Raw genomic sequence first — 288,358 nt, forward strand, 5'->3', positions numbered from 1 at the left:
GCCCTCTTGAGGTGTCGTGGGCTAGTCGACGAAACACTGAGGACGGAAGGTGCCCACTTGAAGACGCTAGAGATGTTCCCTACTCCGCCTAATCCAGAGGGTTGTTATGGGGGGACCGCACTGTGGTTGCAGCCGTTGTGTGTGCTGACGAGCAATACACTGCAGCTATTAACACCAGACAGAAGGAGATTCACGTCACCAGATAGAAAGAAGCGTAAATGGATGGAGAAGCATAGGTAACTGTAAAGCTACGTCTTAGTTGGTGATTATCTTGGCGAAAGCCGAGTACAAATCAGCATGAAGTTTTAACACCTACTCCTGTGTAATGGATATAATGTATGAATCATGTCACCTTTGCCATGCTCTTATTCAATAAAAACTCTTGTACTTTATTATGTGGCGGGATTCCCTCAGAAATTGGTCTGAGGTCCTCCTACTGTGATAGTCATGGCCTAATGGTAACAGAGTTGGACTGGTGACCCAAAGGTTGCTGGTTCGATTCCAGTGCCGGCAGGAATATGACTGAGGTGTCCTTGAGCAAGCCACCTAACCCCCAATCGCTCCTCGGGCCCGCTGCTCCGGCAGTTTGTATCCACGTTTGCAGTGTGTGTGTGTTTACTACTCACTACTCTGCTCCTAATGTGTGTGCACTTACTTGGATGGGTTAAATGCACAGGTCAAATTCCAAGTATGGGTTACCATACTTGGCCATCACGTGTCACTTTCACTTTCAAATGCTAGTGGTAATATAGGCCCTATATTACCACTAGGGGACATGACGTCGATTAGGAGACACGCTAGAGTATAAATTTTAAGTGACGACTGAAGACAGGCTAACTTATGGAAGCTTGTTTCCGCCACAGAATGAAAAACAAAAAAGGTAATTACGACTTTTTTTCTCACAATTCTGACTTTATTTCTCAGAATTGCGAGATATAAAGTCACAATTGCGTGTTATAAAGTCAGAATTGCGTGATGTAAAGTCAGAATTGCATGATATAAAGTCGCAATTGCGTGTTATAAAGTCAGAATTGTGAGATATAAACTATTCTGAGAGGAAAAAAGTCAGTCTTTTTTCCCCCCATAGAATTGGACTTTATAACTTTATAAGTTATGACTTTATAAGTTTATATCACACAATTCTGAGGAAAGATGTCAGAATTGCGAGATATAAACTCGCAATTATGTGTTATAAAGTCAGAATTGCGTGATATAAAGTCGGAATTGCTAGAAAAAAAGTCAGAATTCTTAGTTTTCTCTCTCGCAATTCTGACTTTATAACACGCAATTGCGACTTTTGCGACTTTATATCTCACAATTCTGACTTTATAACACGCAATTGCGACTTTATATCACGCAATTCTGACTTTATATCTCGCAATTGTGAGAAATAAAGGTCAGAATTGCGAGATGTAAACTCGCAATTGTGAGAAAAAAAGTCAGAATTGTAAGATAAAAAGTTGCAATTATTATTATTATTTATTTATTTAGTGGCAGAAACAAGCTTCCATACTAACTTAAGTCAGGTGCGTAATTTTTGCGAAATTGACGTGTTTCTATTGGGCGTATTTTCAATTTGCGCCTACCAAAGAGATACCAAAGCAAAGATACTGTTAAAAGAAATATTTTATTTCAGTCTGCTCTGACGTAGATCGAATGCTTGGTCTTGCAAACTTTATTTAAAGGGGCCGCAAAGCAAACAAGCATGTTGATCGGTATTTGTGCAGACTGACCACTAGTAGGGTATAAGTTAAAGGGTAACTAAACCCCTGGTCAGAGCCTGGCTCCACCCACTGGCAATATTTGAAAAATGCTGGAAAAGTGGGCAGAGCCCAGCGGAGATAGAGGGGATGAACCGAGGGCTGGGCTGAGCGGAAACATTGGGGCACGGATGTACCGTAACCTAATACAATTAAATAAAACATCTCCAGTTAACTACCAGAGCAGTCATTTAGTTCGCTATGAAATAAGAGATCTAGCGCTAAAATGTGTTGTTTTTGAAATCAAGCTGAGCGCTCGTTGCCGCTGCTATCAGTGTCCATGGATACAGTGTAGGGCTGGGCGATATATCGCATGACATTGTTATGCGCATCTCTTCAGTAAAGCCGGTTCCTCGATTAGTAGTAAATCACCTTCACCTGCTTTCAGATGGAAGATATGATGCAGATATGAATGTTAAATTAACACTCAAGAGTGTTAAAGTTAATGAGATAATTAAGTGATTAATTTAGTGATGATTGAGCATTATTGAAGACATCTGATGTTAACAAGCAGAATCAATGAAGGAGAAAATCACAAATTGTAAGCCACCGTTATGGCGATCAGTGTTTGCTTTAGTTGGACTCTTGACCCTTATACTTTCAACTTAAATTTTGTTTTTCTGCTGTTATTGATTTATAACAGTCAAATGAACAAAGAAAAGTGTGATCTGATGGTGTTGGTTATGTTTTGTCATAATCATGCTGTGATCTGAAAAATGAAACTTATTGAGATAGTTTGGTTTAACTTGTTTGATTCTACAGCACATGATTATCAGTATTTTTCTTATAATCCAAAATATTTAATAAACATTTTTCTGATCAAAACACCTTCAATTGAATGTATTTAGAAACACAGACATCAATAATCAGCCTGTGAATTTCATCAATGGTGACAATAATAATGCATGTTGCAGTGGCTGACACCAATCACAACTCATTAATGGCTCCCATCATGCATTGCGGTATGAATAAATTATAATCTGAATTGTCAATGTAATTTACTTTTCCTAATCGAATATTCTGCTCGTCACCATCGTTGAGATGCATTGACTGAATCTTGACGTCTGTGTGTGCCTAAAAGAACGATTTTTTTTCAACAACTTTCAAGAAATCCTTTACATTATATCTAAAATTCTGGATATTTATGCAGAATCACAGTTATGCTATAACCAACAGCATAAATCACAAACATAAAGTTCAAATGATGATTGTCATAAAATAACCAACACAATTAGATCACTTTTTTTCTTTGTTCATCTGGCAGTTATAACTCAGATACAACAGCCAAACAAAATCTAAAGTTAATAATATAAGGGTCAAGAGTCCAACTAAAGCAAACACTGATCGCCATAACGGTGGCATACAATTTTAGATTTTGTCTTTCAGTGATTCTGCTTTAGGTGTCTTCAATAATGCTCAATCATCACTCAATTAATCACTTAATTATCTCATTAACTTTAACACTCTTGAGTGTGACTCATATACACTCCCAGGAGTGTTTATTTAACACTGGAGTTTTGCTGTGTACAAAGAGCCGTAGTTAACTGACAAGCTGATCCATATCGCATTAATTATCGCTGGCCATACGTCCGCGATATTAATGCGATATGGTTCAAGCTTGTCAGTGAACTACGGCTCTTTGAAGTAAATGCCGCTCCATCTGAAAGCAGATGAAGGCGATTTACTACTAATCAAGGAACCGGCTTTACTGACGAGATGCGCATAACAATGTGATGCGATATATCGCCCAGCCCTAATACAGTGTTCTCTTGTGGCTCGTGCAGTCTTCATTCGGATGCGCGCTTCAATCTATCGCCGTTGCGGAGACTGAAATCACAAAATAAATTGCACACAAACATGTCCCTGCTTGATATAGACTGTAATCACTGATGAACATATTCAGTTATGATGAGAGAAAAAAAAAACTATACGAGTGCGGATTAGAACCCGTAACCTCTGACACGCTTGGCAAAAGATCTACACCTAGACCATTTAAGAACGCAAAAGAAATTTGCGGATAGATGCATTTATTATCAAGTTTGTACCCACCACTTCTGAAAATGCACTTCCGAATGTGTCTCTGTCCCCAGCCCATTTCAAACCAAACTGACAAACAGTGGTTTTGATGAAACAAGATGGTTTTTATACTGCCAAGGGCGTGGTAGCTCGTACCAAGGGCGTGGTGAGCTGGAACCTGCTTACGTCACCACCCACCCCTCACATCCAATAGTAAAATTCAACTGCAGTAGCCACCATTCAACCTGAAGAGGTTCTAAAGAAACACGACAATGTATAAAAGGCTCCATTACTTTGTATCTTACATTATGGCCCTGTAGAAGCCGTTTTTGTAAAAATAGGCTAACGATTGCGTCATAACCCCGCGACTCTGTGTCGCACAATAGAGCAATTACCGTATAGACAGGAGGAGAAGCTCGCAGGCAATCTTTTACTGTCTATGAGGCAATTGTAGCGACATAGAGGCATAACGTCAAGGGAGAAGCCCATAGATAGAGTGTCCATAAAAGTAACAGGACAAAATATTTCAACGTGTTTGAGGAATTAGGTGATTCAGATTTGTTTTGCCACAGCTACTAGAAGATTTACAACTGTCAGACTGTTGTCAATATCAGTTTGAGCCTGCGCAGTCGCGCAGCCATCAGGAAGTAAGTGCAATAATCGGGCTTCAGTCTTCTCCGTTGAAATCAATGGGATCGCTGTGTCCATTTCTTTTACTGTCTATGGTTTTTACACCCTATATTATAGAATTAAAACACAACCTCATGTAATCTTTTACATGTGAAAGTAAGAAATTGTCATGATCCGGCCTTCTTGTCCTTGATTTTCCCTAGTCTTGAGGCTGGATCATGACAGACCCTGTTTGTGTACAAGCACATGGCCTTTTGTTTGGGCCTTGTGCTTGTGTTGTCTCGTTACGATACCCCGCTTACGTTAAAAGCCATGTGTGTGGTGTGGCTTTTGTGTTCATGGTTAAGTGCTATTCTAATTTCAGACAGGACTTCAGAAAAGGTGGGTTGAACAGAAAAATGAAGGGTACAGATAAAAATCACAAGATAAAAAGACAGAATTAAAGGTGTTATTTCCTTTTTTGTCAAAAAATGGTAACTAATTAAAGTTACCTATGGCTCTTGTAGCTATACTTTTAGAATCAGTTCATTGTAAGGTTAACGGCTCTTATATAGCATACTTGGAGAAAAAAATGTCTTTAAATGTTTTCCTCAAAGGAAATAGCTTTATTTTTGGGGTAGATTTCTCAAAATATTTATACAGAATTTACTTACATGCCCATTGACTTTTGCTAGGGGTTTGTTTTTTTCTTTTGCAGAGTTTATAACAACTTTCTAACTAAGTGTTTAGAGAGAATCTTGAGTATTTCTTCCAGTTTCCTTTCGAGGGAACTCGTGATGCGTCGATGACGCTTTGGGAACGCCTCCGCGTGATTACGTCTGAGGCACGTATGTAAATTTTTTTTTTTTTTTTTGAATTTTCAAAATTACAGAGTTTGATATCAAGTTCTTGACATTTCTTTTACACATTTTCACATTTGATAAGTATAACTTGAAACAACAATTAGCAAAAAAAGAACAGAAAAGAAAAGAAAGAGAAAAAAAAAGAAAAAGATAAAGGGCATCACAAACATATATTAAATTCCTTTAGCAGAGATACAGATCTTTGGGCTTTTCGATTTTTTTAAAAACTTAACAGATTCAAATACATTTTAAAGGCTGCTTTAAGATGAGCAAAGTTGGGCTTTGCGTTACTCCATTTAGTTTGATGAATATAAAACTTTCCCAATAATAGAAACAAATCGATAACATACATTTTTCTTATAGAAAAGTCAAAATCATTTGTATGAAGTAAGACAGCTGACAAATTTAAGACGAGGTTGCAGTTCATTTTAACACCTCCTAGAAATTGAGACATCTCATACCAAAAGATTGAAGAACAGGGACATTCAAAAAATAAGTGCAAAATAGACTCTCTTTCACAATTACAAAAACAGCAATTGTAATCAATATCCAGATGAAAACGCTGTAATGTGTCTTTCACAGGATATATTCTGTGAGCAATTTTAAAAGACATTTTGGTTTTATTTGATACACAATACCGACTAAGAACTCCCCAAAAGTTTTCCCACTCGAATGACGGAAACATATTAACCCAAACAAATTTAGATGGAGGAGAAGAGATACTGACAAAAAGAGATCTAATCAATTGGTTACTGCATTTATTATTAATTAAATCAACTTTATCTAAAAACAAGTGTTTGGAGACTTTACTTGCAGTGTTACCGCTAGAGCCCTGATTTCTGAATAGAGATAACATTTTGGCAGAAATAGACTTCATGACAATACCATATTCTTTAACAGAAATATGGCACTCAAATTTCAGACATAGTTCAGTAATACTCAAAAACTGACCATCAGAATTCAACAACTGACTAACCAATAGTATATCAGACTGAAACCAATGTCTTAAAAATAATGTTTTTCTTCGGTGTGTAATATACTTATTATTCCAAATAAAAAAGGAGTGAGGAGAGAAGTTATGTTTAAAAGTCTTTAAAAAATAAAAATACAGCCTTTCTTTTATTTATTTCGCGGATGCCCCTAACATTAAGAGAAACTAAAGAAAAAGACAGGATAAGAAAAAGACTTGAACAACAACCGTAGGTCCTGGTTTACTAAGTAGAACAATACCCGGACCAACCCTTCTGTGTTAAAATGAACAAAAACTTCTATATATATATATATATATATAAAATAAAATAAGAAGAACCTTCTATATATTTTATGTATTGATGAGGAGTAAGAAGGGAAACAGAAAAATAGCCTATAAAAATGAGTCGTTAAAACTGTCCATTGAGCTGATTCAACTGTTCAGCACCTCCCTGCGTATATAACATATATAACAGTCTGAACAAATTAGTTATTTCTTCCTTCCTTTTTTTTTTTTTTACCTGAACACAGAAATTTCATGAAGACTGTCAGCTGTCGAAATTCAAGGGAGACGTCTGTTTTCACTCTTTCTCTCTTCTGCTGCTTGCTTTGGGTCTCTAAAACAACAAACAACCAAATCATCAGATCTTCATATTTCCATCTTTTGTCTCATGACAGTGGGTTTCTATACCACGAATGTTATTTCTCGTGCCATTTATACGCCAAAAATGTTTTTTGCGTGTATATGCTACGCACTGAAATCCCCTTGGGTAGGATTAGGGGAAGGGGGGAGGGGGTGCGTATTACACGCCATAAAGTGCGTATCATAGGCACGTGCAAACTGCTGTAGGATTACAAATTTATTTAAATGTTTTAATTTAGGTTCAACAGTATTTTAACTGAGAAAGTGCACAAACTGTTTTCCATTTTTGAGGCAATCAAGGTTTTGGACATTAACCTCTTGTCACATCTCAAAGGTCAGCTGGGCCTTTTGTTGATCTAATCAGGCTGATTGGATTAGCATCTCAAAGCTCTGAGTTACACTGTTACCTGATAAAATCAGGTAACCAGCTGCATCATGTACTTTCCTTTACATGTTTTGTTCAAGAGTCCCCTCCTCTATGAAATTAATCCCACCCCCTTGAAATGTATATAAACTGCAATGTAAAGTTCACTTAGATTAGACTTGGGTAAGATTTTGGATGCAGCAGACTACAGCAAATAAACAATCCTGCTTAAAAGATACAATCCCAACGTCTCCTGGTCTTCGCTTCTGAGTCTCTCTCTTAAGAAGAAAAAGTTTACAACACTGCGTATCATATACACGCAAAAACTATTTTACGCGTATAAATGGCACGAGAAATAACATTCGTTGTATTGATACGCACTTTCATGAGATCGGGATCCCATCCACATACGCCTTCGCTCCCACAAAGCAGGCTGTCTTTCCAGCTTTCCTGGCGCGCTCCACCTCTGGCCACAGCCGCTGTCTCGCTGCTCTATCAGCGGGCGTCAAATCTTCCTTGGATTGCAACTTGTTAGACTTCAAGTAAGAACCAGGGTTGAGTTTCCCGAAACCTTCTTAACACTACGTCGTTCTTAAGTTACACCTTAAGCTGTACCTTATCGTTAATACGTGTTTCCCGAAACTGTAAGTCATACGTTCGGAAGGTTGGTCTGGAGCACTCTTATGCCGGGCGTACACCAAAGGATTTTCACAGTCCCAGACTAAAGACCGGCAGTCTTTAGGAATCTTACTGGAGCTCAGCGCGCTCCCGTCGTCTCGATCGTTAAATGTGAGGTGATAATCTGCAGTCGGCGACCCGATTTATGCCAGTCTTTCTCTAGTCTTTCATATCAAACATGTTTGATATTATCGCAAGTCTTTAGTCTGAGACTAAAAACTGTGAGCCCAAGTCTTTAGATGTGAGCTGATAATCTTATAAAGTCTTTTCTAAATCTTTTCAAAGTCTTTAGGTGTACAGAAAATACAATTTGTCCATTTCAGTTGGATTAAAGCTGGGGGCTCTCCTCTTTCTTTCTTTTTATTCTCCGCCATAGCTATTGATTACATGTTTCGCGTGTTGCGCTTTTATTGAGTAGGTCATCCAATCACAGAAAATTTTTATTTACACCAATAATGTGATGCAGCTGCTGGGCAATCAACCCTGGTTGTGGAGTAAATAAAGAAATTATAGCAAATATATTATGATAATATAAGTGGCCCTTTCTAATCCAATGAAAGCATACGTACAGTTACTGTAGTGGGTTAGACGCATGACACGTTTTAGCACGAGGTTGTGCGTTCGCGCACTCTTTCCGAAATTATACAGGTATAAAATATCCAGGGTTTAATTTAGTTTGCAATTTGTAATTTTTTATTTTTTATAATATCCCATGAGTCCAAATAAATGCAATTTCCACTATTTCTGAAGTGCTTCTTTTAAAAAGAACACCGCTTTCTCACATAATGCAGTGCAGCAGCCCCTGCACGAGGGAATAATTGATTCTCGAGCCATCGATATCAACAAATTCAGCACCATCGCCACGTACAGCACCGGGTAACGTCGCACGTAAGGAGGTATATCTTAAGCGCCTTCCTAAGGCATGGTTCGAGGAACACACCTAGAAATGGTATACCTTCAGTTAAGTTATACCTTAAGAGTCTTCGTAGCGCGCTAAGAGACAACGTTATCGGAAAACTCAGCCCAGCCCTAGATCATTGTGTTATATTTAGGGCTAGATCAAATTTTGCAACCTTAGATGTCATGTTGGCTGGAAGCAAGTATTCAACTAATCCAGATTTAAAAAGAAAATGTAAATAGGACAAAGCAATGAAAACGTGGTAGTGACATAATTTAACAAAGCAAAAATCCTTTAAACGTATGATTTTTGAGTGCAATCAAAGCCAAAAGTAATTGATAATACCAAATTATTTGGATTATTTGCTTTTTGTCATTTAGTATGGCAACTTTAAATTTTGAAAATATTATATATGATTAAATATTAAATCTAATTTATTTTTAAATATTCAATATTATCTATATTAAATAAATAAATACGAACTAGGTAGACTTTTATGCATGTAAACAGTCAGAATATTCTGGACGAACAATAGTTATAGAAATAATAGCAATTTTAAATCAATACATTTGTTTTTATTTCTTTAAAAAAATGTATTCTATATATATATATACTAAAATATAGTTTTGGAAACATATAGCCATAACAATAACAATTTGTGTATTATACTCAAAACCACTGCACTTCAACTCATTACAAGAAACCAGAAAACCCTTATTTGATTTTATTATTATTTACTAGCCTATATAAAATGTATTGAATTAGTTATTACACGTCTGATCTGGTTCTCTGAGGTGTCACATAACCTGTACACGACATTCGATCCCAGCTGAGACAAAAAGGACTCTTTAGACGTGTTCTCGACTGTCTAAAGATAAACAAAGTCATTATTGTAATATACTCAGAACTTGCTGTCACCCAGTTCCACGAAAACCAAACCGCAACGTTTTGTACTCAACACACAGTGTCATAAAACCCCTTTTCGTTATTTTCAGACATGATTCAACCGGACTTTGGCCCAGGCGTTGGGGACATTTAGGTTTCAAAAGCATATACATGTTAGTCCTGAAATGTTGGTTATGATTAATTATGTGATATGATATGTTTAAAGTCACACTGGTCCCACCACCATCATAGTGACCTAATTAACATTCAATCAAAGCAGTTGCCATGGGAACATCAGACTGTTGCCTTTTTAGATTGACAGAAATCATGCAGCGATATTGTAGGCAATGGTAGTCAGTATATACATATTTTGATTCTGTAAATCACTGGTACAAATCTACAGTTTTACAGCAGGTCAGAAAAGTAAAATCACTCTGTTGTTTGACTCAGTGAAATCAATCAGCAATTGGTGTCGTTGCAGTCAGACACTCAGCGAAATAACGAGAAGGAACCACAAAGCGACACTCCTTCACCAAAATAGTGTTTAACCTGTAACACAAAAACACAGTCACACTTTGAATGTTCAGGGCGGATTTTACTTCTTAAGCCTTTATATTTGAGGTAAATAATTAGATGAATAATATATATATACACAAATAAACATTCACAAATTTACACATATATATTTACTAATTTAAATGTGATTAATCGATTAAACAGCACTGGGTTTACATGTTTGCAAAATTATCAATAATATATATGCAAAAATAATCTCGCACACTATTGTTAAAAAAGAGACTTCTGCAGACTTCTTTTTGCATATTTAAAGGACCATACATTTGATTATATTCAACTTACACTGCAAGTGGAAGAGTGATATCAGAGGCGTTTTTGGGTTTAGGTTTACTGTGAAGAAAGAAAATGTTATGAATGTAATACAACTTATATGGAAAGTTTATATATTGTACACATTTTCATAGAGGCCTTTTAGACTTTCCCTTTGGATGCGCCTTTGCCCAATTTCCATCCAGTAACTACACTGTCAAAAATCCTTTTTATTTATAGTTGTACATAACTTCCTGGTTGCGTATGCAACCCACCGTTCCCTGAAGGAGGGAACGGAGGATGTAGTCGACGTCGACTGAAATGGGATCACGCTAGGGAGCCTATCATCTTGGATAACTATTGAACGAGCCAATGGAATTTGGCGTGCGTGATTTGCATCACACACTCCGCCCCCCCCGGCGCGGGTATAAATACGGAAGTGGATGCACGCACTAGTTGCTTTTCGCTGAGGAGCCGAGAGTAACCCGGGGTCAGCGGTGGTCCAGCGGTAGTGGCAAGGGGACTACGTCCTCCGTTCCCTCCTTCAGGGAACGGTGGGTTGCATACGCAAACAGGACGTTCCCTTTCAGTCGATAACGTCAGACGTAGTCGACGTCGACTGAAATGGGATCACCCTTTGAACACTAACGCTGCTACCTTCCAAAGCCTAAACCAAAGCCTTCTGATACCCCCGCAAATTTAAGGCGGGGAAGGACAGGGCTTAGGCCAGGGAAGTCACTGCTGTTCCTACAGCACTTTAAACTCATCATAGAGGAGCTCAACACCTAAGTGGACATGTTGCATCTCGGATTTTTACCGAAATGAAGGCAAGCACTAAGTGCAACTTTGCATGGAAACAGCCTTCCCTCTCTGCTGAATTCCAACAGATATTTGTAGAGCTGGTCTGAGGTCTATGGCTTGCGTTCTGTACACGTCCAAGCGAACGGACAGAGAAGCCAGGGCTGGATCTGCCTCCTCCAGGGCAGCGCTTGCAGGCTCACCACCTGCTCCTATTACAGGAGAGGTAGGAACCTTGGGCACAACCCGAGCCGGGGTCTCAGCTTGTGAGAGTTAGCCGGACCAGACTCCAGGCACAATACGTTGACCGAAAGCGAGTAAGTCCCTACCCTCTAGTAGAGACCATGCGAGCAGGAGAACTGATATAACAGAATTTTTAACTCACTGCCTGCAGTGGCTCAGGGGCGGTCTCTGCAGTGCAGTCGCACCAGGGACAAGGCCCAAGAGGATAAAGAGGGACACAAGGATTTACAAGACCTTGCTCCTCAGGAACCTGACGATCAGAACGTGCTTCTGCACACTTCTGCAACACGATGAGCGTCGTTTAAACACCGAGGCAACATCATTTTGAGGGTGAAGGAAAACAGCCTACTGCAACCCATTTTGCAGGAAAGAGAGCACTGAAGTGATCGAAAGCTTTCAGGATCTCCTCTGGAGAGAAGACGCACTCAATGACTAGGTTCCACTTCTAAAGGCGTAAGCACGCTACCGATTTCTAGGGGGTGCTCGCAGAAGTGATGGTAACTATCACATGCCCAGTGATAGCCACCTGAACCTCCGCGTTCAGATGTAAGACCGCCCGGAATCTCCGGGGGAAGAACGCGGGTGCCCTCGTGCCCCGTCCCTGAAAGAGTTTTCAGGGGAAGTCAGGAAGGCTGTCGATGGGAACCAGGTCTAGTTGGGCCAATAAGGGGCAACTATGAAGACCTGTTCCTCTCCTGACTTAGCACGTAGGTGCAAGCGACGGGCGCAAAAAGACAGGAGCGTTGCTCAACACAACATGTGAAGATCACTGGGCTTCAGGAGCATCTTCTGCTCAGCACTTGAGTGTGACAAGTTCACTGAGCTTCAGGAGCATTCCTGCTCAACACCTGAGTGTGATAAACTCACTGAGCTTCAGGAGCATTTCTGCTCAACACTTGAGTGCGAAGAACTTCACTGAGCACCAGGAGCATTTCTGCTCAGCACATGAGTGTGACAAGTTCACTGAGCTTCAGGAGCATTTCTGCTCAACACTTGAGTACGAAGAACTTCACTGAGCACCAGGAGCATTTCTGCTCAGCACTGCGTGTGAAGAATTCATTGAGCTACAGGAGCATTTCTGCTCAACACCTGAGTGTGATGAACTCACTGAGCTACAGGAGCATTGCTGCTCAACACCTGAGTGCGATGAACTTCACTGAGTTTCAGGAGCAATTCTGCTCAACATGAAGTGTGATGATTTCACTGACTTGAGCAGGCGCAAGGCGACCATGAGTCGCAGTCACTTTTAGAAGGCTCACTGGGGTTAAACGCATTTCTGCGGGCCCCTGGGGCAGCTGAGACCCAGTGTTTGTCCAAGGGTAGTCCGCTCGGTTTACACAAACACTGGCGAAAAGATGAAACCGGGGGGGCAACTGAGCGGCCCCGGAATGGTCATGATCCAGCTGGACCCAGGGGATGGAGTCTCCACTTGCCCTGGCTATAACTGTCGTGAGGCTCGATGGCGGCACGATTGAGTAAAGCGGGAGGAGTGGAACAAAGCGTCCTCAGAAGCTTCTGACTCCAAGGGGGAGGTGACGGGTGAGTTGTGACATGCAGGGGTGAAGCTTGCGCAACGGTCGCAATGTCTAACAACTAACTACACGAATGCCCGTGTAGTCGGGGGTCGCCCAGGCCCCCGTTAAAACACGCCCTTTGTACATGGCCCCTCTGTTGAAGAGGGTTTGGCAGCAGACCGGGATGAACTATAGTCACACAGGGTGAGCTGCTCTGCCACGGTCACCTCGGGACTCGATCATGAAGCTAGGGCTGAAGTTGTCACATATGGAGGAAGCCAAAGGCTGCGACTACCATATACCCCAGGAGCCTCTGAAAGTTCTTTCAGTGGGACCCTTTCTCACTTCAACACCAGCTGAACACATTCTCATTGTAGAAACGGGTTAGACCGAGTCCCTCTCCAAAACTGAAAAAGAGATACTCAGCCCGTGGGCGAGATTACTCTCTTCCAGTTGACCTGAAGACCCAACGGGCTCTGGAGCACTCGAGGGGAAGGACACTGTACTGATACTCCACCCTTTTTTTCTTACACGCCACACACAGGATGGCCTGCGGTGCGGAAGGTAGAGATCTAAAGCACATGTCTTTCAGGTCGGAGCTGCAGACCAATCTTGGGCCAAGATGGTCACGACCCACACCTAGTAGCACGAAGAACAAGTTCACAACTGGCCTTCGTACCGGCTGGAGGAGCGGCTATATCAAATCCTTCGCCAGCAGGATAAGATAAGCAAGCACAAGTCAGGAGCAATTCTCCACACTCGGTGCGATGAATATCACTGAATTTTCAGGAGCACGTCTGCTCAACACCTAATGTGATGATTATCACTGACTTGAGTGGGGTAGCCGAGCCTGGGGTGGGGCAGCAAAGTAGAGATAGTGGTGTTAGTGTGCAGTGCAACACTTACCTGTCTCCACTAGCGGCAGGGGGACGTGAGAAGGCGGATGACCAGGTCCTCGAACGCCCCAAGCTGCCTGTTGGCGACCAAGGGAAGCTGGGGGATGTAAGGCTATTACAGGGTCACACCGCCAGACTGGTCCACTTGGGACTCAGAAACAGAAAATTTGCTCTTTTTCTGAATATGTGGGTTCCGCTGACCCCATTTTTATAGGGGCCAGCGGCGGAACAGACACACACATAACAAAAAACTGGCCCTCCAACCAGCCAGAGGGAGTGGATCGGCGACCACTCCACGAGCAACTCCTCCATCCCTGAGAGCCCGTCCAGGTTCAGCTTTTTCTTTTGCGATGATGCTTACCACCTGGCTTGGCAGCGCCTGGAGCAGGCTGGGCGCCCCTTTCGCGGCCGGCTCCACGCCGGAACCTGGGTGAAGGCTGCTGCGATGGTCCGACGGGAGCTGAGGCGGCTGCGGGCGGACGCCCTCGGCGACGAACAGGCGGAGGATCTGACCTCGGCGGGCGGGTGAAGGCAGCAGCGTCCCTCCGAGGCAGGATGTGCCGGATGGCCTCCGTCTGTTTCTGACCTGTAGAGAACTGTTGGGCAAAATTCTCCACAGCGTCGCCGAATAACCCAACCTGGGAAATGGGAGAGTCCAGGAACCGAACCTTGTCCGCTTCTCTCATATCGGCCAGGTTGAGCCAGAGATGGCGCTCCTGGACCACAAGTGTGGACATCGCCGAACCGACCGCGCGAGCTACAACCTTCGCCGCCCGGAGGGCGAGGTCAGTCGCAGTGCGGAGCTCACCCATGAGCTCACGGTCCGAACTACCCTCGTGCATGTTCATGAGTGCCTGGGCCTGGTGGACCTGGAGCAACGCCATGGCATGCAAGGAGGAAGCGGCTTGCCCACAAGCTTTGTAAGCCTTGCCCGTAAGAGCGGACGAGAACTTACAGGCTTTAGAGGGGTGACGAGGATCACCTCTCCAGGAAGCGGCCGCCGTTGGGCATAACTGCATCGCAACGGTCCGCTCTTCACCGCTCCCCCATCAAGGGTAGTGAGGGGGGAGGAGCTACTCAGGCGGTTTCTGGCAGAGAAAGGTGCCATCCATGCCCTCGTAAGCTCCTCATGCACTTCAGGAAAGAAAGGAACCGGGGCGGCGGACTGAGAACCAGTACGGCCCGCCCCGATATACCAATCATCCAACCGAGACGGCTCGGGACACGGTGGAGGGTTCCACACGAGCCCTACCGCCTCGGCGGCCTTTTTCAGCATAGCTGAAATTTCTGGATCTGGCTCGGGCAACACTGATCTCCCGGAGGGAGGCAGTGCAGCCGAGTTGTCATCTCCAGAGTTCAGCTCCCCCTCCGATGCTGCGATTGACATTGTATCCCCTGGAGGGGCCCCAAATGACACGGCTGGTCTGTCCATTACAGAGGGACCAGCGGGATCAATGGGGAGCTCCACCGGTTGCGGTGTGAAAGAGGAGTGAGGGACCCACGGGGCCTGGTCGGGCGGATTACCCCTCACTGTGATCCTCAGATCACCCAGCTTGGACGGCACCCCAGTCTTTCTCTGGGAAGGTAACCCAGAGGAAGAACAAGGGCGGGGCCCAGAGGTGGGGACTGCACCACGCTTTTGACGAAGGCGAGTCTAGATCTCAACACCGAGATGGTCATGTTCCCGCAGTGAGAACATGACTCATCCACGAAAGCTGCCTCGGCATGCTGTAAGCCCAAACATGCGACACAACTTTCGTGACCGTCAGAGGGAGATAGTGCCAGACCGCACCCAGAAACGCACGGATGGAATGGCATCTTGAAAAAGACGCACTCACACCCGTGTTGCTCTTTTAGGAAATGGGACCGTCACCAGTGCCGGAGCACACAGGGAATGACCGCGGCAAAGACTGAATAGTCTTTCAACCAACAGTGAAGCACTCACTTCTCGCCCTCTAACCAACCGTCAACACACAAACAAACAATAGAAATTTGATGCTGTTAAAACAGCAGTTGAGAGCTGAGAAGCTCGCGATCACCGCTGCACCACGCTGTAGAACACCAACACTGGAGAGGTCTTCCCGTAAGAACACCGACACACTCGCTCGTTGAATACAACAGCACTCTTCAGAGACATCAAAGACGAACGGCTCCGAAGCGAAAGGCAACTAGTGCGTGCATCCACTTCCGTATTTATACCCGCGCCGCGGGGGCGGAGTGTGTGATGCAAATCACGCACGCCAAATTCCATTTGCTCGTTCGATAGTAATCGAAGATGATAGGCTCCCTAGCGTGATCCCATTTCAGTCGACGTCGACTACGTCTGTTATTATCGACTGAAAGGGAACACAAAGATTATTGGAGTAGTTTTACCAGAAAATACCATTTCAGTCTTTCTACAACAACGTGTTAGTTGCCATTTCTTTGTAATTATGTGTGAAATTTAGCATTTTCTCAGTGCATGAAATGAGATCATAGTAGTGTGTGTGGCACTTACATGCTGTCAATCATGGTCTTCAGGCAGGCGATGTCATCTGTGACGTCATCGTCAATCAAAGCTATTGGAGGAAACAACACAATCAAAACCTTATTCAAACTGGCTCACTGTGAATGCTTAGAGAGCCATAGGAATCTGGCAGTTTTTGAGTCCAGAAATTCACAAATCATTGTTTAGGATAGTGTTATGATTGGTGTGGTATTTTCTCACCAGAGCAGCTCATTTTGCAGACATTGAGCGACGGCATCATGCCAGAATCACAGGCCACCTGATCACTGAGCTGAAACACACCGTACAGCTGCCGAGAATGGATATTAATAAAGGGCCTGTTCGGTTTAGGCTTGGCGGCGATGGCTTTGACAAAGCTGGTGTTGAAGCCCGAGGCATTGGCCTTGCAGACAACTGCCACAGCACAAAGTAATAAAGGGTGTGAGGCTGATCAAACTTTTATCTGCACATCCTGTGACATAAATATATGGATAGAGGGAATCTGTTGCTCACGTCTAGCGATGAGATCATCCATGGTCATTTTGTCTCCCATGGCTCTAATCACCTGAATCTGACCAGCCTCGAGTTCAGTCTTCAGCTCACATTTACTGAGAATCCGGCCCTCAGTCGCACTGAACACCAGCAGAACCAGAGCCAACGCCGACAACATCTTCACTCGGAGAACGCTCTTCATCTCTGTTATCTGGAGGTTAAACACAGAGACAAGTGAAAGTAGAGATAAATAGTGTAGGGTATGGACCAATCAGACACATACTAATTATTCATTATATACAAAGGTTTATGAAACTCCTCACACAGCCCAAATGAACAAACACAAGGGCAGAAACAGTGTCATGTTACAGGGCATGATAAGGAGATTTTACGACCTCCGAGGAATGTGGCCACATAGTCAAGAGAGAGACTATGAAACAGAAACCTCTTTAAAACAGACTTTGCTGCATTAATCATAGACTAACTGATCTATAAATGAACATGCATAAAACTGTGAAAGAAACAGTGTAAATGGTTTACTGTCTCGTGTACTATTAGGTATATATTATGGTATGTATCCTGGTATACAACCAACTAACGATCAATGTAACCTCACCTGTATCATGCCTCCTACCTAAGTAATGCTCATTTAATGACTCACACTTTGATGTACATCACCTTCTTCTAGAATGCAGTGTGGATGTGTTATAGCTATCTGAACATTAATGAAGGTATAATCATGCTAGGGACAAAGATCCGTAAATCAACTAAGAGCCACTTTCCCTCTCAGACATGTCACCTTTCTGATTGGTCGAGTTCAACCCTTAGGGGAGGATCTTTTCCAGGCCTTATTAGAGACAGTCCACATGTGACCTCCCTCTCTTAGTTCTTTCATCCAGCCGCAACACTGTTCTGGTGATTCTGGGGAACCCCCTCCCCCTCCACGGGGGCCCCAGGGCCCAGCAGGCCTCCATTCCAACCAGATATGGGCACAGGCAGGAGAGAGTTGACTCTCTCACAAAGAACCAAGGACAATCTCAAGAGTTTTGGAACAAAGACTCCAACCAACAAAGACTCCAACCAACAACGACTCCAATCACCCATCCTTCCGACTTCCTCACTTCTCCTGGGTGCTCGGCGTGGCCTCAACAGAGTCCCAGGCCTTGACCAAACCAGCCATGCGTTCCTGGAGAAAGAGAACGCTCAACCAACTTCCACTTGACACTGCCGGAACCATCAACGACTTCAATTTTCAACAACTTCAAGAATTGTTCCCATTACAAATGCAAGTATTCAATTCAATGAAATGTGAAAATGAAATTCTGATGGTTCTTCTCATAGACCCTCTTCCGGTTTCCAATGTTTTTTCTATCACTAACCTATTTATGTATTCATGTGTGTATGTTGTTTAGTTTATTTATATTCATATAAATATCTATATTTAGTTAATAAAACTTGTACATAATATGTATTTGGTTCTGTTTTGTTTGCAATACAAGTCACTTTACGATCACGGTTTTTGCTACTGGCTCAAAATACTGTACAGGCGAAGAAATAATTATTCTTCGGTGGCCATGGAAGATACCCTTTTCTTAGAATAAATTAATAATCAAAAGAGTTCGTTGGAAGAACTGATTAATTGATTGTAATATTAATTCAGCCACATCAAGTTAATCCAATTAACTGACCCAAATATTTATAATTAATAATAACAAGATATTATTGATTATTAATATTTCCAAAAGCTGAGTTCCTTACAATAGCAAGCTTCTTTTCAGTCAGTTGAGTTAATTCGGTTGCACTGAAGCGCATTAAAACAACTCATTATTTTATGCTGATCATGCAAAAAAATAGATAAATATTGCTTTAATCAATGCATCGCAGCTGATTATATTGATTAGAGCAACAGTGAAGACAATTACAATGTAAAAAAAAGCTATTTTAAATAAATACTGTATTTTTGGGCTTTATATTCATCAAAGAATTCCGAGAATTCAGTTTCCATAAAAAAGTATAACAGTTTCCATAAAAATATGCAACACTGATAATAATCAGAAATGTTTCTTGAGCATCAAATCATTGAATGATTTCTGAAGGATCACGTGACACTGAAGACTGGAGTAATGATACTGAAAATTCAGCTTTGATCACAGGAATAAACTACATTTTACAATATATTCACATAGAAAACACATTTCAAATTGTAATAATATCTCATAATATTACTGTTTTTACTGTATTTGTATTTGTATTGATCAAATAAATGCAGCCTCGGTGAGCAGAAGAGACTTCTTTCAAAAACATTCAAAAATCGTACTGACCCTAAATGAACTAGTGTATACTTGTTGCAGTCACAATGACCAGCATGGCATTCCTTACCAGTTTATTCACAGAACCTGCAATCAAAACAGCAGGAAGAACCGTATTAAAATGACTCTTACCAGATGTATGTTATTGGATGTTTTGTTGTCTTCAGATGTTCCTCAGTCTTCACTGTCCTTCTGTACTGTGACCCATCAGACTTATATATGTTAGAGTCGCCTCCACCTCCAACTTGGTCTGAATGTGTTATGGTCTCGCCCTGTTGAGTTTTGGTTCCTCCCAAGGTTTCTTCATCCACCCAAACAATCTTGTGCCATCATTGTTCCTATATAAGTGAAGAAAATTGCTGTGATGTAACATGCAGGTCATTTTAGTTTGTATCTTTCATATAATTTCCAGCTGTGATCGTTTCTGGAGCTGATGTTGCATGACTGCAACAGACATATAATCGAGGACAGAAGTCACTTTTTAAAGCTTTAAATCCTCACTGTCTTTTTCTTTGGTGTATCTGTTGGTGGGGTGAACCTGACAATTCCTTGTGAACACTTAAAGCTTTTGCGCAAAAGTGCTTTATGGGCAAGGCGCTGTCATTTAAATAGCCGCTTCTAGAAACTCACAAGAAATTGTTTCAACCAACCTAATTTAAGGATCATTTAGGACTTAAAGAAATTATCCGTTTAAAATCAGACTTGTTCTTCAGCATTGTCACAGTAAATGATTTGCAGCTTACGTTAGTGTGTCAAAAGCTCATGCAACTTGCAAATTTATGTAGGAACAGTGATGCTTTACTTGGAAAGAATGCCTAGTATATAGTAATTCAGTTTTTTTTTTAAAGTAATTCACTTTTTTAAGTTTTATTGGCATAATGCTTTTCACAATACATTTTGATCCAAAACTGCTTTGCAGAATATAGTGCCTAAAAGATGGTTGGTTGGTTGGTTTAAGTGGATGAAGAAGAAACCTTGGGAGGAACCAAAACTCTCCAGGGAGAGACAGTCTTTCTCTGAGACAAGCATCAAATATTAATCTCAGTATTAATGTTGGGATGAACCAAAAGCACAGCTGCAGGTGGAGGCGACTCTAACATATATAAATCTGATGGTTCGCAGACACTGAAGACTGAGGAACATTTAAAGACTCTCATTCATCTGTATCTCCAACAGAACGTCTGGTAAGAGATTAAATGTTTCACAAAATGCATTGTGCATTGACAAAATTAAAATATTTATATTTTATACATAAAATGAATATTGAAATTAATATTATTGAATAAATGTATAATAAAATCTATGCAATTTGCAATGTTCAAATTTTTAATTCTGTCTAAAATAAAAATGCATTTATCTCATTATTAGTTTAGTTGTTTGCATGATCTAAAAAAAAAATGCTTATTGTATTTCCTCATTCCACTCCATATCAATGTATCAGCAACTAGATTTACAACAACAAAAAAATCCCCCATAATTATGCTCATAAGTATTGTAAAGTATTCTGAAATCCTTAAAGAGACATGGTAATTGAAAAAATATATATGAGATGGTAGGAAAAATTATGTAAATGATTTTGCATTCTTTCATAAAAAAAATTTGTGTTCCCCCGAGAAACTTTGCATTTGCTCACAAAACCTTTGCATTTCCCTGGCAAAATGTTTGTCTTACCCCAAGAAACTTTGCATTCACTTGCAAAACTTTTGCCTTCCCTTGAGAAACTTTGCATTCACTTGCATAGCTTTTGAGTTCTTTGCGAGTTTCTTGGAGAAGTGCAAAGGTTTTATGAGTAAATGCGAAGGTAGATAAAATAAAATAGATTTTTTTCCCCCACATCTCATATTTTTAAATGCATAGAACAATAATATTTATAATCTAACATAAATGCATAGAATGCAGATTGCAATAGATTTCAGACACAGAAAAAGCTGGTGATGATGAAGCCAACACTTGACAAATCCAGTTATTTTAAGCTTTTTGATTTAATGTAATAAGAAAAAAAAGAACTCCAGTTTTAGATTTTATTGTTTATGATAAAGTGACAGTATTTAAAAGCTCTCAGCAGCAACACAATGATATTAGGCACAGTAATAAATATTTAGACAGAATGTAAACATTCACAGTATTACAGCAATAAACTAAAGTGTGTTAATGCACAACCTCCCTCTTTTAAAGTCATTAGACATTTATTAAACTCACACAGATACCGCCACCATCATATTGACCTCATTACCAGAGGTATGGAAACCATCAGACTGCTGTGTGTGTAAGTGATGCAGTAGGAGGAAGCTAGAGCGAGTTTTTTTAAGCACAGTCTGCAAAGTACTTTGAGGGAACGACGGAGTGACACTCCTTCACCATCAGCGTCTCCAAACTGTAACACACCAAAGACAATCACACATTGAACATTCAGGCCTGATTATATTGTTCAAGCCTCAAATGCTTTTTTATTTTGTACTATTCTGTATTGTTGAATTTTATAGTTTTGTAGTAATTATTTTGTATTTTTTATATTATATTGTTGAATGCTGAATATGTATCTGCTATTTAATAGCCTGTGAAGCTGATATGGCAATGCATTTAACTACAATAACTAAATTTATGATTTCACATGATTTGTACAACTAAACTTGAGCTAATAAAACTATAAAATTACATCTTATTTACATCAGTGGGCTTCTCTTTGGGTTTAGGTTTCCTGTTAAAGGAACACACCGACTTTTTTGGACTTTAGCTTATTCACCGTATCCCCCAGAGTTAGATAAGTCCATACATACCCTTTTAATCTCCGTGCGTCCCGTAACTCTGTCTGACACACCCATCGCTAGCCTAGCTTAGCATAAAGATGGAAGTAAATGGCTTCAGCTGTCATACTGCTCCCAATAAGTGACAAAACAACGTCAACATTTTCCTATGTTGTGATTTGTATAGTCACAGTGTGTACAAATCACAAGGTCATATGAGACAGACATCTTTTAACCGTATACGTATTTTAACCGGAACTATATTCTCAGAAGGCGAAGCACTGCTACTTTGGGCGGAGTGATTTGCTCGCAGTGCCTGAGAATGCCCATGGTGAGGAGCAGAGAGTCCGTGTTGCGCTATTGTTGCGTCAAACAGAGTTAAGGCTGATTTATACTTCTGCGTCGGACATACGCCGGAGCCTCTACGCCGTAGACTACGCATTGGTTTTAATTTATACTTCTGCGTCGTTGTCCGCGTTGACGCACGCAGAGGGAGCATGTGAAACCCGAGGGAGGGGTTCTGGCAGACCAATCACAGCGCTTGCGTCCGCGTAGAATTGACGCGTTGTTACATTTTTGGAGAGGTGCACGTCAGGGTACGCCGAAGGGTACGCGAGCTACGCACAGCCTACGGCGTAGCTACGGCGTAAGTTCGACGCAGAAGTATAAATTAGGCTTTACGGGACGCACGGAGATGAAAATGGTATGTATGGACTTATCTAACTCTGGGGTATATGGTGAATAAGCTAAAGTCCCAAAAAGTCGGCATGTTCCTTTAAGAAATAACACGCGTAATATTTACAGTTTCAGTTCTTTGAAAATTTGTGTTAATTTTTTTTTTATTATGCGATTCTTATCATACCAAACTAACGAAGAAATGCCTGCTTTGAATTCATATTTTAAACACCATTGGTAACTAAAGCAGGCCTGTGTTTGAGCTTGTGTGAACTTACATGCTGTTCATCAGGGTCTTCAGGCAGACGATGTCATTGCTGATGTCATCATCAGTCAAAGCTTTTGTGCAATAAAAGAAAAATAATGATTTTTAAACACTCACAGTATTCATGCAGAAATTAAAAACACAATGTGGTTCATGATAAATGCAGATCTTAAGTGCTACATTTTATATGCAGTTTTTTCCACTTTGGCTCTGTTTACTCCTGGTATTAAGATGCACTTGGATGGTCGATCGGATCACAAGTGGACGACAATAAAGGTGTAAACGGGGTTTAAAAAGTTTTGAGCTGGTCCACTTTCAAGCACTTCCAGAGGAAGTTGAAAACGCATTCGACCGGATTGCTTTCGTAGTGTAAACACTCATGTGATCGAATGTGTTCAAACAGCCACAAAAGACCGTCTCCTCTCCGTCTACTGATCTAATGCGTGAACATTATGGGAAGAGCTCTAGCCAGACGGGATTTAAACTTTGTCGGCTGGAGACTCAAGTTTGGTTTGAAGATGAAAAACATATCAAGCACAATGTTCTCTCATCATTCCTGATTTCTAACACACACTCGCAGCGTTCGGCTGATCTTGCGTCTGTCAGAGCAGAAACTAAAGCTGATGATCTCCGTGTGTTTCAGTCTCTCCGGTCGCGTTCATATGTAAATTGCGAGAGCTTATTTCATCCATTAGTTTGAAAGATCTGAAATCACACACATTTACCCAATACCCGCCCATAGACCTCCCCTCGAAGAAATCAGGACAGAAGGGTTTGAAAGTGGACAAAAGAGACGGATTAAAACACCAGGTGTGAACGAGAATGAGTCTCCCTCGTCTACTTGATCCGATCGACCAAAACACATCTTAAAGGTGTAAACAGGGCCTTAAACTCACCAGAACAGCTCATGTTGCAGACATTGAGCGATGCGTTCATGCCGGAATCACAGGCCAGCTGATCACTGAGCTGAAACAGGCCGTACAGCTGCCCGAAAACTTTGGCAGAAACATTCAGGTGTGGAGGCTTGGTCACATGGCCGGACCCCTGTAGTCCTTTAGTGGGGGCCTGTGCGTGAGGCTTGATCTCATGGCCGGACCCCTGTGGTCCTTTAGTGGGGTCTTGTGCGTGAGGCTTGATCTCATGGCCGGACCCCTGTGGTCCTTTAGTGGGGTCTTGTGCGTGAGGCTTGCGTGGGCTTCCAGATTTAGCTAGAGGTGGAGCTTGAGCTGGTTTATTCTCCTTATCATTGACCCTGATGGCTTTGACAGAGCTGGTGTTGAAGGCTGAGCTGTTGGCCTTGCAGACAACTGCCACAGAAAGGTAGAAAGAAAGACATAATTGACATAAAACATGGCAGTTTGGCATTCTGAAGATAGAGAGACAAGGTGAAAGAAAAATGACTTACGTCTAGCGATGAGATCATCCACGGTCATTTTGTCTCCCATGGCTTCAGTCAGCTGAATCTGAGCCGCCTCGAGTTCAGTCTTCAGCTCACATTTACTGAGAATCCGGCCCTCAGTCGCACTGAACACCAGCAGAACCAGAGCCAACGCCGACAACATCTTCACTGGGAGAACGCTCTTCATCTCTGATATCTGGAGGTTAAACGCATTAGATATATTTTTTTCAATATATATATATATATATATATATATATATATATATATATATATATATATATATATATATATATATTAATATTTTAAATAAATACATATTTTATATTATCACCAAAATCACTCACAGCGATTTTTTTTAACAATAATCAGCTGGGACCATCTAATGATTGATTTGAGCAAAAAATATGCAATTAAGTATCATGAAGAACCGAATTGTCAAGCGTCTTACCAGAGGTTCTGTTGAAATGATGCTTGTTGAAGGATCTTCTCAAATTTCAGTGTTTTTCTGTTCTGTTGTCCATCTTATATATGTTCGAGTGACCTCCACCTGTGCGGTTGGTCCATCCCATCATCACGAGGAGATCGTATTACTGTGATGTCATTCTTAAACAGATTGGAAGAAAATCCCAAATGCTCGCCAGGGTGTTCAGGTTGCCAGCTTTGTCATTTTTATTTATTTGTTTGCACTCTTTTCGCCCTGTGATTTCAGTGGAGTTTTGAAGCTTGAGCTTTTGAGCTGTTTGTCTTTGGATTATGACACACACACACACACACACACACACACACACACACACACACACACACACACACACACACACACACACACACACACACACACACACACACACACACACACACACACACACACACACACACACACACACACACACACACACACAGCATTTCCCATTCAAATAGATGAATGCTGCAGTTTGGTCATTCATCTGATCTTCAGAGTCACATCTCATACAATAGAGGACAGTGTGTCTCTCTAAAGCCCTGAATCTGTACTCTGTTTTGTTTGGGTGGATCTGAACTCTGAAGGTTTTGGTCTAATTAAAGGATCATTAAATTTAAAATCATTTAAAAGTTTTAAATCATACATGATCTTCTGCACCTACACCAGATGGGTTTCGTAATCCAGAGTTTGTTCTCAGGAAACTTAGATATATTTGTCTCTTTTTCCATGCAACTTTGCTTATGGCATGCTGATCATTACATTTCAAACACTTGTGTTTAAGATAAAATAAGCTAACTGTTTTATAAAAGCTTTATTTTTTAACTTCAGATGCTTTACTGGTTCAGTATGACAAACTTTAGGTGGAAATTGTCACCATTTCAGTCAGTATCTCAATCCAAATCTCTGAGCTGCGCTGTGAGGGTTATTTGAGTGTATTCAAACAGTACACAAATACTGTGGGGAAAAGGTTTGCTTAGACCTTTTTCCTGTTGTTCCCCAGCATGTAAATATGAATTCCACGTGGCACAGGACAAACAGTAAACGAGATGAAAGAATAAACAATTTTGTAAGCACAATTTCAACTATTATTTATCATATTTCTTGTATGCAATTCCTCCTTTAAATATGTTGTTTGATTATATAAACTCAGAATTGATGTAATTGCACCTGATGACTGTGTTATTCAGCTCTGATCTGAGCAGGGTTGCCAGGTCTGCATAAAAACAGCCCAAATCATATACAGCCCAATGATTTCCCCTGTCAGGGCCCGAATTCACTGCCGAAATTGTATGTTCGGGGGTGGGTTATTTTGGGGAAATCGAGCCACAAAAATAAAAATAAACCTGCAGCAACAATTTAAAAGTAGTCCGTGGACTTGGCAACACTGTATTTGAGAACGATCCAAGTCAAGTCACCTTTATTTATATAGCGCTTTTTACAATACAGATTGTTTTAAAGCAGCTTTACAGAGATAACAGGAAAATAATAGAACAAAGTTTGTTTCTCACTGTTCAGTGATGGTTAATTTTTTTTAGTAAAAAATATGTTAATTTAGTTCATTTATATATAGCCGCTCTGGAGAAGACAGTGATGTCATCATCCAGCTCAGTTCAGTTCTCATATTATGGTGTCAGGTTAATAAAATTTGTTGAATATTAAATGTCCCGAACTAAGCAAGCCAAAAGCCAAAGAACCAAAACTCACTCAGGTGAGAGAATGGAGAAGAACCCAGGCTCAGTCGGGGCCAGTTCTCCTCTGGACAACGAACGAAAAGTGTATGATTATGATTTAGGCAGCATTACAGGTCAGAGGTCAGATTTCAGGGCTCGACAATTAAGGACTGCCCGATGGCCTGACGGACTGACTGTAATGCTGCCTGAATCCAAAGAGCACACTGTGTACAAAGCAGTTAACATGATCAATGCCACTAATTTGCTTATGTAATATATGTAATGTAATATGTCTCTGCTAATGGGAGGAACGGGCGTTGCACAATGGATTTGGTTAAATAGAGTTTATTTTTTATTGTGAGTCATCATGAAGCTTGAGGCAGGTGCTCAAGTCAGACAAAAGAACATAAAGGCAACACGAAATTATATATTTTGCACCCTCCAAAAAATTAGGGAGTTAAATGCTGTAAAGAAATAATAGAGAAAGATGGTGTAGTTGCGACATCCACAAGTTAACTAGACCATGTAAAACCAGCTAAATCCTGACTCTTTGGATGATATACACTTGCTACGTGATGAACAAAACGTTTGTGTAAAACTCTGTATCTGTGTGAGGTTTACTGAACAAAAATTGCAACATTGTTAGGGCTAGGACACAAATAATCATTCCAGAAAGGCTTTCAACCTTTCACTCATGCAAACTTTGATTTATTGATGTTTTTATTGTGAAGACAGACTTAGACAAGGAACTCGTTTTATGAATATTGTTTTATTTGCATTCTGAGGTATACTATTGTACATGTAGAAGCAACTAAATTGTAGCTATTTTGAGAACATTTTCCATGCGCATTTTGACAAGTGCAACTGAAGAGAATGAAATACAAGACATGTAGAAGTCTGAGAACATAGCAGTTCCTCTGTGAAAGGCTTTTCCCAGCAGATTAACAAACGCGTTAGACACACTCAGCAAAGTACTGCAAAGGATTGACATTGCGGCACTCCTTCACACACAGCATGTGCTTCCTGAAAGACAATAAAAACAAACTTGTAAAACAAGCTTTGCATCTTGTATGCCTTATTGCTGTAGCTTATCTTAATGTTGTAGAATGCTACTGTAAACACAGGAGCACCCAGTTTATGTAATTTACATAAGCGATTGCCTTCTAACCTATGTGACTAACAATTGACTCCAGTTCAGTTTGACTTTATCATGTTGCTTAATGAGATACTCTTATAAATATTTGAAACCAAATGTTATATTATTTTCAGATATAGGTTTTGATACATATTTCAAAATAACCAAAAGGTCCAAATATATTGTTTTAGGTACTTATTTTTCATCATACATTTATTTATTTATTTTGCCCAATATATAATAAAAAAAATGTTTTGCATTTACCAGAAATAGATATTTTGTACACACACACACACACACACACACACACACACACACACACACACACACACACACACACACACACACACACACACACACACACACACACACACACACACACACACACACACACACACACGATATTTAAGCTAAATGTATTTTTATTTACCTTCAAAGCTTTCAAGTATTGAGTAAAATATAAATATATTTATAATCAGTATTTCTCTTGACTCGTGCAATCTTTCAATTGTTTGACTTACTTCTTTTTGGGCCGAGGAGCGAAGACTGGAGCAGCGCTGTAAGAAAACCGGACCAGGAATATTACTCATTTTGAACATGCTTCGATTACTTGTTCAATTATTTAGATATTGGGTAATCGGGAGAAAAATACAATTGTTTAGTTTATTTTAGTTATATTAGAATGAAAACATTTGGCAATTTGCAATTAAAATGCATTGCTATTCAAATTCATTTTGCAGATTTGAAGCAACAGCGACCTTGGCAATGCTCTAAAGTTGAGCTAAGTCATCCAAATGAGTGGTGACTACTAAAGGGAGCCTAGACTGTGATCCTGTGAATAGCAAAACCCTGCATCTGTTATAATTGACTACTGATTTGTAGATGTGAGAAGTTGACAACTTACGCATTGGTCACGCTGTCCAACAGGGTCTTCAGACAGGTGATGTCATCCCTGATGTCATCATCAATCAGAGCTTTAGAAGACAAAATTTATGAGACGTCACTCAAAGTTAATGTACTATGATTCTGAAATTGCGACGGGGCTGTGCCATTGTGTATATTGGGTCAATCAACACAAGCTTACAGCAATTCGTAACTATTTTAGGTTTTGGTGTATTGTTTGTATTGAATGAATTTGCATTTTTACCTTTTTCTACAATCCGGTTTTCAATTACATTTGTGACCAGTCACATGAGACGTCACTCAAATTTGACTCTCTGAAATTGTGATGAAACTACAGGCTAGCCGCTTTTCCACTATCGGGCCGATACGGTAAGGAAAAGTTCCAGTTATATTTCCACCTGAGCTTGGTTACAAACTGTTCTCGACCTGGAATTCTCATTCCGGAATGATAGAATGCATGATGTCGCCACTCATGATTGGTCACTTCTTGTCTGTTGCTTGGCTACCGGTTTCTCTGTAGATGGCCAAGCGTGCTATTTGAGCGAAGTTAATGCAAGTTAATAATTTAAATATATTTTAATTAAAAAATGAAAAGGAATATCTGATCATCCTCAATAACGTAGTTGCTTACATCTCATATTGTCTGTAAACTCTTGCTTCACCAATGCAATGACTGACGCATTTGTATTACTTACAAATAGCTCTGTTATCAGCTTCACAGTGCATGAAACCATATCCGTACCGGCTGGACCGGATCGGCACAGAATAGAACGGTTAAGCAAAGAGAACGGTTTGGAAAAGCAGCTTATGCTAATTTCTGTATAGAATCTATCAACACAATTTCCTATTTCACTATTTAAATTTTTTTGCGAACTGGTGGCTAATTTCTATGAATTTGTACAATCTAATCTGTATGTTTTCATACAATCTGCTTATTCCCTAATCTACGTTAGGTTTAGGGGTGAAGCGTCATGCTTATTTTTAAAGTCCCTATGTAGTCAACAACATTAAAATCTTGATTTTCACCACAGGGAGACTTTTGAAAAAAAGTATGCGTTTTTGTTCAAATCATGCGAAATCATACGTTTTCTCATGAGAAAGAAGGTATCATGTGACTCACCACTGCAGTTCATGCGGCAGATGTTCAGACTCTGTCCGGATCCGGAATCGCACGCCAAGCGATCGCTCAGCTGGAAGATCCCAAACAGTTTTGTGGCAAAGTTTTCGCTGGAATCCTCCTCTGAACTTTCGCCAAACAAGCTAGGTGGATTCCTGTCTCGCCCCCCACCGGGGGATCTCTTTCCTCTTCCACCGGGACGGCCCTGACCAGGTCTTCCCCCTGGTCTTTCATTGGGTCGTTGTGCTGGTCTGGGACGGGAATCTGCTGGAGATCCGATGGCGGTGACCAGGTTGGTGTTGAACTTTGAAACACGCTCAACAGAACAGACGACTGAAAGAGAGACAGAAACACCCTTTGCTTACATTTGTACCATTGCTAGAATTCAACTCAAAGTGTTTACCCTCATAAACTTACTATTGGCGACGAGGCCCAAGTCTACAGTTGCATTTCCAGGCGCAGTCCCATTTCCAGGCAAACTTCCAGTCCCATTTTCAACAACACCTTCGGTCACGTCTTCAACCCCAGAAGTGACATATCCAGGCCCACTTCCTCCCTGATTTCCTCCCAGACCCGCCTCGAGTTCAGTCTTCAGCTCACATTTACTGAGAATCCGGCCCTCAGTCGCACTGAACACCAGCAGAACCAGAGCCAACGCCGACAACATCTTCACTGGGAGAACGCTCTTCATCTCTGATATCTGGAGGGTAAACGCACAACAATGAATTAGTCCAAAGAAACAATCCTACTCTGCAGTTTAACTGTCAATCAAATGCTTGCAATGAAGGAACCGAACAATCAGAAAAAATTTGCAAAAAATGTCCCCTTAGGCGGTATCCTCAAAGGTACATACTTATTACTGCTTTAAGGTATAATGCGGACTGTATTATTTAGGGGTAGATAAGGTAAAAATATGCCCCTTAAGGAACCGTTTGTGCCATTTTTCTGACAATATTTCAAGCTTGGTTGTTCAATCCCATTTGGCTATTTAAATATTGTTTTTTAAATAATTCTGCTCTTCAGCAAGGCAACTGGTTGGTCTAGACTAGAGTGACGCTCATGCAACTAAACACTTTGCATTAAATTTTCTACAACCAAATTGGCTTATTATTACTGTTGCATATTTTAACATACAGTAGTTATAAAACATGAAGCATTTTTATAGCCTAGCAGATAAATGAGAGCAATATTTGCTGGTAAAGCATTTAATCGTAAAGAGAGTTCAGAATTGATTTTTACCAGAGAGTCTATTGTCTGTTGTAGATGTAGATCTAGTCTTCACTCTTGCTTCAGTCTGGTGTGTGTTTCCACCGTCCGCTGTGTACTGAATGCATGAGTGTGGGGTTTTTATACTAAACTGGCGTGATGAGCTCACTGCTTTGAAAACTCACTTAACCTGTTGAAAAACCACTACATTACTTGGATTCCAAAGACAAATGGCATGTATTGCTTCATAATTTTGAAATGCAGTGTGTGATGTAGTGTGAGGTGAGTCAGGTTTTGCCTCGTCACTTTTTCCTCTCACCATTTCAACTATTGTTAAACGGTGACCATGTGATTATGAGATCTTTGTTGTGCTATATACACACATGTTCCTTCAGCCTTTGACCTGCGGCCCTGCAAATAAATAAGCGATTTCAATTTCATTATTTTTATTTTACTTTTTAATTTACAAAAGGTTATAATTGAACCCAAGAAATCACATTTTAATTATTCAGGTCCAAAGTATCAGAGCTGCTACCATTATATAAACCTCCAGTTAAAGTGTATTATTAATGTTTATCATCACGAACCCTAATACCCTATTTCAACCTTCACTCTTAATAAACAATTTCAGTTCAATTGGGTTCTAAATAGAACTCTTGGGTTCTTGACTCAATTTTAAAGAACCCTTCATGCCAAAAAGGTTCTATATAAGGAGAAAATGTCTTAATTGATTGCATAATACATTCATGTTTAATGGGTTATTTCAATTACTAAAATATTATAAAGTATGTTTATGAGCTGTTTAATTCATACAATTGAATTCAAATTAAAAATGAATAAAACAAAATGAATGAATTACAAATAAATCCATAAAATGATCCCATCTAAAATGTTATATATATGAAAAACAAAAACACATTTTAATGGATTTATATTAAAGTTTATTTTGGTAGCATCACTCAGTTTTGGTGTGCTGTACAACAATTTGAATTGAAAAAAAGAATTAACCCACAAAACTTTTTGCATTACATGTTTTTTGCCATGATATTAAAAATGTTTCAGTGTTAAATGTTGTAGGTTCAATATCAATGCAAAAATGTCTATAATGGCTTAAAATAACTTAAATTTAACTTAAACTTAACACATTATTCACAGTCCATATTTTTGTACTTACAAGAATGAAACCTGTAAAAAACTGAATTTATTTAACTATTTTAAATAACAAAAAGTATAAACATAATAAAATACGTATAAAGATGCTATTCAAAAGAAACGTAGTCAAAACTCTTAAATATGATGTCAGAAAGATGACAAGCATAAATGAATTTATCTTTTCTAATTCACTAAAATGTACTGTAGGGGTAATGAACTGGGAAAGTCCAGACATGTATGGTGGGTGGACTGGTATCACACACACCTGTGGTTGGATTACATTAACAGATGCATCTTCTGTTGTTACAGAGCAGTTTTGTCTGGAGTATTCAAATACACAATACTATGATTCTTTGTCTGAAAGACTGTCAATCTTTGTTCAGTTGTGTGAAATGCATGTATATGCAGACCATGTAAATGTCCCAAAAATATATTTTTTAAGTGAAAAGTATTTTAAACTGTACAAAGTAGTCCAAAAAGTATCTGGACCCTTAAACCATCGACAACTAACACTGCATTAGATACGAAATATCACGCCAAGTCTCACTTGCCACTTGCTTTGTTATTTTTAACCAGCTGGTCTGAGCTCATGTTATTGTGAATGTATAAAGGTCACCATATTAGCAGTTTATTTTAATTATATTGTACAAAATTTTTGTTTTATATTTTGAGATCTTACAAACTTTATTTTGAATTGAAAATTGTACTTGTGCTATATTTCTTTTAAAAATACCACTTGTTTTCAATGCATATGTGTATATATATATATATATATATATATATATATATATATACACACACACACACACATATGAGGACTTGTGTGATCAGTGTGCGAGTATCCTAGCAATCACAGTAGGTTATGTTCTGTCTTAAGTGAACGTAAAGAGTTGAGAAAGTAAATGCATGTGTACAGTATCAGTATATTAGATCTGTGCATTCGCTCTTAAAGTGACAGCAGCCTAATATTCCTGATACGGTCTGGGTTTTTAATGTTAACCAAACAACAAAAGACAAGCAAAATCACTCACTGCTCTTGAATGAATAGCTTTTGCAATTTTAATATTAATTAATCTTTATTTAATTTATACAGTTAAGATATCCAATGAAGTTTTACATTTGATTACTTTATTTAATTTCTGTACCTGAACACAACTATTAGATACCTAAATAACCTGAAAAGCACTGTTTATTTCATTTGTATCTTTGCTCTGTTGTATTTATTTGTACTGTTGCTTGTAGTTAGATTATTTGTTCTTATTTTCTTTATTTTTATTTGACAGTCCTTATACCCTGAACATAGCACATACCAAACCGTAGCAAAACCGTGACCCTATGAAACCGTGATACAAACCGAACCGTGAATAATTTGAACCTTTACAACCCCTATATTTATATATATATACAGTGGGATCAAAAAGTATTTAGTCAGCCACTGATTGTGCAAGTTCTCCTACTTAGAATGATGAGAGAGGTCTGTAATTTTCATCATAGGTACACTTCAACTATGAGAGACACAATGAGAAGAAAAAAATCCAGGGAATCACATTGTAGGATTTTTAAAGAATTTATTTGTAAATTATGGCGGAAAATACTGTAAGTATTTGGTCACCCACAAACCAGCAAGATTTCTGGCACTCACAGACCTGTAACTTATTCTTTAAGGAGCTCTTCTGTCCTCCACTCGTTACCTGTAATAATGGCACCTGTTTGAACCCGTTATCTGTATAAAAGACACCTGTCCACAGCCTCAAACAGTCACACTCCAAACTCAACCATGGCCAAGACCAAAGAGCTGTCGAGGGACAGGAAGAAAATTGTAGACCTGCACCAGGCTGTGAAGAGTGAATCTACAATAGGCAAGCAGCTTGGTGTGAAAAAATCAACTGTGGGAGCAATTGTAAGAAAATGGAAGACATACAAGACCATTGATAATCTCCCTCGATCTGAGGCTCCACGCAAGATCTCATCCCGTGGGGTCAAAATGATCATGAGAACGGTGAGGAAAAATCCCAGAACTACACGGAGGGACCTGATGAATGACCTGCAGAGAGCTGGGACCAAAGTAACAAAGGCTACCATCAGTAACACACTACGCCGAGAGGGATTCAAATCCTGCAGTGCCAGGGGTGTCCCCCTGCTTCAGCCAGTACATGTCCAGGCCCGTCTGAAGTTTGCCAGAGAGCATATGGATGATCCAGATGAGGATTGGGAGAATATCATGTGGTCAGATGAAACCAAAATATAACTTTTTGGTAAAAACTCAACTCGTCGTGTTTGGAGCAAGAAGAATGCAGAGTTGCATCCCAAGAACACCATACCTACTGTGAAGCATGGGGGAGGAAACATCATGCTTTGGGGCTGTTTTTCTGCAAAGGGGACAGGAAAACTGATCCGTGTTAAGGGACGAATGAACGGGGCCATGCATCGTGAGATTTTAAGCCAAAACCTCCTTCCATCAGTGAGAGCCTTGAAGACGAAACGTGGCTGGGTCTTCCAGCATGGCAATGATCCCAAACACACCGCCCGGGCAACGAAGGAGTGGCTCCGTAAAAAGCATTTCAAGGTCCTGGAGTGGCCTAGCCAGTCTCCAGACCTCAACCCCATAGAAAATTTGTGGAGGGAGTTGAAAGTCTGTGTTGTCCAGCGACAGCCCCGAAACATCACTGCTCTAGAGGAGATCTGCATGGAGGAATGGGCCAAAATACCAACTACAGTGTGTGCAAACCTGGTGAAGACTTACAGGAAACGTTTGACCTCTGTCATTGCCAACAAAGGTTATGTTACAAAGTATTGAGTTGAACTTTTGTTATTGACCAAATACTTATTTTACGCCATAATTTACAAATAAATTCCTTAAAAATCCTACAATGTGATTTCCTGGATTTTCTTTTTTTTTTCTCATGTGACCCTGGATGACAAAACCAGTCTTATGGGTCATTTTTTTAGACTTATACATCACATGAAAGCTGAATAAATAAGCTTTCCATTGATGTATGGATTGTTAGGTTAGGACAATATTTGGCCGAGATACAACTATTTGAAAATCTGGAATCTGAGGGTGCAGAAAAATCCAAACATTGAGAAAATCGCCTTTAAAGTTGTCAATTTATGTTCGCGATTGTGCAGCATTCACTCACAAAAATAAATGTTTTATACATTTACGGTAGGAAATTTACTAAATATCTTCATGGAACATGGTCTTTACTTAATATCCTAATGATTTTTGGCATAAAAGAAAAACTGATAATTTTGACCCATACAATGTATTGTTGACTAGTCCCACAAATATACCCGTGCAACTTAAGACTGGTTTTGTGATCCAGGGTCACTCATTTTGTCTCTCATAGTTGAAGTGTACCTATGATGAAAATTACAGACCTCTCTCATCATACTAAGTAGGAGAAATTGCACAATCAATGGCTGACTAAATACTTTTTGGCCCCACTGTGAGTGTTTTCCTTGAAAAATGTGCTTGTGCTTCTTTAAAATAAATGACACTTTTATCTGCATTGACATTCCCACATTTTGAGTGACTTAAGTGTCCAAATACTTTTGGCTCCACTTTATATTCAGTTGGATCGGTTATTAAATTGCTTAAATATATTGACCTATGTAGAAATGATCCAGGTTCGGTATCACACACACCTTCATCACACCATGTCAAATCTGGTGAGAGAACAACGAACAATGAACCTACAGTTGAGGAACATGATCACGAGATATGACGCAAGTATCGAATATCAGAGAAGGCTGGAGCCGTCTGACAATAGTCTGAAACGTGAATTGTTCAGTGTCTCTAATAGCGAGGGGTCATTTTACAGGAAGTGAAGAGAGTTCAGAAGAAAAAATTAATGTCAGCATGACTCAGACATTTAGATATCAACACACATGCCAACAAGGACGTCTTTCTCTCACTGTTGTGATTATCTGATATCTAACAGTTAAATATGATTAGATATGTTTCCCACACAATGTCTTTTTTCAAATAAAGGTTCAAATGCAGGTGGAGATTATTGCTCACTTGTTAATCCTCATTTGTTTGATCATCTAATGAATTGCATTGGGATATTTAAAAATGTACATACACTGTAAAAAAAAAAAAAAAGTTGCTGCAATAATTTTAAGTACAATCAATTTGGTTCTTTAAGTAATTTCAACTTAAATCACGTTAAACTGACTTAAAAATTAGTAGAATCTTGTATGACAAAAAAAGTTGAAAATTGCTTGACTTATTTTGATAAGCAATGTAAAAACATATGTTGTCATGACTTACTGATCATATAATTTTTTACAGTGAGTTACTGTATTTAACAAACGTATGATTGAGATTATGCTATTCTAATGTACTTCGAAGTAAATCTAAACAAACAACAGCACAGATTAGTCACCTTTACGTAATCACACAAAACAAAATTCTTTTATATCATTCACATTTTATTCTGATACTGTGTCACTCTAAAAAATGCTGGGTTGTTTTAACCCAATTTTGGGTCAAATATGGACAAACCCAGCCGTTGGGTTACATTTTTGAATTGCATTTTTAATCCAATATCCAATTTTTGTCCATATTTGACCCAAAATTGGGTTAAAACATCCCAGGATTTGCTTTCACTGTTTTAAGGCTGATCATTGAAGACGTGCATGAAGTAATCTTTGTGGCTTTCAGGTTCTGGTTGCGTGCCGGTGACTTAAACGCATGTTTTACATGACGGTTCTGACAGATCTGATGTCATTGTGTGATCACATTCCACCAGGAAGATTTTTTCCTCCATCCAAAGGTTTTGATTATGGTTTTGATAGCAGCTTCATGTGTTTTGGGTCAGATAGAGGTGCTGATCATCTCCAATGTGATGTGTCTCCAGTGGGGCTGGATGTGAACTCAGCGTGAACTTCTGGACATCAGTGCCTGTGTAAAAACATCATCATAAAGTTCACAGACTGCCCTTTATAATGGCATGTTTTTGTCAGAGTCGTTTTGTCATTTCATCCGCTCTAAGCAGCTTAAATTCTTATGTTTCAGAGCATTTCATGTGTTATGCGTGCATTGTTGGCTTGTCATGTTGATGGAGATCGCCACACTTGCAGGTACAGTGATTTTATGGCATGTTTTTTTCATAAGCATAAAAGCCCCACCAGATTTAACAGTAGCTTTCCATCTATCAGTGTCTGTGAAAACAAACTATTTGTTAATGAAATAATTCATCCCAAAAATAAAATACCGTTATTTACCCAGCATCATGTTTTCCAAATATATGCTACTATTTTATTATATGGTACACAAAAGGAGAGTTTTCCTTAAAGCTGTTCATAGTGACTACAGGCTATAGCTAAAAAAAAAACGCATTAAAAAATTAACTTTTTAAAATTTTTGTCTGAAGAAAAATCAACTTAGTATTAACTAAAATTAAACCATTCATGCAAAATATTATGCAGCTTTCAAATCAGTGTGATTTTAGTATCATAGAGATACTATTCTAGTTTCATTAACATTGTGAATTTGTTTTTAAAAAATATTGTAGTTAAAGTTTTAGTTATCCTTTTATATTCGTTTTTTTGTAAATATGTCTTTATTTTTGGTTGTTTTAGAGTTATAACATCAGGTTAAACCAAAAAAAAAAAGAAAAGTAAAGAAATGTAACCTTGGCAATTCTGCAATAAAATAAGTTTAAGTTTTTAGTAGCTATTTTAGTTTATTTCAGTTAACATGCATTTTATTTCAAGTTAAGTAAATGTTTGTTATGTTTAGTTTTAGTTACCTAGATTAACCCTGTTTCAAATTGTTGACATTCTTCAAAATTCTTCCTTCATGTTCCACAAAGAAGAAGAACATACAGTATATGACAAATACCACTCACGTTTTCTTACGCAACTGAAAACATTTAGTTGAGATTACTAAAGGTGAAGAAATATGCGACGATAACAAACAGCTCTAAATAAAATATAATTAAATAGCTCTAACTCGACACCACGGCTATAAGTTAACGACAGCGACGCAGAGGAACGACATATAGCGCTTCTTTCAGCTGATGAACGGTAATAAACAATATACCAACCAATCAGAATCCACCTAACTTTAAATTGCGCGCTGCTGTCACAGAACGTTATTGTCTGTTCACGTGGACGCTATAGTTATCGCACTAATATACATAGTAAGCTACAATGTGAACCGGCCTTTGTAATGCAATGAATAATCTTTACATCTACCGTTACTGATAAAAATCATTCGTACATATGAAACCGGTAACGCTATATGACTGTTTTGATCTGGTGATGAAGTCATTATGTGAGTCATGAATGATTCTTTTCACATTATGGCACAATGCTAATCCATTAGTATTGCGTGAAATATGTGAACATACATGCTAATGACTACGCATTTATAGATTCAGAATATTCACTGCTGTTTTTAATCCAATGTAATTTCATATTCCAGTTCAATGTGATGTTTACATGAATGTGGAACCACGTTTACATTCATTCCCTACAGGTCAAGAACATCCTAATGTGTGAAGGACAACTAGTCTGCAGTTGTTCAGACTGTGTCTACATCTACACAACCTTTGTATTTGCTAATCGTGATTTTGTAAGGTGCCAGAGAAAAAAAAAATGATGAAGAAATAAGCCTTCCAACAACACCACTCCTGATTATCCAGGGTGGGAGACCAAGTTCAAGAGCTTAAGAGACAGATTCTTTTGTAAGACTATAAGGTGAGTGTTGCCAAATATCAAGAAAATGGGATTTAATCATAATCTTCTATTAAGGACTCTGAAGAAAAGAGTTTAAAGTATTTGGTTTCATTCCTCTACAGAGGTTTACATGCAAGTGAAGACACTGAAGATATCAGATGAATCTTCTCTAACACAGACCTATAGACAGCTGAGAGGCGCTCAGGGGTGTGTGTTGTCCGCTGTGACCGGACAGAAGTGAGGCCTGTAGGCTCAGCAGATCGAAGTTTCTTCTCTGATAATGCTGATCTGCTCTAGATTCATTACGTAGCAGGTCTCGAGTCTTCGGTGTCGATCTGAGGAAGAGAAATCTGTTAAGTTTGGTGTAGCCAAGTGGATAAAAATCTTACATTATTGACATAATTTTGTGTGAAAGAGAGCTCAGTTTAGTATTTGTGTGCTGTCTGAGACGCCGCTTTCTGGGCGCGTTCTTCGAATGTGTGCGCACACAAAACGTGATTGACTTCTAATTGACTTCAAGATAGAACCACAAGTGCCAAAATGCATAATTTCCGAGTTTTGACCTACAAAATATATCATCCGCGTAGCACTCTATAGTGATGATTTATTTATAAAACATCGCTAATTTGAAATCCAAATGTATGTTGCATGTGGCGTAACGTGCTGGCATTGGGTGGAAGGTATCTGAGCATTGACAAAAAAAACTACTGTCAGTATATCAGTATGCACATAAACACGTTTTCTCAGCAAGTTTGAGAAAATTTAAACATTTTAATGTATTCAAATATTAAAGGATGCAAAGTTGATTTCTCTTTGTAACTATGTAAATGTGTCTGCACTCTGACCTGTGCAGATGTGAGCTGACGGTGTGAACTCTCGCGATCTGACCGGGATACAGTCCCAGAACATCTCGGCCCTGACGACGAGCGCTGGTGAAACAGTGAACAGAGGAACCGGATCAAACTAACATGATGCACACAGTAAAACACACCAACATGCATCAAATCAATGTGTGTACGCTTATTTCACGCAGCCGTTATTTTGAAATCGAAAGCGGGGCTCCGGTGGGAAGAAAACCGGAAGTGTTGCCTTTAATCATAGGAGAGCGGCGAATGCGATGGCGTATTGTTGTGTTTAATGTAGAAATTAGTTATTCTAAAAATGTACATACATTTCTTTCATACTTTAGACTATATACAGTGAAATTCATTTACATTTTTTCAGAAAGTAAAACAAGAAGCAGGAACGAACTATATACATATCCTATATTGGGTATTAACATCCAATAGAGATTGCTAATTTGACGTCATCGTGACGTTTTACCAGTGGTGAACGCAAAGCATTTTGGGAATCCGCGGCACAAACAGAAGGCGCCAGACTTGATTGCATGGAGGGAAGAACGCAGTGTTCAAGATGCCGTCTACCTGCTGTGTTGTAAACTGCAATAGTCCTTCTTGCACAGTTTTGAAAACGAACGTTAAGGGTTGTTTTAAGGACATGTTTGTTTATGCTCGTAGACTGCCACTCTGAAGCGGTCAGAGGCGATTCTAAAAGATTCAAAAAGTCGAGACAGGACCTATCGTCAAAATCCATCACTCTAACTTAGTTCATCCAAAACTAACTAGAAAATAGACTCAAAGTGCTAAATACCTGAATTATCCTTTAAGAACGAATCAATATATTTGTTTTCCTTAATTTTAATGAACCCTAACTTTATTCTCATCTGAATGGTAAATAATTGATTTTCGTATAAAATAATACTACCATTAAAAACACATTTGATTTTCTTTTTTAATCAATGTAGAATATGTAACTGCTCTGAAGAAAAGAAATGAAAACCAATGCAATATGATTAATGTCCAAAAGATGACAAACTTTTTTGAAATGGGGTTGGATAAATATGTTGCTTTTAAAACTGTATGTGTTTGGTTGGGTGACAGTTGTAGGTTACAGCTTGAGTTGTGTGACAAAAGCGCAATGTTGTGTTTTATTGCGAGTGTAAGTTACACAGATACAAGTAAACACTTTGCAGTTTTAATGATAACCTCTATGAACGAAATAACGGAGTATGTTTTTATGTTTCCACTGTTCGATCGCGCGATTCGCGCCCGCGCCTCTCTCTCTCTCTCACACACACACACACACACACACACACACACACACACACAGTTCGATCGCGTCTCTCTCTCTCTCTCTCTCTCTCTCTCTCTCTCACACACACACACACACACACACACACACAGTTCGATCGCGTCTCTCTCTCTCTCTCTCTCTCTCACACACACACACACACACACACACAGTTCGATCGCGTCTCTCTCTCTCTCTCTCTCTCTCACACACACACACAGTTCGATCGCGTCTCTCTCTCTCTCTCTCTCTCTCTCTCTCTCTCTCTCTCTCTCTCTCTCTCTCACACACACACACACACACACACACAGTTCGATCGCGTCTCTCTCTCTCTCTCTCTCTCTCTCACACACACACACAGTTCGATCGCGTCTCTCTCTCTCTCTCTCTCTCTCTCTCTCTCTCTCTCTCTCACACACACACACACACAGTTCGATCGCGTCTCTCTCTCTCTCTCTCTCTCTCTCTCACACACACACACACACACACACACAGTTCGATCGCGTCTCTCTCTCTCTCACACACACACGCACGCACACAGTTCGATCGCGTCTCTCTCTCTCTCTCTCTCTCTCTCTCTCACACACACACACACACACACAGTTCGATCGCGTCTCTCTCTCTCTCTCTCTCTCACACACACACACACACGCACGCACACAGTTCGATCGCGTCTCTCTCTCTCTAACACACGCACACAGTTCGATCGCGTCTCTCTCTCACACACACACAAACTCGCAAACACACAGTTCGATCGCGTGTCTCTCTCTCTCTCTCTCTCTCTCTCTCTCTCTCTCACACACACACACACACACTCCAGCATGCATTGCAATCTTGACATGAATTCTGACTGCATGCAGATAGATGAGAGAGAGCGAGGAGTGTGGTGCTTAAAACATTAGCATACTTTTGAACGGACGACAGTTTTCTGGTATGGTCCGACAATGTTTTCTTTAGCCCGCTGCATTTTGTAGGATTATATTCTGTTTTCACGCTATTTTTTTTTTCATGCCAGAACCATAGAACGTAAAAAAATAGGCCAGAACACTAGCCTGCTATTCCAGCCCATGTAAACGGGCCAAACATACCCATAATTCTTTGCGTTCTGATGACGTTGCCGCCCAGTTGGTCACATGTCTTAGCGATCTCTATAGTGTAAATCGCGGCAGGTGTTTCGGACAAGGCATTGTTGTTTATCTTTACTTCTGGGGTTCTTCCCACCGGAGCCTCGCTTTCGAGCTGAAAATACGGAATAATTTTAGACGAATATTCTTGCACTTTTACACTGACTAGATATATTTCAAATAATGTTGGACACTTTTTACTGGTCAGGTAACATAAGACATTTGGTATTATCAGGACCCACAAATATTCCCCCATTGCATCATTATACATTATATTCAACATTATATATTGTAGTTTAATGTAGTACCGACACTAAAACTCTGAAAACTTGAATATTTTTCTCACACAGTAATTTTTTTGGGGGGGGGGGGGGGGGGGGGGGGTGAACTATTCACGATACATATTGTTGCATTTTTTTATTGCGATAAATTGTGGCACGATATATTGTTACACCCCTAATACTTACACATGTGCTGGTTGATGTTTGGTGTCCTGACTTTCCTTAAACTCATGTAACCTCAGAGCAATTCCTGACCCGGCCATATCCTGCACATAAAAACTGGTTTTCCGTTGAATCTTACATGCTCATTAATGCCAAACACACATAAATATAATGGAGCCTATATAGGGAACACAATGCCTTGCATTTTAAACCATAAGAGGTAAAACAGCTTATCCAAGCCTAAGCTGGTTTGCTCGTCTCCCAACCTGATTCAGAGAGGTTTTGGGTAGTCAGCTAGTCAGGCAGGGAGACCAATTGAACTGTTGTTTTATTACAGGATAGCATTCAAAACAAAATGTTGATGATGAACACTGTTATAAAGCTCAAAAAATAGAATAATAAAACGGATCTCCAGAAAAAGTTTATAGTCATTCCGTGATTCTTGCCATTTTTGTAGAGAGAGTCAATTCTGAGAGTCTTGTTTACAGGTCACAACCAAATCACACATTCAAATGCGAAATCTGGTTTGAAAGACAAACGCGGGTCGCTTACCTGCTTGTTTTCAGTCAGCGTGTAGATTCATTTGCACTTCGCATGTCTGAAACTCAGCGTCCCGTGAAGGGAAATGGACATCTGTTACCTGAGCACAGAAATCTGACACAGGCCAGAGACACTGATATCCATTCTAGACAGATCAGGATCTGATGTATTCTGGGTCTAGTTTAACGGTGCCTGTCTAAAGTCTCCATTGGGCTGATATTCACTCTAATCTAGAATAGTGTTGGATGCAGAACGTGGATGATGGGTGGTCCGCTGAAAGTGTGAGTGGGCTGGAATAATTCGCATCACCCCCTGTTTTTCAACTGGCTTTTAATTTGGAAGAAAAAAATGGACAGACTGGTCCTTTCGCTGGACTATAAACGCCCATGACTTAAAGGTGATAAAGATTAAACAGGTCATGAACACGTCAAAGTGAACGGCGCATTGCATTGCAACCCCAGACAGCAACATAGTGTCGGCTCAGATCCGGGCCACATCGGGTACATGTGGATTCGACGCGTAACAGATGTGGGCCGGATCTGGGCCGAACACTACGTTGCTGTACAAATACAAAATCATCATGCAGTCGTTCAGAAAGACAAATGTTGCGGTTTATAAAGTTTAATTTGATGTGTCCAGTGTGAACAGCCTCAAATAGTTGTGGCACGTCATGTCAAAAAATGATGCAGATATGTTGAATGGACTTATAATAAGCGAGGCGCTCGCGTTCGCTCTAGACAGTGTTGCCTACCAAATTACAATTGAGTACAATTAATAAGCCTTAACTACAATTAATAAGTAATTGCTTACTTATGACACTTAGCAACACAGCTAAAAGTATTCCTCATATCTGACCTTTTATTGTCTACTGTCTTTTAGAAGCTCTTGGTCTGTAATTTAACAAGCTGTCTGGTCTGGAAGCGAACAAATGCAACTGCTAGCAAACGGATTAAGAGCAGTTAAAGTCCCCCTGTGGTGAAAATCAGGCTTTTAATGTTGTTTATATGTCTACTATGTGGTGTTTTTAAAATGCTTTAAGACAAACCATGTACAAATTCATAAGTCAACACCATTGCTGAGTATTTTATGGTAACAGCTCCTGTGGGGACCGGCGATCTCTGCAGAGGGTGGTGAGGACCGCTGAGCGGACCATGGGCATCACACTCCCTCCTCTGCATGACTTATACATCACAGGCTGTACTAACAGGGCCAGGAGGATTTTCAAGGACCCCCATGACCCTTGCAATAAACTGTTTGTAACCCTCAGGTCAGGCAGACGCCTGCGCTTTCATAAAACACGCACAGAGAGGATGAGGAAAAGTTTTTTCCCTGTGGCAATCAGAGCCTTGAACTCTGCACTCTGAACTATTTTAACTTTTAATACACTTTCAACATTTTTAACCCAGCCACTGAACTTTAACATTTGTTCATCTGCCTGTCTAGTTTTAACTTATAGATAAAATAATATTCTTTATTTTCTAACCATTGCACATTGACTGCAATACTATTGCACATGTAAAATAGCCATAACCATAATTTAATTATAACTTAATAGTAACTTAATTATAACTTTCCCTATAACTTCATTGTATTGTATTATTGTATTTTTTATTTTTTATTATTCAATTGAGCACAGAAGTACAGTATGTCACAAAAACATTTCACTGCACATCTTGTATGAGTATGTGACAAATAAAAACCTTTGAATCTTGAATCTTTTCTACTTAAAACTGCAGTGAACCAAAGACAGTCTCAAAAACACGGTTTGAAATCGCTGGTGTTTCTGACGTCACAAACTACCTTGTAACCAATCAGATCAACGTGTGATCGTCAACGAGTGGATCTGGAGTGAGTGGAGGCGGGGCTCATTTGCATATTCATAGAACCACGTATACGAAATGAGGCAAGAGTGTCGAGTTACATTCAAGCTATTTTAAGGCATGTAGATTTTTTTTTAGTAATTCAAAATCGCTTAAATATGTCATTTAGGCACAAAGATCCGTTATAGCGGTTAAATTAAAATTATTGACTACAGGGGACTTTAAGTTTGACAGAATTATCCTTTGGAAAGGAATACTATAACAATATGTTTGCATGTACTTTTATAATTTATATTGCAATTACTGGTAGAATACCTGGAAATAAACAATGTGTGGTAGTTTTTCAATAACTTCAGAGACTATACCAATATATCTTAAAATCCTTTGTAACATAACTGATACATCTATGATTGTGAATAAACTCTCAAAGTCAGGATATGAATTTCAGTACTAAGCTTATATTATTAATAATAACAATACCAATTTGGAGTGATTTTAATAATTGAATATCATTTAAACGTATTTTTAAAATTTGAATATAAACGTGCAAACTATTATTATTGAAACAAACAATAAAAGTTTCTGGAGTTTCTGTTTTTGGAAAAGCAGACTTGAACTTTCTCTTTAATCATGGGGCTTCAGATTTATGTGTTGAACACTAGAGGGAGACATCCTGTAACTTTAGATGTGAAGTCCTCATAAACTATGCACTACACGTGTAGTTCAAAGCAAAAGATGTATGGAATAGTTGATGGAAATCAATACCCAAGTTTGTGACTTCAATCGATTATTCAAAGAGTAGTTTTAGTCTCAATAATATTATTAATATTCGTCCGTGTCCTTTGTTTACTGTATATTATGCATTAATTAAATAATGACAAAGGGTCCCAAATATTCACTCTGTCCCGGGAAAGAGGCTGGGAAACTCATTGTTTGTGCATTTATTATTGTCTTCATCATTTGGGTGTATAATAAGTGAGTTCTGGTGCAGTCTGTTTATATGAGGTCTCTTTTCGGTAGGCTACATAAGGCGTTTATCAAGCATATGTAGCGAGACCAACAAAAGCCTGAAGAACGACAAAGCCAGGAAGAAGAAGAGGAGGAGGGAGGGAGGGAGGGAGGGAGAGGGGGGGGGGGGGGGGGCAGTGTCCGGTAAAAACGGGTCCCGGTGTGACGTCGAGAGGTTTCCTCCTCCGTCCCACTGGCAGCGGCTGAATGGCTGGTGCTAGAGACCAAAAAAAATACTAACCCTACTATTGCGAAGGCTCAGCTCATTGATGATAAGCTCAGGCTGACGTTGCTTTCCAACCACCCAATGGCAAAGGTTTTGGTTCTGAATATTAATTAGCACCGACAGTAACACTTCAATGACGAAATCCTGGCCTTTTAATATTAATGAGCTGTACCTTTCCTAAGCTTGTGTTCCTTTATATTTCAATGGCCATGGGGTAGAAAAAGTATTATACAGTATTATTATGTATTATACAATAATTCGTATTTTAAACGTGTTTCTTTTGCATAAAACAAAATGTTCTGGCTACAACCCATTTTATTTATGTCTCATGTTTATCATATTCATTTATCATGTATATTTTCCTTTTCCTTTTTTTATTGCACCTTTGCTATTTCTATATTTCTATATGACACTGTTTTCCTGTTATCACTGTAAAGATGCTTTAAAACAATCTGTATTGTAAAAAGCGCTATATAAATAAAGGTGACTTCACTTGGCAATTCTGACTTTTTCTCTCACAGACTTTTTTTTTCTTTGCAATTTTGATTATTTTCTCAGAATTGCCTGATATAACCTCGCAATTGCTGAATTAACATGCACCAATGCTACATCTTTCTAAATGGCATAATCATTTGTTAACAACCAAACAAGTATTCATTACTTCAATGAGCTCATTATTGTTTCTGCCTTAAATTATTACATTGTTTAAAATACATTTTTAGCTAACTGTGTAATTTGTATACATACATTTCTGAAATACATAACTTAGACAGTTACCTCTGATAACAGATCACTCTAAATTGCAATGTGGACTCGTGCATTTTCTGTAAAGCTGCTTTGAAACGATGGGTATTCTGAAAAGCGCTATACAAATAATAAATGTGGATTGAATTTTGAGTTATAAAGTCCAATTCTGAGGGGGAAAAAATACATTTTTTTCTCAGAATTACAATCTTTTTTTAATTGTTTAATTCTGCGGCAGAAACAGCGGCTTCCATAGTATTGTTTATAGTAATATGCATAACATTTTAATAAGATATTGTAAATAATATCCTGAATTTCATGAATTTCATGAATATCCTGAATTCAGCTCTCGCCAAAGTTGTTTAGTATTCTTCCAATGCGGAAGGCTTATAATCTGAATATTCATGAGTTATCGCTGACGTTCCCTGCTAACCATCCAATGGCGACGCTTATCTCATGAATATTAAGAAGCAGGCCTTCGCCGTGCTAGGATTCGGGCAAATTCGAGTGCTGGAGACGGGGTGCGCCGTCACCGCGCTTTCTGCATCGGGTTACGCCATTCATCCAGGGTCATTCAGTTCACCGGTGTAATGAACATGATGGCCACTTCACGAGCGCGTGTGCCTCCGTTTTCCTCATGACCGACCAGCGGCGGCAGCATCATCTGCTTGCGGGTTTGGGTTTGTCTCTTACCGGGCTGGCGCGGAACCGATCCCACCGTCTGGCGGAGCGTCTGCCAGGTATTGCGTGCTTCGTGTTGTTTATTTTTCCTCCATCACCGAGCAGCATCACGGGCCAGGCCGAGCATCTGCGCTGGAGCATCACTGGCCGCCGGGCGGGGATGTTTCCTCGGCCTTAACGTTAACTTACCCGTGATGCTGCTGGACACACGAAGCGCTTCTTCATATATCGCGCACTGTTTTGATATGAATAACTCAGATATTCTATTACAAGCGCATTTAAACTGCACCCTGCGTGTTATTATTGATGCGCGTCCACCATTTTACGCATTTCGGCCAAATGGAAAACAAGAGCGCGCACATTTCTCATCCTCCAGCCTAAATGCTTGTGGGTTTGTATTGTTATCACACAGCATTGTTTGTGTGCACACACACTCATATATGTGCATATGCACGCTTGTTCTTGTTCGAGGCGGGCTGTCAGTCTGCTGTATTTATTATCATGCCGATATGGATTATATAACAGCAGCTCAATATGACACAAAAGTAGATGCTTCATTGTGTTTATTATGGTTCGTCATGTTAATTGCTTACAAGACCGTGTGTGTGTGTGTGTGTGTGAGATGCCCAACCGTGTCCGCCATTGTTTTTGTTGACATTGGTTTGGATGGCTTCTGTTGTTTAGACCTCTCCTTTTTCCTAACAACGTGAATTAGGCATTGATTGCATTTAAATGCATATCAAAACGAGTCTCTTCTATGAAGAATATGGTTTTATTTTCAGATTTTAAAGGCGTTTGATGTTTTTTGTGTGTGTGAGATTAGAATTAAAATAGGTGAAATGCAAAAAAGCCATAGGATTTTTTATTTGTGATATTTTATTATCACTTCTGAATCACTTCTGTTTTCTTTCAAAATGTAATATTTGGAAGAAAACTAAATTTATGTGATGTGATCAAAGGAAGCCATTTTGTTGTCATGTGACAATAAAAACATAAAACATAGGGCCACTCAGTCATTAAAAATATCACATTTGACCTTTTTATGCTTGATATTTTGAATGCAGAATAATTTGTTTGTAAAGAATATTCATTACCTTGAAAATGTAGTACCACTTTTTTGAAAATAATGATCAAGCAGTATAGCCTTAAACTATTTTGGGTGCAAGGAAAGTATTTTAGTGATTAAAACCTCAGAGAACATCAAAACCTTGATAGAAAAATCATTTTAAATGTAGTTTAGGAGATGAATGCAAATTCTATTTTTAAACCTGCATCATGTCTGAACTTCATGCGTTTAGTTTCATGTGTGAATTATTCTGTTCTTGGCATCCTGAATGGATGTGTAAAGTTACTTTGGCTGATGATGCTGCGCCTGTTTCTTTATGGTACAGTGTGATTTAATAAAGGCGAGTTTATGGAGGATTATGGGAAGTGCATGAGTTTACAGCATCAACTACGCAGAGATGTTGAAATCCAAAAAGAGTGTGTGGTGCCTGTGTTCCCATATGCGTCAGATTTACTTTCTTGTAGATTAGCTGAGGTGTAGATGAGAACAAACAGAAGTGTGAGACATTGTAAGGATTGGTTGTAATGTTTGAAGATTTATTGTCTGAGATTCTGAGGTTGATTCGAAGGTCCATATGTTGATTATACGGCTGATTCCGAGTTTGTAAACGCGATTCTGAGATTTTGACGGTTTTATGTTTGATTCTAAAGTGATGCTAAATTTTAAAAAAAAAAGTATAAAGTTCTAAGATTTTAAAGTCCCCCTGTAGTCAATAATTTCATCCCTTAAAACTCATCTTTGATCACCTAAATGATATTTAAACGTTCTTTTCCCCAAAAAGAAATTTCTTCATGCCTTAAAATAGCTTTAATGAAACTCTACAGCTACACCCTTGCCTCATTTAGAATATGTGGTTCTATGAATATGCAAATGAGCCCCGCCTCCACTCACTCACACCAGCTCAGAGATCCACTCGTTGATGATCTATCACCCGTTGATCTGATTGGTTACAAGGTAGTTTGTGATGTCGGAAACACCAGCGATTTAGTGTTTTTGAGAGAAAATACTCCGCAATGGTGTTGACTTATGAATTACACATGGTTTGTCTTAAAGCATATTAAAAACACCACATAGACATTAAAAGCTTGATTTTTCACCACAGGGGGACTTTATGTTTGATTTTTAGGACGCGTTTCAACCAAAACCTGAAAACTTTATATTTGTTTTTTGACCGTTCATTTACACAACAACAGCGTTTGGTTAACCTGAAAATGCAAACTTTTGAAAACGGGTTTCCAAATGCACGTTTTTGAAAACTATACCATTATCATTTCCATGTAAAATACACAAAAAAAGTGATAATGTGGAAATGGTGACATCATGCGCATGCTTGTTATGTGTTCGGTCTATTGACGCGTAGTGTTTCTTTACAAAGTGATAGAGCTGCACGATTTTGAATAAATAGATTTTCTTGTTTCAAATAAAGATCATGATTCTCCCTCGACTCTAAACCGAAAACAAAACAAAATAACATGTAATTTACTAGAGGTTCTGACAAAATATTAATGGATGCAATCTATTTAAAATTGTTTAATTAAAAAAAAAAAAAAAAAATTGGGTTGAATAAATGATTCAATGACTCACTCATAAAGACTTCACTTGTTTAATTACTGGATGAATCAGCATTTTTGAACAAATCTCTTGAATGAATGATTCATATTATACATACATTTTAACAGTCACTTGTCGCCACCTACTGGTGTAACGATGTAATTGAAATAATCAATGTAATGAAAATACTGTTTTTGTAGCCGTTTCATACCCATTTATAAATTCTGTCTTTCTGAATCAGCTGAAGCACCAATGCTGTTTTTAATGTTCACTGTGATTTTATCAAAGGTTTATTAGACACAGGACAATCGTGGTCATTTAGGAATGAGATCCTGCTTATGTTTTTAGTAGGGAACGTTTTTGACAACGTTGTCGTCAGTACATAAAACACACAAAGAAAAAGCTTTACTTGTAAAAGTACCTTCAGTTGCAATGTTGGTTTGGAAGTTCCAAGGTTATAAAGTGAAATGACTGGTTTATAGTTTAGTTTGATTCTAAGATGATTTTACAGTTGATTCTTTCCTGAAAGTGAGTTCTGTTTAATGTAAAATTCTAATTGTATTGTCATATTATAGAATTGTCTAGTTCTAGTTTGATTCAATGGTTTCCATTTCAAATAGTGTCCTTCTAATTTATTTGATCACTCAGGTTCAACAGTCGAGTTCAATCTTAGAATCAACTGTTGAACCTCAGAATGATAAAATAAATTAGAGGATCGGATTTTGATTAAAATGTCCTATTATTCATTATGGCTTTCTGAAACTGATTGTAAAATTCTGCATGTTCTTAGGTTGGTTCTTTGAGGGTTATAAGATTCTATGGTTATGATGTTGATTTTAAGATTAATTGTATAAATCCATGGTTGATTCTGAGGTTGAAATTGTGATTCTGAGATTTTAAGGTTGATTTTAAAGGTTCTATGTTCAGTTCCAAGATGATGCAAAAAAAAATGCAAAAAAAAAAAAGATAATTGACAGGTGAATTTCCAAGATTATAAAATGATATAGTTTATTTGAAGGATGTAAGATTCTATATTAGAATCATAGTTTTTAAGTGGTATCTCAGATTGTTTTAATGTTGACTCTATTTGAATGCGAGTTCTATTTATTGTAAAATTCAAATTGTGATTATATCTATTCCTAATTGGGTTCTAATATTTATTTTATCATTCCAAGGTTCAACAGATAATTCTGAGATGATTCTAACATTCATTCTGAGGTAATGTATTTACTATGGGGTTCTACAGTAAGTTTACTTATAAAATTCAAAATTTCTTACATTGATTCTCAGAGGGTTCTAAGACAGATTCTGAGGTTTCATTGTTGACTCTAATGTCAGTGGGTTCATTATAGGGTTATTTTATTGGTTGTGACATTTCTGAGCTGGCTCCAAGATTAATTCTAAAGTTCTAAAGCATCACGATTCAGAGAAGCACGTATCGCATCAGCATCCAGTGTGAGAGAGGAAGAGAAGGCCACGGGAAGGGGCGGGAAATGTTTCCCTGCTCTTAACAATGACTTTATTTCACATGGAAGTGTGTGTGTGTGGGAGAGGGGGAGAAGCGGAAGAGAATGACCCTTGTGTGTGTGTGTGTGTGTGTGTTTTCTCTATTTTGTTGTTTCCTTCCAGGCTGAGTCACCGTTGGAGTGTCTGAAGGGTCGCGAGAGAGAGAGTGAAAGTGAAGGAGGAGGAGGAGGCTGAGACGTTACATCACAACGTGGCAGAGAAAGTCAGAGGAAGAGTGTGAGAGAACAGGAGGGCAGAGCGAGACGGGAGTGAGGGAACAGGACAGATCCACGAGCAGGAAGTCGAGCACTGGACTCACCCTTGAACTCTGACCTCAGGCCCAAAATGAACGACCAGAACGTAGTGAAAGAGGGATGGGTGCAAAAGAGAGGTGAGAAATACATTGCAGTCGTACATTATGTAAAATATATGTGTATGTGGGCACGCTTGATGATTTTTATTGGCTCGACAGGTGAATACATTAAGAACTGGAGACCGCGGTACTTCCTGTTAAAGACGGATGGCTCGTTTATTGGTTATAAAGAGAAGCCGCAAGATGCTGATTTGGCGTATCCACTCAACAACTTCTCTGTCGCCAGTGAGTCTCTCTCATTATCAAACTTATTTAAATGAAATCAAAATGTTTTATGTCTTTTAGACCATGCATTTGCTAGTGCTGGTGTTTTCAAATGTTTAACACGAGGATCCGCTTGCTAGGGGCGCCCTTTTAAAATATGAAATAAATATAATATATAATGACCCATTTATACGGTGATAAATAAAAATATTATAAAGATGTGTAATATTACCTTGAAAGTATTTACTTTTAGTTGTCATTTTGTGTATTCTGTCAGAATAAAATAATATGTGATTAATCTCTTGATTAATTTCCAACAAAAAATCTATACATTTTTTATTAATTCATTAACTTGTTTATTTAGCTATCTAGCTAGTTCATTTTTTTACGTTTGTTGCTATTTTTAATCTGTGATATCAGTGTGTCATGTTTCTGGCAAACCCTTCAAGATCAATTTACTGTTCTCCAGATCCATGACTCAGTTCATTCGAAGCAAACTGATTCAAGGAAGAGCGTCACGTGCTGATGTCATCAACGTGACATGAGTCTGTGTTTTGAGACGATAACGTCATCATTCCACATGTAAACATCTTTCCTCCTGTCTCTGGTCAGAGTGTCAGCTGATGAAGACGGAGAGGCCGAAGCCCAACACCTTCATCATCAGGTGTCTGCAGTGGACCACTGTGATCGAGCGCACCTTCCATGTGGACTCGCCCGACGAGAGGTACAATACCACATCACATTTAACAGGCACTAACACTCAAAAGTTTGGGGTTTCTTCTTTTTTTTTATTGTTGTTGTTGAAAGAAATGAATACTATTATTCAGCAAGGATGCATTGAATTGATAAAAATTGAAAATAAAGGCATTTATATGTTAAAAGATTTCTATTTCAAATAAACGTTCTGTTTATCAAAGAATCCTGAAAAAAATGTATCACGGTTTACACGAAAATATGAAGCAACACAACTGTTTTCAATATGTGTGCGTTTCTATCCACCTATTTTTGTGCATTTTGGGATATCGCATAAAAAAAATTCTGTATGAAAGTGCCATGATGCTCATACATTTTAAAAATGTGCATAAAAAACGTATGCGCTCAATTAAGGATGATTAAAAAAAAATTATCTGATACATCAACCGAGGATGTGATTGGATAACAGGACTAAACTGCGGACCAATCACATCACAGCATCTCAAATGTTGGTTTGATCGTTCTGAAAAGCCTGAGACAAAGTCTGTCATCAAAATTATTTGTTATAATGACACGTGATTGCTTTCCTTACGAAAGCAAGATAACATGACAGCGTTTATTACTTTTCGTCTGCGCTCTCCGCCTGAGTCGCAAGTCAAATATGATGGAGGATAAAAGAGCCTGACTGCAGCAACTTCCATTTTTATTACAGATATTTAGCGCCGATCTCCCAGGAAGTGTCCATTTTGGACACATGGGATGAAAACGGTGCTCTATTTGCAAATGTGCACAAGTCGAATTAAATTATTAGGAAACATAGCTACTCATAATCATCAGAAATGTTTCTTGAGCATCAAATCCTAATATTAGCATGATTTCTGAAAGATCATGTGACACTGAAGACTGGAGTAATGATGCTGAAAATTCAGCTTTGATCACAGGAATAAATTACATTTTAACATTATATTCAAATAGAAAACGGCTATTTTAAACCGTAATAATATTACACAATATTACTGTTTTTACTGTGTTTTTAATCAAATAAATGCAGCTTTGGTGATAAGACTTCTTACAAAAACAATTAAAAAATCTTAACGACCCCAAACTCAAGCGAATGAAGACGTAAAGGTATAGTTCATCCAAAAAATTAAAACTGTTATTATCTTAAAAAAATAACTATTTACCAATAAAATTGCATTTGAAAAGTCAAATGAATTCAAAGTGATTCTCTGAAAACGATGCTAATCTCATTTTCTCAAGGAAATTGATCTTGTTATAAGGATGTTAAAAATATTTGCAATGTAGGAAACCAACACTTCTTCATATAATCTTCCAACGGTCACAGTTGATCTCAGTATAGTCAGAAATCAGCTGATTAATGGGCCTGGCCAATATATGGCGTTTATCACGACTGACCGCTCATTTGCTTCCTTGCTAACAAGGGATGAGTGGGTCGAGGCCATTCAGATGGTGGCAGACAAGCTGGCCAAACAGGAAGAGGAAGGAATCCTGTGTAGCCCCATCTCTCAGATCGAGAACGTCAACGAGGAGGAGATGGACACGTCAACCAGTCATCACAAACGAAAGGTTAGAGATGGTGCCGCGCTGGTGGATCCACGTTCATGTGCTCAAACTAACCCTCTCTCTCTTCTTGGACAGACAATGAATGACTTTGACTATCTGAAGCTGCTGGGGAAAGGCACGTTCGGGAAGGTGATTCTAGTGCGAGAGAAAGCCAGCGGCACATATTATGCAATGAAGATCCTGAAAAAGGAGGTTATTATTGCCAAGGTACGAAACCTGGTGCTCTGAGAACAAACTGAACTGAGAAGTGATAGGCGTCAGCTGAAATCAACAACATCTCTCTCTCTCTCACTCTCGCTCTCTCTCTCTCAGGATGAAGTGGCGCACACGCTCACGGAGAGCAGAGTTCTGAAGAACACTAGGCATCCGTTTCTAACTGTGAGTGATGCCATAATATGTGTATATATATATAATCACACTCTCCTTAGACATTTAAAAATAAACAATCCTCATGTTATTAATTGTAATTGACACACACAAGATGAGTTATTAATTGTTTTGTCTTGCCTGCAGTCGCTGAAGTACTCATTTCAGACGAAGGATCGTTTATGTTTTGTTATGGAGTATGTGAATGGAGGAGAGGTAAATATTTTCAGTTATTTTAAAAGTGCTTTTACATTTTTTTTTTTCCCACAACTTCAGAGGCTAGAGAGAAAGTTCAAAAGTGAACTGCCTTTGAACTTTTCTTTTGGAACTTTCTCTCTAGCCTTTGAACTTTTGGATTTTCTTTTTATCTTTCCCTCCAAATTTTAAACTCCCTTTGGAACATTTTCAAACTTTTGTTCTTTCTGTCAAACTTATGACCTTCTTATCTTCTTTTGGATCATTCTTGTAAACCTTCTTTTGAACTTTCCCTCTAATCTTTGAACTTTTTCAAACATTCAAACAATTTTCTTACCAGCTTTCAAATATCTTCCCGAACATTTTCCAAATAATTTTTCTTAGTTCTCTTTCAAAATTGTAGTGTTTTTCAACTTTTGTCTTTCCCACTTTTTAAAACTCAATTTCCTTCCAACCCTATAAACCTCATTTTGAACTTTCTCTTCAATGTCTGAACTTGCTTTTGAAGATTTTCAAAAGTTATTTTAAAAATCTTCTACCTTCAGGCTTTTTTCTTTTAAATTGTCATCTTTCTTGCTCTATTTCAAATGTTTATTCTCCATGTATGTCAATGTGATGCACACTTGTGTTTGTGAATTCTGGTTTTGATTTATTTATTGTTGTTGCAGTTGTTTTTTCATTTGTCGAGAGAACGTGTGTTTTCGGAGGACAGAACCCGTTTCTATGGCGCCGAGATAGTTTCTGCGTTGGATTACTTGCACTCTGCCAAGATTGTTTATCGTGACCTAAAGGTGAACAAAACGCAGACTAATTTTCATCCTGTAAACCTCAGCATTATCAGCTGAACTAAGATATAACCAAACCACTTGTGTGTGTTTTTCCAGCTGGAAAACTTGATGTTGGATAAGGACGGGCACATAAAGATCACTGATTTCGGCTTGTGTAAGGAGGGCATCACAGACGCTGCTACCATGAAGACCTTCTGCGGGACTCCAGAGTATCTGGCCCCTGAGGTTCGGGACACAAACGTATTGTTTTATCTCTTTAAAGGTGCATTGTGTAATATATAGGAGGATCTGTTGACAGAAATACAATATCATCATCATCATCAAAGCTTTATTCAGGACACATGTGGTCCAAAAAACACAAACAATAAAACATACAAATACAAAATCCATATTTACACATAGGCTAAAACGGCAATGGTACGACATACTGGAGAAAAACCTGACTGAATTTAGTGTTGGGTTCGTCACAGTTAAAATTATACCATTTACAGAGTCCGATAACCCACACATACGTCTCGGTATACATAGGGGTACAGAATGCTTTAAAAAGTGTAGTCTTCACAGACCCTGAGTACATACTAAATTTGTGAAGCAACATATTAGCTTGTGCATACATCCTACGACACTGTCTGTGACTGTTCCTATCATCAGACAGGTCATCGGTTATATAGTGTCCTAAGTATTTAACCTCATCACAAACTTTAAGAAGACTGCCAGACAGAGAGAATTCAGGAAATGACAGTTTCCTGTCCTCCCTACTCCGAACAATCATAATATTACTCTTCTTTGCATTGCATATAATGTCAAAGTATGAGCAATATTGAGAGCAAACCCTCAGCAACTGTTGAAGGCTCGCACTATATGGACAATAAATCACCAAATCGTCCGCGTACATCAAGTGGTTGATGATCGTGTTACCAACCATACAACCTGTTCCACAGCCCGTTTAGCAGCTTCGATAAATCATCCATATAAACATTAAAAAGAAAGGGAGACAAAATGCTTCCCTGTCTTACTCCATTGCATGCATTGAAATAAGCAGACAGAGTTTTACCCCATTTCACATACATTGATTGATGAGCATACCGCAAAAACTAGAAATTTGGGAACTCCTCTGTTGTGTAACTTGATTTACACGATCAAAGGCTTTAGAGGCATCCATAAAACGCATAAAAATTGTGGAATTATGCCTGTTATACAAATCTAAAATCTCCTTTAGAGCAAAGATATACATATTTGTGCCATGTTTAGGTTTAAAACCAACCTGGTTGTCAGAGGTCAGAACAAACTCCTCTAACTTATTCAGTAATTTTCTCTCAATGACCTTGGATAAAATACTGGCCAGAGCTATAGGTCGGTAATTATCCATTGTATTTATTTGGCCAGCTTTGTCAAAAATCAAACAACCCCTACATCACCACATGTTGTTTGGGAGGGATTCAAGAAAAATCCTCCTCGCTCGTCCAAAAACAAACTCCAGCATATTCCGTTGTCAGAATGACTGGAACTTTAAACGGCACAGGGTTCTGTGGTCGGATGAAACAAAAAAAAAGAGCTTTTTGGCAGCAAACACCCTAGATCGGTTTGCGCACACAAGGATAAAAAGTACCCCATGTGTACAATTTAATGTACCGTTGGATCTTTAATGTTGTGGGCATATTTTTCTGCTGGAGGTCCTGGACTTCTTGTTCAGATACATGGCATCGTGGATTCTATCAAATATCAACAGATAAAAAATCAAAACCTGACGGCTTCTGCTAGAAATCTTATAATGGGCCATGTTTGGATCTTCCATCTGGACAACGATCCAAAACAAATATCAAAATCAACAGAAAAATGTGTAACGGAGCAGAAAATGAAGCTTCTGCCATGACCGTCCCAGTTCCCTGACCTGATGAGTTGAGTGAACTGAAGAGAAGCACAAACATGGATCTGGGAATCTGCAGGATCTGGAGAGATTCTGTACTATGGAGGAATGGTCTCTGATCTCCTGTCAGGTGTTCTCCAAACTCATCAGACTTTATAGGAGAAAACCCAGAGCTGTTATCTTAAAAAAAGGAGATTGCAAAAAGTATTTAAAAAAGGGTTCCAATAATTGTGGCCAAGGTTTTTTGGAGAAAAACCTTTTTCATAATGTGATTTTCCCCTCCACTTTCAATTCTTTTACTTCAATGAAAGGTTAGATTTTTGGCAATTTTTTGAATGAAAGATCAAAAGGATAAACGATGCAGATTTATTTTTTGCAGCCAGTTTTGATCATATTTACCAGGGGTGCCATTAATTCTGACCATGACTGTATCAATATAGCCCAGCTCGTGATGATGTCTTTCCCACAACTGAGTAATTTCCTCTGAACCGCTTACACCATCAATATTAGTTGGTAAAGATGTTTTACAGTTATTAATTTATACTGATTTCTTTCCAGAAATCATTTGGGTTATTATTGAGCAGTTTCCTGGCAATGAGTCAGACTTCACTGTGTTTTCATTCCTCTTGATGAAACCTAGTGCATATTTAAAATGTGCATTTCCCATCTTTTTTATATTCAAAAAATGGCCCATGTTTATGTGTGCCTGACTCAACCCAGGGACTTTAAGAGCTCTTCTAGCCTCAGCATGAAGCTCTTCACCATATTCACTCCAGCCTGGCTTGGCATTATACCTCTTAGCTGTGTTTTTAACGTCCGTGCAGAAAATAGACCTAAACGGCAGGCTGTAGACAAGACTGAGCAGCTCATGGGTAAAAATAGAGTGATCAGACAGGAATCGTAACCGTGACCTGCTGGACGTTTTCAAGCTCCACTTTATTAATGAAAGAAGAGTACAGCATTATGCATATGGATGCTGTAACAGCGATGACTCATTCTGAAGCTGATGTCGTAATCATAACTGTATGATGTAATCATATGTCAGGCTGTTTTTCCATCATTTGAGTCATTTATCTGGGTCGGATGAGCTCAGAAATGATCAATAATGATTTCAAATCACTGCCAATAGTAATTAATCAAGTGCTTTCAGGCAATTTGACATGATTAAGTTTTGAAAGATTATATAATTGTTTCTGGATCAGCCATTGGAGAGTAGTATCGCTTGATTATTGATCAGGAATCTGAGGATAATATGACTGGTCATGGATCAGATATTAGGATAATGCCCATACTTGATTTTTGCGCAGGTATTGGAGCACAATGTGATTATTGACGAAGAATTGGAAGATATTAATGAGTTTTTGATCTGTTATTGAAGGCTAATTAATTGCTAATAAATATATTGAGTTTTTGATCGATTATTGGTGGCTAATATAATTATTATTGAAGAATTGGGAGATATTAATGTGAGTTTTGTTTGATTATTGAGGCTTATATAATTATTGAAGAATTGGGAGATATTAATGTGATTTTTTTTTTGATCGATTATTGAGGCTAATATAATTATTATTGAAGAATTGGAAGATGTTTTTTGGATGCTAATATAATTATTAATGAAGATCTTATATTAATGTTTTTGATCGATTATTGGAGGCTAATATTTATTATTAATAAAGAATTGGAAGATATGAATGAGTTTTTGATTGGTTATTGGAGGCAAATATAATTATCAATGAAGAATTGGAAGATGTTTTTGATCTGATGTTGAGGCTGATATAATTATTTATGAAGATCTGAAATATATTAATGTGTTTTTGATTGGTTGTTTGAGGCTAATTTAATGATTAATGAAGATCTGAAAGATATTAAAGGAATATTGATCCGTTATTGGTGACTAATATACTTCATTAATAATCGATCAAAAACACATTAATACATTTCAGATCTTTATAAATAAGATTGGAAGATATGAATGTGATTTTTGTTGCTGTATTCTATCATATTTTGATATGACTGTTAATCGGGTATGTTATTGAATATGGACTATGTCTGGGAAGATAAATTACAATGATTATTATAGTTAATCCAGTCACTTTAATTGTTTCCCCGCTTGACACAAGTGTTCAGGGGACTGGAGATATTAAAGTATCTTGTAATATTAAAGTGTTTTCCCCCATTATTGATCAGGCATTTGAACAGAAGACTATTTAAGGATGAGGTGTGGTTGTTTGTCCGATCGATCATGTGATGGTATTGATCATGTGATGTTATTGATCAGGTACTGGAGGACAATGACTACGGGCGAGCGGTGGACTGGTGGGGTCTTGGAGTCGTCATGTATGAGATGATGTGTGGACGCCTTCCCTTTTATAATCAGGTACAGTACGACTCACTGTAACCGTAACAACATACAACACGTGATTGCTCGTGTATATGCTGACGTGCGTCTTTCTTCAGGACCACGAGAAGCTGTTTGAACTGATTCTGATGGAGGAGATCAAGTTTCCCAGAACCCTCTCTGCAGACGCCAAGTCTTTACTGTCTGGATTACTCATCAAAGACCCCAATAAGAGGTCAGTGTGTGAACTTACGTTTGTTTTTGGAAGGTTTCTACTAACAATTATTGGCATTCAGAGGTAAAATCATCATCGTTTAAACATGAGCACACCATGCTTAATCTGTATCACGTGAGACCTGCATGAATATTAATCTGCGGTTTATTCTCCGTAGGCTCGGGGGAGGTCCAGATGATGCGAAGGAAATCATGAGACACAGTTTCTTCACGTCGCTGGACTGGCAGGACGTCTATGACAAAAAGGTACAAGTGCATTCGCAACATATTACAGGGTTTAAAAGCAGAAAGTGACTTGTTTCCTACCATTCAAAAGATTTCTTTAAAAGAAATTAATACTTTTATTGGCATCACTTTATTTTACAGTGTACCATAGTAATAATAGTAAATTATGCATCTACCCTGACCCTATAGTTAGTACATGTAGTTAGTTAGTTAATATTACTCGGTACATGCATGTATAATTACTCTGTAACAATGACACCTTCAAATAAAGTGTAACCCTTTTACTCAGCAAGAATCCATTAAATTGATAAAAAGTGAAAGTAAAAGACATTTTACAAAGTTGCAAATTACTTCTATTTCAAATCAATGCTGTTCTTTTGAACTTTCTATTCATTCATACATGATTTATGTATAATAATCTGCTCTCTCGTCCAGCTGGTCCCGCCGTTCATGCCACAGGTATCATCTGAAACGGACACCAGGTATTTCGACGAGGAGTTCACGGCGCAGACCATCACCATCACCCCTCCAGAGAAGTGTGAGTGTTTTCCCAACCCCTCTCTCTCTCTCGCTCTTTTCCTGTAGACCGGCTCCTTGCGGCACAGGAAAGAGGAAGTTACATTCGGTACACAATGAAAGTCGTGTTTTTCCATCAAGCGTATCACTGTGAAAATCTGCATGGCGCTTATCGCTTCCATTCGGAGCGAGGTGGAAAATTCAAGTGTGTAACGTCTCTCTCTGTTGCTCTCCTGCAGTTGACGAGGACGGGATGGACTCGGCCGATAGCGAACGGAGACCACATTTCCCACAATTCTCGTATTCGGCCAGCGGGCGGGAGTGATGTCATCAAAAACGGCCGTTTAAGGAGCCCTGCGTAGCCATGCTAGAAAGAGCCCCCCCTCTCTCTCCCCCTCCGTTTAATTACCGATAGTCATAGCGAGACGTTTTTGTTGCTTTCTGTTCGTTTTTTATTTCATGTGGGACTTAAAAGGGGTTTTGCACAGTTGGGTGAGACTTGAGCTAGTCGACCCACATTTAAAAAGTCTTGTACACTTTCAGCTTGTTGTTTACAGATCATGGACAGTGTTTTTTGGGAAATATGATCAGTATTGTTGAAGACCTCCAGCATTTCTTTCTTTTTTTTTTTGCACTTGTTTAAAAGAGCCGTTGTGGGGAACAAACCAAAAATGTTGCCTTATGTGTGTGGATCTCATCAGACAGACAGACAGACAGACAGACATGTAGTTGGGGTTATAGACGCAGCAGTAGATCTGTTCCTGTGAGGCTCACAAATGTAAGTTTGTTCCTGATTTTTAACACACACACACACACACACACCCTCTGTCTAAGGCGTTGAAGAGTCTTGTTCCTCGTTCATGCTTTCTGTAAAAATGAAATCTAAGAAGAGGGGGGGGGATGTGTCATAGCATACTAGTGTTAATATTTGTATTTCTTTTTAGTTTTTATCCTCACGCTCTGATATGAAGGTTTCAGTTCAAACACTCAACCATACAACAAACTGCCGTTACTGTAAGGTCTCTCAGGCAATTCAGAGCACAAGTGTGAATCTCATGAAACCTGTCAAGAACATGTCTGCGTCATATTTCACTGCAAAATCTTGAAGACAAAAAAATGATATTTTGCATGAAGAAAATTAAGCATATTTTAGCATCACTTAGATGTTTTGCATTGTGACGTTATTTTCATGAGTTTCCTCCACGATTCTTATTACCGTTATGCGAAGAAATCTCATTCTCATTATTTTAATACAGAATTATAGTGTAATAATATTTTAACACTTTAAAATAAGGTTTAATTTTTAAATATTAACTGCATTGGTTACCATGAACTAAAAATGTTTAACAATTCTACAGCATTTATCAGTCTTAATGTCAATACATTTTTCAAATTTAAAGTTGTATTTGTTAACAGTAGTTAATGCACTGTGAACTAACATGAACAAACAATGAACAATTGTGTTTTTATTAACTAACATTTACAAATATTATTAAATGTTGTAAAAAAAAATTTGCTCAGTTAGTTCATGTTAACTAATGCATTAACTACTGTTAACAAAAATTGTAAAATGTTGTTGGCAGTTATTTTACTGACTCTGCTAATTCAAATAAAAATATGAAAATATTTTGATGGTAGTGCAGTAAAAAATGAATGAAAAATCCATAATTACCCTAATAATAAAATCAACTAAAGTAATGGGAATTACAAAAAACTGCAAAGTAAAACATTTGGATGCATTTTTGTTGCATCTGATTTGATTTTGCGAGTGCATAATTACCATACAAATAATGTCCCAATGCAAAAAACAACAACATAAAAGTCAACAAAAAACAAAAAAACTTACCCTTAGACTTAATTTTTTTATTTTTGTATTTTGATTTTCGGGGTGTAACATGAGCTGCGCATGTTTTCATGAGATTCACCCATATATCTACCCACCGACGGGGTGAAATCTGCCCAAATGTGATTTTTTAGATCACTTTGTCCTTCACTGCTCACCTCTGACATGCAGAAACAGGCCGTTTTAAACCTCCTGCGCGCCCCAAAACCGAGAAGCATCGAGGACAAACGTGTGAAGACTCCTTTTGGGCGGCGTTTCCCCTTTACTGTACAGAGCAACAGGTGTGTGTGTCTCTCTCACCAGCACAGAGAGAGACCGATCAACCACTGACCCTCACTTCTCACCACAGAGAGAGAAAAACCTAATGTTGGACTATTCCAGATGATGTAAATACAAACCTCTCGCTCTCTTTTTACCGTCGTCGTTGCGTTATTATTATTTTTTTCATCGAGAGCTGTCTCCATAGCTGTGGAAATCTTATGGACGTGTGATGTCTGCGTTTGGAATCAATACCAAGTCAGAACACAGACTCATTATATGTGCAACTGAGCCATGCAATACCAGTGTGAATGACCCTTGACCCCGGAGCCCTTCTCTGTGTGATGTACATATGCAATGCCTTCTGTTTGTGACGACAGACGCGTGACGGTGATCGTGTGTGACAAAATATGAATTGAAAAAATATTTCCTGAAATGAGACAAAATCATTGGAGGAACGACGAGTTGCTATGGTTTCTATCCCATCCTGTTTGTACCCAATTCAGTGAACGTTTTGGAAACTGCCGGTGTTTGTTGCGGTTCTTCACAGCGAATGATATGAGTGTGAGTGATTTGTTCGTTGAAGTTTCAGTTATTTTCACGCTGTGACGCATTCGGTCAGGCTGACGAGAAATCCTCATTAGGTTTTCTAATGTTGTTCCGATTACGGAGTTTTTTTGTTTTTGGTTGGTTTCAGCGTATTTTTGTACTATAGATGTAATTTAGTTGTATTTATTTTCGTATTTTGGGATGAAGGACGCTGTCGGCCGCGTTTATTAAGTGCTCTCTCTCCCTCATTATTTTTTATACCTTTCCTTTAGTCGTTTGCCTGTTTTGTTTCATACCAAAACATTAGGGCAAGTGCCATGTAGAGGACTTGCATTGCCATTTGGTAGTATTTATTTTAAGTTATATTAAAATGTTCAAATTTCCCAGTAGGTCCATGTGGTATTTCTTTCTGTATTTAAGTTGTGATGTTTTAATGCTGCATTATCTCTATACTTGTGTGTGTGTTAGTGTATTATAACTTATATACATATATAATTTTTATCCGCTGATAATAGTTAATTATTTTTTAAGAGAAGCATAAATGATTAAAATTACTCATTTAAATACAGACTAAAACAGGAACATGACAATACCAAACAAAATTAGGCTGTTTATTTAAGGAAAATACATATAGTACAGTGCATAAGGATTTGCTTTAATTCAACCAAATGATTATCAAACTAAGAAAGAACCGTATGACAGAAATATATAGTCCTGACAAACAAAAACTTTTCTCAAAATCCCGAATGTCAATCCGGAATAGCAGGAGGCCAGTCGATGTCTACGGACTGAAACACACAGACATGGAGGAATATTAGAGATAACGTGCATCTAAACCACATGAGCGGTGACTCGTGATATTGCATATTTAATGAAACGCACCTCCACGTCCAGCTCCAGAATATCAGCGTCAGTTTTCATGAGGTCACAGAGGTTGGGTTTAGTGCGGCCGAAGTCTCCGTGCACAAACTCTTTAATGTAACTGCAGTGATGTCCGTGAAGGGAAACCACGACAGTTTAAAGTACACTGAAGAAGACTATTAATGATATTTCTCAATATTACTGTTTTTACTAGGGATGTACGACACACCGGGCACCATATCGGTATCGGCCAATATATGTTCATTTTTAATGTTATCAGCCTGATAAGAAAATTTGTCTGATATATTAAAGCCGGCAAATAATGTATTTTCTTCTAGATTTGCACTGTGTTCCCCATGATGGTTTTGAATGGCTTGAAATATGATTGGAATCACTTCAAAAAAGGAAAATACAGTTAATGCAACATGTGCAGCACAAGTCTGTCATATAAGCTACATAAAATTATAAAGAGAATATTATAATTGTGTGCTTGGGACATGGTTATTAATGGTGAGACTTACTTTTTGTAATCAAGCTCTCAAAGATTTATCAGCCAATCTATCGGTTATCGGTTTTCATATATAAAGATTTATCGGTATCGGCCAAAATGTTCATATCGGTGCATCTGTATTTTTTTTTTTTATCAGTCTTGGTGAGCAGAAGAGACTTAAAAATCTTTGAAGCATTAGTGTCGATGTTTGTTTAGTTATTGTCATTATCTCACACATGAGAACTACAGATGTCAATGTGTGTTTGTGAAGGATACGTGCCGGCCTGTGTGCACAGCTTCAAGGTGAAGTGGTGTGTGTCCAGGTGAACGGCACTCATGGAGTGGACGTGTCTCTGTCGGACCGCCAGCGGCCGGCGATGCAGGACTCTCAGCGGAGTCTTCTGAGCGATCTTCAGATCCTAAACACACACACACACACACACACACTCATCAGCACATCTCTTCTCAAGCCTCCTGCTCAAACACATCACACAGCACAGAAAGACCTTGATGTTTCTCAGGAAGTCCAGATCCGTGTCGTCGATGGCTTTCTGAGTCCAGATGAGGGCGCTGTAGGTTTTGGTCTTCTCCTCCTCGCCCTCTTTCATGCGGCTTGTCGCTTCCCTGAAGAAATGCACTCGAAATTACTAGGGCTGGATTAAGAAGGTTGATTTCTCGATTCTTATTTTGGTGAACCGATATTGATTCTTAAATCAGAATAATCAATCAGTTGTTCATTTTATCATTCAATATTATAGTATGGGGTTTCCTGTATAGTTTACAGTATTCTCACAGAGATGATTTCCTCGAGAAAAATTGCCCATGTACTGTACATGATATATACAGATGAAACTCGAAAAATTTGAATATCGTGCAACAGTTCATGTAATTCAAATTAAAAGGTGAAACTAATATATTTAGTATATATAACTATATACATATGCATGATACTTTTCAGAGGGCCGACATTTCTGTATTTAAAATCCTTTTTTTTGTTTATTTCATGTAATATTCAAATTTCCTGAGACTTTTTCAGAAAATTTTCATAATCATCAAAATTATAACTTTTGCACGATATTCTAATTTTTCGAGTTTCACCTGTATCCAAATGCATCGATATTGATTGGAAACCGGAATTTAATCGATTTCATATCTTTTATATATCTTCATATATTTTGTGCATATAAACAACACACACACACACACACACAAATATATATACACTCACACATAAGCACACACACACTCACCTGGTAACAATCTGTAGGTGTCGTACTCTAATTTTGTCAGACGACTGGTTGATCGTCTGCAGGACAGGAGAACAGAAATCAAAATTCACATTTTCCATTCTTATTCCCAGAAATGATATTAAACCAGTTATGAAAAAGAGTTTGACATTTTTATCAGCAATATGCATTTGACCGACAATAAAAAATCTTAATTCAGGACCACTGATACTTTCAAAAATATCAGGAATTGACACACTGTGATAGGACAGAACAGTAAAAAACGGTTTCAAAAGACTTTAATGCTGTGCAAGTATAAATGCACGAGTAATCATGACTATTACTGATACTACACATTGACTCAGATTCCTGAAGACAGTAAATCTACACCTCCTGTAGTTGTTTGATCTCAGTTCGGCTGAATTTGGTTCGATGTGGGTTCAGAAGCTCCAGAGCGAATGGTCGACCTGAGAAACAACACCTAAATTAAAACTGATACATGACCGCTTCGACACAAACCTCAATTGTGTCACATATAAGGCAAAATTAGTGTGTGTTTTACCGTTTCCCAGAGTCCTCACATCCACGTCTTCTCGTCCTGAAGATGAGAAGTTGAAACCTAGGCGGACGAGACACGAAAAAAGACTCACCGGTAAACATTGCAGGTCTGAATCAATCTGAACACCTGTGCATCATATACGTCGCCTACAATTTGGGATCTAGCTGAATATCCGGTGAAGTGATTAGACACACACACACTCACTCACACTCACCATCAGCTCTGAAGGAGGACAGGAGCGGAGCGGCGATCAGCTCCTCCACGGATCCGTCCATCCGCCTCTCTCCGTCGATCACCCACGGCGTCTGCGGGAGCTCCCGGGAAAACTTATTGTACCGACCTGCGGAGACGGTAAGATTTTTTAGTTTTTTCTGAAAGAAAATAATACTTTTATTCAGCAAGGATGCATTCAATTCATTAAAAGTGACAATAAAAGCATTTATGATGTTACAAAAAAATACATTTAAAACAAATGTTGTTCTTTTTAACTTTCTATTCATCAAAGAATCGTGAAGGTTTTTTTTTATCAATAATAATATGAAGCAGTTTAACTGTTTTCAACACTGATAATACTCAGAAATGTAATGATTTCTGAAGGATCATGTGACACTGAAGACTGGAGTAATGATGCTGAAAATTCAGCTTTGATCACAGGAATAAATTACATTTTAACCTATATTCACAGAGTTATATCAAATTATAATAATATTTCCCAATATAACTGTATTTTTATTTAAATTGTACCAACCTTATATATATAATTTAGGGCTGCACGATTAATCGCAATGAAACCGCATGCGATTTAGCAAAGCCTACGATTATTTTATGTGCAGCTTGTCAGTGAAGCGGCTGATCGGTAGTAAATGCTGCTCCATCTGAACACCAGAGGGCATCTCACACTCACACTCACACACACACACCAAATATGCCCCGCAGCAGAAGTACCACAACACACATCATTCCAGAAAATCCCTATCGCTGTAGCTGAATAAATAGAAGCTTTGATTTATTTATTATTATTTATGCATTTATTATTGTTAATAATAATTATTATTATTATTCATAAATGCTTCTCATGTTTGGAAAGATGTTTACGCGTGTTGCTTTTTCAAATGCACGTTATAAGTGCCTCAAACTCAGTGCTTTCAGAAGGAGCAGCGTTTACAGAGCCGTACATCAGTGACAAGCTGCGCATAAAAAATAATCCCAGCCTTTGCGATTTCATAATTGCAATAATCCAAATCGGTTTAAGCACGATTAATTGTGCACCCCTAATATAAATATAAATCACACTAAAATGGACAATTCAATTGACACTCCTACTAACAACACATACATCCGATGTTTGGAAAGTATTTGGACGTACCTGCTATAAAGACAGACGTGTGGAGACATGAGGTGTCCAGCGCTGAACATCTAGTGCTTGGTTTCTTCGGTGGACATGGATAATTCCTGCACACCACACATCCAACATTTAAAGGGAAGGACCAAAAACTGTCTCATGCCAGCATGAACACCAAAGACACTGACCTACTGAACTTCTCATCAGAGATCTTCTCCAGGGCCTTAACCACCGCCATCCTGGTGAAGATGGACTGAGGGACAGAGACACAGAGGAATTCAAATACACCGCTTTTAGATTTCAAACAGGCACTTTAAAAAAAAAAATTTTAAACAGGACCTATTATGCTTTTTTACATGTTCATCTTTCTTTAGTGTGTGATGTTGCTGTTTGAGCATGAAAAAGGTCTGAAAAGTCACAACACACAAAGTTATTCTCTATATCAGTGTCACTGTTTCTGAACTCCCTGAAACGCCTCCATTGTAGTCTTGAGTTTGCTTTCGGGAACAAACACGTCACAATATTCCTCATTTAAATAATTCCCGCCAAAGGCATACGCTAAATAACGCCTAGTTGAGTTAGTTAGTAGTGTGTTAAACTCGTGGTTATGGTAAGGGACGTGACATTTCCCAAACACACTCAATGCGCTTGACCAATCACAGCACACTGATCCAGCCGACCAATGAGAGCACAGTGTGCTTTTCAGAAGGAGGGGCTTCATAGAGACAGGAACTAAACCGAGCGTTACTGACAGACTGGGAAGAGAGGAGCTGCAACAATGGAGAATATGTGAAAAATAATGTGTTTTTGAACATTCAAGCATGAAAACCTATTGTAGTAGAGCCCAAAACCAAAACCAAGACTTAGAAAAAGTGCATAATAGGTCCTGTTTAAAGGATAGCGGAGAGAAACGGGAACGCTGATTGAGGACTGCAATCCTCAAAGCTTACCGCTTTGTTTTTGGTGGGTTTGAAACAGTCTGGACAGGTGTTCGCTCTGCCCAAAGAAAGACAAATACTTGTTAATCAGAAATGACAATTATATTTACATTTATGCGTTTATTTACGCATAAAAGCATCTGCTAAATGCGTAAATGTAATATGTAAATACTCTAATTCCATATTCAAAATTGTTAAGCAAGTTGCAGTATCGCCAGCATCAGTCAAGGTCAACCACAAACGTTAATGCAGTGCATGAAAAACCATCAAACACTTTTGGTCATTGCTTACAAGAAATGACAGTCCTCCTCGGTTTCTGGGTGTATAAACCCGACGCTCACTTCACACGGACTCTGCGGATCACAGAACGAAGATCAGAGATTAAATAACAGCCAATCCTCAGGAAGCCAGCAGTTACCCAGCAGTTACCCAGCAGGAGGACGACTCACATTGGCCAGGACAGCAGCTCCCAGTTCCTGGCCAATCTTTCCCTGTACGGCCCACTTGAACGCGTCCTTCACCTGGATGACATCATCTTTCCCTAAACACATGCTCTTCTCCCTGGAAACACAAAAGTGGAGTTAAACACAGCCCAGGACAGAGGAGAACAGGTGCGGTTGCTAGGAATGATGGGAAATGTGTGCTGCTTACATACCTGACTTCCTTTCTGACATGCAACCAGCAGGAATGCTTTAAAAATGCACAGAGAAACACATTTTGTCCAGATTTCTATCATGAAAGCAGATGATAAACGGGTCATCTGATTGTGCGGTGGCAGGACTCACCTCTCTGACGGACAGCTGAGCCGGAAGAGAAACGGTCAGCACTAGACTGTCAAACTCAAACTGCTGCTTTTTCACCGCATCTGACACCTGTGGATGAACAGGTATAAAAACATGCCATAAAGCTTACAATAAGATATCACTAGTTAATGCTTTAACTAACAACAAGCAATACATTTCCACAGCATTTATTAACCTTTGCTAATGTTAGTTAATAAAAATGTTCCCGTTTGTGGTTTTTCACAGTGCCTTCATTTTCACAGATGCAACTTTTCATCTTAAAAATGTTTTAGTAATTGTTGAGATTAACATTAGCTACGAAGATTAGTAAATGCTTACGAAGTGTTGTTTATTGTTAGTTCATGTTAACTAACGTTACCAAAAGAAAGGTGAAGTGTTGCCAGAATATATTTTTGCATGAAGAATACATTTTTTGTTTATTATTAGTATATATATATATATATATATATATATATACAGTAGTGGTCAAAAAGTGATGTCCAGTCTAGGGAAATTGCCGTCTTCACCCTTTATTCACATATAAAAATGTGTTAACGGTTTTGTAAAAATATTGTGTAGTTACCAATTGTTTTATTTGTGATAACGCAATGAAACTTGCTGAATTGTGCAGACATAACATTGGCCAGGCTGTCATACAAATAAATTATGAACATGCAAAAACAAGAGAGAACCAACAAAATATCAATAACTGATTATGTTGTGGTGAGTCAATGTACAGTATGATTTTTTTTTCCTGTAATCATTTTGTTTATCTATGCATTTCGTTGCGTGGTAAAATAAAACCCGTAGCTGTAGTTTGCCTTTTCTTTGCCAAATAATTTTGTCAGATAAATACATTAACTAAGTTTAGAGTTTTGTTCTTCCCTCATATTTATGTTTAAACAACTAAATATCTACCTCATATTTTTGATAGTTTAATTGAACTTGTAGAGCCATTAAAAACAAATATCCCCTCCAGACATCACGACTGTATGTGAGACATTTGAATTTGTATTGGAAACGTTCTGTGTGATGGGATTCTTTGTAGGTATTACCGAAATGATAATAAAAAGACACCTGTTTAGCAAAAGCGGGATGACAGAAGTCCTGCAGGACTCCCAAACAGACGGGACAAATGTCAGAGTCCGGCTCGGCCGGCGCAACGCAATCCTCATCCACTCTCATGCGTTTACTGGGCGGGTCGTCTGTCCTGCCCTCACCAGAGGCATCATGGGACTGCGGGCGGTTTTCCTCACTGACGAAGGCCAGAAGCTCCTTGTGCATGTCCTACAGACAGAAATGCTCCTTAGTGCCTGATACATAAACAGTGTGAATGTGAATTTATTTTATTTTTATTTTTGTGAAAGACCTCGTATGAGCGTCTGTAAGCGGAGCCGCTTCCCACACAGCAGAAGCGCAGGACACATCTCACACAGCAGCCGGCGCTCAACAGCTTCCTCGCCACGGGACGGTCCTTCTCTTTCAGGGACAGCATACTGAGGTGAGGGGAACAACGGAAAAACAGGACATGATCATGACGCATGTTTCATTGCTTTATTTATGTACACTGCAAAAATGCTTTTCTTACTTAGTATTTTTGTCTTGTTTCCAGTCCTGTTGTTTTGTCTACTAAAGTCTTTTTACTAAAGTAGTAAAATGCCACAAGATATTATTATGTCTTGTTTTCTGGGGAAATAACAAAAAAATAAGTGAGTTTTTGCTTAAAACAAGCTAAATTATCTGCCAATGGGGTAAGAAACATAATCTTAATTCAAACAGGAACCAGATTATTGTTCTTATCCCATTGGCAGATCATTTTGCTTGTTTTAAGCAAAAATGTACTTAACTTTTTGTTATTTCCCCAGAAAACGAGACCTAATATCTTATGTCACTTTACTCATTTAGTAAATGTATCTTGATTTAAGAATTGTTTGATATTTTGGACTGGAAACGAAATACTAAGTAAGAGAAGCATTTTTTACAGTGTACAGGGTTTGCACAAGGTGCTTAAAGTGTGCTTTTATTACCAAAATGATATTTAAAAAAAAAATGTACATTCTGTTTTTATAACAAACAAACAACCTCTTTATTGAGGATCATAGTTTCAAAAATTTTAAGCAGCTCCTTGATCATTATACGCATAATTTAACACATTAAATGATGTAGCGTCTGTCCAAAACAATTAATAAACATTATGGAAACATTATAGTTAATCTTAAAAATATTTTTCTTTTTATTATTAAAAACAGATTTTTTTCTTTTTCAGTCATTTATATTGCAACACACCCAAAATGCACTCTGAACATTTAAGAAAAATAAATGCATAAAAAATAAATTGTCCTAGTTGTTATTTATTTTGAGAGACAAAGTCTCTCTAACGCTTCGCTCAACTACATCATGTCATTAATGTTCTTTTTGTGTTTAATAATTTTTAATAAAGACAAAATGCTACCTTGCATTTCCATAAATGTATTTTTACGATGATTTTATTAGATGTGCTGCATGTTTACTAATACATAAAGTGGAAGTTGAAAGGACAAGGATGGGAGCAAAAACATCATCTTGGTATAAGGACAAATATTTTGGAATATTATCGATTTTTTAAAATAAAAATAGACGTATTATAAAAGCTTGCATCAGTTGCACCACACATGAATTATATTGCTAACAACACTTGTGTTATAATGACCCCTCTCTAAACATGCTCATCCTGGTGCTTACCTTCACTGGATCACTTCAATCCTCAGGAAAACAGTGAAGTTGAACCGGTGCTGCTTCCACGCGTGAACGCGCACAATACCACATGCGTTTATGAACGTTGTGTCACTGAACTACGCGCTTTATATTAAACTCATTTCATCCTAAAGCATAGAAACCGCGCGATTCATATATCACAAAATTACTATACACAAAATACTCTGACATTTGTATAAGGGGGCGTTGCAGACCCACTACAGCAGATTTACTTATTGCATCTCCGCGGGGCATGTTTTAAGACACCCCTGAACGTCATCCTCACGCGCCGCACTGTCACGCTCGGGGTCCTTTCTCTGCTACCGTCGCGACCGGTGGATCTGGAAGGTTCTGTTTGAGGAATCCGAGCCGACCGTTATCTGAACCCATCCGAACCGCAGAGACGGTTTAGAGACACCGGGACACGTCCATCTGCGTCTGTGAATTCCGCGGATTAAAACAGCATAAATATTAGCCATCATGCCTGAAGTCGGATCGTTTCCAGGCGGGTTTAAAAACAAAGGAGGTGCGTATGTGGACCGGGACAAACCCGCGCAGATCCGCTACAGCAACATCAGCGCCGGGAAAGGTGAGGATATTCGCATTAGATCTGTCAGAAACACTGACAGGGATTTGTTTTATGATGTTGTTTCTGCACCTCATGATGTGCGGTGGAAGCATGAGTCAGGGAAAGTCGTGTACCGTTATAAACATGCCAATATCTGCACAAACGCTTTCATTTCTGCAAACGTGACCTTGTTTAAAAGCATTAGATGAGGTAAATGTCGCCATGTATGGTCATCATAATCAGAATAACACACACACACACGCACACACACACACACACACTGGGGTCCATATATAAGGTGTGGTCTTCATTTTGACAGAACATGACGACTTTACAGTCATGGACACTAAATGAGTATTCAAGAATATGTACGTATGAATATTATCAAAGGCTAAATATTGGTATTTTCGTTCAAATAAAAGACGTCACACACATTTCATTCATTAAGAAAGTCTTCATTGTTTCTAGAAATTAGTGTGTGTGTGTGTGTGTGTATATATATATATATATATATATGTATATATATATATATATAATTATGTATGTGTATATGATATATATGTACAATATTAAAAAAAGAAACTATATAATTCTCTTTTTTAATCATGCGCATTTTAGTTACCATATTCATTTATATATGTGTGGTGGAATATATATATATATATAAAATTAAGCATACTTTTAAAATATTTATTTTAGAAACGTAAATACATTATATATACATACACACACACACATATATATATATATGTATTTGTTTTTTAAAATTTATATTTTAAATGTATGCTTATATATATATATATATATATATATATATATATATATAATCTTGTATATAAGACTTATAATTCTTCATAGATTTCCCATTTAAATATGCCATCAGGTATAGCCTAATGATTAATTGTTGATCTTGTCTTTTGATTGACAGCTGTCGCAGATGCCATCAGAACAAGTCTGGGCCCTAAGGGCATGGACAAAATGGTACTGTTTTTCATTGATATAAATCTCATCATATAATATGAAAGTTTTATGCTTCACTTAACTTGGCTGTATATCAATAACTGTGTTTTCTGTGCACTGAATGAATGTTTTTGTTCTCTGCAGATTCAGGATGGGAAGGGAGACGTGACCATCACCAATGATGGAGCCACAATCCTCAAACAGATGCAGGTGCTTCATCCTGCCGCCAAAATGGTACATCCTTCATTCATTTCTATAACCTGAAGGTGCTGAATGAAAGTTTTTGTTTTAGATAGATATGGTTCAGATTACTCACTGCAGATTTATTTGCTGAGGGTTTTGGGGGAAATTCAAACATGAATTGCGATTCTATTTTCTACCAATTTTTAATAAAACAAATCTTCTAAATGGCGATGTTATGTTATTATTCCAAAAAAAGGGGGACATCAACAGTGCAGCACATACAGATTTTGAATTGAACCTCTGATTCCCACCCAAATTATTGCATGTCAGAGGTCACGTCTGGAGTATCATGGGATATATTTGCGCGCGTTTCAGATGGTGGAGCTGTCTAAAGCTCAGGATATTGAGGCTGGTGACGGCACTACATCAGTGGTGGTGATCGCTGGAGCTCTTCTTGATGCTTGCTCTAAACTGCTACAGAAAGGTAAGCTTTAGTTACAATAAGTGTGCTTTTTTTATACATGCAACATGTTGGACATAAAATTACATGGATTATAACACTGATGCATGATGTCATACAGTGGACAGAGCTTTAGTCCCTCTGTAGTCAATCATTTTATCCCTTAAATCTCATCTTTGATCACCAAAGTGACAAATTTAAACGTTTTACCTTAACATATCTTAAATGTCACTCTACACCCTTGCCTCATTAAGTATATGTGTTGTTCTATGAATATGCAAACGATCTCCGCCTCCACTCACTCACTCCAGCTCAGAGATCCACTCGTTGACGATCACACATTGATCTGATTGGTTACAAGATAGTGTGTGACATCAGAAACACCAGCGATTACAAACCGAGTTTTTGAGACTGTCTTTGGTTCACTGCAGTTTTAAGCAGAAAACACTCAGCAATGGTGTTGACTTATGAATTTACACATAGTTTGTCTTAAAGCATATTAAAAACACCACATAGACACATAAACAACATTAAAAACTTGATTTTCACCACAGGGGAACTTTAAAAGCCATTTTGGGGTGTCCTTTGACCTTCATTATACTGTAGTAGTGGTGTTTATTTATGATAACAAAAAATGGTCTGTTTATCCTGCCAGGAATCCACCCGACCATCATTTCTGAGTCCTTCCAGAAGGCCGTGGATAAAGGTGTGGAGATCTTGACCTCCATCAGTCAGCCGGTGCTGCTCAGTGACAAAGAGACGCTCCTGAACAGCGCCACCACCTCGCTCTGCTCTAAGGTGGTGTCTCAGTACTCCAGCCTGCTCGCGCCCATGAGCGTCGACGCCGTCATGAAGGTCATCGACCCCGCCACCGCCACGAGCGTCGACCTCCGCAACATCCACATTGTCAAGAAACTCGGGTGAGACGCAGTATAAGTTTAAAACCGGGCAGATACACTTTGAGAATGAAGGCACACGGAAAGGGATGTGTTGTTGAAAGTATTGCAAATATTCCCCAGTCTTTATTCCATTTCATATGTTTGCAGATTACATACAGTTTTCAGGTTGATAAAAAAAAAAAGTTTCTAGTGGAGCAACATATCACAAAACTCACAGTGCGGATTATGGTTTTTGAGCCACAGATAGGATCATTTTTCAGATCAGCAAAAAATAAATAAAAAAAATCTATATAATGGGGGAGGGGGGGGTGTAAATGTAACTTTGCTTTTCATTTATTAATTAAAGCTCACTTGAAGTACTTCATCAAAGACTACTAGCCTAACTGATAAAGTTCAAACATTGTTAGACCAAGAAACGGTCAGTAATAAAATAAGAACAAATACACAAATTACAAGAAGAGATGAATACTAAATAACAAAGTTACAAAGTCTAACAGTAGTATTCAGGTACAGAAATTAATAATTAGGCCTAAATGTAAAATAACACTATTTGTTCACTATAGAAATTAAATATAGCTTCATCTTTGTTAAAGCTGTGTGTTGTTATTTTATTAACATTGACGCGGAAAACTGCAGGAATATTCTGCTTCTATTTAAGACCGAATGAACATCTGGTTTCTTTATCAACTGTTCACTTATGACATAACAGAGAGAATACTTGCCAAGACGTAATTAAATAATTTTGCGTTTATGTGTCCATTCAAGGGCAAGGAAACGCGAAAGAGGAATCAATTCTCTCTCTCTCGCTCGCTCTCTCTCTCTCTCTCTCTCTCTCTCTCTCTCTCTCACACTCTCTCTCTCTCTCTCTCTTACCCCTTTTCCACCAAAGCGTTTTGAGAGCCGGTTCGGAGCCGGTGCCTGCGCGCGAACCAGTTCTTTGTGTTTCGACAGCCAAAGAACCGGTTCTCGGCCAGGAAAACTGGTTCCAAAGCGGCACCAACTCTTTGCTGGACTAGAACCAGAGAACCGTTCTTTTACCACGTCATGCTTATGTCGGGGGCTGGAGGCGGGTTTAGATGTGTCCTAAACATCTTTTCTGACCGCAAAGCCAGGAGAAACATTTGCAGAAACACGATGTAGTCCGCCATTGTAATTATTATGCTTGAAGTTGGCGCAAGCGTTTCTAGCTTTTTTTTATTTTATTTTTTATTGAAAACATTATGTAAGCAAAGAAGAAAACAGTCACAAAATAGAACAAATAAACGGAGAGAAAAAAAAAGACAAGACAGGTGTACATAACTAATCAGAAAAGATTACATATCAAAGGAAAAGATTAAAAGACTTACATATTTCAATTGTTTTTAAAGCCTTCTTGGTTCACGAGTTAGAGATAATCCCAAAGTAATGTTGTACAGTACTTGCAAGCGTTTCTAGCTGAGACGTAAAGCGACGTACACAGTGACGTAACGACGTCGTTCGCTGGGCGCTCTATAAGTGGAAAAACAAACAGGTTCTGAGGAGGTTCGCAAGTTGAACCAACTCCGAACCAACTTTGAACCAGCACCAGTTCCGAACCCGTTCTTTTTTGGTGGAAAAGGGGTATCTGCGTGCACTCGCTTCGACTCTCCTGTGAGTCCCTATTTTCACCTCATCTTCCGCATTTAAAATCGTTTGAATGTGTAAACTGGCAAGACAAAACACGTCCAAAAGATAAACTTTCACTCTATGATGGATAAACTATGATCTGTTGCACGCCTAGAAGTTTCTCTATGCAGAAGCAATTTCATGGGTGTGTTTGTGTTTGCAGAGGAACCATTGATGACTGCGAGCTTGTGGATGGTCTGGTGTTGACTCAGAGGGTGAGCACTGCGGTGTCCCGTGTGGAGAAGGCCAAAATCGGCCTCATCCAGTTCTGCCTGTCTCCTCCCAAAACTGATGTACGTGGTCATATGCAAATGCATTTTAAATTAAAGAACTTGCTAAAAAGTGAAATGTTTCAAGCATGCATTGGTCGAGATCGTAGTTATTGTTTTAATGCTTTTGTGTGATGCTTTTGTTGGGACAGATGGACAATCAGATTGTGGTGTCGGACTACGCTCAGATGGACCGTGTGCTCCGTGAGGAGAGATCTTACATCCTCAACCTGATCAAACAGATTAAGAAAGCTGGCTGCACTGTGTTGCTCATCCAGAAATCCATCCTGAGGTACAAAATCACCACAAACCTCCATCACACAGTCGCTGACAGGAACCCTGAAACACTAACCTTGCTATACACTGTAGTGGCCGAAAATGATGTCCAGAGGGAATAATTCAACAATCAAAATATGGGGAGAATTTTACAGGGTGGCTCCTTAAAAAGTCTTATTGTCTTAAAAAAAGTTTTACTAATAAAAGGCCTTAAAAAGTATCAAAATGTCTTAAATTCAGATTCGATGGGTCTTAAATATTTCTGGTCACATTACCGCTAAAATTCTGACGGACACAATGTCCGTCAACTAACCAGTGAAGCATCGAATCACGAGAATGATTCTGATTTTATTACATAAACAGCAATTGATAATGATGATGTATTTCTGGTAGCACCGTTGAGACTCGCGCTGCCTGTCTCTGTGAGAGATTTTATAGTGAGAAATCAAAACAGATGAGCATAACAGCACACATAAAAAACTCACAGAAGAAACAAACTGAGGTAAAAATTAAAAATGTTGACTTTTATGAATTATAACATATGATATAGTTAAGTAACATAACATGACAGGAGCTATTTTGCTGAATATTCTCAAGATTGCAAATGTTACATTGTTTATTGAACTAAAATCAAGTAGTTAATATTAAATTACTTCAATTACTAAGGTTAAATATTACATACGTATGTAATATAATGTGTATTTCCATCACAGGTTTGGTCTTAAATTTCATTCAAAGTGGCATTAAAAAGGTCTTAAATTTAACTTGTTTATATCTGTAGACGCACTGTATTATACTGGGAAGAATACACTAAACTTAGGCCTGGTTTCACAGACAGGGTTTAGATTAAACCAGGATTAGACCTTAGAACAATTAGGGCATTTAAAGGAATAGTTCACTTCAAAATGAAAATTCTGTCGTTTACTCACCGTCTTTCAGAGATGCCTTGAGTGATCTGGCCCTTCACTTCCTGAATAAGATGAAGATCATGGTGATCAAAGACATTGAGAGAGAGGAAATTGAATTCATCTGCAAGGTATGACCAGCAGACCCAGCACTGTCGTGAAACCATTAAATGCTTGCTAACACTTTATTTTAAGGTGATGTAGTTACACGTCATCACGTGTACTTTCTTTAGTAATAACAGTAACTTGTGCGTAATTACATAAAACTAACCCTAAACAAAACCCTATTTAGTTCATTAATATTGCTCAGTACTTATGAGTAAGTACAGTGTAACTAAATCACCTTAAATTAGCTGTAACCAAATGCTTTTTAGTGTAAATCTGTGTCTGATATCTGAAGTGGACATGCCTCTTCTTTCCCATCAGACTATTGGCACCAAACCTATAGCTCATATTGACCAGTTCACTCCAGAGATGCTGGGAACCGCTGAGCTAGCAGAAGAGGTTAGCCTGGACGGATCCGGCAAACTAGTGAAGGTAACCCACTAGGCATGGCGAAAACTAAAAAATTTCTTGACCAACCACCGAGCCTCATTAGCCGGTTGAAACCGGTTAACCGATTAGTTTAAAATATGCCACGCTATTTGAAATAACAGCCATTTGGAGCCGCGCCTGCAATTAACGCAACTGTCGCATCTCTCTTTGTCTCCCGCGCGCGCGCACACACACACACACACACACACACACACACACACACACACACACACACACACACACATTGCCCTGTAGCCTTTACTTTTCGCAAACCTTGTGAGCGCGCGAACCCAAACGCTGTGACCTTGCGCCAAATGTTTTTATTGGTTTATTAAGTACAAACAGGCGAGTTATGAAAAATTGAGTGTGAGGGATTTGTTCACTTCACACAAAAATATCTTGGGAGTAGATGGCTAACTGTAGTAGCGTTTAGTCCACTGTCCATAATAGCTTAATTCAGAGATCACTTTTTTTTTAATAGACTACCGACAACTTTGATCGGTTAATGTTGAGACGGTCAACCATCGGTCAAACGATCCCTATAACCCACCTAGCATTGATGCATCTACGTTCATCTCCAGCTGAACATGTTTTTTTTTTCATGCATACAGGATGAGAAACAGAATTCATATTTAGTTAAACATTTATCTATACACACGTACTCATTGCAGAGATTCCGATGTTTTCGTTCTCTTCCGTGCTGGATAATGACAGCAGTGTGTTGTTTGTGTTTGTAGATCACAGGTTGTGTAAATCCCGGAAAGACAGTCAGTATTGTCGTCCGTGGTTCCAACAAACTGGTGATTGAGGAGGCGGAACGGTCCATCCACGATGCCCTCTGCGTCATCCGCTGTCTGGTCAAGAAGAGGTAACTGATCGCAAGATGGTTTTATGCATTTCTCAACACTGGCAGTTTTAGTTTCATATTCAAATTATTACTTCATTTTACTCAATTTAAAAACAAAAAACAATCTCAGCATTATTTATGCCGTGTAATCTCTGAGCTGCATTAAACATTTTATATTGCATCTAAATGCTACTTCATATGAAGGTTCTGTTAAGATTTTGTTAATACTGACAGATTTCATTTGATTGGTAACTGTTGTCTTATTGTAATAAAATTTGATTAAAAGTTAGAACGTTTCAATGAGGTCAAATTAAAAAATGCAGTAACTAACTAGCAATATATTTTTACAGTATTTAATAACCTTTGTTAATGTTACTTATTAGAAGTCTTCATGTTCGTTCACAGTGCATAAACTCATGTTAACAGATAGAAAAATGTATTGATAAGTGTCGAGATTAACTAAGATTAATAAGTGCTGTAGAAGTATTGTTGATTGTGTATGTTTGCTAACGTAAACAAATCAAACCTTATTGTAAAGTGTTACTGAACTTTTGCAGATTTAATTATGTAGTGGAGGGGCTATCATGGCAAAATAACCTTTTGAAATTCATGCACTACACGGTCAAATGCATAGTGCATAAGTGCTTAATTTGAGACACAACTTTCGAGTCAGCAGAAGCTGTTTGCTAACTCTTCTCCCTGTGGATCTGCAGATATCTGATTGCTGGCGGTGGAGCTCCAGAGATTGAGCTGGCTCTGAGATTGGCAGAATATTCCCGCAGTCTGGCCGGCATGGAGGCGTACTGTGTGCGCGCGTACGCCGACGCCCTCGAGGTCATTCCCTCCACTCTGGCAGAGAACGCTGGTCTTAATCCCATCTCCACCGTCACGGAGCTGCGCAACAGACACGCTCAGGGAGAGAAGACAGCCGGGATTAACGTCCGCAAGGTGTGGCTCTCAAGCACACGCTCAATAGTGCCATCTATGGACTGAAAGCTGTAATGGCAATCAGAAAATGAATGGCTAACATGTGTTTTGGTCTCTCAGGGTGGGATCTCTAACATCCTGGAGGAGCTGGTGGTTCAGCCTCTGCTGGTCTCTGTCAGCGCACTCACCCTGGCCACCGAAACGGTCCGCAGCATCCTCAAGATTGATGATCTCGTGAGTGATTTATGTCTAATGAGTTCTTAAAGGGACAGTTCACCCAAAAATGAACATTACTTGGTTGTTCTTAACCTGTATGAATTTCTTTCTTGACAAAATGTTTAGCTTGCTAAAGAAGGGTCGAAAATGTATTTTGATCATAGTAATTCCTCTACCTTTTCCCCTATACACAACAGTAGGCTACCATATTTCACTACTGTATTATGACACACCACTATAATAAATACTGTACTTACATTTAAATGACTGCAATGTAAAATGACAGATAGTTGCTTTCCTAGGACCATTAGGCCATATTAGGTGGCACGTACCTAACACTACGTGCAATTATTAGATTTATTGTTGTTTTATTGACATCTTTCCTGAAGTCATTTAAATATTGAAAATATGCACAATATTTATGATGCAAGTATAACAGTGAGACTCCAACAGTGAAGTACACTTAAACAATAGATAGAACTCAGTGTCTAACACTGCACACACACTATTAAATAACTCTATTCAATTCTGTAAAAAATATTCAAATGAAACCATTTGCAAAAGTTAAAACATATGAACATATATGTTGTTAGTAAATAAATTGAGATACAAATATAATCACATATTTAACTAAAATATATAAAAAATAAAAATATGTTTACATATATTTAATCAAAATATATTTATTGGGCCAATTTAAAATATTTGCATATATACCAAAAATATATTCTGAAAATATATTTTAAATATATTTCTTTTTTGTATGGGATGGTAGCAAAAAAATACTATGGAAGTCAATGAGGAACGTTCAACATTGTTCATAATAACTTTTTTTGTGTTCAGTAGACGAACAACATGAGGGTGAGTAAAAGATGACAGGACAAGTGTATAGAGAAAAAAAACTAATATATATCATCATACTTCCCTGGTTGATTGATTTACATTTAAGAATTGCAAAAAAAAAAGTGTATTACAAGTTTTCTGTTTATTACAAGAAAAAAAATTGTTGTTTAAATTTGCAGATGATATACTATTGAATTACATATGTATACTAATGTGCATAAATGTGCACAACATTGGATAAAGCAAGGTTCAAAATTCCTGTTTCATTTTGTTCACATACTAGTCAAAAGTTTGTACAGATGGGATTTTGGATTTCTACTTTTTCAATCCATGAATCAGAAAATACTGTCCACAGCCAGAAGAAAAAGAAACATTTTTTTAGGAATAAATGACATACGACGAACCTTCAGAATATAAATAACAATAAAAGTGTAAAGTTTGGTGTATGTAAGTGCTGCTGAAGTGGAGATGTCTTGCTCGGTGAAGGAGAAAAAACTCAATTTTTAGAAAACGGCCTTTAAAAAAAAAAGTATTGTTATCAAAATTAAAGGCTCAAATAGATAAAGTGCAATAAAATGGGGTTTCTTTCTAGTCTAAAACAAGTTATAAAAAACCAAATACCACAAAAACTGAAAATTGACCAGTGCATGAAAAACAATGCGCTTCTGTAGTGTCTTGCCTTAAAGGACCATAATTAGTGCTGATGTTGACTATAAATGCTCAAACATTAATGACGTGTCATTTGTTCTGCAGGTGAACACACGATAAAGTGAATGTGTCTAGTGAAGGAAGATCCAAGTCCACGCAAGAACCCTGTTAAAACCAACTGATCTGTCGCTGTCTGTAGCTGTTACCTGGAGTAATTTAATAAAGCTTGTTTTTTGACACGGTAACTGGTTTTTCTTGGGGGTTTTTGTCTTTGATATGTGGTGCATATAATAATTTATTTTCATTGTGGTTGGTTGTCGGGGCCAGTGCATTACTGCATGTCAGGAAGTTTGATCACATAAGCAGATTAGCTAATAAGATTAGAGACAGGGCTCTGCTGTGAGGCCTGAGAAAGTCTCCGATCAACAGCTGACCATCCTTATTTCTAATCAACCTTCGGAGTTAAAACCCAGTATTGTAGCACACAAAAAATACACCAGAATGGGACACTGGGTCACCTAAATTAAATTGAGTGATAACTTGTATTTTCTATCAACTAAAAAGAAGACCAACAACTTATGGTATCAGTGTTGTTGAATGCACCTGCGGCAATGATCCAAATTGTGTTCAGATTGATTAAAAATTCAATATTGTTCTGTAAATGGTGTAATTTCCTTGGTGTCAATTTAAAGGAACGTTACATTCTATTAATGGGATGAAATCATGCCATAAAATTGCATGCTAACGTTTTTAGGCATAACTAATTACGCTTTTGGTTGTTGAACAAATTGTATTAATAAAAATGGTATTGTTTTTACAACTAACATTGTCAATATTTGACATACTACGATTTTGCTTAAAATTTAAACTCATACCTCAGGTCTTTAGTTACCCTCCTCTTCATTCATTTTTTTTAAGTTAGACAAAAACCTATAAAGAAAAAAATATTCATGTTTTCCCATTATTATTATTTTTTTGTAAAAATTGTATAGGGTCACTAACAACCTGAGGTGTAACAGCATAAGTATATTTTTTTCTGCACAACAGTTAAATCTTTGATGACTGAATAAGTGCAATTCACCTTTATTCTTCAAGATGGCGATGTCTGATACATAATGATGAAGTGACGTTTCACTCATAATCACTCCAGGCAGAAAACAAATGAATAGGAAGAATCATCAGCAAAACTTGAAATGGCTCAGCGATTTACTGCAGAGCAAGTACTGAACACAATCAAATATTACTGTCACTTGATAGATCTGGTGAAGAAGCTGTCATCGATCAAAATATTTGATTTTGGAGATGATGAAAATGTTTTGGGAATATGTTTGAGATCGTGAATATAAGCCAGATGCTGAATGTACTGGGAAATGAGCTCTGACGAGGACAGTGATGTGGTATAAAACATCTGCTCAAACTGAACCCATACAGACATCAAAAGGTAACAAAATATGCTTTATTTTATTCTTCTGTAATTGTTACTCTAATATCAGGAGAGTTTTATATGACCGCGACAGGTATAGATCCAGGTCCAAAAAAAAACCCCGAATATGTAAAAATGATTGGTGAAACATTCATGCATTTAATTAAGGGTTAAAAAAGTCATGAGAGTCAGAACCGTTGAGCTGGAACAGACCAAAACATTTTTTTTTGTTGCTTATATTGCTTAAAAATAAACTGGAAATTAATTTGTACATTAGTAATGGAAAATACCATCTGCATTTTTAGATACATGTTAGTAAATAGACGTATAATTCAATCTTATACTTAGTTTTTGAAGCCTCAGAAATAAACTGTTTTTATAGATGCGCGCTCCCGCGGCTCAGCGACGTCACTGCGGCTTCCCGACGCTACGCGGTCGTCAAGGAGACGCGCGCCTGTTACAGTCAGAGAAGCAGTCAGTCTTTACTCGTTAAATTAGATTGTTAAATCTAACATTACCAGTCTGGGAAGAGAGACCGATATGGAGAAGTCCCACCGAAATAATGTCCTGGTGTCGTCCTGTCTGAAGACGCCGGTGGACCCGCACACTAAAGTCCCGTTAGCTCAGTATGAGAGGGAGCGAGCGCTGGACAACAGGCACTATGAGAAAGAGGTGACTAAAACATACTGAACTGCATCTATTATTGACTAAAGTATGAAAGAAAGTACTTTTAATTATATTTTGGGTTTTGCTTTAGGGCCAATATTGCATAACATATATTAGAGTTATTTCACAAAGCGAAACACGGTAATTCAGAGATTTTCAGTCAATGTCTTCCTGGCAATATCCATCGTTTGGGTTTAAACATGATTTAACGTACACAATGAATGTTGAAAGTAATAGTTGTGTAACAGACTAGGGGTGGTTAAACATCTCACTAATGATGAAGATGAAAGATTAACCTTTAGTTGTATCGAGGTTCAATAAGCATGCTATGCTAATTTTGTAAGTAACTCATCAGTAGCAAAAATCAACTGACTGATGTGGTTGTTATGATTGTTTACTTGTAGAAGTATTCTAAATAAATAAACATCAAAGGTTACAATTATTTACAAGTAAACGTTTTATTTATTTTATTTTGCAATAAAGCCTGCATACATGTCCTAATGTAGCTACACATTGTAATATGCTATAGGTTTCTTCTCAAATATGGTGAAGAACTGTGAGACAATATAATGTATGAATGAAGAACAATCTGCCATCTGGCCCTAAAGACGACAGACCTGCAGATTAACAGCTTACACACACACACACACACACACACACACACACACACACACACACACACACACACACACACACACACACACACATAATTATACTGACCACACACAACTGTTTTTCAGACAAGAATTTCATGAAAAAGTCTGACGTATGAAAACATTTGAATCTCAACCTACACTCATTGATTTCAAAGCATAAAGGATCAAAATCTTAAAGAATTGTACTAAGAATTGGCGAGATATACTTACATTAACTCTATGTAAGAGCAAGGCATATAGTAGGCCAACCAAAAAGTATTTTTTGCCCAAAATATCAATGCAATAGGTATGTATTTACATGTATTCTTAACCTGCTATATGGACTTCAGTGAGAAAACGTATGTAAGCAAATCAGCCTGTTGTCATTGTTTGTATCTAAATAGACGGAGTATGACTCTGGATCGGAGCTGTTGGCTGATGATCCTCCTCCTAAAGACAGCAATGCTCTGCTGATCAAAGACTACCGTGTAACGGGCGATCACATTGACCTCAGGGAGTTGTACTTCTCAAACCAGGAGTACTACCGTAAACTAGAGCAGCTGAAGACGGCTCATCTCCAAACCATGGCTGAACTCGAACTCATGTATCGCAAGAAACTGGACCTCAAAGGGCTGAGCGATCCGGACAACACTGATCGGGTCAATCTGTGAGTTTATACATCTTTTCATAAATACATTTGTAGTTGTTTGCTTTTACAAACTAAATTAATTCTGGGTACATAAAATACCCTTCAAAAGTTGGGGTCCGAATAATTTTTCGAAGTCTCTTCTGCTCACCAAGACTAAAAAAAAACAGTAATATTGTAAAATATTATTACAATTTAGAATATCAATTTTCTATTGTGATGTACACTGCCTGGCCCCCCAAAAAGTCGCTGTTTGTATTTAAATGGGCAAATACTATTGCAGTGATTATTATGTTTCTACAATGTTTGGCAATAGTTATTCTAACCCTAATTGGTGGAGTGTGTAGCTTTTTATTTCTTAAACAACCATGTAGGAAGAAACAGAAGAAACATCATGACCATATTCCAGGATGATGATGTCTAGATTCATCAGGATCAGAAAGAATGATTGTGAATCATTTTCACACATGATTCGGCATCTCTGAGTCCAGGATCTTAAATTCATTGAAAGTATTTGGGATGTGCTGGAGGAGACTTTACAGAGTGCTGGACTCTTGCATTGTCAATACAAGATCTTGACCAAAAATTGATGAGAAACCTCAAGAGAAACATAATAATCATGATTATCACTGCAATAATGATCTAGTCATAGACTCTTAAGTCCCCCTGTGGTGAAAATCAAGCTTTTAATGTTGTTTATATGTCTATATGTTTAATATGCTTTAAGACAAACCATGTGCAAATTCATAAGTCAACACCATTGCTGAGTATTTTCTGCTTAAAAAACTGCAGTGAACAAAAGACACTCTCAAAAACTCGGTTTGAAATCGCTGGTGTTTCTGACATCACAAACTAACTTGTAACCAATCAGATCAACATGCGAGCTGCTGTGAGTGAGTGGAGGCGGGGCTCATTTGCATATTCATAGAACCACATATACTAAATGAGGCAAGGGTGTAGAGTTACATAGAGTTACACAAGATTTTGGTGATTAAAGATGAGTTTTAAGGGATACAATTATTGACGATTTAAGCATTTGTCTATTTAAATCGAAACAGCGACTTTTTTTTTGTTGACCGGACAGTGTATTGTAAAATGTAATTCATTCCTATAAATTATTAAGTGCTGCTTCACATTTTTGTGGAAACTGTAATACATTTCTTTTTTTTGATGAATAGAAAGTTCAAAAGAACAGCATTAATTTGTAATATAAATCTTTTCTAACATTATAAATGTCTTTTCTGTTATTTTTAATCAATTCAATGCATCCCATTCCTTGCTGAATAAAAGTACTGTATTGCTTTCTTTGAAAAAAAAAACAACCTTACTTACCCCAAACGTTTGAACAGTAGTGTAAAACGCAGAACATTCCTTCAGCTTATTAACAGAATGAAAATGAGAAAATTATTCAGATTTTTTTTATACAGTTCCCCAGATATAACCGGTGGTCTGAAAAAAGCCCAGTCTGCTCTAGAGCTGCGGAGGACTTCAGACTCCTCTGACCTTTCTAATGAAGAGTGCGTTGATGAAAACGGCCAAAGAGACGGCAACACAGAGAAAAGCCTTCTTGTCTCGCCCAAAGAGCACATTAAGAACATGTGGCATGACTTCAGTGTAAAAAATCTTTCTCCGCCTCAATGGCAGCCGTTTTCATCATCCCTGCAGAGCTTGGCCGCTGACTGCCAGACTGACTGCAAACCCAAAAGAAGGATTAGAGGTCAACGGTTACACAAACGCAAGCAAAACGCAGACGATTATTCGCATCCCAGAGTCACGGTTCCCAAGCCTTTCCAGATGACCCTTCGTGAAGTTGAACTGCGCAAGAAGGGCGTAAAATCCCGCTCTGAGATCGAACGAGAGAACGAGGATCTCCGACGCCAGTTAGACGAGCTTACCGAGTGCCAGAGAAAGTTTCGTGCCAGTCCGGTGCCTGCGCATGTGCGTCTCGCGCTCTACGAGGAACAGCAGGAGCGCGACGAGGAGCGCCGGCGGCTCCATCGGGACAATGAGCAGAAACGTCTACACACCTCGCAGAAACCCTTCAGCTTCCTGGAGCGCGAGCGCCTGAAGAAAGAGCGGAAAGAGGCCAAGCTCCGTGAGCAGATGCTCAAGCATGACAAAGAGGAGAGGAAAAAGTGCCCGTTTAAAGCTAAACCTGTCCCGCGGGCGGTGAGGGAAGCAGCGTCGGGTGAGCAGCAGAAAGAGGATGAGCTCTACAGGGCCATAAAGATGCAGATGCGGGCGAGAGAACTACTTCACAACGCATCCATGCCTCCTAGCATGCTAGCACGGCATCTCAGCGAGAAACAGGCGCCGAAAGCAGTCCAGGACGACGAACCGGCCCACCAACCCAAAATCAACACTGAAGTACCAGATTTTGATGCCAGCTACAGGAGGTTTCGTAAGCAGCTGGAGAAGAGCAGAGAAGTGCGGCCCGTGACGGCATGCGAACCCTTCCAGCTGCGCACGGCTGACATCGCCTCGCACAAGGAACGCATCGTGGCAGAAATGGAAGCAGAGATACAGAGTCCGAAACTGTCACGCTGGCCGTTTGTCAGCCCACGCGCCCGCTCGCCTTCCTCATCCCGTTGCTCCTCGCTGTCCGGAAGTCAGGAGTGCTTGACCGCTAAGATCACGGATGCAGCCAAGAAACGGCAAGAAGCCGTGAGGTAACTGTGATGCCCAACCCTGCTTTAAACCCGAATCCTGCTAGAGCTTTCCAAGTGGAATCCTGTGTCTCCGGCTTTTTGGAATTCCAAAGCTGGAATTTGACTTTCCCTCCCAGTGTGTCTCCTGTAACAACCCCATGAACAGTAAAAGACTTGCCCCTGAATCCTTTCGCTGCTTTCAAGTCCTCCTGGGAGGTTCAATACGATTGATTTTGGTCCAAAGTGTAGAAGTCAGGAGGACTTTTTTTAAATCCCTATTGGAGAAATGCTTCTGGAACCAAGGCTGCTGAAAAAGTGGACGGCCACTGTCGGACTCTATTGCTGGCATATGGCAAAAAATTAAATAAATAAATAATAATAAGAGTAATTTAGCCAAAATGAAGCGCAAATGATATGATGGAAATGCAGAGGGTATGAGAGAACGTGTAGTTTTGTCATGCAAGCTCATCAATTCATAATCCAGGTAAATAAGTAGTACTTTCTAGCAAGATTTAGTGCAATTCTTTATCAGTAGTACCGAACTATTTACAATGTCCAATTAATTGACACCTCCAACTTGTTTGCCACTTAATTTGGCACTCAAAGTCGGAGTTTCCCACTATGAAGTATTACATTATAGTGGCACAGATGTGTGTACATGTTGAAAAAAATACAGTCATTGTGTCGTGACTTGAAGGCAGCATTTAGCCCAAACCCTGTCCCTTACCATAGCGCCGTCATCCCATAAGTGGAGTCCCTCCTTCAAAAGTTCAGTTCTGACAGCTCTTTACTCCTACGAGTAGAAAAGTCCTCGAGCAAAGAAAGCAGACCGAAGACGAAGAGGAGAAATGGAAGGAGAAGCAAAAACAAAGAGAGAAGAGACTGCAAAAAGTGATCACAAAGCGAGCCCAGGCAAACGACCCACATGTGGCCCTGGCCCAGACCTGCCCATCCAAACTAAAAGAGTTCAGGTAAACGCAGCTGTAATTACATTCAGGTATTTATTTCAGTGTACAAGTACATTGTATCAAATGATTCATTTAAATGGTAGCACTTTATTTTACAGTCCTGTTCCCCATGTACATACTAGGTACTTATTATAATAATTGCAATAACTGGGTATAATATTCCAATTAACTAGGAACCAACCCTTAACCTAACCTTAACCCATGTAGCTACCTTATATTACCAAGTACTTTCTTAGGTAAGTACATGTAAGTGCATGCACTGTAAAATAAAGTGCAACCGATTTCAAAACAGAGTTTGCTCAGAATTATGTATTTATGTCCCCATACTGATTGACCACTTGAACATACGTCTGCATGAGGAAAACTACCCAAATTGACAGAAACCTTTGGAAAAAAATACTGTCCAGAATCTTTGGGGGAAAAATATTAGAAATGTAATTGGATTTTTTTTAGTTGGTCTCGAATTGAATTACATGGAGAGGGTGGGGTTTAAGACCTATACTGCGGCCAGCCACCATGGGGCTTTGGCTTCGGCTTCACTTTTCAAGACTTGAAATGTGCATTTATTCATATAAATGCTTATATACTGTACATGTGCACATGGGAACAGGAAACAAGATCTCCAGAGACAGAGAGAGTTCCAGCAAGAGATGAGAGGAATCCAGGAAAGAGTGAAGGGAAGACCTCTGCTACTGGAGCAGGTTGCACAGGTGAGAGCGGTATCATTTTTTTTTTACATCTAATTTTTTTTACTAAGAAAAAGTTTCCTTTTTAAAAAATTTTGTGCAGATTCTTTTTTATTTGATTATATATATATATAAAAAAAGATTTACATAAAAAAATTACTAAGAATTTTTTTGGAAATGTTTTGTGCAGCTCTATAAGTCAAGTCACCTTTATTTATATAGCGCTTTATACAATACAGATGGTTTCAAAGCAGCTTTACAGAGATAAACTGGTAAAGGATGCATTTTGGCTGTTGTTCAGCTGAAGTCAGTTCAGTGTTGATTCAGTTCCGTTGTAAAGATCATCAAACATTAAATTAGTTCATTTAATCTATAAAGCAGTTCTGCAAAAAATGATGCCATCGTCCAGCTCAGATCAGTTCAGTACAGTCAGATCACTAATATTGTTAAATATTAAGTGAGAGGACAAGCATCTCAAAGATATCTACAAATTATGTTGATGAAAATGATAATGATGAGATTTCTCTTTCTTTTAGATGAATGCTAAGAGAGCAGCAGAAAAGCTCTATTCGGCCACTTTGCATGGATGTGGTCTGAGTGAGTCCTTCATCAGCAGTAAAGCTCCTAAAGCCTCGACACACAGACAGACTCCAAGCCCCGCCCACTCTGGCAGCCAGACTCCACCCACATACAGGTATGACAGTTGTGATATCACTCACACACAGGTACGAGGTGTGACGCACAGGATTGTGCAATAAACTTCCGTATTCTGTAAAACATTTGCATCACTTCGAGCCTTTGTTGTACGTGCTTTGTTATATATAGAGCTGTTTTACTCAAGATATAAGGATCGTGAGCAAAGATGAGCATAACCGATGTCCATCACATATGCAGGCTGATATCTGAATATCTTAAATGTCCATAGATATCACCATCAGTTCGTACTGCCGTTAACACTTTCTCCCACAAGCGGATGCAATGAGACCTGTTTTCCTGTTTGTTCATTGATGTTCGACATAAAGCCCATTCTGTGATACGTTTTAAGAGCATATTTAAAGGAATTATTATCTTTCTCAGAGTCTCTGAATTGTTTTCATTCATTTTTCCATAGTAAAAGCAGACCCGAAGATCACGAGGACCTTCCAAACTCGCGGGATTCTCTTCTCGATGATTATCCAGATGATTATGAGGAGTATGACCATGACATGGAGGGAGGACACATGGACAGAGATGAGGATGAGAAACTCAATGTGTATCATGACAGTGATGAGGAAAAGGGCAATGATGAAAGACACTCACATGGTAACGAGTTGGATTTTGATGATGATGATGAACAGGATGAACGTTGTAAGGACGATGACATCATCAGTAAGCACAGCCAGAGCAGAAGAGATAGCATAAGTAACAGCAGTCAACATAGCAACAGGAGCAGAACAGGTAGTGTTAATTAGTTAATTCACTAAGAAAAATTAAAAGATCAGAAAAGTGATGAGAAACAGAAATTACCCTAGTGGAGAAGACTGGTATTTTCCTAAGATATGTCATTTGCTTCTGGGTATTTGATGTGTTTTTGAACTGAGCAAACCTCCATAGCGAAATGTTGTTGGATACATGTATAATAGATTGAATCTATGTTAAGAACATGTCCAGTTCACATTTAACCTTAAAATAAAATAAAAAGAATAATATGTAAAATAAAAATTTATTAATTAAACTATAAAAAGTGTATATATATATATATATATATATAATTTTTATTTTTTATTAGGTAATTATACATCATGGGAGTATTTAAATACATTAAATAATGATAAAAAACATTGCAATTTTAACAAAAAACAACAACAATAGTACTGCGAATCACCATTGACAACAAAGAGATTTAGCGCAAAACAAAAGAAAAACCCTCAAAAATATAATATATGCATTATAGTAATGAGAATTTGCTGAATTATCTTGAAAATAATCATGCCACAAATCTAAACGATGAGCTTAATTTGATAAATGTATAATTTCTTATTGTTTATATGGGGCAGAATGTGACCTGGACATGTTTACAAGACATTCACTCAGTAAGCAGTAATGAATGTAGCATACATGTGGAAATATGTGTCCCCTAGTCAAATATATTTAACAAAGGGTCCAAAACACTAAATTATTGAATATGTTACAAATTAAATGACTGTGTTTGCATGTGTGTGATTATTAATGGGCGAAAATGAAACTTAATATGTGAAAATAAACTTTATTATTAAAAATTGTATATTTATCTGTTTGTTTTTTTACTTCTTAACTATAAATACGAGCATATAGAGCATTTCAAACATGAGCCACAGCCTAAAACCGCACAGCATGGTCAGTTACTGTTTGTAGATCACGGGCAACATCTCAGTAATTTTCCATGCTCCACGCGGTCCAGCCCACCTCACGCTCACGCTGTGATGCAAAACCCGCCTCATACATGAGACCAAGGGCAAAATACACGCTGGGAGGGGTCAATCCTGACGGACCGCAAATCTAGCCAATCACATGCGAGCAAGGTGTCCGCCCTGCTCTTTCTCCAGCCAATCAGCTGCAGCGGAGGGCGTGTCCACAGTCCGAATTTTACGCGGCGCTACGGGCTGAAAACTAAACCGAGATGGAATATGCCAGTCTGAACCGGTTTCAACCGGTCTTGCGTGTGATGCATGAGACTGGAGAGGAGCTGGGTCACAGTCTCTCGCAGATATTTGATATAAAACAACGTTTTTTATGCAATAGACAAAATAATAAACTAACGATTGCTTTGATGCTGTTGTTATAAAACGGACTGAGTTGTTAAAGCGAGCTGTAAACCGTCATACAGAGAGACAGATGAACTAACACGAGCTGCTGACTGAAAGAGGACCCGGAATCAATTACTGAAGACAATAATTAAAAATAACACCGAAATTGTGTGTTTCGGGGGGGTTTCATGTACCGTTTTCTCTGCACTGTAGTGTGTATGGCTATATATTGAGGTAACCAGCTAGTTAGCATTTAAAGTGAACTTGCTTTATACTCAGATTGCTTTTTGAATATTTGTACACACGTTATCGTTAAAATGAGATAGATCAATCATACCTTTTTTTTACCTGACGTCTTAATCTTGTTTTGACGCGACGCATTTTTCCACGACACCAAACCCAGTTCCAGATTCCCGAACCACGTTAGCATTCTTTTGTTTTGTTTTTCTCAGCGAAAAGAGGAGTTTTGTTTAAAACAGGTAAGTTAAAGGTGTTCGGCGAAATGGTTATGTGTTATAAATATTAACAACTAAGATAACCGAGTTGAATGAAGTGCTAGTTTGCTGACATTGCTGCTGTGAAACAGAAACAAAAACGCGTTTTGTTCCTTATCGCTGCCCATAGCTGCAGAAGCTCAGCTTGAATTCAAGTGGGCTGCTTTCAAAAAAGTTGAATGAGTCTATATTAAGATATTTCAAATTGTTGAACTTTTTTCATTTTTATAGCTGTACACACAGTTAATATGTTGATCTGCCATGTTAGCACTTCTTTAGCATGGAGAACTAACATCAGTGATCTCAGCAAAACTACACTCGGTGTCATTATTGGTTGTATTTCAGTGTAAATGCATGTTTTGTGGACACACGTGGTGTGAGCCACTGGTTTAGCGTCTAACTTTTAATATCACAAATCACTGGTTAAACAACTAGTAGTGTAGAGGTAATATTGATACTTATTTGGTACCAGTGCATCATTTAACATACTATTTTAATTTTTTTCTAAAAATATTTAGAATTTATGTTTTTTTCATTTAAGTTAAAATTGTAATACTTTTGTTGTTTTAACCTGTGTTTTGAGTTTTGTTCAGTTTTAGTAGTTGAAGTAGTACTTAAATTTAAACAAACGAAAATGAGCAACATGGCATTGACCACTAACTGAAATAAAATAAAAATTTATTTCAATTAACTAATCAAGTTCAGTCAATTGAAGCTAAAACTATATATATATATATCTATATAAAACATTTTCATTCATTGAAATTATCAATTTGATAATGGGATGAGGAGTCAAAGAGGTGTCACTTGACATTTGATATCTAAAAGATGTGGCCCGTCTTGTTCCCTGGTCTCCTGCAGCTCTATGCCGGCAGACATGACCATGTTGGCGGATCACACAGCACGACAGTTGCTGGACTTCAGTCAGAAGCTAGACATCAACCTGCTGGACAATGTCGTCAACTCCATGTACTATGACGTGGGATCTCAGGTATTTGTTAATTTGCAAAATCCGAGACAATTCTGAACACTTCAGATCGTAGTTCGGTGTTTGCCTGACGCGTACAGTGCATCAAACGTGGTTTTCGTTATTTTAGCAAAGGCTTGCACAAGAAGTTCTCACCAACCTGAAGGACCACCCAGATGCCTGGACCAGAGTGGACACCATACTGGAGTTCTCACAGAACATGAAGACAAAAGTATGTCAACATTAATGCCTTTCTACATTTTGCCAGGCAAATGTTTGTTCTATATTGAGTCCTGCTACTGAATGTCACCCATAGAGTGGCACTTTTGGTGCGCGCACAGGTTTGATTGACGGCCGAGTTCAGTTTGTTTGGATGATGTGAGCGCTGTTTTCTGAACTCGGATGCGCATTTGCGAACAGTAACCAAGTCTGCATATGGTGTGAACTCTAGTACTGTTCGCTGCTGATTTTCTGATACTTTACAACAAACAATCTGTGCATTAAGTCTTGGAGTGCACATGCAAAATTATATAACTGCCACTTTTTCTATGTAATGTGTTACTTTGTTCATTATATTACTAACTTTTCAAATCCGTCCCTTTGCAACTTTTTACATACAGGTTTTTTAAATATACATTTTTGGATTTATTGTCAGTACTGGGCTCGCAGTTCACATGGGGATGTGTGTGTGTGTGTGTGTGTGGATGACTGTGTTTGTCCGCCACCACCAAAGACTATTTTTGACCCAAGAATTTCTTTTCATAGGTCAAAAATGGTCAAATTTTTTCTGCCACATTAAACTGATGTTTAATCCTTTTGTTATCTGTATTGCAGTACTACGCCCTTCAGATACTGGAGACAGTGATCAAAACACGCTGGAAGATTCTTCCACGAAACCAATGTGAAGGTGAGGGAATGTATGGCGACACTGATCTTTGTCTCTCTGTCAGGTGATCCCAACTCTGGCCCTCAAGATCCACTTTCCTGCGAGTTTTACTCCAACCTGAGTCAAACAAGCTAATCAAGGTCTTCAGGAAGTTATAGGCAGGTGTGTTTGATCCAGGTTGGGGCTAAACTCTGCTGGACAATAGATTTCGAGGGTCAGTGTTCAGGACCCTTGCGCTATAGAGAATCTTCTACACCACTCCACATTATATAACTATACTATCATATAAAAAACGTAATGACTCCTTGCGCAAGGTCTGCACAAAAAACTGACAGCTCTGTCTGTTCACAGGAATTAAGAAGTATGTCGTTGGGCTGATTATCAAGACTTCCTCTGATGCCAACAGCGTAGAGGTAATACATTATTTCAGATATTTCATCTTCTACCAATTGCACCAGTGTTTAAGTATAATGTCCTATTATGGTTTTATAAATATTTTTTTTTTCAAATTTCCATTTACATGTGTTTTTGCCTTTTTTTTTTATTAGTTCAGTTTTTCAATTGAAGTAGTACTTCAACTTAAACTAAACAAAAATGAGAAATGTTGCTTTGACAAATTGACTGAAATAAAATAGTAGGGATGCACTAATATGAAAATACCGATAATTCTTTATATTTGAAAGCTAATAACCAATACCGTAATTCCTCAAATATAAACCGGTAGGCAATTTAACGCCGGGCTTCTGCCCGACACATGACAGACTTGTGTTAAGGTAAATGTAACACTGTCAGACCAAGTTCCCTCCTCAACTGGCTCCCCTCAAGGATGTGTGCTTTCACCCTATTGTTTATCCTCACACAAACATGTGTCAGAGTAGGTACGAAAATACAAATAGGACCATCTTAAAATATGCAGATGATTCTGTTATTGTTAGTATGCTTCAGGACAATGAGACCTGTCACGGCCCGGTCATCGACGACTTTGTCACGTGGTGTGAGGAGTCCTACCTTCAATTAAACGCATCTGAGACAAAAGATATGATCATTGATTTTAGAAGACATGACCACATGCATGAAGTCACATCCATTAAAGGTCAGACAATGGAATGTACCCAATCCTACAAATATCTTGGTACAATTATCGACTCAAAAGCTGTGAAGCTGTTTGCAAAAAGGGGCACCTGCGCTTGTTTTGTTTGAGGAAACTGTTTTATTTTAATATTGATAAAACCATGATGGTCTTATTCTACCGTGCTTTTATTGACTCGATTTTATCTTTCTCTTTGGTGTCATATTTTGGGAATCTATCTTTAAAGAAAAGAAACTCCCTAAATCAAATTGTTAAATGGTCTAGTAAGCTGATTGGTGTGTCACAGTTTAGCCCAGTGTTCCTGTACACCAGACAGTTACAGCGGATAACTGGCTCAATCATAAATGATGATGCCCACCCTCTGCACAGTGAATTTCAGCTTCTTCCTTCTAGGCGAAGGTATATAGTCCCAAAGTGCAGAACAAAGCAGTATAAAAATAGCATTGTCCCAGCAGCCATCAATCAGAGGAACAAAATGCACAGATGACACAGAAATTATTTATTTTAAAATGTGTGGATAACTCTGACACTACAAAACAAATACCTACGGGTAAAAATAAAGGAACCTGAACCATGTTGCACTGAACTGTATTTTCAAGTGATTTGAATCATATTTCAAGCAATTCAAAACTTAATTGCGCATCTGAACCGTCAGCTGAAGGAAATTATACATTATAAATCGGCTTTAATGTATCCGCCAATTTTCTTATTGGGCCGATAACATTAAACATGTACATACATCTGCTGATACCGATGTTGGCCGATATATCGTGCATCACTATAATATAGGTTTAAGTTTTTTCAATTATTATTTTTTTTTTTCAGTTAAGTTTTTTTATTTCAATTAATTAGTCAATTTTAATTAATTAAATAAAATAAACAACTTGATGAAATATGAAACCACTTTAAAACTCATATTAAACTTGTTAGGTATAATAACCCTGATTTGTACTTGTCCCGTCACTGACTCGTGTTTTTGCTCTTACAGAAAGAGGGGGTTTACATAGCAAAGCTCAACATGATCCTGGTGCAGGTGAGCATCATTTCAGGAATTTTTGTTGTCGTGATTTTGTGACTGTGTCTGGTTCACTGTGATCCTGTTTGTGTGTAGATCCTGAAGCAGGAGTGGCCGAAGCACTGGCCCACGTTCATCAGTGACATCGTGGGAGCGAGTCGCACCAGTGAGAGCCTGTGTCAGAACAACATGATCATCCTGAAGCTCCTCAGTGAGGAGGTGTTTGACTTCTCCAGCGGCCAGATGACTCAGGTCAAAGCCAAACACCTGAAGGACAGGTACACATGTGACCGTTACAGACCTTGTCAGTAGAGCTGTAGGTGTAGTTGGGGAAATAATAACAGTAAATTTACTCAACATCTCTCTTTTACCTCTTGCAGTATGTGCAACGAATTTTCCCAAATATTCCAGCTCTGCCAATTTGTCATGGTACGTACGTAGCAGAATATCACAGTAGTGACAGTCGTTATTTTGATCAGTTCAGTATTCTTCGGCCTGTCATTTTTAACTTGGATATCATTGGGTGTTTTTTTCAGGAAAATTCCCAGAATGCCCCTCTGGTCCACGCCACATTAGAGACACTCCTTCGTTTCCTGAACTGGATTCCTCTGGGCTACATATTTGAGACCAAACTCATCAGCACACTGGTGTACAAGGTAACAAGACACGAGGGGTTTCTTATGTAGCAGCTAAATAAATAAAACAATAAATGTGAGATCCCAAGAATGTATCTCATTTTTTGCTGTTAAAATTGTATTATTTGATTGTGTGAAACGCTCACTCCTCTCACAAAGGCGCATTGTCATTGGTTCAGCTTGCCAGTGCGTAAGAAAGAGAGGAAAATTGATTGGAGCGCTGGCTGTTCTAATGGGCTCTCTGCCTTAAGGCTTTGTGTCCGAGCTGGTGCTCCTACATTTGTGATCTTTCACATGTTTTGTGTACCAGAAAGTTTATCATTTGTGTTCCGACTTCTTCCACAGTTTCTGAATGTTCCGATGTTCCGGAACGTCACTCTGAAGTGTCTGACAGAGATCGCTGGCGTCAGTGTCAGTCAGTACGAGGAGCAGTTTGTCAACCTGTTCACCCTCACCATGATGCAGCTCAAACAGGTACTCGCATGCATATACTAGTGTTCAAATGATCAGGGTCAGGAAGATTTTTTTTTTTTTTTTTTAAAGAAAGGAATACTTTTATTCAGCAAGGATTGATTAAAAGTGACAGTAAAGACATTTATAATGTTACAAAGGATGTCTTTTTCAAATAAATGCTGTTCTTGCGGTTTTCAACATTGATAATAATCAGAAATGTTTCTTGTGCACCAAATTAGAATGATTTAATATGAATGATTTCAAGGATCATATGACACTAATAATGTGAGTAATCATATGAGTAATAATGCTTTGCCAACACAGGAATAAATTACATTACAAAACAGCCGTCTTACATTTTAATAATGTTCCATTATTACTGTTTTGTACTATTTTTGGTTAAATAAATAGTCAAATGTTTGAATGGTAGTGTATAACCGTGTTGCTAGATCTGGTTGGACGACTTCTTGATGATGTCAAAGGGGTCTATGCAAACGTGTGCAGTATTATGTGCCTTGAATTTCACAATTTAAACTTATGATTCTTTTTTGAACAGTGCAGTTTCTGCTTGAGTGTTACAAAGAATGAAAACAAAAACTAACAAACCTACAACTATTTGTTTTTTAAAGTAAACCCTCATTATTCTACTTGACAGATGCTTCCACTGAACACAAATATCCGTCTGGCGTATGCAAATGGGAAAGACGATGAGCAGAACTTCATCCAGAACCTCAGTCTGTTCCTCTGCACCTTCCTCAAAGAGCACGGACAACTGATAGAGAAGAGACTGAACCTCAGAGAGACACTCATGGAGGTACGCACACAGTGAAAGGTATAGAGATGATGTGATAGTGACACACACACACACACTCATGCATTGAATCCCATGTGCTCAGGCTCTTCATTACATGCTGCTGGTGTCTGAGGTGGAGGAGACGGAGATCTTTAAGATCTGCCTGGAGTACTGGAACCACCTGGCCGCCGAGCTCTACAGAGAGAGTCCCTTCTCTACCTCTACCTCTCCAATGCTCTCAACCAGCCAACACTTCGACGTGCCGCCCCGCCGACACCTGTACCTGCCTGTGCTCTCCAAGGTCAGTCAGTCACAGTGTACAGCAAGCCCACCTCAAAATGTTGGTAGCAGGAGAAAAAACCGTCTGTGTTCTTGACCGGTCTCAGGTGCGTCTGCTGATGGTGAGTCGCATGGCCAAACCGGAGGAGGTTCTGGTGGTGGAGAACGATCAGGGCGAGGTGGTGAGAGAATTCATGAAGGACACAGACTCCATTAACCTCTACAAAAACATGAGAGAGACTCTGGGTAATCACGACGGGCTTATAATGCATAAAAAAAAGTCTAGGGCTGCATATGAAATCACATACTCTCGAGTAGGTACTTCTTTTAAATAAGTACGTACTTTGCGAGCGCTAAAAAAGTATGTTCTATATAGTATGAATGCGTGTTGTTGTCATTATCATGTGATCTACCAGCGTCAGTCGTGTCACTTCACTGCCATTCACAAATGCTCTCCCGTTGCCTCATGGGATAGTAAAGTGTCCATGGTATGCACACTTCAGAAGTCATCCGGGTTCTTTTTGCATACTCTTGTCCTAATGAGGGCTGTGAATTCAGACTTGTTTTGTCTCATACTTTTTTTCGCCTAGTAGGGAAGTATGCGATTCCACATGCAGCTTCTGTCAACAGCACGCGGCTTATCTTTCTGGAGAAAGCTTAATAACGATCTCTTTTTCTCATCCAGTCTACTTGACTCATCTGGACTATGCTGATACGGAACGGATCATGACCGAGAAGCTTCATAATCAGGTGAATGGTACCGAGTGGTCCTGGAGGAACCTGAACACGCTATGCTGGGCCATCGGCTCCATCAGCGGGGCCATGCATGAGGAGGACGAGAAGAGATTCCTCGTCACCGTCATTAAGGTGTTTGTTTATTCAGCATGTGTTTGTTTGAGTTTATCAGGAAATGTTTACATGGAAAAAAGATTGCAAATCGTGTAGTGTATGATTCGGACTATGATTCCGTCCAATCAGTGTTTGATATTTTGAGCTGGTTTTAGAACTCTTATCATAGTGTATGATGAAACCAAAGCAGTGTTGCAAATGCAATACAAATACAATAACTATATAAAAGTAAATTAACAGAACATGCGTAACAAATTAGCCTCAATTAGGGCTGGGACGGTTACGGCATTACCGCAATACTGCGGTCACGTGACTCCAACCGCGTGTCTGAGCTCGTCACTGTCATCACCGCAAAAAAAAAAAAAAAAAAAAATCCTTGGCCTAGACATGTGCACGTTGTGTCTAATGACATGGATTCATTGATTCTAATGACATGGATTATGTCTAATGATATTGTGGCTTACATGGATTCAAGGTTTTCTAAACAAAACTTATCATCAAAAGATGGAGCAAATCCGACCTTTCGCGATTTGAGGAGCGCAATGTTCCATGACGCATTATAACATTCCATTCGAATCAGAGATGCGCGGATGGGCTATTATTATTTCATCCGCAACCGCATCACAAAACTCATCATCTGTCCGCCATCCACCCGCACCAACGTTTTTTGATCAATTTTCGAAACCGCATCCGCGGCGCTGACTGTTTTAAGGTCTATGAGCAATGCGAGGTGCTGCTGCCGCGAGGCTAGAAAGCTCTTGGCTGTTCTAGAAAGAACACTGATCCAATGCATCAAAGATATTTAAAGGCTAAAGTCCCTAATATATTGGCTATGTTGTATCCCCAGAATATCAGCAGTGAACTCCGTCTCCGATCGGGGCACAGGGATAAATATGAATAAGTAAATAGCCTATAACGCACATCGGCAAACCTGACCTTACCTGACTAGGCTACTGTAGACTAAAATGTTATCATTTCGTTTTGAATTTTGTTTAAAAGTAGACCTTTAGGCCCAGCCTACGCCAAGTTTCGGTTATTTTATGAGACGAGCTCCAGTTCACGCGCAAGAGACCGCACCCGCGCTTCCACGTCCTCCTGATTATATGTCTGCTATTTGCTTCTTATTTCTTAATTCCAGGCAATTAGTTAATGAAACAGTGATTAAAATTAAGGTACAATTTATACAAAACGAAATTTAATTTAATGAAAGGCTTTCTACAAAACTTAATGAAGTGGTCAAAATCGTGTCTGACCCATCTTATGATCCTATCTTACTCATGCTGTTCACTCTTCATATAATCAACATAGATTAAATAAAAAATAACACTATATTATGTAAACATAAATATGGAGTATAATATTTGTAATTAAGACATGTTGCAATATGTGTTCTTTCATTCCTTTCATTCTATTTAAAGCGGTTTACCGCCATACCGCGGGAAAATCTTGCTTTTCAACCGCGGTTAGAAAAAATCCATACCGCCCCAGCCCTAGCCTCAATATCTGACTCCTCAGCACTGATAAAACTGACTTGTGGCACTCACCTCTAACGCAGCAACAACTTTTGTGGTCATCTCCTGCACATCCATGTTTGTTTAATCTGTAATGCGTCTCCTAGCAATGAGCAATGTGTGTGTTTGTTGTGTTCGGAACGATTTAAGGTAGTGGTAGTGTATGAATATTTCTCTGTTACCAATAGAGCTGCACAATTAATCATAAAAAAAAAAGAAAACACTATCTTGATTCAAACAACACCAACACGATCTTATTCCTAAATGACATCGATTTGCCTGTTTGTTATACCTTTTTCAACCACACCATATAATTTTTCGGTGTAACAAATATTCATATTATCGCATAAGTGCTGGATGAAAGTTTATATTTCAGATATGAACACTGTTGTCAACGAAAGCGATTAAAAGAACAAATCACATTTTGAAAGTAGCATCGTTACACCACCAGGTGGCGACAAGTGACTGTAAATAGTTTATTTGTCGTTTTAAATCTTTCATTCAAGAGATTTGTTAAAAAATGCTGATTCATTCAGTAATGAAACAAGTGAAGTTTTTATGAGGGAGTCATTGAATCATTCATTCAAACTGGTTTTTAAAAAAATGATTCATTGCAGATTTATTAAAGGTTTAAAATAGACTGCAATTGTCTGTTCAGAATCGTGGGAGAAATGTGACCCACACAAAAAAAAGTGTGATTCTCAATTTATCCAGAATCGTTCAGGTGTATGAACCATTTACAAAGTCAGCAATTGTATGATGCCTAGTGTTTGTCTATGTAAATGTTTGTCAGTAAAATTCATATATTTCTGTCTCAGGATCTGCTGGGTCTGTGTGAACAGAAAAGAGGGAAAGACAACAAGGCCATCATTGCCTCCAACATCATGTACATCGTCGGCCAATACCCACGGTTCCTCAGGGCTCACTGGAAGTTCCTCAAGACCGTCGTCAACAAACTCTTTGAGTTCATGCATGGTAAGGGAACGCATTGTGTTTGACCTTTCGTCTGGTCATGCATGTTTTTTTTTTGCTAAAGTGCACATTTTATCTGAAGGTTTATGTTAATTGGAAAGTCTCTCTCTGTCTTTCAGAGACCCATGATGGCGTGCAGGACATGGCCTGCGACACGTTTATCAAGATCGCTCAGAAGTGCAGGAGGCATTTTGTGCAGGTGCAGGTGGGCGAGGTGATGCCCTTCATCGACGAGATCCTCAACAACATCAACACCATCATCTGTGACCTGCAGCCGCAGCAGGTGCACACGTTCTACGAGGCCGTGGGCTACATGATCGGAGCACAGACGGACCAGACCGTCCAGGAGCGTCTCATTGAGAAATACATGCTCCTTCCCAACCAGGTGTGGGACAGCATCATCCAGCAGGCCACCAAGGTGAGAAGCAGTATTATTCTAGCCTCATTATAGTGCACAGTTTGAGTGTTGATTTTATCTTTCCAAACCAAAAGGGAACAGATTTTTCTTGCACTTTTAAAGGCACAATATATAAGATTTTTGGATAAAAATATCCTAAAACCATGTTATACATTTTGTTAACTTGTATACTTGCATTATCCAAAATGTTTCCAACAATATTTAAATCCAGAGAAATCAGCTATTTTAACCAGTGTAACGGACCGCATCATTCCGTCGCCTGTCTATGATGTCATATCCGCACTACCCTCGATTTCCGTAGAAACCATGGAATCACCAAAGATGCTTTAATATGAAATGCTTTTTATTAGACTTGTTATTTGAACTGTTTGGACACTATTATGGACAGAAAACGAGTCATCGTTATTTAGCTCAGCACAGTTAGTCTTATTGTTTGAATCTCTTGTTTCCTTGATTTTACTGCATTGACCATGCCTCAGACAACACTATTTTGTCAAGTGGCTAACGTAGCGAAATCAGAAAGACCTTTATTTGTAGCGACAGTAATACAGCATTTTCTCTACCATACAACATATTTAAAAATTAATTGCATGTCATTTAGCAGCACAAGTCATTCTATTTTAGTATGATTGTTGTGACCAAGTAAAACAGCGCTGCGTTCCCCACAATTTTAATTCGTCAGATAATCTGACCTGTATGAGTAGTAATTCAGCACCTGTGGCTATTTCATTAGAATGAAATAAAATGTGTACATTAACTGATCAAATGTAACTGTACCAAAGTTTAAGTTCATAGAAAGGAGGAGCTTTGACGTTAAACGTAACTTATCGCAAATAAACAAAAAAATGAAAGGAGTTGCACTAGCGGCCGACTGAGGCTTTTAGGCAATAATACAAGAGCAATGTAAAATGTCCCAGGCTTTCGACCCCACCCTGATCATACCACAATAACGTTAGAAAAACTTCCCCGTCAGATTGCTTTCCATTGACTGTGGAGGTAAAGAAAACGACTCCCATGATTCCACACTCATTTACTGCGTCATAAAGCTGCGCATTAATTGTTTTGAAAAAAACGACCTCTAGCAACGAAACTTGCATACTGTGCCTTTAAGGGTTTATGCTTCAGTGTTAAGATTGAAGCAGAACGGCACCTCAACTCAAAGTACATGATGTCTCTCTTCAATCAGAACGTGGACATCCTGAAGGACCCGGAGACGGTGCGTCAGCTAGGCAGCATCTTGAAGACCAACGTGAGGGCGTGTAAAGCCGTGGGTCACCCCTTCGTCTTGCAGCTGGGCCGCATTTACCTGGACATGCTCAACGTCTACAAGTGCCTGAGCGAGAACATCTCTTCTGCCATCCAGAGCAACGGTGAGCCAAGCACACCTGGCATGGAGCACATGACCCAAACACAACGTTTATATAGTTGACACACTTTATTTAGTGCACAGCAATGTTTCGGATAGCCACCATTTCGACACACACCAACAGAACAGCGTCCTGCGCATGCGCTTGTTACTCAAAATAAACACAACGTTTATATAGTTGACACGCTTTTAGTGCACAGCAAGGTTTCGCATAACCACCATTACGACACGCACAACAAAAGAACGGCACCCTGCACATGCACTAACCCTCAAGCCCAACATGTCGAATTGAATAGTGTAGAAATACCTTGTGCCGAAGTAGAGGGGAATTAACACGTTAACAGTAATAACAGCTCACGTTTAACTCTGCTGTTTCTCTGCAGGTGAGATGGTGACGAAGCAGCCTCTAATACGCAGCATGCGGACCGTGAAGAGAGAGACTCTGAAGCTAATCTCAGGATGGGTCAGCCGCTCCAACGACCCACAGATGGTTAGTTCTGCTGATCCTGGATCAGTCTGCGCTCATGCCACAATAATACGCCGGGTTTGACAGCAGTACAAAGCATTGTTGTTGTCTCTTTAGGTTGGAGAGAACTTCGTTCCTCCTTTGCTGGAGGCGGTTCTCATCGACTACCAAAGGAACGTCCCGGCCGCTCGAGAACCAGAGGTGCTCAGCACTATGGCAACCATTGTTAACAAGCTTGGCGGCCACATAACAGGAGAGATCCCGAAGATATTTGATGCTGTGTTTGAGTGCACCCTAGAAATGATCAACAAGGTTAGTCCACGTCTTTTGTTTTACATCTCGATTTTTCAGCCTCAAACCAATGCAAGTCTGATATTGTGAATACTAGGGCTGGGACAATAAATCGATGCATTGTGAATCGAGAAATGATTCTGGATCGATTCTGAGATTTTCCGAATACATCGCGATTTTCTCGATTCTGAGCTTAGTTTTAACAGCAGCTTGCACTGCGTGCTTTATACTCTGTTTGCTTCCACACACCACTTGAACCTTCTATACAATAATCCTTCATAATGTTCAAAAAGGCTGAAGCGAATTACCAGGGTGTTTGCAGGGGGCTGTTTACATTAATCTCATGCCATAAAAGCATTCTGAGGTGCAAGTGCATTTTCAGACTCAGCCGAACGCACGAGCGCTCTTCTTCGTGAGCATTTGAGCATGCGGTTGTTAACCTTTTAGAACCTGAAGCTAAAATAGATGTTTTTCACACATTTAGACACAGTCACATTGACTGTAAAATTCTAAAACAATGTGCTATCTTCATGTGCAAGGTGTCATCTTTTTCAGAAAAAAAATTAGCTTTCAACAAATTACAGTTATTGTAAATAGAATTTAAATGGACAAAAATAAGTGAATACATTTTCTTTTTTATTTAGAAAAAAATAGAAATATAACGAACGAAAGAAACTAACACTTTAAAGTTGGAAAATGAACTATAAAAGTTATATACAAGTCTTTTTTTGTGACATTGGGTTGCACAGTTTTCATTCAGGACACATTTTTTTCATACACTCACACACATATACAAATGCATGCATACATAGGCACGCACACATACACATGCACAGACCACATGCTAAAATACGTGAAAGAGTAACGGCCATCTACCTCCCAAGTTTCATTAAAAATCATCCCAATCCCCTCTTCTGCTGTCTACCACTTCTTTCGGCATGTATTTGTTCATTTCTTTTATTTTTTTATGCAATCCAAAACACTCTAACCTGCCGCGCTTCGTATCTCTGTTCAAATCCTTCCTTCCCGCTCTGCCAGAAAGCTGCTTTCATTTGCTGACGGAATGCATGAAATTACCGTAATGAGCCGTATATTGCCGAAAAGCGCATGTTGTGTGCAATTTGAATGGTTTTGATAGTGCAAAGCAAACGGTTGAAGAGTTAGGGTAAAATGAATACAGCTTGATCGTATGTGTCAGCGACGACACAGCCGATTTAAAAGGGTTAAAAACTTGCCTAAAATGCCATATGCTGTTAAAAACTAAGCTTAGAATCTATTCGAGAGGTTGAATGGCGATGCATTCGGAAAATATTGGAATCAATCAATGAATTGCGATGCATCGATTTATAATAATAATAATTCCAGCCCTAGTGAATACACTCACCAATTAATGTAGGGCTGATTAATCGAAATAGAACCAAAATTGCGATAATGGCCAATATTAATGCACTTGTCAAATCACAAAGGCTGTGATTTCATTACATAAATATATGTGCTGCACTGTGTTCTTTTACATTCGAGCAGCTCATGATCCGCCAGTGTTTTCAGTGTCTCAGAGTGGCACGATTCACTGAACTCCATGTGCTCTGAGTTCAGGTTGCTAACGTGCACAAACCCTCTTCTCAAACTTGTCATGAGAAGCACTCTCCAACAAAAAACTTAAATTCTATCATTTACTCACCCTATTGTCGTTCCAAACCTGTATGAGTTTCTTTCTTCTGCTGAATATTTTTTTAAGAATACGGGTAACCAAACAGTTGATGGGTCCCTTGACTGAAAAACTACTATGGAAGTCAATGGGGCCCATAGAATCCCGAAATCACGCAGCCCTACTTTAATGATCGTTATTTCTCCATCTCAGAACTTTGAGGAGTATCCCGAGCACAGGACGCATTTCTTCTACCTGCTGCAAGCCGTCAACTCCCAGTGTTTCCCAGCATTCCTGTCCATCCCTCCGGCACAGTTCAAACTGGTTCTGGACTCCATCATCTGGGCCTTCAAACACACCATGAGGAATGTGGCCGACACAGGTGGGTGGAGGACTATAGTTAGGGCTACAGTTGAATGTAGCTTCAAGCTAATTTATATATATATATATATATATATGTGTGTGTGTAATATACCAACAATTATACCAACTCTGTGAATGCAAAAGGCTTTTAGCTTCACTTGATTTTACAAATTATGGTATTCATAAATGTTTTTGAATGCAATTTGTGCCCTGGATTTGTGTGGTTGCTCAGTATTTTTGTGACATTAGGTTTACTCGTGTCACATACAACATAAATGAAAATGGCGGCTGTGTGTGTTTGTGTGTCTCCAGGGCTTCAGGTCCTGTTCACGATGCTGCAGAACATCGCGCAGGAGGAGGGAGCAGCTCAAAGCTTCTATCAAACCTACTTCTGTGACATCCTGCAGCACATTTTCTCCGTTGTCACGGACACTTCTCATACGGCCGGTCAGTTGCTAGGCAGAGAGAAAGTGACATGTTTACAGTCTAACTAATGGAACTGTTGTTGTGCACAAAAAGGCTTCACATCTTGCAAACACTGTCGAAAACACAACCAGCTCATTTTCACCGAAAATTATAAGTGGGAAAAAAAAAAAATATATATATAAAGGGAAAAAATTTATTTTCTTTTTTTATTTTGGCAATAATTTTTACAATTATCATTATAATTGCACATAAAATAATAATAATAATGCCGTAATGCAAAAAAGGAGGACAGTTTATAACATTTAAAGCAAGTTTTACTGCCTTTTATTTATGTGAATTTAAATGAAACACTAAAAACATTGTACTGCTGTAATGATAATTGATTAATTTAGTGTGTGTGTGTGTGTATTTGATGACTGATCTGTGCGGTTTGTGACGGGCAGGTCTGACGATGCACGCCTCCATCCTCGCCTACATGTTCAACCTGGTGGAAGAGGGTAAAATCAGCGTAGCTCTGAACGCAGGCAACGCGGGCAACAATCAAGGCTACGTGCAGGAGTACGTGGCCAACCTGCTGAAGACGGCCTTCCCACACCTGCAAGAGTAAGAAGAGCCCACAACACGGTGTCTGTGTCTTCAGGATGTGTTTGTGTCATGTGTTAATCTCCATGGTGTTTTTCAGCGCCCAGGTGAAGGTGTTTGTCACGGGTCTGTTCAGCTTGAATCAGGACATTCCTGCCTTTAAAGAGCACCTCAGGGACTTCCTGGTCCAGATCAAGGTATGTCACTTCCTTCTAGGTTTTTACTTCCCTTTTCTCAAGTCTTGGGTCAAGGCTGCGTTCCACTCCCAATTTGTTTGCCCTTCACTCACAAACTTCCCTCGTTCACTTGGATGTGCGTTATTGCTTACGTTGCATGAGTGGCCACGACTGGCGGAACTATTGAATGAGGTTTAAATGAGACGCACTAAGCCCTTGATTCAATTCACGTTTATTTGTATAGTGCTTTTCACTAGGGGTGTTGAAATTAATCGTTTCTACGGTGCATCGCGATGCAGACGAGGACGATTCGGTTATCGGTTCAGCAATAGACCATAACCGGTTATAATGTGCTGACGCTTTTTTGACGTCGTTAATCGCGTATGTGTTTTGTCGCGGTAGCATACACTGGCAGAGGGTGGCGAGACGCGAGTGCGAGTAATTAAAAATGCTTTATGAACAACCTGGTAAGCACGACCTAGAGAAGACACACGCTGTGTGCGCTCATGTCACGCACACATAGAATATGCAGGAGGAAATACACTAACTTGATAAACCACGTTAGCCGTGTTCTCCGCGAGCTGAAGAGTCTGACTGCTGTAGAGTAAGCGGATGAGCTCCAACGTCACCCGAATCCACAGCCAAATATCATCCACCCGCCCCAATAATATTCTCTGATTTAAGTATCCGTTGTTAAGCGTGATTATGAACGGATGATCGTCACCTTCAACAGCGGACTCGACGACGGTTCATGCGCGCTCTCTAGGGTAACATTATACACAGATGAATGAGCACTGCTTTTAAATGAACATTTCTTTAAAACAAAATTGATTTGACAGAATTTCATTTTCTTAATGGCATAAATATGCTTTACTCCCTTGAAACTTAAACTGGAATGTCACTGTTTCTGTCACTGCGACTTCCCGAACAGGCAAACACGCACACATACACGCGCGCACACACACACATCACTATTGAAGTAAAATTGAAGATGCAGTGCACCGCAATGCATCGCGATATCGAATTGAACAGAATCGATGACATGGTAATCGTAATCGAACCGAACCGTGAGACCAGTGTAAGTTCACACCCCTAATTTTCACAATACACATCGTTTCAAATCAGCTTTACCGAAAATGCATGAGTCCAGATTACATCCTATTGGTATATGAGCTGTTGGAGAAAAATAAAATGCACAAACGAAAAAAATATCAATAGTATAAACTTTGACTGTGAACATAAGTTAGCTACAAGTATTATGCGATTAAATCTCAATGCAATTAATATATCATACATTTCTGTTAACCGTGATCTGCTGTGGTATCACAATCAAGTTGAATTGTGGGATATAAAGCTGCTTGAAGTGTACATCGAGTAGACTCACTCCTTCGGTCAAAATCGAGGGGTCGAGGGTCTGTCCATATAAACTTCCCATTGTCCACTTCCGAGTGGCGGCAGGGATTGCGCTTAGGGAAGTTTGCGAGTGCGTGTCTGATAGTGGAGAGGAACGCAGCCCAGGACACAAGTAGAAGTTCACAATAGAAGTGGATACACATAAGAGCAGCGTGGGAAATAAACTTTCCCCAACAGCTACAGTGTTTGTTGAACACACACTTTTACCAGCCATTACTTGACTTGACCACAGCGTTGGAGTCTCTGGTGGGGGTGTTCGTTCATTCACACTGCGCACACACACACACATAAACGCACACTCTTACTCTCTCACACACTTACTCGCACTCACTTTCACACAATCACTTTCAAACACTCTCATATACACAATCATTCAAACACACAAACGCTCTCTCACTCACTCACACTGCCACATAATCACTCTCAAACTAAACATTCACTCACTCACCCACACACACTTGCACACAGACACTAACTCCCTCACACACACTCGCTCTCTTACTCACACATACATAGATACGCTCGCTCGCTCACTCAATCACTCGCTAACACAAACGCTCACTCGCACACACTCACGCACACACTTGCTTACTCGCTCATTCTCACACTCTCACTTTCACTCACACACATTTACATTTACATTTATTCATTTAGCTGACGCTTTTATCCAAAGCGTCTTACAATTGCTATATATGTCAGAGGTCGCACGCCTCTGGAGCAACAAGGGGTTAAGTGTCTTGCTCAGGGAAACATTGGTGTCTCACAGTGGATTCGAACCCGGATCTCTCACACCAAAGGCATGTGTCTTATCCACTGCGCCATCACACACTCTTACCCATTCTCTCACACGATCACTCTCAAACACACTCGCACAATCACTTTCAAACACAAACGCTCTCACTCACTCACGCACACACACATATATATACACAAGTACTCGCTCACTTGCACACAGATACACACACTGACTCCCTCACACACACTCGCTCACTCACTCACACATGCATAAATACGCACGCACGCGCACACACTCGCTCACACATACATAGATGCACGCGCTCACACACGCTCGCTCACACACACACTCGCTCGCTGACACACGCTCGCTTTCTCAATTACACTCTCTCTCACTCACCCATACACTCTCACACACACTCACTCACTCCCTCTCTCTTGTGTTTGCAGGAGTTTGCAGGCGAGGACTCCACAGATCTGTTTCTGGAGGAGAGGGAAGCGGCTCTGCGTCAGGCTCAGGAGGAGAAACACAAGCTCCAGATGTCTGTCCCAGGAATCCTCAATCCTCACGAGCTCCCGGAGGAAATGTGTGAATGAGATCCTCTGCAGTTTCACACTCATGAAGATTTCACACTCGTTCCGGGGCACCTCGAGCTCCTCTGTCAAATGTGTGCGTGTGTATAGAGAGGTGGCAGTCAAATGAGGACAAATAGGAAAATTGATCCAGATGTTGGTTGTTTGTCAACCCAATCCATGCCAATATGTAAATTAAAGACATGTTTGTTATTCGTTTTCTGGCTCTTCCCACTTCTCCCAAAATCCTTGGTTTTACATAACAGAACATTTTATATAAAGGAAACTGTTGCTGTCTATCTCCTGTATCAATTCACTGTATATGCATCGATTTATTCTGTTCGGCATGTTTGCTTTCTTATTTTGAAGCACATGACTAATCATTTTAATGTTTTCTCAGCCTCATCTATTTGTGAATATGTAATATACAGTATGACAGGCCGATGAAGACGGACAGTGACTGTGCAGGAAGTGAGGTTTGCTCACAGGGACGTGTCGTTGTGGCTTGTGTACCACAGCAAGTGAATGTGACGGTTTAGGATCAGCCCTGGTGCTGTTTCTAAGTTCTTTATTGGGGGGTTGAGCGTGTTTATATATACATATATATATTTTCCATTTGATTGCATTGTATGGGAAAGACTGAAATCTTTTTCATGCTACAGACTTGAGGAGTGTTGTTTTTTTTGCATAGGGATGTCATAATGGAAGGGGTTGTTCATATCATCCTATTTGTAAAGCTGTGCATTAGTATTATGGAAACATAAAGTTGGTTATTTTTACAAAGCACAGTGTGTGTGTGTGTGTTTCATTTAGCTCGTAGGACTGTAATACTGCTTTACTGGAGTATCATCAATACTGATATTAAGATCAAGCTGTTTTGGGAAGAAACTGCCAGTGAAAAACAAAATGCTTAGGATTTATAAAAAATCGATGTACTTGGTGTAATGTACACTACTATTTACAAGTTTGTCCCCAAAAAAAGCTTTAAAAAAATATGCAAAAGCTTTTTTCATTGTTTTTTATGGCATATATCACTCACCGAGGCTGCTGTTATGTGATCAAAATAACAGTATAAATCTTACAATCTAAAACAACTTCTATTGTAACATTTTTAAGTGTATTCCTGTGATCAAAGCTGAATTTTCCGCATCATTACTCCAGTCTTCAGTGTCACATGATCTTTCAGAAATCATTCTAATATGCTGATTTAATGCTCAAGAAACATTTACTGTTATCAATGTTGAAAACAGCTGCTTAATATTTTTGGAGAATCTCATACTTTTTACAGAATTCTTTGATGAAGATAAAGTTAAAAAAGAACAGCATTTATTTAAGATAGAAATGTTTTGTTACATTATAAATATCTTTAATCGCACTTTTGATCAATTTAATGTGTTCATGCTGAATGAATATTTTTTTTTTTTACTGACCCCAAACTTTTGAACGGTAGTACCCAATTTGCATGGCAAGGGAATGAAGATGAATTTATTCTGTCTAATCCACTATGACCCATAATTGTTATACAATCAATTAATTACACAAAAATTAGACTGTGTACTTCAGTAGATATATAAAAATTGGAACGTCACACGTACACGTGCTCGACTGCGTTTCTCGCGAGATTTCTAAGACCGGAACCAGGCGGAGCTTACGAAAACACCCGATGTGCAACAACGGTCGCCCCTCCCTTTCTCTTTGCTAGTTTTCCGAAAAAGGCCGAACGAGCTGCGAGATGACTCGGCGGAAACAGACGACGTCTCGCCTAACGTCATCCGCTTGCCTCCGAGCGACCGCGAACATTGCCGGAAATACGCGAACATCCCCGAAGGTCGCCGGCGGAAACAACCGAAGTGTAACTCCCGTCCCTGTTCATCATGGCTGCCGTATGTGCTAGTCTGCACAGTAACGCTCTACTCGGAGACTGACTCTCCGCTCCTTTAGTGCCTCACATTTACTGTCTTCACCCTCGACATTTCGGCAAATAATCCCGCTTGCATGAGCCCAAACCTCCCTGGTTGTGTTGTCTCAAAATAACGAGCATTCATCAAGCATTTCGTCGGGCCTTAAACACCCCCTTAAAAAGACAGAGAGAAAAACAGGCAACATTTTATTTCTCCAATGGTCTGAATACACTTTCCGCCTTTATGAACCATGTGTGAGAACTGCGCCGAGCTGCTGGAGGTGCTCAATGAGAGTAAGTCAACTGCATTTTTATTTTTGTGTGAGTGTGTGTGTTTGTTGTGTTTTTGTAGTTGTTTGCAGCAAGTTGTTAGCATGACTGTTCGAGCATGCGTCTCACTGCCTCACATCAGTGCAGATTTTCATGTTTAATATTGAATCTTCCACGCGTTTGTCAACATGTGCATTTACAAGAGCTCTCAAGCACCCTTTGGCTGTCATTATTTGTGTTTTGTTTGATTTTGAGATCTGTTTTTATAAACGCAATGCTATCAGAACGTGTTAGCCTCCCATCATTTCAGCATTAAAACCGCCAATCGAGATTAGCAACAAAATCTGTTGTTTACTTTAAACGGAAGCGCCAGAAAACATTGACGTGTGCCTTGAACATCGGTTTGTTTTTATATGTTTGGAGGCTGATGGGAAGTTGAACTGACATTAGCATTAGCATTAGCAGAAGTGTTTTTGACATTGTCATCCTTTAAAATGCACACAGATCAACATCCGATCACCGCAAACTATCCCAATCGCACTGTAATTCTGCTCCATTCGAGTGGTTTATGATGGATGAAGTGATCTGACAGTCGTGATGAGTGTGTTTTTGCAGTCTTTGGCCCGCTGATGGCTGCCGAACAGGAACCGGACAGTATTTGTGTTTGTGGGCTTTGTTGGATGGAGAGAGTGTGTGATGTGGATCAATGCGCTTTCTTTGCTTCAGGACTGATGTCTTGGTGTGTAAAAACAGTGACTGATGATATAGCTGATGTGCAGGGCTGATAATACCATAGTTCTTTGATGTAACTACTGTATTGAAGGTTTACCATGGTATTGGTATGCCATCTTAAATTATTAAGTTACTATGAAAAATTAAGAAAAACATATGGTCTGTTGGTGTAGTTATGATATACTTTGGTATAAACCATTACACTACAGCAAGATTGCCACAGTATTTGCATGATAATCCAGTGCAATTAATACAATACATGCCAAAAACATGGTATTCTGGTGTACAGTTATGATATCAGATGGCACTCTTGATATATACCACGGTACTGAATGATTTCTACATTGATTTAGGCTACCAATAGTACTCCAAAGAATACAGTAAAAATGTACATGATAATGTAAAAATATGTGACATTACTGTTGCCATGTTATAAACAGTAGACTATGTCCAAAAACATGGTATTACAAAGATACCGTAACCAAAATACAAAATCCATGGCATCACTGTAGAAACATCTCCAAAAACAGCATGTGTTGGAGATGTCATTAGCATGTGTTTTTGGTGCTGTTTTGTTAGACTTATAAGTGAGTTTGCTCTATTAATTCTATCAAATTGAATCTCACATGAGTTGTTTGGCTGTCATCACTTACTGAAGTGTTAAATTATCATATTTGCAGCAAAGCCTGAAAGTGTTGATTTTCTGTTAGGATGGATGTCATGTTTAGTCTCAAACAACGAGGATGAATTTTTCCAGTGTGTTTTTTTGTGCAGATCTGTTGTGAAGCTGCAGTTTTTAACTTCTGAAGCGTTATGCACACTTCCCTCCTATAGGGAGAGACGCTTGCCTAAACGTTCTGGTGCGGTCATGTGATGTGTTTAATGTTCGTTCGATTCCGTCCGTTTGGTATGAATTGTTTTTGATGGTGGCTAATAAAAGTCTAAACATGTTAAACGTCGATGCTGCTGCTGTCTGTGAATGATTTGATGGTGTATTTTGTGAGTTCTCATGAGTGTGTTTGGCCTTCAGGCATGTCTCGTGTCCATATGTGCATGTACAGCTTAACATTTGACCTCTCAAACGCGGTGCTGTGTGTAGATAGACAACTGAAACACACCCTTTATTTGTGTGGGTTGGTGACGGTGTTAATCTGACAGTCTGTGTGTTCAGGAGAGATGTGTGTTCCAGCTTAATGCAGCCTTAAGTGTGTGTGTGTGTGTGTGTGTGTTAGAGAGAGAGAGAGAGAGAGAGAGTAACTGACTGTGTGTGTGTGTGTGTGTGTGTGTGTGTGTGTGTGTGTGTGTCTCTCTCTGTCACTGTGTGTGTGTGTGTGTGTCTCTTTCTCTCTGTGTGTGTGTGTCTGTCTGTGTGTGTGTACTGTGCACGCGACTTTGTGTTTGTCCGTCTGTGTGTCTGTCTGTGTGTGAGTGTGTGTGCCTCTCTTTCTCTGTGTGTGTGTGTGTGCGTGTGTGACTGTTTTTGTGTTTGTCTGTCTGTGTGTGTGTGTCTGTGTGTGTGTACTGTGCACATGACTTTGTGTTTGTCTGTCTGTGTGTCTGTCTGTGTGTGAGTGTGTGTGCCTCTCTTTCTCTGTGTGTGCGTTTGTGCGTGTGTGACTGTTTTTGTGTTTGTCTGTCTGTGTGTGTGTGTCTGTGTGTGTGTACTGTGCACGCGACTTTGTGTTTGTCTGTCTGTGTGTCTGTCTGTGTGTGAGTGTGTGTGCCTCTCTTTCTCTGTGTGTTTGTGTGTGCGTGTGACTGTTTGTGTGTTTGTGTTTGTCTGTCTGTGTGTGTGCCTCTCTTTCTCTGTGTGTGTCTCTCTTTCTCTGTGTGTGTGTGTGTGTGTGTGTGTGTGCGCGCACGCCCTGTATTTGTCACCAGACATCTGTTTATGCATACTCTGTAATTTCACATTTTCTGAAAGCTCAGATGTCAGACGGTCACTAAACTAGTTTTGCCAGACATCATAAAAAGTCATGAATCATATCTCATTTTTACTATATATTTGAAAGGAATAGCTCTTGTCCTTCAATATAAAACAGTTCTCCGTCATTATTTACTCGCACTCATGACGCTCCAAACCCGTAAGACCTTAATTTAAGATGATTTAAACTGTTCGCACTGGGTTTTACTGTGCAACAGACGGTGACCTTTCAATGTTCAAAAAGGTCAGAAAATGACCATAAATTTAGTCAATACAACTTGTATATTTTAAGTCTTCTGAAGTCATGTGATAGATTTGTGTCAGGAACAGACCAAAAAAGAGATGTAATTTCCTGAAAATCGTCTTCTATCCAAGCTTTTGTAGCCTGTTATTGTTTTGCATATTCAAACTTCCTAAATTTCAATTGGTTACAAGACAGGCAGGAATTGACTTGAAAAAAGTGAGTTAAATCCAGTCTTTTTCTCACATAACTTGTTTTTGCAATCTAGCACATGCTTTTATGGTGCAGTTTCTGGAGCTGTATAGAACATTCTTCAAAATATTTGTCATATATATCATATGACAGAACATTCATTTTTGAGTGAATGATTCTTATAAGTCAATAAGGTCAGACTGTTTTTTTTAGTTTTTTCTCCTGAAAAGCACCTAATAATGTAATTCATTCAGTCAGTGTGTGTGCGGTTTTTCTTTCTTTTTTTTCTGTTTTGAGCTTTCAGAATAACGGCTTTGATAACGGATCCTCATATCAAACTGTTTCTCAGCCGGCATCAACACAATGCCCTGAATTGTTACTCTAGAGCTGTGTGGAAGCGGAAGAGAAAAAAAGACAGGAAAGCCGTTTTATAGAAAGAAAGGAATAAAATCTCATGTAGGTCAAGGCTAACCAGCTGCTCGAGTGAACTTTACTACCCCAAGGTAGCGTTCCCAAGTCCAGCAACTCCCACGTTGCCATGGAAACCAATAATTGTGTGGGGGGGGGGGCACTTAAATGGATATTAAGGTAATGCAAATCAGAATGTCATGTGATCGTCTGTAATGATCAAGCTTGGTACTTTGTTATAGTGTAAATTTACTGAAAAATATTGTGTTACAAAATATTCTAGGTACATTTTTAATTTTTAAACCGTAAAAAATGTATATTACATGTACTGAAATAATGTTAATATGCTAAATGACTCAATTCTGTTTTTTTACATTTATAATTACTGACAGACACCTTAAAAACACAGGTGGTAGAGAAAGAAACCAACTTCATCACAAGTAGCTGAAGTAAATACTAATATATCAAAGGTGCAAACAGTGTCATACACACTAATACTGAACACCATCATGGTAAGTACAGTAATATTCAATAATCATTCATTTAACAACATTAGATGCAGCTTGAAACAGTTATTTCAATGAAAAACCATCAAATGTCACACGTAACAAAGTTCATTTTTTCTTTTTTTCACTTTATATTATTTGTAATTACCTTTTCACTTCCAAAAACTGTACATTTAACAGTATTGTACTGTCAAATCACATGAAATGTCTCATTAGATCAATGATAGTTTTTCACTGTAAGGGAACTTACCGTTAACCAGTTACAGTCTTTTACCATTAAAATTACGATCATTTTTTTAATTAATTTTTTTATAGATTCTTTTTGTATTGTATTAAAAAAAAATTGGGCCCCCCCCCCTCTAACATAAAGTGTGTATTCTGTGTGTAAGTTGTGTTTTAGTTTTTGTGCTTGTGTTTGTTGTGCGTCTCTAACACTGATTTGATCTCAGTCAGTCCAAGGACCCTGTAGCCACTTCATTAACTGTTTTCTTTTATCTCTCTCTCTCTCTCTCTCTCTCTGTGTGTGTGTGTGTGTGTGTGTGTGTGTGTGTGTGTGTGTGTGTGTGTGTGTGTGTGTGTGTGTGTGTGTGTGTGTGTGTGTGTGTGTGTGTGTGTGTGTGTGTGTGTGTGTGTGTGTGTTTGTGTGTGTGTGTTTGTGTGTGTGTGTGTGTGTGTGTGTGTGTGTGTGTGTGTGTGTCAGTCTCGGATGCAGACAGCTCAGACGGCCTGCAGCTGAAGAAGGAACATGCCTTAAGAGTCTTCGCTTACATCAGCACATGGACACAGAGGTCAGCACTCGCTTCAAACATCCACTTCCTGCACTCGCTTGTTCATTTCTTTTCCACTTCATTTAGTCAACATGGTATTTTACCCAAAGTTACTTATTGCATTCAAGTAAATAAATCCAATTTTTATGGTGAAATATTTATTACCTTGGTTTTGTTTAGTGATTTTAATATTTTTTATTTTGTAATAATACTAAAATTGTGCAGCAATACTAAAAAGCATAGCAAAAAAAAAAAATCTGTTTTATTTCTCCGTAAAAATCCATTGACCCCCCCCCCAATTGTGCAGCGCTACACTATCACACATTCACTTAATCAATCATTCTCACTTTTGCTAGTTCGCTTATTCATTCATTCTCATTCACTTACTGATTCACTCGTATTCACTTAACAATTCACTCACTGATTCATTCGTATTCACTTACCGATTCACTCACTGATTCATTCATATTCACTTACCGATTCACTCACTGATTCATTCATATTCACTTACCGATTCACTCACTGATTCATTCGTATTCACTTACCGATTCACTCATTCATTTATTCATTCTCATTTAATTACTGATTTGCTCACTGACTAATTTATTCATTCATTCATTCATTCATTATCTTGTTCACTCATATACTGTCTTAATTTATTCATTCATTCACTTTATTTCTCATTCCCTCACTGATTTGCTTACTGATTCACACACTGATTCACATGTTTTCAACTTCATCCTGAATCATGTTGTTGTTGTTGTTGTTGTTTACTTTGTCATAATGGCTGTTTATTCATAAAAGAATGTATGATCTGTGTTATTTGACCTTTAACCTGCTGTAGTTCAGTGTGTTGAGCACACTCAGATGCAAACTTTTGGCCCTGTCACAAATGGCACCCTTAGCCCTGGCGGTTGTCCTCCGAGTCCACACTTAACATAACGCCGCTTTGACTGTCAGGTAGAACAGTCTTCAGCACAGGCTCTGCAAAAGTTTACGTGGAGGGAGAATATTGACTCAGAGCACCCTTCAGAAACCTAAAATTACAAATGGGACACCCTACGGGTTTGTGGACTCACGCAAGCGGATGTCCATTATAAGTCCATAAGACAGCAAGTGTACATGAAGTGTGCCTTTTGGGACAAGACCTTTTTGTGCTGGTTTTGGGAGGAATCTGTGGAACACGTGTGTTAAACCATCCTTACAGTACTTCTTGGTCGCTGAAAACGGCGTTATATTAGCCAAAATATTATTATTATTTTAAAAAAAATATATTTTATTTAAACCTTATCACATTTTTACAGAACAACCCCCCACCCAATGCCAGCATATAAGTAACAAGTAAATAAATAATAAAAATAAATAAACAATAATGATAAATGCCTATATATACATAAGATACATAAGTACATATAAACATACAATGTCCATACATATATATATATATATATATATATATATATACACAAATACACATTGAAAACCTCTACATACACATATATTAAAAGTAAAATATTTAGAATAAAATGCCAATACCAATGATTACCCAATTATGGAAATAAAGTGAGTTATTGGACCCTGCAAGACGCTATATAATCTACAGTTCCACACCTCTTAGAACACATGTCCAATATGTTAAATTCCATGATCCTCTTCCAGAAATTCTATAAGGGACTTCCAAATCTGTAAAAATGTCTTCGGTTATCAGCCATCTGATCTTTTCCATATTTAACACACTGCTAAAAGCCACACTTCAAATTTAGGTACAAACTCTTTGTTCCACATCAACAAAATTGTATTGTCTGGATTTGATTAAGGTTATAGGTCACTAAAGAAGGGGCCCAGCCTAATATTGCAACACTGGGATCATGAGGAAAATCAGTCTTAAGTTCCTTTGAGTAAAAACAAAAAACCTCAGACCAGAATTTACATATTTCTGGGCAGAACCAGAATAGATGAGCCAATGTACCCTTAAGCCAAAATATTACTGAAGGTAGAACTTGAATGATGATGGTTGATTCTCTCTGTGTTCGTTTGCAGGCAGTGTCTGTGCTGTTTTAAAGAATACAAGCACCTCGAGGTGTTCAGCCAACTGGTTTATGCCCTCATTAACTTGGTCATCGCCCAAGTAACCAACCTTAGGGACCGCTTACGCAGTGGCCATGGCAACAGTAGGACTGAGGGGGTGGAGCCTGAATGGGGCTCCGCCCAGCCACAGCCGTCGCCCAATGAGGACGAGCCCTTGAATGTGGAACGGGACTCTGCTGATGAGGACGGTGCAGCAGAGGATGGTGATCAGCACAAAAACCAAAAGCAGGGGGTCAAACCGGACCCCCAGCCCAGGCTCAGCGAGCCCGCGGCGGGCGAGAGCGGGAACGAGAGCGGCCTGGACCTGTTCGCATCCTGGAGCACAGAAGACCAGGAGAAACTGCTGCTGTGTGCCGCCAAGATCTTCCAGATCCAGTTCCCCCTGTACACGGCCTACAAACACAACACACACCCCACTATAGAGGTAATGCATGCTCGCATATACCACGCTCTGTGTTCCTGAAGGGTTTTCCTGAGGCTTTTAAAGTCCGCATTAACCGCACGTGGCGACCGACATTTTCAGAGTGAAACGGAATATTAAATGAGGAAAATAAGGGGCGTGGCTTGTTTTTAACACTCTGGGAATTGATTAGATATAGAAAAGTAGGCGTACCATTCCCTGTCAAAGGTCTAGATATTGCGTAGATTATGAATAAATTCGAGATTGCGAAGACAAATGTTTTCAATTAATTGTTAAAAGAACACTATCTTGATTCATACGCCCATGTGATCTCATTCCTAAATGACAACAATTCGTCCGTGTCTATTAAACCTCTGACAAAATCACAGCGAACGCTGTGCCAGAGAGTGCAGTCGCCATGTTTAGGTGTGTAAAAGCTTCAGTCTTTTTTTTTTTTTTTTTTACCACACAGTATCATTATTTCTGTGTTACAAATATTCATATTATCACAGAAGTTCTGGGATAAACGTTTATAGGTTGGATATAAACACTGATGTTTACGTAACAATCAAAATAGAGTTAATCACCTTTTTAAAGTAACTTGGTGCTTCAAATAACGATCGTATCAATTACACCGTTACACCAGTAGGTGGCGATATGTGATGTATAAAATGTATTTCTCTTTGAATCATTGATTCAAGAGATTAGTTCAAAAACGCTGATTCATCCAGTAATGAAACAAGTGAAGTATTTAGGAGTGAGTCATTGAATCATTTATTTAACCTGATTTAAAAATTCATTCAAATTAATTAAACATTTTAAATAGACTGCAGCAATTAACATTTTGTCAGAACCTCTAGGAATTTACATGCTATTTTGTTAAGTTTCTCTTCTCGCGGGTGAATCCTGGAAGAATCATGATCTCTGTTTAAAAAAAAAAAAAAAAATTGCGATTCTCGATTCATCCAGAATTATATTATGGATTAACTTGCATGGATGAATTGTTTACCACTAGACTAGTACGGTGCGCTAACAAAGTAATTAGGGTCCATTTTGACATTATGCCGACTTTAAACTTGCAATGAAACAGAAGTAAGGTCAGATCTTTTCTTTAGTATTGTGAAAAATGCTCTGCGCATCAGTTGTTGATTGGATGTTGAGATGTGGGCGTTGCACTCAAGCGAATGCGAGCTTGCAGTCGATCGTGGAGGGACATGGTTATGACATGTTAATGAAACGATACCGTTTTTTTTTAACCAGCTTTGATATGAATTTCAACTTTTGTTTCATTTGCTTTAGTCATCAAGGTACCGCTGAAAAATATCCCATCACCAATCCCAAAATAACAATTGGTCCTGTTTTTAGTGCTTTTTGTGTAGATGTTAAGTCACGCAGTCATAAAGTACGTTTACATGTGCAGTTATGATCAGGTTTTTGTGTAGCTGTTGGACCGACCGATAAAGCCTTTAGTGTACATGACACAAAGTGTAATTGAATATTTGAAGGATTAGATACACATAATGTGCCACTTTTGTCTTTCTGATCAAGCTCACACGATGTCACGGCCAACTGTAGTGCGATTAACGCAAATACCGAACTAAGCCGTATTTACACCACAATTTAAAAAGACAAATTATGTCTTTATTCTGACTGAAATCAAACAGTCAGTACCAAGTACTTGTGTCCATTTCTACTTTATCAGAAAAAAATGCACTATGGAGGTTTTTAATGGCATTTTTAACCTTCTTTTAGGCTCAATCGAGGTAAAATACACACACAACACAAGCATTATACACCATTTTATACTCTTCCAGTTAGTGCTTTGTTATTCTTGAATGATTAGGATGAACTGAATAACCTCAACACACAAGAAAAACTGTGTTCTGTGGTGTTCGTAGTTGCTCACTACTGGTTTTATTTGGATCGCTCTCTTTTTTTAATATCCATTTGTTGTTTTTGCCCTCAGGATATTTCGGCACAAGAGAGCAATATCCTCGGCTCTTTCTGTGATATGAATGTAAGTCTCTGTCTGTCTTTCTCTCACACACACACACACACACACGCGCGCACGCTCTCATGATGATGGGCTTGATTACACCGTTTAGAGACAGTTTATGAGCTCAGTATATGCTGAGTGGACGCTGCAGGACTAGACTTAACTGACTCTGACTTTAAGACTACTGGGTGTGGCTTGTGTGTGAAAGTACGGGATGTTCTTTGTTTAGATGTTGCTTGGCGTGATTCATCCGCTCCTATGAATCATCAAAGATTTTAGTGATTTCAATTTAAGCTATTCATCATTCAAACTCTATGTAAGAATGCTTTGAAGTCGAATAAATGAGAATTAATATCGGCATGTCTTTGCAGTCTATAAATAGTGCTGCCTGCAACTGCTTTGACAATCAGTTCATCTGTGGATTATTTCTTATAAGTTTGTGTTAATGTTACACGTTCAATAACGAATCAATAACATTTAATAATAAATATATGCACACAAATTACATCATTTACAGTACAGATGTTGCTAATAATTATTATTAAACATTACATAAAATATTTAGTGTATAATAATAATGGTTTATTATTAAACATTAAATATTATTAATTATGATTAATTGCATTGTTATTGATAAGTATAGTAATAATAATAATATATTTATAATATAGAATTACCATTATATATTTAGAATATATATATAAAATGTATTGTATTTTAAAGTGTATTAATAGTAATAATTTTGATTTATCATGTCTGCTTTTCTTACACATATTGTTAATTGTGATTAACTACATTAATAATTATTATTTTATAATGTTAATAGGTAATAGGTCATGTCTGTTTTTCATACCTTTAATAGTTATTATATTAATTATATTATTATTAATTCAATTGCTCTTAATAATTATTATATTTGAATAGGTAATGGGTCATGTCTGCTTTTCATACTTATTATATTTTATTATTATTAATAATTATGATTAATTACATTGTTATTAATAATAATTATATTATAATTTGAACAGGTAATAGGTTTCATCTAGTTTTCATACATATATTATTGTCATAACTGATTACATCATTTAGTAATTATATTTAATGGATATAGGTTGTGTCTGGTTGTCATACCTCATGTTTTCTGTATTTAATGTGTTATAGTTGTTTAATAATATATGTTTAGTCATAAGAATAACTGACAAAAGGTCTTATGAATCATGAGATAAATAAATTTTTGTGCGAATAATTTGTCAAATCTATGCATTTATTTGAATAAAAAAGTTTTTATGCAGATTTGATTTAGACTCACGATCATGCGGTTGATGAAGAGAGTGTTTAGAGTGTCGTCACATGCGTGTGTGTTTCAGGACGTGGAGGTTCCTCTGCACCTGCTGCGATACGTGTGTATGTTCTGCGGGAAGCACGGCCTCTCTCTGATGAAGGACTGCTTTGAGTTCGGCGCTCCTGACACTCTCCCCTTCCCCATCGCACATGCCTTCATCACCATCGTCTCTAACGTGAGTCCAAGCTCTGCGTCGCCCGATCAAACCCGAGTCTGACGTGTGTGTGTGACCTGTGACCAATCAGGTGTTTTTTTCTGTGCATACAGATCAGAATATGGTTGCACATTCCCGCTGTGATGCAGCACATCATCCCTTTTCGCACTTACGTTATCAGGTAAGAGCGCATTTCTAAACTGCTCCTAAAAGTGTACAATTATTAATTGTGTGCAGAAATATCGCATTTATTTCATCTAATCAATCCTGACTCGCTCAAAGACCAGCGAGACCGAGGCAGTGCAGAATCAAAGTACTCTTAGAAAGAGCGCTGCCGCCCGCCAAGAATCTGCGCTCGGTTGAGTTGCTAGGAAGAGCATCCCTCACCATAGCAACAGTCGCCACGGCTCTCCTCACATGACCTTGGGGGAGCCAGACGGCTGAAAGAGCCGGTCATGTGACTCGAGCCAGACCGGATTAGAGCAGAGAGAGAAGGAAGAAGGAAGAAGAAGGATTTTTCTCTAATGGAGATTTTTTCTGCTGGCCAAATGTTAAATGTTATGTAGTCCCACCTCAAAATTACTATTATATTTTAAGATTTATCATACATACACACACACACGCATATATATTTATATATACAGATACATACATGCATGCAAGCATACATTTATAATATTAAATGTTCATGCCATATAAATATTCATCCACCTAGAAAAATACAATCATCCCAAAATTATAATATTATATTATATTTGTTTTATATTTTTAATATATATTCATCCACCTTTAAAAGTAATCCCATCTCAAAATTATTATGTTTTAATATTACATTATATAGATTATATTTAATCTTTATACCATATAAATTTTCATCCACCTAGAAAAATCATCATTATATTATATTATATTCAAATCTACACATTTATATATAATTTAATTTTCCAATAATATAATAAAATGCATAATATTGTTTTTATTGAAAGTACATTGACAAAAGACAAAGAGACTGAAAATCATACAGCTATTATCTATTCCATTACATTATTAAACTATTAAACTGACACATTTAATTGAAAAACAATGGCATACAATATAAAATAGTTTATATGTAAATGAAATGATTAAGCGTCTGAAATGCTCTGTCATTTGTACTATTTTTTTTTATTTTTTACTTTTACTAGCTATTTCATGCGGCCTGATAGATCCTTTATGACTAGAAAGGGATTTTTTGATTCCGATCCTTAAAGAATGTTTCAGGTTTAATACAAGTTAAATCTCTGTGTAAAAAAAAAAAAAAATACAAATTACAGCAATGCACAGTCTAGAAGTGTTCTGTGTTGTTGGAGCTGTAAACCTGCGGTTTTGAAGAGAGTCTACTAGACGAATATTTGTGATTAGTTGTGTTTATGTGCCAAGCATCTGGTTGTATGTGAATCTCTCTCGCTCACTTTCTCTCTCTCTCTCTCTCTCTAGGTATCTGTGCAAGCTGTCGGATCAGGAGTTGCGTCAGAGCGCGGCGCGTAACATGGCCGATCTGATGTGGAGCACGGTGAAGGAGCCGCTGGACAGCGCGCTGTGTTTCGACAGAGAGAGTTTGGATCTGGCCTTTAAGTACTTCATGAGCCCAACGCTCACCATGAGACTGGCCGGACTGAGCCAGATCACGGTACGAGACGCACAAAAAACACACTTTTTTCATTGTGTCCAGTCTGTGCTTTAGTTGGTAATCGGTCAGAGCTCAAGTAAAAATCAGATTGAGCTCGCCCTTAATGGGGGTTTTCCAAATATTAAGCGGGTAGTAAGAAGAAATCTGGGTGTTTTTTTTTTTTATTCCAATTTTTGGGGAATTTCTTGTCAAGAAGTTTGTTCAGCCTTGTTTTTATCAGTTAAGAAAAATTTCTTTTTGAACTTTTTTTAAATTTTATTGATACAGAGAAGCTTATTCATGCTTTTATTAATGTAATGCTTTGTTCTCTTCTTTGAACCATTGCACTTTATCGCGTTTACAACCAGATTACTGACAAGAACAAAGTCATTTCATCGTATTACACCTGTTTTAGCTTCTTTGTTAGCTAACTTGTTTATTTAAGAATTGATTTTAAGATTTGATTGTTGACATATAAAGCTTTTAATGGTTTGGCACCCATATATTCTATGTTCACTTATTCATAAAAGCATGATAATTGGTACTCTCGTGCAGTGTGGCCGCCACGCGGCGTTTTTGCGATGTCTCCGCTTCTGCAAATGTTCAGGGCTGCAAACTCTATATGTGTATCAAGTTTCATGCTTTTATAAAAATGTGCACATCATTTTTACATATCGCCTGGACTAATAGAGCATTTCCCGTGAGGGCTCCTAAACTATGGAATAGTTTTCCTGTTGATATTAGATCATCTGAATGTGTGTTTGTTTTGAAATGTCGTCTGAAAACGTACTTGTATAGACGTGCTTTTAATATTTTGTGAGGTCTTCTGTGTATTTTGGGTTTCAATATTTTTTGTTTTTGTGTTTAGCTCTTCACTCATGTATTTTAATGATTGTGTTTTTATATTGTGTAAAGCACTTTGTGCGTTAAAAGTGGTATATAAATAACATTTGAGTGACTGACTTAACCTGTGCTTGTGTTTCTGTAGAATCAGCTGCACACCTTCAACGACGTGTGTAATAACGAGTCCCTGGTGTCTGACACCGAGACGTGAGTGTTTCGACTCCACTGCTGTTAGTAGTTCAGTCAAGCTGGACGTCTATTGACATCTTTGTTTCATCTCGCAGGTCGATAGCAAAGGAACTCGCCGACTGGCTCATCAACAACAATGTTGTGGAGCACATATTTGGACCAAATTTGCACATTGAGGTGAGGAGACTTTTGCACCAAAAACATTTATCCTTGTAGTTTTTTTGGTTGCATGGTTAGTTCTCTCTGGTTGCTGAGGTTTATTTCCTCTGATTGTGCTTGTATTGTTTCTGCTGTAGATCATTAAACAGTGCCAAGTGATCCTGAACTTCCTGGCAGCCGAGGGCAGACTGAGCACTCAACATGTGGACTGTATATGGGCCGCCGCTCAGGTACACACACACACACACACGCGCACACACACACACACAGACACACACACACACACATACACACACACACTCTTGCACTCTCACACATTCACACACACATACACTCGCTCACTCACATACACACACTCACACACTTTCACTCGCACACACACAAACACACTTACAAATTCTCTTACACACACTCACTCACTCACTCACATACACACTCACATATACACACGCACACACACACACACACACACACACACACACTCTTGTACACACATGCACTCTCACACATTCACACACACATACACTCGCTCACTCACTTTCACTCGCACACACACAAACATGCTTACAAATACTCTCACTCACACATACACACGCGCACTCTCACAAAAACACTCTCTCACACACATTTACACACTCACTCACTAACATACACACTCACATATACACTCACTCACACACTTTCACTCTCTCTCTCTCACACACACACACACACACTCACTCACTCACTCACTCACTCCCTCACACACACGCACACACACACTCACTCACTCACACACACGCACACACGCACACACACACACGCGCACACACACACACACACACACTCTTGTACACACATGCACTCTCACACATTCACACACACATACACTCGCTCACTCACTTTCACTCGCACACACACAAACATGCTTACAAATACTCTCACTCACACATACACACGCGCACTCTCACAAAAACACTCTCTCACACACATTTACACACTCACTCACTAACATACACACTCACATATACACTCACTCACACACTTTCACTCTCTCTCTCTCACACACACACACACACACACACACACTCACTCACTCACTCACTCACTCACTCCCTCACATACACACTCACTCACACACTTTCACTCACTCACACACACACACACACACACACACACACACACACACGCGCACATTGTTGTATAAAATCAATATCGCATTTGCACTAGTACTATTCAGGACAAAATCAGCAGTCGTGGGATATTGCTTAACTATACTATATAAATATGAGACAAACTCATTCTGGGAAATTTTTGCCCTGATATCTTGAATTTTAGGGGCATATAACTGAATTTTAGCATTTTATAGGCTTCATCATGCAGTGAAGCTGTTGCCCTGCTTCATGTTCAATCAACCTTATGAAATGATGTAAGATGCAGTTCTGGGGCGGGGCATGTGCGCTAATGCGTTAATAATTTTAATGCGTTCTTTTTTCCCATAAGTAATTACTTAAATGAATGCATTAAATCAACAGCCCTAATATATATATATATATTATTAATAAATAATTTAATTATAATTATAACAGCAATATAACTAATAAATGCAAAATAACTTTTATTTTATTTTTAATTACAAAATTTTCATACATGTTTCTTTTTGTAAATGTTGCATACTATGTTCTAAACTTTTTTTGAATTTTTATTTTTTATTTCTTTTAGTGAAACACATGCAAAAGAACAGAACAGAACCGAACAGTCAGGTCACCAGTGGTATCACATACAATTATGATTTTCATATGCAGTTAGCTTCATATCAGGGGTTACTTTCCCAATAATTCCAGAAGAAAGAGAAACATAAAAAAAATGTACAGGTAAGAACAAAAAATCGGCAGGCAAATATTTATTAAGTCCATAAAAGGTCGAAGTGCATTCAGTCCCCTCAAAAAACATACAAATCCAGTTTATTTTCATTGATCAAATAATTCACATACAGAAAAATAGGAAATGACTATCAATATATTAATACTGATATATTGCTAAAGTTTGGAGAGGAAGAAGGAAAAACACACTTAAAAAAAACTAATTAAAATGACAAAAACGCAACAAAACCGAAAACAAAAAAACACAGGCTTTCAGTACATAAATACTGAAATAACACTGCATACTATGCATTGAGTAATAGACGCTTTCCTTTAGAGCTGTTACAATTGTTGTAATTTTGAAGAGGTTTGACCATATTTTAGAGAAGATTCTACCCTCTTGATACAAGTACATGAAAACAAGAACACACTCTTTCTCTGTTCGGCCTTTGTGACTCATTTATTTGTGTCGTTAACTCAGGCCTCTGTGTCTCTGTGTTTTCTGTAGCTGAAACACTGCAGTCGCTACATCCATGACCTGTTCCCCTCGCTCATAAAGAACCTGGACCCGGTTCCCCTGCGGCATGTGCTCAGCCTGGTGTCAGGGTTGCACCCCAGCGCACACACCGAACAGGTACGCGGTTTAGTCACATGCTCAGATAGATGATGAACATTAACACACACGTTTGAGCTCTCACTCTCATACATTGGTGAATTTTGAGAGACTGAAGTAAATGTATTTTTACTGAGCCGTCCTGTATGTGGTTGCTGAGTTGTGTCTCTGTGCGCAGACGCTGTATTTGGCGTCCATGTTGATCAAGGCCTTGTGGAATAACGCCCTGGCTGCCAAAACTCAACTGTCCAAACAGAGCTCCTTCGCCTCCCTGCTCAACACTAACATTCCCATGGGCAACAAGAAAGGTGTGTGGTCAACAAGAAAGGGATCTCAATTAATCATATTAATTTATTTGCCCTTATGGCAAAAAAATAAATAAAATAATCTATTTATTTATTTTGCCTCCATGGCTAAGATAAATAAATAAATAGAATAGCATTGGTTTGCCACCATGGCTAAGGTAATGCTATTTTAGTTATTCATTTATTTTGCCACCATGGCTAAGTTTGTTAAATACATTTTTTTTCTTATCTTGTCACTATGACCAAGATGTGGTCAAAATGGTGTTTTATTTATGTATTTATTTTGCCACCATGGCTAAAATAATACTATTTTATTTAATTTATTTATTTATTTTGCCACCATGCGTAAGATAATACTATTTAATTTAATTTATTTATTTATTTATTTTGCCACCATGGCTAAGATAATACTATTTTATTTAATATATTTATTTATTTTGCCACCATGGCTAAGGTAATACTATTTTATTTATTTATTTATTCTGCCACCATGGCTAAGATAATGCTATTTTTTTTTATATATTTTTTTTTTTGTGCCATCATAGCTAAGATGATGTTAAAATTGTATTTATTTATTTATTTATTTATTTATTTATTTATTTATTTATTTGGCCACCATGGCTCAAATCAGAATCTCAGTGTAAAGAGTTTCTGGTTAAAATGTCAGTTTACAAATATTTCCTCCCCCAGGTTCTCCTGCTGGAAGCCCAGAGAGCAGTGACAACAGCGACACGCATCACAGTGGAGGAAGTGACATGGAGATGGACGAGCCGATCATGAGCAGCGGAAAGCGAGGGCAGCAGAGGCTGTCGGACACAGAGGTAACGTTCGCACACATACACATATAAACACACGACTACCTTTTCTGTGTAACAAGTCACATCATCTAACAGGAGGAGTTTGGAGTAAAAGCATGTTATTAAATGTTGTCTTTTGTTGGACAAGAGGTTCATAAAAGCTTCTCATGTTTGGAAAGATGTTTGACGCGTGTTGCTTTTTCAAATGCAAGTTGTAAGTGTGACTCAAACTCAGTGCTTTCAGAAGGAGCAGCGTTTACAGAGCCGTACATCAATGACAAGCTGCGCATTAAAAATAATTTCATAATCATGATAAGCCAAATCGGTTAAAGTGCGATTTCATGTAAATTGCGATTAATTGTGCAGCACTAATAATTTGTTTTTTAGTCAAGTAATAGGTGTTTTTTGCAAGTCAAGTAATTTATGCGGGGTTTTTTTGTCAAGTTATTTAGGTGTTTTTTGCTAGTCAAGTCATTTAGGTGTTTTTTTTTATTTTTTAGTCAAGTCAAAATCGGTTATAGTGCAATTTCATGTAAGTTGCGATTAATTGTGCAGCCCTATTTTTGGTATTTTTTGCTAGTCGAGTAATTTAGGTATTTTTTGCTATTCTAGGAGTCTCTGCAGGGCAGCTCGGACGAGACGGCCAACAGTGGCGAGGAGGGAAGCAGCAGCGGACGCAGCGAAGCCTCGAGCAACGAGGCCGGATCCAGTCGAGCCAGCCAATCAGCAGGCAGCCCTGGCAGCGAGATGCACTCCGACGACATGGCTGACAGTGAGGCCTTGAAGGAGGAAGAAGAGGAGGAAGAAGAGGAGGATGACGACGAGGATGATGACGAGGATGATGAGGACGATGAAGACGACAGACCCACCGTCACATCCGAGAGCAGTCCGCAAAAAGAAACCCGAGAGCCGTCTACATCAGAGTTGCGCAAACGCAAAGCCGGCGAAGCCCTCGGAGAGGTTCAAGGTCCAGAGCGTCCCGGCATTCCCGGACTTTCCAAAACAAAATCCATCCCTTTCACTCCAGAAGCAGCCGCTGCCATGGTTGGCTCGTCTTCCCTTAGGATCCTTGAACCCTGCTCTTCTTCATCGTTGTGCCTGGAGGAAACGTCGGGAGAACAGGCTGATCCCTCCTCACATTCCCAATCCCAGGATCCCCAGCACCCGCAGCAGGGCTGCCCTGAGATGGACTCCTCCGGTTCCCAAGAGCCGTCATGTTTGCCTCGATCGACGGACTTCCTGACGGAGGCCATGGGCAACGAGTTCTTCAACTGCAGGCGTTTCATCAGCCCTCAGCATCACCATCATCATCACCACCATCATCATCATCACCAGCATGATGGGTGAGGATACCTTTCAAATGTGTGGTTGACGTTTCTCTGCCAACACCTAGTGAGCTCCCTTACTGTCTAAAACTGTGCATTATGGGATTGGGAACTTACAGAGGACCGACCTGTTAAGGCGAGACACGGCAGGCAAAAACATAGTTTTTTTTTTCACTGGTCAATTTTGAGATTTTGGGATATTTGTCTTCAATAACATGTCTTCTTTCAGACTTGTGGTGAAAAAAAGTCCGAAATACACATTTAGGTCTTTATTTTACTACACTTTGTCTGTTTGCGTCTGTAGATTTCTCATAAATTCATCAAAAGTTGTCGTTATAAATCATCCCTCTGCTCCGCGATCGCGATCTGCACCCTGTCATCACACACACCGTTAGAAAGCTCTCTCTCTCCTGAACAAGACTGCCGGATCCAAATATGGTCATTTCCTTTTTATCAGCAACCAATCGCGAAAGTAAAAGGGGGGGATTTTACTCTAAATGCGCAATCTCATTGGCTGATGGTAAATATTTAAAGTCCGTTTTCTCAAAATGTCTTTTCTCTCATACTCCAAGTCCGAAATCTCCAGTTCAGTTGCACCTATATACACCAAACTTGCCAGTCTTGTACCTAGTCATATAATTAAGACATTTACAGAGGGATTTGTAAATATATTATTCCTAGCCTGATTTATATAACATTTTATTCCCAAAAACATGGCGAAAATCTTTTTTCTAAGGCTATTGGCAGTATATTCAGATTTACAGGATAACAAAAGTAGATATCCATAAATCCCTCTGTAATTTTTTCCCCATCTAATATGTGAACACAATGAAAAAATTATTTTGAACCTGGCTTTGTGCAATACTCAGATTTCGTTTTTTAAAATATATGCAAAATAGCGCATATTTAATTAGAAAATTCCTATTTAAACATTAAATTACAGAAACTTGTAATACATTTTTTTCTCATCCTAATGTAGGTAATCAACTGGCAAAGTTTCATGGTGATATCTGATAGTTAAAAAAATTACCCTATTCACCTGTAGTGTCTCGCCTTAAGCTTTTTGATTTTGTTTTGAAAACACATTGTTTTCACATGTTTGACATTGTTGCAGCTCCTCTCTTCCCAGTCTGTCAGTAACGCTCTGTTTAGTTCCTGTCTCTATGAAGCCCCTCCTTCTGAAAAGCACACTGTGCTCTGATTGGTGTGTTGTGATTGGTCAACTGCTTCAAACTTTTTTGGGAATTTCTAATGCAACTCGACCAGGCCTCGCTTCTTTTTTTGCATATCTCTAGGGCTAGAATTATTTAAATGAGGAATATTGTGACGTGTTTGTTCCCGAAAGCAAACTGAAGACTACAATGGAGGCGTTTCAGGGAGTTCAGAAACAGTGACACTGATATAGAGAATAACTTCTATCAGAGGGACTTTGTAACTTTGCTGACATTTTTCATGCTCAAACAGCAACATCACACTCTAAAGAAAATTGAAAAAATTGCTTTAAATTGCTGTCTATGTAGACGGCTTACTAGGTTTTGACAATAAGAGTAGAAGTCTGCAATCCTGCGGTTCAGCTCAGGATCTCTGGGACACGTCACAACAGTGCAGCGCGGGACTAGTTTTTGCTAGATTAATGTGTGCGGGAGGGAAGATACTGATATGTTTGTGGGAAACGGGAGAAAGAAATGACTCATGGGCTCCTGTAGTAATTATGATGATAATAATAACAGCACCGCACAAATCTGTCACTGGAGATCTGAAGCGTTGTGTGTGGGGAAATTGGAATTGGAATAGAATTTAACCGGAATGGGACTGAAAATTCAGCGTAGACCTCTTCCTACAGGCTTTTGTGGGTGAGAACGTTACAAAAACGTGAAATTGTTGGGCGGGAGCAGGATAAAAGATAAAGTAGTTTTGGTGGGAGCAGCACAGAATCACAGAGCTATTGTTTTTCTGGTAACATACTCTTACACACACTCTCTCTCTCTGCAGTCACATGGTAGAGGACATGCTGAGCGCCGATGACGTAAGCTGCAGCAGTTCCCAAGTTAGCGCCAAATCCGAGAAGAACATGGCAGATTTTGACGGAGAAGAGTCTGGATGTGAGGAAGAGCTGGTCCAGATCAACTCTCACGCTGAGCTCAGCTCACACCTGCAGCAACACCTGCCCAACCTGGCCTCCATATACCACGAACACCTGGTGCAAGGTACACACACACATCAGTGAGGCGCGGCACTGTGTTCATTTACACACAAGCGGGATTTCAGAGTATCGGAGCAGCACTAAATGACGTTTGAGTTGCTTATAACCCAGCAAGCAATAGCCATTTAGGTTTACTAGACCGATATAGTCCGACTCTGAGTAACCCACTTCTAGCCAAAAAATTTAGTTTTTGCCAAAATAACTTGCAAGATGTATGATATTCCATCATATTATCCAAGTCAACAGTGATTACAAGGGATTAGGTTTAATTTGTTTTGACGTTATCTAATTGATGACTAGTTTGTTCTTGGGCTATGATTAGACGTCTATTAAATTGTCACTGACAGCCCAAATTTTGCCTTGTTTTAGCTTCGACGTCTGGGCTGTGTTTGTCTTTTAAACGCAAAATTGCTTTCTGGGAACATGCATTTTAAACTGTAGCACCGCCCCAACCGTCTTCCCAAATCTGTAATGAGAATCGTTTATAAATCTGTTGTCAAAAGAGAAGCTTTAAAGTCTTTTTCCATCCAAATAAAAGCTGTTTTAATATTTGAAAGCATAGAAATGAACATAAATCTTAGTATTGTAATTTCACTCAAGTTAGAACTTTTACACATTTTTTTTCGGACAGGGAAAATGCAAAATATACATTAACCTTAGAAAGGAGAGATGCATTTTACCAGGTTGTAGCACTTGTGCTAATTTCCACCTGTAGTCCCTGGGCAGGCTGATGTCAACACATACACATATTAAAAATACATTATAGACTCTCACATACACATCAATTACAATACATTATGTAAACATGTTTGTTTTGAAAGTAGCCATTTCTTGGCCCGATGTGAAAAAATGTAAAAATGTACACATGTGGTCAACTCTGTTGGCAACTTATTCCATTGACTGATGGCCACACATGAGAAAACTGAGCTGCTGAGAGCTGTTTTACACTGAGGAATGCTACACTCGCCTACATTTCTGAGCTGAGTGAAATAAACTTTGTTAATGGAGGGGCTGCGATACCATTTATTAGCTTAAACAAAAGACAGATTTAAGATACACATTAGAAATAAAGTGAGACACTGAGTTAATTTTATATGACAAAAGTCACATGATAATTTTAGTCCGATGTTTAATTTCTCTAAACGTCCGCTCCAGGTCCGTCGGTGCACAAACATCAGTACTCAACCCACGCGGTGACTGACATCAACCTGGATAACGTCTGCAAGAACGGAAACACTCTTCTGTGGGACCTAGTCCAGGACGATAACGCGGTATGTTTACTCCACAGCAGACTATCTGAAGCATCTCGTGTGTAGAGTGCCTTTCTCATGTTGTCATTGTGACCAGATCCACCTTTCGGAGGGCTTGATCAATGAGGCGGAGAAGCTGCTGTGCTCTCTGGTCTGCTGGTTCACTGACCGTCAGATCCGCATGCGTTTCATCGAGGGCTGTCTGGAGAACCTCGCCAACCACCGGTGAGGCCGTTGCAGAGCTGTGTGAAACTGCTGAAGAGGTTTGGTCTTCTGGTGGAGATATTTGACCGTTGTGTTTCTGTGTGTGTTCGTCAGGTCGGTGGTGGTGTCCTTGCGTTTGCTGCCCAAGCTCTTTGGGACATTCCAGCAGTTCGGTTCCAGTTATGACACTCATTGGATTACCATGTAAGAGAAATGTTCAATTAGTAATTGACCGTTCACAAAGAACTAAAGTGTGGAGAGGAAAAACTAATTAAAATGACTAAAACACAACAAAATTACTAAAACTTAACATAAACACAGACTTTCAATTCGAAATATCCTTTAGTTACTGTTGCTATGTCCGACAAGCCATGCAGCTCTCACGCCACACAACATGTTCTCACACAGTGGAAAACACATGGCGGACTAAAGAGGGAACTGACAACGTGTCGTAAGACAGGAAGGACTAGGTTACTTTTGATATGAAACAAAGTCTCAATTTAAATTTTCAAATTTGGTCTTTTTTTAAAAAGAAATTTGAACAAAAGATACAGTTTTGTCTCTTTAATGTGTCATGACTGTTCGCTCAGTTAAAGCTGCTCGTGAACCGATCATCTCTTCCTTCTAGTTCATATATAGCATCAAATAAACATGAATGAACATCAGAAGGAATGTTGTTTCAACCGTGGAAAGACGTCAGTACACACAGTTTTTCAAGTTCAAATCCACCGGCGTTAATCTATTAACTCTACTGGAGTCGGTTTCACATAGCTATTTTATACCAGTCTATAGTGTTAGAAAAGTCTAAAATTTGCTCATAGACTAGTCTAATCCAAGTTAGACTGTTAAACAAAAATAAAGACTGACTTAATTTAGACCAAAAAAATTAGACGCCTTATCCCCAGGCTAACTTAGGTCTAAGACTCTGCTTCCTTGGCAACCAGCAGTAACAATCAGTTGCATTACAAACAGCCAAAAGAAAAAGGAAAATGGCTCATAATTTGTGGTTTGCTGACGACGTTATGGAGAGAGCTATGAGAATGGAAAGGGTTTTTAGGATATTTCCTCTTAAATATTTCTTTTTTGGCATCTTGTACCAAGGTTTTGTATCTTTTCTGTACGTCTTTAACACTCCGATCAATCGTCGGATTAACGCAATCTTTTTCCAAATGAAGCATTTCTTCATGTTACTACATTCTCCGCTAAATTTCCCAAGTAAAATGTCCTTGTAACTGTTATACTCCTCCAACAAACACACATTTTCCGCTTGGGTAAACTGCACTGAGCGGTTGAGTGCGATCCGCCATGTTTTTTGTTTTGAAAAGTGTCTTATTTTACCCAGAATTCATTGCAGTGTAGCCCTACTTAAGATTGTCAGAGTGTTTAAGTGCTTTGTGCAACAGTCTGATTTAGATGTCTAGCTGAAGTCTGACTATCTACAATATCTAAGCCATAGTTAAAGTCTTATCTTTGTGAAACCGACCCCTGACTGCTTTGTCAGACAAAATGGCGGATTCGGCGAATGGCAGATTATGATTGGTCAGATCGCCTGTCAATCAAACTCCCTGTGAAGGGTGAATCTGAACTTGGATTATGTTTTTGAATGAGTAAATGTTCATCTTTTCCGTGTTTGTGTGCGTGTGTGTGTGTGTGTGTGTGTGTGTGCTGCAGGTGGGCAGAGAAGGAGCTCCACATGATGAAGCTCTTCTTTGATGATCTGTTACACTATATCCAGGACGTGAGAGAGCAGCGTCACAAATTCGCTCTGTAAGTCTGGGTGTTTGTCTATATTTCTGTGCTACCGTTCAAATGTTTAGAGTCTCTTCTGCTCACCAATACTGCATTTAATATATCAAAAATACTGTGATATTGTGAAATAATATTACAATTTAACACGATTGTTATCTATTTGATTATATTTTAAAATGTAATTAATTTCTATGAACAAAGCTGAATTTACAGCATCATTACTCTAGTCTTCAGTGTCAATTGATCCTTCAGAAATCATTCTAAAATGATTAATTATCAATATTGAAAACAGTTGTGCTGCTTAATATTTCTGTGGAACCCATGATATTTTTTTTCAGGATCGTTAGATGTATAGAAAGTTCAAAAGAACAGCATTTATTTAAAATAGAAATCTTTTATAACATTTACCAATGTGTTTACTGTCACGTTTGATCAACTAAATGTGTCCTTTCTGAATAAAAGTGACATCAATCCCATGTGTCTCAGGTACAGTCACAGCGCGGAGGTGCAGGTGCGTCTGCAGTTCCTCACCTGTGTGTTCTCAACGCTTGGATCACCTGACCACTTCAGTGAGCCTCTCTCTTTATCTCTCACACATCGCTGCCTCTGTGCATATATGAATACCGTGTGTGTGTGTGTGTGTCAGGGTTGAGTCTGGAGCAGGTGGACATCCTGTGGCACTGTTTAGTCGAGGACTCTGAGTGTTACGACGACGCCTTGCACTGGTTCCTAAACCAGGTCCGCAGTAAAGACCAGCACGCGATGGGCATGGAGACATATAAACATCTCTTCCTGGAGAAGGTCGGGCGAGCGTATAGTTAAACCCTAACCTCTATGTACCATGTGAATGAAACTTACATCACCTGATTCTCGCCGTCTCTCTCTTTCTCAGATGCCTCAGCTGAAGCCGGAGACGATCAGCATGACTGGACTTAACTTGTTTCAGCATCTGTGTAATCTGGCTCGTCTGGCCACCAGCGCTTATGACAGCAGCTCTAACTGCGAGGTTTGATGCAGCAAATCTCGAAATCTCGATGGTTTGTCTCGATATGTTCTTCTTTCTGATCTCTCTCTCTCTCTCTCTCTCTCTCTCTCTCTCTCTCTCTCTCTCTCTCTCTCTCTCTCTCTCTCTCTCTCTCTCTCTCTCTCTCTCTCTCTCTCTCTCTCTCTCTCTCTCTCTCTCTCTCTCTCTCTCTCTCTCTCTCTCTCTCTCTCTCTCTCTCTCTGTGTAGTTGTGTGGTATGGATCAGCTGTGGGGAATCGCATTGAGGGCTCAGTCTGCAGACATCAGTCGAGCTGCGATCCAGTACATCAACTCCTATTACATCAGCGGTCAGTTAACAACAAACTCTCACATGTATTGTAGAATTCATAACCATTAAATGTTGACAGTTTTATAACCTCTCAGGTTTAGAATAAATGCAGGAGGAAACATTATTGTTCTCAATTGTTTTACTAAATGGATGTTTTGATTTTTGATTGTGTATTGGATGGATGGATGGATTAATAGATCTATGGATGGATGGATAGATAAATAGATATATAGATGGATAGATAAATAGATGACTGAATGGATGGGTAGATAGAAAGGCAGATGGATGGATTAATAAATAGATTAATGGATTGATGATGGATGGATAATTGGATAGATAAATAGATGGATGGATTGATAGATAAATGGATTGATAGATTGATGAATAAAAAGGCGGATGGATGGATGATAGAAAGATAAAAATGGATGATGTATTGATGGATGAATAGATAGATAGATGGGTGGATGTATTGATGAATGGATAACAGTCAGTCCTATTGGAGTTTATGATGATTGTACTTTTTGTATTGTGAATAAATGTGAGTGTTCTAAATTCCCTATATAAGAGTACGAGAAGGACTTTTATTATGAATGATTACTGTATACGCTGCGCTGTTAGGTAGCGTTAGTTTCCGGCACTCCACTATTGTGTTTACTTTCACTTTCACCAGCCGTTTCTCCGCCATTTCCTCAGGTGTTAATGTGCGTGATTGAATGTAAGTTATTCATTTATTCACAGTTATAAGTTGATATATGTTTGTTACATTGTTGTATTCAAATATTTAGCTAGTGTAACCGAAATTTACATTGTGCATAACATGATAATGCGAGAGTTATATACACTGATTCACGTGTATATGTTTGCAGCTGTAATCCTATGTGACGTTGGTTTATATATATAAATAACGTGTCAGTAGTGAGTTTATGTTTATGTTTATGTAACTTAAAGTTATTAGACATACACTGATGTATCTTTGTATTCTGTTTATTCTAGAAAAACCACATTCAATACCTTGTACATATAATCTAAACTCAGTACAGATGGATGATGTCATTGTGTTTGAATATTCAAACCTATAAAGAGTTTAACGGTTCCCTGTCTCCTGTCACGCTTCTTACCGGAGCCCCGTAGTGGATGAGCATTCACCTACCTATATTCAAACCTTACATTCCTCAATATTTGGTCCTTCGAGCCGGATTCGAACCAGCGACCTAAGGATATTATGTCACTCAGCCTTCTACACAGATTCCAGGACAGACCTGGTATGACTCTCCAGTTACGTACCCGACCACACCTCCAACTCCTGTTCATCGGCCAATGCCTACAGCACTTCCATTCCAGCCGGTTTCAATCCCAAAATTACCGAATCTTGTGAATGATAGTGAGAGAGAGTTTACGGATCTGAAGATGGCATTGGACAATCTCCTCAATCCTCACACTGAGCTTACTGAACATTATAAATACAGGGTGCTAATGGAACAGTTAGTTCTGGAGGAAGCAAGGCTAATAGCCCAATCATGCCGACATTATCCTGCGCCCTATGCAGCAGCTATGACGGCATTGCAACGACAGTATGGCCAACCTCATCAGCTGGCACAAAGTGAAATTGCAACTCTGTTAAATTCGCCTGATATTAGAGCTGGGGATGCAAAGGCTTTCCAGAGTTTTGCACTCAATGTTGACTTGTTAGTAGTTATGTTGATGTCCATTGAGGGGCCACAGGGACGAGAACTCACTTGCGAGGGCCATGTTGACAGACTACTCAGTAAGCTACCCAAGCACTACAGAGATAGTTTCATTGAGCACCTCCAGTTACGAGGCTGACTGAGCACTGACAGCCTCAATCCGTATAACCTCCATGACCTCGCTGACTGGTTGAAAGTGAAGGCAGAGGCTCAGCGTCTGTCATCTAAAATGGTACAGCGCTACCAGACGGAGAGAGTTCAAGCCCCCCATAGAGAACGTCAACCCATTCCGAAGCCCCAAACTCGACTCACTGCAGTTTATCATGGCAGCGACCAAGCCAAAGAGGTCAGTACGGTGCATTATGCCCATCCAGAGCCCACACATGGTCAGCAATTAGTCAAGAAACTGAAACGTCTGTGTCTGTTCTGTAAAAGTCAAGAGCACTACTTGTCACAGTGCAGTCAGATCGCTGAGCGCTCAACTGAACAGATTCTCAAGTGGATAAAGGAAGGCAAGAGATGTTGGAAATGTGGTCGCACCAGTCATAAATGTGAGGAATGCACGCTAAAGAAACCTTGTAGAGAATGTGGAAATGTACACCTCAGTGTCCTGCATTCTATCGCTAAAGAGGGTCCCAACCTTGTGTTACTTACGATGTCTGCCGATCGAGCATATCTGACTTCCCCTAGCTCCACAGGACGTGTGTACCTGAAAGTCGTCCCAGTACTGCTGTGGAGAGGCAAAAGGTCTGTACCAACATATGCTATCCTAGATGATGGGGCCCAACGGAGTATTGTTCTTCCAGCAGCAGTTCAGCAGTTAGGACTTGCGGGTAGGGAAGAGATTATGGCCCTTCGCACCATCCGACATGATGTCACAGATTTGAAGGGACAGTCAATTGATCTGCTGATTTCCACACAGTCAAGTCCAAATGAGAAGTACAGCCTTACAAATGTGTTTACAGCTCCTTTCCTTACGTTAACTGAGCAAACCTATCCCATTAAGAGGCTTCAGCGATGCTATTACCACCTCAGAGGAATTCATCTTCCATCCTTTGATAAGGTGCAGCCCCTTCTCCTAATTGGGTCTGACTATCCAAACCTGATAACAGCTAAGGAGCCCATCAGACTAGGACCAGTTGGTGGACCCGCAGCTGTACGTACACAGCTCGGTTGGGTTCTCCAGGGACCAGATGGACTTCTCCCACATCAGGTACCGTCATCACAATGCTTATTCACTTCCCTTACTCCAATTCGAGATCCTGTTTACCAACATGTTGAGCGATTGTGGCAATTGGACGTCCTCCCATACCGCAGTGAAAAGCTGGTAACACGGTCAAAACAGGATGAAGCGGCTGTGAATATGCTGGAGACTAGAACACAACGGGTAGAAGTTAATGGCATCTGGCGTTACGCTACTCCACTCCTTCGTGCACGGGATGGCCCACCTTTGAGAGGAACAAAGGAATCAGTCTTGTCCCGCCTCAGGAACACTGAGAAGCATCTCAGCAAAGACACAGAGAAAGCTCAGGTGTATGAAGCTGAAATACAGAAACTCCTTGATTCAGGGTATGTTGTTAAGGTACCACCGGAGAATCTGCTGTCCGATGAGGAGTCATGGTTCATACCACACCACCTTGTGCACCATAATGGCAAGGACCGGCTGGTTTTTAACTGCTCCTTCATGCATCTGGGTATCTCCCTTAATCAGCAGCTGCTTCCTGGCCCTAGCCTCGGTGCCTCATTGATTGGAGTTCTCCTTCGGTTTCGGCAGTATCCGGTTGCCATTAGTGGTGACATACGCGGCATGTTTCACCAGGTGAGACTCCTACCCAAAGACAAACCCCTGCTGAGGTTTATTTGGAGAAATATGCGAAAGGAGGATCCACCTGACGTCTACGAGTGGCAAGTCTTGCCTTTTGGGACGACCTGCAGTCCCTGCTGCGCTACTTTTGCTTTACAGACACATGTTCGCAGCCAGCAGCCCGGAAACGAAGAAGTACTGCAGTCTATAGAGCGAAGCTTTTACGTTGACAATTGTCTACAAAGTCTTCCCACTGCTACGGAAGCTAAGCAACTGATCGACAAGATGAGACCTCTTCTTGCCTTAGGGGGCTTTGAAATAAGACAGTGGGCTTCTAATGTACCTTCAGTCGTTCAGCATTTACCATCAATGGCTCGTTCAGAGAGTATTGAACTGTGGTTGCAACAGTATAATTCGGATCCTTTGGAACCAGCTCTGGGTTTGATGTGGCGCTGTCTAGAGGATCAACTGGGCTACCGGCATCGTGCCATGGTAGAGCACCCTCCAACTATGAGACACATTTACAAGGTCTTGGCGTCACAGTATGACCCCCTAGGGTTTATCATTCCCTTTACCACACGGGCCAAGATTCTTGTCCAGAAGCTTTGGGCCAAACCAAGGAATTGGGATGACCCGAACCTTCCCACAGATTTGTTCGAGAAGTGGAAAATATGGGAGAAGGAGTTGCCTGACCTCGTCAAGATCAAGCTTAACAGATGCTACATCCCTTCCAACTTTGATGTGGAGACATCAAAATTTAGCTTGCATGTGTTTGGTGATGCATCAGAGTTGGCCTATGGATCAGTTGCTTACCTCCTTGTTGAGCAGCTTGGAGAGATTCATACCTCCTTTGTCATGGCCCGCTCTAGGGTAGCCCCCAAACGACAGCTGTCAATCCCACGTCTCGAACTCTGCGCAGCTCTGACCAGTGCCCAACTCGCCAATCTCCTCAGCCAGGAACTGACTATCCCCATAGAGGAAGTGACATTATGGACTGACTCTACTACTGTCCTGACTTGGATACAGTCCGAGTCTTGTAGGTATAAAGTTTTTGTTGGGACAAGAGTGGCAGAAATCCAAGAGTTGACAGAGCTTCACTCATGGAGGTATGTGGATTCCCTCAATAACCCGGCGGATGATATTACTAGAGGGAAGACACTTACAGAGCTGGCGAACCCAAGCAGGTGGTGTCAGGGTCCAAAATTTCTTCGTGAACCACCAGATCACTGGCCAGTCACACCCTTGATAGAGGCCCAAGATGACATATCAGAGACGAGGAAAGTTGTCTTTTGTGGGCTTGTTGCAGATCAAGGTTCTGGCATTCCTGTTGCATGCCAGTACACTTCCTGGAAGGACTTGATTGATGCTGCTTACCAGTTTCTTCACGGGGCGCCTACCCAAGACATGAGCATGCAACACCCTGATTACCGGAGTGCGAAAACACTCATATTGAGTCGATGTCAGGAGGAGACCTTCGCAGAGGAACTTAAGGCCTTGAAGGCAGCGAAACCTGTACCTGCATCCAGCCGTTTGAACACACTTGCACCAGAGTTGGATTGCACACTAGGACTGATTCGTGTGGGAGGAAGGCTGAGGAAACTGGATGGCATGAGTCAAACGGAGATCCACCCAGTGGTTTTACACCCACACCATAAGGTGACTAAACTTCTCATAAAGCACTATGATGAACACCTTCTCCATCCAGGACCTGACAGGGTTTTCGCTGAACTCCGTCGCCACTACTGGATCCTGAGAGGTAGACAAGCAGTAAGGCAACATCAGAGAGAGTGTGTGGAGTGCCAGAAGTGGAGAGCCAAGCCGATCGTGCCAATCATGGCTGACTTACCTTTAGCTCGCCTGCGACTGTACCAACCGCCTTTTTTCTCGACTGGAGTTGACTGTTTTGGGCCCTTCATTGTGAAGATTGGCCGTCGCACTGAAAAGCGATGGGGAGTCATCTTCAAGTGCTTGACGACCAGATGCATTCACCTCGACCTCCTTAACAGCATTGATGCGGATGCATTTTTGTTGGCACTCAGACGATTTATAGCCCGCAGAGGGACCCCATCCGAAATCCTCTCGGATCAGGGGACTAATTTCCGAGGAGCTGAGACCGAGCTAAGGGAAGCATTCAAAGTAATGGAACCTAAACTGCAAGAGCTGTTGGCTGGTCATCAGATCAACTTTAAAATGAATCCTCCCGCCGCACCACACTTCGGAGGCGCATGGGAAAGGGAGATTAGATCAGTAAAGTCTGCCCTGCGTATAGTTATCGGGAGCCAGTCGGTTCCAGAGGAAGTACTGCGTACAGTACTGATTGAAATAGAGGGTATTCTCAACAGCAAGCCATTGGGATACGTCTCATCCGATGTTGCAGACATAGATCCGGTTACCCCAAACATGCTGCTTATGGGGCGGCGAGATGCCTCACTTCCCCAGGTGATCTACACTCCCGAACCACTCTCCAAGCGCCGCTGGCCACATTCTCAGACCATTGTGGACCACTTCTGGTCATACTACATTCGACATTACCTCCCAAGCCTCCAGACTCGCCAAAAGTGGCAGCGAGAAACCCAGGATTTAACTGAGGACATGGTGGTAATGATTATGGATCCGCAGCTTCCCAGAGCTCAATGGCCAACTGGTAGGGTTGTCAAGTTGATTACCAGTGATGATGGACACATTCGGTCAGCTCAAATCAAGGTCAATGACCGCTTATACCTACGACCTGTGGCCAAACTTGTCAGACTTCCTGCACTTCCAAATGGAGGTGACACCGACTCCAGGGACTAGGGAGTTTATCTTTACACATATTAGCTATGCTAATCTGGGGGCGGCTGTTCTAAATTCCCTATATAAGAGTACGAGAAGGACTTTTATTATGAATGATTACTGTATACGCTGCGCTGTTAGGTAGCGTTAGTTTCCGGCACTCCACTATTGTGTTTACTTTCACTTTCACCAGCCGTTTCTCCGCCATTTCCTCAGGTGTTAATGTGCGTGATTGAATGTAAGTTATTCATTTATTCACAGTTATAAGTTGATGTATGTTTGTTACATTGTTGTATTCAAATATTTAGCTAGTGTAACCGAACTTTACATTGTGCATAACATGATAATGCGAGAGTTATATACAGTGATTCACGTGTATATGTTTGCAGCTGTAATCCTATGTGACGTTGGTTTATATATATAAATAACGTGTCAGTAGTGAGTTTATGTTTATGTAACTTAAAGTTATTAGACATACACTGATGTATCTTTGTATTCTGTTTATTCTAGAAAAACCACATTCAATACCTTGTACATATAATCTAAACTCAGTACAGATGGATGATGTCATTGTGTTTGAATATTCAAACCTATAAAGAGTTTAACGGTTCCCTGTCTCCTGTCACGCTTCTTACCGGAGCCCCGTAGTGGATGAGCATTCACCTACCTATATTCAAACCTTACATTCCTCAATATGAGTGTGTAATGTGATATATTGACGAGTGTGTGTAACCGCAGGTAAAACGGGTCTGGAGAAGGAGCAGGAGTTTATCAGTAAGTGTATGGAGAGCTTGATGATGGCGTCTGCTAACCTGGAGAAAGACGCCCACTCCAGCCTCACCATCATCGAGAGAGGACTTCTTCTGCTCAAAACACATCTGGAGGCCTTCAGACGCAGGTACACACACACACACACACACACACACACACACACACACACACACACACACACACACACACACACACACACACACACACACACACACACACACACACACACACACACACACATACACACACACTCTCACATTCCCTCACTGGCACTGGAAGAAAACCATGCTTACATTAGAAATTCATGGTGACTTTGCTGGTAACATTTAGGACCTTCACCCTGTAGAATAGCACAGTTATGGCATTTACTTATGTCTAAACTCACTTATTGAGTGTTTGTGTGTTTTCAGGTTTGCGTATCACCTGCGTCAGTGGCAGATCGAGGGGACGGGCATCAGCAGTCATCTGAAAGCTCTCAGTGATAAACAGTCTCTCCCGCTCAGAATCGTGTGTCAACCGGCAGGACTCCCTGACAAGGTTCACCTTCATCATCATCATCATCATCATCATCATCACTATTTGCTCAGACATCAAGCTGAGTTTAATAAAGCTTTCATGAACATGCTAACTCTCATGTTGTGTGTGTGTGTGTGTGTGTGTGTGTGTGTGTGTGTGTAGATGACGATTGAGATGTACCCCAGTGATCAGGTGGCTGATCTGAGGGCAGAGGTCACGCACTGGTACGAGAACCTTCAGAAGGATCAGCTCAGCCAGCAGGCGCAGCTGCAGGAGTTCGGCCAAACCAGCCGGCAGCAGGACTTCCCAGGTGCGCGCACACACACACACACACACAGGAAACAGATGCGCTCTATTAACTGTCATTAGAACCATTAGTAAATTGTACACAAATGCGGTTCATTAAAAATATCTATATATCTATTTATAATATCTGTATATACGTCAGTCTGTCTATCCTTCCATTCGTCCATCTTTTTTAAGAGTCAGTCAAACAGGAAAGAATATTATTCATAAAAAAAAACATTATATATGATTTATTACTATAGATACAAGTTAAAACTTAAATCAGTCAATTTACAAGTACAAATGTTTGTTTATATGGCAACATGCTTCAGTCAGATTGATGTGTGTGTGTGTTTCTGTGCAGGGGGTCTGATGGGTCCGGTGCGCATGATCTCATCAGGACACGAGCTGACCACCGACTACGATGAGAAGACTCTTCATGAGCTCGGCTTCAAGGACATGCAGGTAAACGACAACAAACCCACAAACGGCCGCACACCCACAGCCCTAGAACCTGAAGCACTGAGAGACTCTCCTGTGTTTGTCAGATGGTGTTTGTGTCTCTGGGCGCTCCGCGGAGAGAGAGGAAGGGCGAGGGCGTCCAGCTGCCGGCGTCGTGTCTGCCGCCCCCTCAGAAGGAGCACATTCCCATGCTTCTGCTGCTTCAGGAGCCCCACCTCACCACCCTCTTCGACCTGCTGGAGATGCTGGCCTGCTTCAAACCGCCCGGCCCAGACAGACCCCAGCACAGCACTGAGGTAACGTCCCGCTCCACAACTCTGACACTCTCCAGACTGAGTTAAACCAGCATCCAATCCAGTGTGTTTCCTCCAAGCGGCAACCTTTCTGTCTCTCTCGAATCCAACACTGAAGTGACTTAAACTGCAATTCATCGACTGGCCGCTAGAGACAGGCTCCAAAAGAGAGTCAATCCCATAGACCCCCATGTTAATATGCCCATGTTTACAGCCTGGTATAAAAAGTGGTTTTGGTCTATAAAGCTAATTTTGCCCCTCATGACAACTGTGAGGGGGGTGAATTTCTTTATAACTCATCCATTTAAATTATATTAAGCCTTAAAGTTCTGCATAATTATGGGCGTGGCCACTTGAGTGACAGGTGGATTGCCGCTGCTGTCACTACTAGCCGTTTGTCTGCTGTTAGCGTCACGTCAGCTCAGCTAATCCCGCCTCTTTGCCCATTTTCGGTTATCCGGTAGTGACGCGCTGTCAAGATGGCGACGGTCGGCTTCGCAAAACACACAAAACGCGTCTAAAACGGGAAAGAGCTTTGAGACTGACTGTACAACTAGATTTGACAAGAAATATGAGGAATATTTTTACAGACTACCTAAAGCTACAGAACAGAGAAGCAAATAGATCGCTACAATTCATAGAAACAACTGGACTCCAGGCAGCGAAAGGTGGATTTGCAGTTATCATTTTTGTGTCAATATGCTGAATTTAGTGGTAAAATCATTCTCTATATATTGTATTGTTATATATTGCAGTGACAACTCATCAATCAAATATTTACCACTGTATATTCTGTATAATTTGACATTTTTAAATAAACACTGACAAAAAACTATACAAGTTTTAAGTCTCTAGACGATATGATGATATATATAACATTGATAAGTGATCACCTGGATTTAGACCTGCCTATTTTGTATTTATATAAAGCATTCAAAGGCAAATTTGCTGTATGTATTTCCCTGGTGTCGAAATCAGGCACATATAAATGTCAGGAAACACGATTCCTGGCTGCATGTTAATATCCATGGATCACTGGATCTTTAGTAAGTTGTAAGGAACACTATATTGAGTCCAATCTTTAGTTTAAACTGATAATCGTTTGTTTTACTTGCGTTCTCGCAGTTTCCCCTATTAAATCCAGTCACGCAGCTGCTCTTCTGCCACTCAGTCCGGCTGAGGGGGCGTGTTCCGGCGGGAAAGTGACGTTAATGCATTCCCTCTATTAATGCGTCTTACATGCGCTTCATTAGGCACACTAGCACACACACACTACACGGCACTACACGGTTTGAACGTAACATATATATTCACTTAGCCTTTCGGAAACGAAACCTATTATATATAAATATATATATATATATTAACGATGAAATAAGGGACAAAACATGATTTTTTCAGAATAAGTCGGGACACTAAAATTAGAGTGGAAATACGGGGCTGTCCCGGGAAAAACGGGACGTCTGGTCACCCTACCTACGGGTGACGTCACGGACACTACGTCCATATTTTTTTAACAGCCTATCGTTTCTTCCTGCAGAGCGTTCGCTGCGAGGAGCTGCACCTCCACGCGGAGAATCTCTCCCGCCGAGTGTGGGAGCTGCTCATGCTGCTGCCCACGTGTCCCAGCATGCTCCAGGCCTTCCAGAACATCTCAGATGACACGGTCAGTCACATGATCCATGTTTACCATTGATTTAAGGCCAGACACCCCAGGTAATTAGGGTAAAAAATTACTTCCCGAGTTGAATGATAACATTAAGAATTAAAATGTTAAATGTGCAAATCAAATTAAATATGCACCAATTTGCATGTTTTCAGAAGAGCAATCTGAACAATGAATAAAGCAAGGTTCAACATTTTTGTTTTATTTTGTTGACAAAGTTTGATGTTTTTATCACATAAATACATTATCAAAAAATACATTATCACCATGTATTTTATTAAATATTTTTATAAAATCAGGCAAATGAAGTTTAAGAATATTAATAGGAATAAAACTGTCAAGTTTGGTGTATGTAAGGGCCACTGAAGAGGGGATTTCTTGCTCGGTGAAGGAGAAAAAAAACTATTTATTTAGGAAACAGCCTTTATAAATATGTATTGTTTATTTTACTGCACTTTATCTGTTTGCATCTGTAGATTTAAATTACAGTTAAAGGTATAGCTCACCCAAAAATGAAAATCCTGTCATCCTTTACTCATCCTCAAGTTGTTAAAAACCTGTATGAGTTTCTTTCTTCTGCTGAACACAGAAGAAGATATTTAGATATTTTGAAGAATATGGGTAACCAAACAGTTGATGTAACCCATTGACTTCCACAGCATGGAAAAAAACACTATGGAAGTCGATGGGGTCCATCAACTGTTCGATATTCTTCAAAATATTTTCTTTTTGTGTTGAGCAGAAGAAAGAAACTCATACAGGTTTGGAACAACATGAGGGTGAGTAAATGATGACAGGATTTACATTTTCTGTTGAACTTTCCCTTTAAAATAATGTTATGAAAACCCAAATAGCCCAAAATCTCAAAATTGAACTGTGCATATCAACATTTGAACTTATGCACTGCATGAAAGTTTATTTGTGTTCACTGTGACTTTAGGGATCTGACGGTTTGTGCTGGAAGGATCTGCTGAGGATCAAGAGCCCCCATAAACTGCTTTACGCTTTAGAAATCATAGAAGCCCTGGGCAAACCCAACCGCAGGATTCACCGCGAGTCTACGGTACACATGCAGAATCACACCGAGACACATGCAGCCCTGCAGTACTCTTAATGAAAGCTTGAGACGTGTGTGTTTATATGTATTTCAGGGCAGCTACAGTGATCTGTATCCAGACTCTGACGACTCCAGTGAGGAACAGATTGAGAACAGCAAGAACACCTGGAGCTGCAAGGTACAAACGCTCTTCTCACACTTCCATTGAAAAAAAGGATGTGTTGTTATTGTTCCTTGACTTGTGACGTGTGTGTGTGTGTGTGTGTGTGTGTGTGTGTGTGTGTGTGTGTGTGTGTGTGTGTGTGTGTGTGTGTGAGCTGGACGCATGTCTCTTAATAACACAATCCCACATGTGTCTCTCCTGTAGTTTGTGTCTTCTGGAGGCCTTCAGCTTCTGCTGGACATTTTTAACTCTGCGATTTTAGAGCCGAAAGAACAAGAGTCCTGGACAGTGGTGAGTGTAAAGAACCAAAAGGAAGCAATAAAAATATTAAGCCTGATTTTATTTTTTAGAATCCTTGAGATTTTTGGCATTATGATAATTTTTTACTATGATATGAAAAATGTTATACTGCAATGCAAAACAAATATATATTGTGATATGATTTAATTTTGTAATCGTACAGTGTAAATATAAATAATGCTTGAATTAGTTGTACTGAATGTCTGCTTATTTTAATTAAAACAAATCAAATTATATTCAGGATAGTTCTGAATAAATTATAATAAAGCAAATATTTATATTTTTATTTAATTTATTTTTTGCATTACAAAAGAATTCTTTTTGGAGAAGTGCATGATTGTTATAAAATAAATTTGTTATCATAAATATAAAAAAAAAAAAACGTTTTTTCCTTCTAAAAATGAGAAAATATTTTTAAATGCGTTTATTTTTGCATTACAACAGAGTTTTTGGAGGAAATGGGCATAATTGTATTAAAGATCGTTTATCAAATGTCACTGGCCATATAAATTTGCTCATATCAAAAGGGCTTTTTTTTTCTAACAATGACAAATTATTTTATGAATTTGTTTTTGAATTACAAAAATAAGAGTTTTTCTAGGTAATGTGCATAATTGTCTTAAAGATAATGTGTAAAGTCTTTTCGGTCATATAACATTTGCTCATATCAAAAAGGCTTATTTTTTCATCTTTTCTAACGACTTTGATCTTAATCAAGCCCTGGACATTTTGTTTGTGAGATATACCCAGTTCTGCCACTGAATGAACAGTTATGAATATCATCTTTATTTTCCTGTCTTGTCTCTGTAGTGGTTGTTGGACTGTCTGGCGTGTCTGCTGAAACTCATTTGTCAGTTTGCGGTGGATCCGGCCGATCTGGATCTGGCTTATCATGATGTTTTTGCCTGGTCTGGTCTCACGGACACTCAGAGAAAGAGGGCATGGCCAGGGAAGTCCCGCAAATCCACTGGGGATCATGGGAAGGGCCTGCATATACCCCGTCTTACAGAGGTGTGAACCTGCTTCTAAAATCTCTTTTCTCCATGTATGTGTATGTGTGTATGTTTGCTGTAACTCATTTTGAGATATTGTCCTACTTCGTCAGGTTTTTCTAAGTCTTGTTCAAGGCACCAACCTCATCCAGCGGCTCATCAACGTGGCCTACACATACGACAATCTGGCGCACAGGTGAACCACACACACACACACACACACACACACACACACACACACACACACACACACACACACACACACACACACACACACACACACACACACACACACACACACACACACACGTCTCCATTTATAATTGATTGAGTTTAACATTGGCATTTTGCTAGGCTAACAAAGTAATACTCTTAATAAACTTACAAATACAGTCTACACAAACTGTGTAAAATATCGTATTTTTAACTATTTTTAGTGATACTTATCAGTATAAAGAATTATTATTTAATATATATTTATTATTAATATATTTTGCTATTATTATTATTATTATAGAATTACATTTAACAATATTATATATGTAATTAATAACAATAAATAAAATCTATTATTTAAATAATATTATTATAATAAAAATAATATTTATAAATAATTACAACAAATTTATACTCTAATAAGCTTCAAAATACAGTGCACACAAACTGTGTAAAATATTGTATTTTTAATTTCACTGAACTCTTTTTAGAGATACTTATATTATTATTATTATTATTATTATTATTTAAAAATATATTCAATTTTTCCAGTCTATTTTTTTAACCTTCTGTCTTCTGATTGTCCTGCAGGGTTTTAAAGGCCCAATCAGATCACAGATCCAGGCACGAGGGTAAGCACATGATTGGTTATATATCTTTTAAGGTTTTAAGTTACTCGGTTTACTCAGTACTCATTGCTGGTGATGTGTTCATGCAGTGACTCATTACTCCATGTGGCTGCTGGTGAGCTGGGCTCACTGCTGTTCTCTGGTGAAGTCCAGCCTGGCCGACAGCGAACATCTTCACGACTGGCTGAAGAAGCTCACGCTGCTCATACCTGAGGTAACCCAACCAATCTGGAATGACTTTCCTCTGCTACTGTTGTAATTAATGCCATTTAGGTGGGGAACTATTACATTAACCAATCAAATCATAGCTATTCAGCCCAGTTAATATAATTAAGCTCCACTCTACATTTCACAAAATGATTGGTGGATTGCAACATATTTTGAAAATGTAATGCTTTATTTTACTTTATTTTATATATATAAAAATATTTATATTTTTTAAAATTAATTTTATGTTTACTTACTTTTATGCATTCGGCAGTTTATCCACAGCAACTTACATTTTTTGTTCAAGGTTTTTTTTTTACACATTTTTTTCATTCATTTATTTTATCTCTGGGAAATAAACACATGACCATGATTTTGCTAATGCCGTTCTCTGCTATTTGAGTCTTTCCTCTGATACCGTTGTAATTAAGGTCATGTGTGCGGGGAACAATCACATTTAACCAATCAAATCACAGCTTTTCAGCCCAGTCATTGAAAGCAAGTTCCACCTACATCCTTCAAAATAATTTGCATCATATTCAGAAAGTTAATTACATTGTAAATGCCATTGATATTCATTTTTATTTAAAAAAAAATTATGCATTTGATAGACTATAACGTTTTTGTCTATCAAATGCATAAAAAAATTAAATAAAAATGAATATCAATGGCATTTACAATGCATTCGAGGTAAACATGTTTTCTAAGATCATGCATTCCCTGTGAATGGAACCCTTGACCTTGATGTTTCTATGACCATGCTCCACTTCTTGAGCTGGAGTAATGCTCCTATGCTAACAGAGCTGTGTTTTGTGTGTTTGTGTGTGTGTGCAGACGGCGGTGCGTCAGGAGGCGTGTAGTGGCCTGTATAAGCTCTCTTTGTCAGGTCTGGAGGGAGGAGAATCCATCAACAGATCCTTCCTGCTGCTCGCCGCGTCCACACTGCTCAAGTTCCTGCCCGACGCACAGGCCCTTAAACCCCTCAGAGTCAGTACACACTGATAATGCCTTCAAACTCTTTACGTGCCACTTTTAGTTATGGAATGTTATAGTTTATATATATATATATATATATATATATATATATATATATATATATATATATATATATATATATATATATATATATATAAAGTTGATCAAAAGAGCTTTTATTTTTATATTTTCAGTTTTCATTTTAGTAATTTTTTTGGAAATCTTATGTGCTTTTGTTATGCTTATTAGTTTTTTTGGTATATTTCTAAATAGTTTTATTTCAGTTTTAGTTTAAGTTAGTAATTTCAGTACATCAACTTCCAACACATGTTTTGCTATTTTTTGTTAAGTTTTCTATGGAATCTTATTTCCGCCATGGAATAAAAATTGTGGCAATTTATCTCTCAATAACTTCATTATTTTTGCGATTGGGAGTATACAGGTCCTTCTCAAAAAATTTGCATATTGTGATAAAGTTCATTATTTTCCATAATGTAATGATAAAAATTAAACTTTCATATATTTTAGATTCATTGCACACCAACTGAAATATTTCAGGTCTTTTATTGTTTTAATACTGATGATTTTGGCATACAGCTCATCAAAACCCAAAATTCCTGTCTCAAAAAATTAGCATATTTCATCCGACCAATAAAATAAGTGTTTTTAATACAAAAAAAAGTCAACCTTCAAATAATTATGTTCAGTTATGCACTCAATACTTGGTCAGGAATCCTTTTGCAGAAATGACTGCTTCAATGCGGCGTGGCATGGAGGAAATCAGCCTGTGGCACTGCTGAGGTGTTATGGAGGCCCAGGATGCTTCGATAGCGGCCTTAAGCTCATCCAGAGTGTTGGGTCTTGCGTCTCTCAACTTTCTCTTCACAATATCCCACAGATTCTCTATGGGGTTCAGGTCAGGAGAGTTGGCAGGCCAATTGAGCACAGTAATACCATGGTCAGTAAACCATTTACCAGTGGTTTTGGCACTGTGAGCAGGTGCCAGGTCGTGCTGAAAAATGAAATCATCTCCATAAAGCTTTTCAGCAGATGGAAGCATGAAGTGCTCCAAAATCTCCTGATAGCTAGCTGCATTGACCCTGCCCTTGATAAAACACAGTGGACCAACACCAGCAGCTGACATGGCACCCCAGACCATCACTGACTGTGGGTACTTGACACTGGACTTCAGGCATTTTGGCATTTCCTTCTCCCGAGTCTTCCTCCAGACTCTGGCACCTTGATTTCCGAATGACATGCAAAATTTACTTTCATCCGAAAGAAGTACTTTTGACCACTGAGCAACAGTCCAGTGCTGCTTCTCTGTAGCCCAGGTCAGGCGCTTCTGCCGCTGTTTCTGGTTCAAAAGTGGCTTGACCTGGGGAATGCGGCACCTGTAGCCCATTTCCTGCACACGCCTGTGCACGGTCGCTCTGGATGTTTCTGCTCCAGACTCAGTCCACTGCTTCCGCAGGTCCCCCAAGCTCTGGAATCGGTCCTTCTCCACAATCTCCCTCAGGGTCCGGTCACCTCTTCTCGTTGTGCAGCGTTTTTTGCCACACTTTTTCCTTCCCACAGACTTCCCGCTGAGGTGCCTTGATACAGCACTCTGGGAACAGCCTATTTGTACATATATTTCTTTCTGTGTCTTACCCTCTTGCTTGAGGGTGTCAATGATGGCCTTCTGGACAGCAGTCAGGTCGGCAGTCTTACCCATGATTGCGGTTTTGAGTAATGAAACAGGCTGGGAGTTTTTAAAAGCCTCAGGAATCTAGCCTCAGGATTCAGATGATTAGGTTAATAGCTCGTTTAGAGAACCTTTTCATGATATGCTAATTTTTTGAGATGGGAATTTTGGGTTTTCATAAGCTGTATGCCAAAATCATCAGTATTAAAACAATAAAAGACCTGAAATATTTCAGTTGGTGTGCAATGAATCTAAAATATATGAAAGTTTAATTTTTATCATTACATTATGGAAAATAACGAACTTTATCACAATATGCTAATTTTTTGAGAAGGACCTGTATATCTACAATTCTCAGAAGAATTGAGAAGAAAGCAGAAATGTAGTAAATAAACTCACAGTTGCGAGAAAAAAAGAAGAATTGCTAGATAAAATGGCGCAATAACCTTTTTTTAACATTTTTTTTATTACCTAATTTTATTTTGTTGCAGAAACAAGCTTCCATAGTTTTCCATCTAATATTTATATTTTATTTTTTTCAGCTTTATTTCAAATTTTTGTTTTAAATGGCTTTAGATTTTATAGGGCTTAATGTTTTTGAATATCATCTTTTTTCCTGTCTTGTTAACGTCTCCGTGTAAACTACAAAAACGTGAATTTGTGAGGACAGTGACATTAAGTGACATTGGCAACTTAAGCATTCTTAGACGTTTTCGTGGATCCATGTGAACGGGGATGGTTTTGACTACGTTGTTGTCTGTAAGCAAAAACGCAAAGAAAAAACTTTCCGGTTTTTAGTACGTTGTTGTCGTGTAAACGTACACTAAGATTTAGTTAATGATAACAACACAGGTGTTTACGCAGTGTTATATACCCATTGCCTTTTTGGGTGCTTTATTCCTTTAATTGAGTGTATTTGTGTGTGTTTTGGTGCAGGTGGAGGATTTTGAGGAGGAGGCCATGTTTCTCACCGGCTGTAAGGAATACTTCTGGCTGCTCTGTAAACTCATCGACAACATCCACGTGAAGGACGCCAGTCAGACCACCCTGCTGGACCTGGACGCCCTGGCCCGACACCTCGCCGACTGCATCCGCAGGTCAAACACGCTCCATCTGCTCCCATTACTGGATGATTTCCGGTCTAAACGCATAATTTAAGCCTCCAGTACACAACCGCAAGCAAACAAATGTTATTAGTTACACGAGAGTAATATTTTAATGTTAGCATTATGCTTGGTCACCTTAAAATTAAACTGAAATAATAGTAATTAAAGGGGTGGTTGAATATGATTTCACTTTTTTAACTTTAGTTAGTGTGTAATGCTGCTGTTTGAGCATAAACAACATCTGCCAAGTTACAACGCTCAAAGTTCAAAGCAAAGGGAGATATTTTCTTTTAAAGAAATTGTTTTTTAAGGACTACAACAAACGACTGATAGGGACTACACGAGCTTCCTCTCGGGTTAGTGACATCACAAACCCTAAAATTTACATAAACTTCGCCCCGACTCCCGTTTAAACATAAAAGGCAGAACAGTTTCTGACATTTCAGTGGGTCGCTGTGTGAGGTAATCGGAGCTGCTAACACACACACACACACACACACACACACACACACACACACACACACACACACACACACACACACACACACACACAAGCTGTTGAAGCTCCGCCCTCTGTGCCGGGAGCAGCAGCTCCTTTGCTTTTAAGGGAACACAAAACAACGCGTTTTTGCTCACACTCAAAAGGGGACAATTTTAACATGCTATAAAAAATGATCTGTGGGATATTTTGAGCTAAAACTTCACATACAAACTTTGGGAACATCAGAGACTTATTTTACATCTTGTAAAAAGGGTCATTATACCACCCCTTTCAGGCAAAACAGATCTTTTATGTGTCCAAACACTTTTCGAGCACACTGTATTGGTCAGTGTTAATTAGTTACTCTAGGATTGTGTTCTAAGGTGGTTCTAATGTCTCTAGCCTTCCTCTTGGTGTGTCGATCAAAACACAGGAATGGATCAGGACAGTCTGATTCAATCAAAGGGGTTTATTGTACACTGAGAATGCGTTGGTCTGTGTGAGGTATGTGTGTGGTTCTACAATAAAACATAAATAAAGAAATAATCAGCATAACATGACTTGACTGTTATACCAAAATGAATCACAATATACATCACATTGCATTACACTATATAATGTTATAATATACATAACTAAACTGGACCAATACGATGCAATTTGGCGCCGTCATTGTTTAAATAAACATAATCGGCACGTTGAAACCGAAAGTGTCCATATGAATATCACACAGCGCACTATACAGTACTCCCATACAAACCTAACAAAGAATTAAGTATAATACCATAGTAACATAAATAAACAGGTATGGAAAAGGCTGAAGATATCCTCAAACGATATTATATTGTGAACACAGCTCGTGAATGCACCGAACGCGCGAGCTTAATTCTCACACTCTTCATTCTGACTAACAGCGGACAAATACCATAGTGCATTTGAAAATAAATACTATTATATTAACAAGGATTGTCTACTGATCAAAACGGGTACTCACAATCAGTAAGAGACGCACACTATAGCACACAAAATAAGGGTTAATTCTCCCGGTCCTGTGCAAGTCTCTCTCACTCGCGCTTCATTCGGCTGCGTCAGGGCGATGATTGACAGGTGCACTAAGCCCCGCCTTTCCAACACTGCCGCCCCCAAATTTATTAAGAAATTTGCTCCGTTGGAAATGAGTTCAGGGTTACTGTTGGTTGTCTTCACTCCCAGGATGGTCATCCTCTTCAGGGATTTCAGGAAGAACTATTAGACGAGCTATAGGCCGAGTATACGTTCTGTCTTTTATCTGTATCTCCGCTGTTCTGACACGGCCATCGGCTCCTGGGTAGACTTTCAGAATTCTTCCAATACGCCATAGGGACCGAGGTAGTTGGGGGTCAACCAACATGGCTACAGTGCCAGGCTCGATGTTAGGTGATGGTCTTTGCCACTTTCCTCTCGTCTGCATTGCCGGTAGATAGTGCCTTATAAATGCAGACCAGAATCTGTCAGCTAATACTTGGGAGTGTCTCCATCTCCGCTTTGTGAGGAGTTCAGACTCCGGATACACCACCTGGGGTAAGGAACCGTCTGGCCGCCCCATCAGCAGGCAATTTGGAGTGACTGGGTCCAGATCAGCCAGATCTGCCGAAACATATCCTAAAGGCTTAGAATTTAGGATAGCTTCAATCTCAATCAAAACTGTCTGAAGCACTTCTTCGGACACCGTTTCTGAACCTAGGGTTGCACGAAGGGCAGCCTTTACAGACCGGATCTCCCTCTCCCACACACCTCCAAAGTGCGGAGAGGCCGGAGGATTGAAGTGGAAACTGATCCTTTGTTTGGCTAACAGCTGTTGTAAGTCTGGACTGAGTTGGTTGAAAGATTCCCGGAGTTCTGTCTCTCCACCTCGGAAGTTGGTGCCCTGGTCGGAGTACAGTTCGGCAGGCTGGCCACGTCGACCAATGAACCTTCTCAGTGCCATCAGAAAGGCATCACTGTTCATTGAGGCCAGCACTTCTATGTGCACCGCACGGGTGGTGAGACACTTGAATAGGAGGCCCCATCTCTTCTCTACCCGGCGTCCCAATGTCACCACCAGTGGCCCAAAACAGTCCATTCCTGCGGAGTAAAATGCCGGCTTAAACAATCTGAGCCTTGGAGGAGGGAGATCAGCCATCTGCTGTGTTGCTGGCTTTGACCTCCACTTGCAACAGTCGAGACATGCCCTTTGGTGCTTCCTGATTGCCTCCCTACCTCTCAGAATCCACACTCTCCTGCGGAGCTCAGCAAACACCCGCTCAGGTCCTGGATGGTGAAGTCGAGTGTCATAGTCCTTGATCAGTAGCTGAGTGTTAGGATGATGAGAGTCAAGTACAATAGGGTGCGCGGTAGCTGGGTCAAGGGCTTCCACTCTCCTCAGTCGTCCTCCGACTCTGATGAGTTGGTTTTCAGAGTCAAATACAGGAGAGAGACATAGTAACCGACTGTTGGAGCGAACTGACTTGTTGGATTTTAGCAGCTGGAAATCCTCAGGGAAACTATCTAGCTGTATCTTTCTCAGGGCAACAGTCTCTGCCTCTCTGTAGGTACCTGCTGGAGGAGATTTATCCTGGGCAGCCGCCCCATGCAGCTCCTGTGCAACTGCGTCCACCAAATCTTTCCAGTGGTTGTATCTCCTTTCATTAGTCAACGGCACAGTGTTAGTGATCCCACAGAAGATTCCTCCTTTAAGTTCAGCTGCATCTTCAGAGTTCGGAAAGCATGAGGTGGGCTGAGAGGGCCACTCCTCCTGTGGTTGCAGTAGGAACTTCGGACCTTGAAGCCATCTGTTGGGGCCGATAAAGTCTTGCAGTCTCTTGCCCCGAGTCAGGTCATCAGCAGGGTTTCCTTCAGAATTTATGTATCGCCATTCTGTCCGGTCGGTCAACTCCTGAATCTCTGCTACCCGGGTGCCCACGAAGACTTTGTACCTACAGGACTCAGAAAGGAGCCAGTGGAGGACAATAGTAGAGTCAGTCCAATAGGTGACCTTGTCCCATTTCAGAGTGAGCTCAGTTGTGAGCAACTTCGCCAACTGTGCACCTACCAAGGCGGCGCAGAGCTCGAGCCTCGGTATTGACTGTCGCTTTCGTGGGGCCACTTTAGACCGGGCTAGAAGAAAGGCAAGGTGAAGTTCCCCCTGGCGACCTTCCGAACGCAGATAAGCAACAGCCCCATATGCCTTCTCAGAGGCATCACTGAAAACATGAATCTCCCGGCGTACATCTGATTGATCCATATAGGAGGGGTTATAGCACCTTGGAATTGTCACCTGCGATAGGAATTTAAGCTCCTCTTCCCAGTCTGTCCATGCTTGCCTGAGCTCACCTGGGAGTTGTGGATCATCCCAGTCCCGGTGGTTTAGCCAAAGCTGCTGCACGATCACCTTGGCTCTGGTAGTATAGGGAAGGATGATGCCAAGGGGGTCGTACTGACTTGCCAGCACCCTATAGATACTCCGCATTGTCAAGGCATTGTATGTGACAGGTCGGTGTTTGAACCCAAGATGGTCCAGCTCGCAGTGCCAGCTCAGGCCCAACGTTGACTCTCGTGAGTCGGCTTTGTCTTGAGAAAGCCACAACTCCAGCTTAGGGGACCTGGCCTCGGGAGGTAGATGACTGACAACTTCTGCTGCATTACTGGCCCACTGCCGGATGTCAAAACCACCAGAAGATAAGAGGGTACGTAACTTATCCACTAACAGTCGTGCTTCTTGAACAGAACTCAAACTTTGGAGACAATTGTCCACGTAGAAGCATCTGTCTACAGAGAATCTTACATCCTCATCAGGTGTACTGTGTAGCGCCACGTGTCGCTGAAGAGCGAAGGACGCACAGCAGGGGCTGCACGTAGTCCCAAAGGGAAGTACTTGCCACTCATAAGTATCTGGAGGGTCATCCCGACACAGGTCACGCCATAAAAACCGCAGGAGTGGTCTATCCTCAGGCAGTAGCAGGACCTGATGAAACATCCCACGTATATCCCCACTTATGGCCACACTATGCTCCCTAAACCGCAGGAGGACACCCAGAAGAGAAGGGCTCAAGACTGGACCCGGTAGTAAGGAGTTATTAAGATTTAGCCCCTTATACTCGAAAGAACAGTTAAACACTAAGCGGTTCTTATCATTGTGAGTGACCATATGGTGTGGGATATACCACTTCTCTCCTGTGGCCTCCTCTCCCTCATTCTGCAGTTTGATGGCAGCACCAGTCAACTCCAGCTTATTTATCTCAGACTTATAAATCTCCGCTTTCTCTGGTGACCGAACAAGCCGACGCTCCATGCCTCTGAGACTAGGCATTACTGCTTCCTTAGGAGCACAGAAGAAGGGGAAGTCCTTCCTGCGCAATAAAGGCGTTGCATAGCGGAGGATGCCGTTAACTTCAACCCGAGTTGTCTTAGTCTCCAAGAGACTGATAGCCTCTTGGTCCTCTTTGGATCGGGTGACCTGCTTCTCACAGCGGTAGGGTAAGACATCAATCTGCCACAGCCTTTCCACATCCTTTTTCAGCTCTAGTTCAGCAGGGGTGAGGGATACGAAGAAGCACTGTTGTGGTGACAGCTGATCCTCCAAGAATCTTGCTGGTCCCTGCAAGGTCCATCCGAGCCTGGTCTGAACAGCTGCAGGTCCCCCAGAGGGGCCCAGACGAACAGGTGATATGGGAGTAATGAGGTGCGTATTATCAGCTCCAATCAGTAATAGTGGGCTTACCCCATTGAAAGACTGCAGTGGAAGGTTCTTCAGGTGCTGATACTTCTCCAGGACACTCGGAGGGTAAGAATGGTCCGCTAGACCAAGGCACTCGGCAGTGAAGGCAGCTGAGATTCTAAATATTTTCTGTGGCTGAGTTACTGGAGAAATCTGGAAAGAGACTACGGCACCATTTACAGTCTGAACATCCTGGCGGATAGTACGCAGAGCTAAGCTCTCCATGGGACCATGAATTCCGAGTTTGATGGCTGCAGGGGATAGAAGAATCGTCCTCTCCGAACCATCATCCAGGACGGCATAAGTATCCAGGGTCCTATCTTTGTGACGGAGCAGAACTCTGACAACCTTGAGGAGAACTTTCCTACATCCTGGAGGTTTATCCAGATACAGGGTTTCAGTCGCTGAATTAACCAGACAAGATCCTTCAGTCACTGGTTTGGAGTTCACTTCATGAAGAATTTGCAGGTGTCTGCCTTTACAGATACTACATGGCTTTTTGAGGGTACACTTAGCCGCTGGGTGTGCACGTCCACAGCGCCAACAACGGTGATTCGCCTGGATCCAATCTGTGATCTGCTGTTTGTTGAAGGACTTGAAGGTATCACACTGACTGAGGTAATGGTCATTTTTGTCACAATACGGACAGAAAGCTTTGGGCTGTGCTTTGGTGATCCCTGAACTGGCTAATGGAATCAGAGCTGGTCCGATAGGTAATTTGGCAGGGCTCTCATCCGATCCATGAAGTACAGTAGCTGAACGTCCAGCAGGGTTTGTCGCTCTCCCCCGGTCCGTCTTCTGCTCTACCCTCCGCCGACGGTCCGAAGTTTGACTCTCACTGCTCTAACACCACGCTTCATACTGTAACCATTCAGAGAAGTCTAGGAGGTTGTACACTGCACCCGGACGACGGAACATGTGTCTTCTGAACTCTGACCTCATTTCAGGAGGTAGTTTGCTTAGCAGCCTCTCCACATGCGAACCACATCTTAATTCCGACTGACCTTCATGGCCCAAAGTCTCCAGCATACCGACAAGGGATCTGATTTGCAGGGCGAACTTGTCAAAGGCTGCTGTATCACCTCGTCGCATATCAGGAGCATCCATCACCTTAGCTATCCTTCTGAGGGCTAACTTGTAAGGTTGTCCGAATCTCTCAGTCAGAGCTGCCATAGTATCGCTATACGGGAAATGTGAGTTGAGATAGGAGTCAGCCACCAGGCGGGCTTCATCTAATCTCAAATGATCCATCAATATCTGATAGCGGAAGAGCTCAGTCGCATCATGAGGTAAAAGGTTTTCCAGAGCAAGCTTTAGTCTGGTGAACTCACTAGGATCTCCCGTGATGAAGTCTGGAATGGTCGGTGTAGGCCCACGATAGGTCTTCTCTCTCTCATCTGGATGCAAAGTGGAAGCTCTGGGCGTAGGTGTCACACACCTAGGTCTCCTTGGCTTATACCTTTCATGAGGTTGAGGCAGGTAAGCAGCCCTAACAGGCTCAAACCTCTGTTCTGGATACCAACTTGGACCATGGGCGTAAGTATCGTACTCATTGAGTGGTGGAGGTAATCTGCGAGAAGTAGGTTGGACAGCTTCATCTGGATAGCTGGCAGGAGGGAAGTCATAATAATTAGGGGGCTTAACTGACTGTGTGACTTCTTGTTTGGCAGGCAATCCAGTTTGTATATGATCTCTCATTACTTGAAGCTCACTAAGCATCTTACCCAAGAAATCTACCATCACATGTTCCCTTAATGGCTCCTCAGCATTCCTCTCTGGGTGATTAGACAGAAAAAAACCATCTCTGTAGTCCACAGTCTGCTTCGGGGTTGAGAATGAGCTGTAATCCCCTTTAAGGGCAGACGAATCTGAGTTCACCGGTGCAGCAACTGTACTGGCCAACCGCATTGACTGCCGGTTGGTAGATGAGTGGGGAAGTGGTGTTGAAAGAGACTCAGAGCGCAACATGGGTTGCGAAGGCCTGCGTGCTGAGTCACAGACAGTTTGTGAAGATAATTCAAGGGGGAGGGAGAAATCCTGGCAGCATCTGATGGATTTCCTCTCTGTGGCTCCTCTGCAGCATAAGACATCATTGGCTGTCTGATCGGTCTACGTCGTGCAGCTGTGAGATCGTAGTCCTCGAGATAGGCAGGAGTGCGAACATGGCGTTGAGGTCTGCCACCATCTGCATATAACCCTTCTGGTTCCATATCAGAGCTGATAGATCCCACTTTATCCAAGAGCAATGGCCGATATCCGGCTCGAAGGACCAATTTGTTAATTAGTTACTCTAGGATTGTGTTCTAAGGTGGTTCTAATGTCTCTAGCCTTCCTCTTGGTGTGTCGATCAAAACACAGGAATGGATCAGGACAGTCTGATTCAATCAAAGGGGTTTATTGTACACTGAGAATGCGTTGGTCTGTGTGAGGTATGTGTGTGGTTCTACAATAAAACATAAATAAAGAAATAATCAGCATAACATGACTTGACTGTTATACCAAAATGAATCACAATATACATCACATTGCATTACACTATATAATGTTATAATATACATAACTAAACTGGACCAATACGATGCAATTTGGCGCCGTCATTGTTTAAATAAACATAATCGGCACGTTGAAACCGAAAGTGTCCATATGAATATCACACAGCGCACTATACAGTACTCCCATACAAACCTAACAAAGAATTAAGTATAATACCATAGTAACATAAATAAACAGGTATGGAAAAGGCTGAAGATATCCTCAAACGATATTATATTGTGAACACAGCTCGTGAATGCACCGAACGCGCGAGCTTAATTCTCACACTCTTCATTCTGACTAACAGCGGACAAATACCATAGTGCATTTGAAAATAAATACTATTATATTAACAAGGATTGTCTACTGATCAAAACGGGTACTCACAATCAGTAAGAGACGCACACTATAGCACACAAAATAAGGGTTAATTCTCCCGGTCCTGTGCAAGTCTCTCTCACTCGCGCTTCATTCGGCTGCGTCAGGGCGATGATTGACAGGTGCACTAAGCCCCGCCTTTCCAACAGTCAGTTTTGTACAGCATGTCGTTGTTTTTCCACTTGCAGTCGTGAGATTTTGGACCAGCAGGACGGGGCGATCGAGGACGACGGTTTGACGGGTCTCCTGCGTCTGGCCACCAGCGTCCTGAAGCACAAGCCCCCGTTTAAGTTCTCGCGAGAGGGTCAGGAGTTCCTCAGGGACACGTATGACCTGCTGTTCCTGCTGCCCAGCCTGAAGGACCGTCAGCAGCCCAAATGCAAGAGTCCCGCGGCCCGCGCCGCCGCCTATGACCTGCTGGTGGAGGTGGTCAAGGGTTCGGTGGAGAACTACAGACTCCTGCACAACTGGGTCATGTCGCAGCACATGCAAGGTGAGCAGGACATCTCATTGACTTGTGTTGTTTTAAATTAAGTGATTCGATTTTTTTTATTCTTACCCCTTCATTTACATTAGAGACAACTAATAAAGCTTTTTTATTAGCAAGGATGTCCTCATAAATTGGTTTGGCCATGTTTTTTTAGCTCTCATAAGCATTAAAAGACATGCAGGAAGTTGACATGATATACTTTAGGAAATTCAAATTCTGCCCTCAATTTACTCCATATTGCTTTAAACTACTTTAAAGGGCTGGGAATCGACTCATTTAAAACCTTTTTAATTTCAACAAAGCTTATTCTTAATTTTCCTCTCATTCGTGATTAGAAGTCCAATTCATTTCCATGAAAAGGTTCTTTTGGCTAGATATATCTACGTTGTCCACAATTTTGAGCGCTGCACAGACTTGTAAGAGATAATAGATCATGATGTGATCGAGGGTCTTGATCTTATTTCCATTTTAATAAAATGCTAGTTTTTTTAACCTTTCTTTCTATTAGCCAATTATAATTCTAAACGAAAACGTGTCGAGAGCACAGATCGGTGGCCGAGAGCCTACTTGCTATAGTAAAAAAAACTCAACTCCCACATGCATCTGATTGACAGATAAACCTCACGCATCAATCAGAGCTATAGAAATGTATCTTCATATTACAAATAAAGCTTCAGATTATGAAAAGGCAACTTTCTACAACCTTTTATCCTGTGGTCATGGCGAGATTAGGATCCTGCAATCAAAAAAAAAAAAAATAAGAATCGAAAAATAATCGAAAACAACAGTGAGGAATCAGCTCTACCTGTAGTGTCATTGTTTTGAATAAGCTCATTTATTTGAAAATTAACGAACATGTCGTCATTCTGTGTTGTTTTGCTGTTTTAGCGTCTCACGCTCCTTATAAGTGGGATTACTGGCCCCATGATGATGTCAGAGCCGAGTGTCGTTTCGTGGGATTGACTAACTTGGGCGCCACATGTTACCTGGCCTCCACCATCCAACAGCTCTACATGATCCCAGAGGCCAGACAGGCCGTCTTCACTGCTAAAGTGTGTTTATAAAATTATGAAATATATGCACCTGTGACCTTGCATCAATTGCAACCATAAACAGCCCATAATTATGCTAAATTAACTGTTACTTTGATGTATTATTAGCATTGATTATTGAAAATTGGTGTCATATCATACTGCTGCCGTGATATAAAAGCAGTAGTACATGAGGTCCTGCGCTACCATGGTTTGACCACCATTAAAATTATTTAAATGTACATTCTCTTCTGGCCTAATAACATACGTACAGTAACATATATTTGATCTTAAATGGTTTGAGATGTTTGTGCCTGCAGTGATGCTCGTGTCTGTTTATTTACAGTATTCAGAGGACATTAAGCATAAGACCACATTGCTGGAGTTGCAGAAGATGTTCACTTATCTCATGGTACGTGACCGTCTTATTACATGCGCTGGTAATCTGATCTCGTGACCTGTAGATGTGATGTCATTTCCCTGTTTCTGCATGTGCAGGAAAGCGAGAGGAAAGCGTACAACCCTCGTCCGTTTTGTAAGACCTACACGATGGACAAACAGCCTCTGAACACAGGAGAGCAGAAAGACATGACCGAGTTCTTCACCGACCTCATCACCAAGATCGAGGAGATGTCTCAGGACCTGGTACGACGTGTGTGTGTTTGTTTAAAGTCGGCATCAAACGGAAGTTGAGAGAGATATAAACTTTAGTTCCCTATTGTGAAACGGCTTCTCGAACAAGAACAAATGTAGGGCGGGGCTTGATTTTGTCCGTGGGGAATTGATTTGATGGTTGTGGTTTGCTATTGGTCGATGTCATTTGAGTGACAGATTGCCCCGCCCTCGTCATCAGAGAAGAGAAGAGATGCAAGAGGGAGAGAAAGTTATTTTCATTCAAGATTATGAGGGCACATGAATAAAAAAAAAAAAGTGCATGGATAAATGATTTGTCCATGGGTAAATCATTTATAATTAATACTGCAATATTTCATATAAAACAAGAATTGTCAATTTTGATTTCATGGTGACTTCATGAACCGTTTTGAGTATGTTTAATGAATTAGTCAGAGATCTAATAGTTGTGTGTTGTCGTTTCAGAAAAATACAGTAAAAACACTGTTTGGAGGCGTCATCACCAACAATGTGGTTTCACTGGTAAGATTGAGCTGTTTAAACCTGCAACTCTTATATGGATGTGTCTTTCTGAAACAGTTTGCTTAAGCAAATTTGAATTAATCTCTCGTTCTGTGTGTGTGTAGGACTGTGATCATGTGAGTCAGACGGCTGAGGAGTTTTACACAGTGAGATGTCAGGTGGCCGATATGAAGAACATCTATGTGAGTGTTTACCATTTACACACACACTGTTTTACGGTGTGTGCTTTAACCTTACACCTTTAACCTTATTATTTATTATCCTCAGGTTAGGTAGAGCAAGTCAAATCTGACCTAAATCATAAGCGTTCAAATGGTACTTACAACTTGTTCAGAAGACTCCTCTGTGGTTTAGTTCTTGCTCAAGGTTTATTAACAACAATACTGGTAGACAATTGCTTGCAATTAGTATAATAGTTATTTATTAATATTCCAAAAATAAAAGTTAAACCAAAACTAATAGCAAAGTTACAATATAAAGCATGGTATAAATCAAAGGTACAATCAGCTGGTTTTCTGGCGTCGAGAGATACCGCTAAATCAGTATCTGCTTGTCCAGTCTTCTCATCAGTCTTTTATACTCAAACAGTTCACTGCCGAAGTCAAACTCTCTTCTGTTGTCATCAACTGGAGAGCTGCCAATTCTTCCATGACCCTTTTAAGGTGTTTCCGACGTAGCCTGCCCTCTCTCTTCTTGGCTCTTTTTCTCTTGGTTCTCCGTTTCTTCGTCTGTAAAATATACCTTATTTACAGCATTACATTTTTCTTAAAAGCAATTCTTATCTAATACATACATGCTCTACTCTAAGTTACTTAATATAAACATCTACTACTTTTATAAGGTCAAGTATACATGCATAATTGGTATTAATTTTTGTATATAATTTCCAATACATTTTCATGCAGCATTACTATTTGGGTTACATAAAAATACTACAAAGCAAAACAGACATCAATCAAGACAGAGTAATTGCAAATAATCATCTTCATGAACCACACACACACACACACACACACACACCTCTCTCTCTCTCTCTCTCTCTCTCTCTCTCTCTCTCTCTCCCTCTCATTTCAACCTCACCACAGCAAGTTTGGTGTTTATATATTTAATATTTGATTACTTAGACTCTAGTGGCATCGCTCAGTTTTGTGATGTATTATAGTACACATTGTAGTTGGATTATGCATTTTCAGAAACACCTTTCCTTTTATTCAACATGTTCCTGTATTGGATGTTACAGAGTTGAAGGCCAGTGGAAAAATAGACTAGTAATAACCTAAACTATCAAATGTCGTCGAACCACACTACATTATTTACAGTCATTGTTCTTGTACTTTGGGCCAAGAAAAATATTTTATATAAAAATGAATTCCTATGATATTGTACGCCACAACAGATTTGAACTATTTAGCTTGATGAGGTCAAAATAAGTGTAAAATGTATTAAAAATCCTAAAAAAGACCATAAAATAAACTTATTTCTATTTGAACCTTGTTGTCAACAAGAAAATAATGTTATCACTATATATACAGTGTATATATACTATATATATATATATATATATATGTATATCAACAAAACAACCACCACTGTCAAACGTTTTCAGCCTGTAATCCTCTGATCTGTGTCTCTGTGTCTGTGTTTCAGGAGTCTCTGGATGAGGTGACCATTAAGGACACTCTGGAGGGTGATAACATGTACACTTGCTCTCAGTGCGGGAAGAAAGTGCGCGCTGAGAAACGGTACAGTTCCTTTATTCTTCGTCTGAGAGCTGAAGTCTTTCTGTTAAGGCCCCTGAATATGTCATGACTGTCTCTTTCTGTCCCTCAGGGCGTGTTTTAAGAAGCTCCCGCGGATCTTGAGCTTCAACACCATGCGCTACACGTTCAACATGGTGACCATGATGAAGGAAAAAGTAAACACGCACTTTTCTTTCCCGCTGCGGCTCGACATGACGCCGTACACCGAGGACTTCCTCATGGCCAAGGGAGACCGGAAGGAAGGTTGTACGGTTGTTTTGCTGAAATACAACGATTTTAAGTTCTGTTGGTCTTCTCCGTCGACTAATCATGATATCGTTTGCAGGTTTCCGCGACGAAGGTGATGCAAAAGTGGCGGAGAGTTACGAGTACGACCTCATCGGTGTGACGGTGCACACGGGCACGGCAGACGGTGGCCATTATTACAGCTTCATCAGGGACATCGTCAACCCACACGCTTACCGCAATAACAAATGGTGATTAAGCACATTATTCTGTTTAAAACACATCAATGAATTAAAATATTAAGCATTTAGAGCATAATTGTATAATTATTATATAAATTGAATAATTGTAACCCAAAGTTGGTTATTGGTAATTGAACTTCATACGTGACCCTGGATCACAAAACCAGTCACAAGTTGCACAGGTATATTTGTGTCAATAGCCAACCATATATTTTATGTGTCAAAATTATCGATTTTTCTTTTATGCTGAAAATCATTGGGATATTTAGTAAATTTCCTACCGTAAATATATAAAACAATTATTTTTGTGAGTGAATGCAGCATAATCGCAAACATAAATGGACAACTTTAAAAGGCGATTTTTTTCAATGTTTTGATTTTTTTTGCACCCTCAGATTCCAGATTTACAAATAGTTGTATCTCAGCCAAACATTTTCCTATCCTAACAAACCATACATCAATGGAAAGCTTTCAGATGATGTATAAATCTCTTGTGACCGGTTTTGTGGTCCAGGGTCATGTATGTGTTTGATGTCATGTATTTTGAAGTGATGATGTCATTTCCTGTTGCAGGTACCTGTTTAATGACGCTGAGGTGAAGCCTTTTGATTCGGCCCAGCTGGCCTCGGAGTGTTTCGGTGGAGAGATGACCGTATGTATTTTATATTTTTCCTACCAAATCAAGTCATCTTTTGTGCTTTTGGGATAAAGTAATTTAAATGATAATTTATTTGGTTGTAATTTAGAAATGCTTGTCTCATTTCAGACAAAAACATACGACTCTGTCACAGACAAGTTCATGGATTTCTCCTTTGAGAAGGTTGGTTTTTTTAAGAACAACAACAATAATACGTTTATTATTATTTTATATATTCATTCTAGTTATTAAATTAATAAATACTATGTGTGTGTGTATATATATATATATATATATATATAAATAAAAAACACAATACTTATTAACAATAGTTTTTTTTGTTATTTTATTTATTGTATTATTTTTATTATTTTATATATTAATTGTAGCTATTATCATAATTCATAATTTTATATTATTATACATTATTGTTTATCTATCTAAATGAGTCTCCATCAAGATTTTTTCTTGTAAAATGCTTTGGACTGTGAGTAAGGTGTGTGTGTTGGGTGTGTGTTTCAGACCCACAGTGCCTACATGCTGTTCTATAAGAGAGTGGAGGTAGAGGAGGAGAATGGGAAGGACTTTAACTTCGACATTTCTCCGGATCTTCTGGAGGTACAGACTTCACTGTATATCAGCCTCAGTCTTCACTGCACACATCTGTCAGGCTGAGCATTTATCTGACGCTTCATCTCTCTGTCTCTCTCTCACAGTGGATCTGGCACGACAACATGCAGTTTCTCCAGGACAAGAACATCTTTGAACACACATACTTTGGGTGAGAGAACAGTAGAGCAGTTTCACAAAACCTCTTCTCTTTCTCTTCCTCTTCCTCTTCCCTTCCTCATCCTCTTCCCCTTCTCTTCCGCATCCCCTTCCTCATCCTCTTCTCCTTCTCTTCCTCATCCACTTCCCCTTATCTTCCTCATCCTCTTCCCCTTCCTCTTCCCTTTCCTCATACTCTTCCCCTTCCTCCTCCCTTTCCTCTTCCTTTTCCTCTTCCCTTTCCTCATCCTCTTCCCCTTCTCTTCCTCATCTTCTTCTCCTCCCATCTTTTCCACTTTCGTGTCCTCTTCCATTCCCCTTCCTCTTCCTTGTCCTCTTCCCCTTCCTTGTCCCCTTCCTCTTCCCTTCCTCATCCTCTTCCTTGTCCTCTTCCTTGTCCCCCTCCTCTTCCCTTCCTCATCCTCTTCCCCTTCCTCTTCCTGTTCCTTGTCCCCTTCCTCATCCTCTTCCCCTTCCTCTTCCCTTCCTCATCCTCTTCCCCTTCCTCATCCATTACATTTACATTTATTCATTTAGCTGACGCTTTTCATCCTCTTGCTCGTCCTTTTTCCCCTTCCTCTTCCCTTCCTCATCCTCTTCCCCTTCCTCATCCTCTTCCTATTCCTCATCCCTTCCTCATCCTCTTCCTTGTCCTTTTCCTCTTCCTCATCCCTTCCTCATCCTCTTCCTTGTCCTTTTCCTTTTCCTCTTCCCTTCCTCATACTCTTCCTCTCCCTTGTCCTTTTCCCCTTCCTCTTCCTAATCCTCTTCCCCCTACTCTTCCTGTTCCTTGTCCCCTTCCTCATCCTCTTCCCATTTCTCTTCCTCATCCTCATCCCTTCCCCTTTCTCTTCCTCATCCTCATCCCTTCCCCTTTCTCTTCCTCATCCTCATCCCTTCCTTTTTCTTCTCTTCTCACTTTATTATGATCTTTAATATTTGTATTTCTCCTTTAATGTTATTTTATAGTTTATTTTATGTCTATCTACATTTCTGTTCTATTTCTTTCATTTTCTTTATATATATATATATATATATATATATATATATATATATATATATATTTTTTTTTTTTAAATACATATTTAATCGAATAAAATTTTTAAATTATATATATTTCACATTTTGTTTTTTTAAATTGTTTTTTAATTTTATTTGACCTGGGCACTTATTCTCATTTCCATTTCTTGTTTAATTTTTTTCTTTTCTTTTGCTATTTCTCTGTAGTTTCATGTGGCAGCTGTGCAGCAGTATTCCCAGCACTTTACCAGATCCTAAATCCGTGTTGCTCATGACGGCTAAGGTTAGTCTGTCCACATGGACATCTTTGTCAGAGCAGATGATGAAACTTGATCATCTATACTCTTATTGTCCACGGGGAAATTTTGAGGTTCCTATTTTTGGATATTAATTAAAATAAGTAATTTTCCTCTCCTCTTCTCACAGCTCAGCACGTCGTTTGTTCTGGAGACGTTCATCCACTCTAAAGAAAAGGTGAGATGGCGTTGTTCTGTTTTCCCGTCATCTTTGGTGTAATGTACTTCTGTTATAGCTTACAGGACAGACCTGATGCGGTTTTCTGTTTGAAAGTTGTTTTTTGTTGTAAGTTCATCTTGTGCTTATTTCTCTCAGCCCACAATGCTGCAGTGGATCGAGCTCTTGACCAAACAGTTTAACAACAACCAAGCTGCCTGCGAGGTAACACACACACACACACACACACACACACACACACACACACACACACACACACACACACACACACACACACACACACACACACACACACACACACACACACACACACACACACACACACAGTTTGAGGACATTGCATAGACTTCCACTGATTTTATATCAGGTTAATTATATTTTCTATGGCCTAAACCAACACCTACTCCTAAACCTACCCATCACAGAAACACTAGATTTGAATAAAAACATGTTTTAGCCAATTTATAAGCCTTTTTAACTAGTGAGAACCAGTAATATGTAATAGGACCTCACAAGAATAGCCAAACCTCTACACACAGAACTTCCAGTGTCTTCTCTAGAAAATCACTTTTAAGCCAAATGAATGGAGAGGGTTTGTGAAATAAGCACTGTTGAATTAATACAGTGTGATATTTTATTTATTTTTTTGTGGGTAATATGCCATATCTGTGTGTGTGTGCAGTGGTTTTTGGATCAGATGGCAGATGATAACTGGTGGCCCATGCAGATTCTCATCAAGTGCCCCAATCAGATCGTACGACAGGTGAGTGTTACCAAAGTCCCTTTTAAGGAAAGTCTGTACACACAGCTATTTCAGTCCTCCAAGTCCTATTTGTTTTAACGGGGGAATCCTGAAATCTCAAAAAATGCTTACCATAAATATTGTTTTTCATAATAATTTGAGTGCATCATCTTGGTATATCTAAAGTCTTTGCCTTAACACATCTACCTGGCTATTTAAATGTAATTATTATTTTTTATCATTAATAATATTAACAGAAAACCCCACACCCTACCCCTAAAATAAACATTTAGCATGTTTACAGTAAAAAATCTGTTTTTGATTAAACAGTCTTTTTTTGATTGAAATAAACACTGCTGTGACGTTTCAGATGTTCCAGAGGTTGTGTATCCACGTGATTCAGCGCCTCAGACCGGCTCACGCTCACCTGTACCTGCAGCCGGGCATGGAGGACGGGTGTGTCTCTTTCTCTTTAATTCACTCTCTCTCTCTTCCTCTGGAGCCCGCTAACTAACCATCCTGCCCTCATGTTTCCATACCCAATATGTGCTGTTATATTGTGTGTGTTTTGGTCTGTCTACAGCTCTGATGACATGGACGGGCCGGTGGAGGACATCGGCAGCCGCTCCTGTGTGACGCGCTTCGTCAAAACACTGCTGTCAATCATGGAGCACGGAGTGAAGCCACACAGCAAACACCTGACCGAATACTTCGCCTTCCTGTACGAGTTTGCCAAAATGGGAGAAGAGGAGGTAGCCATCCCTGTATTTGTTTATTTATGTATTTGTTTATTTATTGTAAATATTTACTTATAAATGTTTTTTTTATTTTACTTATTCATTTATTTTTTAAATTATTTTCATATTTTGCTTGTATTCTTATTTACTTATTTTATTTATTTTATTTTTATGTATTTCTTTATTTTATGCATTTAATTACATTTTTTATTAAATTTTTTTATTTTTTTATTTTATAATATTATATTTATTTTAATTAAATAAAACAAAGAAATACATTAAAATAAAATGAATTAAGTTAAAATTAATGAAAAACATTATTTTATTCATTTTATTTATTCATTTTATTTATTTCATTTTATTAATTATTTTACATAATTTATTTTATTATTTTATTTTAATACATTTTTACTCTTTATAGTATTTTATCTATTTATTTTACTTAATTTTATTTTTATTCATTTTTTAATTATTTAAATGTGCATTGTGTAATATTTAGGATGATCTGTTGACAGAAATGCAATATAAAATACATAACTCTGTTTTCAGTGGTGTATAAAGACCATACATAATAAACCGTTATGTTTTTATTACCTTAGAATGAGCCATTTCTATCTACATACAACATGTTTCTACAGGTGCCCTAAACGGACATACTACTCTACAGAGCGCGTTTCGTCACTGTGGTTTCTTAATTTCTTAATTTATCTTTGTAAAGAAACCTCATTGCTTAACTGGCTACTCTCTGCTGTTTCAGACGTCGACATCTTTTCCTGTCGCGCACCGTAACTTCTGTTGCTTGCAATTCGTTACCTCACCACCAGATCCCGCTAAAAATTACACACTGCACCTTTATTTATTTTAATTATGTATTTATTTATTTTACTTATTTTATTTGTATGTATTTATTATTTTTACAAGTTTTGCAGCATATTCTTTATTTCCTTTTTCATAATTCCTTTCTTCTTTTTGTCCTCGCAGAGTCAGTTCCTCTTGTCTTTGCAAGCCATCTCTATTATGGTGCATTTCTACATGGGCACTAAAGGACCTGAAAATGTGAGTACCGTTTCCTCTGGGTAGTCAATCTCTGGTTCCCTGATCTCAAATAATAACTTCATTCTCTCTGTCTCAGCCTCAGGTGGAGGTGTTATCTGAGGAGGAGGAGGGCGAGGAGGATGAAGAGGAGGACATCCTCTCGCTGGCAGAGGAGAAGTACCGGCCGGCCGCTCTGGAGAAGATGATCGCTCTCATAGCTCTGCTGGTGGAGCAGTCAAGATCTGAGAGGTGTGCACTGAAGTGTTTGGATTAATCTCATAAAAATATCTCATATATCACCCATAATGGGTCATATTTCACCCCAAAATAATTTACAGAAAATTAAGCCTATATTGGAGCTGTTAAAGTGTAATTTCTGTTCCATTAGCATCACTAACCAGAGTTGCAAAACATTGCATCAGTTGTTTTTACTGTAATACAGTAGAAATAAATGTCTTTATAATTGAGGCTTTGCCTTGGTAATATCTAATGGTCTGATCATTTGTCTCCGTCTATTTTAGACACTTGACTCTGTCTCAGAGTGACATGGCCGCACTGACCGGAGGAAAAGGTTTTCCCTTTCTGTTCCAACACATCAGAGACAGCATCAACATCAGACAGACCTGCAACCTCATCTTCAGCCTCTGCAGATACAACAACCGTCTGGCAGAACATGTAAGATGTCCCACTGAGGGCATACCATAGACTTCTAGTGTTTCTTTATAAAACTAATGATAACAGCTACAGGTTTGTAACACAAACCCTACTTATAATCAATATAATCAAAAAAAATATAACAGAATTCATTATAATATGATGATATGATGCTCAAGTAACATTGCTTATTATTATCATACTGAAAACAGTTGTGCTGCATCATATTTTTGGTTGAAACTGTGATATATATTTTTCAGGATTTTTTTGATGATTAGAAACTCAAAAGAACAGCATTTATTTGAAACGGACATCTTTTGTAACATCATAAATGTCTTTACTGTCACTTTTGATCAGTTTAATGCATCCTTGCTGAATAAAAGTATTAATGTCTTTCAAAAAGAAGAAATGAATGACCTCAAACTTTTGAACTTTAGTGTAGCTTAGTTCTTGGGACAGATTTTGTCTGAGAGTATAGCTAAGCATCAACACAATATCAAATCAATATCAATATGTAACGTGTTCTCATGGTTTGTGTTCTTCTGTTGGTGTAGATCGTGTCAATGCTGTTCACCTCCATCGCTAAACTGACTCCAGAGGTAAAAAAAAAATCTCACAACCGTTATTGTTTATTTATTTAATAGCTACACACACTAACTAACCATGTGTGTTGTGTCTGACAGGCAGCCAATCCGTTCTTCAAGTTGTTGACGATGCTGATGGAGTTCGCTGCTGGTCCTCCGGGAATGCCCTCGTTTGCGTCCTACATCCTTCAGAGGATCTGGGAGGTAAATCAGCCCACAGACAGTCCCATCATTCCTATACCCTCTAATAGTTCTGGGCGGTATGACCAAAAAATTATATCACGGTATTTTTCAAAATTATACCCGGTTTCACGGTATATGACGTTTATCTTTTTTTTTCAAGGATGATTGGGTGTTAACCACATTTTCTACTGATTGAGAGAGGAAATACTGCAGTAGATCGACTTAAGGGCCATACACACCGGGACGAATATCGGCGCGCGTTATTCGCACGCGTTTTTTTTCAACGCGTTTTTTGTGTTCACACCCAAGCGATTTTCGCTGACGATGAGCCGAGTGAACATGCAAATTCATTCCCTGACATTAGATGGCGCTTAATGTAAAACGGAAATACCCCAGAAATAACAGAAAATGTTGGAAAAAGTTACAAGCCTATGTACATGAAAGTCAATTAAACTCACCAATGAGGTCCATTTGGTCTGCAATACCACTCCATAACAGTTCTCTTTTATCAATATTTTTGTAGTCGCAGTCGCGTTTGTCAGACAGTTCCTTATGTTCCGACACCGAGACCAGCAGCTCTACATTTATCTTGGCTTGCATCTTCCTCGTCTTCTTCCCGGCAGTGTGTAGACGCTACTTGGCGTATATCTTCTTCGCCGTTACGTATGTGTGCTCGGCAAGACCGTTTTGTGTTTGAGCGCCCCCAAGTTGTGTTTTACTGTAACTTCAGAAGCTCCAGACACGTGAGCGAAAGCACCAATCTCATTGGTCGGATAGTTTTTGACGCAACGCGTCAAATAAAAAAAACGAACCTGAGGCGTTTTTTAAAAAAATTATGCTTTTACGCGTGGCGTTTTTCGTGTCGGTGTGCACACTCACATTGGCGCCCTTTGTTTTATAGCGAGGCGTTAAACGTCGGCGAGTATCGCGTGCGAAATTTGTCCCGGTGTGAACAGGCCTTTAGAATGCCCTATTTTCCTGTCAGGCGTGAATGTTGTAGAAAAATCCCACACTAGTATTAATACAGGTTTGTTAAGCTGTTCATGAAGAGTTGCCAGCAGGAGGCGCTGTAGGAGCGGCAGAAATAGTTTCCCCGGTAACGGCTGAACACAAAGCAGTTTCCCCGGCAACGGCTGTACACAAAGCGGTTTCCCCAGGATTTGGCTGAACCAGTGTTGCCACCTTAGCGCCCTTGTCGCTATTTTTAGAGACTTTTCAGACATTTTTTTCGAAAAAGCGACTAGCAACAAATCTAGCGACTTTTTAGACTAACCTCAGTAACCTCCAGATGTTGCCAGTACTGTCCTGCGAGCGGGAGCTCTTGCTTTCTCCCTGCCGTCACTCTCTCTAACTGCGTCTACCTTGTGCAGTGAATGGCTGAGACGAGCAGCAGCACATTCATGTGTTGAGCGCGCGGCAGTTTTTTGTTTTTACACGGACTTGTCACTTATCTGCTTCTCTTTTGTTTTATATTTAAAGAATTTTGTATTTGTATTTGTACTATTTTAATTTCCTTTCTTTTCTTGTGCTTATTACTTGTAATACTCACTATCACAGAGCTTCCACGCAGTTCCTGTACTCTCTGAATTCCGATAATTTTACACATATAAAAAATTTTTGTGATTCACTATATCATAGCTATTTGTTCTATTGTCTGACAAAAATATTATAGGGAATGAGAACAGCTTTATTGGACATTCGGCTATATTATATTATATTAAAATACAGAATGCGAGCATGAATTTAGAGAGAAAACACATTAGGCAGGCAGAACGCAAGTATGACGCGATGATGTCATGAATATGCTAATATGCAATTGGTGTCATTTAGCTACATTTAGGGAAGGCGTTAGCTACTTTGAAAATAAACGCTCATAAACGCTGCTTTATCAGGAAAGATAAAGAAATGATTAGAATGAAAATAACACATATATATATATATATATAATAAAGACAGTCAGTTCCCTTCAAAGATACATTCATATAAAAACACCCGAGCCGCGTTTTGACTTTGAAACGTGCAGTGCTCATGTTTATTCAACGATGTCAAAGCCTTTTGGAAAATCTATTTGTGGCGGGCAGTGTTCATATTGTGAACCAATGTATGGGAAACACTGTAATAAAATTTGAAAGCTATCAATTATAGTTGAACCTATCCATCTTCACCGTCACGCTAGTAACACGTACAGCTGTGCATCATCACAGTGCAACAGTGAAAAGCGACCATTCTCAAACAGTGTCGCACCGCATTCCCAACTATCTTAAAGCCACTCACACTGGTATTGCAGTATATTAAAAATTCATATCATCACCGGTATTCGGTAAGAACCGGTATACCGCCCAGTACTATCTTCTCACTGCTCCACTGAAACGGTGCTATATACGAGTCATGAGATGTGTGTCAATGATGAATTGTGGCTGTTTGGAGAACTTAAGATGTTGCATCTGCCTCACTGATCTGAGCGTGTAATCCCTGTGTGTCTGCTTCAGGTGATCGAGTATAACCCGTCTCAGTGTTTGGACTGGTTGGCCGTCCAGACTCCTCGTAATAAGCTGGCTCACAGCTGGGTCCTGCAGAACATGGAGAACTGGGTGGAGAGGTTTCTGCTGGCGCACAACTACCCTCGTGTCCGAACGTGTAAGAACACACATAATCTACACAACAGTACACACACATATATATGCTATTGGTCAAATGTTTGGAATATTTACGATTTATTTAATATTTATGAAAGTCTCTTATGCTCACCAAGGCTGCATTTATTTGATCATAAAAACAGTAATATTGTGAAATATTATTAGAATTGAAAAGAAAGCTGAATTTTTATCATAATTTCTCCAGTCAAATATGAAACAGCACAACTGTTTTCAACATTGATAATAATAAATGTTTCTTGAGCTTCAAATCATCATATTAGAATGATTTCTGAAGGATCATGTGACACTGAAGACTGGAGCAATGATGCTGAAAATTCAGCTTTGATCACAGGAATAAATTATATTTTAATATATGTATATTCACACAAAAAACAGCTATTTTAAATTGCAACAATGTATTTTTATCAAATAAATGCAGACTTGGTGAGCAGAAGAGACTTTTCAAAAACATATAAAAATCTTACTTGTATTAATAAACGCATGATAAGTATTACATGCGTGCTACACATGTTTAAAAATGTCTGAATGTGCGCTAGATAACATTTTAAGTGTTCAAACACACATTTAAAGCATAAACAGCTAGTCTTTTTGTTTCATCTTTATTTTTCCTGGTAAAATGTCAGATTATTTAGTGATGTCTTCAATGCATTTCTCTTAGCCGCGGCGTATCTGCTGGTGTCTCTCATCCCGAGCAACTCCTTCCGTCAGATGTTCCGCTCCACGCGCTCGCTCCACATCCCCACGCGGGACCTCCCACTGAGTCCCGACACCACCGTGGTTCTGCACCAGGTCTACAACCTGCTCCTGGGCCTGCTGGGCCGGGCCAAGCTCTACGTGGACGTGCCCGTGCACGGGACCACCAAACTGGTGCAGTACTTCAGCTTCATGACCTACTGCCTCATCTCCAAAACAGAGAAGCTCATGTTCTCCAGCTACTTCATGGACCTCTGGAACCTCTTCCAGGTACTACACATGAAGATTTTTAGGTGCTCATATGATGAATCGGAAATTGCGATAGTGTTTTCTTCCCTATTGTGACGTATATTCGAGTGAAACGCCTTCTCAAACAAGAACAAATGTAGGGCGGGGCTTGATTTTGTACATCTGGAATTGATTGGATGGTTGTGGTTTGCTATTGGTGGATCTCATGTGAGTGACGGGTTGCCCCGCCCTCACGCCAGTAAACACATCATCAGAGAAGATATGATGTTGCAAGAGGGAGGGGAATTATTTTGATTAAAGATTATGAGGCACATGAATAAAAAAAATAATGATGTGGACATTAACTGAAATCACAGCCTGCACGATTTGACAATCGCGCCAAGCCAAGTATAGATCATGCCACATGTAGAATTGTAAATGAATAAATACAATCCATCTTAAAAAATGAATAAATAAAGCGGGTCTCTAGATAGTTAAACGTCTCTGGCATCTGGCATTGTGAAAGGCTAACACATATTTAGCAGCTAGTGCAGTTGTGTTCTCATCTTCTACAAGTATGAAGGGCATTTTCTCAGTATCACTTAGTTCAATGAATGATGGAATCAATGTTTCAATGTCTCTCTTTCTCACTTCTCTCTCTTTCTTCTCTCTCTCTCTCTATCTCTATCTCTCTCCTCTCTCTCTATCTCTCGCTCTCTCTACTCTCTCTCTCACTTCTCTCTCTCTTTCTTCTCTCTCTCTCTCTATCTCTATCTCTCTCCTCTCTCTCTATCTCTCGCTCTCTCTACTCTCTCTCTCACTTCTCTCTCTCTTTCTTCTCTCTCTCTCTCTCTCTCTCTCTCTCTCTCTCTCTCTCTCTCTTCTCTCTCTCTCTCGCTCTCTCTCTCTCTCTCTCTCTCTCTCTTCTCTCTCTCTCTATCTCTATCTCTCTCCTCTCTCTCTATCTCTCGCTCTCTCTACTCTCTCTCTCACTTCTCTCTCTCTCTCTCTCTCTCTCTCTCTCTTTCTTCTCTCTCTCTCTCTCTCTATCTCTATCTCTCTCCTCTCTCTCTATCTCTCGCTCTCTCTACTCTCTCTCTCACTGCTCTCTCTCTTTCTTCTCTCTCTCTCTCTCTCTCTCTCTCTCTCTTCTCTCTCTCTCTCTATCTCTATCTCTCTCCTCTCTCTCTCTATCTCTCGCTCTCTCTACTCTCTCTCTCACTTCTCTCTCTCTTTCTTCTCTCTCTCTCTCTCTCTCTCTCTCTCTCTCTCTCTCTTCTCTCTCTCTCTCTTCTCTCTCTCTTTCTTCTCTCTCTCTCTCCATTCTCTCTATCTCTATCTCTCTCCTCTCACTTCTCTCTCTTCATTACATTGAGCAATAAATCAGTCAGTAAACAAATACATGAACATGAACAAATACATGAATTATTTAGACAAAAAACAAAAAAACACATTTGTACCTTGTTTCAGACAAGATAAGAATAATTCTGACTTTAGTTTTGTCCACTGGGTGACTCTCGTAGTTTGTGGCAGGCTATTACTTATTTTGCTGCCGTTTTGATCGAGCTTTGAGTTTTCGCCCAAAATATGATTACATTTTTCTGAATTTGGTAATGCCATAAATTCTCTCTCTCTCTCTTTCTCACAGCCCAAGTTATCAGAGCCGGCCATCGCCACTAATCACAACAAGCAGGCTCTCCTGTCCTTCTGGTATAACGTCTGCGTGGACTGCAGCGAGAACGTGCGTCTCATCGTCCAAAACCCTGTGGTCACTAAAAACATCGCCTTTAACTACATCCTGGCGGATCACGACGATCAGGAGGTGGTGCTGTTCAACCGCGGGATGCTCCCGGCGTACTACGCCATCCTGCGCATGTGCTGCGAGCAGTCGCCCGCCTTCACCCGCCAGCTGGCGTCACACCAGAACATACAGTGGGCCTTCAAGAACCTCACGCCCCACGCCAGCCAGTACCCGGGGGTGAGTGCAGCAGTTTACGACCGTTACAAAAGATAACATAAGAAATATGAACAAACATGTTTTTTTTTTCTTTAATTTATGGGACAGTTTATCAGTAACTACACTATTGATCAAAAGTTTTGGTGACATTTTTTTTAAAAGGTTTTGAAAGAAGTCTCTTCAAAGGCTGCATTTATTTAATCAAAAATACTATTAAAACAGTAATTTTCTAAAATATAATTACATTTAAAAATAAATTATGTGTTTATATTGTAAAATGTAATCAAAATGTAATTCCTGTGATCAAAGCTGAATTTTCAGCATCCTTACTCCAGTCTTCAATGTCACATGATCCTTCGGAAATCATTCTAATATGATGATTTGATGCTCATTTATTATTATTTTTAATGGTAAAAACAGTTGTGCTGCTTCATATTTTTATGAAAATCCTTTTATTAAGATTTAATAAAATCTTTGGATTTTGTAGAAAAGGCTTTGGAAGCCTTTGTTTTAAATAAATAAAATTGTAACCACACTATAAATGGTACATTTATTCCAACCTTCCAACCTTGCAAAATTATTTTGTTATGTTTTTTTTATTTATTATTTTATACATTTTATAGATTTATATATTTAATTTGGTTGTTTAATGAATTCAAACAAAGCAGTGTGCATTCTCTGTGTAAATGGGCCCCCAATTTTGATAACAGGGTTGCAAAAATTGTAGTCCCTTATTAAGTGAAATGTAGAATTGAATAAAATAAAACTGTGTGTGTATAATAATGCTGCATTTAGTTTGACCTCCTGAAATGTACAAACAACATTTTTTGAAAGTTGAGAAAAATTCACTCAATTCATTAAAAAACAATTTCAAGCCTATTTTAATGAAGAAACTCCTGTTACTGTCTGAAGGAATATGATGCCTGAAGTTAAGCTTCATCTATTGTTGAGGTTAATTCAGTTCCGTCAAGTAACACTATGTTTGTTCTTTCTCTGCAGGCGGTGGAGGAGTTGTTTAACCTGATGCAGTTGTTTGTAGCTCAGAGGCCTGATATGAGAGAGGAAGAGCTGGAGGACGTGAAGCAGTTCAAGAAGACCACCATCAGCTGTTACCTGCGCTGTCTGGACGGACGCTCCTGCTGGACCACACTCATCAGGTACACACACACACACACGTGCTCGGTAAAGCCTCGCAGAACATTTTACACACCATTTGTATTCCTACTTAGGGGCTGTTTACATGACACCATTTTCAACTAAAAACGTAAAACTTTGTGTGCGCTAAGTTTTGAAAACGGGTTTCAAAGTGAAAGTTTTTGAAAACGGTCTCCGTGTAAACAACAAAAACGTGAATCTGTGAAGACTATGACTTCATGAACATGCACATTACGTGTTCAGTCTATAGTGTTTCATCGCCATCTAATGGCCTGGCAGCAGAATACAGCGTTTTTAGTCGTTTTTGCGGATCCGTCTGAATGGGGATCGTTTTGACAATGGTGTCGTCTGTACGAGGAAAAACTTCTCCGTTTTAAGCATATCGTTGTCGTGTAAATGTACCCTAAGACTCTGTGATCTCTCAGTGCCTTCCGTATCCTGCTGGAGAACGATGAGGACAGACTGCTGGTGGTGTTCAACAGAGGACTCATCCTCATGACTGAGGTATTCTTGCTCTCTTCATTCACTCTCTTCATTCATCTGCATATTCTAGTGGACCGTCGTGTACAACTGAATATTTCTGTGTCTGCAGTCCTTCAACACCCTGCACATGATGTACCATGAGGCCACCGCGTGTCATGTGACCGGTGATCTAGTGGAGCTGCTGTCGATATTCCTGTCTGTTTTAAAGGCAACGCGACCCTACTTGCAACGTAAAGGTAGTACGTTACCCACAATACACCACACACTTAAACTTGAGTTATAGGATTATCCATAATGCACTTTAAATAAACAACACCAAAGTACTCCGTTACTCACAATGCACCTTTGCAATGCAAAAGTGCTCATTTACACCTAAACATGCAGTACAAAATGTACTCATTACCCATAATGCACCTGAACGCTAATGTACCCCATTACCCATAATGGACCTTAACCTACAATGCAGTGGTATTCAATTACCCATAATACACCTAAATGTGCAATTCAAAAGTACTGTTTTGCAGTGCAACATACTCCATTACCCATAATGCACCTAAATAAGCAATGGCCCATAATGCTATACAAAATTGTTAATTTACTGATAATACACCTAAACATGCTGTAGAAAAGTATTCCTTTACCCATAGTTGACCTTATGCAAATCAAAGTACCAATTTAGCTTGCAACTTAACCTGCAGTACAAAAGTACTCATTACCCATAATACATCTTGACATGCAGTACAAAAGTACTCATTACCCATAACACACCTTAACGCGGAGTACAAAAGTACTCATTACCCATAATACATCTTGACATGCAGTACAAAAGTACTCATTACCCATAATACGCCTTAACGCGGAGTACAAAAGTACTCATTACCCATAATACATCTTGACATGCAGTACAAAAGTACTCATTACCCATAACACACCTTAACGCGGAGTACAAAAGTACTCATTACCCATAATACGCCTTAACGCGGAGTACAAAAGTACTCATTACCCATAATACATCTTGACATGCACTACAAAAGTACTCATTACCCTTTTCGACTGCCCATCATGCACTTCTACATGTAATGTCAGTAACTGATCGTTTGTGTCTGTGTGTAGATGTGAAGCAGGCTTTGATCCAGTGGCAGGAGAGAATTGATTTTGCCCATAAACTGCTGACGCTGCTGAACTCTTACAGCCCACCAGAGCTGCGTAACGCCTGTCTGGGTGAGTCGCCACATCCACGAAATAGAAGCACTGCTTTAGAAATAAACCCCGAGTGTGATCTGAACATGTGTGTCGGTCCTCAGATGTGCTGAAGGAGCTGGTGCTCTTGAGCCCTCATGACTTCCTGCACACACTCGTGCCCTTCCTGCAGCACAACCACTGCACGTACCACCACAGCAACATCCCCAGTGAGTCCCACCTCAAGCTTCACTCATACACCATCACCACCTTTATATTGGTTTGTCTGGATACAAGAGAGCAGATGTCGATGCAAAAGAGCCTCGCAACTTGAATATTTCAGAATGTCAAATTCCACCTTTTGGCATTAGACCAGCAATACACTCTTATATAAATAACAAGTGGCAGATGGAATGGGATGTATAACATGGACATATAGCCTGGCTAAAACCAGACCCTTCTCAGTCGTAACTGATCTGGGGAAGGTTCATTGACAGCTCATTTCCAAAGGGGAGTCACCAACAGACGTCGCTCAAATGCCCTGTAAGCAATTGGATAGACCTAAAACCAATCAGATCGATCGTCATCTTGTAAAGCCCGCCTCAACGTTTGTGATTGGTGCCTCGATTTGGAAAGATTGGAAATGAGCTTGAATGGGCTATTCGCCAGACTAACTTGCAGAGCAAATCTAAATTTGCCGGAAGTTCGTCTGGGTTCTCCCAGGCTAATGGACATACATTACATGAAATAAATCCAAGTATAAGAAAAAAGTTTAGTACTTTCAAAACTAAGTTTGATAACGTTGTTTTACTAGGTTCACACGAGTGGCTTCCCAATTTGCGTACTTACAACTTTTTATTCAGTGCAGTTTACTTAATTTCAAGCAACATAATAATTTTTTATGGTTTTAGTTTCATATTCAGAGATATGTGTAACTGATGTATTTTAAAAAAAGTATCACCTGGATGTATTTTATTGTAATTTTTTTATATACCATAACTTTTTGATTAATTGTATGACTTCAGCTTTATTGTTGACATGGTGTTAAAAACAATGAATAAGTAATAATCCTATGGTCACCACATGGTGTAACAGTATTTGTGTGTGTTGTATAGTGTCGTTTGGGCCGTATCTGCCCTGTAGAGAGAATATCAAGCTGATGGGCGGGAAGAACAATATTCGTCCTCCCAGACCGGAGCTCAACATGTGCCTGTTGCCCTCAATGGTGGAGACCAGCAAGGTGTGTGTGTGAGACCAACGGTGAATCGCTTTACACGCTGAGCTTTAGTCGCTTATAGAGTGTGTTTGTGTGTTTCCTGCAGGGTAAAGATGAGGTGTATGACAGGATGTTGTTGGACTACTTCCTGTCGTATCATCAGTTCATTCACCTGCTCTGTCGAGTCGCCATCAACTGTGAGAAGTTCACAGAGACTCTGGTGAAACTGAGTAAGAACACTTCTCAGCTCTCTCTCTCTGTGTGTGTGTGTGTGTGTGTGTGTGTGTGTGTGTGTGTGTGTGTGTGTGTGTGTGTGTGTGTGTGTGTGTGTGTGTGTGTGTGTGTGTGTGTGTGTGTGTGTGTGTGTGTGTGTGTGTGTGTTCTGATGGTGTTTGTTCACCTGTGTGCAGGTGTGTTGATCGCTTATGAAGGACTTCCTCTACATCTGGCTCTCTTTCCCAAACTCTGGACAGAACTTGCTCAATCTCAGGTAAAACCTTCTGTCATCTCTCTCTCTCTCTCTCTCACACACACACACAGACACACACACACACACGCGCGTACTAAAAGAAAAATAATACCCTAGAGGTCGTGTGTCAGAGATTTTATCACAGGTAAGAGGTGTTGTTAAGCATGATCGGATGTGGATTTCCTGAAAATGTGCTAAAATAAATGTCATTCATTGATTTGAATTTTTTATTTACATATTTTATTATGTTTATCTTATATTTTATTTAATATATATAATAATAATTACGTAATAATTTATTATGTTTTATTTATTTGTATATAATTATTACGTATTTATTTTTTTGTTTGAAGTGTAAAAAGGATTATGCAATTATTATACTTCTTAAAAATCAATAATACATTTTATTTATGCATTTGTTTATTGTTAGGTGTGCAAAAAGGATTATGCATTTATTATACATCTTATAAATTAAATACATTTTATTTATTTATTTAATTGTTAGGCTTGTAAAAAAGGATTATGCGGTTATACTTCTAACAAATTAATGATACATTTTATTTATTTAATTAATCTTTAGGAGTGCAAAAAGGAGTTGTAAAAATTTGTAATTATTACAAATTAATAATAATAACTTGTATTTATTTATTTATTTATTGGTAGGAGTGCATTGTTAGGATTATGCATTTATCATACATCTTACATATTACCAAAAGCACGTTTTAAACACTATTATAACTTTTAACAGAATACAATATTATTGCTGGATAATAATAATATACAGTATATGTAGATAATAATAATATGCAGTATGGTCAAAATTATTATGCATTTTATTTTTAGAGGTCTTTTCAAGATACTCAAACACACTTTAAATGAGACTCTCAAAATTATTCACACATTGAAAGCATTCCTAGAAAGGTATAATTTTTCAATTTTAAAAATGATCATTTTTATACACATGCATCTACACATCATCTCAGATGAATGCGTTATGTGTGTCTTCAAGCAGCAGACACTTCAGACACATAACTGAAAACACAGCAGAAGTGTGTGTTTCCTGACGTCTCTCTCTCTCTCTCTCTGTCAGTGTGCGATGGCTCAGTCGTGTGTGAAGCTGCTGTGTGAGGATCCTGCGTTTGGAGAATACATGAAATGCATCCTGATGGACGAGAGGAACTTCCTCAACAACAACATCGCCTACTCGTTCCTCACCTGCTTCTTACATAAAGTACATACATACAGACATATCTACTCTACTCCTCACGCAGGTTAAACGTAACGGGTTGTTCTTGATCCAGTTCAACAGCTGGAGTCACGGCACGGCTCTCTCCAATACCTGATTGATCAATTCTGTGGTCAAAGATAGAATTGACCTGTTCCAGAAACTGTGCTAGTTTCATGCCTCTCATTTCAAAATCATATAATTGCTGTAGATTATCACTGTAAATTATCATACATAGAAATGATACACTATATGTTTAATACACTGAGTCAGAATTTAAAGCGGCTCTCTTTCAGTTCTATTAGATCAGAATGACAGGAAGAGGAATTTCCGGATTGCAAAATTCAACAGTCAATATAGAAATGCAATTTTTCCCATTTAACATTTTTACAATTTAATTTAGTCTAATTAGTCCTTAATATGTTGAATAATTTTTTTTTAAAATGATTAGACATATATTTTCTTTAACTCACTGCTGTAAAAATGTTTAACACAACTAGTTTTGCCATAATACACCACAAAATATTCACCACATTGTTGTCTGATTAAAAATAATGAATTATAAATTCATTTAATTATTATCTAAAATAAATATTGGCATCAGAATTAGAATGGTATGATTATATAATCTAGCAAATTAAAGCATTGTGGGAAGGAATCCATGAGGGAAAAAGAATAACTTTATTAAATATAATTAAATGTACCTACATTAAAGGCCCATTTCTGTGTGTAGAATTAAAATGTTAGTGTTACCAAATGATCTAATGTTTGTGTGTTTGACACCTAATCCTGATATGTTTGTGACTGCAGATCAGGGTTAGTATTGTAAAGCTTCATAACCCTAGGTTAAGAACAGGCTTATAATTTCAAAGGTGACGTGTTTAACCCAAGTTAAGTTGTTCCTTTGCTCTGTGACACTGAGCCTGTCCCGCTGTGGTTTGAAACTGGATGTGTGTGTGTGTTTAGGTGCAGGTGCAAGTGTTATCAGGCCAGAGCTGCTCGAATCTCGTCAACGTGTTGGTGACCAACCTTCTGAACGAGTACCACAGCCTTCAGCCTGAGCTGACCAATCAGAGAGCAGAGATGAGCAAGACCAGCAGCCTCCTGAACGCGGTCAGTCCAGCTCCCTCCTCGCGTCTGTGCCAGCGCTCCCTCGCTCTTCACTCATCCCCCTCTCTCTCTGTGCGTGTGTGTGTGTGTTGCAGGACCTGCGAGCGCTGCTGCTGGTTCTGTCGGTGTCTACCCCTCAGCATCTGGATCCGGCTCTGGCTCCCGCTCTACAGGAGCTGCTGTCCAAATGCAGACTGTGTCTCCAGCACCGCGCAACACTAGAGATGGAGGCCAAGGAGCGCAAAGCCAAAGGTCTCAACATACACAAACACTCTTAAATAATCAATTATTATTATTATATTCTGAATGAAATAATTTAAAAGCAGCACATGATGGTGATTTTTATTTATTTTTAAACAATTTTATGGCGCAAAAATGCATTTGACAAAATTGCATCGATAAGTATGCATTTCTTGTGCATCATGACTTTGAAATATTTTATTTGAAATATAATAATCATAATAATGACAATAACAACAACAACAACAACAAGGAGAATTGTTATTGTTATTAATTATTTAATAAATTGATAGCAACATCTAGGGGCACAAAAAGGGACTGTGTATTTTGATCATAGTGGCTATGAATTTTGTTTTTATCTGAAATGTAATAATCATAATAATAACAATAACAGAAACATATATACATATATTGCTGTTATAATAATGATGATAATAATAATAATAATAATTCTTATTATTATTATTAATTAGTTATTAAAAGGGTAGCAACATCTACAGGCACAAAAGGGAGTATACATTTCTTGTTCATCGTGGCTTTGAATTATTTGATGTAAAATATAATAATTATTTATTTATCTTAAATTACCAAAAACACATTTTTAAAATAATAATAATTTACATGAATAACAATAATTTAAAATGACAGAAAGCTGTATTTATTGTTCATAATAATAATAATAATAATTTATTTAATATAATTTGTTTATGTATGTGTGAATGTATTGATATATATATAATCATAATGTATAGTTTTATTATTATATATTCTGTTTCTACTATTTTAATAGCACCACTGAATGTATTAGTACATATGCAATCAATACATTTATTTTCTTTCTACCCCTTCCTTTCATTTGTTTATTTATTTATCTTCTTTCTCTGTCTCTCTCTCTCTCTCTCTCTCTCTCTCTCTCTCTCTCTCTCTCTCTCTCTTTCTCTTTTTTTTCCCCTTTCCTTTCTTTTTCTCTTTCCCCTATTCTATTTAGTTATTCATTTATACATTTATAAAGGGATTTTCAAGGTACTCAAAGGCATTAATCACACATCATGTTAATTTCTTTGAATTATTTTATGTCAAATATAATACTTGTTTATTCATAAATTTATTTTTTAACATGGTAGCAACAGCTCGGGATACAAAAATGAGCAATTCTTAATTTGAAAGCATCTAAATGACCAAATGCACATTTTAAACAATAATTTACATTAATAACAATCATTTAAATGACAAAAAGCTGTATTTTTTTGTACATCATAATAGTATTTTATTTAATATTAAACAAAAATGTATAAAGTGATTGTTAAGGTACTCAAAGACGCTTTAAATGTGACACTGCATTAATCCCACATTAAAAATGCATCATTTTTAAATATGTATAGTGCATTTGCCCCTGCAGTCGATGACATCTGTTTATTGTGTTCCTCAGCGGACGAGGAGGGTGTGACTCCAGTGAAGCGTCGGAGAGTGAGCAGCAGTGCTGACGACCGTGCAGGAGACCCTCCCTCCTCCTCCTCCTCCTCCTCATTGGCTCCCTGCTCCGAGCAGAAGGCGGAGCCCGGGGAGGCGTTAACGCCCACCAGCACATCGGACACTGAAACCCGAGACTCCTCCCTCATCGACCCGGGAACGGAAAACGACCCGCCCTCTCCCGACAGCGCGTCCCTCGAGGAGAAGAAAATGGACGCTTCGTCATCATCATCATCTTCGTCTTCGTCGTCATCCTCCTCTCTTCCCGAAGCATTCGGCCGAGCGGACGAAGCTCCGCAGCAGACAGCGGGAAGAGAGGAGGAGGAAGAGGAAGATGGGAGGAAGGAACCGCAAGAGCAGGAGGCGGAGCCAGAAAGAGAGGAAGTTCCCTCCACTTCCGCCGACTCGGTGCTTTTACTGTCCAGTTTGCCGGAAGCCTCTGAGGGGCGGAGCTGCTCGCTCCAGGAGGCGGAGTCAGGTGTCTGTGGCCACGCCCACATGCAGGATTCCCTGGAGATGCTGTCACGCACAGTCGAGGCCACTATCGGGGTGGTCGCCAAACTTTCGAACGGAAAAGGAGGGACGCGCCCCTCGGCATTGTGACGTTACTTTTCACATCCCTCCTTTTTCGCATTTCTCCATTTCCGTTCGCCATGCTGTTCAGTTTTGTCTTTTAAAGAGTAATTGAAGTCAACTTTTTTTTTTTTTTTTTTTCACCCTTTGGCCTTGCTCTTCACCAACTGAGCTCCGCATTAATTGAACAGAACGGAAAGCGAACGATATCAGCTATTTTCGTCAAAGGGGAGTTTTTTTCTTTTTTAAGCCGTAAGTGTGTTGGTTTATTTGTTTTGAAGTGGTTTGTTTTCGAGCCTGCAGTGAAACAGGGAAAAGGTTTACAACATTTTAGTCCCATCAGTGCATAATTTAATTTGCGTTTTTATTCACGTGTATTATTATTATAATTACGATTGTCTTCTGTGCCAGTTTTGTACTTACAGACGTGAGGCTGAAATGGCCTTGCTGTGGGTTTTTTCTCTCTGTGGTGGATATCAAAAACTATGTTTACTTTGTATATTGAAAAGAAAGAACGAACCACAAGAACCTTGATTCTGTAAAGAATCTTCTAGATGTTGCCTGGCTTTGTAAATGAGATGGTTAAAATATATATATATATATATATATATATATATATATGTATATGTATATGTGTGTGTATATATATATATATATATATATATTTCTGTAAGGTATATGTATACAGTATATATCCATTCAAGCGCAGTATACTGTATATGTAAATCTACTGTATATATATATACCTACGTTGTGTATATAGAAACTTACGGTGCTCTTTTCAGGCTCAGATCATTTGTGGCCGGAATATTGCACATTTGATGGAACAGTTGGAGCTCTATTTTATTTACCGAAATACATTCCATAATCTATTGGATGTCATTCTTGCGTTCTCTGTATTTGATTTCTCTCTCAGTCTTTCTGTTTTCATTTATTTTAATATAGGATATAACTTAATAAAATTTTAATATGATTTAATTATGAACCGAGTCCAAAACACAGGTTGTGGGATGTTTTTTTTTCTTTCTGTTGTGAGTGTAACTAAGATGGCTGCGTTCGGAATAGAATATTAGCGTACAGCATACTATAAAGTGTTCACTGCATACTTCCTATTATTTTTTTGTAAAAACAAAAAAGTATGCTATAAATGCAATGATAAACATTTCAAATAATATTGTGTTGAATTCAGGAAAAAACGCTTGTGTTTGCCATTCAGATCAGATGAATCTAAAAAGTTTGTATACTGCACATTTTGGCATTTAGTATGCCTTACTAAATTGTACTGTACTAGAAATAGTGTGCTAAATTGTACTGTACTAGAAATAGTGTGCTAGTGTGCTATTCTGAACACAGCCCAAATCTTCAGGAGATCTGCAGGTTTAAAATGTGATGGTTGTGGATTCGTCTGTGGTAATTACACACACACACACAGTTAAGAAACATTTTTATTGAGTTTAATCATTCTGATAGATATTTACATCAAATATGCAAATTAAAAGCATTACACAATCATAGCTGAGATGGTTAAAGTGCGAAAGCCTACTGTTATTCGTAAACTAGTTTTAGGATGTTCCTTTGTGAAAGACCACGTTAAAAAATTAGTTAGCAAAATTCAAGGCAGTTGAATGTACATATATCTATACAAAAGGAGATATTTGCTCTTCCAAAACCAGGTGAGTCAGTGTCCTACTCTAACACCACAAGAAGTGCACAGGAGACCAGTGTTAGCATGTTGCTAAGCTAATGTTGAAGTAATCAAACAAACAAAAATACATCAAAAAAATGTTAGCTATGGAACTTTTAATTGTTAATTTTCATTAACTGAAATAAATATGTTTATATTCAACATTTCTCTCCATTTTGTCACAATGCATCATGGGATTAGGTTGAATCTTTTTTTTGGAATAACGTTAGCCTTTAATAGCTATTGATAAAGTGCATCTCGTTAAGTTTTACAACAGTGTGTCTGAATTAATTTTGAACCCCGTGAAGTCTTGTGCTGAGAGGGATGTTTTGATCCATCGAGGTGTTTTCAGAGGGAAGAGATGCTGTGTCCGGTTCTCAAATTTGTGTCGATTTCAGAATCGGGCATGTTATTAAACTGAACCTGAAAAACAGAACATTTGTAACGTAATGCTTTTCAATTCCACAACCTGAATATTGTCAGAATTCAACTTCATTGATTTGTCGTTAGCAAGGTCATCTGAATCGAGTGCTTTACCTCTTTGACTTCTTCTTTTCTGCTGTTAACAGAAGAAACGTGTTTAGTCAAACATCACAGAACAAAACTAAAACACATTTTTTAATTCAGGATAAATTTTTAAGTAACTGTTTGCATCTGCTCTTTAACAATATAGTGGCACTTACCTGTGAAAGTGAAAACTTCTGCCAATACTGGATGAGTTGGGTCCACCAATACTGAAGCGCTCTCTGTCAGAATCTGTGTCCTTTATTTTCTTCATCCTGAGGCAGCAAAAAAAGATCCATTTTTAAAAAAAGCTTACCACTAAAAGAATGAGTAGTCCTTTTGTAAAATGTACAAAGTCAACAAGACAGTCACTTCTGTAATGTGACATTTCTGAGTGTTACAGGATATTCAACAAGACAACATATGTAAGATGGGACTTGGGTCTATCCATCCAGAAATGGCAAGTTATTACATTTTGATTAAAGATTATGCAAACCTCTAGGATGATGTGCATGTGTGAACTCTTTCCCCCCAGCATTTACCAGTCAGCGCCAGCATTTTTGAACATTCACAATTATTTCGTTTTGTTGTATGAATATGTAATATATCGCAAAAGAAAAAACAGTGCAAACAGAACAAAAAGCTGAAAAAATTTCAGAATCATGATCAAAACATAGATCGAGTCCTTCAACACCCCCAAAGGTGTCGACATTTTTCTCCAACTTTTGGCAGTTTTGATTTGTTGAATGTTTGATGATGACGTTAGCTGACTTGTGTGTAAGCAACTTTTATTTACTCCTGTTTTATGCAGATCATCTTCGCTGCTTGTTTTTAGATCCAAGATGCTTGCATTATTTCAGTATAGCGAATCTTATCAACGGTGGGGAAAGAGTTAAAGCAAATTGGTCGGTTGTGTCGTTTTTGACTGTTGGTTATTTCTCCTTTAGGAAAGATTTTCAGGTCACCATGACTATGGTTATTCAGTGTGAGCCAGACAGCATGTTTAAAATCCAAAGAAAAATAACGCCATCTAATAACTTACCTAACGAGATAGACAGTCAATAGAGCGATGAGTCCCACAATGCTTATAGCCAGCAGAACACTGAGAGCGATGACGGCTGCATCACTGGAATCTTTAGAATCTTCAGAGATTTCGGAACTTTCCTCCACTTTGATTTCCAAATTGGAACCAAACACCTTCTCCAGCTCCACTTTTACATCGTTGTGATTACTCTGCAGTTTCCTGTGGGAGTCGACACAATTCAGATCCCCCAAAATCACATCTTGTGCATTATCTACAATGGAAACCTAGTAGACATGCAGGCCAGAGGGTTTTCAAAGCAGAACTTTGAAGCTCATGTTTTTTTAAAAGAACATGAGTTTTTTTTTCTGAATATATTGCAGATTGCACATTTCCTTATAAAATGATTTTAATTCAACTTACTCTTTGACCTCCGTGGCTTGGATGACAGCACCACTGGAGTCCATGGCGATGAAACTGACGTAAGTTTTGTCTGTAGATTCTCTGAGAATGGTGCGCATCTCATTCCCATCCTCAGCTCTCACACTGAGGATTTTCACAGTCCAGCCTAAAGCTTTCCCCATGGAACTGAGGAAAAACGCACCAATGAATCATTGAGTCTTATTTGGGAACTGGGCCAAGAAGTTGAAAAGAACTCGCTCAAAAGAATGATTCTTTCAAATATGATTGGTTCTCCAAAAAAGACACAAAATAGTCCACATGCACACCATTTCAAGTTTTCTAGGCCTGGTTTCACAGACAGGGTTTAGATTAAACCAGGATTTGGTCTTAGTTCAATTAGGATATTTAAGTAGCTTTTATAAACTTCCCTTAGTAAAAATATTTCTGGTGTGCATCTTGAGACAAAACAATACAACTAACATATTTCAAGAAACATCAGTGCAAGTTGCTTTCGGTTAACAGCTCAAACATGCATTTCAGTCTGTGACTTTAGGCTTAAGCCTTGTCTGTGAAACCGGGGGCTAAAGTCTAATATACAATTCTCCATTTGGTAAATTTGATGGCTAACAGCTTAGATGCTAATAGCTGCTATTTCAGTAACCAAACTGTTTAAATATTTTTCGAACAAACTGATGCTAGGGTGTTACTTTGCAATTGCTAATATGTTTTGAGTGGTTTGTAACACGTACAGTATGTGGATACTCTGGTGTTCTAGGTGGCAGAGCATTGTTATGTGGTTGCTAGTTTGTTGTCTGCGTTTGCCAGGGTGTTTGCTAGTTGGTTTCCAGGTTGTTTACACAAATTTAGGTTAATACTAAGTTACGCTAAGATTAAATTCGTTCAAAAGTATGATTCATACAAATAAGATGGGTTCTTGAGGTCTACTCACTGACCCAGTCTCAGCAGTTCTTGAGATTATGAGTGAATAATACAGATTCAGCCTTTTTCTCTTAAAAAGCTATCATATGACTTGAGAAGACTTGGAATGGTGTGCATATGAACTATTTTATGTCTTTTTTTTATAGCTTGGTCATTGTCACTGTGAACTGTTGTTAAATGGAAAAGAGCTACAGAGTGATTTTGAAAAAACTTTCCTTTTGTCTTACAGTGGTTCAGGGTTTAGAATGACATAAGCCTGAGTATAAAAATGAAAAAATGGGTGCATTCTTGGGTGAACAATTTGGGTAAACATTTCCCCTTACTCTCTTTTCTCAAAACATTAAATCATGATATAGTGATTACATTTCCCTTTTGTCCCAATGAAAAGTGGGTTGGGAAATGGCTATTCTCCTACTCACTCTTCAATCTCTGGTGTCTTCTTCTCAACTGTGAACACGGGCTGGTTTAGGGAGATGACCACGACATTGTCACTTGCAATATCTTTCACGCTGATCTGTAGGCGGCAAACACAAGAGCTTGTTTTGATCTTTTAATTTTATTCTTTGCATTGACTGCTCTGTTATAATTCTCCATTCTCAATCAAAATGCCATTGGTCTTACAAAAGCATTTTCTTATTTTCTCTCTGTTTCTGCTCACCTGTACTGTTGCAGTCGTGAACAGCCCATGTTTATCAGTGGCTTTAACCTGAAAGGTGGATGGATTGTCTCTAAAACTGGATGCATCCAGTACGTAGATCTGACCAGTGCTTGCCTCCACATCCAGCAGAGTTGTGGACTCCTGCAGGGAATACTGCAGTTCTGAGCTCTCGCCCACATCAGGGTCCGACGCCTGAGGGACACACCACCACATTTCAACCAATTACGTAAATATGACCAAAAAAAATACATTTTATTAATTACAATGAACAATTTGTCTAGTCTATTACTTCTAGTATATACAATTCTGTGCTTTGTTGTGTATTTCCATTTCGAAAATTAGATGGATAGTAAAAAAAAAAAAAACTGAAGAAACTGCCATGATGCTAGGGTGTTAACTTTACTTGAAAGCAATAACAATGGTGATGCTTACCTTAGCAAACACCACTATATTTAAAATAGATCTGACTACATCCATTGCATTTATATCTGATTATTATAATTATGCCAAGCCACACTCACCTGGACCTTCACTATAGGGAATTTGTATGGAGAGATACTGAAAATCTCTCCTGTATAGATTTCAGCGTCAAACACAGGAGCCTCATTCACGTCCTCAACCTGAATGTTCACCTGAAGATTGTGAGAGAAAGTAAAATGCAAATATAAATGAGCCATGTGGCAGCTTTCTTTTAAGAAGAAAAACTTTGACTTTTAAGAGTTGGAACAGCAAGACTTAGGCCAGAAACGCATTCTATGCAAATATGTGAGCGCAAACACTTTTAATTTCACAAACTTGAGTCATTGCATTCTGAAATGTGTCAGAACGCAATTCATAATACAACAAAAGTTTTTGGTGCATTCTCGCCTGCATCAAGAAGTGCTATGGTGGTAGTTGTGTTGTGTTGTCTTCTAAAGGTCAACTACTAAACATGTATTTTTACTAGCTTCCCAAATAATAACAAGGATAATACCGTTGTCTCTGCAGTGTTTGCAGGAGTTCTGGAGTCTATGGCTTCTACTGTGAGGATGTACCACTCCTCTTCCTCCTTGTCCAGCGGTCTCAGAGCTTGTATGGTTCCCTCCTCATCCACAGAGAAGACATCCTCATGTGACTTAATGTTATAACTGACCGTAACCAGTGGACTTCCTGTTAATGCCTTGACCTTCCCCACCGTTGAGGCCTCAGGTTCATTCTCTTTTATTGTGAATTTGTAGGAGGACCTTTCAAAACTCACACTCTCAGTGAGAGAGGTAATTTTGAAGTAGATCAAGACTTTGGCTATAGAGAGAAGAAAGATGTTAGTCTTGACATGTTTATCAGACCAGGTTTGAATACTGAAGGGGGGAATTAACGGCTCCCAATACGAATTGCTCACATTATCTGCATGGTTTTAACACCAGAATCACTAAAGGAATATTACGCAAACTAAGCCCAAACCTTCATCAGATTCTGGTGGTGTTCCATGATCTGTCGCTATAGCAGTGAGGGTTAGTAGTGTGTCTTCTGTGACCTCGTTAAGGTCAGAGGTCAAAGTGATGTCTCCTGTTTCAGCATCCAATGCGACCGTTGAGGAGTCTTCAGAGAAACTACAAAAAAAGACAACATTCATGCATCTGTCTTAAAGGAGTGATGTAGGTAAGTGTGTTCATGCTTTAGCCTTGATATTACTGATTCTAAAGAAATGGAAGTTTAGTCTTAAGCTTACCTGTAACTAGTTAGTGCGTTGTTTCCAGCATCTTTATCTGTGGCCGAGAGCGTCAGCAGCACATCTCCAACCTTGGCGTCTTTAACCAGAATGCTTTTGCTGAAGGTGTCAGAGCTGAAAACTGGAGCGTTGTCATTGACATCTGTGATATTGACCCTCAATGTGGTGATGTTCTGCAGAAAGTGAAGCCAAGCAACTCTTTGTATTACAGACCAAAAGTTAATATTTGCAATCTGTAGGATCTAACTTAAGGATTGTAGTATCGTGTATCTATAGTTTTGAATATTGACAGTTGGATCCTCAGTGCAACATCTTTGTTAAGAGTAGCCTACTTAGTAGTAGATCATCTGTGTGAAATTAAAAACAACTACCGGGTGTTTGCTATATATGTCATTTAGGGATAAATCTAGATATATATCTAGAATCTAGATTGAATATAACCTTTAGAGCAACTCTGCTCCTGCTGGGCTACCATCCTGCAGAGTTTAGCCCCTCCAACTCTGCTCCAACACACCTGCCTGTAGTTTTTAAGTAATCCTGAACACCCTGGACAGCTGGTTCAGGAGAGTTTGTTAATGGTTGGAGCTCAACTCTTGTGGAATTTAGCTCTCCAGGAGCAGGGTTGGCTACCGCTGCTTTAGCGCAAACTCGAATGCTTGTCTAATCCAAGGGCTGCCATCATGCAGATTTTGGCTCCTACCCTAATCAATCACACCTATAATCCTGAATACCTGATCAAGGTATTCAGGATTACTAGAAACATCAAATCAAGTGTCTTGGGGCAGGTTGAAGCGAAACATTGCAGAACATTAGCTCTCCATGAGCAGTTTTAGACAACCCTGCTTTAGAGCAAGGGTAGCCAGCCCTGATCCTGGAGAGCAACCTTTCAGCAGAGTTCAATTCCAACTCTGCTCCAACAAACCGCCTGTAGTTTAAGTAATACTTACTTTTTTAAGTAAAGTAAACAACAGCTAAGTGTTTTGAAGCAGGGTTGGACCTAGAGTCTGTAGGAAGGAAGCCCCCCCTTCTATGTTCTCTAGCTATATTGCTATATATATTCCTGCACTCTGGGAACTATGGCAACACCATCCCAGGTTATGACTAAGAATGTACCAATCAGTAAAATCACAAAACTGTATTAAAGTACACATTCACATCACAAATCGTAACAAAAAAAAAAGGAAATTACATTTCCTTGTGGCATCCCATGATCCATAGCAACAATGACCACATCATACACATCCTGTGTCTCTCGATCCAGCTCCTCGATGGCTAGTAGAGTCCCATCCTTAAGGAATTAAATAAATGAATCGATTTTTTTTTTTTAATTAAAGATCTGAACATCTGATAATACATTGTCCTGTCAATAGGTTAATGTCCTCACATCTCTGAATCTGAAGAATTTACTGTAAGAGGAAGTGATGATGGTGACACGTCCGTTGTCTCCAATGTCAGCGTCTGTGGCTGAGATTTCGCACACCTCTCCAGGTGACGAGGGTGTGTACACACCTTCCTGAATCTCAATGGGCTCTGGGAGAGGAAGGAATTGTGGGTTGTTGTCGTTGACGTCCAGAACAGTGATGATGACCTGAGCTGTGGAGCTTAAACCATCGACAGGCTGGTCTACAGCTACAACCTGAGAAAGACAATGCAAGCATCTCATTCAGAATGAATAGTCATTCTGAACATTTTGTAAATAGTTGGATTTAAGAGATGAATGTGATTGCTTTGTACCTGTATGGTGTATTTGTCTACAGTTTCTCTATCCAAGGTAGCGTCGCCCCAGAGTGATATTACTCCTTGACTGTTGATAACGAAGGTACCGTTATCCATGATAAAGTGACCTTTAGAGAACCCACCCTAATCGGAGAGAAAACTAGAAAAGGTAAGTACATCAAAACAGACTAGGAATGTTGACTTTTTAATTTGAAGGTTATTTAGGTCTTGTGTAGTCTGCTTTTCTTCTCTCACCTCATCCTCATCTGTAACCTCCAAAGATACCAAAACAGTTCCACCGGCAAGGTTTTCATAGACGGACACGTCGTACTGGTCCTTACTGAACACAGGAGCTTTATCGTTAACATCCTCCACCCACACTGTTACAGTAGCATTGCCAGTGAGAATAGGGGTTCCTCCATCTTGTCCCTCCACCTCTAGATTGTAGCGCTTAGCTTTACCATAATCCAGCTTTTCAGCAAGGATTATGCTACCAGAGTCTGCATCAATGCTAAAGACGGGTGGTGTTGAAGAAGGCTCCTGTTTGACAATGTGATAGGTCACGATAGCATTTGGACCATCGTCTTTGTCTGTTGCCATGACATCTACCACAGCTGTTCCTACTTCAGCATGCTCAGACACTGTGGTCTCATACGATTGTTTGGAAAATATGGGAGCGTTGTCATTAATGTCAGTAACGGAGATGTCCAGATTGGTGGTGGTGGAACGTGACGGGCGACCCTGATCTTGGGCAGTGATCACTAAGTTGTACATATCTTGGGTCTCCCTGTCAAGGGGATCAGCTAGTGTTATCACTCCTGTTTCTTGGTCAACATTAAACCTCCCAGCACCTCCCAGGAGAGTGTACCGCACTTCTCCATTAAACCCTGCATCCGCATCCGTGGCTGTTACCGATGTTACATTATCTCCCACCTTGTGATCCTCTGGTACTGAGACAGTAGCAGGGTGATTTTCAAACACGGGACTGTTGTCATTGATGTCTAGCACCTCAACCAGGACTGATGCCTCGTCTCGGTTAGATCCATCTGTTATCGACAGCTGCACAGTGTAGCTACTCTTCTCCTCAAAGTCTAGTTTGACTTTGGTTGAGAGAACACCTGTAGCCTGGTTTATGGAAAACTTGTCGGCTTCGGTCTCAACTGCTAAGGTGACAGGAACAATGGGATCAATGGACAAAAAGTCCACCTGTGAATGGGAGAGTACACATTGGTTCATGATTAGACTGTTTACCAGATTTCCATTGTCATTGTTACTTGTATGCGAGAACTCAAACAATTGTATAAAAAACAAAATAGCTTGAATACTTGTAAATTTTCCGTGAAAAAAAATATGGGTTTGAAACAGCATGAAGGTGGGTAATAATGACAGAATTTTTCATGTTTTTTGAGATATGAGACTGTCCTCATAGACCCTCATGGGACCCTTTACAAAATTTCAAGTAGATCAGACCAATGGTTCCATAGTTATAGCCAATTTCATGTTTTTCTTGTTATAGCGCTAGATAAGTGGCTAGGATCTGCCTTTTTTGCAAGTGTCCTCAGGCTGAGCCGATACATAAGTGTAGCAAGATTGGTAAAAATATCTCTATCTGTTTGTAATTCTTTAAATAAAGATTTGTTAGTTTGCTGGTTGTCATTTAGACCATATTGTTGTCATCAAGTGCTTGTATATCAGATCTTATAAGGAAACTCTTTGTGCTGTAAGGACCTTGACAATGTCTGCCTCTAACTGATCCTCCTCTACTTTCCCCTGGTAGGTCTTCTGAAGGAACTGAGGATGAGAATCTCCAGGTGCCTTGATATCCACCATTGCAGAAGCCGATCTGCTTATAGCGCCCCCTAAATGTATGAAAAGGCAGTGCAGGGGTTTTTAAGCCAACAGGAATGTATCCACAGCCAGGTATACCTCCATAAAATTATAACAACTCACCATCTTTTGCTGTCACATAGAGTGAAAACTGAAGGATTCTGTTGTCCACGAGTGGGATTGTTTTAAGTATCGTAATCGCCCCATCATTCTCACTAATGGTGAAAAAACCCTCCTCATTTCCAAACTCAATGGAGTAGCTGATTTCACCATTTTGACCTTCATCCAGGTCTGTTGCTTCGACCTTAGATGAAAATGTTTGACAGTATGTTCAATTAATAACTTTATTCCAATGTTTATGGTATAGTAGTCATCTTATAATGACATAATGGATCCATAATTTCCAGAAATGTACTAAAATATTGATTGTGCTGGAAAACGATTAAATGACTCAACAAAACATTGAATTGTCACCTTGACGACCAGCATTCCAGTCGTCTGATTGCCGAAAACTTTGCCCTGATATTTGGAAGTTGTAAACTGTGGACTATTATCATTCTCATCCAGCAGGACGATGGTCACGTCGGCTGTTGCTTTGTTGGTGGAAGGAGGGTTTTCTTGTGCTTCAACCTTCAACCAGAGAAAAATGCCATATTGCTTATTACGCAGTTGTGTATGGGAAAACAGTGTGATTACATTATAATTCTTAATTTCTGAAAAATCATAGTGATGATGATAAAATGAGACTTATTGTTACTTGAAAATTGAAGCTGGTTGTGGTTTCTCTGTCTAGGTCTGCAGAATTTTTCACCAGAATTGTTCCATCAGGCTTAATGGAAAAAGGTACGGATTCTGGAATAATCCGGAATGTTCCTTCAAATCCTCCCTAGAAAAAAAGAAGTCACTTAGTAAGTTCTTTTCTCATGAATTTTTTGGACTGAGTCTCACAATAATTATATTACTTTACAAACAGACAGTGATGCTTTCAGGATCAGTACCAGGTCTGGATCAGTGACTCTAGTCTGAAGCACAAACTGATCCTGTGGTGAATTTTCCAGAATAGATGCGGTGTATTCATCCTGGTCAAATTTCGGAGGGTTGTCATCCACATCCTCAATGGTGACGAACACCACAGCGTTAGCCGTCTTACTGGCATCATCCTGCTGAGTTGCCTATTTATAAGGAAATGATAAATAGAAAATATAAACAAACACAATCCTGAAACCTCTTCTAATTCATAACAACAGCCTAATGGTTTGCATGAATGTCTTCAGAAACGTCTGATACCTGTATGTGAACAGTTATCTGGTCGACTTCCTCTCTGTCGAGCGCTGTTTCTACAGAGATGACTCCACTGTTTTGATTGATTTCAAAGTTGCTTTGATACTCATTTGGAAGGACTGGAACAGAAATGTGGATATTTGCTGTGTTATTATCAGAAACGTAATATAGAATATGAGTACATTTCTTTATTCAAATAGAAGTGTAAAGTGCTTGTTTGATCACAATTACTGTGCTTGACTGAATTTTCTATATTATCAGATTTAAAATCAGTGTTTCACCTCTAGCTCTCACACATATACAGAGAAACTTTATTTGTAAACAGCTGGAGGAGGTTATTTAGATCATGACTCATGTCATGTAAGTGTGTTGTAAATCTTCTGTTAACAGCACCTGCTGTTATGCTGTAAAGTATAGGCTCGTTGATGCCCGTGTCGCCATCTTGAGCTTTTATGGCCTCAGGAGTGACGTCTGAAAACTGTCCTATCTGTGCATGGACAGAAAAGACATGGAGGGTTTCACTTGTTTGATCAGACATGATTTTAAATATTGATCATGACGTCATTTACCTGATTTTCCTCAATGGATGCCTTGTAGAGACTGTGATCAAAATAAGGGTTTAGATTGTCAAAATCTTCAACTATTATTGTAACTGTTGTGGTGTCACTGAGATCTCCTATATCCTGCAAGGAAACAGTGTTTTTATCACTATCTACCTTCAAATTATAGTTAATCCAAAAATATTTTTTTTGTAATTTGTTCCTGGTACCATCCACTTTCATAGTATGGAAAAAAGCAGACATTCTGCTAAACATCTCCTTTTGTTTTTCTCAAGATTTAATTTTTGTGTAAACTATCCCTTTAAAAAATAGACTACTAAAGAAAGTTTGGAGTTTAGTGTCAAAGTAATCTGGAGGTTAGTAGGATGTCAGAGATTATCTTTACTTTAGCTTGCACGGTGAAGATGTACTGTTGAGCAATGTTGTAGTTCAGACGTTGTTTCAACCTGATGTTTCCGTCACCTCTCACTTCAAATTCATCTGGTGCTGGAGGCTGTTAATGAAGATTAAATGATTAATTAAAATGAAACACTTACAGATTAATTATATATTATTTAGTTTCCTGTCCTATAAAATAATCTGCAAGTATCAAAACAGTAACTCTAAAAAAAAAACATGAAATTGGGCATGTTTAAATGTTTAATTGATTGACAGCCCTATTGTAAATTTAACTTACAATTAAACTCTATCTAGTGCCTGATACATGTAGTTTTGTGTAAACCTGCTGTGTTAATACTATATCAAATATATGAGAATCATTCATGACTTACCAGTATAGAATATATAATATTGCTGTTTTCTGGATAAACATCTGCATCTTCAGCTATAACCCTGAGCACATCTGAACCCACAGCTGTCGTCTGGAGCAAAAGACACAGTTTACAAAGAGATATGAGTCTCTGTGATCAAACACACTTCTGCTGTATAAAGATGTGACGTTACACACACCTCTGACACTGTGGTGCTGTATGTTTTACTCTGGAAGATCGGAGGATTGTCATTGACATCCTGAACTTCTAATGTCCTGATGTTTTTCAGCTGAAATGGAGAATGAAGACTTTATAGTGAAGGTTTACGTGCTGAATCCTTTTTACTTATTGAATGATTTGATAATGTTATTGTTTAAACTTACCGATGGGTTTGGGCAAGTGAGTGAATAATACAAAATCCCTCCTGACTAGAAGAAATAAAACACAAAATGACATGTGGCACTTCATTTCTTTATGAGCTTAAAAAAATAAAATGTAATACTACCAACTATGCCAGAATGGGCAACGGTTGACTGTCAGTCAGTAGCTATTGTTTGTTTGTAGTTAATGATTAATTCCATTAAAGATATAAAAATTTAGAAAATGGAATGAGATAATTACTTATTATACTATATATAATTGTTTGGAAGAGAAATGGAGTCTCTCTCTCTCTCTATCTATCTATCTCTCTCTCACTCTCTCTCTCTCTCTCTCTCTCTCTCTCTCTCTCTATCTATCTCTCTCACTCTCTCTCTCACTCTCTCTCTCTCTCTATCTATCTCTCTCACTCTCTCTCTCTCTCTCTCTCCCTCTATCTATCTCTCTCACTCTCTCTCTCTCTCTCTCTCTCTCCCTCTATCTATCTCTCTCACTCTCTCTCTCTCTCTCTCTCTCTCCCTCTATCTATCTCTCTCACTCTCTCTCTCACTCTCTCTCTCCCTCTATCTATCTCTCCCTCTCTCTCCCTCTCTCTCTCCCTCTATCTATCTATCTCTCACTCTCTCTCCCTCTATCTATCTCTCCCTCTCTCTCCCTCTCCCTCTCTCTCCCTCTCTCTCTCCCTCTATCTATCTATCTCTCACTCTCTCTCTCTCTCAAAATTCAAATTCAAATTCAAATTAGCTTTATTAGCATGACTGTGTAACACAATGTTGCCAAAGCATCAACATATTATATATAAATAATAAATCAAACAGTAAACATATATGTATAAATCATGTCATATGTAGCATTGTAAATAGATAGATAGATAAACACAATCTATCTTAATAAATAGATAAATAAATACATTTGATCGCTCTAGAGAATTAGCTGTCTCTGGCGTTGTGAATAGCTAGCACATATTTAGCCGCTAGTGCAGCTGTATTATCATCTTCTCCGAGTAAGAAGGACATTTTTTCAGTGTCACTCAGTTCATAGAATGACGGAATAAAGGCTTCAAATTTGGGCATGAAAGTTTCTCTTATTTCGGTATATTTGGTACATATGAGCAGAAAGTGTTTCTCATCCTCTATGTGCTGTAGATCACAGTGTCTACAGATCCTCTGCTCTCTCTCTCTCTCCATGTTTGTCTATGTCTTCCTCTCTCTATCTCTAGATCATGGTCACTTAATCTGTATTTGGAGAGGATTTGTCTTTCTTTAAAATGTTTAATAAATAGATAACTGGCCAATTTAGTGGTTCTATTGAGGGTCGAGTAGCATTGGAGTTTATTCTGGAGGTCAAAATGTGCTTTTAGTGACTCATCATGAGTGTCTTTTAGATGTGTGTGTATTTCTTTAACAATAGTTTTGGGGCTGTAGCTGTGGTCAGCGGGGGATGTAGTCTGATGGAGGAGGTGAAGAGCGAGTGTGTTTAGAGGAGGAGGTTCTGCTGAGGTTTCATTGGCGAGGAGGGCTTTATATTGGACTGACTCTGGATCAGACTGATGGAGGTGATGCCAGAACTGAACACATCTCTTCTGGATCTCGATGTTCAGCGGGTACAAGGCTAGCTCAGCCCTGCAGGCGGCAGAGGATGTGTTTCTATGAACCCCTAAAATATTTTTGGCAATTTCCAATTGTAATTTTTCTACTGGTGTTTTATCCCAATTTTTAAAATTTTGTACTGGTCCCCAAATTTCACATCCATATAAAAGAATTGGTTTTATTATTGAATTATATAATTTGATCCAGGTTTTAATGGGTAACTTTAAGTGGCCGCATCGTGACTTTATAGCATAAAAAGCCCTCCGAGCCTTTTCACTCAGTGTTTTGACAGCCAGACCGAAGCGTCCCGAAGCGCTGATGTCGATGCCCAGATAGCTATAGCTAGTGCTGTGCTGCAAGACCTGGCCTTTATACAGGAACTGGTGTTTGTGTTCCTGAGATCTGGCCTTCTTCTGGAACACCATGACTCTGGTTTTGTCCAGATTGACGGTCAGGGCCCAGTCGTGACAGTACTGTTCCAGCAGGGACAGGCTCTGCTGAAGGCCCTCAGGTGTGCGGGACAGCAGGACCAGATCATCCGCGTACAGCAGACATCTGACCTCTGACCCCTGACCCTTGACCTGTGTGTGCTGTAGAGTGAGGCCGGGGACAGTAGAGCTCTCCAGCGCTGATGCCAGATCATTGATGTAGATGTTGAATAGAGTCGGGCTCAGACTGCAGCCCTGCCTCACTCCACGGCCCTGCTGGAAGAACGCGCTTCTGTGGTTCCTGATTTTCACCGCACTTTTGCTGTTGCTGTACAGAGATTTTATAATATCAAACGTTTTCCCGCCAATGCCAATTTGTAGGATTTTGTATAGTAGACCATCATGCCAAATTGAGTCGAATGCTTTTTTAAAGTCTACAAAACATGCAAATATTTTCCTTTGTTTGTCCTTGATGTTTTTGTTGATGAGAGTGTGTAGAGAATAGATGTGGTCGGATGTGCGGTGTTTTGGTAAAAAGCCAATCTGTGCTATATTTAAAATGTTGTGTGATGAAATGTGTGAGACAATGCGTGTGTTTATGATCCTGCAGAACAGTTTTCCTAAAGCACTGCCCACACTGATGCCGCGATAACTATTGGGGTCGAATCGATCACCTTTCTTGAATATGGGGGTGATGATTCCTTCAGACCAGATCTCAGGGAAGCTTCCGGACCAGAACACCAGATTAAATAATCTAGCTAGAGTTTTAATCATGCTGGGACTGCTGAGTTTAAGCATTTCATTACTAATGTGATCTTGTCCACATGCTTTCTTTAGTTTAAGATTTTTAATGTGTTCTAATATTTCAGATATTGTTATAGATTTATCTAATGGATTTTGTTAATTTTTAATTGTTTTCTCCAAGTCTTCTAATGTTTTCTGTATTTTACTCTGAGGTTGGTTAAGGTCCGCTGGTGCAATTTTTCGATACAAAATTTCAAAGTAAGATTTCCAAATTCTGCCATTCTGGAGTGACATCTCTAATTTGGGTTTTTCAAGTTTTTTATATAGGTTCCAGAAAGTGTTTTGATCTACCGAATTATCAATTTCATCAATTTTGGATTTAAAATGTTTGCAGACAGTCTGAATAAGAAAGCCGTAATGTCTGGCTGGACGGGTCTTTGTGTAGAGAGAGAGTGAGAGAGATAGATAGAGGGAGAGAGAGAGAGAGAGTGAGAGAGAGAGAGAGAGTGAGAGAGAGAGAGAGAGAGAGAGAGTGAGAGAGATAGATAGAGGGAGAGAGAGAGAGAGAGAGAGAGAGAGATTGATAGAGGGAGAGAGAGAGAGAGATTGAGAGAGGGAGAGAGAGAGAGAGATTGAGAGAGATAGATAGAGGGAGAGAGAGAGAGAGAGTGAGAGAGATAGATAGAGGGAGAGAGAGAGGGAGAGATAGAGAGAGAGAGAGAGAGAGAGAGAGAGAGAGAGAGAGAGAGAGAGAGAGAGAGAGAGAGAGAGAGAGAGAGAGAGAGAGAGAGAGAGAGAGAGAGAGAGAGAGAGAGAGAGAGAATTTAGTTCTACCATGTTCAGGCTTTAAGCTGTTTGTTAAGTCCTAAAACTTAAGATATGGATAGATGGATAGATAGATAGATAAATAGATAGATAGATAGATAGATAGATAGATAGATAGATAGATAGATAGATAGATAGATAGACAGATAGATAGATATGTAGATCAGTGAGAGACAAACCTCCTTTAGTACATCAGCATCCAGTGGTTTGATGGTTCGTACAGTAGCGGTTGAGTCTCCATTAGAGTAAACCAGCTCCAGAAATGTTACACCAGTGGGAAAGAGATGTCCCTCCAGCACCAGATGTTCATCAGGTCCAATATTAGTGATAATCTCTACATCTCCTGAAGGCCAGATCAAATACATATTTAAATACATATCCTTCTGACAAACAATCTAAACATAATTCCATTATTGTAGATAATTCCAGTATTATTCTTGCAATACTACTCTTGTAATATTCCCAAACAAATTCATTTTAAATGACCACAGAGATTTTTATTTTATTTTATCAAATATAAATTATTTTGTGTCTCAGTAAAAATCATATAATTTACATTGAAATAAAAAATCTAAATGTTTGCTTTCATTTGAAAGAAAAGATGCATCTAATATTGTGGACATTTCTCACCTTCATATCCCTCCTGGATATTCCCAACTCTGAGATTGGTTCCAGTTGCACAGTTTATCTCTGAAGTACCTTAAACAGAAACAAATCATTGGTTTTAGGACTTAACAAACAGCTTAAAGAATGAACATGGTAGCACTAAATAGACTAAATCAAACAATACAGTAACAACAAGATGAATAACAATTAAACATGGGCAATAATACAGTTTTAATATTCATTTTAATTTCCAGTATTTTTACTGAAATGCTGGTAACATGGAAAGTGGACAGATAGTTGTCATTCTAATCTCGGATTGGAAAACGAATATTACTCCAATGTTTAAACTCATGTCATTTAATCTTAAATCATTCCCTCATATTATTGAATAAGGAGGTTTCCTATTAAATTCTGACAAGCATTTTACCTTATTAGAAGTAAAACATGGTTTTTAACAATAGACAACAACTAGAACTAAATATATAGAACTAGATATCTTATAAAAGTAAGTTAGGCCTCACATCCAAATGTTTCAATTTAAAATGAATACTTCAGCTGGTTATGAATGAATTTTGACTTACCAATAGCACTCCTAGCACTGTGGACATGAAGACAAGCTAAAATAAATAAAATAGAGAATAAATCCATCTTTTCCATAATTCACTCTCAGAGCCGCCTGTATTATGAAGGCTGGCAGGGAAGAGAATGAATATTCCTTGTGTAATTTCTCTCTCTGAGCTGTTCTTTATTGCATGCCATAAACAGTTATTATCTGGTGTAAGCAAGTATCAAAGGTGCTTTATAAAGGCCAACAATGAGGAGTAATGTGGGAGGGGTTGTATGGAAATAGTTTCATGTTACAAGTTTATTTCCGGATATCTGAGATTTTTAAAGTAAACTGATAGACTTTGCTATTGACCTTTACTTGTCTTCTTGTATCACCTCACACTCTTTTTCTGTCACATAATGGAATCATTTTAACTTGAGTTATTTACTTATTTAGCAAGTGGGCGGAGTAATGGGAAGGATAATGAAACTGTTCATAACAACACAATAGGATGATTTAATGATACAAGATCATGTTGGGGGAAGTGATCATCCTGTTAGAGTTTATTTTGTAACAATGACTGTTAAACTTACATGACTTCTTCCTTAATAATATGCAGTCATCCATTGCCATAAATCTAAATACCTTTTTGCTGGACTTTGGCCTGCAATTGAACAGGCTGTAAAGATACGTGAAAACAATGAATAATTCACACCCTGCTCTGCACGATAACTAAATAAATCTATATCCTTTAATCCATGTTGCCACTGCCAACACAATCTTATCACTGCTTACTAGTTATGAGCCTTGTTTATCAGAACCAGCGTTATATTCATTACAGCAACATTTTAGTGACATCACAGAACAAATCATAGGTCACACGCAATAACACTTTACATAAAAGATTATTGTATCTTATGCTGATGATATATATATATATATATATATATAAAGTTTAAATGTTTTTTTTTTGGCATACAGATGATAAAACGTGTGAAAAAAACAAGTTAACTTTTTTTGTACAAGTTAATATGAATCTTTAGGGTCTAAATGAAAACTTTGTAATATACTTTTATTAAAAATTCTCATTAGTATTGTAAGAAAACACTAATTTTACCTGGTCAAAAACAGCTCTGTTTTCAGCACGCCGTTTCAGTGCATATGCCTTTAAATGATAATGAGCTTTTGCTCACTCCGCCCCTCTGTTCTGTGGGGCGTTTTGACAACGCACATGGAGTGTTGCCTTGACAACAGATGAGGGTATATTTTGGAGAAAGAATGGCAGCGGGAGTCTCTGAGTTGCATCTGTGCAACCCATAGTCAGTAAAAAAAATGGACACAGCGACCCCATTGATTTCAACGGAGAAGACTGAAGCCCAATTATTGCACTTCCTTCCTGATGGCTGGGCGACTGCGCAGGCTCAAACTGAGCTTGACGACAGTCTGACAGTTGTAAATCTTCTAGTAGCTGTGCCAAGACAAATCTGAATCACCTAGCTAATTCCTAAAAATTTTGTTGAAATATTTTCTCGCGTTGCTTTTATGGACTCTCTATCTATGGGCTTCTCCCTTGACTTTATGCCTCTATGTCCCCCCGATTGCCTCATAGACAGTAAAGATTGCCTGCGAGCTTCTACTCCTGTCTAAATGGTAACAAAGAGTATTAGACGGTGGGCCGAACGCTGCTATCTGCTTTAGTTTTTGAAATGATAGATCCTCGATGATAGAGTAGCTGCTTTTTTCACATAAACTAAATCATTTTTTTCTGAACACGTATCCGCTTGTTGGCAGTTTCAAGTCGATCATATTTTTTTGAAAACTAAATTTACGTTTAATAAACGTATTAGGCAAACGCGAGGGAGCACTATACATCTAACCAATCAAAAAACTAATTCTATCGTCACGTGACTAACCTCTGCCAATATAATTCGTTCAAAATATAGTGCCATTACCACGACTGTAGGGTTAGCGTTGCAAATGTGTTCTCTAGCTAGCTATCCACATCCATGAGTTCACACCATAAAATCTTCTCTAACGAAATCTACACAACCAAACATTTCCCAGCAGGAATCCTATCCGAAGTCGAGAAACATTAACAGCGGCATCCAATATTCCAGGTGTAATTAGCTCCGGTAATTACTGCTCTTTATACCTGTCTTATAATGTTAGCTAATGTCAGCTTAGTGCATGAACTCTGTAAATCGTTTAATACTTGTTAGAAATGACATACAGATCACAGAGAAGAAAACATTTGTTTTGAGGAGATACAGAGCTAACGTGTTAGCATGTAAACATTAGCTAGATGTAATTTTAGCTGTGCATGTTGACGTAAACACAGTTATTCTATCAGGCTGTAGCGCCGTAAATTAGGATATGAAAGACGATTACTAGACCTATGGAAGCCCGTTTCCGCCATAGTTGAGTAAAAAAAAGAGATTTTTTAAAAAAGAGAAACTTTCTCATAATTATGACTAAGTATCTCATTATATTGAGAAAGTTTCTCATAATAATGAGATACTAAGTCATAATTATGAGAAAGTTTCTCGTAATAATGACTTAAGTATCTCATAATAATGAGAAATTTTCTCATAATAATGACTTAACATCTCATTATTGTGAGAAACTTTCTCGTAATAATGACTTAACATCTCATAATAATGAGAAACTTTCTCATAATAATGACTTAACATCTCATAATAATGAGAAACTTTCTCGTAATAATGACTTAACATCTCATAATAATGAGAAACTTTCTCATAATAATGACTTAACATCTCGTAATAATCAGAAACTTTCTCATAATAATGACTTAGCATCTCGTAATAATGAGAAACTTTCTCGTAATAATGACTTATTTGCTCGCACTTCTACGCATGCGCAAAGCCGTGGAGCAGAAGGGAGTGCCACGCTAGCGACATCCGCTGGTCAAAGCGTATAAATGCATCACAGCAAACATGGCAGGCTCTGCAGTGAATAACATTAATGATAAATTATCAGTATATAAGACGGGCTTCCATACTAGATAGTCTATTATGCATTTGTAATATTCATTTGTATTTTTGTGTATGAACAAGCCGCAACACAGAAGGGTTCAGTGTTCTAAAAACGCGGCGCTCAATTGAAAATAAGTTCAGCTTATAAAAACACGTCTCAAGACCTTGCGTTTTCCCCATTCCACTGCCCACAGCCCACTTATGTGTAATGTCCCAAAGTCATAAACAACTTAATTGATATCGTATTGATATCTTCAGATGAACCTGCACATCAAATATCCTAGACGCATCCGCAAAATACGTGATATATTAACAAATATAACCATATATTTTATGAAGATAGACGTTACACTTAAACTTAACGAATAAATGTAATAATCCAACTTTAATCTGATAGTTTTGTAAATTCACGTAACACCATCGGTGTGCACAAGCAGGCGTCCTTCTTTACCATGGTAACCGTCCTGCTTCTGCTTTCCACTTTCACACTTTTTCGTGGGTATGGAAAAGTATGGAAGATACTGATGATTTTTAATTGATTTTATTTTATGATACTACAGATTGCACTTAGTTCACACTGACTTTAATGAAAACAACTGGTTTGCAGATCGTGCCATGTTTGCTGTGATGCATTTACACGCTTTGACCAGCGGATGTCGCTAGCGTGGCACTCCCTTCTGCTCCACTGCTTTGCGCATGCGTAGAAGTGCGAGAAAATAAGTCATTATTACGAGAAAGTTTCTCATTATTATGAGATATTAAGTCATTATTACGAGAAAGTTTCTCATTATTATGAGATGTTAAGTCATTATTACGAGAAAGTTTCTCATTATTACGAGATGCTAAGCTATCATAGTTAAGTCATTATTATGAGAAAACTTCTCATTATTATGAGATACTTAAGTCATTATTACGAGAATGTTTCTCATAATTATGACTTATCTCATTATTATGAGAAACTTTCTCAATATAATGAGATACTAAGTCATAATTATGAGAAAGTTTCTCAATATAATGAGATACTAAGTCATAATTATGAGAAACTTTCTCATTATTATGACTTGGATAATCTTTTTTTTCTCAACTATGGCGGAAACGGGCTTCGATACTAGAGAGAGATTAAAGTGGAAAAGATAACATTTATCATATAAGTTTACATCTACTAGCTTCATCACCTAATAGCTAGGCATGGAAGAGATAACATGTATTAAATAGTTTTACATCAACAGCAGATATCCTAATAGCTAGTCATGGAAGAAATACCATGTATTAAATAACATTACAATATTTATCCTTAATGTTGTATATTTTATCATCAAGTGTTTAGTGTATTAATTACTCATGACATAAATTTAAAAAAAATGTCTATCAACTACAAGCTGATTATCAAGTTGGATAACCACTTGTCTTCAATGGTATGTTTTTATTATTAATATTACAGTGTGATTACTGTATGCATTTTACCTATCCTCATCTAGTTACACTTTTTTTTAAAGGTGCAATGTGTAAAAATTGAGTATCTATTAACAGAAATGCAATATGACATCCATAACTATGTGTTCAGTGGTGTATAAAGAACTTAATTAATAAACCGTAATGTTTTTATTTCCTTAGAATGAGGCATTTATATCTACATAACTGCGGGAATCCCCTTCTATGAAGGTCGACAGATTGTGACGTCATGTTTCTACCGTAGCCGACAGCGAACAAACAGCGTTACAGAGCGTGTTTCGTCACTACCTTGAAAGAGAAGCAGCAGAAAGCTAGAAGCTAGCCATAAACAGCGTGAGTAATGACTTTTCCCTTGTCAGTGGTGTAAAATATGTAGTTGGATTGTTTCATGTAACTTAATTCTTCTCCCTCGCTGTGTTATGGCTTTGCTATGTGGGGACAAATGTGCTGGTTACGTTCGCGAGACAGCTGATTAGTACTCTTGTCATTGACCGTAAAACAGTTACAGGAATAGCCAACCCGTCGATCTTGGAAGCATTTTAAGTCGATCGAGTTTCCAAAATCAGAGAAAAAAAGCCTATTGTGTGTAGTAAATGGTGTCTAGGGGATGGGGAGGCGCGCGCGCTGTTACAATCACGTTATTTTTGCCACACGCACCATTGGGCTCATGCGGACGCGTCCAGTATAAACAAGGCTTAACGCTTTAACCAGCTCAGCCACAGTAACAGCTCATATTAGCCATCTAAACTTTTACTACCCTGTTAGAAAAAATATATAGTTGCATAGTTTCATGTGGTTCTTCTCCCTCGCTGTATTATGGGTTTGCTATGTGGGGAGAAATGTGCTGGTTACGTTAGTGAGACAATCAACTAATTACTATTATTATATTACGTATTAAGACCCTTGATCCTCACCTGACTATGGCTTTGTAAACTTTATCCATGATGTGGTTTATAATGGACTGTGGTACAGAAACCTGGTTTACTCTGGCTATTCTCTGCCGTCTCAGACGACGATGTTTGTCCCGTTTGAGACACCGTAGCTTCTTCGAATGGGAGGGGTGAGCAGTGGGCTGAGCCCTTAGTGTAAACTCGCAACCGAACCGCTAGATGTCGCTAAAAGTCACACACTGCACCTTTTAGTGCCTCATAAATGTAAATCCTCATTTATTAGACTGTGGCGGGAACCAATAATTTTCCTACACTGTTTACAACTCTGCTAATCTGTTTCCCCAGGTAATCCCAGATCCTCAACCCTGCTGTGAGACATCTTTTTGACCTAATCTGACTAAGCCCTGACACATCTATTCAGCTAAAACAATGAAAATTCCCTTTGTTTTTCACGGTTCATCATAAAACTCTTGTAATGTTTTGCTCATCTGATTGGAGCACATTTTCAGTCGCTATATGTTGAAAAATGTGTCTACTAGATGTTGCTGTGTCTATAGAACCCTTTTATTAGTTTACCTTGACTAAAATGCCAATTAAGACACAGGGCTATGTCTGGCCTTCCTCTTAATACATCCATGGTCTGGCCTGGCAGGGTTTACATGGGCAGGGTTTATTTTTTGTGTGCATAGTTTCAGAGGGATCTATTTATTGTTGTTAATATGATATGTTAAATGTTTTACCATTATATATATTACTACTATGGCCTGCTTGACCAAAATAGTTGAATTGTCATTAAGTTATAAAGATAGTCATGCTAAGATAATACAGCGTTAGCCTCATAGCATAATTGCCTAAGTCATATTTCAACGTTTTTGGTAAACACGAAAAAACACAATATTTAGAAATCACATTGTGATTTTTTATTGATATTATAACAGTACATTCAACCAGATATGTGACCAAGTATGCAAAAAGAAAAAGATCCATCACCAATTGCCTAACAAATAAAAGTGAATTAGGCAGAACATGCCATGACTTAGGCATTTTTTTATCTAAAATATAAATGCAAACATAACATAACAAAAGTTGTTTTTCTCTCCTAAATATAACCAAGATGTGTAACTTGCCAACCTTAACCAAGTTGTTTCTTAATGTCTAACCGTAACTACTGTTTTCCTTTTCCACCCTTAATCGAAGTTCCACTCAGGTGCTGTGCAAACATAACATAACCATAGTTTTTTTATTCTCCTAAATATAACCAAGATGTGTAATTTAACCCTAACCAAGTTGTTTCTTAATGTCTAACCTTAACCACTTTTCCTTTCCCACCAAGTTCTACTCAGGTGCTGTGCACACTCATTTTCACACTGTCTATTGATGAGGGAGGTTGTCATAGTGCTGGTGGGCCACTCTTGGTAGTACTGGTTTCAACTGGATGTTGATTCGCTGAGGCAGGTCCTCCCATTCAGACTCAAATTCCAACTTGTACCGGATTTGACCATCAGCCAAGTACTGGAGAGCCCGGAGGCCATGGACTGTGGGGTCACCAACCTTTTTACCTGGTCGAATATTGGTGACATAGGCCCCAGATAACTTCATGAAGTCATTGTGGTATAGTTGAGTCACCTTGTATGGGGATGGATGCATTCGTTCAGTCTCAAAGATGACAATGTAATCACGTGGAGTGTGAATTTCTTTGACGATGCGCCGCTCAATGAAGCTATGCATGGAGTCACACTCCATTTGTGTGTGCCCAGCAACCAGAAACTTCTGCTCTATGGTGACACCATGCTTCATGGCCCAATGAAGGTAGGTGTTGCTGATAGCACCACATCGATTTTGATACCCACAGCCATCACTCCAGACAATGACTTTCTCAATGTTTCCACCATGGTGGTGATGGCGCAATGGATAAGACACATGACTTTGGTGTGAGAGACCCGGGTTCGAATCCACTGTGAGAGACCAATGTGTCCCTGAGCAAGACACTTAACCCCTAGTTGCTCCGGAGGCGTGCAACCTCCGACATGTATAGCAAATGTAAGTCGCTTTGTCAGCTAAATGTAAATAAATGTAAATGTTTCTGTTGGCCTCTAGGATTGATTCGAAGTGTTTGGACAGCAGATGGGCAAAAAACTTACTGCTAAGGGAGCCTTCATGCTCTTCCCAAGCGTAACAATATCCATCTTTGTTGTTCATGTTGAAGCAAGTAAAGTTGTGCATCTGTAATTTAGTTTTGTAATACATGGTACTCGCTTTCGTCTGGGGGCACAAAAGAACGCATTGTAGGTCCATTGTCCACACTGAAAGTTTGTCACTGGACTCCTTTTTATCCTTAGCTTTTTCAGCTTGAGCCTGAGCCTTTAATTTCAAGTGAGTAGTAAGGGTATCCTGATCTGTATTTCCTACCTTGGTGCTGTCACATACATCACACTGGTCTTTTTTTTGGTATGAACACAGAGTAATTCTGCTCATTGAACACTTTTCGAAAATATGTCTCACTCACAGCACGTGCTCCATTTTCACCAGCAGTTTTCTGATATTCCTTGTGAAGATCACTTAGAACTGTTCCTGGCTCCAGGAACTTCTTTTTCTGATAGGAGGGAACCTGACGGCAATAATGGGATGGGACTGTAGGCAATCCAGAGAGCCATTCTTTCAGGAAGGTCTGGTCAACATCTGATATGGGCACAGTCTTGTTGTTCTTGGGTTTACACGGATCAGTTTTGGATTTCATGTCCACAGTTAACCATGATCCGATGGTTCTGGGGGCGATGCCAAGTGTTGAACAGAAAAGATTCTTACACACAGGTAGGGATGGGACGATTACCGGTTTCACTATAAACCACGATAAAATGTACTGACGGTTAGTAATATCGTTAAAAATTCAATTATCATTAAAACCGTGTTTGATTATCGCGATTTTAGTAACTCACTATATATCCTGTCAAGCCAGCAACAGTCTGACGCAGGCGCGCAATGTTGGGGTTTTTCTTTTTATTCGAGAAGGAATGGCGGAAGGCGGTGACTGTGTTTGGTGAGATTTTTCAGCCTTTTAAGAGGACCAAATCTGAGGTGTGGTCATATTTTGGCATTTACAAAAATCCGGAGGGAAACTTAATAGAGGATTGTCACTCTGTCTGCAGAACATGCACAAAAAAAGTCGCTGTGATAGGGGTAAACACTTCAAATCTGCCGAGTCGTCTTGTGTGACCTTCATCCACTGTTGTAGCGAACGCAAGGCAAGTTAACTTTGATCTCAATACTGAAACTACGTCTGGGAAATAATTGGGCACAAAATGTTGTTTTGAGTTTAAATATTTTATCTCACTCACTTGAAATAAACTTGAAGCTTCCGCGAAGAAAAGTTTGCAGCAAGTGGTTTTGAGCCAAAGACAAACGAACAAGTTCAAACAAGACTAGTAAGAGTGACATTTAAGAGATAATAATGCATATTCATTGTACACCTTTCTTCTGTTTTATGGTCACATTTTCAACTAGAGTCTGGATATACAGCTTGCGTGTCTACCAGGAGGGCATGGACCAGAAATTGTTGAAGATATCGGTTCTCTCCTCTTCAGTCAGTAGTTCACAACTTTGTTTCTCCGACTTTAAGCAGTGCTGTGATGTGCAGGGTGGACCCATGGTCTTTGGTGGTCTCTCCTGTCCCATTGTATTCTTGTAACTCTCCCCCTTAAGACGCTTCTCCTTTATCACCTCTCGCTTCCACGTATCTGGCCTATTGAACAGCAGCGGCTCCTGCATGTCCTTCACTGTGTTGAGCTGTGTCTGTATCACTACCATTATCTGGGCTGTCATCTTTCTCAGGTCTATAGTCCTCATCCAAGACAGTGTCATCGATTTCACTATTTGACGATAAATCAGGATCTGATTCAGCTCTGGAGGCTTTACTGGCTGTTTCCTCTTCTTTCTGTTGCCACTTGTCTACGTCATTACCTTCTTTCTCAGGTCTACTCTCATCTAAATCCTCTAACTCCACTACATTTCCTGACAATAAGGCAGAACATAAAGTGCTGTTGAATATTTTCAGTCCGCTGCCAGTCCGCTGTTAACAAAGCTGATTTCATTACATCTTTTTCAAGTCATTCAGGTCTCAGTCTATTGGCCCTGACGGAGACCTGGATCAGACCAGAGGACACTGTCACACCTGCTGCCCTCTCCACTAACTACACTTTCTCACACACCCCCATCTGACCGGAAGGGGTGGTGGTACTGGTCTGCTCATCTCAAATGACTGGAAATTTGATCCTTTACCAGCTCTATTTGACAACAGCTCATTTGAATCACATTCAATTACCATCACTAGTCCTATTAAAATCCATTTTGTAGTTGTATATCGTCCCCCAGGTCAACTTGGCAGTTTCTTAGAGGAGCTTGATGTGCTACTCTCATCCTTCCCTGAAGATGGTACTCCTCTTGTAATTCTTGGAGACTTCAACATCCACCTAGAAAAACTTCAGGCTGCCGATTTCCACACCCTGCTTGCATCATTTGACCTCAAACGAGTATCTACTGTGGCTACTCACAAATCAGGTAACCAATTGGACCTTATCTACACACGCTACTGCTCTACGGACAATACACTGGTCACTCCACTGCACACCTCAGATCATTTCCTCCTCACTCTCAACCTCAACCTGCCTCAGAACACAACACACACTCCTCCACAGGTCACCTTTCGACGGAACCTAAGCTCACTTTCACCCTCTCACCTATCCTCTTTGGTCTCATCCACACTTCCTCCACCTGATCAGCTCTCAACACTAGATACTAACAGTGCAACTGATACTCTTTTCTCCACTTTAACATCCTGCTTGGACAACTTCTGTCCCCTTTCCTCCAGGCCAGCCCGCGCCACACCCTCTGCCCCCTGGTTATCTGATATTCTCCGCGAACATCGTACTAAACTCAGGGGTGCAGAGAGGAAGTGGCGCAAATCGAAAGATCCGAAAGACCTGGGTCTTTATCAATCCCTCCTCTCTTCCTTCTCTGCTAATATCTCTACTGCTAAAATGGCTTACTATCAAAACAAAATTTTCAATTCTTCAGACTCTCGCATGCTTTTCAAAACCTTCTCCTCTCTTCTTAACCCTCCTCCTCCTCCTCCTTCATCAACCCTAACAGCTGACGATTTTGCCACATTCTTCATAGAAAAAACAACCACCATCAGCGGCCAATTTACCAATCCACAAACTGACACACACATTTTACCAACAAACGCACACATTCTACCCTCCTTCTCTCTACTTTCAGAGGCGGAAGTCTCTAAACTCCTCCTTTCCAATCGCCCTACTACCTGTCCGCTTGATCCAATCCCCACTAATCTACTTCAAGCCATTTCTTCCTCAGTTGTACCCACACTCACGCACATCATAAACACCTCTCTTCACACTGGTACTTTTCCCACAGCTTTTAAGCAGGCTTGAGTAACCCCACTGCTTAAGAAACCCAATCTAAATCCAGCACATCTAACAAGTTACAGACCGGTATCTCTTCTTCCATTTGTCGCGAAAACACTTGAACGAGTTGTTTTCAACCAGATCTCCTCCTTTCTTACACAGAACAACCTCTTGGACAACAATCAGTCTGGTTTCCTCCTCAGACTGATTGTGTTGTAACAATCAGTCTGGTTCCCCCCCATTGTGGGCCTATATTTATATATCTAACATAAATAAGACACTTTATCTTGGATATGGAGTGTTGTGTCCATGTTTACTAGCTGTACATCAAACAAACATCATACCCTTTTCACTAACAAGTTGGATCAAGTTTGTACAATACTCTTTAGAGTATTGTACAAACTTGATACAACTTGTTAGTGAAAAGGGTATGATGCTATTTGATGTACAGCTAGTAACATGCACACAACACTCCATATCCAAGATAAAGAGTCTTATTTATGTTAGATATATAAATATAGGCCCACAATCTATCGATGGAGATCGATCAACAACACGAAAAACGCGATCGGCCCCTATTTTTTACAGTCTATGGTTCGGCCCACAGTCTATATAGAAGTATCAAGAGGCGAAACTCCGTTGCAGTTTTGGTAACAGTCGCTAGATGGCGCTGCTGTTGCGCTGACGCCATTTTGGACTGAACCAACGGTTTTACCGTTAGCGCCATAGACATCATGATGTCTATGGTTAGCACAACTGTACAGCATTATGTCTGGAAATAATTGGAAACAAAGAAAACAGTGTTCTGCCATCAACTGCAACAACTACCAGTGTACAACCAATCAACTAGCATTTCATAGATTCTCCAAAGATCCAGAGAGGTAAAGTAGAAAAGTTTTTTTATTAACGTTAAAGTGAGCAGCGTACGTACGTCTCTATACGTAAATAGCGGCATATGGATGCAAGTTACAACATGAGTGCAGGGAAGTTGTGTGTGACAAGGAAAAATGCAAACACTCTCTTGTATACATGGTGAAACTATTCAATAGAGTCAGAATCCACCATATATTACGGACCCAAAATCGACAACTCTTAACGTTACAGCCCAAACAGAAGCGGAACAGAATTTTTTTTTCATCTGTAAATCTGCACATTACTCTCTTTCTGTTATCAAATGTAACATGTGTTGTACGAAGTTTTTTTTATCAGTCAAGATTAATTAAATTATAATAAAACTAAAGACTAAAACATAAAAGCTAATATACTTACCATTGCCATTCTATTTGTAGTAAATGTGTGCACTAGCACAATGTTTGATTTGTTGTGTGTACGTTAATGCAGCCAGAAATAATGTGATCTACTTGCCGTCACCAATTTTATTACTGATTATTTTGTGATGATCTTCTAATACTATTAAATATTCTCTCTTGACTAATGTGATGTCCCTTTCACCTAACTCACTGTTCATTGTGTTTTGGCTTCAATTAATTTGTTAATCATTTCACGAGGAACATGGGCTGTTGTTACTGGTGTTGTAAAATTGTGCTGTGTATGAAAACGGTTAGTTATCCCCTAAAGTTATTGGGTAAATAGCCTATTTGACAGCTTCGTGCTTTATGACGACATTGTTTAATTATAACCCGACCCATGAGCATTATTTTGTTGTACATTATTCAACACGCCGTGTTAGTTTAGGCTATGGAGATATTAAAAACTAGAAACTACTGTTTAGTTCCCTTAACCGTTTTTCAATTGGAACTGGTATCATTCAATTCTATTGAGAGTGAGGAGTCACGTGCCGATTTGGGCGGGGTCTGAGCCTGTCGGCCATGATGGTAGGAGATGCTATCGGTTGCCAGGGGCAACGCCTTCAGAACTTCACAGAGGCGCTACTAAACATTCCAGAGCTCTTTAATTTTCGCGCATTTATTATTTTCACGCATTTATTATTTTGGCGGGACAAAGACGGATCTACGAATATGAGGGGAAAAAAGGAAGAAAGTAAAGCAATGCAAAAAGATAAGGCGAAAGAAAAGGGACCTTACAGGAACAAGCTCACACCAAGCGCAAAACAGCGGTATTTGGAGAAGTAGCATCAAGATATTTGTTCTTTTGCACTAATAACAGTAGGCCTATTATTATTATTACTTTTGTTGTCCAAATAATATATATTCAGTTCTCAATAAATATTGTTAAGCCATATCAAGTTGTTTCAAGCATTTATTTCAAAGAAATAAAAAAGTAATGAACAAGGCACTCAAACAACACTTTTGCACATGTTCGTTAAGGCACAGCAGACAATCTTATCAAAGGCATCAGCCAACCAAGCAATCCAGCGTCTCGTCAGGTCAGAGACTTGCTTTCCCTGATGCTGTGTCCATTTCGGTAACCTAAAAAACTGTATTCCATTGTTCCTATGTTTTCCGTATGTATCGTGTGAGGTACTGGAGCAGTTTTTAACGCAGCAGTGATGTCCAGGCATGGTAAAACAGTGCGGAATTGCGAGAATCTCCTCTACTACCGAGTTAACAACACACGTAAACAATCATGTTTTCATTGTTTTGCCGCGGTAATCCTGCCAACATGGCGGAGAGGGGAGGGGCTCTGTACAATGACGACAACTCCTCACTCTCAATAAGACAGCTGTGGGGGTGGGGGATGAGTAGTATTGACGTGCGAGCCGAGCCACACCGTGTGGTGCCTGTGTGTGTGGTGTGTATACGTGCTTGCGTGCAGGCAGGCGAGCCTGCGAAATGATTAGGGGTCAGAGAGAGAAGCGGTAGCATGTGTGTTTGGACAAACGACTGAAAACTCTGAAATTATCGTACATTATGGGAATTTTTTCATTGATGATCATACATCGTACAGAGGTTAAAATTATCGTACAAATACGATAATTATCGTACATCTGGCAACTCAGGTTGCAATGGAACGTTCCATTGAGTTTCACCTCTTGGTACTTCTATAATCTTTGACGGTAATGTCTCTATTGTGCGACAGAAAGTCGCGTGGTTATGACGCAATCTTTAGCCTATTTTTACAAAAACGGCTTCTACGGGGCCATAACGTAAGATACAAAGTAATGGAGCCTTTTATACATTGTCATGTTTCTTTAGAAATAAATAAATTAAGTCTTTGGACGCCTCAGATGTAAAGTTATTCGCTGTCAAAGTGATGCCAAAATGAATGGGAGTCAATGGAATGCTAACAGCAGGTGAAGTTCTGCTACAATGGCGGCTCCCGCGAGGCTTCAGTTTCCGGCTGATGGATTACCCCCTTGGTGCAACCGTATCAACTTGAACCGGAGCAAAGCCCGTCTAACGGAGAGTCTTGGTACTTCCTATTAGCCCCATTGTATCATCTTGGTTGCACTTCAATTAGAATTCCACTGGAGGTGATCGCGGGCGAGTGCAGAATGAATGGGAGTCTATGGAGCTAGACGGCTAAATGTATCCCTTTCTCCTGCTTGTCGTTGTAGAATCAACGTAGATTTTATTGTTGATTCTGCAAGTTCAATATAGATTATAGTCCAAAAGTCGAATGAGCGAGTACTTATGTCCTTTCGATTTCTTACATGTTAGGCGTTGCTGGCCGGAACACGCTAGCATTCTGCTATTATGTGCCGTCATCACATGTTTGAACGGATTTTTAGAACAGACAAGTGAACTTAAAAATGCAAAAAAGTATTATCTTAGCCCCTTTTGAATTCAACTTTCAAATTACTTGACAAAAAGTTACATCCTGAGAAAAGTACATCCTCGTTAATAAAGTAGTCTGGTGAGAAATGATTAGCGCAAACATAAAAGCATTTACGTTGATCATTTTGAATATTCCCTTCAAAAATAAAACTCAGCCACTGCGTCTTCAGCGGTTCGAATTTAGGAACATTAAAATGACTGCTGTGTTCGTTAATACACCCAAGAACAGAACACCACAATCGTTTAGACGCCATTCTGCTCCAGTGTATCAACAATGGCGGACTACGATGACAGCTCGCTCAGGGACACACATTTTAGTACAATCAGTACAGTACCATTTTTTCAGTACAACTTGTAAAAGTGCATGTACCATTATATGACCCCTTTAAATTCTGCAGGACAGTGATGGTGCGTCCGAAATCGCATACCGGTACTTTAGGTATGATCTACATTTGAATTTGGACTTCGCGACCGTTAAAAAGTATGTCATACTAGGCCTATGAATGTGTGTTGTGTTGGCTCTTTTACTTAGAAGGCTGGACATTTTTCATTTCAGAAGTAAATATTAGGATTGCACTGTCTTTGTATGTCTAATTGCTGCTTCTAAATTTGCATATTATCCGCCCATTTCACGACATTTTTCCCCAAAACGGTAGGAAATTAAATTAAATGGAATGAGAAGTATTTTAACTGTGACAAGATGATTGACAGGGCAGTTTAAACAGTAGCAGGATGTATGAGCAGGATGCAGGTAACCAGAGAATGTCTAATATGCGGAGAACTTTCACTCTCAGTAAACTTCCAACTTTCACTCTCAGTAAACTTCCAACTTTCACTCTCAGTAAACTTCCAACTTTCACTCTCAGTAAACTTCCAACTTTCACTCTCAGTAATCTTCCGGCTTCTGAACTGGTTGCAGTCAATGACATCATACACATCGTTCCACCAGAGATACTGCTTTACGGCAATCCTTCAGTCACTTTGGTGCTTTCGCGCTCTGCACTTTCTTTTCTCTCGAGGCATCGACAACACCGCTGACACAGGTAAATACACATGGTAGAAGAGTTTTTGTTTTGTTGTTTTAAAAGACTAGCCGAAAATACGCACACACATTCTGGTCCCGCTTCGGATGCCACGATGCCATCAAGCGGAGTATGGGGTCTCGGTGGAACAAAAGTGGGTGTTTCTAAATTTGTGGGAGTTCTCTTACGAGAGTATCTCTCGTACTGCGTAATATCTTACGCTATGGGGAAAACCTCTTTTCCACGAGATATTGAAGCCAAAAATTATCCTTTAATTTTGATTAATGTAAAACGCTGTGCGGCAGCGTGCAGACATAGGCAAGACGGCTCGCACGCCTATTGCCTGCCCTGCGGCAACAGCAGCAAGCCTATCGAGAGAGGCCCTGCGTGACGTGACATCCAATGGGGGTGCTTCTCGCCCATTTCGTCGCGTCCCGCCAGAATAGGCGTGGCCTTGGCCTATAAATACGCTCGACAGGCTGATACAAACTGATTTTCAACTCTTCAGCGAAGCACTACTGGATCGCTGGATCCGGAGTGAGAAGCCGCGCCGTGTGATTGTAAGCCTTCTGCGGGACGAGCCTTCGAGCCTGAAGTCGCTGGCCTGAACCTCGCCGCCTTCAGCCGCCGTACCTGCTACGCTTTCCGGCGTTCATATCCTTTTCACTGCTGAGTGTGTGTTCGCCGCTGCGACTCACACTCTATCTCTGTTTCTATCTGTTCTAAAAGAGCAGTCATCTTTTTAAAGATGCAAAGATCCTGCGGCTCGTGCCGAGCCACACTCAGCGACGGGGACCGTCATGTCATCTGCGTTTCCTGCCTGGGTGAGGATCATGCGGCTCTCGCTCTCGTCGAGGGCGGATGCCCTCATTGCGAGCTAATGCCTATGGTGACTCTGAGGACTCGCCTGGCATCCTTCTCAGAGCCTGCACTTCAACCCGCTGCGACGCCGCGCCGTAAAAAGCGCCGCGCTCAGCGCGTTCCCGAGCCCTCTCCTGCCCGCCTAAGCTCGCCGGTTCGCCCGCTAGCTTTGCCGGCATCGCTCGAGTAACTCACCGATGGACAGCGGCCACCGTCTGCCACCGCTTCCGCCATTGAGATCGACGAAACAGCCGAGGCTTGTTCTATCCTGGCGTCGGACAGCAAAGATTGGGCGAGCTCTGTGGACCTCCCCTCCGCTGTTCGCGAGCCTTCCGGGAAAAGAGCGGGCATTGAGTCTGAGTTGATGCGTCTGCTCTCTCAAGCCGTCGACAACCTCGGCCTCGACTGGGAGGCGCCCGCGCAACCCCCGCGCTACCGACTGGATGGATGTTTCCTCAAGAAGGACCACGCCCCATCACAGTCCAGACCCGCGCCTTTTCTTCCTGAGCTTCACGAAGAAGTCGCGAGGTCTTGGAACGCCCCCTTCTCGGCCAGAATGCGTACATCTGTCTCTGCTGCATTCTCCACTGTGGACGGTGCGAAAGACACAGGGTACCTTTCTCTTCCTCCTGTGGAATGAGCGGTAGCATCACATCTCTGCCCGCCCTCTGCTGGACGGCGAGCACAGACGGTGTTGCCATCTAAAGCCTGCCGAGTGACGTCAGCCATGCACGGTCGCGCTTACACCGCCGCCGGGCAAGCTGTGTCGGCGCTACACACAATGGCCATCCTGCAGATCTTCCAGGCCGACCTTCTCCGAAAAATGGACGAGGAAGGCGTGGGATCGATCAGCGTTGCGGATTTAAGGAGCGCTACAGACCTGGCTCTTCGCGCCGCTAAATCTGCTGCACAGGCCGTTGGGCGGAACATGGCCTCTCTCACCATGGCTGAGAGACACCTATGGCTAACGCTGTCTGAAATGACGGATTCGGAGCGCTCTGTGTTTCTCGACGCGCCCATTTCGCCAGTGGGCCTCTTCGGATCTGCCGTCAAAGATTTCGCGGACAGATTCCAGGAGGTTCAGAAGACATCGCAGGCTATGAAGCACTTCCTCCCGAAGCGCTCTAGCTCCGCAGCAGGTCGCTCGAAACAGCCGTCTGCCCGTAGCTCACAGCAACAGCCTGCACCACCCGCCGCCGTTTCTCAGCGCCGCCAGGCCCGAGAACAGAGACCGCGCTCTCGCTCTGCTGGACGCCGCCCCCCTCAGCGCGGGCCCCGGCCGAGGATTGAGATCAAGCCCGAGGTCTCAAAGCCTTCCTAGCCATCCTAGGAAAGCGACGGTGTTCAAATCTCGCTGCGGCCGGATTTTCACCGAAACATTTCGCTCGTCCAGTTCCATGCGATGTAACTGTTCCAGTGTACTTAGCAGTCAACAAGTCGGTTCATTTGCCCGCTTGCCTGCACACCGTTTTTACGGCTACCCAGATAAATCCAATAAAGACTATATTTTCTGGTGTCCCGGCCATAGCCGATGGTGTTATGAGTGTTGTAAGAATGCCCACGTCACAGTGCCCATTCCCACACACAGACACAGCCCGCCACAGTTCAGGGCTAGCACAAATAAAATCGACTCATGTCGATTATGCAAATGTAGTGAATGTGCCCACGACACAGTGCCCACAAACACTACACAGTGCGTGTCCCACGGTTTCTGTAAAAACGAAACCAACACATATTCAGTCAGAGCAAGCCGACGGTGTTTTCAGTGCAGTAAATGTGCCCGCTGTCCCGCGCCCACATTCACTCACAGACACGCTGAACCCTACGGGGTTTGTCCCGCTCGTTCTCTCTCCACAATTTGTCATAGAGAAAGCGAGTGCGAACAGGCTGCCCGCCGTGATCGGCGCGCCCCCCGCCTCGCACACTTTAAACACAGTGTTCATGTCTCAGCACACCGAAGCTCTGCAGCCGCCGCTGTGCCGCGGCCAGAGCCCAGATATCATTCTGCCTCTAGCTATCCACGCGAATGCATGGGCAATGCTTCCCGGGGTATCAGAATGGGTGTTGAACACTATAAAGAGAGGCTATTCGCTACAGTTCGCTCGACGTCCCCGCCGTTGCACGGCGCGTGTCGAAACCACGGTGGACAACGAAGTATCTCATCTACTTCGAACCGAAATAGCGAAACTACTGAGCAAAGGGGCCATAGAACCTTTATCTCAGGCTCAGAGCGAAGGGGGTGTATACAGCAGATATTTTCTGGTACCGAAAAAAGACGGGGGTCTCAGACCCATTCTAGATCTGCGACAATTGAACAAAGCGCTTCTGAAACGCAAGTTCAAAATGCTGACAACCAGCAAAATCCTCGCGCACGTGCGCCAGGGAGACTGGTTCATCTCAATAGATCTGAAAGACGCCTATTTTCAAATACAGATTGCGTCACGTCACAGGCGATTCTTGAGATTCGCCTTCGAGGGCCAGGCATATCAATACACAGTCCTACCGTTCGGCCTGTCTCCAGCACCCCGTATATTCACGAAGTGCATGGACGCGGCTCTCGCACCCCTGAGACTTCAGGGCATGCGAATTTTGAACTACTTGGACGACTGGTTGATTCTAGCTCGATCACGATCAGAGCTCATAGAACACAAGACCGCATTACTCGAGCATCTCGAGAATTTGGGTCTCGCAGTCAATTGGGCGAAGAGTTCGCTGTCTCCCAGCCAGAAAATCTCCTTTTTGGGAACAGTGATGGACTCGCTGTCTATGACAGCACGTCTGTCGCCGGAGCGAGGACTGAACATTCAGCGCGCCGTGAAATCCTTCCGCCGCGGCTCCATAGTCCCGCTCAAACGGTTTCAGAAAATGCTGGGCCTCATGGCCTCAGCATCTTCAGTACTTCAGCTGGGCCTGCTTCGCATGCGCCCACTGCAGTTATGGCTGAAAGCACGAGTTCCGCCCGGGGCTTGGGCCGCTGGTCTGTTTCGCCTCAGGGTCGACAGGAAATGCGTCTCGGCTCTGAAACCTTGGAAAAAAGCCGACTGGTACCAGTCAGGCGTGAGTCTGGGGACTCCCTCGAGTGTGATGGTGGTGTCCACGGACGCCTCCACCTCGGGATGGGGAGCGCTGCTCGAGGGCAGACCGTTCTTTGGCCAGTGGTCAGAACGGGAGAAGCTCCTACACATAAACTGTCTAGAAATGCTGGCAGTAGACAACGCGCTAAGGCGCTTTTGTCCCCAGATAAAAGGCCGCCACGTCTTAGTCCGGTCGGACAACATGTCAGTGGTGGCGTACATAAATCACCAGGGCGGCGTCAGGTCCCGAAGCCTTTACAGGCTGACGAAACGCCTCCTGGACTGGGCTCAGCACAACCTGCTTTCACTGAAAGCAGCACATGTGCCTGGTCACCTGAATCTGGGACCAGACAGACTGTCCAGAAACAATGTCCCAGCAGGGGAATGGTCGCTGCACCCGCAGACGATCCAACTGCTGTGGGAGATATTCGGCAGAGCGCAGGTGGACCTGTTCGCGTCCCAGGAAAACGCTCACTGTCCGAACTTTTTCTCCAAGAGCAGGGACGCGCTGGCCCACGTATGGCCCCGACGCCCCCTCTATGCTTTCCCCCCCGTCTCGCTCCTGCCTCAAGTGCTGGAACGAATCAGGGAAAATGGATGCCCAGTGCTGCTCGTGGCTCCGCTATGGACGAACCAAACCTGGTTCCCAGTCCTGATGCAGCTGACCAGCACTGCCCCGTGGCCGATACCGGTGAGGAGAGACCTCCTCTCTCAGGCAAAGGGCTCGATTTGGCATCCTCGCCCGGAGTTATGGTCCCTACATGTGTGGGCCATCAACGGGTACCCGCTAACCTCCCGGAGGGAGTGTTAAACACGATCACGCAGGCTAGGGCCCCGTCTACTAGACGGCTCTACTCCTCGAAATGGTCAGTGTTCTCTACCTGGTGTCAAGCTCAGGGCTTTTCACCCGTAGACTGCGGGGTTACGGAAGTGCTCTCCTTCCTTCAGGAGCTGCTGGATAAGGGTAGAACCCCGTCCACGCTCAAAGTATACGTGGCGGCCATAACGGCGTTTGCAAAACCGACGTCTGGCCAGTCACTGGGGAAGAACGACCTCGTCGTGCGATTCCTCAGGGGAGCTCGGAGGCTGAATCCTTCCAGACCTCCCTCAGTCCCTATGTGGGACCTTTCTACGGTTCTGGAAGCCCTGAAAGGTGCCCCATTCGAGCCAATCCATTTGTCAGACATGAAGCACCTGTCTTTCAAAACGGTATTTCTTGTGGCTCTTGCTTCAATGAAGCGCGTGGGGGACTTACAAGCGCTTTCAGTAAGCGCGCCCTGTATCGAGTTTGGGCCTAATGACTCAAAAGTCATACTCAAACCAAGGCACGGGTACGTGCCAAAATCCGTCAACACACCGTTCAGGGCCCAGGTTATTTCCCTGTGCGCCCTCCCGGTGAACAATGAGGAAGCGGATGCTAATCTCCTTTGCCCCGTCAGGGCGCTGAGAGCTTATGTGTCCCGCTCGTCTGTCTTCAGGCAGACCGAGCAGCTCTTTGTTTTGTTTGGCGGACGCTCCAAGGGACTGGCCGTATCAAAACAGAGCCTATCCAGATGGATAGTCAATGCCATAGCACTGGCTTACACTTCTAAGGGCCTGCAGTGTCCTTTGGGTGTCAGAGCGCACTCCACGAGAGGCGTGGCCTCTTCATGGGCGTGGTCTAGTGGGATTTCCTTGCATGATATCTGTATGGCGGCGGGCTGGGCCTCGCCGTCTACATTTATAAGGTTCTATAACCTAGAAGTTCCCGCCTTACAGGCCAAGCTGCTGTCAGTCTAGAATTCAGTACTATCTGTCCCGCTGCGCCGGCGCAGAATGCTGAGTTTTGATTGAGTATCGCTCGCTGATCGATGGAACAGCTCCATGGGTGTTGAATAGCCCGTATTTTTGCCCAGTTCAGGCTGAACGCGTTCACCCTGTCTGCGGGATATACTGTTGACATAACTAGCTCCTATGGGATGCTATTTCGTGGGGAATGATGCTGGTAGCCTCTCTTCTCCGACTCTCTTGTGAGTCTACGGTGATTATGCACTATATGAGCCCCGGGCTACTGCCCTTGGGACTTTGGTGTCGGATCCCAGTACGCACGGCGTCTTAAATTGTGTTCCCCATAGCGTAAGATATTACGCAGTACGAGAGATACACTCGTAAGAGAACGTACTCGGTTACTAACGTAACCTCTGTTCTCTCTAGAGAGGGAACGAGTACTGCGTATCTTGCCGTGCATACAACAGCGCTGGTTCGCTTTAGCGTTGAAAACCAGTTTGTATCAGCCTGTCGAGCGTATTTATAGGCCAAGGCCACGCCTATTCTGGCGGGACGCGACGAAATGGGCGCGAAGCACCCCCATTGGATGTCGCGTCACGCAGGGCCTCTCTCGATAGGCTTGCTGCTGTTGCCGCAGGGCAGCCAATAGGCGCGCGAGCCGTCTTGCCTATGTCTGCACGCTGCCGCACAGCGTTTTACATTAATCAAAATTAAAGGATAATTTTTGGCTTCAATATCTCGTGGAAAAGAGGTTTTCCCCATAGCGTAAGATATTACGCAGTACTCGTTCCCTCTCTAGAGAGAACCGAGGTTACGTTAGTAACCAAGTACGTTTTCAAACTGGTGGGTGTTTATAAATCATGCAATGAAAATGATGCCTTTCACCTGACCCCACCCCTAAACCTACCCTCACTGTGACATGGGCAAATCAGGTAACGCGGTTGAAAGCGCCCCTCTGTTGCCCACTGATCTGGTAACTCCTATTACTGTCCTGCAGAGACATTTGATCAAGCGGTATCTCTGGTGGTAATCAGTCCTTCACTGACCAATCAGCGTTCATTAGCAGAATGCTAGCGTGTAATGGGCAACAACAACTCAACCTGTAAAAAATCGAACTTTCGACCTATAACCCATGTTGAACTTGCAAAACCTACAATCAAATCTGAGATTTCTCAATGGCAATCGGGTGAAAGAGACAAATTTAGCCGTCTAGCTCCATAGACTCCCATTCATTTTGCACTCAGGGTGATCGCCCCCCAGTGGAACTCTTGTGGAACTACAACCAAAATTCGGTACAATAGGACCAGAGAATGTCAAATATGGGGAGAACGTTCACTCAGTAAACTTCCGCCTTCTGAACTGGTTGCAGTTCCACTCTAGTTCCATATGAGGGCGCTCACAGGACGAGTGCAGAATGATTGGATGTCTATGGAGCTATACCCCCCAAAATCCACTTTTCTCAGAATATAATTTTTTGTCTAGTAATTTGAATGTTGTATTCGAAAGGAGATGCAAAGAAATTACTCATTGCTAGGTGTTAGATTTTTTTAGAGTCACTCATTTGTTTTAAAAAGTCTTTTAAAATGTCAATGAGTTCATACATATCGTTCCACCAGAGATACTGCTTTACGGCAATCCTTCAGTCACTTTGGTGCTTTCGTGTTCTGCACTTTCTTTTCTCTCGAGGCATCGACAACACAGCTGACACAGGTAAATACACATGCTAGAAGATTTTTTGTTTTGTTGTTTTAAAAGACCGCGCCGAAAATACACACACGCCACGATGCCATCAAGCGGTATCTCTGGTCGTAATCAGTCCTTCACTGACCAATCAGCGTTCATTAGCAGAATGCTAGCGTGTAATGGGCAACAACAACTCAACCTGTAAGAAATCGTAAGGACATAAGTACTCGTTCATTCAACTTTCGACCTATAACCCATGTTGAACTTGCAAAACCTACAATAAAACCTGAGATTTCAAAATGGCAATAGGGTGAAAGCTCCATAGCTCCATAGACTCCCATTCATTTTGCACTCAGGGCGATCGCCCCCCAGTGGAACTCTGGTGGAACTACAACCCAAATTCGGTACAATAGGGCTTTATAGGGAGTGGCCAGGCTTTCCGTAGACGGGTTTTGATAGGACTTAATAGGGAGTGAACAGGCTCTCCCTAGACGGGCTCTGACGTAACTAAGTGACAGAGCTGTCCGTTAAAGACGGATTATGACGAAGTAATATTTATGTCCCAAAAAAGTATGTACTTTTTCTTCAAAAAACAAATCATTACATACTCCAGTAACTCCATCTTGTTGACTATTAATTACTGTTTTGTTACACAGTTATTATTATTTTTTTTACATAAAATTATATATTTAAACAAACATTTATTTAAAATCCGTATTATATGTGTCCTGAAGCAAGTCTTTTAGTATGGAGTTGGCGATCACACACACTCAGACTAGTTGCACTTGACGCCCGTGATCGGGAGTAATTTATTTTCTCTGTTCCAAAATCTAGCGAACTGTCTTACTGCCTACTCCCATAGGGAGCTGCCTAAGAGCCGGTTTACACAGAGCACGTTTTGCATTCTCCTGCACTGATTTTTATTCATTTTTCTCTAGTCTAGATAAATGTCTTTGAACGTTGACACACTCTGCTCCTGACCTGCAGAGGGTGCTGTTGCATGTGCTTGTTTCCCTCCAGGAGTTGTAAAAGTCTTTGTCCTGTGTACTTAAAAACAACAACAACCTTTAGTTAAACATGCCTAATCAACATTAACATCTATTGTTGTGGTCTTCTCAAAGTGTTTGTGTTTTATCAGCCTCACTGCTTTCATTCTGAAGCTGAATGCAAAGCTACTTATACATCTTTATAAAACAAATGTTGCAAACTTTTCTTCCACAATTTTACAGAATACACATAGAATGAACACATCAGCAAAAGTAACAATTAGACAATTTGGTGAATATTAGCAAAGCAACCAAATTCCTATATTAATAAATTAATAAGGGCCCTTTTATGAGACCATTATTGAAATTTAAATGCGATGGTCACTTCGAGAAGTAATTGTAGGATTTTTTTTTTTTTAATTATTGGATATTTTATCTGGAAAAAAAAAAAAAAAAAAATTAAAGACAGAGGATATATATATATAAATGTACATTTATTTACATTTTCACATTTGGAAGTTCTTGTATTCCTTGGGAATCAATCGAAGTGACTGTGGCGAATCAAACACCATCTCTCCTGTTTGCTCTACAGGACTGCTACATCTGTCTTAACATCTGTATTTTTTCAGTATGAATTCTGTTAATAACGTTGCAATTCATAATAATGTAGCAGTGATGTCTGGCTTCATGTTGGGTGATCCATGTAGCCACTATAAGACAGTAATGCTTGTTTCTTTCAAGGGAATTCACCCTGTGTTGTGTATGTTGTGACCATAGACTGTAAAAAAGAAAATATGGACGTAGTGTCAGTGACGTCACCCGTAGGTTTCTGAAGAGCATTTTTGTTGCCCAAAGCAAAGAGTATAGAAGAACAAGTCTGGCCAGTCAATGAATTGCAGTTTAAGTTACTTCAGTGTTGGATTCAAGAGAGAGACTGGAAGGTTGCTGCTTGGTTGTGACTTGAGTTTGTCATTGTGAGAGTCACATGACTGCTCATCCTGGAACTGAGGACACATGATCAAAGATGTTAATCCTGTAATGCTGAAGCCCAGAGCCTGGTTTCTGTCTTAAGACCTGATGCTCGTGTTGTTTCCTCCATGTAGGGAACTCGACCTTTAAAATGCTCCTTACAAAGGAATCTCACTAGGTTTTGTACTCTACTGAGAAGAAGTGAGGAGCTTTAATCCATCAGGTTGTTTTCAGAGGGCAGAGATGCTGTTTCCACTGATTCCACTTCCATTCTCTGATTCTCTGTCAAAATCTCTATCTAACCTCATCCTGGGAAACACACAAAACACATGGAACAAAATTATAAATAAGAATTTAGATTTCATGTGTAATGACAAAATGATACTTGAATTATACTGAGTTTGTCATTACAGCAAGGGGCTTTACCTTTCCGGATTCTGAGTTTCTGTTTACAAAAGAAGAAACATGTCATTTAGTCAAACATCTCACAACAAACCAATGCAGATAAAAATATGGTAACTGATGCATATTTTGTATTTGAAAACAATTTTTTCAAACAATTTGTATCAGGCCTTTAACAATATTTTTGACACTTACGTGTTAAAGTCAGAAATGATGTCAATACTGCTTCTCCTTTCAGTGGGAGTATCACTGCCAGTATTTGAACTCTGTTCAGAACCAGTCCCCCTTTTCCTTTTCCTGAGGCAGCAAAAATATTTATTATAACTAATTGACCAAACATATTAATTTTCTTTACTGTGAAAAAATTACCCCTAAAAGGAGCAATGTCCAACATGAAACATAATTTGATCACTATAAAGACAACTTACATTAAGGACAATTATATTATGGAATTTTAGGAAAGGTGCAGTAACTACTACTGGAAGTCCAGGTGAAACAGCACAGACAATTTAATCAATCAAATAAAAAAATCTATTCTGATGTCATGATGACTTTAAGTTTATTTTTCAATTAGGAATTAGTAGACAGGTTAGTTAACCACAAATAAGTTTATTCTGTGTCAAACACACACACACACACACACACACACACACACACACACACACACACACACACACACACACACACACACACACACACACACACACACACACACACACACACACACACACACACACACACACACACACACGTAGATAGATAGATAGATAGATAGATAGATAGATAGAAATGGCCAGTCAAAAACTTACTTGACAAGATGTATAATCGTCGCCACTAAAGCCACACTGATTACAGGCAGCACAACACTGACAGCGATGAGAGCGATTGTGACGGCTTGACTGGATTCTCCAGAGTCTCCAGAACTGTCCTCCACTTTGAATTCCAAACCAGGACCAAAAATCTTCTGCAGTTCAGATGTTAAATCTTTAAGCTCACTGTTCAGTTTCCTGTGGGAGTGAAGATATTTCAGATGCTGCCCATAACAATCTCATCCTTATTATATAGAATAGATGTAATTCAGGCAAGAAGGCCAGAGTGAAATCTGAAGAGTATGTTTTTGTTAATGCACATAGGCTACATAATTTTTTTCATAGCTTATATTTTTGTTAAAGCACTTACATAAAGTACCATAAATGTATATATTTCTGATTTATAAACCTTTATAAATCATAATTTAGAGGGTGAATACTTTTCAAAGTGGATACATATCTGCACATTGTGATGTTACAGGTAAAGTGAAAAAGTGACATGACGTGTAGCCAAGTATGGTGGCCCAATTTATACTTCTGCGTCGAACTCACACCGTAGCTACGTCGTAGGCTGTGTGTAGCGCGTGTACCCTTCGGCGTACTCTGACGTGCACCTCACCAAAAATTTAACAACGCGCCAATTCTACACGGACGCAAGCGCTGTGATTGGTCTGCTAGAACCCTCTGGTTTCACATGCTCCTTCTGCATGCGTAATTGCGCGTCAACGCGGACAACGACGCAGAAGTATAAATGAAAACCACCACATAGTCTATAGTGTAGAGGCTCCGGCAGAAGTATATATCAGTCTTTAGCCGTTCACATATCACATCTTTTTCGCACTCCACCTTTCCGTAACAACATCGAAAGCTCGGGCCAGGGCGGGTTTTTATTAAGCTAATGCAAGGGCTATAAAACGATTAATCCTTAGCTGATACTTCGTCATCACAGAGAGCGCAGTTCATAGTTGTATAGCAACGACAGATGACATGGGAGTGCAAGCGCTTGTGGAAAGGAGGAGAAAGCGATGCGGCCACACTTTCCACACATTTTTAGACGTGATATGTTATATGTTACTCTGCATTTCACCCATCCACGTGCACACACACAGCAGTCAGTATTGAACACACACACACACACACACTCACAATGTAGACACATATCCGGAGCAGTGGGCAGCCAATTTTGCTGCGGCACTCAGGGATCGATTGGCGGTTAGGTGCCTTCCTCATGGGCACCTCAGTTGTGGGTAATGAGAGTGAAAGACTGTTCATTCAGTCCTCCTGCCCGCGTGCGATCATACAATTTTCACTTGTCACATAATTCACATCCCTTAATGGTATCCTTGCACAAACTTAGTTGGTAAACCAATAGCCTCATGGCCAGTCAGAGTTAAAATGGAAATTAATTTATTCAGATCACAGATGAATTTTACAACTGATCAAAATGATACTTCACTTAAAGTCAAAGCACTGACCACAAGGTTATCGGCTCCAACCATTATAACTGTATTTATTGTGAACATGTTTTCTGTTTCCTTGCACATTGCCACATACTCAGCTTTCACATTAGAGTAGTCTGACTGAACTGATATTGTTTCAACTTACTCTTTGACCTCCGTGGCTTGAATGAGAGCACCACTGGAGTCCATGGCGATGAAACTGACGTAAGTTTTGTCTGTAGATTCTCTGAGAATGGTGCGCATCTCATTCCCATTCTCAGCTCTCACACTGAGGATTTTCACAGTCCAGCCTAAAACTTTCCCCATGGATCTGAGGACAAAACACACTATGAGATGGAGGACACAAAACAATAACGGGAGGTAACATGAAGTACCAATTCAGTCTAATTTGTAAAACAGAAAAAACAATTCATCGATAAGAACTGGCTTAAAACAACATTTTGCTCACGATCAATCCATTTTTTTTTTGTTTGACACACTGACTTAACACTCTAGAAGGGAAGCTTTTCAGTAAATAATGGTATAAATTTCGGTCTGTTCTACAGACAAGGTGACTTAGATTTGGAAATGTCATATTTTTTATATGCTTTTTTTGTGGAAAAGAACTGTTTGAACATTTTCTTTGAAAACATAGCACGACACACAGGTTAGGAATACCATGAAGGTGAGTAAAATAATTAATTTTAAAATTTATTTTTGGGGTTAATTAATCCTTAAACATGTTTCCTCTTAGCTCAAAAAACATTAACACTTCACAAATGGAAATGGAAATGCTCTTATTCTGTCTCAATAACATCTTTCAATATCAAACAGAGATTACTCACTCTTCCATCTCTGGTATCTTCTTCTCCACTATGTATACTGGCTGGTTTAGGAAGATTACTGAGACGCTGTCACGATGTACACTTTGTTTTACTTTGATCTGCAGGTGGCAAACACGTCTTTGTAAAGGTGTTCTCTTCTCAATCAAAATGTCATTGGTGATTTGAAACAGTCTTACAAAAGCTTTGTCTTTTTTCTCTGTCTGTTTCTGCTCACCTGTACTTTTGTAGTCGTGAACAACCCATGTTTGTCAGTGGCTTTAGCATGAAAGGTGAACAGATTGTCTTCAAAACTGGATGGATCCAGTACGTAGATCTGACCAGTGCTTGCCTCCACATCCAGCAGAGTTGTGGACTCCTGCAGCGAATACTGCAGTTCTGAGCTCTCGCCCACATCAGGGTCCGACGCCTGAGGGACATACCACCACATTTCAACCAATTACGAAAATATGACAACAAAAAACAATAATCATGAAATCAATTGTGATAAAAAAAAATCAAGTTTATTGACAACTATGAAATATACTGTTCTGAGCTAAGTTCACTGTTTGGTAATATTTTTACGGATATCACCTTAAAAGGTTCTGTCAGGCACTTCATATATAGATTTTTTAGGGGTTCCCATTATGGGGTCATTTTATGGATTTATTTTTAACTTTAATTAGATTTTATGAATTAAACATCTCGTAAACATATATTACCACTAGAAACATTTAAATAACCCATTAAACATGAAAGTGTTATTTAATAATTTGGGATTTCTCCTTATATACAGTAAAACTATTTTAGCATAAAGGGTTCTTTAAAATTGAGTCAAGGGTTCTATATAGAACTTTTTTTTAAGATCAGCTCAGTTGGTTTGTGGTAAAGATTTCAGACATCAAAATTTTATGCCATGAGAAAAAAGTAAGTCTGATCACTTATAATACCAGCTCATATCTCCTCAGATGGCATGGGATGAGTTGCATGTCAAATGTATTACTTAGGGTTAAGTGTTTGAACAAATCACACTAGACCTTTAGTATGAGCAATAACAACAGTAACAGTAATGTTTGCCTTAGTGAACACCACTTATTACTAAATAGATCTGACTACATCCACCACATTTATAACTGATGTCTATGCCAAGCCACACTCACCTGGACCTTCACTATAGGGAATTTGTATGGAGAGATACTGAAAATTTCTGCTTTATATATTTCAGCGTCAAACACAGGAGCCTCATTCACATTCTCAACCTGAACGCTGACCTGAAGATTGTTGAGAAAGAAAGTTAAATACAAATATAAATGATCACTGTTGCAGATTTCTTTTGATAAGAGAAACTTTGATTTTGACGTGCATGAAGAGTAAGATTTTAAGAGTAAAAGTAAAAACATAATCTAAGTAAGTATGAGAACGCAAACACTTATAACTGCATCACTTGTGTCATTGCTTCCTAAAATGTGGGATACAGCGGACATTAACATACCTTTTAACAAAATACACTATGCGGTAACACTTTAGAATACGGTTCCTTCGTTAATGAATAACTACACAAGAACCAATGAGTAACACAATATTAACAATCTAGTAACTATTATTAACTAACAAGAAACTCTGATTAACGAACTAGTAAGTAATAGCGCACAGATAAAAGTGGTAGTTCACTATTAACTAATCAATAACTATTTTTTAATGGTTCCCAGAGAACTTCTGAGAAAAGTTTATTAACAATCTAGTAACTACTATTAACTAAAAAGAAACTCTGATTAACCAATTAGGAAGTAATAGTGCACAGATGAAAGTGGTACTTCATACTTCTATGGGAATTACTAATTATTCGGATCCGTATTCTAAAGTGAAGATCATGGGAACTAAATAGTAATGACTCAAGTGTTACTACATGATCTAGTCATGATTTGTGCAACCAAACACAAAAGTCATTCCAAGCGTTTGAGATTTTTGGTGAACTTTAGTATACTTTTAGAAAATTTCTTTAGAAGTATAGTAACACTTGAGTCATTACTAGTTAGTTCCCATGATCTTCAATTTAGAATACGGATCCAAATAATTAGTAATTCCCATAGAAGTATGTAGTAACACTTGAGTCATTACTAGTTTGTTCCCATGATTCTTACAGTAGTTACTAATGAAAAGCCAATAAAGTGTAGAATCTTCTCACTCACAAGATACACACACACACACACACACACACACACACACACACACACACACACACACACACACACACACACACACACACACACACACACACACACACACACACACACACACACACACACACACACACACACACACACACATATATAAGCTAGGAGACATACATAAAAACATATTTTTTTGTGAGGTAAGTTACATAATAAATTCACTCTATATGGTATTTGGATGGCTGATGACTCAATATGTTCCAGTCGTCACCGTGACTCTAGTGATTCAATGTCAGTTCAGAGGAATGCCGGAAGATTGGCCACAGGACAAGTAAGGTCCAGACTACTGTATTTAAAAATCAATTTCTTTAAAATTATTCAGTTGATAAATAGACAGCATAGGCCAATTATTAACAGTCTGCTGTACTATTACATATTGATAATGTAAACAACCTTGTGTATTCGTTTACAGTAGCAGTTCAAATGTTAATGTAGTGCTAGTCATTTATCCTGTATTGGTTATTGAGTAGTTTTGTATGAATTATGAAATTTTTCAGTAGTTCTCTGGGAAGCATAACAAATATAGTAGTTATTGAATTACCCCTTTCATATGTGCACTATTACTTCCTAATTCGTTAATCAGAGTTTATTTTTAGTTAATAGTAGTTACTAGATTGTTAATAAACTTTTTCAGAAGTTCTCTGGGAAGCATTAAAAAATTGTAGTTATTGATTAGTTAACAGTGAACTACCACTTTTTATCTGTGCGCTATTACTTACTAGTTCGTTAATCAAAGTTTCTTGTTAGTTAATAATAGTTACTAGATTGTTAATATTGTGTTACTCATTGGTTCTTGTGTAGTTATTCATTAACGAAGGAACCGTATTCTAAAGTGTTACCCACTATGCAATTGGCTTTATGCCCAGCTGCACTACTTCCTGAACTTCAGCCAGCACCTTTGTTTCCTGTCTGCCATTATTGGACAAACTGATTAATCCAGGTGTGCCTGGCCTCAGTAACAATTATCAGGCACACCTGGATTAATCAGTTTGTCCAATAATGGCAGACAGGAAACAAAGGAGCTGGCTGAAGTTCAGGAAGTAGTGAAGCTGGGCATAAAGCCTATTGTACACTTGTGTAGAGTTTGTTTCTGGCCTTAGTTAAGTAAGGATAATACCGTTGTCTCTGCAGTGTTTGCAGGAGTTCTGGAGTCTATGGCTTCTACTGTGAGGATGTACCACTCCTCTTCCTCCTTGTCCAGCGGTCTCAGAGCTTGTATGGTTCCCTCACCATCCACAGAGAAGACATCCTCATGTGACTTCATGTTATAGCTGACCGTAACCAGTGGACTTCCTGTTAATGCCTTGACCTTCCCAACTGTTGAGGCCTCAGGTTCATTCTCTTTTATTGTGAATTTGTAGGAGGAGCTTTCAAATCTCACACTCTCAGTGAAAGGAGTAATTTCGAAGTAGATCAAGACTTCGGCTACAGAGAGAAGAAAGATGTTAGTTTTGACATCTTAGTTCTATTGAGGTCAGGTTGATTTTTAAATGCAAACCAAGGGCACGTGTTTAAGACACAAATGTACCATAACATTCACAAGATGCAGGGCTCACTTTAGATTCGAATGACTGTGCAGGCAGTGTTTTAGCAGATTACAGAACAACTTGTGCTGAAATCTAAACAAAATTGATCAAAAGCCCTAAAGTGAATAAAGTCAAGTGCCACAGTTGTTTGATATGGAGCAGAAATAGTCTCAAAATATATTAATTTGTAAAATATGATGTAAAAAATACACAAAATTTACATACAAATACACAGTGATCCACACATACACACGATTTGCAAATGCAAATTCAACAATCAATTTGTACACATAAAAACATAATATACTTGTATTCATGAATTGCGTTTTTCTTATTTAGTGAATGTAAATTTGGTTGTGCTTTTACATATCATGTTTTGTGAATTAGAATTATAAGTTTGTAAATATAAAATATATATTTGCTTATGCATTTGTGAATCATATTTTGTTAATATATTAATTTTAAAACTATTGTAGATCTATATGTTATTTCCAAACATGTGAAATGACCCCCCAGTTTTAACTGTTTTAACTGTTAAAATGTTTTGTGCTGGCTTAAAATGCATTAACACAAGCACTACATTAGAACTAGCATTTTTCTGCCTCTTTGTGGACATATTTACAGTATTTAGGTGAGAACACACTAGAGAGAGCTCCTAAGGAAGAACAACAAAGATGTTATGAAGCCCAAACCTTCATCAGATTCTGGTGGTGTTCCATGATCTGTCGCTATAGCAGTGAGGGTTAGCAGTGTGTTTTCTGTGACCCCGCTAAGGTCAGAGGTCAAAATGATGTCTCCTGTTTCAGCATCCAATGCGACCGTTGAGGAGTCTTCAGAGAAACTAGAGAAAAACAACATTCATGCATCTGTCTTAAGGGAGTGATGTAGGTAAGTGTGTTCATGCTTTAGCCATCATATTACTGATCCTAAAGAAATGGAAGTTTAGTCTTAAGCTTACCTGTAACTAATAACCGCATTACTTCCAGCATCTTTATCTGTGGCCGAGAGTGTCAGCAGCACATCTCCAACCTTGGCATCTTTAATCAGAATGCTTTTCCTGTAGGTGTCAGAGCTGAAAACTGGAGCGTTGTCATTGACATCTGTGATATTGACCCTAACTGTGGTGATGTTCTGCAGAAAATGAAGCCAAGCAACCCTTTGTAGTGTCTAGTGTACTTAATTTGTGGAATTAACAATAATTTACTTGTAAGGAATGAACTTGTATCAGATAGACAGGCTTTTATATTTGCATAAAATCTAGTACATAGTGCAGCTTCTTTTTGCATGTTTGTGTGTCATTTAGGGATGGATAAATCCCAACTACAAATTAGATATACAGGTGCTGGTCATATAATTAGAATATTCTCAAAAAGTTGATTTATTTCAGTAATTCCATTCAAAAAGTGAAATTTGCATATCATATTCATTCATTACACAAAGACTGATATATTTCAAGCGTTCATTCCTTTTCATTTTGAGATTATAACTGACAACTAATGAAAACCCCAAAATCAGTATCTCAGAAAATTAGAATATTGTGAAAAGGTTCAATATTTGAAGACACCTTGTGTCACACTCTAATCAGCTAATTCACTCAAAACACCTGCAAAGGCCTTTAAATGGTCTCTCAGTCTAGTTCTGTAGGCTACACAATCATGGGGAAGACTGCTGACTTGACAGCTGTCCAAAAGACGACCATTGACATCTTGCACAAGGAGGGCAAGACAAAAAAGGTCATTGCTAAAGAGGCTGGCTGTTCACAGAGCTCTGTGTCCAAGCACATTAATAGAGGGGCGAAGGGAAGGAAAAGATGTGGTAGAAAAAAGTGTCAAGCAATAGGGATAACCGCACCCTGGAGAGGATTGTGAAACAAAACCCATTAAAAAATGCGGGGGTGATTCACAAAGAGTGGACTGCAGCTGGAGTCAGTGCTTCAAGAACCACCACGCACAGACGTATGCAAGACATGGGTTTTAGCTGTCGCATTCCTGTCATGCCACTCTTGAACAAGACACAGCGTCTCACCTGGGCTAAAGACAAAAAGGACTGGACTGCTGCTGAGTGGTCCAAAGTTATGTTCTCTGATAAAAGTAAATTTTGCATTTCCTTTGGAAATCAAGGTCCCAGAGTCTGGAGGAAGAGAGGAGAAGCACATAATCCATGTTGCTTGAAGTCCAGTGTTAAGTTTCCACAGTCAGTGATGGTTTGGGGTGCCATGTCATCTGCTGGTGTTGGTCCACTGTGTTTTCTGAGGTCCAAGGTCAACGCAGCCGTCTACCAGGAAGTTTTAGAGCACTTCATGCTTCCAGCTGCTGACCAACTTTATGGAGATGCAGATTTCATTTTCCAATAGGACTTGGCACCTTCACACAGTGCCAAAGCTACCAGTACCTGGCTTAAGGACCATGGTATCCCTGTTCTTAATTGGCCAGCAAACTCGCCTGACCTTAACCCTATAGAAAATCTATGGGGTATTGTGAAGAGGAAGATGCCATATGCCAGACCCAACAATGCAGAAGAGCTGAAGGCCACTATCAGAGCAACCTGGGCTCTCATACTGTAACACCTGAACAGTGCCACAGACTGATCGACTCCATGCCACGCCGCATTGCTGCAGTAATTCAGGCAAAAGGAGCCCCAGCTAAGTATTGAGTGCTGTACATGCTCATACTTTTCAAGTTCATACTTTTCAGTTGAAAAACATTTCTAAAAATCCTTTTTTTGTATTGTTCTTAAGTAATATTCTAATTTTTGGAGATACTGAATTTGGGATTTTCATTAGTTTCAATCACCACAATTAAATGAAATAAACATTCGAAATATATCAGTCTGTGTGTAATGAATGGATATAAAATCCAAATTTCACTTTTTGAATGGAATTACTGAAATAAATAAACTTTTTGATGATATTCTAATTCTAATTATATTACCAGCACCTGTACATTTAAGGACGAAATGAATGCCCTAGCCAACATTTCCACATTGGCCCCATCTGGGCTTTTTGTTGGGCTGTCACTTGGGCCCTGTATGGGTAAATACATTTTTCCATCAGCTCCATGTGGGCCAGCTCCCACATTTTTCCATCAGCTCCAGTATGTTAGCCCACAGGGAAATTAATATAAGATTTTCACCTACTGTGGTCCCCCCCACACACACACACACAAAATCATAACGGAGCCATTTGTGGGTCCACTGCGATCACCCATGTGGGCCCCATAAGGTTTTTGTGTGTAGCCTAAATTGACCCCATTATCAGCACCCATTTGCTACTCAAGGGAGCCCATAAAATGAACATCTAAATTGGATCTTCTTAGAGCCCAATATTGACCCAATATGTTTGACCTTTTGCCTGTTATATGGATTTCGATTCTGGATTGTCACAATAAAGCTGCATTTGGATGTTAAACCCGTGTATCTGAGCAGGCCCTAATGGCCCTGTCCCAAATGGTGCCCTAAACACTCACGTTCTTCCTACGAGTTTGCACTTTTGTGACATAATGCCGCTTTGACTGTTGGGAAGAAGTCTGCTGTGGAGCTCGTATCAGTGCGGGCCGGGATGGTCCTTGAGGTTTCGCTGGGCAAGTTCCTGGACTACGCCCTCCAAGCGGTTTGGGGGTGGGGGAGGTGGGTTGTGAATCATTGGCCCATCCAGGAGTCCAGCGCTTCCAAGTCTGGTGATCGCTAGTCCAGTGCTCTCAGAGCTTCCAAGTCTGCTGATCGCTAGTCCAGTGCTCTCAGCGCTTCCCAGTCCGGGGGTACCAAGTCCAGAGCCTCTCCACGACATGGCCGCCACGCCAGAGTCTCCATCCATCATAGGACCTCCAGAACCTGTTTGAGGAGCGTCTGAAATACTGGCATCTGGAATACTGGAATCTGGAATACTGGATATCTGGAATACTGGAATCTGGAATACTGGAGCATTTGGAATCTAGAATCCTGTAGTGTCTGGAATACTGGATTCTGGAATACTTGAGCGTCTGAAATACTGGATCGTTTGGAATAGTGGAATCTGGAGCGTCTGGAACACTGGAGCGTCTGGAATACTGGAGTGTTTGGAAAACTGGAGCGTCTGGAATACTGGAGCGTCTGGAATACTGGAGCGCCTGGATTACTGGAGCGTCTGGAATACTGGAGCTTCTGGATTACTGGAGCGTCTGGAATACTGGAGCGTCTGGATTACTGGAGCGTCTGGATTACTGGAGCGTCTGGATTACTGGAGCGTCTGGAATACTGGAGCGTCTGGAATACTGGAGCGTCTGGATTACTGGAGCGTCTGGAATACTGGAGCTTCTGGATTACTGGAACGTCTGGATTACTGAAGCGTCTGGAATACTGGAGCTTCTGGATTACTGGAGCGTCTGGAATACTGGAGCGTCTGGATTACTGGAGCGTCTGGAATACTGGAGCGTCTGGATTGTTGCTTATTTGGATTATTTGTCAATGTGTTTGACCCTCTGGATTGTCTTAATAAAGCTGCATTTGGATCTTCAACCCAAGTCTCAGAACAGTCCGTAACAGTTGCTCATTGTTAGTAAATATTAGTTAATGCATTAACTAACCTTAACTAATGGAACCGTATTGTAAAGTGTTATCCAAAATCTTATTTCATAGCCATGAGATTTTTTTTTTTTTTGCATGTGATGAGCGGGCTTTTAATAAAAATATGCATCAGGCAATCTGTGAACAATCTGAGTTGTGAAATGGTCCTCCAGTTTTACCTCTATAAATGTTTTGTGCTGGCATTATCTGCATTAACACTAGCACTACATTAGAACTAGCATTTTTCTGCCTCTTTGTGGACATATTACAGTACTTAGTTGGGAACACACTACACTCCACAATTAATACAATCACAATTTGTATGAAACAACACATATTTAAATCATACAATAATAAAAATGAATAGAAATGATGTAAAAATGTACATTTCTCTGTGGGATTGCATGGTCCACAGCAACAATGACCACATCATACACATCCTGTGTCTCCCGATCCAGCTCCTCAATGGCCAGTAGAGTCCCATCCTACAATCAGAATCAGAATCAGAATCAGAAAGAGCTTTATTGCCAAGTGTGCTTGCACACACAAGGAATTTGTTTTGGTACTGAGGCTTCCAGTGGACATATACAAATACAACATGAAACATAATACTACAAATTAGCTGGAGAGCTCCACACCGAGGCAGCCATCCGCGGCGCCATCTTGGATATTGATATTACAAGTGAAGGAAATAAACATTTTATTATAAGATCTGAACATTACAATGTCATGTTTATAAAAATATGATGTCATAGACTGTAGATATCATGTACTCGGTAAGTCCCCTCACCTCTCTGAATCTGAATATTTCACTGTGTGAGGAAGTGGTGATGGTGACACGTCCGTTGTCTCCAATGTCAGCGTCTGTGGCTGAGATTTCGCACACCTCTCCAGGTGACGAGGGTGTGTACACACCTTCCTGAATCTCAATGGGCTCTGGGAGAGGAAGGAATTGTGGGTTGTTGTCGTTGACGTCCAGAACAGTGATGATGACCTGAGCTGTGGAGCTTAAACCGTTGACAGGCTGGTCTACAGCTCCAACCTGAGAAAGACAATGCAAGCATCTCATTCAGAATGAATAGTCATCCTGAACATTTTGTAACTAGTTGGATTTAAGAAATGAATGTGATTGCTTTGTACCTGAATGGTGTATTTGTCTACAGTTTCTCTATCCAAGGAAGCGTCGCTCCGGAGTGATATTACTCCTTGACTGTTGATAACGAAGGTATCACTATCCATGATAAAGTGACCTTTAGAGAACCCTCCCTAATCAGAAAGAAAACTAAGTACATCAAAACAAACTTTGAATGTTGGCTTGACAAAACCTTAAATGGAAGTTTATATCAGCTTGGTTTAAGTTTGAAGACTTGGGTAGTTAGAAGAGAGTTTTAAAGGTGCAGTATTAACAGCTAGCGATGGAAATGGGTACTACAGTCCAAATTCAAAATATCGTAGAGAGTTGTTTCTCTCGTCCACTCCTCAGACTTGATGCTCACGGGTTGCCAGATTGAGGAGGACATGCAACAGAAATTAGCACAACTGACAATGGAAGGCGACGTGCCTTACAGTGTAAGTTGATGAGGTGATTAATCCATGTTAATCCAATGCCTCTTGGATCTGGACATAGAGCTTTTTAGACGGATGCCGAGGCTTTTTAGGTCAGGTAAAATCTGCTATTTCTGACCTAGTTTGTGTTTTCTGCCAACTGATAAACCCAGGGAGTTGAAATACTATTGGGTAAAAGTTGAAAGTACTATTGGCAGCGGAATCACTCTCAGAACAAAACAAAAACAGTTCTGACACGGAACGCACATTTCAAAGTAGAATAACTGGCTGAAGCATTGTTTTTAGGAGATGTACGTGAACTTAGCATCTTTCCTAAATCTCTGCAAGCATATTATGGAATTTTCGTGCTTTACTGTCAAAAAGTTACATACAGCACCTTCAAGTGTTATGCCATGAATACTTGCATTTCTTAACCATTGCTAAAGTGTTCTGAGCAGTTGGGGAATTACTTGTTAAGGTGTTCAAATGTATTAATGGGTGGTTGCTAGGGTTTTGCTTAACGGTTGCTTAGAGTTTTTAAATTGTTGGGATGAATGGATCATCATTTGGTGTTTAAAAATGGTGAACCATTTTAGTGTTTGCAAGTCTGTATTTTTTATTTTTTTGTTTATTTGATCTACTTTACAAAGAGACAGTGATGTTTTCAGGATCAGTACCAGGTCTGGATCAGTGACTCTAATCTGAAGCACAAACTGATCCTGTGGTGAATTTTCCAGAATAGATGCGGTGTATTCATCCTGGTCAAATTTCGGAGGGTTGTCATCCACATCCTCAATGGTGACGGACACCACAGCGTTAGCCGTCTTACTGGCATCATCCTGCTGAGTTGCCTATTTATAAGGAAATCATGAATAGAAAATATAAAGAAACACAGTACTGAAACCTCTTCTAATTCATAACATCAGCCTAATGGTTTTCATGAATGTCTTCAGAAACGTCTGATACCTGTATTTGAACAGTTATCTGGTCGACTTCCTCTCTGTCGAGCGCTGTTTTCACAGAGATGACTCCACTGTTTTGATTGATTTCAAAGTTGCTTTGATATTCATTTGGAAGGACTGGAACAGAAATGTGGATATTTGCTGTGTTATTGTCAGAAACATAATATAGAATATGAGTACATTTCTTTATTCAAATAGAAGTGTGTTATTACCAGTGTAAAGTGCTTGTTTTATCACAATTACTGTGCTTGACTATAGTTAGGTGGAATTTCTATATTATCAGATTTAAAATCAGCGTTTCACCTCTAGCTCTCAGACATCTACAGTTAAACTTTATTTGGAAACAGGTGGAGGAGGTTATTTAGATTAGGACACATGTCATGTAAGTGTGTTGTAAATCTTCTGTTAACAGCACCTGATTTTATGGTGTAAAGTACAGGCTCGTTGATGCCCGTGTCGCCATCTTGAGCTTTTATGGCCTCAGGAGTGATGTCTGAAAACTGTCCTATCTGTGCATGGACAGAAAAGACATGGAGGGTTTCACTTGTTTGATCAGACATGATTTTAAATATTGATCATGACGTCATTTACCTGATTTTCTTTAATGGATGCCTTGTAGAGACTGTGATCAAAATAAGGGTTTAGATTGTCAAAATCTTCAACTGTTATTGTAACTGTTGTGGTGTCACTGAATTCTTCTTTATTCTGCAAAGAAACATAGTGTTTTAATACTATCTACATTAAAATGATAGTTTATCCAAAAATGAAAATTTCAATCATACTAAACATCTGCTTTAGTTTTCCACAGAAGAAAGAAAGTCATGCACTCAGAAAAAAAGGCATTGGAGTGGTACCCTTTCAAAAGGTATTAGGTCTTTGAGGTAGTAATATGCACCCTTTAGGGGTAAAGAAGGTCCAAAGGTGTAGCTTTTGACAGCCCCAGTGACAGCTTTTGTAGGCGAGTAAATGAAGACAAGATCTTCACTCATTTTGTCCAGCTAAGTAGCAAATCATCATCCAAGTTTTCAGAGAAATGTAGTTCCAGGAACATATATCACGGTCATCTATAATTTGACTTTTGTGCAAGCCTATTGTGTTTGTATTATATATAATACATGTGACTTAGGTTTAGACTTACCCGTATAGAATATATAATATTGCTGTTTTCTGGATAAACATCTGCATCTTCAGCTATAACCCTGAGCACATCTGAACCCACAGCTGTCGTCTGGAGCAAAAGACACAGTTTACAAAGAGATATGAGTCTCTGTGATCAAACACACTTCTGCTGTATAAAGATGTGACGTTACACACACCTCTGACACTCGGGCGCTGTATGTTTTACTCTGGAAGATCGGAGGATTGTCATTGACATCCCGAATATTTACTGCCCGTGTATTTTGCAGCTGAAATGCACAATGAAATATTTGTAATGAAGATTTATGTGATGATACCTATTTCCATAATTCTTAGTGAATGATTAGATCATGCTATTGTGTAAATAAAAATACCCCTGTGTTTGAGCATGTCACTGAATAATACAAACTCCCTCCTGACTGGAAGAAATAAAACACACAAAGAGACATACAGTATGTGGCACTTTCTTCCATTATTAAAGAAATATATATGTATGAATATGTAAGAATAGTTATGTTCTTTTTATATTTATATATTTTATCTAACAAATATAATAGTGAAACAAACCTCCTTAAGTTGATCAGCATCCAGTGGTTTTCTGGTCCGTACAGTAGCGGTTGAGGCTCCAATAAAGTAATGCAGCTCCACAAATGTTACACCAATAGGATCGAAATATCCCTCCAGCACCAGACGATCATCGGGTCTGATATTACTGATAATCTCTACATCTCCTGAAGGCCAGATCAAATAAATATTTAAATATTCACATTTACATTGACTAAATTATATACAAATAAAGAAAACAAATAAAGAACGCTCCCTCTATAATGGCTGCAGCAGTGACGGGGAGAGACCTCCCAGATGACTCAACCCCCCCTCCCCCCCATTCTTATGGTCATTACAATTGAGAGTTAAAAACCATATGTGGATTTTTACTTTGAGATAGCGCAGAATTTTTTCTATTAAAGCATTGCCTGCTGCTACTATGAGAGCATGTGTCCACCACTGAATAAAACGTTTAAAAGTTAATTGTGACTTTGTCTCACAAATCTACCTTTTTTTCTCTTAGAATTGTGAGTTTATACACATTTATACACATTTTTATCTAGTTTAACGATCTGAAATGCAAGTGTCAAAGCGCAAAGCGCAAGTAACTTTGTGGGCGGATCCCGGCGCTGTTGCGACATTGGGGCTGGAACAAACCCACCAAATTAGCTTCGGTTAAACATGCAAATAATAATTTGGGTAAATGTGTAAGCTTTATGCCTATTTTCCCCATCGTAATGGACACAACAATGATTTCCCTCGTGTTTTAATATTTTCCCTTATAATAATGTATCATTTGCAAAAAGTTAAATGCATCTGTGTAGATGAGAGAATCATCTATAGTGTATGCGCGTTGTTCACACTCTGTATTATGGCCAAGCATGCGCGCTTAAAATAGCATCTGAATGTACGCGCAACGCGCCATTGACTTTAGACTAGTTTTTTTCTGGTCAGTGGCGCAATTGTTTTATAGAACAGCTAAATAACATGAGGGAAAGTTTGCGCCGGAACAAGCCTCGATCCTCTTTGCGCTGAACCGCCCCGGGGCGCGCAATTGTATTTCTTAGTTAACCGACGTGTGTCTGTGGAGGGAAAAGTCTGCTTTGCGCGGGTGCAAAATAGGAATGATACATGCGTCAGTGTACAAAGTCATTTGCGCCGGGTGCAAGATAGGGCCCTATATCTCTAAATTCTGACATCTTTTCTCAGAATTGTGAGATATAAAGTCGCAATTGCGAGTTATAACGTCCAATTCTAAGGAAAAAAAGACTGCCTTTCTGACTTTCTTACACACAATTGCAACTTTATATCATGCGATTCTGACTTTATAACTCACAATTGCGACTTTATATCATGCAATTCTGACTTTATATCACGCAATCCTGACTTTATATCACGCAATCCTGACTTTATAACTCGCAATCCTGACTTTATATCATGCAATCCTGACTTTATAACTCGCAATCCTGACCATAAAGCCCCTTTCACGCAGAGATTCCGGAAAATACACAGATAAAGTGACCCGAGATTTGACCTGGGTTCGTTTGATTTTGGTTCTTCATTCAGACTGCCAGTGATTTTCCGGAATCAGAGAGTGCGTTCACACCCAACCGTAAAAATCCCGTAAAGACACGTGACATCGATGTGACTTGTAATGTCTCAGCAGCATCTATAGTTTGCTTATGAGCTGCGATTTCTCTCTCGATAAACCATGCTTGTGATTTTTTTCCTGTGATTCGATCATAAACTAGCGCATTACGTACCGTTTCACTAGCCTGCTTCCAATTCACTTCAGCGTCATCATTACAACACGGCATTCATTACGGCTTCTGTTCACACAGCGCGCATTCCTGGACTGATCCCGGCAATGTTACTAGGTCCCCAACCCGGAATCGATCCCTGATCAATCCCGGGTCGTGTTTGCGTTCGCACAGAAGGCATTCTGGCAATTTCCCAGAAATTTCCCGGGATCAACGCGCTGTGTGAAAGGGGCTTAACTCGCAATCCTGACTGTATATCACGCAATTCTGACTTTATATCACGCAATCCTGACTTTATATCACGCAATCTTGACTTTATATCACGCAATCCTGACTTTATATCACACAATTCTGACTTTATATCACGCAATCCTGACTTTATATCGCGCAATTCTGACTTTATATCACGCAATCCTGACTTTATATCGCGCAATCCTGACTTTATATCGCGCAATTCTGACTTTATATCACACAATTCTGACTTTATATCACGCAATTCTGACTTTATATCACACAATTCTGACTTTATATCACGCAATCCTGACTTTATATCGCGCAATTCTGACTTAATAACACGCAATACTGACTTTATATCATGCGATTCTGACTTTACATCTCACAATTCTGACTTTGTAACTCGCAAATGCGACTTTATATCACGCAATCGTGACTTTATATCACGCAATCCTGACTTTATATCACACAATTCTGACTTTATATCTCGCAATTCTGACTTTGTAACTCGCAAATGCAACTTTATATCACGCAATCGTGACTTTAACCAGGCAATACTGACTTTATATCACGCAATCCTGACTTTATAGCTCGCAATCCTGACTTTATAACTCACAATCCTGATTTTATATCTCGCAATACTGATTTTATATCTCGCAATCCTGACTTTATAACACGCAATTCTGACTTTATATCACGCAATTCTGACTTTATATCACGCAATCCTGACTTTATATCAGGCAATTCTGACTTTATACGCAATTCTGACTTAATATCACGCAATTCTGACTTTATATCTCGCAATTCTGACTTTGTAACTCGCAAATGCGACTTTATATCACGCAATTCTGACTTTATATCACACAATTCTGACTTTATAACACACTATCCTGACTTTATAACACGCAATTCTGACTTTATAACTCGCAATTCTGACTTTGTAACTCGCAATTCTGACTTTGTAACTCGCAAATGGGACTTTATATCACTCAGTTGTGACTATATTCACACAATTCTGACTTTATAACTCGCAATTGTGTCTTTATATCACACAATTCTGACTTTATAAGTCACAATTGCGACTTTATATCACGCAATTCTGATTCTATAACTCACAATTGCGACTTAATAGCACGCAATCCTGACTTTATAACATGCAATTGCGACTTTATATCACACAATTATGACTTTATATCACACAATTATGACTTTATAACTCGCAATTCTGACTTTGTAACTCGCAAATGCGACTTTATATCACGCAATTCTGACTTTATATCACACAATTCTGACTTTATAACACACTATCCTGACTTTATAACACGCAATTCTGACTTTATAACTCGCAATTCTGACTTTGTAACTCGCAATTCTGACTTTGTAACTCGCAAATGGGACTTTATATCACTCAGTTGTGACTATATTCACACAATTCTGACTTTATAACTCGCAATTGTGTCTTTATATCACACAATTCTGACTTTATAAGTCACAATTGCGACTTTATATCACGCAATTCTGATTCTATAACTCACAATTGCGACTTAATAGCACGCAATCCTGACTTTATAACATGCAATTGCGACTTTATATCACACAATTATGACTTTATGTCACACAATTATGACTTTATAACTCACAATTGCGACTTTATATCACGCAAATCTGGCTTTATAACTCGCAATTGCGACTTTATATCACGCAATCCTGACTTAATAACACGCAATTCTGACTTTGTAACTCGCAAATGCGACTTTATATCACGCAATTCTAACTTTATAACTCACAATTGCGACTTTATATCACGCAATTCTGACTTTATAACTCACAATTGCGACTTTATATCACGCAATCCTGACTTTATAACTCGCAATTGCGACTTTATATCATGCAATCCTGACTTTATAACTCACAATTGCAACTTTATATGACGCAATTCTGACTTTATAACTCATAATTGCGACTTTATATCATGCAATCCTGACTTTATAACACACAATTGCGACTTTATATCACTCAATCCTGACTTTATAACACACAATTGCGACTTTATTTCACACAATTCTGACTTTTTTTTCACGCAATTGCGAGTTATAAAGTCAGAATTGTGTGAAATAAAGTCGCAATTGTGTGTTATAAAGTCAGGATTGCGTGATAAAAAGTCGCAATTGCTTTTTTATTTTTTATTCTGTGGTGGAAACAAGCTTCCATACAAATCAGAGGGGCTAAAATCAGGGTAGGAAAATGCCTTTTATTTCTAAATTATGAACATTTTTTATGTAAAAAATTAACATAATAAGTGCACCCCAAGAAACATTATAAAATAATAAATACAGTTCATGACCCCTTTAATATTACATTAATAAAAAAAAATGGTTACTTGTAAATGTAAAATTAATATTGGGGACTAGTTATACTTAGTTTGTAAAGTCTTGTGGACATTTCTCACCTTCATATTCCTCCTGGACACTCCCTACATAGGTATTAGTTCCAGTCACACAGTTTATCTCTGAGGTACCTTAAACAACAAGTAATCGGTTTCAGGACTTAACAAACAGATAAAGGGCTAAATTCTGTAGCACACACTATGCATTAAATCACACGATATATTGAAAAACAAGACAAATAAAGCATTCAGTTTAAAAATTGTTCTGAAATACTGAAATTTAGCTGAAATGCTAATGACACGGCTCAACTATGAGGATAGAATTGTTACTTTATTACAAACTATTATGAATCCACAAAAAAATTTAAAGGGATTCACAAACATTAAACGTTCACAAATAAATAGAATGAGATCCACTAATATATGTGAGGAGTTTCGCAAAAAAGTATTAAATTCACAAATAAATAAAATTTGCCAAAAAATATTCACAAATATGTTTATTTATATAGCACATTTCATACACAATGGTAATTCAAAAGAAATCAGAATAATTAAAACAGTTTAGAATAAAAGATAAAATACAGAAATAATCAAATGAAATCAGAGTAATTAAAACATAAAATAAAATACAGTGCAAACAGTCGGACGAACAGTGGCACAGTGCTCATTCAGTAAATGCACAGTTAAACAGATGTGTTTTGAGTCTGGATTTGAATGTGACTACTGTAGGAGCACATCTGATCTCTTCTGGAAGCTGGTTCCAGCTGCGGCTGGTATAGTAGCTAAAAGCAGACTCGCCATGCTTAGAGTGAACCCTTGGTATTTCAAGCTGATGTGATCCTAATGATCTGAGTGATCTGTTGGGTTTATATTCAGTGAGCATATCTGCAATGTATTGAGGTCCTAGGCCATTGAATGATTTATATACCAGTAATAATACTTTAAAATCAATCCTAAATGTAACTGGCAGCCAGTGTAAAGACCTGGGGACTGGTGTGATGTGTTCATATTTTCTGGTTCTGCTCAGAATCCTGGCGGCAGCGTTCTGTATGAGCTGCAACTGTCTTATGGTCTTTTTGGGAAGGCCAGTGAGGAGTCCATTACAATAATCCACCCTACTGGTGATGAAAGCATGCACAAGTTTTTCTAAGTCTTGAGCTGGAAACAAAGCATCTACATCTTGCAATATTTTTCAGGTGATAGAATGCTGACTTAGTTATTGCTTTGACATGACTACTGAAACTAAGGTCTGACTCTAGAGTCACACCAAGATTCCTGACTTGATTTTTAGTTGTTTGACCCCTGGACTGAAGGTATGCGTTCACCTTGAGAACTTCATCTTTGTTTCCAAACGCAATGACTTCAGTTTTGTCTTTGTTTAACTGAAGAGAGTTTTGACACATCCAATTGTTTACTTCATCAATGCATTGGCAAAGGGAGTCAATGGGGCTGAAGTCATTAGGCGATAGGGCTAAGTAGAGCTGTGTGTCGTCTACATAGCTGTGGTAAGCGATTTGGTTATATCTCATTATTTGGCTCATTGGGAGCATGTACAGGTTGAATAGGAGTGGCGCAAGAATTGAGCCTTGAGGGACTCCGCATTTCATGGATGTCCACTCAGACTTATGGTCTCCTATACTCACATAATAACCTCTCCCTACCAAGTATGACCTGAACCATTTAAGGACTATCCCATAAAGCCAGACCCAGTTTTCCAGCCTGTTAAGAAGTATGTTGTGATCGACAGTGTCAAATGCAGCACTGAGGTCGAGTAGTACCAGTACTGATAATTTGCCTGTATCAGTATTTAAACGAATATCGTTTATTATCTTTATGAGCGCTGTCTCTGTGCTGTGATGCGGTCGGAAACCAGATTGAAAATTGTCAAAGTATCCATTCGAGCTTAAGAATTTGTTCAGCTGATTGAAGACAACTTTTTCAATGATCTTGCCTATGAAAGGAAGATTTGAGATCTGTCTATAGTTGTTTAATATGGTCTTATCCAGATTGCTGTTTTTCAGGAGGGGCTTGACAACTGCAGTTTTCAGGGAGGTCGGAAAACTCCCAGAGAGAAGTGAGGCATTTACCACTTCTAGGAGATCTGCCTCTAAGCTGTGCAACACATTTTTGTTAAAGATGTGGGAAGTGCGTCAAGGGCGCAGGTTGATGTTTTAAGGTGCTGTACAGTTTCTTCCAAAATTTTGCCATCAATTTCTTCGAAATCAGACATAGTAACTACTTTCTCAGGTTGCGGTTTGATATGTCTGACCCCAGCGCAATTCAAGGATGAGCTGATCACCTTTCTGATATTATTGATTTTCTCAGAGAAGAAGGAGGCAAACTCACTGCACTTGCTGTCTGAGAACATTTCACTGGGAATCTGGCTTGGGGGGTTTGTCAGTCTCTCTACAGTAGCAAAAAGAGTTTGTCTTCCGCCACATGCGCTCTGCTTTTCTGCATTGTCTTTTCATATTTTGCACTACTGTTGAGTTTCTCCAAGGTGCTTTTTGTCTGCCACACTTCCTGACTTTCACAGGAGCAATATCATCAATTATACTCTTAACTTTTGAGTTAAAAGAATCAAGAAGAAAATCATCAGAGTCAGCAGATATGCTTGGTGTTAAAGATATAACCTTCATAAATAGTACACTAGTGTTCTCATTTAGGCATCTCTTCTTGACAGACACAGATGTAGCTTCAATGGCAGGAGAGATCAATATATCAAAGAAAATACAAAAATGATCAGACAGTGCTACATCCTTAATAACAATCGATGAAATGTTTAGGCCCTTGCTGATAAGTAAATCTAGAGTGTGTCCACGATTATGTGTGGGTCCATGTAGATGCTGAGTCAGATCAAAAGTTTTTAAAACCGTTTTGATTTCATTTGCCATATTGGTTTCTGCATTATCTGTGTGAATGTTAAAATCTCCAGCAATTATAAAACAGTCAAATTCAGAGGAAATTGTTGATAACAGTTCTGTTAAGTTCTCAGCAAAGGCTGTAGAGTATTTTTGAGGCCTGTAAACAATGATAAGTAAAATGCGTGGAGCACCTTTTAACACAATACCCAGATATTCAAAAGACGGGTAATTACCAAATGATATTTGCTTACATTGATAGACATCTTTATAAAGAGCAGCTAAACCCCCACCTCTTCTGACAGCTCTGCAGACACTCATAAAAGTAAAGTTAGGAGGGGCTGTTTCATTGAGGATTGTTGCACTGCAGCTGTCTTCTAGCCAAGTTTCATTTAGCAACATAAAATCCAGGTTCTATGTGGTTATTAAGTCATCGACTAGAAGTGATTTATTTTTAAGTGGGCGGATGTTTAAAAGTGCTAACTTAACAGTTTTACTTTTTGTCCCCACAGCAATCTTAGTTTTGCGTGTAATAAGCACCAGTTTAGATGGGTTTGCTGTATGGCTTTTGAAGGCCTTAGACTTTCTATCATGTAATCAAACAGCTATAGAGAAAGATACAGGCACACTGGGTTCCCGCTTGTTCTGTAAACATTTGACAAAGTTATTGTTATCATAGCGGGGACCCGACACATATCACTGAGAGCTGGTATCAGTTGTTTGTGGTTCACCTCGAGCCGCTGGAGGAGGGTGTGGGCCCTGGCGCTGTGGCAGAGGCCGAAGAGCTCTCACTGGAGGAGGGGGAGGGCGAGCTGGGCCCGTAGGCTTTGGTGGTTGCAGGGCCTGCTGTTTTTTAGTTGGTATCTGGGGGCTCGCAGCAAAAGAGTGGGATAGTCTTGTTCCAGCATACACCAGCTGTTCCATTTTCTCTGAGAAGCACAGAATTGGAGATGCTGGAGAGAGGGATAACGTGTCTTGTGAGAGGGGTTGTTGCTCTGGTGTTATTGGAGGCTGTAATATGCTGTACTGGTTTCCCTGGCTGTTTTCCAGAAAGTCGTCCTTGGGTGCTGTATCTTGGAGCATTGCTGGTATGTCAGTCTGTCTGTGGTGAGCTCTGTGGGCAGGGCTCAGCTGAGATAGTGTCCGTGAGTAGAGGTTGTTGTGGCTGAGTGATGTTATCATTGTCCTTGTGTGATGTGTCAACCGTATGTCCATTCAGGTGCTGAAGTGAAGTCCTGTGGTCATTCATATTGTATCCAGGTTTGTGTGTGCCATTCAGGTTGAGTGGATTGGCACACACTGCAGAAGGATGATGGAGGGAGATTTAGATATTGTCCTTTAGCACTCTTGAACCAAGTTTGTTTGGGTGGTGGCCATTGTGTTGAAACAGTTGCCTCTGACTCCAGAAAAGATTGAAGTTGTCAATGAAGTTCACTCCATTTATATTGCAGGTTTTTTGCAGCCATGTGTTAAGCCCAAGCAACCGTGAAAACCTGTTTGTTCCAAGTGTGCCGCACAAGCCCTGAAAAGTGAAGCCTAAGCGTATCGATCGCACCCCGGTGACCGGTCGTAGTATAGCACATAAACCCCGCCTCCCCGTGTTAATCAATGGGACGTGAGACCAACTAAACAATTAAATTACACTTTACATATCTTTTTTCCAAAGATAGTTTCTGTCATTTACTGTAGTTTTTATCACACCAATGTAATTTCAAGTGTTTTTTTTTTTAAAAAGTTTGTTTTTAGTTAGTTAATTGATGCTATAAAACGGCGCTGTGGCGTCATGATTGACAGCTGTGATTGACAGGTTCTCTGAGCAAAGCAGTCACTGAAGCAACAACGGACTTTTTTCGGGATCTTTGGAGGACTGATGAGATTGGAGCTTTAAATTGAATATCTAAATTTCTATAATTAATTATTTCACACCGACTTAATGTGTTGTTCTGCAGCAGAGGCGCGTGCTTGCGCTTGATTCAGCGAGAGTGAGGACGGGACGTTGATTTCGCGGCTTTACTTCCTGCTCACTACTGTGCATGTCTGGTCCCGAAATCGCAACTGCGCAGACTCAAGTCCCAAGATGTCAGCGCCATATCGGGACAATAGCGGCTTCACTTCTCGCCAATGGAAGAGAGCGAAGGGGCGTCGTCCATCTTTTTTTTACAGTCTATGGTTTGTTCCTCTTGCTGGGAGTGGTCCACTTATGAATGTTTGAACTTTCAGTCTTTTAAGTATTTCAAAAAGTTCATTGAAATCCTCCTTAAGGAGTTCCGACTGCTCTTTATGAATATAAAATGCTCTAGCTCTAACCAATTACAATTTGTTTTACACTCAGGACTGTCAACTCACCCTGAAATAACTTGCTCATTCTCCATTGGCTCAGATAGGAAGTATAAGGTCCATACAAATTGGTACAGTAAAATTTCGTTAGACCATTATCAAGCCAAGCCATAGTATTATAATTTATGATGAGAAAAAATGCCAGAGAAACAACACATTACATCTCTGGTATGGTAATAAAACACCTTATGGGATTCAGAGGCATTATAGAAGCTCACATTATTAAAAATAGAACAGCTTGCGTCATTAAGTAGCCGACTTTATAACTACCTGGATTCAACCCATAGACTGTAAAAAAAGATTCAACCTTGTGAAAAACATGCAAGTTAGCATAATAGATGAAACATGTATGTTTTATGAGTGGTTGCCATAGCAAAATTCGTCACTAGGCAGTCATTAACGTGATGCAATGACAGCAAGAAAGCCAAACAATAAGTCTATACACTGTAAAAATATATTATTGGTTTAACTTAAAAAAGTAAGTTACCTGGTTGCCTTAAAATATTGAGTTCTTTGAAATTCAAAATTTTAGTTAATGCAATGAAGGAGATTGATTTAAGCAAGAGAAACTCAAAATATAATGTTATCTGAACTACATTAATTATCTAAGTTGATTTGACAAAAGAAAAAAAATTGTGATAACAAATCATGAAAATATTTTTTTACAGTGTATAATGTTCTGGTTCTGAAAGATGGTTAATTCATGATGTTATATGGTTGCTAGGGTGCTCTAAATGGTTGCTAGGCGTGGCTCGCTCCGCTCAGTGGACCAGTACAGTGGCAAAACTCTGCTTAGTGCCACTGGCAACAACGCCTCCACTTTGGGGTGTGTCTGTAGTGAGTGTGTATAATGTATGTTTATTTAATTACACGGGAAATATAATCATCACAGATGCACGCGATTACATTTGGAAATAGGCAAGCTTTGTTTTCAAAAGCCCCAAAGATATCCTGTCCATTTGATAAACTTTTGTAAACCCAGTCTGTATAATCAAAGGAACACATCCAAACTGCAATTTTTAACATAAATATAACAACTGCAAAGCGTACAATTTGTAAACTAAAGGATTTATGCACTAAATCCAGCATAAATTCCAGGCACAACCTGTATATTTCCAAATTCTCAAGACAAACCTCACTGCATGAACAACACAGCAAAAAAATACTTTTTATTCAGGGAAGTTCTATACCTTGAATTTTCAGATTTTTTTAAATGACCATCAAAACAAACAGCATGAAGAAAAGAGCGAACATTGTCTGAGTGGAATGTTATAGGACAGAAGTGACACGGCTGGGAAGTTCGCAAGGAAATAGAGAGCAAATGGAATTATCTAGCATTTTCTATTTTTAAAAAAATGTTTAAGATTTTAATGTGAGATTAACAGATTTATTTGGGGCTGATAAAAGTACTGCTGGCGTAAATCATTTGCGGTGCATTTTAGGAACGAGGATCAGGCTGCCATGTTTCAGTTTGTGGTTAAAAAAATCAAGTCACTTCCAAAATTAAAACCCATCAGGCAATCGGTTCCTTAGATTATCCGGTAAACTGAGTTACACTGAAAATGGGCCGACTACGTAAGCGTTGGCCCGCCGGTACACTTAATTGCAGAAAGTGAAATGTCGGTTTTTAAAAATAATTACCCCGTTGGACTCTCAAATGCACAAACTGGCTGATTTCTGCTGCACTTGCCTTTGGTCCATCATTTTGGACTTTCACTTTTGAATGTCTTTTTATTCAGGGAAGTTCTATACCTTGAATTTTCAGATTTTTTTATTGACCATCAAAACAAAATTATTTTTGTGAATGAAAAATAAAGTACTTATCAAAGGCTGTTTGTATAAAGCAGTCCACTGAGGTCTGATGAGTGAACCATGAGTGAACAAAACCAGGTATTGTATTCAAACTTGAGCAAGCCATTCTGATCCATTTATTTTGTAGTTCTGCCAGAGTATTGGTATACTCCAGAACCTTTGCTGTTATCTAGTTTCTGAGCAAATAACAAAGCGGGCTGCTGCCAGCTGCTTGTTCGCGATCTGCCCAAACTTGTGACGCTCTCAATGCTTTCTCCGGTCCGCTGTCAATCCCAAAATGCACTGCGCGAGCGTGAAGCTCGAATTTCCATAGGAATTAATTGAAAACGCTCGATCCGCGTCAGTGGACAGGATCATAATTTGTGTAAAATGTAAATTTATGCTGATTCACTGATCCTGATGGAAATATAAAGAAGCATTAAACTTAAAAATTTTTGGAAATGTAGTGTTCTAACCAGCAAACAGAACTTCAGCTCAAAACTAGCAAAGCACCCGTAGTAGAATAGTAGCCCACAGAGTTCATATCAGGGGTGCAAATGAATCTGTACCCACCCTGAGCAAATCGTGATTGGGGCGAGAGCATGCTATGATTGGTCAGCGAGATGTGGCCGTTGTCTGATTGGCTTGAGGAAACGGTGGGTGGAGTCCATTATTTGTGTATTTGTCTGTATGTCTTGGGCATTGTCCCAAATGGCACATTTCATGTGGCCTTTCGGTCTTGTGGACTCAAATTGCGCGTACTCATTGAGTCTACAAGTTCGTAGGCGGTCCTTTTCATAATTTCAACGCTCTGAAGTGTGCTCAGCAGCGCCCACTTTGTACCCTTGAAGCGGTCTTCCGCATGGATGCAGGCTCCACACACTTTAACTACCCAGGAATCCTTACAAAAGGCCAACCAGACAACGGATGGGAGGAGATTTCGCTCACGGACATTTGTTAACATGGCTGAGAAGAAAATATTTAATATCATTACGGTTTTTATGACCTAGGTGTACATTTTACCAGTTATTACCTACAGTTTATACAAACATTATGGTCATAGACCAGTAGTTGATGTCTCAAACATAGGATAATAATAGTGCACTGAATAATAATATGATCTCATTATGATTCATTAATTAAATAGAACCGAATGTCATGGCTTTTCTGAGTCATATGTAAACGTAGTATGAATTTTTAAACCTGTAAATTCATCTGAAAGTCACGCACATTTTAATGATGTGTTAAAATTTTTGTTCAAATAGAACAATATGCATTATTATGTACAATACATCATTTAAATAAGCATGTATCTTGTCTAATGCCCAGGTGGCATACACAATATCAAAATATAGAACTGTAAAAGCAGGCTGTGTAGTTCACATGGAGATAAGATTTGGGAAAAGAAAAGAAATCCTGTTCTCGATCGCTGCTAAATAGTATAATATTTGTATGATATCTGTGATTTTTATCTAATAAAGGGACTGATAAGATGACATTTCAGTTTATTCGGCTCCGTATGGAGAGTGATAAGGCTCGATCGAGTCTGTCCCAAAAATACCTCTCAATGCACCCCCGTGGACTCGAGCCAAGAGCCCTATAAGTCTGCACTACATGACATCACCAAAGTGTGGACTCTGAAGAAGTCCACAAGTCCGGAGTGTGCCATTTGGGACAGGGCCTTGGCCGTTTTGACGAAATAAATTTTTTTAAATCCATAAATGTGAGCGGTGATCCACAAATGTATGGAAAGCTATTCAAAAATGAATGCCAGGCAGAGTTGTGATTGTAACTTTTTATCAAACTCTTAACGTATATTTGTGGATCTCATTCTATTTATTTGTGAATATGTTTAATTTTTGTGAATCTCTTTACATTTATTTGTGGATCATAATCTATTTAAGTGGAATAAAGCAACAATTCTATCTCCATACTCAACTGCTTTTTTCAAATCTTCTCCTTACATCAATTATTTGGCACCATGGCAGCAGTTCAAGAATGTAAGTTGTTCAGAGAGGAAGCTAAGTTAATTAACCGTGTGTACACTTAATAGAAAATGTAAATGATGTAAACAAATCCACATTATCCTGAAAAGCATTTTACTTCACAAGAAGACTTTTGTCCTGTAAAACATGTTTTAAACAACAGGTTGGTATGTACCATAGATAGATAGATAGATAGATAGATAGATAGATAGATAGATAGATAGATAGATAGATAGATAGATAGATAGATAGATAGATAGATAGATAGATAGATAGATAGATATATAGATAGATAGATAGATAGATAGATAGATAGATATTCAAAATCGGGATGTACATTGTCACATTTCTTTTTTGGTCAACAACGGAGTCATGTAAACAAAGTTCCAGTTCTGCCTACCATCTACACATTTAAACTTCAACTGGTTATAAATAAATTTGACTTACCAATAGCACTCCTTACACTGTGGACATGAAAACAAGCTAAAATAAATAGAAGAGAGAATAAATCCATATTTTCCATAATTCACTGCCAGTGTCGTCTGTATTCATTTATGAAGGAAGAGAATGAAATTCCTTGAGTAATTTCTCCCTCTGAGCTGTTCCTTATTGTATACCATAAACAGCTATTATCTGGTGTAAGCAAGTATCAAAGGTGCGTCACTGAGGCCACTGATACAGGAGTGATGTGGGAGGGATTTTCTGGAAAGAAGTTGATGTTACAAGTTTATTTAAGGATATTTGAGATGTCTTCAACTCAGATTTTGTTACTGACCTTGTTTTGAGTTTGTACCACCACCTTCTCATGTAATAGTTTATATAGACCAATACAACAGTACAAGCTAACATCCCAAACCAAAAATGAAAACAATTAACTAGAGTTTTAAATATATTACACTTTTTTCTTAGTTTATACCTTACCATCATCAGCCTTTTTCAGGCCATGGATCCTTTGATAGAAAGATTGATCAAGGAATCCCATTATATATTGTATAACATTGAGTGTTGCATTTTAGACTTCACATATTTTAATGCATATTTAAAAAAATGTAAAAAATAAAAAATTCATACAGAGCCCTTAACTCAAATATGGCTTCTGTAAAGATAGATGACAACAATGAATATTTCACACTCTGCACTGCTGGATAAATCAGAAAAGTTTTTATTTATTTTCCCATGTTCCTGTTGTCAACACAATCAAAATGTCAAATATTAACTTATCACTGCTTGAAAATGATCAGAACCAACTATAAATTTCTAACACCAACATCATTGAACAAATCAAAAGGTTACACTGGACGATAAACAGGGATTATATCTTATCTTTATGGTTTTATATAACAAAAGATTTGAAAGAGAAACATTAATGTTTTACCAATACAGTTTACTGTAGCAATCCACACAAATAGACTTGTGCTGGTACTTATGATTTACCACACAACTGTGGAGCCACATGACATGCAGCTTGTTGAGAAGTGTGCTATTTTTCTTTTTGTCAGGGTTCTGCCCTAACAGTCTTGTCTCTCTTCAATGCTCTCCATAATATGGCGCGTACTCCATACCAAAATCAAACATCCGAACGACCAACTCGCCAATCGAACGTCTATCCGAACGTTTTGTACTTTTGAGTGTGTTACCGAGCGGGTGACGTGACGTCAGCGTCTTGAAATTAGCAGTTTTTTAACCATGCAATTCTGCAGTTGCTCTCCTCCAACTGTGCTGATCAAATGCATGATGGGAAACGACTTGCTGCCGACACAACTTAATGCTCATTGGTTTAAACAACCATGATGTATTGAACATATCTCTGTATTAAAGCAAAAATGATTGATAAACACGTATTTGGAATGGAATTAAATAACAGGTACTTTGATGCATCCGAAATCAGATACTTTAGACATGATCTACATTTGAATTTGGACTTACTTTGCGACCGTTAAAAAGTATGTTATATTGTTAGGAGTTCTAGTTTAACTGTCTTAAGTCTAAGCATAGTCCACAGCCTTCAGTGTATATGCTATATACAGTAAGGATTCCTTTGTTCTGTATTAGTGTACTGGCAACATCTGTTGTTCATTAGGAAGGACCTCTGTGTTCGGACAATGAAGTCTCCTTATGTTATACATGTACATTGAAGGGCCTTTCTGGAAACAATTGCATATGTGGAGATCTAGCCGGAAACTGACTACTTATGGACTTGTTATACAATGTATATTCTAAATGATGTAATATATGTTCCTACTGCCAAAAGCCCAAAACTCACCTCATATTCTTACTGTATATATTCTATAACCCAGGGATCAGGGGCTGAGAGAGCTTAAGGCCTGCCCAGCGCTGGTTCATTGTTCATTCAACTGCTAATTAAAGACCGGAATGAGGCACTACTTTGGACCATTAATTTCAGACAAGTATGAATGTATGTTGTGTAGTATATGAATACAATTCGAACATACTCCACATGTTGTTACTATCACATGACCTACCAGCGTCAGTTGCGTCGCTTCCCTGCCATCCATAAATCTTCTCCCGTGGCCTCATGGGATAGAAAAGTGTCCATAAATAGAGTGCCGAAGTTATGACGTCACTTTGTAGGACAACTCGGAAGTTAGCGGCGCATGGGTTCCCTCGATCGAAAAGCTATGCATTTTCCACATAGACTTTTGGAAAATCGCAAAAAAATAAGATCTGTGTTCAACAAAGAGTTGTGACCCTTACACATTTTGTTAATCCCAAATGTATACATTTTGAAGCCTATATAAAGTTTAAAAAACCACAAGCAGACACAATAAAGTTTAAAAAACCACAAGCAGGTTGTAACTGGTGTGTTTTATGTCATAGATCAAAACGTGAAAATATTTAGAGGCTTTGTTAACCACAGACCTTATTTCAGGCGATTTAGCAAAAACCCATTCAAAAAACCCATAGACTTTAGGGCGAGGGAACCGGAAGTGCTAAAATGCTAACTCTCTTCCGCGTTTTGGCCTACAAAGTGATGTCATAACTTCGGCACTCTATTCCCTTTCAAGTCCCTTGCCATATTTGCAACGCCCCCTGGCAGCTATTTCGGACATCTAAAGTCCTATCTGTTTGAATGTAGGAATCCTGATATCTGATTGCCGAACACACTATTAAATAATATATTTCAAATCAGCAACAAAATCTGACATTAACTGTCCCATAAATGTTGTTTCTTATGCAGAAGTAACATTGGAAAGGCTTATTTTTCAGGCTAGACCAATCATTGTCAGGTTTCTATGGGAACCGGAGCTTTTAAGTGCAGCTGCAGTGACGCAATGATTTTACTAATCAGCGATTGGCTCTTTTACTTAGAAGGCGGGATATATACCATAAGGAGTGTAGCAGTTTCTTAGCCTGACTCCGCCCCCTACGTACTTCTGCTCAATTTTCATTTTCCTTCAGTACTACGTCTGGGATTCTGCTGTAGACTTTGGTTTTCTCTGATAAATTTTTTACCGGGCCAATCAGCGAACAGAGGGAGTGGTTGAGAACGATGACGTTGATGTTGTGCGTTATTTTGAGTTGTAGTTCAGTAATGGCAGCGGAGAAAGATGCGATCGAAGCTATTCAGTCCGTTGTGGCAACGCTGCCGAATATCCAGAAGTTAAAGCCAGAGCAAGAACAATCTTTGCTTAGTTTTGTTCGTGGCCATGATGTTGTGGCCCTCCTCCCCACGGGGTTCGGGAAAAGTTTGATTTTCCAGCTCGCTCTGTTAGTGGTGAATGAGTTGTCTAAGGCGAACGCTAGGCATACGTCACGACCAAACGTTAGCGATTGGTTATGGCAGATCCAGAGTGACTCTGGGCAGATCCAATAGTTTTAGACTTCGATAGAGTACCCGCCCACAAGGAATTTAACAATTGTCAATGGAGCGGTGCCAGACTCTATGTACAAATGAAATGCAATGTACGAGAGTCTGGTTGGACTAGGCTAGCAGTTTCTCCCATTCAGAAGTAAATATTAGGAATGCATTTCTTCATATTTGCTGCGTCCCAATTTGCATATGATCCACCCATTTCACTACATTTCTCCCCGAAACGGTAGAAAATTAAATTAAATGGAATGAGAAGGATTTTAACTGTGACAGATGACTGACAGGACAGTTTAAACAGTAGCGGGATCTAAGGCCTGGATGCACATAACTAGGCGACAGAGCTGTCCGTTAAAGACACAGTTATGACAAAGTAATATTTGTCCCAAATATTGCCTATATTCTTCTGCTACTCACTCAAAAGTATGTACTTTTTCTTAAAAAAACCCCCAAAAAAACATTAAATACTCCAGCAACTCCATCTTGTTGACTATTAATTACTGTTTTGTTACACAGTTAATCTTTTTTTACATAAAATTATATTTAAACACACATTGATTTAAAATCTTGTGAAGTGAAGAAGGGTGAAGTGTATCCTGGTTGTTCATTGGCCAGTATCGTATCATGTGAAAACGTTGAACCTATCAGTGGTCTGGTGTTGTGGTATAAATTGCGGGGACTTTTGTCATCTGGGATGTGTTGTCATCCATACCGCCCCTTCATGGAAGTTCGCCATTTATGGATGGGATAGATTTGGAGTGCCATCTCTGCTTTGTGCTGCTGTGTGAAGGCTGCCCCGGGTTTTGAGTTCGTCGACAAACAACCGACTGCATGTTGTGGTCAAAGACCATGCATAGTACATGACATCTCCCTGGTTGAGTTTCATCACTGTATTGTTGGACGGGATGCACATCTCGATGTAATGCACTGCTGCCTTGCCTGGGTTTTTTCCGGTTGCTTTTCTGTCTGAGTAAAGTTTTGTGTGTGTTTATACTTCGGGCCCAGATACTTGTTCGCCGAGGAGTGAGAGCCAAGAGGTGAAGCGAGGATGTTGTCTGGCCGGTGTTGTGCCGAATTTCGACCCCCGCCAAATTATTACCCCCCTAGCATTGGTAGGTTTAGGATTAGATGTGGGGGAGGGGTTAGGATTAGGGGTGGGGTTAGAATTAGGGAATAAGGTGGTGACTTCAACGAGGGGGGTAATAATTTGACAGAGGGTTGAAATTCGGCACAACACAGGCTTGCTCTTCGAGTGTGCGGGCGATTGTGACCCTGCTTGTTTGTGTATTTTTTTTGGTTTGTTCCGTGTTGTGAATTGTAATCGTTGTTTTTTTTGTTGTTGTTTTTTATTTTGTGCTTGTTTAGGTGGGCACTGGATGTGATGTCATTTATTTTGTAAGTTTAACTTTAGTTTGTTACAAAATGTGATTTGATTTGAATATCGTTTTTGTGTATTTTAGTTTTGTGAACTGTGATTCTCATTTGGGGCTGGTTAGTGCCAGGTAATCATTTAGTGTTTATTGTTGTGTCTGTTCTTTTCTACTTTGTATTTGGAGGGCTGGGGAAAGTGTATGAGGGAGGGGTTTAGCTGCTGTTTAATGGTGTCCACATTGAGTGCTGTGCTTCTTTGGGTTGATCTCACAGTGTGTGTGGGGATATCAAGTGTGGTGTGTGACTTGAGGGCCACAGCAGGCCGTCTCCCTCCCTTTGAACTTTCTTTTGAATCTGTTTTTTTGTATTTATAATTTTTGTATATTGCATTATTGCAAGTGTTAATTTACTTTTTTTTGTTTCTTTTCGGTGTGAATATTGCGCCCCTTGAAAGATTAATGTATTGATTGTTTTAATTTTTTATATATTAATAAAGCTGCATCGTTTGTACTCCCTAGCCTATGTCTCTCTACTCACCCATTTCTGGAAACAAACCTGTGCGCCCCCCTGTTTTGGGGCTGGTAGGTCCCGGTATACACCGAGTAGCGTAGTCGAACGTTAGTATAATCGTTCGTGCTTTCCTATTATTCCTTCCAGTACCTGATGCGCTCGCCACATTAGAAATCCGTATTATATGTGTCCTTCGTTTTCTGATGGAAAAGGGAGCAAGTCTTTTAGTATGGAGTTAGTGATCACACACACTCAGACGAGTTGCACTTGACACCCGTGATCGGAGCCTATTTGCTCTGTTCCAAAATCTAGCAAGCTGTCTTACTGCCTACTCCCATAGGGAGCTGCTTTAGGGCCGGTTTACACAGTGCACGTTTTGCATTCTCGTGCACTGATTTTTATTTGTTTTTCTATATAGAGATGCTCTAGTCTAGATGAATGTCTTTGAATTTTGATGCACTCTGCTCCGCCTGACCTGCGGAGGGCGCTGTTGCATGTGCAGTTTCCCTCCAAGAGTTGTAAAAGTCTTTGTACTGTGTACTTAAAAAACAACCACAACCTTTACTTCCACATGCCTAATCAACATTAACATCTATTGTTGCTTTACAGTAACCTATGCTTCTCCATCCATTTACGCTTCTTTCCATATGGTGATGTGAATCTCCTTCTGTCTGTTGTTAATAGCTGCAGTGTATTTTGCTGGTCAGCACACACAACGGCTGCAACCACAGTGCGGTCTCCCCATGACAACCGTCTGGATTGAGCTGAGTAGGGGACATCTCTAGGGTCTTCAAGTGGGCACCTTCCATCCTCAGTGTTTCGTCGACTAGCCCACGACACCTCAAGAGGGCTCGACAGTGACTCTGGCGTCCCAGGGTCACCCCCCTCCGTCCCCCACTCAACTCACCCCTGCTTACTGTCCTTTACATTCTTCCTGCTGCTGAGGTTGCTCCTTACTCGTAGCTCCTCTCTGCTGCTTCAGATAAGTTCTTTACTGTGCGACGCAACTCTTGGCCACTGAATCCGACGTCTCTGAGGAACCGGGTTGTAGAGTGTGCCACAAATCCTCGACAACCCACTTCCACTGGATAAACCCGGACTCCATCCTCGCTGTTCTGCTTCAGTGGCCAGCTGAGCATACCGCAGTTTCTTCCTCTCATATGCCTCATCTACAGCATCCTCCCATGGCACTGTTAACTCTATCAGTATAACAATGTGTGCTGATCCAGACCACAAAACAATATCTGGTCGGAGGTTAATGGTGGCAATCTCAGGTGGAAAAATAAGCCGTTGATCAAGATCAGCCAGCATTTTCCAGTCTCTAGCAGCTTTCAGTTGTCCTGGGCGAGAATTGGTTTTAACACCTTTTCTTGGTGGTTGCTCGTCTGGGCGGAGGAATATTGTCTTCTGTGTGTAATGTTTTGCTAGAACAGGTGGCAAATTATTGGTTATGTTACGCTTGTCTTCCAATGCTAAAGCCAAACATCGGAGTACTTGGTCATGGCGCCAAGTAAACCGACCTTGGCTAAGAGCCACCTTACATCCTGTCAAAATGTGCCTTAATGTGGAAGGTGATGAACACAAAGGACAAGAGGGATCCTCTCCTACCCAAAGGTTTAGGTTCTGTGGTGATGGGAGAACATCATATGTTTGCACTGATAAGGAAACGTCTCTGTTACGTATGTAACCCTCGTTCCCTGAGTAGGGAACGGAGACGTTACGTCGGATGACGACGAATGGGTACCAATGATACCAATCATCTTTGTGTATTACAAAACGAGCCAATGGCGATGAAATGCCATGGGTCTGCGGAATTTGCATAGCGTATCTCCGCCCCTGCGCGTGGGTATAAAAGGAGGACATGCAGATATGTCTTCGCTGAGGAGCCGAGACTGAACTCAGGTGTCTACCCAGTGGTACAGCGGAAGTGGCAGGGAGACGTAACGTCTCCGTTCCCTACTCAGGGAACGAGGGTTACATACGTAACCGAGACGTTCCCTTTCGTAGTCACTCCGAGTTACGTCGGATGACGATGAATGGGGGTCCCCGTGAAATCATGCCACCTTCACAGCTGTCTTCTAGTGCCCTGCGAAAGTCTGATCCCCCTATCGTGATACTGGCACGGACGAAGGAGTCCTACTTAACACAGGAATACCAAGGTACACTGGGAAGCATATCTCAGAGGAGATATGCCACAGCATGCCTACCTGTTGGGAGGACTTAAGAACACACATATGGCCGGAGAGCTTCATAAAGGAGGGCCGGAACGCTGGAGTGACCAGCCCGAGGGGTGGCAACTTTCAACTCCAGGAGTGGCAAGCTGGCTTGCCAAGGGAAAGACACATGCTCAAGGAGGCTTACAGTGGAAATACACATGTGGGGGTTACTCAGGCAGGAACCATGCACACGGAGGCACCTAGCCGACACACAGGCAATAGACACTGGCGCCAGCGTCAACAGTGCTGGAGGAACTCAGGGCTTCAGAGAGTACACTAGAGGACACAGGCTCCAATCGGAGATTATAAAATCTGGCGAATGTGTTGGGTGTCGCCCAGCCTGCAGCTCTACAGATGTCTGCCAGCGAGGCGCCATGCGCTAGAGCCCATGAGGAAGCCACACTCCGGGTGGAGTGGGCTGTCACACCAAGGGGGCACGGTCGGCCTTGCTGTTGGTAAGCCAAAGCAATGGCGTCCACTATCCAGTGGGACAACCTCTGCTTTGAGAGAGCCTTTCCCTTCAGTCTCCCACCATAACAGACAAAGAGCTGGTCTGAGGTCCTGAAACACTGCGTCCTGTCTACGTAGGCACGGAGAGCGCGTACTGGACAGAGCAGTGCCAAGGCTGGGTCTGCCTCCTCCAGGGGCAGCGCTTGCAGGTTCACCACCTGGTCCCGGAAGGGAGTGGTGGGAACCTTGGGCACATATCCAGGCCGGGGTCTCAGGATCATGTGAGAGTGACCGGGCCCGAATTCCAGGCACGCTTCGTCAACGGAGAATGCGTGCAGGTCCCCTACCCTCTTGATGGAGGCCAATGCAACCAGGAGCGCTGTCTTTATAGACAGGAATTTAAGCTCAACTGATTGGTAGAGGCTCAAAGGGAGGCCTCTGTAAGGCATATAACACCACAGAGAGGTCCCAAGAGAGAAAGAGAGGAGGACGAGGAGGATTCAGTTCCTCGCTCCTCTCAGGAACCTGACGACCAGGTCGTGCTTCCCCAGAGACTTACCTTCAACTGCTTCGTGATATGCGGCGATAGCGGCCACATACACCTTCAGGGTGGAGGGAGACAGCCTTCGCTCCAGCCCATCTTGCAGGTAGGAAAGCACGACAGTGATCGGGCATCTCCTGGGGTCTTCTCGGCGAGAAGAGCACCAGTTGACGAAGAGGTTCCACTTCGACGCATAGACATGTCTCGTGGACGATGCTCTAGCGGAAGTGATGGTAGCCGCTACCGCAGGTGGCAGGGTACTCAAACCTGCCTCGTCCCGTCCAGGAGCCACACGTGGAGCCTCCAAAGATCGGGTCGAGGGTGCCAGAGGGTGCCCCGTCTCTGAGAAAGGAGATCCTTCCTCAGAGGAATTGGCCAAGGAGGTGCTGTCGCGAGGAGTATCAGTTCGGAGAACCAGGTCCGGGCGGGCCAGTACAGCGCGACCAGAATGACCTCCTCCTCGTCCTCCTTGATCTTGCACAGGGTCTGTGCGAGAAGGCTCACTGGGGGAAACGCATATTTGCGTAGGCCCCGCGGCCAGCTGTGCGCCAGTGCATCCGTGCCGAGGGTACCCTCGGACAGGGAGTAATACAGGGCGCAATGGGATGAGTCGTGGGAGGCCAACAGGTCTATCTGTGCGTCCCCGAACTGGTCCCAGATCAGCTGGACCGACTGGGGATGGAGTCGCCATTCGCCGGGGACAGGTCGAAACCGTGACAGCTCGTCGGCTGCAAAGTTCCGATCTCCCGGAATTTAGATAGCACGAAGGGACCTCAGGTGCTTCTGACTCCATAAGAGGAGGTGGCGTGCGAGTTGCGACATACGGCGGGAGCGTAGACCACCCTGATGGTTGATGTACGCTACTGTCGCGGTATTGTCTGAACGGACTAGTACGTGTTGACCCTTGAGCAACGTGCGGAAACGGTGCAGGGCAAGGCGTACTGCCAGCAACTCGAGGCAATTGACATGCAGAAGGCGCTGGGGTCCTGTCCAGGAGCCCGCGGCAGCATGTCCGTTGCACATGGCGCCCCAGCCCGTGGAAGAGGCATCTGTGGAGACAACAACATGCCTGGAAACTCGTTCTAGGGGAACACCGGCCCGTAGAAAGCTGAGGTTCCTCCACGGGGTGAAGGTCTGACGGCAGGTCGGAGTTACTGGAACTCGGAGCGTGCCATGATGCCATGCCCATCTCGGGACTCGATCGTGAAGCCACAGCTGAAGCGGTCTCATATGAAGCAATCCGAGCCGCGTTGCCGCGGCTGCAGATGCCATATGCCCCAGGAGCCTCTGAAACAATTTCGGTGGGACCGCACTCTTGCAATCGAACTGTCGAAGACAAGTCAGCAGTGACTGTGCGCGCTCGCTCGTAAGCTGCGCGGACATAGCGACCAAGTCGATCTCCATCCCGAGAAACGAGATCCTTTGCACGGGGCAGAGTTTGCTCTTCTCCCAGTTGACCTGAAGGCCCAGACAGGCTAGGTGCCGGAGCACTAGGTCTCTGTGTTCGCAAACCTGATCTCGAGAGTGAGCTAATATTAGCCAGTCGTCGAGATAATTCAGGATGCGAACCCCGTGTTCGCGCAGGTGAACAAGGGCTGCCTCGACGACCTTCGTAAAGATGCGAGGAGACAGAGCCAGCCCGAATGGGAGAACCGCATACTGGTATGCCTGCACCTCGAAAGCAAACCGAAGAAACGGTCTGTGTCGAGGTAAGATGGAGACATGAAAGTAAGCGTCCTTGAGGTCTATTGCTGAAAAAAACTATCCAGAGGCCGCACGCATTCGAAAATGCGTTTGGCGGTGAGCATCTTGAACGGCAGCCTGTGAAGGGAGCGGTTCAAGACGCGTAGATCCGGGATCGGCCGTAATCCACCGGTCTTCTTGGGGACAATGAAGTAGGGGCTGTAAAACCCTGACTTCATCTCGTCTGGAGGGACAGTCTCGATTGCACCCTTCGCCAGCAGGGTGGCAACCTCCGCTCTCATGATAGGGGCATTGCCACCGACCATAGTGAAGCGAACTCCCCTGAAGCGGGGAGGAGACCGTGCGAACTGAATCGCATAACCGAGCCTGATAGTTCGGGCGACCCAGCGGGACAGGCTGGGAAGCTCTAACCAAGCTGCCAGAAACTGAACCAGCGGAGTCATGCGAACCACAGCCGTCCCCCCGGAGGGGCAGCGAAGCGGAGTGACCGGCCCAAGCGAGGGTGGCATAGGGGCCCAAAGCGGGGGCGCGGTCAAGCTCCGCGTCCTGACAGAGGAGACCAGGGAAGGACCAGCGTTCCACGGGGGTCTGCTCTGCCAGGGGTCTGGCGATAGAGGGGGACGAGAGTGGTGAGGTCCGGGGACGGCACACGCTGTCATCCGCGCCCTCTGGAACAGAGGAGGACGGGAGTGGCGAGGCCCGGGGGCGGCGCACACTGCGGTCTGGGAAATCTGTGACAGAGAGGGTTGAGAGCGGCAAGGCCCGGGGGCGTCGCGCACTGTCAACCGGCTCTGTGTGCTCAGTGATAGGTGTATCGGTTCTTTCTTTAACCATGATAGGGTACTGCCCCCCCGTGGGTGAGCAGCGGGAGAACAAAAGATTCTCCCCCGGCCCTCCGCCGGGGGAAGGAGGGGGCCTGCAACCACCTCCTGGGGAAAAACTGACACCATCACTGAGCAGCCCGTCTCAGGAGCGCCGCTTAGCCTGGCGTTTAGCGGGGCAGGGGCTGGAGAGGGCTGTGGCGCCATCCTGCGGCCTCCTCCGCGACGCGGCCCGGGTGAAGGCTGCTGCTGGGGCCGTGCGGGGAGGGGAGGGAGCCAACGGAGGGCGCCCTCGGCGGCAAGCAGGCTGAGGCGTCTGTACCGACGGCTGGGTGGAGGCAGCAGCAGGCCGTCGGGGCAGAATATGTTTGATTGCCTCAGAATGCTTCTGTGCGGTTGAAAACTGCTGGGCAAAGTCCTCAACCGCTCCGCCGAAGAGGCCGGCCTGGGATATGGGGGCGTCTAGCAGACGAATGCGCTCAGCGTCCCGCATATCGGCCAGGTTCAGCCACAGGTGACGCTCCTGGACCACAGAGGTGGCCATCACCTGACCAAGGGAGCGTGCGGCCACTTTCGTCACTCGGAGAGCAAGGTCAGTGGCGGCACACAGCTCATCGAAGAGCCCTGGATCAGTCCCCGCCTTGTGCATATCTCTGAGCAGCTGGGCCTGGTAGACCTGCAAGGTGCTCATGGCATGCAGAGCGGCGGCCGCCTGTCCTGCAGCTCTGTGAGATCTCGCCACGAGGGTCGACGAAAATCTACAGGCCTTGGACGGGTGCTTAGGAATACCACGAGATGAAGCGTTCTGAGGACACAGTTGCATGGCAACAGAGTGTTCAACCGGGGGAATCCCAGTGTACCCATGGGCGACCACCCCATCGAGGGGGGGAAAGGCGGAGAAAGCTGACGAACGTACACGGGACGTCAAGGGAGCCTTCCATGACTTCGCCAGTTCCTCATGCACTTCCGGGAAGAATGGTATTGGGGTTGGCTGTGGCCGTGAGGCGGCAGCCGCACCCAAAAACCAGTCATCCAACCGCGAGCGCTCAGGGCAGGGCGCAGGGTTCCACTCAAGCCCGATGCTCGCGGCGGCCCGGGAGAGCATGGCCGTCATCTCGGGATCTGATACGGGCAACGCTGGTACTCTAGAAGGAGGCAACGCAGCCGCATCGTCACTTCCCGATGACTCCTGCCCGCCTTGTGATGCCGCGATCGACATCGAGTCCTCCTCTGGAGCGCCGAATGAAACACGCGGGGCATCAGAAGATGGACCCGGTAGAATCACCGCAGTGCTCGCGGGTTGCAACACTGTAGAGGGGGGCGTGGTCCGAGGACGCATTGTCGGATTGTCCCACACCGCCACCCTCAAGTCACCCTGTCCACCAGCCGAAGTACCACCTCTCGTGGAGGGTGTAGATCGGGGTGTGGATGAGGGGACTCTCTCTCGAATGAGATCATTGAGTCTCGACCTCAGTGTTGCGATGGCCATGTTCCCACAGAAGGAACATGAGTCATCCACAAGCGCTGCTTTAGCGTGCTATAAGCCCAGACACGCAAAGCAGCGATTGTGCCCATCAAAGGAAGACAGGAATCGACCGCGCCCAGAAGAACACGGGCGAGACATCTTTAAAAAGACTTGCCACGTGCAGCTCTTTTAGAGAGGAAAAACTCAGCGATGCTGAGGCGACCAGGGAGAAGCACACAGACTGGCAGATCACTGCTCAGATCGCAGGCAATGTGAAACTCGCTGGGTACCGCCATCACACCAACACCGGAGAGTTCGCTCGTCTCGAAGAAGATGATGTCACAGAAAACTCAGGATTTGGCTTGTGGAGTGAAGGGAAGCTCTTGGCTCCGAAGCGAAAACATATCTGCATGTTGCTGGCGTCCTCCTTTTATACCCATGCGGTGGGGCGGAGATACGCAATGCAAATTCCGCAGACCCATGGCATTTCATCGCCATTGGCTCGTTTTGTAATACACGAAGATGATTGGCTTTCTAGGCGAAACCCCCATTCGTCGTCATGCGACGTAACTCGGAGTGACTACGAAAGGGAACTGATCCTACTCTCTTCCATTGACCAAAGGTCTTGCCAGCCCATCTTGCGTTGTTCCACACTCTCCCATCTCATCCACTCTCCCTGCTTGGCCTGGGAAATGGCCTTTATACACCTCATCCTCTCCTCCTGCTTTCGCACCTCGTTGACTACCAGCTTCCTCCTGAGCTGGGGCTGCCTTGTGCCATTTAGGAGGAGTTAAACTGAGCCCAAAACCCCCTCTTCCATGCTGTACCTGTCCCAGAATATCACCAATTTGAAGGGCAGCCTTTGCCTTTTCCTCAGATTTCTTTGCTGACCACTTTATACCAGTTTTTATCACAGGTGCTGCCTCCCTTACACATTTGTCGCGTGACTCTACTAAGGTAATTTCCAGTCTGACCTTGGCGCACTTAAATTCCTCGGTTAAAGCAGAGACTGGCAGCTGCAATATTCCTTTACTATAAAGACCCACTCTGCTGAGGCAGCGTGGAACTCCCAACCATTTCCTCATGTATGAACTTATTAACGCTTCCAGCTTATCCACTGTTATCAAAGAAACCTCATGCACAGTCAGTGGCCACAGCAACCTCGGCAGTAGACCAAACTGAAAGCACCAGAGTTTTAGTTTGCCTGGTAGAGCCCAGCTGTTTATGCTCTTCAACCCTTCCACTGCTTGTCGTATAACTTCTCCCAGTCGAACTCTGCCATTTAGATCCCCATCGTACCATCTCCCAAGACTCTTCACTGATTTCTCAGAAACTGTTGGTATTGCCTCGCCATTAATGAAGAATGTTTTATCTACTACCTTGCCTTTAATTATCGAGATGCTCCTTGATTTAGAGGGCTTAAATTGCATTCGTGCCCATTCAATGTTATCAGTTAACTTACCCAATAACCGATTAGTGCAGGCTACTGTTGTAGTCATGGTTGTCATGTCATCCATGTATGCTCTGATTGGTGGAAGTCGCATCCCAGAAGCCGAGCACTCTCCTCCTACTACCCATTTTGATGCCCTAATGATTACTTCCATTGCCATGGTAAAAGCCAGTGGAGAAATAGTGCAACCTGCCATTATTCCAACCTTTAAGCATTGCCATGTAGTGCTGAATTCTGGGGTTAAGAAACTAAACTGCAAATCTCCAAAATAGGCTTTCACTAAATTTGTTATCGACATCGGTACCCTGAAAAAATCAAATGCTGCCCAAAGAAGCTCATGTGGCACTGAACCATATGCATTAGCCAAATCCAGGAATGTCACATGGAGCTCCTTCCTCTCCTTTTTAGCTGATTAAATTCGTTGCCAGATAACATTGATGTGTTCTAAGCATCCTGAGAACCCTGGAATGCCCACTTTTTGAACTGAAGTGTCAATGTAGCCATTCTTTAATAGGTAGGTTGACAATCTCTGAGTAATAATGCTGAAGAAAATCTTACCTTCGACATTTAATAGCGAAATAGGATGAAACTGACTGATGCTTGTAGCATCTTTTACTTTGGGTATAAAGACTCATCCTGCTCGGCGCCATGCTCTAGATACAACCTGCTTTTCCCATGCCACTTTTATCAATTTCCACAGAATTCGTAGAACTCCTGAAGCACTCTTGTACACTCTGTACGGAACTTCATTAGGCCCTGGAGATGATGAAGCCCTTGCCTTTCTCACAGTCTGCTCTATCTCTTTCCACTTAGGTGCACAGACCTCCATTTGGTATTCTGGTGGATTGATAGGTGGGATGTCTGATGGAATTGACATAGGCTCATGCGTTTTTGCATCTGTATGCAAAGTAATGTGAGTCTCATGTTTCCATGTGACTGGGAGATATATGTATTTGTACGTGTATGTGTATAATTGTATGCGTTTGTACATTTGAAATACAGGAGCGAGACAATTCGGAAAGGGGGAGGGGGTCTTAGCAAAATCCTTAGCAGAGACCAGGGAGGGACGGGGAGGGTTGAGCCAGGGAGGCTCAGGCGTGTCTGGATTCCTGGCTGAGGACCAGGGTGGTCCAGGCAGATCAGGTGGCCAGGGTGGACTAGGGAGATCAGGTGGCCAGGGTGGACCAGGCAGATCAGGTGGCCAGGGTGGACCAGGTAGTTTAGGCGCAGACACCGGTTTAGGAACAGACACCGGCTCAGGAACAGACACCGGCTCAGGAACAGACACAGAACAGTCTGGGGACACTGGCTCGGCGGCGGCCATCTTGTCCGGAGACACTGGCTTGGCAGTGGCCATCTTGTCCGGAGACACTGGCTCGGTGGCAGCCATCTTGTCCGGAGACACTGGCTCGGCGGCGGCCATCTTGTCCGGAGACACTGGCGTGACTGACCTTTATGTGAACAGTCACTGGCTCGGCAGACGTGACGTGAACAGTCTCTTGTGCGGCAGGCATGAGGTGAACAGATTCAGGCTTGACTGGTAGCATGGACGGCGCCGTCAGGGCAAGGAGCTTGGGCGGCGCCGGCAGGGCGAGACGCTTGGGCGGCGCTGGCAGGGCGAGACGCTTGGGCTGCTCGGCAGCAGGCTTCACTGGAGGCTTCAGAAGTTCAGCTTCAGGCCTCGGAACAACCTCCGGGCCCTGTGATTGACCGGAAGCTCTCTTCCTCCTCTGCTTTCGTGAGCGAGTAGGCGCTATAGGCTCCTTGGCCACCACTGGGGGTGCTGCGGGACCACCGAGTGGACCACTCTGGGACAACCGGACCTGGAACCACTGAAGTCGGATCCTTCGGGACTACTGGCCTTGGGACCGCCGAAGTCGGGTCCTCCTGGACCACCGGCCAAAGGGAAGCGACAAGAGCCCTCCTCCTCCTGCGCTGGCGAGGTGGTGTGGAAGTAACTGCCTCTGGGGGTGCTGCAGCTCCTTCAGCCTCCACTGGATAGGCTTATGGGTTGCACCCTTTCTTCCTCCTCCCTCTCCCCGAAGGGATCATCGGAGGACCGGGAACTTTGCAGTTTGTGAGGTCAGCGGGAGGTGGGCCAAAGGCGGAAGACCACCTTCCCAGTCTTCACTGGACCCGCGATAGTAAAACCCAACAACCTGTCAGAATGATTGTATCCCCAGCATTCCCATCTCCCAGGCAGGCATAGGCTCATTAAGGCTGGTGTTGAATCTGTCCTTGAGCACTGCGTCGCCGATGTTGAGCCCCTCCGCAAAATACAGGAACTGGTAGGCAAGCTACTTCACACTGTTTTCCCCTTGCTGAAGCGAAAGGAGCTTGTCAAGTCTTTCCACCATCGGATAAGCGGAGGGGCAGGGAGATGGAAAAAGGAAGATACCCATTGCTTGCTGAGTCCTCAGTAGGCTAGTTTGTTCTGTCACAAAATGGGTAGATTCAAGGTGCGATGATTCTTAATGATTTTACACTTAAAGCCCTGTTTTAAGATCGTTTCTGATGAAATAGAACGGTTAAGATTGAAATTTGGACAAATGCTGCTGTCCCGAGAATTTTAGGTTTCTGTGGTAGCACCCCCAACCCTTCACAATGGTTTCATAGGTTCACTGGAACAATCATTCATAAAACGCATTAAACTTTATTTTACAAAGACTTAAAAGACTTTGTTTTACAAACAACTCACGAGTGGTCTGGGTTGTTCACTGATATGCTCACACAAAAATCGCTGCAAAAGATGCTTTCCAACAGGTGTTTTACCATTCGTTGTAAAACTGTGGACCTTTTTTTCCAAACGCCTCACAACCGGACATTCTTCCGTTGAGAGCTTGAATTATAGACACTCCAGCCCAGTTGGTGGCGATAATACACCTTTGCTAATGTTTGGATAGCGTAGCCTACGATACTGCGACTGGAAGACTACAGAAAGAATACAAACAACCCCATTTCCGTTTCCATCGGCGGAGTAATAACGTACCTCACAGAACATCCAATACAAGTCAATGGATTTGGACAAAAACTAAGATAAAACCTGTTGGAATGCATCTTTTGCAGCGATTTTTGTGTGAGCATATCAGTGAACAGCCCAGACCACTCGGTGAGTTTCACGTCTTTGTAAACTACTGTTTAATGCGTTTTTTGAATGATTGTTCCAGTGAACCAATGAAACCATTTTGGAGGTTGGGGGTTGCTAACACAGAAACCTAAAATTCTCAGGACAGCAGCATTTGTCCAAATTTCAATCTTAACCGTTCTATTTCATCAGAAACGATCTTAAAACAGGGCTTTAATTGTAAAATACCGAACTTACCCTTTAATCAATAATGAGATAACAAGATGGGCAGGACAGGAGAGCACATGGCACAAGGCTCACAACAGACCAGACTAAAGACAAACACATGACAAACCGGGAGTGTCAGAGCTCTCCCAGCTAACAGAAAACGTAACAGTTACTTAATGTATTCGTACTTTTTGGTCATGTCATGACCTTACTAATTGGCAACGTAACTACAACGTCGCATGCTTGTAATTTCATTACCATCATATTACCAACTCACAACATCGTCAGTACGTCCTCCCAAGGTTATAAGATAACCAACAACGTTCCAGATATGTACTCTATTCGTAATAACTTGGTAATTTCATGACTTTCTGGCAACGAAACTGCAACGTCACGGGCACGTAATTTCATTACCATCTTATCAGACTGCATTTCTATGAAATATTTTATTTGTTTCAATTGCTTTTTTATATTAAAAATAAAAGCAAAGTGATGGTATAAAAATATTTTCAAATAAAATAAAGAGGTTGTGTAAACTTGTGTTAAATTCTTAAACTAAGTTCCACTTTGTCCCACTATCACGTGCAGGGGTGGCATTTTGCATGTGAATGGGTTATAGAACTACACAAGAAGTTTTAAATTCAAGATTTAATATTAATGATATTTTAAATTGATATAATTATGAAATAATTGATATTAAATTGACATTTAAAATGTTATAAGGTTTAATTCTAGAAGTTTATTTAAATGCTGCGTACGTGCCTTTGAAGTGTTTTAATGTGCGTGCGCGTGAACATTAGAGTCGCATTGAAAGCATAGACAGTATAATGCTGCGTTCACACCGGACGCGAATAGCGCGTCGGGCGCGAGTGATTTCAATGTTAAGTCAATGCAAAGACGCGTTACGCGCGTAAAAAATTCCTGCGGCGCGAATGAGGCGCGGAGCACGGCGCGGTAGACGCGAATACGCCTCATTCGCGCGTCAAGTTCGCGCGAATGGCGCGAATTGAGCGTCTGGCGCGTTACGCGCATATGGTGCATTTTGTGCATTCACGCGTTTGACGCGAATTCGCGTCTGCCGCCCGAGTTGAAAAATCTGAACTTCTGCGTCAATTCGCGCCGCGTTAACCAATCAGGAGCCAGCTTGCTGCTGTCACGTGGTGAAGTAAATATGTTATCACATAAAAACTTGATTTTAATATATGAGACATTAATTTTGTATGGTATTTATTCCATATCTAGTCTAGATTATATGAAACATTATTATTATTCTAATGTAAAGAGAAAAAACATAGCCTAGCACTTTAGTGCAAGAAAATAGTTCGTGTCTGGACAGTGTTGTGTGAGGGAAAAAAATCACAGGACAGATGAATCACTTTTGTAGTAGCCTAGGCTGGCTCCATTTATCATCAAAACAAAAATAAATGACAGATTAGGTGTGTGAGGGCGAGGGTGATCCTCGCTCCGATGCGTGACAACAGTCATCAAATTGGGCGCGGGACAGGCGGAAGTACCGCTGAAAGCCACCGTCATCCAGGCGCAGCTCCAGGAGCAAATGGTGAAATTCGCCAAACTGGGTTCACCTCCGAAGGGTCTGGTGGACCCAAATACGGCGACGATGATCCCTACGCCGCTGTTCTGCTCTCCAGAGCAAATACAGAGCGGTGACTCTCTCGATGAATGCTCGATCAACATTAGCCGTCTTGTAAAAAGATGGCCGTCAACAGATTTCGCCTCCGACGCGCGTACATTTCGCTTCAAACTTTTGTTTTTTACGCTCGTCAATTTCGCTCCTGAAGCGCGAATGGATTCAAAGTGTACACGCGTATAACTAGACGCGGCAGGCACGAATTTGACGCTCAATTCGCGTCCGGTGTGAACGCAGCATAAGAAGTGGACCTTTTGTCCTTTTTTTGCTTTTATGGACTCATTATCTATGGGCTTCTCCCTTGACGGGACGTCCCCCCGATTGCCTGCGAGCTTCTCCTCCTGTCTGTACTGTAATGTCTCTATTGTGCGACAAAAAGTCGCGTGGTTATGACGCAATCGTTAGCCTGTTTTTAACAAAAACGGCTTCTACGGGGCCATAACGTAAGATACAAAGTAATGGAGCCTTTTATACATTGTTGTGTTTATTTAGAAATAAATAATGGACAAATGAAGTCTTTGGACGCCTCAGATGTAAAGTTATTCGCTGTCAAAGTGACGCCAAAATGAATGGGAGTCAATGGAATGCTAACAGCAGGTGAAGTTCTGCTACCATGGCGGCTCCCGCGAGGCTTCAACTTTCGGCTGATGGATTACCCCCTTGATTGAAAGACTGGAGCGCGCGCGAGAGCAGATGGGAAACGAGAAAACGTCATCAACTGACAAACAGCAAAAATAGCATCTCTCCCTGTTTTCAATTCAATTCAATTCAATTCAAATTTATTTGTATAGCGCTTTTCACAATACACATTGTCTCAAAGCAGCTTTACAGAAATTGCATTTCGGAAATGTACATAGAAAAATACAGTTAGTTAATCAAGTATTAATTTATGGCATAACATATCGCCGGCTTTGAGTCGTCTCTTCACAGGCGTCGAGTCGTCTCTTCACAGGCGTTGGGGCATCTGAAGTCTCCGTGAGAGGCTGGATACAAACTGGAGCTGACGAACACTATTTACCTCGGGACTAGCGTCCCGAGATAACAGCAGAAAGGCAGATGGGAAATAATTAGCATAGCTGATGTTCATAATGTTAATGCATTCGAACTGATTCAGCAGTAGTATCAAAGGTTAAGCATTAAGTGAATGCTTGGTTAAAGAGATGCGTCTTTAATCTAGTTTTAAACTGGGACAGCGAGTCTGAGTCTCGTACAATATCAGGAAGGCTATTCCAGAGTTTAGGAGCTAAATGCGAGAACGCCCTCCCTCCTTTAGTGGACTTAGATATCCTAGGAATGACCAGAAGCCTCGAATTTAGTGATCTTAAAGAGCGCGATGGATTGTATGGCGATAGAAGGTCTGTTAAATACACAGGAGCTAAACCATTTAGGGCTTTATAGGTCAGTAGGAATACTTTGTAATTGATACGTAACTTAATAGGTAACCAGTGTAGAGATGATAAAATAGGTGTTATATGATCATATTTTCTTGATCTAGTAAGAACTCTAGCAGCTGCATTTTGCACTAACTGTAGCTTGTTGATTGAGGATGCAGGACAACCAGCTAATAAAGCATTACAGTAATCTAGTCTCGAGGTCATGAATGCATGAACTAACTTTTCTGCATCAGAAACAGATAGCATGTTGCGTAGCTTAGCAATGTTTCTAAGGTGGAAAAAGGCTGTTCTTGTAATATATGAAATATGATTTTCGAAAGTCAAGTTGCGGACGGTCTAGTATAACACCCAGGTCTTTTACTGTAGTGGATAAAGTAACAGGACATCCTTCTAAATTAAAGTTGTATTGTAAGGGATTTTGTGGGTAGTTTTTTGGACCAATAAGTAGTACCTCCGTTTTATCTGAATTTAATAGCAGGAAATTACACGTCATCCAGCATTTTATATCATTTAGACACTCTGTCAATTTAGATAAGTTAGTGTTTTCATCTGGTCGTGATGAGATATATAATTGAGAGTCATCAGCATAACAGTGGAAATTAATTCCATGTTTTCTTATAATATTACCAAGTGGCAGCATATATATTGAGAATAGCAGAGGGCCTAACACCGATCCTTGCGGCACTCCATAGTCTACTGACGTTATCTTTGATTTTTCCCCATTTAAACAGACAAAATGGTAACGGTCTGATAAGTACGATCTAAACCAGCTTAATGCCTGTCCCTGAACACCAGTGTAGTTTTGTAGTCGATCCAAGAGTATTTTATGATCGATAGTATCGAACGCAGCACTATATCGAGTAGAACTAGTATTGAGATACAGCCTTGGTCAGAAGCTAAAAGTAAATCATTTGTAATTTTAACTAGCGCAGTTTCTGTGCTATGATGCGGTCTGAATCCCGACTGGAATTTTTCATAGATATCATTTTCTTGTAAGAAAGAGCACAATTGAGCGGACACAATTTTTCTAGTATTTTAGACATAAACGGAAGATTTGAGATGGGTCTGTAATTTGCTAAGTTATTTGGATCTAATTGCGGTTTCTTAATGAGAGGTTTTATTACTGCCAGCTTGAATATTTTTGGAACATGACCTAAAAATAAAGACGAGTTAATAATATTAAGAAGAGGCTCTTCGACTACAGGTAACACTTCTTTCAGTAGTTTAGTGGGTATTGGATCTAATAAACATGTTGTTGGTTTAGATGCAATGATAAGTTTATTTAGCTCTTCCTGTCCTATAGTTGTAAAGTGGTGTAGTTGTTCTAGAGGGGCCATAATTGAGGCTGAATCATAAGACATCATAGAGGATTGTATATTTACAATTGTGTTTCGGATGCTTTCTATTTTCTCATTGAAGTAATTCATAAAATCATTACTACTATATTGTAATGGAATATTTTGCTCTGGTGATGTTTGTTTATTTGTTAGTCTAGCCACGGTGTTGAATAAAAACCTTGGATTATTTTGGTTATTTTCTATTAGTTTGCGGAGATGCTCAGCCCTGGCTGCTTTTAGAGCCTTTTTATAACGTGACATACTGTCTTTCCACGCGATTCTAAAGACCTCTAAATTAGTTTGTTTCCATTTACGCTCTAAGTTACGAGTTTCTCTCTTGATTGCATGCGTAGCACTGTTGTACCATGGTGCTTTAGTTTTCTCTCTAACCTTTTTTAATCTAATTGGTGCAACAATATCTAGTGTACTAGAGAACATGGTGCTCAAACTGCTAGTCATTTCCTCTAGTTCATCTGTTTTCACTGCTTTTAGGTAAGTTTAGTAAACAAAATCACACAAAAAATACACAAACGTTCCTGACACCTTTCTTACGTGTAATTGATACGCTTCTGTTGATTATTTACTTTATAGAAATGGTTTTGTGTCTTTGAAAAAGTCCGTTAGCATCTCAACCGTTTTCAGAAGAGGTAATATATATATATATATATATAATGCTTGCACAGGGGGGACCAAGATCCAGTCAGGGGGGGCCCATGGGAAATCAGAAAATTCAAATGGAAATAAATACGTGTTTAGAAAATATTAAGCACGATTTAAAAAAAATCTTTGCAATGCTCAAAAGGTCTTCATTTCCTGTTTACAAATCAGGGCTTTGAGGTCTATGTGACCCCAACAATTGATAGAGTAATTGTACAAAAAATATACATTTTTATTCATACAAATAATATATCATTTTTTGTTTGTTTACTTCTAATCTATTCATTAATGCTATGTTTTGGGAGATATGAAGTACTTTTTTACCTATTTACTGCAGAATTCCTCCACTACACCAATAGCATAATTATGAAATATTAATTTTTTATGAAAAAAACACATTAATGATGATCAAATTTAAATGGGAATTGTTTCTGGATATTGGTCTAGGTGTTAGATGCATAATTCTGCCATCTGCTGGTTAGATGTTTTTTTGTAGATAATATGTTTTTAGCCTTAAAGTGTAATTACCATATACTTCCAGCAGAGGCCCCATAGAGATCCATTCATTTTTCTGGATGTGACTTACTGCTCTTATAACAGCTTTTTTAATGAATATATATATATATATATATATATATATATATATATATATATATATATATATATATACGCTTAAAATACATTAAATCAGTATTTTGTCAAAGTTTATAATTATTTTTGTTGTTGTTTGAGGTCTTTTGAAGTATCTTGTTATTGCAATAATGCTATATACATTTTGCAGTAATGCCAAATAAATTTGCAATAATGCCACAAGTTACAACTAAAAGAAAATACTTGATTGCAATTTCATATTATTTAAATTATCGAAATGTATAAAATGATTAACTTTAGAATCAGAAATTAATTTTCAAAAGGAAATAAAAACAAAAAACATACAGCTATAGGCGGATATGAACAGGAGTGAAGAATAAACACCTGTGTCTGTGTGTGTTTGTGTGTGCACACGTGTGTGTGTGTGTGTGTGTGTGTGTGTGTGTGTGTGTGTGTGTGTGTGTGTGTGTGTGTGTGTGTGTGTGTAATCATGCTCATTCTCATATCATACCTTCATTTGTGTGTGAACATTTTTAGATTTATGCAGAAATTATTGATTTTATTTCCCAATTTCTATAAAGATGCTCTCTATTGCAGTCACACCTCTCTCTATCTGTGTGTGTATTTGTGTCTGTGTCTGTGTGGGCACACATGTGTGTGTGTTAATGTTCATTCCACATTGCATTAGTGATCTAGTACCAGGCCTTCATTTATGTGTGAGAATTTTCAAATTTATGCAGGAATTATTGATTTTATTTGCCAATTTCAATAAAAATGCTTTCTATTGGAGTCATACGTTTATGTGTGTTTGTGTGCGCGTACACGTGTGTGTGCAAGTGATCATGTTTGTTCCACATTGCATTTGTGCTCTAGTACCAGGACTTCATTGCGGTATGGAAATTTTAAGATTTATTCTGGAATTATTGATTTTTTTTGACAAATGAAAAATAAAAAACAATTTTTTTTTCGATTTTCCCATTCATTTCAATGTGGGGTCATATTGACCCCGAAGACCAGAAGTGTAAAAAAATTTTTTACGTACCTATAGAACCACCGAATCAAGCCCAGTTTTTGTGTGTGTGTATAGATAGATAATGTAGGAAAAGTTACCAAATCTTATTCCACTGAGATGAAGGAAACCATTTTTTTTTACTAAGAAAACGTCGATTGGGGGTCATATAGACCCCAGTGTCCAATTCAGGGTTAAGCACGATTTTAAAAAAATCTTTGCAATGCTCAGTGACCTAATATAGATGGTATTAAATGTGGCAATGAACAAGAGCCTGAAAATCATTTTGTAGCCTATTATACATGGATTGCACACACAGTTTTGTTCTAATAAATAAAAAACATCACCTAGGCATTATTTAGTCATTTAACATGCTTTATTCTCAACACAAACACTGAATGTGTGTGTGTGTGTGTGTGTGTGTGTGTGTGTGTGTGTGTGTGTGTGTGTGTGTGTGTGTGTGTGTGTGTGTGTGTGTGTGTGTGTGTGTGTGTGTTGGCGAACGTTCTCTCCATGAAATCTGTCTCTGACATGGTTTCTTCTTAAAGAAACCTTGGATGTCCTGTTGCGGTGTAAAAATAAACAAAAACCCATTCAGTATAAATTACACAGAGTTGTAATTATAGTGCCTTTAGTCTTTAAAACAAAAGATAAAGTAATATGTGGGTCATTCCTGGTATGCGGTGACATTTTGGCTTCATAAATGTTGGGAAAAAAAGGGCATGATTTTCTTTTTTTTAGCATTCTATCAAAATAGTGACATGTTTAACATATAGGTTTGATGTTTGACATATAGGTCAAGCTCAGGGACTCTATAATAATAATTATTGGTAG

The 288,358-nt window shown here is 40.1% G+C and overlaps 11 protein-coding genes and 2 long non-coding RNA genes across 15 annotated transcripts; 5 read left to right on the forward strand and 8 right to left on the reverse strand.

Moving 5' to 3' along the window:
• Nucleotides 1-9,517: 9,517 nt before the first annotated feature.
• On the reverse strand, nt 9,518-19,438 carry LOC143753521 (alpha-lactalbumin-like). Its single transcript, XM_077245900.1, has 6 exons — nt 19,380-19,438; nt 16,960-17,149; nt 16,669-16,860; nt 16,459-16,519; nt 10,544-10,591; nt 9,518-10,234 (listed from the first exon to the last, which is right to left on the reverse strand). The coding sequence occupies exons 2-6, from the start codon at nt 17,138-17,140 to the stop codon at nt 10,141-10,143; spliced, it is 576 nt and encodes a 191-aa protein (XP_077102015.1). The 5' UTR covers nt 17,141-17,149; nt 19,380-19,438; the 3' UTR covers nt 9,518-10,140.
• A 1,772-nt stretch (nt 19,439-21,210) lies between these two features.
• On the reverse strand, nt 21,211-25,038 carry LOC143753519 (uncharacterized). The gene is made up of 5 exons (XM_077245898.1): nt 24,780-25,038; nt 24,337-24,526; nt 23,828-24,238; nt 22,945-23,005; nt 21,211-21,621 (listed from the first exon to the last, which is right to left on the reverse strand). The coding sequence occupies exons 2-5, from the start codon at nt 24,515-24,517 to the stop codon at nt 21,552-21,554; spliced, it is 723 nt and encodes a 240-aa protein (XP_077102013.1). The 5' UTR covers nt 24,518-24,526; nt 24,780-25,038; the 3' UTR covers nt 21,211-21,551.
• A 2,176-nt stretch (nt 25,039-27,214) lies between these two features.
• On the reverse strand, nt 27,215-30,942 carry LOC143753971 (uncharacterized). Its single transcript, XM_077246912.1, has 6 exons — nt 30,856-30,942; nt 30,034-30,316; nt 29,620-29,949; nt 28,501-28,570; nt 28,118-28,153; nt 27,215-27,484 (listed from the first exon to the last, which is right to left on the reverse strand). The coding sequence occupies exons 2-6, from the start codon at nt 30,305-30,307 to the stop codon at nt 27,415-27,417; spliced, it is 780 nt and encodes a 259-aa protein (XP_077103027.1). The 5' UTR covers nt 30,308-30,316; nt 30,856-30,942; the 3' UTR covers nt 27,215-27,414.
• A 5,682-nt stretch (nt 30,943-36,624) lies between these two features.
• Nucleotides 36,625-42,462, reverse strand: LOC143753972 (uncharacterized). Its single transcript, XR_013207845.1, has 4 exons — nt 42,386-42,462; nt 39,510-39,593; nt 38,845-38,999; nt 36,625-36,883 (listed from the first exon to the last, which is right to left on the reverse strand). It is a non-coding gene; the product is annotated as an uncharacterized LOC143753972 (long non-coding RNA).
• Nucleotides 42,463-47,179: 4,717 nt separating this feature from the next.
• Nucleotides 47,180-63,919, forward strand: akt3b (v-akt murine thymoma viral oncogene homolog 3b). 2 transcript variants are annotated; one of them, XM_077245892.1, is made up of 15 exons: nt 47,180-47,439; nt 51,627-51,894; nt 51,976-52,101; nt 52,693-52,804; nt 54,216-54,360; nt 54,433-54,564; nt 54,670-54,735; nt 54,871-54,939; nt 55,587-55,709; nt 55,803-55,931; nt 59,852-59,950; nt 60,031-60,146; nt 60,304-60,391; nt 60,806-60,908; nt 61,126-63,919. In XM_077245892.1, exons 2-15 carry the CDS (start codon nt 51,849-51,851, stop codon nt 61,209-61,211), a joined length of 1,440 nt encoding a protein of 479 aa, XP_077102007.1. In that variant the 5' UTR covers nt 47,180-47,439; nt 51,627-51,848; the 3' UTR covers nt 61,212-63,919. The 2 variants fall into 2 exon arrangements, with proteins under 2 accessions (XP_077102007.1, XP_077102006.1); XM_077245891.1 differs by having other exon boundaries at nt 54,216-54,564.
• A 214-nt stretch (nt 63,920-64,133) lies between these two features.
• Nucleotides 64,134-74,616, reverse strand: pus10 (pseudouridine synthase 10). 2 transcript variants are annotated; one of them, XM_077245890.1, is made up of 18 exons: nt 74,490-74,616; nt 71,104-71,230; nt 70,812-71,021; nt 69,738-69,824; nt 69,608-69,642; nt 69,402-69,513; nt 69,244-69,305; nt 68,965-69,010; nt 68,203-68,267; nt 68,039-68,124; nt 66,887-67,012; nt 66,676-66,732; nt 66,504-66,580; nt 66,138-66,193; nt 65,394-65,511; nt 65,164-65,306; nt 64,419-64,518; nt 64,134-64,324 (listed from the first exon to the last, which is right to left on the reverse strand). In XM_077245890.1, exons 2-18 carry the CDS (start codon nt 71,227-71,229, stop codon nt 64,286-64,288), a joined length of 1,545 nt encoding a protein of 514 aa, XP_077102005.1. In that variant the 5' UTR covers nt 71,230; nt 74,490-74,616; the 3' UTR covers nt 64,134-64,285. The 2 variants fall into 2 exon arrangements, with proteins under 2 accessions (XP_077102005.1, XP_077102004.1); XM_077245889.1 differs by lacking the exon at nt 74,490-74,616 and adding an exon at nt 72,456-72,710.
• On the forward strand, nt 72,728-82,891 carry cct4 (chaperonin containing TCP1, subunit 4 (delta)). Its single transcript, XM_077245888.1, has 13 exons — nt 72,728-73,056; nt 73,964-74,016; nt 74,140-74,229; nt 74,554-74,662; nt 75,294-75,558; nt 77,345-77,474; nt 77,603-77,742; nt 78,666-78,762; nt 79,058-79,168; nt 79,903-80,033; nt 80,726-80,960; nt 81,060-81,173; nt 82,752-82,891. Exons 1-13 carry the CDS (start codon nt 72,948-72,950, stop codon nt 82,764-82,766), a joined length of 1,599 nt encoding a protein of 532 aa, XP_077102003.1. The 5' UTR covers nt 72,728-72,947; the 3' UTR covers nt 82,767-82,891.
• Nucleotides 82,892-84,472: 1,581 nt separating this feature from the next.
• On the forward strand, nt 84,473-91,981 carry fam161a (FAM161 centrosomal protein A). Its single transcript, XM_077245881.1, has 7 exons — nt 84,473-84,741; nt 85,775-86,037; nt 87,444-88,685; nt 89,468-89,635; nt 90,243-90,342; nt 90,855-91,012; nt 91,430-91,981. Exons 1-7 carry the CDS (start codon nt 84,610-84,612, stop codon nt 91,767-91,769), a joined length of 2,403 nt encoding a protein of 800 aa, XP_077101996.1. The 5' UTR covers nt 84,473-84,609; the 3' UTR covers nt 91,770-91,981.
• Nucleotides 91,982-92,948: 967 nt separating this feature from the next.
• xpo1a (exportin 1 (CRM1 homolog, yeast) a) lies at nt 92,949-112,270 on the forward strand. Its single transcript, XM_077245882.1, has 25 exons — nt 92,949-93,317; nt 93,536-93,562; nt 94,439-94,568; nt 94,675-94,776; nt 95,379-95,451; nt 95,782-95,843; nt 97,509-97,553; nt 97,632-97,813; nt 97,916-97,964; nt 98,072-98,191; nt 98,516-98,644; nt 99,279-99,437; nt 99,520-99,717; nt 99,803-99,941; nt 100,381-100,562; nt 102,874-103,030; nt 103,147-103,445; nt 104,632-104,815; nt 105,195-105,301; nt 105,395-105,589; nt 107,430-107,598; nt 107,892-108,026; nt 108,449-108,608; nt 108,688-108,784; nt 111,362-112,270. The coding sequence occupies exons 3-25, from the start codon at nt 94,443-94,445 to the stop codon at nt 111,506-111,508; spliced, it is 3,216 nt and encodes a 1,071-aa protein (XP_077101997.1). The 5' UTR covers nt 92,949-93,317; nt 93,536-93,562; nt 94,439-94,442; the 3' UTR covers nt 111,509-112,270.
• A 1,076-nt stretch (nt 112,271-113,346) lies between these two features.
• usp34 (ubiquitin specific peptidase 34) lies at nt 113,347-191,944 on the forward strand. The gene is made up of 77 exons (XM_077245885.1): nt 113,347-113,678; nt 118,358-118,445; nt 120,465-120,936; nt 122,879-122,929; nt 124,276-124,425; nt 124,518-124,585; nt 125,881-126,073; nt 127,041-127,102; nt 127,180-127,261; nt 127,381-127,473; nt 129,593-129,718; nt 129,876-130,005; nt 130,693-130,823; nt 131,412-132,142; nt 134,117-134,331; nt 135,483-135,598; nt 135,675-135,802; nt 135,896-135,985; nt 137,453-137,548; nt 138,017-138,099; nt 138,177-138,331; nt 138,423-138,536; nt 138,763-138,862; nt 145,843-146,002; nt 146,286-146,412; nt 146,554-146,701; nt 147,041-147,141; nt 147,225-147,434; nt 148,972-149,097; nt 150,038-150,160; nt 150,249-150,332; nt 150,522-150,608; nt 151,428-151,628; nt 151,723-151,805; nt 152,417-152,457; nt 152,544-152,668; nt 153,496-153,648; nt 156,260-156,420; nt 164,744-165,048; nt 165,934-166,097; nt 166,423-166,488; nt 166,575-166,721; nt 167,175-167,231; nt 167,336-167,413; nt 168,879-168,973; nt 169,062-169,234; nt 169,317-169,467; nt 170,032-170,110; nt 170,225-170,278; nt 170,618-170,713; nt 170,812-170,876; nt 172,091-172,166; nt 172,310-172,357; nt 172,496-172,561; nt 173,040-173,120; nt 173,470-173,555; nt 173,683-173,851; nt 174,818-174,892; nt 174,969-175,120; nt 175,393-175,546; nt 176,080-176,124; nt 176,209-176,313; nt 178,782-178,929; nt 179,608-179,912; nt 181,519-181,848; nt 182,827-182,984; nt 183,408-183,486; nt 183,575-183,701; nt 184,579-184,686; nt 184,770-184,874; nt 185,760-185,884; nt 185,967-186,090; nt 186,271-186,350; nt 187,420-187,560; nt 188,521-188,667; nt 188,760-188,916; nt 190,334-191,944. The coding sequence occupies exons 1-77, from the start codon at nt 113,636-113,638 to the stop codon at nt 190,975-190,977; spliced, it is 10,812 nt and encodes a 3,603-aa protein (XP_077102000.1). The 5' UTR covers nt 113,347-113,635; the 3' UTR covers nt 190,978-191,944.
• Nucleotides 191,945-192,379: 435 nt separating this feature from the next.
• Nucleotides 192,380-209,340, reverse strand: LOC143753525 (protocadherin Fat 4-like). Its single transcript, XM_077245903.1, has 30 exons — nt 209,148-209,340; nt 208,591-208,659; nt 208,140-208,303; nt 204,380-204,424; nt 204,196-204,285; nt 204,018-204,107; nt 203,633-203,740; nt 203,257-203,370; nt 203,081-203,174; nt 202,694-202,806; nt 202,405-202,578; nt 202,164-202,292; nt 201,881-202,036; nt 201,530-201,710; nt 201,308-201,438; nt 199,835-200,785; nt 199,598-199,723; nt 199,248-199,499; nt 199,053-199,151; nt 197,864-198,036; nt 197,596-197,744; nt 197,129-197,436; nt 196,677-196,787; nt 196,156-196,347; nt 195,917-196,011; nt 194,580-194,744; nt 194,178-194,378; nt 193,315-193,410; nt 193,169-193,190; nt 192,380-193,054 (listed from the first exon to the last, which is right to left on the reverse strand). The coding sequence occupies exons 1-30, from the start codon at nt 209,221-209,223 to the stop codon at nt 192,980-192,982; spliced, it is 4,749 nt and encodes a 1,582-aa protein (XP_077102018.1). The 5' UTR covers nt 209,224-209,340; the 3' UTR covers nt 192,380-192,979.
• A 24,818-nt stretch (nt 209,341-234,158) lies between these two features.
• Nucleotides 234,159-246,961, reverse strand: LOC143753968 (protocadherin-like wing polarity protein stan). Its single transcript, XM_077246907.1, has 12 exons — nt 246,836-246,961; nt 246,486-246,737; nt 246,082-246,180; nt 242,115-242,287; nt 241,849-241,997; nt 240,748-241,055; nt 238,560-238,670; nt 237,638-237,829; nt 237,424-237,521; nt 236,745-236,909; nt 235,140-235,337; nt 234,159-234,237 (listed from the first exon to the last, which is right to left on the reverse strand). The coding sequence occupies exons 1-12, from the start codon at nt 246,932-246,934 to the stop codon at nt 234,159-234,161; spliced, it is 1,923 nt and encodes a 640-aa protein (XP_077103022.1). The 5' UTR covers nt 246,935-246,961.
• Nucleotides 246,962-248,208: 1,247 nt separating this feature from the next.
• Nucleotides 248,209-248,865, reverse strand: LOC143753538 (uncharacterized). Its single transcript, XR_013207760.1, has 3 exons — nt 248,794-248,865; nt 248,618-248,711; nt 248,209-248,319 (listed from the first exon to the last, which is right to left on the reverse strand). It is a non-coding gene; the product is annotated as an uncharacterized LOC143753538 (long non-coding RNA).
• Nucleotides 248,866-288,358: the final 39,493 nt, after the last annotated feature.

The sequence above is a fragment of the Siphateles boraxobius genome, unplaced genomic scaffold, assembly GCF_051911475.1.
Source record: "Siphateles boraxobius isolate OS27281-9 unplaced genomic scaffold, OSU_SipBor_1 29, whole genome shotgun sequence".
NCBI classification, from domain to species: domain Eukaryota; kingdom Metazoa; phylum Chordata; class Actinopteri; order Cypriniformes; family Leuciscidae; genus Siphateles; species Siphateles boraxobius.

Bases quoted from the DNA above. Each gene is read 5' to 3' on its own strand.
- LOC143753521 (XM_077245900.1), bottom strand. From the start codon at position 17,140: ATGAAGAGCGTTCTCCGAGTGAAGATGTTGTCGGCGTTGGCTCTGGTT. The intron at 16,861-16,959 runs GTGAGCAACAGA...GTGCTGTGGCAG, and splicing joins GGATGATCTCATCGCTAGAC to TTGTCTGCAAGGCCAATGCC. The intron at 10,235-10,543 runs GTAAGTTGAATA...TTTGTGTTACAG, and splicing joins ATCACTCTTCCACTTGCAGT to GTTAAACACTATTTTGGTGA.
- LOC143753519 (XM_077245898.1), bottom strand. From the start codon at position 24,517: ATGAAGAGCGTTCTCCCAGTGAAGATGTTGTCGGCGTTGGCTCTGGTT. The intron at 24,239-24,336 runs GTAAGTCATTTT...TTTCTGTGGCAG, and splicing joins GGATGATCTCATCGCTAGAC to TTGTCTGCAAGGCCAACAGC. The intron at 21,622-22,944 runs GTAAGTTCACAC...GGTGTGTTACAG, and splicing joins AAGACCCTGATGAACAGCAT to TTTGGAGACGCTGATGGTGA.
- LOC143753971 (XM_077246912.1), bottom strand. From the start codon at position 30,307: ATGAAGAGCGTTCTCCCAGTGAAGATGTTGTCGGCGTTGGCTCTGGTT. The intron at 28,571-29,619 runs GTGAGTCACATG...TGTCTTCTAAAG, and splicing joins CTGCCGCATGAACTGCAGTG to CTCTGATTGATGATGACATC. The intron at 28,154-28,500 runs GTAAGTTGTCAA...GTTTTCTTACAG, and splicing joins TTGGACAGCGTGACCAATGC to CGCTGCTCCAGTCTTCGCTC.
- akt3b (XM_077245891.1), top strand. From the start codon at position 51,849: ATGAACGACCAGAACGTAGTGAAAGAGGGATGGGTGCAAAAGAGAG. The intron at 55,710-55,802 runs GTGAACAAAACG...GTGTTTTTCCAG, and splicing joins TTGTTTATCGTGACCTAAAG to CTGGAAAACTTGATGTTGGA. The intron at 60,909-61,125 runs GTGAGTGTTTTC...GCTCTCCTGCAG, and splicing joins CATCACCCCTCCAGAGAAGT to TTGACGAGGACGGGATGGAC.
- pus10 (XM_077245890.1), bottom strand. From the start codon at position 71,229: ATGCTGTCCCTGAAAGAGAAGGACCGTCCCGTGGCGAGGAAGCTGTTG. The intron at 69,514-69,607 runs GTATGTAAGCAG...TTGTGTTTCCAG, and splicing joins CATGTCAGAAAGGAAGTCAG to GGAGAAGAGCATGTGTTTAG. The intron at 68,268-68,964 runs GTAAGCTTTGAG...TCTGTCCCTCAG, and splicing joins AACCCACCAAAAACAAAGCG to TCCATCTTCACCAGGATGGC.
- cct4 (XM_077245888.1), top strand. From the start codon at position 72,948: ATGCCTGAAGTCGGATCGTTTCCAGGCGGGTTTAAAAACAAAGGAGGT. The intron at 74,230-74,553 runs GTACATCCTTCA...CGCGCGTTTCAG, and splicing joins TTCATCCTGCCGCCAAAATG to ATGGTGGAGCTGTCTAAAGC. The intron at 74,663-75,293 runs GTAAGCTTTAGT...TTATCCTGCCAG, and splicing joins CTCTAAACTGCTACAGAAAG to GAATCCACCCGACCATCATT.
- fam161a (XM_077245881.1), top strand. From the start codon at position 84,610: ATGGAGAAGTCCCACCGAAATAATGTCCTGGTGTCGTCCTGTCTGAAG. The intron at 86,038-87,443 runs GTGAGTTTATAC...TTTTTTATACAG, and splicing joins AACACTGATCGGGTCAATCT to TTCCCCAGATATAACCGGTG. The intron at 91,013-91,429 runs GTATGACAGTTG...ATTTTTCCATAG, and splicing joins CAGACTCCACCCACATACAG to TAAAAGCAGACCCGAAGATC.
- xpo1a (XM_077245882.1), top strand. From the start codon at position 94,443: ATGCCGGCAGACATGACCATGTTGGCGGATCACACAGCACGACAGTTG. The intron at 97,814-97,915 runs GTACACATGTGA...TACCTCTTGCAG, and splicing joins GCCAAACACCTGAAGGACAG to TATGTGCAACGAATTTTCCC. The intron at 103,446-104,631 runs GTGAGAAGCAGT...CTCTTCAATCAG, and splicing joins TCATCCAGCAGGCCACCAAG to AACGTGGACATCCTGAAGGA.
- usp34 (XM_077245885.1), top strand. From the start codon at position 113,636: ATGTGTGAGAACTGCGCCGAGCTGCTGGAGGTGCTCAATGAGA. The intron at 167,232-167,335 runs GTAAGATTGAGC...GTGTGTGTGTAG, and splicing joins CCAACAATGTGGTTTCACTG to GACTGTGATCATGTGAGTCA. The intron at 174,893-174,968 runs GTGAGTACCGTT...TCTCTGTCTCAG, and splicing joins GCACTAAAGGACCTGAAAAT to CCTCAGGTGGAGGTGTTATC.
- LOC143753525 (XM_077245903.1), bottom strand. From the start codon at position 209,223: ATGGAAAAGATGGATTTATTCTCTATTTTATTTATTTTAGCTTGTCTT. The intron at 204,108-204,195 runs GTGTGTGTAACG...CTTTTGCTCCAG, and splicing joins ACAGCACCACAGTGTCAGAG to ACGACAGCTGTGGGTTCAGA. The intron at 203,741-204,017 runs GTAAGTCATGAA...CTTCATTAACAG, and splicing joins ATATTATATATTCTATACTG to CCTCCAGCACCAGATGAATT.
- LOC143753968 (XM_077246907.1), bottom strand. From the start codon at position 246,934: ATGGATAGTGATACCTTCGTTATCAACAGTCAAGGAGTAATATCACTC. The intron at 237,522-237,637 runs GTGAGCAGAAAC...TGCCACCTGCAG, and splicing joins TCACGACTACAAAAGTACAG to ATCAAAGTAAAACAAAGTGT. The intron at 234,238-235,139 runs GTAAGTTTTTGA...TGTGTTTCCCAG, and splicing joins ACGATTATACATCTTGTCAA to GATGAGGTTAGATAGAGATT.